Source organism: Leiobunum rupestre, chromosome 8 (genome assembly GCF_980474605.1).
Source record: "Leiobunum rupestre chromosome 8, qqLeiRupe1.1.hap1, whole genome shotgun sequence".
Taxonomy (NCBI): domain Eukaryota; kingdom Metazoa; phylum Arthropoda; class Arachnida; order Opiliones; family Sclerosomatidae; genus Leiobunum; species Leiobunum rupestre.
The window spans coordinates 4,097,884-4,386,241 of NC_143391.1; the positions used below are offsets into that span (position 1 = coordinate 4,097,884).

Here is a 288,358-nt window from a genome sequence, read left to right on the forward strand (position 1 = left end):
ATCCACTTACATCACCACCACCACCACCACCACCACCACCAACCACAGAATCGAAAATAACAGCCATAATATTCACCCATGGCTTCTCATGTTAAATTCTCGGTTGGAGGAAATTTTAAAATTAGTTGACCCACCATAATTATGGAAGTTCATACTCCCTTTAAAGTCGATTTGTGGGCCCCAAATAAAATTAAAAGTAGGGTATAGCCGAGGGTATAGCCGCCACTGACTAACTACCAGATTACGTTGTGGCGAAAAACGCGTATTTATTTTTAAATTTCAAAATAAGTAACTTTAAAAAAGAAACAAATGTTTATTATAGTCATTATAGGTTGGGATTCAATGATTCAATCTAATAGCTGAACAAATCGTTATTTTTACTTTTAAAAGTGTTAAAATTTCATAAAGTCCTCCAGCCACCGTCGCAAAGCAAGTTTGCGGCGTATGAACCTCGTAACCATAGATATAAGAAATGTATATAAAGGTCTAGATAAATTTCGGGGCGTCTAAGCCATAGAAATAGAAATTAGACTAGAAGCACGATTGGATTGGGCGGGGACGTACCAGCTAGAAGGCTGCCATCAGAGTGGAATCGCGATAGTCGCGCCATCTCATAGAAACAATTTAAACTAAATAAGTAAATATGGTCACTTGGAATAACATAAAACAGATCGTAGGCAACGTATTAAAACCTTTTTTTATTTATCTGACATTATATTAAGTTATTTAAACAGCTTTAGGAAAATCATAAAAATCTCAAGAATCTACTATATCTACCGTGTCACCCTTAAAGTCACATGTTAGCTTTGCGCAATCATTGTAAGTCTGAAATACCAAAAATCATCACAGTTTAACTAAATTTTAATTATTTCAGTGTGGTTTAAAATATGCCTACATGAGATTCCAAAATCTTGGTTTCAGTGTCTTTTAAACTATCATCAGTATTAGTCAAGTCAAGTTGAGTGGTTTCCGGTAGTTCACTTTTTCCGTAAGTTTTCTGAAATAACCTCTGATAAGAAGGGAAACTAAATAACAATTACTAAAATCAATAAATTGGCATACTCTAGAAGATGTAAATATGCTTTGTTCTGGAATAGATATTTTTGGGAGCTCTTTCTAATTCTTGTTTTAATAAAGAAATTATTCATATTTCAGTAAGTTTTTTATTTCAGAATGTATAGGGTAATTTTTACTTGTGTAGGTACAGCATTGGATGATAAAATACGCGAAAAGGTAGATTAGTCCATAAATTTCCATAATTAACTTAACTTTAGGTACAGCATTTGCTTCCAATGATGCCTTCCATTTTGAAAGTAAATTTCATCCGGCAGAAAATGTTTACTACACACAAAGTCATATCAAGTAATTGAAGATGGATTCCAATTTTCGCGATTTACCGCTAAAACCCATTTTCCTAGAAATTCAGATGGCGCGTACATCGCGATTCCACCCTAATGTCAGCCTTCTAGCTCGCCTGTTTCCCTTGGGATTGGCGGAAAGGGCAGTGCTTCTAGTCTAATTTCTATTTCTATGGTCTAAGCCTACATGTAACATAAAATACGGAATTGACACCTAGCAGACACCGAGGAAGGCACGTGACCAAGAGCGCGAGCTCTCTTAGCATTTTAGTACTAAGTGCTTGACCTTTCCGCAGGCTGTAGTCTTTAGATACCATCTGTTGGTGACTTTTAGTATAATTTTTAAGCAGGAATGGCTCTCGCGACGATAGCACGAGCTTTCTTACCGATAGATAGCGCCTTATAAGGATAGCCTGCAGAAATTACGCGTTTCTGCTAGCTGTCATATCCGTATTCACTCCCTTTGAAATATTTTATCTAGACCTTTATATACGTTTCCTATATCTATGGTAATAACATAAGTTTGTCACTTTGGGGAATATTTTACTGAGAGCAGTAACGTACTGGCGCCATCACAAGAAGAAAATCTCCCCCCTAGTGAGGCGCTGTCAAAGGCTACGTGTGACGCGTTAGCAAGCGGACCAGTGTTTACACTTTTCGGCGAAAAAGGGGGTTTCCGGCGAAAACTGTCTTGGTGAGCACTAGAAATTTTAAAACCGGCGAAAAGGCGAAAACCATTGAAAACAGCGAAATTTGCGGCGAAAATATTTTTCTATATTTTCAGTCAGTAAAACTAAAGAATCATCGTCTCTGAAGTCCCCCCTACTGTGCCCCTAATGGCAACTCATTCAATTTTTTGGCAGATATAAACTTTATCTAAAATGTTTTTTTTTATATAAAAAACAAATAGTTACCTTTTGTAAAAAATAAATATATTGCCTAAATCTAAGATTGGAAATAAAGAGAAGAAACATATGCAGTGAAACTAAAGGAAATTAAGGTAAATCTATGGGGGGGGGGGGGAATTGTGGCGAAAACCGGCGAAAAACTGGTAAAATTGCCCGTAAAATAGGCCAAAATCTCGACCACAGAGTGGAAACACTGAAGCGGACGCAAAACGGCGACGAAGCCCGTAATGCAGTCTGTCTTGTGAACAGCTCTCAGTAAAACTTTTGCACGTAAAATATTATACACTTATGGTAATAATTATCCTCTCGTTTTCACATTAGACTAACTCAATACTTAATTTTAAAATTTTTAAAATTTCGAGATTATTTCCATTATTAAATTATTATTTCCATCATTTTAAATATAATACAACAAAAATGTTTTTCTCATGGGCTTGCTTGACTATACACTATAGGTCTCATGTAGCACTATTGAGTTGGGATTATTAATCTAGAGGTTCAATCAAACCATCGGATTTCAGTATTTCGCGAAACAAGTTTTTAAAAAATTAGAATACTGCCGTCTGCTCCCAAATGACGAAAAAACTTTATCATTCTCCCCATGGCGCCGTCTATCTCTCAAAAAAAAAAGACGCGTTTTCCGTCAAAAATATTTTTTTTTTCAAAAATAATGCATGGCACCTCGGATCATATGATAACGTTTTCTCGTCATTTTAGAGGGAGAAGCATATTCGTATTTTCAAAAACTTGTTTCGCGGGTAGCAGATTTGATTGTATCTCTATATTAATATTCCCAACTTTCCCGTAGCACTAATAGTTTTGAAATGAGGGAACGCTATTGCCTTCTATTTTTAAAAGTTGAAATTAATTTTACGAATGATTTCGCACAGTGTTGCCAAATCATGGGAAAAATCCCATATCGTGGGATTTTTTAGGGCTATTTTTGAGAAATGGGGTAAAGGGTTTTTTTTTTTTACAAATTCAAAGGTTTTCATGGGATTTTTCAATTTTCGAGGAATTTTCGAAGGTCAATTGAACTTTTCCGACTTTAAACAACAATCTCGGCATTTTCATTTGCAGCCCTCGAAAATAATGTTCAATAAAAATATTTTAAAGTAAAATCTATATAAAAAAATATAATTTCGTTGGTCTCAAAACTTTGTGCCTATTTTCCGCGGAGTTTTCACGAAGGAAAGGGGTTGTGGCTATTGGGTGGTTTTTTGGCCGGGAGCTGTGGGATTTTCGAGTCTTGAACATTGGCAACACTGATTTCGCAAAACGGCGCGAAATAACGGTTGTATGACTTGCCTAGCTATACCGGATGGAAAATTAATATATCGATTGAACCGTGTATTAGTGTTTTAGAAGTGTTTAATTATCCTTTATAATTAAAGTTAGTTATTTTTAATTATGGTTACTGAAGTAGCGGACGCAATTTTAAAACAAAAACGTTTTGGCAACTTGTCGCGTGGGTCATTATTTTGGGCCTCTGTCAATGCTTCTTTGGCAAGTGTTCTTATATTTGACATTACCGTGAAAGATTCTTCGTTTTCGAAATTACTATTCTACGAAATACTAATTTCTATCTGTTGGTATTTAGAAATAGTTTTGGCGCTTTTATTTTCGTGGAATACCATTTTTGATATTGGCGTATACTTATGGCCTTCTATCAGTTCACAAAATGTGGTTTTAAAACCAGTGCAAAAGCAGTTGTTTGGAATCAAAGACAATGATCCTGGATTCCAAGTTTCTACACCCAAAAAAACCGAAGCTCCTACGTTCGCAACCACATCACCACGCCCTAAATTACTGAGCTCATTCATTCAAAATTTATCTCTCTATCAATCAAGCCCTAAACCTCAGTTTTTAAATACCACTAACAATACTAGTTTTTCTCCCTCACTTACTCCCATGGATTATTCTGCCTCTAGCTGGGGTGGAAATTCTACAGCAATGTCCATGACATCCACTCCAAATTTTAGTTCTACTTGTAACTCTTGGCAATATTACCAAGAGTACCCTAGCTCTGGTAATTTGTCTTTTCAAAGTTCATTTGCTGCTGATGAGAGCAATGTATCCCTTAGAAAAAGGCTTTCGCAAAACAATTCTAGTTTCTCATCTCTTTCTGACTTCAAAATTACTGACGGAAAGAGCTTAGATCACTACATGGATGAGTATAATAAGTTGGAACAAAAGCTCAATTTATCGAACAAAGAAAACTGCCCTAGTAATATTACTTACAATAATGTTAATAACAATTCGGCTTCTTACACCCTCAAGAAATTCCAATACCAACCTGCGTGTAAATCTCCTCAATCTTCAATGGCTTTGACGGGAGACCCCGATTCTCCTACAACTTTCGCCAGCGATACTATTTTTGGGCAACTGAAAATTTCTGAAGATAAACTCAGTCAAGCTACTCAAAATTTAAGAAAATGGCTAAATCAAACGATACTTGTCCCGGTTATAACAGAGATAGACAGTATCAACGAAACATTGAGTCGACAAGGTTCACCGGATTTACAAATTGGAGAAGTTAGTCTGTCAACTTTGCGGCAAATCAGCATCACGAAAGCCCAAATACTTCCCACGTTACCCACCTTAATCGCTTATTTAGATGTATCTGTTAATCAGGAATATGTGGTGCGTAGATTGAGAGAACTATCCAAAGGGGGATGTATCAGCGAATTCCGTTGGAATGGAGGTGGAAACATCAATGGAAAAACCTGGAATGACGAGCTACCCACAGATAGCGCTCTGATTATGCATATTTTCTGTTCCTATTTGGACTCTCGACTTCCGCCTCATCCGAATTATCCTGATGGAAAGACTTTTTCAAATCAACACTTCAAAAAGACCCCGGACAAGCCTGTTCTTTCCGCGGACAGCCTTTATGTCTACCAGTCTAAAATCAATCCTCCTCATTACAAATTAGTCGTGGGTGAAGAAATATGGGACATTCCCAAAGAGAGGAATAACTTATTTTTCACCATCCTGCTTTTCTTGCATTATGTCAAAGTCAATTATTGCGGCATGTTGGGAAGAATCAACCTTGGAGCTTCTGGAATAAACATTCTTTGGACTGTGGATGAACTTAAAGAATAATTAAATGGTGTTTTAAGCCATTTCATTGCTTTATACAAGAGCTTTTTTTACTTGTAGAAAAATAGAATCATTTGTAATTTTCATTTAAACATTTTATACTGTGTGAATTTACATTATATATTGGTAAGCAATAAATTACCACATTTTCAAATTGAACATAGTAATACATTACTTAGAACTATTTAATAGGACTGATCGAGTACCCGACTATTTTTGAGTTCAGATACACTAACTCGAGCTTGAAAATTTTAAATACTCGTCAATTATCGAGTATCAGAAATTTGCCTTAATCGGGTACTTGAATAAGCACCTGTAAAACTCGCTGAATTGTTTTTCCCGCTGACAATATTTGGTTAATTGACCACTCGTCGGGTACTTGACAATAATCTCTTTGTCATAGCCAGTCGCCTGGGTAGAAAAACTGGGGAAATAAATCAAATGAACATCCCTTTCAATGACCTTGAGTGATTGGTTACCTGGATTCCTATAAGATTTTTAGTTTTGGTTTTGAGTAATGTTCTTTAGTTTAGCGTTTTGTTAATGATTTTTATCTTTTTTAACTTGTTACCTAACATCCATTTAAGTAGTAACTAGTAGGCTATTTTAAATTTTTCTTAATTACTCAACTACCCAAATAGAACTCTTCGATTAATCTAGTACCTGCATGATTTTTCTAACTACTCGAGTATCTGAACGGGCTTTTCTGACTACTCGAACAAGGAAAGATTTGAAATAATCGACTACTTGACAACCTGACTCAAACAAAATATTATCCAACTCGACTACCCGATGAAAAATGTATTAATACTCGAAACGTGACTTAATTGCGTAAAACCACTATTCGCACAGCCCTACTATTTAAAAAAAATGTGCATTTATAAGTTTTAAAAATTACATAGAATCGTGTAAACAAAACACGCTTTAATCAGTTTAAAAAACAATCTACAGTTTCGATAAATTAGAAAATAATTCACATAGAATAAGCGGGTATCTTTCCACCAGCCAAAGCGGAAGATGAACCAGGAAGATCTTCCTCTTGAATGCCGGTGCTCTAATATTCAAAGTAGAGAAGAACAAAAATATAATGCCAGAAATTTTAATTATGAATAAGTTGTTAAGCTAAACACTGCTGTTTTTCTCATGCGTAATTACTTTTTGGACATATTTAGGGTTCACCGCAATTTCTTGATCCATTTGCCTTAATTTTTCGTCTAATTGGATACATTTGCGCATCTATGTAAATTATTATAAATTAATTTTAATGCAATAAAAGGGGTTAATAAATATTAATTTAATTAACCTCCTCTTCCAACTTGTGAAACATGGCGGGAGTATTGTATTTCTCAGGATTATCCAAAAATATGACCATTCCATCTTTTTGATTTATCGATGCGAATATTTCTTCATCTTCAATCTAAAACGCAAATTTTTTAAATACACAGTTTATTTTTTTTCCCTTAAAGGCAATATAGATATCATACCATATGCAAAATATACTTCTCAGCATCCAAAGCGCCTGAAAGTTGCACTCGATTTGCCATATCACTGAGTGATAAAGTTAAAAATGTCTAAAAAGTGTTAAAAAAAAATATGTAAATTTATTCGTAACAATATTTTGCAAAAAATGCATGATACTTTTGTCAATCTTTGGATATTCTTCTTGTAAAGTGAAGCTAGACATTGTTTAGCTAAGCCCATATTACTATCCCTCGTAAAAGAATCCGAATGTTTGTTAAGTATAGTGCGGACTTCATCCGGATTATTAGTCCCGTAAGCGGTGGCCAAATCATGGTAAGCTTGACTCAAAGGCTTAAAGTTTAACATAAATTAAGTTATAAAAGGCAAATTTGGATGTAAAGTACGCTAAATGCTTACCTTAATGAACCTGCTAACGACTTGGGAAGTGTATTTTGGAAGATTGGGAACCTTCCCGTGCATAATTAAAGCTACTAGGATATATTTTTTATACGCTTCTAACATTACGTGACTAACTGCGAGGCTTGGTGTGGTGATGGCCATTTCGAAACAGTATAAAGCTCTCTCATAATTCTTTAGGGCCGAATAAATCATTCCTCCGTAATAGTAGTATAGTAAAAAGCGCTTAGCATCATAATAACCATTTTCTTTGCTAATATCCGTAACATCAATATCCAAGAATTGTAAGGCTGGTTTTAAACATTTGGCCAATAGGCAGAGCTAGAATAGATATGAATTAAGTCAATTGGACTTCAATATTTCATATGTATATAGGCTAACTTGGCATAGATCTGCGTGAATCGAGGTTAGTTGAGATGGAAATAACTGAATCTTTGTAATTGCTCTTGAGATTAAATTTATTCCTCGGATTGCTTGTTGCCTTTCAACCAAATTTTGTGTGAACAAATGACAGAGCTCCGCAACTATGTAATGAAATAAATGAAATGTAAAACAAAGGACTAATATTTTGGATATAAAATTATTTACAAATATCTGTAGCACATCGAACTTGTTCACCATTGCAGCAAAGAATAAATTCTTGCAGCTGAACGTACAAAACTTCATACTCAGGTATATTTGTCAGACTTAGCTTTACGACTCTATAAAAATAATAATTTCGATATCACATATTTTAACATAAATTTTTGTTAAATGTGTGGGTCCATACAAAATAGCTAAAACTCCAAGTGAATGTTCTTGCAGGTCTAGAGTTGCCAAGACATCGTCTAAATGGCTAGCATTTTTCACTAACACTTCATTGCTTTTGCTGATAAATTCATAAAGCTTCTCAAAATTCCCTTAAAAGAAGATTAAAAAACTGCAGTGAACAAGGCTTAACAACAATTTTGAATGAAAGTTTTTTTTTGTCATAAGCAAATAAATCCTTGCGATATTAGATATTAAAATGTTAATTATTTACCTTGTGAAGACAAACTTCTAACAGTAACCACAAATTGTTCCAAAGGGGACGCCATTTCGGTTTTGGACCAAACAGTGACGAAGTAAAAACGATGTTTTGATATTTCCTAGGGGGCAATCAATAGGTAGGGGGGAAGTTAAAGATGGCCCCCTATTACCCACGTGGTTTTAGTTTCGGTTACTTTAAAAAGCGGAAAAATAGAAAAGAAATATTTTTTGTTACAAAATAAAGTTAGAGAATTAAAATCACCTTTTAAATAATTATAAAGACCAATACTAAAGAGACACAGTAATAAAAAGTCACAAACTTTTTAATTTATTACAAACACTAAATATTTAAAAATTAACATTAGAGAAAGCTGTTTGAGATACAAGTTTTTTCAACCAAGCTGTCACATTCGAAGGAAGAGACTTCTCTAGTTGAACTTGCAATATAGCACTCCAAACGGCAATATCTGCGATTGTGAAACTATTGCCCACAAGAAACTCTGACTTTCCTAAATGAGCATTCATTTGCCGGAGAAAACTCTGTCGGTCTTTATTATTCCCACGTAGAATGGAAAAATAACTTTTGTCAAGCCAACAGTCTATTTCGGTCGCTGTTATTGGATCCAGATCATTGAAGCCAGGTATAAGTAATCTGGCTATAAACCTAAAGGCAGTAAAAGATAAAAGATTAAAAAAACTTGAAATTATTGAACAACTATTTAGAAATTTTATACCTAAGTGCATTAGCTTCACCATGAATTGCATTTTGAATCAAGGGGTTTACCATCAATTCTGGATCCACATCCACTATAATCCAAATAACTACTTCAGATATATAGTTTTTTAAATAAGAAAAATAATTTACCTTTTTTCCAAATAACAGTGAATTTCACTTGTGTCTCCATTCTTTTATCGAGTATGTCATAAGGCAATTGCTTTATATTTTCCGGAATATCAGCTACTGAAGAGTGGGTATGAGTGGACAAGGAAACTTTCAAATTCATATCTCGAAGCATATTTTGAAGAACCCACAAACTTAAAGGTGGATTTAAAGGACTAGCGCTAATTACAATATCTGATGGGAGCTGTGAAGATTAAATTTTTAGTTTTTTCAAGGAATAATCATTTAGTCGTTTAATACCTCTGAAGATAGCAACGGGATAGTAATTGATTCGGATTGCACGCTTTTAGTTTCGTTTCGATAACATTTTGGGACGCTTAATTCCTGTTTTATTTTCAAAACTTGGCTCTTTAACTCTTCCAAACGGTTGATTATTGTCTCTTGACGTTTTGCTAGCGCCTGGTAAGGATCACTGATTTCCTTTACGAAGAGAGGACAAAACAAATATTAAACTCAAGCAGCAGCTGTCAGTGGTTAATATGCAATAAGCCTGTTTGCGACATGCGAAAAAACGTGGCTCAAGAATCAAAGGCTTAATTAAAGAGCACACTCGCCTTTTTCTCTAAAACTTCAGATGCATGTAGATTTCTCAGATTATACATGCAGTTAGGAAGTTCAAGTTTTTTAAACGTCTCGTAATATGGTTTAATTTTGTACATCCCAGAAGGACCATTTAGAGTCATTGTTAAATTTAAAATGTAAATTAAATGTATTTAAATTTTTGATTGGAAATAGCTAGCGAACGGCATCCGCTTCTACAATCGCCAACTTACCGGGGGGCCCTCCATTCTTTCTCTTTGCGGAGAAAAAAACCGCGTAGTGGCGCTTTTAGAACCCCCCATCCTCAAGCGCGCCAAATCTCCCATTCCTCGAAAATCTCGAAGCGAACGAGAAAATGCGTGAAGTTACGGTAACTGCCATTTGTGTCGAACGATTTGATTGGTCTTTGTGTTTGATAGGCCAATTCGTATGTTAGTTTCCAATTAAGCCTTTTTGACAAGAATTTGCAATTATTAGTAAAATTTCTGATTTTTTTAGAGTCAAGAAACGTTTTCTAAGTATTTTCAATTTTTAACGAAGTTCAGCATATCCCAATCTTTTCGGTCATCAGGGTTTTTTCAACGATGGCGTCGCTTGAAACTAGCCAATCAGAAACGTAAAGCGAAATGCTGTCGGGATTATCCTCTCGAGGAAGGGTGCCCAAGCTCGGCTTAGTGGCTTAATTTTATTTGTTCCAAGTTCTAAGAGTTTATACGGGTGAAATTTTTGTAATTTTCGCGAAATGTAATCGGATTGGTTAGTGTGCGATGCGAAAGAAGCGTTGAAAAATTGTGGATTTTATAAAAATAACGAAGAAAATGTATTGTCAATGGCCTTGGTCACGTGACCGTTCTCGGATAAAAAATGGCGGATATACGTTTTTCCCACTTTCATTATATTTATAGGCAATTTCTTATTGAAAGGTAAAAGTTTCTTTATTTATTATATTTTATTCATATTGGAAGACTACATTTACGTTAGGACAATTAGTTTGACATGTCTACGAGAGGACGAAGAGGCCGTGGTAGGCCTCCAAAGAGCGCGTCATTTTCGACTAGGCCTAATTTATTGAAAAAACCCCGATATTTATTCGCGGGCTCTGCGGCGAGCATAGCGGCCGTCGCCTCGCGGACGTACGACGAGAGCCCTTTGCAGTCGTCGCCGGCGAGCGGGGGCGGCAGAAAACCGTATCGAGGCCGTCTCCGCGACACTAAAGTTCAGAAAGTGCGTAAATTTTTGCGGGATGTGTTTGAGTCGGACGAAGAAGAGGATCGCGATGTCGGTGAAGGGTTAGATGTTACTAGCGAAGAAAGTGATTATGACCGGGACGACGATGAGGATGACGCCGAAGTACCGTCGGACGGTAGTTTCGAATCCGACGAAGCGAGCGTTCTATCACATAGCAGCTATAGCACTATCTCGAGCGTCGCCCCCGCCAGACGGCGGTGGACCCGGAGACCAACTACCCCGGTTTTTTTGCAAGACCGCGAATTTACAGTTTTGACATTGCCCAAATCGTCTGATGATTTACTTTTACCCAGAGACCATTTAATGCAGGCCTTGGGTATTTATGAAATTTTGAGGAGGTTTAGAAACATTTTGCGTTTAACTCCATTCCGGTTTGAAGATTTTTGTGCAGCGCTGATATCGGAAGAACAGTGCGTGCTGTTAGCGGATGTGCACATTATGCTTTTGAAATCTATTTTACGAGAAGAAGATGCGGCTAACACAATGTTTGGTGCTCAGGACCAGAAAGACAGCATTAATATTCACTTTTTCTTCATGGATAACATGACTTGGCCTGAAGTGTTAAGGATGTACTTAGAAAGTGATCCAGAGTATCATCATATTTTACCAGTGTTCAATAATTGCGAGTATCCCTTCACCCATGTTGGAAGTAAGCTTAGGGTTTTGCAATTTTTGTGCGATCAGTTTTTGACCACTGGTCTTACCCGCGAGGAAGTTACTTGCGAAGGACTTATAAGGCACGACGATCATTGTCGGGTGTGTCATAAATTGGGTGACTTGTTGTGTTGTGAAACGTGTTCGGCAGTCTTTCACCTATCTTGTCTCGATCCTCCATTAGAAGAAGTTCCCAGTGAAGACTGGATTTGTGCCATTTGTAAAGGAAACCAGGTATGTTATTGCTTAGTGCTGCTGAGAGAAACCCCGGGCTAATAGAAAAATGTCTGGATAGGTGCCAGGAGTTACTGATTGTATAAGCGAAATAGAGAAAACTGGGCTTTTAAATAGGCAGGAACCTTTGGGGCTCGACAGACATGGCAGGAAATATTGGTTTCTTTGCAGGAGAGTTTTTATGTAAGTGGAATAAAATTAAAATTTATCTTAAAATCTCATTATAAATATTCTACTTGGTATAGCGAAACTGACGAAGACACCAATTATTATTCATCCAAAGTACAATTCCAAGCACTATTGAATCTGTTAGATCCAATGGATTTAGAAGCAGATTTATGCAAAGTTCTGAATGAAATAAGAGATGATGTCTATAGACAGATGGATATTACGGAGAAGTTAACAAATATGGCTAGAGGCAGTAGAAAAAGTTACCTAGAAATTGAAAATGGTAAGCTTTGCTTTTCATTGTTAGAAGAATCATTAATTTTATTTAATTGTAAAAATGTAGCAGCCTTGACAAAGTTGTTAGAAGAGCAAGCAGCCCAAAAGCAAAGGGATGAAGAAGACAGAATGAAAAAGCTAGCTGAGGAACAAGTGCGAAAATTGAATGAAGAACATCCAGAGAAAAATTCAGATAGCGATGAAAATGAAGAAGCAAAAAAAGTAAATATTTTTTTAAATAATCTTAATTGTATCATGAATTATATTTATTATCTTGATGACAGAATGAAAATGCGGGAAATGAATTAAAATCTAATGATAACACGGAAAATGTGGAAATTAATAGTAAGTTTCAATATGAATTAAAAGAGACTTAAAACGGTTTTGTCTCTTTTAATTTAGTTTTTCACAATGTTCTTCTCTTCACTTCTAGTTTCAATATGAATATATTTATTATTTGTTCAATTATGTTTACAACAATCTGCTTCTTTATAGATGAAAAAGAAAGTAATGTAAGTAAAAATGAGGAAAGTAACAGCGAAACCAAGATTAGTAATATAGATGATCCTAAAGAAGAAAAAGAAAAACTAGGAGGTGTGGTAACCAGGTCCAAAACTGGTTCCTTACAACCAAGAACATTCAACATTGATTTGCTTACCAATCGAAGTTCTAATAAGAAGCTGGCTGAAGATTTGGACTCTTACTTGGTTATCAACCGAGATGGAGAAATAACTAAAGTTACAAGATCAAGAGCCAATACCCAGTCCTCGTTACTCAATCCGAGTAATGGAGGCCCTGTCATTTTTAAATTGGGGATGGAATCTAATTACAAGGCTTACAACAATCAGTTCACTTCCAACACTTTGGCCCTGAATAAGCATCAACACGCTGAAGACAGGGATAAAAGACGCCATCTGTCTCACAAATTTAGTCTCACATCAGCCAGTGATTTTAAATGGCATGGTGCGACAAATGGCGCGAGAACTCTTTGTGTCACGACCCTCCGTCAAACAATGCTTCAATTGGAAAATAACATTCCTTCGTCATTGATGCATCCTAATTGGGCTATTCATCGTAGCAACTGGCTTAAAGCTGTTAATATGAGCAATACTGCGGGAAACTTCTCTTTGGCCCTAAATATCTTGGAATCTGTTCTAAAACCAGTTCTGTTTAATCATGTTTGGAGTGAAGCTCTAGGACATACGAGGCTGAGGAGAACGACTGCCTTGGAAAGAGACGATCGTAAAAAGCAAGAAAAAAGGGAGCGTAGAGACAACGGTGAAGATGACAGTGACAAAAGGATGTGGGTGAAATACACGTTGGGGCTTAAACATCAAGTCTATAAGCAAAAGGGAGAGGAATATCGCATCACTGGGCAAGGTGGCTGGATATGGAAAAGCTGCACTCGAGTTACCAGATACGCCGATTGTCGGGAAATGGGACTTAGATCTGGCCCCCAAAAAGTTGTGATCACCTTAAGAGGTGGGCAAGGTGGGGCTAAAGTAGTGGATGCCAGGGCAATTATAAGACCTCGTGGAACTGGCGAAGGCTCGAGTGATAACGTTAATTCGGACAAGGTGGATTCTAGTAATGAGGGAGATTCTGATAAAACTGATGACAAAAAAGAGATGAGATTAGCAGACTGGATTAAAGCCAATCCCTTGGCATTCTTGCAAAGGCCCAATATTCCTGTTATTGATGTTTCTGCTAGTTTAACTCAGCCAATCAGAGTTATTTACCCAAAAATTGCCAAGGCTGGAAAAATGGATGTACTCCTTGATCGGAGAGTTAAAATGAAAATGAATGAAGATAAAGCCAAAGAGGCCGAAGGTAAGAAAGAGGATTCTGGAGCGAAAACTGTAAAGAAAGAACCCAAAGAAGAAGTTGATGGGACAAATGTAACCCCGAAGAAAGAAATGCCACCTCCCAGTAAAAGTTTGGTTGGAAATAAATTGTCTGAACCTGAGAAAACTGTTAAAGTAGAGCCTAGTGATTTTTTAAACACTTCCCTGGAATCTGTCATTGTGTCTAGCAAAGATGAAGATTTGATGGAAGTCGAAGTTGTATCTACGCCTGTGGAAAAACCACTGATGAATGGTGACATTTCTTTGGGGTTGGATGAAGAATCCATGGAAGTTGATGTTGACCTTCCAGATTTCCTTCGTACCTGCTACTCACCTTTGTGCAGATCAGTGAGGAAAGATTTTGAATCGGCTAGTCACGAATGCTATTCTCCATCTTGCCAGTTCAGAAGAAGGAAAGGAAGTAAATCAAATTCTGTCGTCGACAAATTGTTTGAAAGTTTGAAAAAACCTTCTCCACTGAAAAAGGAGCAAATGGAAGAAAGAAATCGAAAATCTATTGAAGATACTGATAACGATAATGTAGTTGTTGATGGCGTGGAAGCGGCTGAACACGGTTATGCCACTAATCGCAAGACTTTATTGGCAAACAAACTTTTGAAAAATGCCTCTTTGGAGAACAATAAAGGTCCCAAAGTTAAGAGCAATGGAGTTTTGGGTATCAGTTCTTCCGTTTCATCTACGGTGAATAATTTAGTGACTCCAGAAAAAAAGGGTTCAGAATTAAAAAATGACATCAAAACTGATAATGAAGAAGAAAAAAATGTTAGCAGCAGCACTGCTGGAAAAGTGTCTCTGTTGCGCGGAGCTAAAATGTTAAATAAAAAGCACCGAAAAGTCTCTAGAGGAGGACTTCCACCCAGTTCAAAGTTTATTACTCCTAAAAGAAAAACGAGCATAATGATTTTGCCATCTTTGGAACTACAGAAATTATCCAGGCGTGGCTCTCATAAAGAGGTTTACGGATTTCACTATCAAGCAAAACCCAACCAGTATAGTTGGCCGTATGGGCTATGTCCAAGGCCTGTTTTTAAAACTTGTTGGAGATATCGTAATCAACTGTTGAAGAATGTACACGCTGCAGCTTTGCAGTTAAGATTATTATGGGCATGCGTTAAATGGGATGATCTAGCAACAAAACCACCTCCGGGGGGTACGAATACAATAACTTCCGAAAATGAGGTTCAAACTATTGAACTTTTGAAACGAAGGGATGTTGGACCGTTAGATCTGAGATCAGAGTACCTGGTCAGAAAAATTACAGTACCAATTGATCTTCCATCAAAACCAAGAGGTACTACAGTGCATTTAATTACTTGTTGCGCTTAACTTACAAAGATATAAAATATTTCAGAGAAAATAATATCTCAAAGGAGTGGCCTACGAGAGAGAAGAAGGCCTGAATCTCCCATGAATAAAGGCCCAACTGTCTCAGAAGTCTGGGTTCAAGAAGAAGAATTGGAGCTTTGGGAAATTAAACAGTTTGGGGACAGGTGAGAAAAATCTGTCATTATTTATTAAAATGAGGTTATATTTATCAAAAAATATTGTTGATAGGTTGGCCAAACAACAAATAGCTGTGAGGGAAAAAGCCACTCAAGGTCAATTAAATGCTGAAAAAATAAAAAGCCAACTAGAGCAACAACTCAAAAATCAAAGATTGGTCATGCAACAAAAACGTATTGATCAGAATTCTGTGGACGGCAAAACTGGCACGGCAACTCCCACCATCACTTCTGGTTTATTGGCTAATCAACAGAAAAACACCACTCCAATCACATTTTCCAAAACGATTACTAAAGCTATTACTGTCACAATGAATCCAAACAGCCCAAATATAATTAATCAAGGAAATTTAACACCCGCATCTCTTAATGCTGTTCTTGCTAAAGTCAACGTAAGTAGAATTTTTTTATTAAGGATCTTTGCAGTTGTGACACTAATGATGTAATTTGAACAGGCTGGTAAAACTGGCGTTGCTAATATAGGCACCGCTGCCACAAACAGCACTTTTAAAGGAGTCAAACGAATTTTTGCAAGTAAAGGCAAAGATGCAAATGGTATTTTTATATTAGTACTTTGCTGCCTTTGCTTAGTTTCTTTGAATCTCTAATGGGAAATTTAAATTATAGCGAACCAAACAGTTACCCTTACTTCGGCAATAACTGGAGGAACAGCAACAGTCAAATTACCATTGACTGCTGCACTATTTCCAAAATCCAACCAGCTTATAGTCAGACCTAATTCACCAGCTACGCCAGTATCCACAAACAACATATCCACCATCGTAGGGAATAACAACAGTCCTCTTTCCTTTGTGGCTTCACCCTCTGCTGCTCAATCAATTCCAAACAATGGGGAAATTGACCCAAGTCGACCCACTGTGTTGACTGTCAGGGGAGTTCTCCCACCAACTGGAATTCAAGTACGTTGTCAAATTTGTTTTTTTTGGGTTCTTGGTAAAATGCATTAATGGTACATTCTTATTTTTTTAGCAACCAACACCAGCATCTGTTAGACCAGCTCAAATTCACGTTATTCAGACTCCAAATGGCCAGTATCAAGTCAGAGGATTGCTACCCGGTCAGCAATTGATAAAACTTTCGGATGGGCGTCTTCAACTTTTAACTGTACCTGGACAACAGAACGTTGCTCCTCAACCAGCTCCGCAACCCTTACCTCAAGCTATTCAGCTTGCTACTCTAAGGCCTACTATAACGATCGCATCAGCTGCTCCTGGTACTGCTACAGCAACAGCTACTATATCCGCTGGAACTATGCCAATATCAGCTAATACCATTCCCATTTCCACTGGTAATTCTCCATTGACTTTCACTATACCCAGCTCTATGGCTGGAACCTCTTTAGCCGCTGCCATGCAAGCTGGTACTGTACAACTTGTTACCACTCAAGGAGGGCAAACGGCTTTTAAGGTCAGTACCCAGAGATAAACTCTAACTTCACCCTAATTAAATTTTCGCTATACATCATGGTTTGTAATTTCCAGATTCAAGCTCCGGCTGGTGTACCTGGCACAAGAAATATATCTCCAAAACTTATACAAATTAGACCAATGGTGCAACCACAGACTACGGTTGGACATGTTATCCCCGGACCTGTTAAAGGTACGTAAAATTAATAAATTTTTATTTCTTTATAATTTTATTTATTGAAGAAATATATTTACTCTAGTAACAAACTCTGTAGGCGCCATTGGAGCTCGTCCTTTAGTTCCTTCCACTACTGTCAGATTCCAAAGCAACACTGTTACGATACCAGGAATCGGTACTGTGATGACAACCCCAGTTGCTCCCGCTGGTGGCTCGGTCACTAATACCAATCAGACAAACGCGGCTTCCATCCTAAATGTGGTGGCCAAAGCTATGCCTACCAACCAAGCCACTTCCATCTTGACCCCCAGGTCCAATACTGTAACTGTACCAGCGAATGCGACGCCCAAAACCCCTGTAGTCACACCTACTAAGATGACTAAAGCGGAAGCCGCCAGACAGGCTAAAATGGCGAAATTAGGACTAACAACAAGCACTCCAACTAAAAATACTCCAGTTGCGATTGCACCCTCCACTGCTATTAAAACTGAGCCTCCTTCTTCACCAATTTCATCCCCGCCAAGTTTAAGCTCTCCTCCTGGCTCCCCCAATCAGCAATTTGTTCTAACTCCAGCAATAACTCAACAAAGTATACATTCTTATAGAATATGTTTTATCATAAAACTTGTTAAGGGTGGTTACAATATTCTTGAAATTTTCAGTTGTGAGGCAAGCATTGATGAATCCTTCAACGACGCCAGAGATTCAACAGAAATTGTTAGCACTGCAAAGGCATCATCAACAACAAATGCAGAAACAAACTACTCAGCCAGCTGAAATAAAGCCAGCTCCGTCCAGTATAACTTCCATTAACACAACACCCGTTCATACTTTGGTTCCTATCAATAAAACTAGCGTAATAACTGAAAAGGTGGTCAGTAAAAGCAAATTGCCAATGACCCCTGAAATGAGAGAAGATTCACACAGGATGCAAGTTTGCAACCAAGTTCTGAAGAATATTTTGGACAAAATTGAAAAAGAAGAAAAGAATCTCTTTAGGAAACAAAAACAGAAGGAGAGTGCGGAGGAACGCAAAATTCGGGCGAGCACAAATAAACTAACTGCCCTCTTATTCAAGCACACTGAGTTTTTGAGAAAGGACATCATGAAGAAGCGAGCTTTAGTTGAAAAAGAACTTCAAATTGATATACAGGTAATTAAGTCTTATTTTAATTTTCATTTTTTGGTATTAGATAATAACTCAAACAATTTCCGCAGACTGAGCTCCAAAATGAGTTACGAAAGAGAATGCCACAATCATCACCTTCTTCAACTAGCTCCACGCTCCCACCTCAACCTATAGTTGTTGCTGTTGGAAGTGGAACAGCTGTAGCTGTTGGAAGCCACAGTCACGCTGTGGCTCTTGCCCGAAGTTTAGGTGGTGAAGGCAACGCTAGAAATGTTCGTGATAAAGACAAACCTTTGAAGAAAAGGAAGTCTCATTCCAGCGAAAGTGGAAATAACGACTCATTTGATGTTAAACCCCCGAAATCTAAAAAGCAGAAATTCACCAAATATGGTGCTGCTTTTATAACTCCCGGAAAAATTAGAAGGCCCACTCAGAAGCTATACTGTATTTGCAAGAAACCTTATGATAGCACAAAGTAATTAATGTGGCTATAATTAGAGGTTTTTTGAATATATTTAATATTATACTCAATTTTGCAGGTTTATGGTTGGATGCGATTTATGCTCAAATTGGTTCCATATTGACTGCATTGGTTTAGCTGAAGCGGCTGCTAAAACCATGGAAAAATATGTTTGTAAGGAATGCAGTAAAGAACATGAAAGTACCTCTGGAGAACTTTATTGTCTTTGTCGACAACCGTACGATGAATCACAGTAAGTGTCATATTTGGTCAGGAATGAAATCTACCTCACTCACATATTTATCTAATACCTTTTACTAATCTCTTAAAGATTCTACATCTGCTGTGACCGTTGCCAAGATTGGTTTCATGGCCGTTGCGTCGGTGTTTTGCAGAGCGAAGCTGATTCAATTGACGAGTACATTTGCCCTAATTGCCAAAGCAACACTAACATAAATCACGCTAATCTCAAAGTCTTAGATGAAAAGGATTACGATAATCTGAAGAAACTCCTTAAAAGCTTACAGGTTAGTTCTTAAAAAAAATCCTGCTGCGTCGTCTCTTCAAATTTTTGACATTTTCAATTTTCCCCTTAAGGTTCACAAAATGGCTTGGCCATTCCGAGAGCCAGTGGATGCAAAGGAAGCGCCAGATTACTACAAAGTTATAAAAGAACCCATGGGTAAATTTTTTTTAAAGATTTTACTTGATTCTGTGTACTGATTTTACATATGTAGGTTAGATGATTAAATTTTGGTGTCAATCGGTGCTATTCTTAGTGTAGTTTTGCGGTAAACTTAATAGGTTTAGCAGTACAAGATGAATTATAAAAAGTGTTAATTGTAGGCATGTGCGAGCCTTGATTTTTGGTTTTCAAGCCAAGCTTCGAGTATGAAAATTTTCACTTTTCGAGTATCGAGCCAAGCCCTAAAATTTTATTGAGCTTTTAGGCTTAGCTTAAAAAGTGGTTTCCAGTTCTCTAATAATTAGGCTTAGATTAAAAAGAGGGTTTCTAGTACTCGAATAATTAGGGTTAGCTCTAATACTAGGTTCTACTATTTAAACATTTAAAGAATATTTACTGCAAGATCTTTTACATTTATTTGAAGCAATATTTGTGAAGTGTAAATTAATAACTGGCCATAAAAGGGATTACAACAAGAAAATAGTGGGCTTATGGTTTTGGTTTTGTTTTCTACATTTAAAATCAGTGACCAATCAGAAACAACTAGGACTTGTACCTCACACGTTAATAGATTTTAAGGCAGAACCAAATGGAATTTTTAAAAGCTTACGATTAGTGCCGAGTACTCGAAAGTTAAGCCTAGGCCTCGATTTGAGGCTCTAGCCATTTTAGAGCTATTAGCTCGATCAAGTACTCAAACGAGATCGAGTACTTGCACATGTATAGTTAATTGTTTTTCTTAACTTCAAAAGACGTATCATTTTCCTGTGAAATTTTTAACGCAAACGCATGTACTTCAATTTTTCTATACCAAAAGTTAATAGCTTTGCACTACAATAATATAAACTGCTATCTTCTGCGTCAGAGATTAAACTAATACAATGAACTAATTTTTTTCATAGATCTCAAGAAAATTGAGCAAAAACTGGTGGGAAGCCAATATACGCGACTGGCAGACTTCATTAGTGATATGACAAAGATATTTGATAATTGTCGATATTATAACCCGAGAAATTCTCCGTTTTACCAATGTGCTGAAGTTCTAGAGTCTTACTTTGTTGCTAAAATCAAAACTTATCGTGAAAGCATCACGTGATTGTCCTGGTAATATTGATACTCTAATATTTTTATTTTGTGAAAAGAAACGTTTTAGCCAGTCCCTGGTAGAGATGCTATTGATTTGCCCAAAAAAATTCATACTTCAATAAATGTATAAATTGAGTAATTGTGTTGAAAATAAGGCATTCCCCTAAATACACATTTTTGGGAATGTTTTTTAATTTCTGAGGACAATCTATGCAGTAACTCCGCGCCCACTGCTGGACCATTTTAAAATATACAAACGGGCTGCGCTATAAATTTTCATCCCCTCAAATCGCGCAATTGACTTAAAGGGAAATCAGTTTGGTTTGTAAATGCGTGTGAAATAATTTTAATCTGTAAATAGATACATTTGTTCATGAAAATAATGTAATTAAGTTTTGATTTGTGGAAAAAGTAATCCATTTCTAAAAAGTTAATAATTAACGTCATTTTTCCATGTCTTTTTGAAAACTGTCCCTTCATCTTCCCCTCCAGTAATATCAGGGATTGTCACATTTCTAGCTTTTTATCTCATTGTAGATGTAACATATTTTAGGGGGAAAAACTGTTGTACAAAGAATTTTAAGTTATATTTGTCAATAGCCTTAGCTAAATGTTTACCTCATTTGTTTACCTCTGGAGGAAAAAATCCTGCGATAAGCCAAAATTAACATTTAGAAGAATCATCTAGAAATTGATATTTTTCTATGTAAGCCGCAGCAGTGTAATATGTTTTTATCACCTTCGTAGATTAGATAGCTACTAGCAAAAATCTTGCATGAGAAAATCAGCATTTATATTGATTTGTAAAAAACTTAGTCATTATTTATTTTTTAGGCAACTCTCGGTACTCTCGCGATTATTTAAAAACTGCGCTTTTGGAAAATATTGCCAAATTTGTATATAGAACTTTAATATAAGCGAAAACCCACTTTCCCTAAAAATTGTAATCTATGGGCAAATCTAGAGGTGACATTTTTCAAAGCGATCTTTCAAAAAAAATTGCAACATTTCTAGTAACATGTCTGTTCTATTTGTTCATTTTGTGAGTTGTAATTAAAATGTCAAATTTTTTAAATATTTAAAAATATAGGATGTTTATTCTTAATTTTTTTTATTTATTAGTATATGAAAACCTAACCATAGTGTTCCAAAAAATGTCACGAGAATTGTAGTTACAAACACCAAATTTAAGTGTTCTAAGCACCCAACTGGAATAGAAAATTTTAAAACATCCTGAAAAAAAGAATACCAGAATTTAGTTTCTTACTAAGTTTTCTTTATTTAAGGGCATCTTTCCTACCGTTGTTTTGAAGTTAACTTTCACCCATTTTGAGTTCCAGATATCCAAGACTTCTGAGCAATTCTCTAAATCGCTTCTTATATTGAAGTAAATATTTGGTTTGGCCATAGTAATTTGGATGTTATCTTCACCCTTGCAGAGTTGAGGTTTATGATATCTTGCGTGTATTGGAATGCTTATATTACTTTGTTCTTCGTTTAATTTTATTTTAAATGTAATAGTGAAAGGCATTGATTTATATTCTGGATTTTCTACGTTGATAATTTCATTTAAATGGTATTCCACCGTAGTATTTTGACTTTTTTGCCAGTTTATTAGCTCGTAAGGATCTATATACAACCCAGACGGTAGTTCCAGTTTCACTATTACGTCATCGCTTCCTACCAACTCCGTTATTTTAGTGGGTTGATATATTACCAACGTCAACTGCCTGCAAAAGCAAAGAGACGTAATTAGTTTAAAATGATAAATTCGAGCGAGTCATATTTCACCTATGAAAGCCATCTAGTTCCAAAAAAATCGAAATAACTCCATTAATATTCCGGGTATTTTGACATTCGTTCGGCATCTGGCCGGACGCTTTTTGAATTGTTAGAAGCATTATTAATGTAAAATCTACGAATCGTCGTAAGTTCACTCCGAGACGTTTCATTTTATCATAATCTAAGTAGATTTTTAAGAATATAGTATCAGACTTCTTAAAACGTGTCAATGTTTTTGTTTCCTACAAATGTGTTTCCTTTGGTAAATTGCGGAAATTACGCGGAAGATGGCGGGAAGCTTTGGCCCGCGACCGTAGCGTCATATAGCGGAGACTCGAAGCGCGAATTTGCCAAGGTTGTTGAGGGAAAGATGGCGACCATGGTCAACGGTGAACAAAGCGGACTTTCGGTCGCGTGCGATATAACCAAAGAAAAACTAACTTCACCTATGATGAGGACATCAGAAACTGGAGAATCTTACGTCAACGGCACGGGTACCGACACATCGGATCTACCGGTTGCAGATAACAAGGTAAGATAAAAGATAATTTTTTACCCCGCTATCTTCGCGAGCCAAGTGCGCGCGGTTCGATAACATAGGCCTTGCACTTCCATTGTGCAGTTTGCCTTGCTTTTTGGGTTCGCGGTTTTACTCAAATGCTACGAGCTAAAGCGATCGTGCCTCTCTCGCCTAAAGATCCCGCGAAAGAAGGCTTTACGCGCGATGCAAATCTTCGAAAAAAGAAACCTTAGCAACGTGCATTCGTGTTCCGTCTTTTGCAAGAATTGTCATAACGTTACGGGACACCAAGGCCCCATCCTTAACGCTAATATTTAGATAGATCAATCGCTTTAGAGGGGAAATCCGAGATCACCAACAACAAAAGTAAGCAATCGCGCTCCAGCCAGCGAGCGAAACGCTGTTGCTCTCTCTGCGCAGTAGCTAAGCCTAAATCAATGAATGACAGCCGTTAGGCTTAAGGGAGGGAATTTTCTATCGTGCAAAGATTATTAAAGTACCAGACTAGATCGTAAAATACCGAGCGAAGGGGTGTCGAAATGAGGAAATCGCATTAACTTCGGTAGGCCTACGTGTGAATGCCGACGCTGATGGAAGCCCCGAGTCTATGGACGGGAACTTGTACGGTTTTCACTGACGCCTCGTATCAATCGCTCCCGTTTACGAAAAAATACTACGTACAAAACGTAAAACTGAATCATCCGATTAGATAAGAATCGTGTATTTTGTATATTATTTCTAGTCTGCCGCTTTGGGTGGAAATTTTTTATACACCCCGGTCTGCGAGAGAAGAGGGGGATGCTTAAACGCCAGTGAGATAATCTGAGCCCCTATCTCCAAAGTTACAGCTGTTTTGAAAGCTAGCTCAATAGGTTAACGCTTTTGCCTACATCTACTTCATATGACGCGCAAACGAAAAACTGTAAAACATCGAAATGTAGGCTGAACTTTTAAATAAACACTCCGTTTCTTAACGTATAATTCAACTCGTAATATTTTGGGCTACAAACGAGAAAATTCTAAAAATAATATTCGCCGCGTTTTTCATCCTGGTTTTCTTCTCAAATCGCTCCTCTTCACCCTGGTCGTTTTTCTATCTCTCTCAAGCCCTGAGAAAGATATTTTTTTCCCTTTCAGATGTCGAAATTCTCTAGATAATTATTAGTGATCTTTTAAGTGTACCGTACTTTTTGGTATTTTTATACCGGCTTAAGCTGGATCGGAATTCTCTTCAAAATGGTCAAGGAAAAATATTTAAAAATGAATCTGAAAGTATTGTAACAACCCAGATCTGAATTATTGTAAAAAACGCTGCAGATCATCAAACGTTTATCAAAAATCCGGTGTACAAAACGTTTGGAAATGACTACCCCTCGTGAAAACTTTCAATAAATCTTTGCTTTTAATAAGTTTTAACGCTTATTTGAAGTGTAAGGATAGCTCGTAGAATATTCGCGAATGACAAATTGAACAGCTCGTGTACCGTTTCCCCTCGAGATGATTAGGTATTCGAAAATTGTACGGTTCTCTCGCTGTTGGAAGGAATTCTCAATTTCAGCGGCCTAGCCAAACGAGAGAATAAATTTAGCAAAAACAAAACTAGGCGAAATCGTGACGGCTTCTATTTGACGAGATCGGCACACTGTCGAATTTTAATTCAAACCCTTTTTCAATAGGACTACCGTAAACACGTCAGGGAAATCCGGGAATTTAAAAATGGGCATAAAAAGTCAGGGAATGTTTTTTAAGATAGGGAAAAGTCAGGGAATTCAATTTTATCTTGACACTTTTTGAAAGTAATTTTACTCTAGTTATCTGACAAATTCTAAGATTATTATTTAGTTCCTTTAAAGTTTTGCAATAATACTTTTGTACTGAAATGTAGGTTGTTGCAATTTATAAACTTCTGATAAAAGTAAAATATAAAGCTAAAAATTGTCTAATTTTTTTTTAAAGTCAGGAAAAATCTCTTAAAATGGTCAGGGAAAACAGGGATTAGTCAGGGAATTTGAATCTGAAAATATTGTGGCAACCCTGGTTAAGTTAGGTTTCATGCTTTCACTTGTGAGAATCGACCCAATGGGACAAAAGCTTTAAAATAACACCAGCTCAAATAATTTAATTTTAACCCTGATTAGGTTATTACCATTTGTCGTTATTATTAAAAAAAAACTAAACACTTTTTTCAACCTCGTAAAATATACTTTGTGTAGGAAGCAAGAAAATAGTGCCAATTAGAGAAAGAATGCCCATTTTTAAAATTACGCCCAGACCTAGCGTATCCAGGACTTTTCTTTGAACAATGTTTTGACATTCTTTATTTACCGCCAAATAAAGATTGAACTTATGTAATTGGTTGAGAGTGAATGCACTGATTGTCAGGATTGGCACATTTATATTTTTCTAACAAAAAACCAATTTTTGAAATTTATAACGAAATTGTTTTTGATTTTATTAATTTTATTGTTTTTTTTATTTATAACGAAATTGTATTTGATCTTATTAATTTTGGTTTTTTTAAATTTATAATGAAATTGTTTTTGATTTTATTAATTTTATGGTTTTTTTAAATTTATACTGAAATTGTTTTTGATTTTATTAATTTTATTGTTTTTTAAATCAATGACAATTTTACAGTCTAATAGAATCTTAATTGATGATTAATGAAATTAAAAACGACTTCGTTATATTTGCATATTTAATAAAAGATGTCATGCTAGGCACGACGAAACTAGTCGGACTTTCATTGTAAATATCATAAATATTTTATTAAATATGCAAATATAACGAAGTCGTTTTTAATTTCCTTAATCATCAACTACGCATATTGAACTTGCAAACTTCCTAAGCCTTAGAATCTTAATTAAAATATTTTAATTTGGTCAGATTTGTTTTGCATTGGAAGTGTTTTGGAATCTACTTTAGACATTTTTGAAATCCTCCGTTGTAATACATTGTGATTTTAATCAATGATTTGTAATAAATATCGTATAAGTCTTAATCTAAATTGACGTTAGATAGACATTTTTCCCCTCTTAAGGAGCTTTCGTTCAGAGAAATTTCGCCTAAAATATGCCTCTAATAGCTCCAATATAAAAATGACTGTCTTTTAAACGACGAACTAGTTCCAAAGGAAGTTTCCTTAGGTATGGGTTGCGTTAGCGTACAGTCTAGCCGTACCTAGTTAATTGGAGGACCATAGATTTTTCGTGGGCGTAAAAAATGAACCGTCTTTCGAGTAAAGGGAGAGCGCTAAGTGGAGCGGGCTATTAGCATAAATGGTATTAACGAGCCTGCAACTTTCCCGGGGACATTTCATTAGAAAACACGTCTATTATCATCACTACACCCTTTCGGGGTTTTCTTCTAAACGAGCTTGACATTCTTGAAAATAGGATGTCATCGGCCTATTGTACGGGACGATCTTCAAAGGGTTCCTTTTAATGAAGCCCCCGTTCATTTTCGCTTCTAAAATCCTTCGTTTTGACAAGCTGGGTAAGACCATGGAACTAGGTAAGACCGAAGTCTTATCGAACTTCAAATAAAAAGTCGAGAAAGTTAGAGATTGACTAAGCCCATCGCTGATTACGTGAAAGGGGAACGTATAGACTATCGCTTAGGAATGCACCGATATGGGTAGAGCCGATATATCAGCTCTTCGTGGCGGATATCTGCCGATATTAACAAAGTTATGTATCATAACAGTAGTGTATATGATAAAATCCTTGTAAAAGACTGTTCAGTACACTGTCATTTTATTATAATTTTTCATGAAAAAGGTTTGCAAGAGCATATCCGAATATAATCATATACGTTGGATTTGTTAACCCTGGTATTTAAATATATAAAATCTAAGTAAAAACTTATGTATAAATAGTTAATTCTTAAATAAATATTAATTTTAAATCATGAAGTATCCGAATATGTTTCTTTTCATATTTTCCATCACAAATCGAATATCGTTGTGTTTGCAAGTTCTCTCCCCACTGCTTTAAGGGGTTTTCCCCCGAGCTCTTTGGTTTCCTCTTCCATAAAAACTTGTAGGGGTTAACGGTAATAGTTAGTGTAGGGAGCTGTTAGCTCGCGTGGCATGAAGGGCTTGCCACCACCCTCTTACGCATTATAACCCGGCCACCGGAATTAATGGCTTCAAAAGTCGCTTGATGACTTAGGCCTAAGGTGGTGCCTTGGGTATTAGCCTAGCTGATTATTATTATTTATTTGTTACTCTTAACCCCCTGTCTAAAAGAAGGTATGATCTAGCTTCTGAAGTCTGGCGGCCAATAAAATAAAATATTATCCTTAGTTAATCGATAATTTTCATTATTTTTAAACGTTTTTCTGAAAATATTTTTCTAATACCTGTATCGGCCAATATCGGCTTCGTTTAAGCCGATATTGACCGATATTAGAAATATAGGCCGATATATCTCTGCGTCCCTACTATCGTTAACAATCCTATACTCCTACAAGCTATCTCCTACACGTTTTTCAGGACACCCTTAACCTCTCTAATTTGTTGGGCGCTTTCTTCGGTAGACTTAATTGAAATGAAGAGCCTCGAATGAGTTCCTATTATAGTTGGGACGGGTTTGGAGGAGCGGTTAATTTTCGGGGCTAAAATCCCTCATTTTGACAAGTTGGGAGAGATCTCGCGGAACTTTAAATGAAAAGTCGATAAAACTTTGCCCATCTTTCTCGGCCACTCACTCTGGTTCGGCACTTTCGTCGAGAGTGCCGCAACGCCGATGTCGATGACAGTTTTAACTGACGTCTGTCAAACCTCGGGAATGAACCGGTTTTGGGCCGCGAAAGAGGCGCGCTGAAATCGTCTATTGAAAAGCCGAGAAAATGGCCTTTCGAATGCGCTCCTTACTCAAATTCTCAATTGAAATCGGACATTTTCATTATAATTTCTACTTTTTGCCTTCCAACGAAATTTGGGGATGGGCATTTTTGCAATATCATTCTCACCTCGCAAATTGCTCACTCTAATTTCGTGAAATGTCGTGATGATGCGCGTTTTAAAGTGGTTCTGATAATATCGTTGAGATATCTTAGGTGGTTAATGGTAGCTTATCTCATCTTGCTCATTTTTGAAATTACCTCATTTGTGACCTAGATTTATCTCGCTTTCAGCTCATCATATTATAGTGGTTCGTATAATATTGCTCTCTTATATCCGCTTAGATTTCAGCTCTTAATTAGCTAATTTGTGCCGATATTACATTTAGAGCTCTCTCGCGCTCAACTCACTCCAATAGGCCTTTTTGTAAATTAACGTGGCTTTCTTGTTTATTGTTTTTTTCTCACTTCTACAATGCTTCCCCAGCTCTGGCACTAAAGAGAGCTAGCGAATTCGTCCATTGGTTTGACTGCACAATTTCAAAAACAAGTTGGGTAGTCGTAGCGAGTTTATGGAAAATAGTGTTTCTCATCACAACAAACCATATAAAAGTATCGCAGCTGCTTCCGCTCACTCGATGAAATTAACCGCTCATTGGGCCTCAAAATGCTCGAATCGGCTCCAAAATGAGTGGAGCCCACCCACCGCTGCCTTCTTCGGGCCCCTCATCCATTTTCCTCGTGCCTTTTATATAAGCTTATAGCGTAGACGGGCTGGGCCCCAAATCTAGCTCTCCAGTAGAATTAATAAGACGAAAGGGATTGGTCGGCGGTCTCCTTCCACGTTGCGATGCTCCCGCGTAATAATACTCGAGGGAAACCCCAGCTGACAGCTTAAGTGCCGTTTTGGCCACGTGGACCGTACCCTCTAGCCACCACCTTTAGTGAATTAGCCGGTGATCCTAACTCACTGTCCGGGATTTTCTGGAAAAATCGATTTTGATGCCTTTTCCCAGGGATCAATATCGGGAACCCATTTGATTTTCTTTTTTCTTTTTTTGGGAGGGGGGTAGCTTAAAGGGGAACCAAGCAACCGCGCTTTTAAGGTTCCCCCTTCCCCCCTTGTAACCTTCCTGTAACTTTGGCTATATTTTTATACCCGGGCCTAAATGATGGCCAGTCTTGTTCTACTTTCCTCGAAAGAAAAAAAACGTGGCGATGGTGGAATGGTTCTTAGGCCTTTGTCCCTGCCAACCCTTTTCCACTTTCATTCTTGGCGGGTTTGATTGAATTTCTTATTGCGAAAAATGAGAGCGCTTTCTTCTCGCTCTCTTTATAACCGAATTGGAATGAGAAAGGGAGATTCTTTTCATTTTCACTGACAATTTCAATTTACAGCACTCGCGCCCGCCCGTCCCCAAGATTGCTCGCCTCTTTTATTTCAGACCATATTTCCTTTTCGTATTTCGCCTTTAAGCTTCGTCCACATTTAGACATATTTCTGGGCCCCGGTAAAACAATAATTCCGGGCCCAAAAATCCGTTATTATTGGAGATAAATATTCGTGTTTTAGAGATAAATGGGGTCCAAACTAGGGGCCCTCTCCTAAGCTGCACGGGCCCCGGTAAAATTATAATTCCTTGCCTATGAGAGCCGTTGTTATTGGAGATAAATATTCTTGTTTTAGAGAGGAACGTGGGAGAAGGGTTCGAAAAAAGGGCCCTCCCAAGCTGCACTGGCCGCGGTTAAATTTATCGGCTTCCTCCCCACATCCCCTCTTGTTGGGCCTGGACTAGTTATTAGCCTCTTCCTTTAGTATAGAGGAAAGAGGCTGTTATTTTCGCTCCTGATGTATGCGGGGGTCGTGGTGGTGAAGTGAATAATACAGTGGAAATTATAGGTCCGTATAGTCTATAGCTCTGTATAGGTCCCCGGGAATCGACGGCACTCGATATAAATTTAATTCAGGTGTCATTCGATTTTTATTAGTTCTGTCTATCTACCTATGCCAGTGCTGAGCAACGGTTTTTAATCAAAGGGGTGATATCAAGAGTGCTAGGAGGAAGCGGCTACTATTGTGGCTGTGCCATCTTGTTAGTTTATCTCTTTTTGTTGGTAGATATCGAGAAATACGAGCCAAAACACTTGAATTTCAAAATAAAGCGCTTGTTTATAATACTACGGACGGGCAGAAGGGATGTAGTTTATAAGTTGTTAACCAAATTTTAAATTCCTCTCGACATTTTAAAACTTTGTCACCCCTGTGTTTCTCAATTGTTACTATTAACTCTTTTGTAGAACTCGGGGAAACGGATAAATTAACCGTCAAAATTTCAATTAATCATAATAAATTCGATGAACTGTTTATTTATGGATATTTCTCGCGACTGTTATACGATTTAATATACAAACAAATAAGTTTTTATTCGGATACTTTTCGGGATATGGATATAAAAGAAATGAACGGAAAATTTGTTATCCGAACGCCGAGCCCTAGTCATTCTCTAGTTACTCTTTAGTCATTTGAAAAGTATGAATTAAATGATAAATTTTACTAAAAATTCACGCCTAGGGCTGTAGCCCTACCTAAACAAATTGTAAAAATAAATATAAATTTTACTTAAAAGTCGCTTCCTTAGGCTGTTTATATAGATAATCAGGGTTGCCACGGTACCTGGAAAAGTCAGAGAATTTGAATATGGGTGTAAAAATCATAGAAAAGTTTTGTCTTAAAATCGGGGAAATGTCAGGGAATTTAATTTTGCTTGCAAATAGGAAAGTTTTACTAAAATATAGTTTAAAAATACAAAACCTTGGCACAAAATAAGTCAGGGAAAATCTCAGAAGATGGTCAGGGAAAACCTGGAAAAGTCAGGGAATTTGAATATGGGTATAAAAATCAGGGAATTTTAAAAATAGTTTAAAATACGGGGAAATGTCAGGGAATAGACCCATAACAAAAGAGGGGCCGCAGACGAGGCTTAAGTGAGACCTATGGACGGAACATCCTGTTTGTGACGTTTTGAACCACGTGACCGCCATTTAAATATACAGGCGGAAGTAAGGAAACGAATGTTCCGTCCAAATGCTGAGTTGCCAGGTAAAAATGTTAATTTTCGGCCCCCCAACTTTCATCATGGGTCTATTTAATTTTGGTTGCAAATAGGAGAGTTTTACTAAAATATAGTTTAAAAAATACAAAACCTTGGCAAAAATAAGTCAGGGAAAATCTCAGAAGATAGTTAGGGAAAACCTGGAAAAGTCAGGGAATTTTATTGTGAAAAAACTGTGGCAACCCTGCTAATAGCTGAAATCCTGAAATCCTATGGACGGGGGACATTGGAAGACCCTAATGTAATTAAAATAATTACTTTGTAAACAACATTCCTCGTGAAGTTATCTTGCCGCTTTAAAAGTTTTCCTTGCTAGTCAGTTTGGATAATTTAAATTTTTAAATATTTCGCCGAAGTAACGCGGGAAAGAGCCACATATAACTGACCATGTGAAAAAATTGGTTCTGGTAAAAACACGCCAACTAGTCTGGCCTTGGGATTTGTTTAGCGTCATCCGACTCTTGGCTACTGCTCTGAACTGAGTCATTCGAAACGAGAAATAAGAATGAGGGGTGGGGAGTAGTAGGGGGGTTTTTACTTCGATTTGACTTGAAATGACGGTGACCAACTCTATAAATCTTAGTTTTATTTTGTCTTCCAGCTGGAAAAATCGGGGAAATTTTAGTGGGAAAACCTGTAAATATCAGGCAAATCGGGCTGAAAATGGCTGTATGAACCCTTATATTTTAATATTGAACCAATTTAACTTAAATGACAATTATTAAATGAATTACTCTATAAATCGTAGTTTCATTTTATCTTGCACCTGGAAAAATCAGAGAAATATTAGGGGGAAAACCTGGAAATAACAGGGAAATCGGGTGGCCAATAATTGTATGAACCCTGGCCAAGTAAAGTGACGAAAATTTAATTGATTTTCCATTTCGGATTGCAGACGTATTCGTTATATCCGACGATAAAATATTTTTGTTCGCCTTTTTCCCCGCTTTGCGCGGTAGGTTAATATGGTTTTCCAATAAACTATTGGAAAAAACGTTTTTCTTTGGTTTTGTTTCTTCCTCTTCGCGATATTTATTGCTCTTTCGGAATTTCCCGAAATATTTCTCTTGCCTCGCTCCTTCCCTAAACTGTAATTTCCGTTCTCGTAACTAATGCAGTCAAAGGCGGAGCTTGTTTAAAAGAAAGCCCACTTCTAGTCTCTTCTCAACCGCCTTCCGCCGCTTTAGTTCCGATACCGGAAACATCAGCTCCCCTGGAATTTTCGCTTTCCCGTATAAGCCTCGCCAAAAATTCTTCGTCCTAGGCTGACCTATTATTTTTTTCACGAAAACCTAGAAAATATGGATTTTTTTAGTTTTTTCTTTTATTATTCAGGTTTTTTTTATTTATTTTTTTGAGAAAGAGGAGCACCTCTATCTTATTTATTACCTTTTGAATTTTTTATTAGTAGCATTTTTTTAGTTCTTTTTACAAAGTTTTTTTTGGGGGATGTGTGTTGCGTCTAACTTTTTTTGCGGCGTTGACCGGGAAACTCTTCTTTTCTTCCGTTTTCCATCCCAGCGGAATACCCTTCCGTAAACCCTCGCTTTATACATATTTAAAAGGGGATGCGGCTGACAGTTTGTTGTGTACATTTCGGTTATTCGTGGACCAACACGTCTTTGGAGGGACTCACTGTGCGGAATGTTTTTCACTGTTTATGCTTTTGGTCTCTATCGTAATTTTATATTTGTCCTAATATTGTCATCAGAAATAAACTTGCTATACCCGATAATCAGAGTTCGCTCACTACATCGAAAAGTCAGGGAATTTTGAAAATGGTTGGAAAAAGTCCGGCAATTTGAAAATTGTTCGAAAAAGTCCGGGAATTTGAAAATGGTTCCAAAAAGTCAGGGAATTTTAAAATTGTTCGAAAAAGTCCGGGAATTTTAAAACTGTTCGAAAAAGTCAGGGAATTTTAAAACTGTTCGGAAAAAGTCAGGGAATTTTAAAATTGTTCGAAAAAGTCCGGGAATTTTAAAATTGTTCGAAAAAGTCAGGGAATTTTAAAACTGTTCGCAAAAAGTCAGGGAATTTTAAAATTGTTCGAGAAAGTCCGGGAATTTGAAAATTGTTCGAAAAAGTCCGGGAATTTTAAAATTGTTCGAAAAAGTCCGGGAATTTGAAAATTGTTCGAAAAAGTCCGGGAATTTTAAAATTCTTCGAAAAAGTCCGGGAATTTTAAAATTGTTCGAAAAAGTCCGGGAATTTTAAAATTGTTCGAAAAAGTCCGGGAATTTTAAAATTGTTCGAAAAAGTCAGGGAATTTTAAAACTGTTCGGAAAAAGTCAGGGAATTTTAAAACTGTTCGGAAAAAGTCAGGGAATTTTAAAATTGTTCGAAAAAGTCAGGGAATTTTAAAACTGTTAGGAAAAAGTCAGGGAATTTTAAAATTGTTCGAAAAAGTCAGGGAATTTTAAAATTGTTTGAAAAAGTCAGGGAATTTTAAAATTGTTTGAAAAAGTCAGGGAATTTTAAAATTGTTTGAAAAAGTCAGGGAATTTTAAAATTGTTTGAAAAAGTCAGGGAATTTTAAAATTGTTTGAAAAAGTCAGGGAATTTTAAAATTGTTTGAAAAAGTCAGGGAATTTTAAAATTGTTTGAAAAAGTCAGAGAATTTTAAAATGGTTCCAAAAGTCAGGAATTTTGAAAATGGTTCCCGAAAGTCAGGGAAAAGTCAGGGGGTTTAAAATTGGTTCCGAAACGTCAGGGAATTTGAAAATGACCCCCAAAATCAGGCAAATAAAATTTGAAAGATGTATTTTACATCAATAATAGCCAGGGAAAAGTCGGCAAAATTTCGTTCCTTAAATTGGTGCTTTTCAATTTCGAAGTAGTGAGTCCCTACACAGATGTTTCCGTCCGAGATTTACTTGAGAAAAAGGCCTAAGTATTATAACGTTTGAATATATATTTGTAAAATTTATTAGAAAATTTAATATTTCTGTTTGTAGACCCGTAAAATATGTGTCATTAATCAAACTACAGTGTCTCGTATCTCGGCAAATTCTGTTTGAACCATACCGGTACTGTTTGTGTCCCACTGCTTAAATCATACAAGCCGCAGGGTGACCACACTTCCTTATTTTACATTTTTTATAATATTTCGATAGTCTTCCTATAATTTCATATAAATTTTCGTATTAAAGGACATCCATATTTTTAATATTAAAAATTGAACCAAAGTTCCTTTAAAAACATTTGTTTTATCTTTATAAAAATTATTCCTTTAATTTTCTATAAAATGACTATAAATTTGGCTATTTTCACGTGGTCACTGGCCAGAACACGATACGTCATTTTATGGTAATGATTAACCGTGACGGAGTGTATCCAGCGTAAATATTGATGATGTTGATCAAAGGCCTGGCTCGTGTCCTGGCGTCCAACGCTCTCTGGTCGATCCGATATTATTCGCGTCTGAACAAGTGGAAAGTGCCGACTAAAGCGTATACCTTTTACGGTCTAATTTAAGCCTTAGTTCGACGATTACGGCCGATTTTCCACCTTGATCCCCGTGTATATTAATCTCGAGGCATTGCATTATGGATTAAGCCCGAAGTTTGACTCTAATGGAAATCTCCCGGGCCCGTGTACCAGACCTCGTAATACGTCATTTTTCGTGAATTTGGACTAAACTCCTCGTTCACTTTGCCGTCTAGAGCGGTTGCCGAAATTTCATTTAAGATCCAACAACGTTGAGGGACAGACATAATTCATGTAATAGTGTTTAAACATCCATTATAGACGCTAACTTCGATAAGAGAACGAACATGGTTGCCAGAGTACCTAGAAAGCTTGAATTCCTGGATAAATCAGGAAATTTTAATATAGGTCTAAAAATCAGGAAATTTTAATATAGTTCTAAAAGTCATGAAATTTTAATATAGTTCTAAAAGTCATGAAATTTTAATATGGTTCTAAAAGTCAGGAAATTTTAATATGGTTCTAAAAGTCAGGAAATTTTAATATACGGAGTTTGTTTAATTTTAATATAGTTCTAAAAGTCAGCGAATTTGAATACGAGTCTTAAAAGTCAGGGAAATGTTAGGAAATTTGAATGAGCCTAAAACTCAGGAAATTTTAATATAGTTCTAAAAGTCATCGAAATTGAATACGAGTCTTAAAAGTCAGGGAAATGTTAGGAAATTTGAATGAGCCTAAAACTCAGGAAATTTTATATAGTTCTAAAAGTCAGGGAATTTGAATACGAGTCTTAAAAGTCAGGGAAATGTTAGGAAATTTGAATGAGTCTAAAAGTCAGGAAACTTTTAAAAATTGGTTTAAAAGTCACGGAATGCTCATAAATTGGTGTAAAAAAGTCAGGGAATTTTTCAAAAATTGGTATATAAGTCAAGGATTTTTCAAAAAATGGTATACATGTCTGGGAATTTTCAAAAATTGGTATATAAGTCAAGGATTTTTCAAAAAATGGTATACATGTCTGGGAATTTTCAAAAATTGGTATAAATGACGGAATTTTTTTAAATTGATATAAAAGTCAAATTATTTTCATAATTTGGTATAAAAGTCAGGGAATTTTTCAAAAATTGGTATATAAGTCAAGGATTTTTCAAAAAATGGTATACATGTCTGGGAATTTTCAAAAATTGGTATATAAGTCAAGGATTTTTCAAAAAATGGTATACATGTCTGGGAATTTTCAAAAATTGGTATAAATGACGGAATTTTTTTAAATTGATATAAAAGTCAAATTATTTTCATAATTTGGTATAAAAGTCAGGGAATTTTTCAAAAATTGGTATATAAGTCAAGGATTTTTCAAAAAATGGTATACATGTCTGGGAATTTTCAAAAATTGGTATAAATGACGGAATTTTTTTAAATTGATATAAAAGTCAAATTATTTTCATAATTTGGTATAAAAGTCAGGGAATTTTGGAAAATTAGTATAAAAGTCTTGGAATTTTCAAAAATTTCGTCCTTAGCTTCTTTATGATTTATGTGAAATAAATATCTGTAAAAACATTAGCATTAGGAGAATAGAACATTTCACACTTACGTTCTGTAATTTACTTATCCTTGTAGATATTTTAGCCACGCTAGAGATCTAAAGGTAAAATTACCGGAGACGAAAAGGTTTACGCCTTTTTAGCCCTTTTCCATTATTGAGATTGTCTGTTCCCATATTAGCTGTTGCTATTTTTGTTAACGAAAGTAGGAGACCGAAAAAAGGGATGGGGTTATCCTTGTTAAAATTTGCAACCACGCGAAATAAGCGCATAAACACGAGGAAAAAGTAATTTTGTCGTTAAAAGAAATTGCCGGGTTACACGTCCTTTCTCGCGATTGATGATGTTTTCGGTCACAGATCACATCCCCGCTTACGGAAGCGTACCATAGCATTCCCCAAAATATTTGTACGAATCCCTATCATCCGATTCAAAAGCGGAGATAAATATTTAATTGAAATTCATCAAATTATCAAGTTTCTTGTAGAGGGAAATAAATGATCCTCTTATTTATGCACTCAAAATTATTTAGCTTTTTTTCAGGTAACATCATTGAGTTGGGAATATTAATCTAGAGGTCCAATCAAAACGTAGGATTTCAGTATTTCGCGAAACAGGTTTTTAAAAATAAGAATACTGTCGTCTGCTCCCATCGGCGTCCCAAATGACGAGAAAACGTTATCATTCTACCCGTGGCGCCGTCTATCTCTCAATGGTTCGTTCAAATAAGACGCGTTTTCAAGCAAAAAGATTTTTTTTCTTCAAAATAATGGATGGCGCCACGGGTCATATGATAACGTTTGCTCGTCATTTTAGAGCAGACGGCACATTCGTATTTTTCAAAAACTTGTTTCGCGGGGAGCAGATTTGATTGGATCTCTAGATTAATATTCCCAACTCAATGGGTAACATAATGCCATCGAGCGAGAACTTCCCTTAGCTACTGGATTTTGAGTCTTGCCGTTCGCTATGGGGATTTGTAGATTATTTTAGGCTCTTTTACTTGGTGGTTTCTTTTCGCCTGTTCTCAGACTAAAAGTGTACTCTTTTTACCCTAAAACGTTTTATTCGCAAAAACCATTTTGAATTTAGTATTTTTATTTTGTTCTGCAAAACCATTTTGCATTTAGTATTTTATTTTGAGCTGCAAAAACCATTTTGAATTTAGTATTTTTATTTTGAGCTGCAAAAACCATTTTGAATTTTGTATTTTTATTTTGAGCTGCAAAAACCATTTGGAATTTAGTATTTTTATTTTGAGCTGCAAAAACCATTTTGAATTTTGTATTTTTATTTTGAGCTGCAAAAACCATTTTGAATTTAGAATTTTAGTTTTAGCTGCAAAAACCATTTTGAATTTAGTATTTTTATTTTGAGCTGCAAAAACCATTTTGAATTTAGTATTTTTATTTTGAGCTGCAAAAACCATTTTGAATTTTGTATTTTTATTTTGAGCTGCAAAAACCATTTTGAATTTAGAATTTTAGTTTTAGCTGCAAAAACCATTTTGAATTTAGTATTTTTATTTTGAGCTGCAAAAACCATTTTGAATTTAGTATTTTTATTTTGAGCTGCAAAAACCATTTTGAATTTTGTATTTTTATTTTGAGCTGCAAAAACCATTTTGAATTTAGTATTTTTATTTTGAGCTGCAAAAACCATTTTGAATTTAGTATTTTTATTTTGAGCTGCAAAAACCATTTTGAATTTTGTATTTTTATTTTGAGCTGCAAAAACCATTTTGAATTTAAAATTTTATTTTTAGCTGCAAAAACCATTTTGAATTTAGTATATTTATTTTGAGCTGCAAAAACCATTTTGAATTTAGTATTTTTATTTTGAGCTGCAAAAACCATTTTGAATTTAGTATTTTTTTTGAGCTGCAAAAACCATTTTAAATTTATTTTTTTATTTTGAGCTGCAAAAACCATTTTGCAATAACCAAGTACTTGTAAAGGTCGCCTGCTATGTCAGTCTTTTTCAGTAACAATTGGTTAATTATCGGTATAAAACCGTTATCGGTAAAATAACGTTCGACTAAACAATAGATCTGTAGTTCTCTACGCTTATGACGTTGTGACCTTGGAAAGCCCTGTTTACGAAATAGCTCATTCAAATTAAATATTTAGTGTGGGTCTTATTCGCGCAATTGACTCGGCGGGAGAGTTTTTTTTTAACTTCCTGTGTGCTCGGCTAACCGTTTTAAGCGACTCGTTTCTGCCACGCTGTAGGAAATGTTTCCAGCTTGGCACATCTTATTATTACTTGTTATAAACGTTACGCCGCTCCAATTTTGCACGCTCCCAAACTGAAGATATTTTGGGGCTGTTTAAATCAGTGATGGGCACTTTTGTTAAAGAACCGCTCACTCTCGCTCGAGTGAAAATCCACTCGCGCCGTGAAATTTTCTCTCGTCTCTTTTAGATCTTTTTTGAGAGGTCAAATTTTTGCTCCTCTTTTTTTCATTGTTTTGAAAGGTATAATTTTCGTTCCGTTTTGAGAGGTAAAGTTTACGCTCCTCTTTTTTTGCTCTGTTTTGAGAGGTTAAGTTTTCGCTCTTCTTCTTCTCATTGTTTTGAGAGGTTAAGTTTTCGCTCCTCTTTTTTTGCTCTGTTTTGAGAGGTAAAGTTTACGCTCCTCTTTTTTTAGCTCTGTTTTGAGAGGTAAAGTTTACGCTCCTCTTTTTTTGCTCTGTTTTGAGAGGTTAAGTTTCCGCTCCTCTTTTTTTGTTCGGTTTTGAGAGGTAAAGTTTACGCTCCTCTTTTTTTGCTCTGTTTTGAGAGGTTAAGTTTCCGCTCCTCTTTTTTTGCTCGGTTTTGAGAGGTAAAGTTTACGCTCCTCTTTTTTTAGCTCTTTTTTGAGAGGTAAAGTTTACGCTCCTCTTTTTTTAGCTCTTTTTTGAGAGGTAAAGTTTACGCTCCTCTTTTTTTTAGCTCTTTTTTGAGAGGTAAAGTTTACGCTCCTCTTTTTTTGCTCTGTTTTGAGAGGTTAAGTTTCCGCTCCTCTTTTTTTGCTCGGTTTTGAGAGGTAAAGTTTACGCTCCTCTTTTTTTGCTCTGTTTTGAGAGGTTAAGTTTCCGCTCCTCTTTTTTTGCTCGGTTTTGAGAGGTAAAGTTTACGCTCCTCTTTTTTTAGCTCTTTTTTGAGAGGTAAAGTTTCCGCTCCTCTTTTTTTGCTCGGTTTTGAGAGGTAAAGTTTACGCTCCTCTTTTTTTAGCTTTTTTTTGAGAGGTAAAGTTTACGCTCCTCTTTTTTTAGCTCTTTTTTGAGAGGTAAAGTTTACGCTCCTCTTTTTTTTAGCTCTTTTTTGAGAGGTAAAGTTTACGCTCCTCTTTTTTTGCTCTGTTTTGAGAGGTAAAGTTTCCGCTCTTCTTCTCTCTCTATTTAAGGTAAAATGTTCGCTCTTTTTTGAGAGGTAAAATTTCCATTCGTCTCAATTGATTTTTGAGTTCTTTTATAAAGAGATTTTACCGCTCAATTCGCTCAAAATGACCAAAACCGCTCAAAATGAGAGGAGCGCGCCCATCACTGGCTTAGATCGAATTTTCTAAATGGTATTTCCTAATCGTTTGAAATGATTTGCTCCATACGGTCACGGCTCGGCGCATTTACCCCATCCGCTCTTCTATTAGTGAAATTGACCCCAGCTGCTCTTACTAGTGTTACCTGATACTGTTGATTAGAGTATGCCGGCTCTTCTTTCGTCGCTGCTTGAAATGTCCGGTTCTTGTCCCTTTTATTCGCCCCGCAATTAAGTAATGAAACTTCCTTCGTATCAAATTTGGAAATGCCTTTCGATTTTAATGCTAAATGAATACGTTACGTCTAGATTCAAATAAATATTTTGAAACGATCTTGGTAAAAGTTTAAATTGACTTAACTTGGAAATCGCATTAGATCGCCTTTAATGCTACCTTATGCTCGATAAATTTCATCTTGTATATTAAAATCTTTATCCAGGGTTCCCAGCTACCTTATAAGGCGTATATTTTATATATTTCTGGCATAATCCTATAAAATGCTATAAATTCATTTTTAAATTATAGTATCGTATAATTCTGAAATAATCCTATAAAATACTAAAATTTCATTTTTATCCTATTGTATGTATAGTTCTTAAATAATCATAATTCCATTTTTATCCTATAGTATCCTTTAACCATTAAATAGTCCTATAAAATTCTATAATTCCATTTTTATCCTATAATTAGGAAATAATCACATAAAATTCTATAATTAAATTTATATCTTATTCTATCCTTTAATTCTGAAATAATCCTATAAAATCCTATTAAATTTATATCCTATAATACTGAAATAATCCTATAATATCCAATAATGTTGAAAAATTCCTATAATTCTGAAAAATTATATATTTTATAATTCTGAAACAATTCTATAAAATTCTATAATTTATTTATATACAATAATTCTAAAATAATCCTATAATATCGTATAGTTCTGAAATAATCCTACAATATCCTATAATTCTGAAATAATCCTACAATAATCCTACAATACCCTATAATTGTGAAATAATCCTACAATACACTATGATTCTGAAATAACCCTATAATACTCTATAAGTCGGAAATTATCCTATAATATTCAAAATTTATCCTATATAGAATATTGTTGAAAAGCCAAATGGCCCAACTGGGAAAATTCTAAAGAGATGACACTAGTCATGAAAAGATTGGTTAAGTTGCCAGGTTGCCACACGTCAGAAAAATCAGGAAACAATCAAGGAATTGAAAAATAGTCCTGATTGGTCAGGGAACTTAAAAAGTCTAGTTCTCTGACAAATGTTGTGATTATTTAAGTTCCTTGAAAGTTTTGCTTTTTTCCCGTAAATCGTAACCTTTATACTGAAATATACGTTGACTTAAATTTATTTACTTCTGATAAAAGTAAAATATAATGTAAAGAATTGTATAATTTTGGCCTTATAAAGTCAGGGAATACCCCTTAAATTTGTCAGGGAAAACAGGGAATTTCAATCTGGAAATATTGTGGCAACCCAGTATCAGTATGAAAACCTGGAATTAACAGGGAAAACGGTTTTCAATAATTATATGAACCCTGTTAAATGGCAACGTAATTTCTATTCATTGCACTATTGATATTGTTTGACGTCTGCGTACTAAAACAGGGTTGCCATACGTCAGGGAAAAATCCGGGAATTCAATTAAATTTTATCTTGACACTTTGAAGGTGATTTTAATCTAGATCTATGATAAATTCTATGATTATCATTTATTTTCTTGAAAGTTTGGCTAATTATTTCAAAATTAGCTCGGCGTTCGAATAAGAAATTTTCCGTTCATTTCTTTTATATCCATATCCAAAAATTATCCGAATATTATATAATATTTGTTGCATATGAAATCGTATAATAGTCGTGAATAATATCCATAAATAAACAGTTAATCACATTTTTTATGATTAATTGAAATTTTGGCGGTTAATTTATCCGTTTCCCCGAGCTCTATACTGAAATATAAGTCCATTTAAATTTATTAACATCTGATAAAAGTAAAGTATAAATTAAAAAAATTTGGCATAAAAAGTCAGGGAAAACAGGGAATTTGAATCTGAAATTTTGGTGGCAACCGTATAAAAGGAGTTTTTTTTCCAATCCTTTCATTCACGCAGAATTGAGAGTGAGTAAAAAAATATGTCTGGAGGTCATGACCCCCTCTTAGAAGTTCGTGAGAATATTTATCCCTTCAGTAAGAGTAGCGCGGCTCCAACAACCAAATATTTTCTAGTTCTCTTTTTTTCTCAACCATTCTTTGTCACTCTCGCCCCTTTCAAAAAGAAAAACGCCCTAAGAAATGAAATTAACATTTTCTCGTTACGAAAAATTACAAAAAAAAACCACACACCCACACGTGTACTCTCTTTTGAGCCCTCACAAAGGTTAAGAAGTAAGTAATTTTCCTTAGGCTTAATGAAAGTACTGATTGAAGGCATAATTTTATACTTTATCTCTTACGCTTTTTGGCTGTTCTTAAGCTCTTTTTATTCTTCTTCTCGAAAGCTCATTAATACGGTTGTTTAACTATCATATTACGGCTAATTACATATTAGAACGGCCTTAATTGGAAAATGAATTTTAGCCGTTGTTAACGTTATAAGGTCAATTTGTTAAAAAAAATTGTTGCTTGTCTCCGTCATTATAAAACCAAATTAGTTCGGGAAAATTAACTGATATTTGAAAATAGTGTGGCGTTTTTCGAAATTCGTTTATTTTTTATTTTCTCCTTTTACGAATCTGAATAAATTATGCAGTCGGAAATATTTTATATTTCTAAATTTCACTTTGTCTTTTGGTTGAATTGTAAAATGCCTTGCTTCGTCGATGAAGCGTTTACGGATGATTTGCGAATATATCGTTTTAAAAGATTTTTTATAAAGTTAAAATTACGCATCAAGTAACTTAACACAAAATATATCTAAAATTCACACTTACCTTTTCTTATGCAACTAATGTTCAGAGTTTTTGTTTATATGCGTATTGAAAAACGAAAATGTTTAACTTTTGCGTCACTTTAACAAAAGCTCCAAGCTTATCTTTTATTTTATTTAAAATAATTTTTATTCCATAATTAAGGTGTAATCTTGAATTCAGGATGGTTAATTTGATTTTGATATTTTCAAAAGAAATAAAATTATTTGATTTCAAATCGGTATGCCTCATTTTTATTTAAATGATTATTATTAGTTTTATATTTTATTATTACTTGTAATTGGGTTTTTATTTAAATTTAAATTGCTTCAAAAAGTATTTTGTACATTTTCATGAGTATCTTAAACTATGATTAGTGATTTAAATCAATAATTTAAAAAAGCGTTTGACGTAAATTGCTGATTTAAATCAATTTAACTTTATCCTTCGTCATCACGTACGAATAATTTTTACTTTTCTCAAAAGTTAATTTTAGGTTTGAATATTATTAACAAAAAGATCGATTTCGGATGGTGACATCCATCAGTTAGAGATGCTTGGACGTGGTTTCCATGACAACGGGAGGCGACTACCTACGTCTCTAAATTTTGTCAAACCGTCACTCTTGCCAAAACCAATATTTTGAAATAAGGTTTTTAGGATATAGCAAGAAAAAAATTCATTTATTTCTGTCTGAAAAGAAAAAAATATTTTATAACGAGTTATTTTCCCCCCCCAATGTTTTTCATAATATAATTCAGAGTTCCCCAAATGGGAGTGTTTAAGACTTAATAATTTTATATGCCTCCGGCTTTAATTAGTTTAATACTTTAATTATTTTAATTGTCTTTGGTATGTTAATAGAATACGCGAGTTTATGTTTTTGTCACACCCGACTGCATTTGCGTCGGTAGACTTATACAATTAAGTCGCGTTATGATGTAGTTGTAGCTTCGAGGAAAGTAGTTCTTTTATCCACGTTTGTAATTGTTGTTTTTGAGCAGTTTCGTCACGGACAAACTACTCCAATAGGGACTCGTTACCGTATCATTTCCTTCTGCAATTTATTTTATCTCTATACCACGTGTTAGCTAGTGGCAAGGTTGTTGTTTAAAAAAAATGAGCAATTGATGGTTTTTATTTAAATCGAATATTTATTTTTTAAGGTTTAATGCCTGTTTTCTTGAAAATTGATAAATAATTAGAGTGCAGCGATAACGTAAACTATATTTCAAATTTAATTATTAATTAATAGAATAAAATTTTTAAATTGAATTATTAATTAATAGAATGAAAATTTTAAATTGAATTATTAATTAATAGAATGAAAATTTTAAATTGAATTATTAATTAATAGAATGAAAATTTTAAATTGAATTATTAATTAATAGAATGAAAATTTTAAATTGAATTATTAATTAATAGAATAAAAATTTTAAATTAAATTATTAATTAATAGAATAAAATTTTTAAATTGAATTATTAATTAATAGAATAAAATTTTTAAATTGAATTATTAATTAATAGAATAAAATTTTTAAATTGAATTATTAATTAATAGAATGAAAATTTTAAATTGAATTATTAATTAATAGAATGAAAATTTTAAATTGAATTATTAATTAACAGAATGAAAATTTTAAATTGAATTATTAATTAATAGAATAAAAATTTTAAATTGAATTATTAATTATTTAATAGAATGAAAATTTATTGCAATTTTCTTTGAATTGACATACATACATTGAAGCTATAATGATTTAAACCAATGATTTTTTTTTAAAAAATCACTTTATTTAAATCACCCTGTCTAGCCGCATTAAATTGCGGGAGCAATTTTAGACTCCCAAATATTAAATTCCTAGAGTTGCCACCAGATGTCGCGGTTAACCTTTGTTCGTGGGTTTTACCGGGACGGGACAATTAATTCCTCACCGCGTTCAACTTGTTTCTTTGAATGAGGACTAAATTTAATGGCGCTGCGTCTTTCGCAACGTTTTTAAAAGGGCTTTAAATTAACGCCGTTTTTAATTGGACAAGTTTATTTTTTGTTGGTATATGTAGACGTGCCAAGGCTTAACGCGGCTTCATTTCTTTTTTTTTCTTCCGCAAATTTCATTATTAATCCGCGTAAACATAGCGTTTGACAAGATGACGTTTTATTTTAGAACCGCACGTTCGCCTGACATTTTCCGGAAGAGCGGCTTTTGATAATTCCACCTCGGAACAAGCATCGGCTCATCTTATTTTTTCTCGGCTGAAATACTTTAAAGGGTATGGACGGATAGTGTCGGTTTTTGGCGGCCATACGGGAGACGTGTTAAGCGGTTTTGTCGCCATCTGCCGGTGACAGTTCGAGTTGTTTATTCACTCTGTTGACACTATTTTTTTTTACACGCTAGTTTTGACACTTCTGTTTACCGTGATAAAATGGACGCTAACAATCGCTATGACTTGTTTTTTGAAGTAATTAGCGCCACTTATCCATAGCTTATAATAACTCTGGTGGCTAAAATTTTAAATTTATTAAATTGGGTGAAAACTTTGCACCACTCCTTTCGCTTAGAGTTTGAAAGTTCTCTCCTTGCTGGCTAGAGCTCTTCGGTTTCTGTTTTACATAAATTGCTGAAGCTAACGGTAATAGTATGTGTTGGGAGTCGTTGGCTCTCGTTGCTTGAAGCGCTTGTCACCATCCTCCTACGCATTGTAACCCGGCCACTGGTAATTGGCTTCACGATTCACTCGTTGACTTAGACCTGTGTGGTTTAATTTAAATATAACTTTTCTTCATAATTTATTATATTTACAGGTCCTATAATTCCTATAAAATCCTATATTTTCAAAAATGTCCCATAACATCCTATATTTTCAAAAATGTCCCATAACATCCTATATTTTCAAAAATGTCCCATAACATCCTATATTTTCAAAAATGTCCCATAACATCCTATATTTTCAAAAATGTCCTATAACATCCTATATTTTCAAAAATGTCCTATAACATCCAATATTTTCAAAAATTTCCTATAACATCCTATATTTTCAAAAATGTCCTATAACATCCTATATTTTCAAAAATGTCCTATAACATCCTATAATTTTGATATTTTGCCCATTTCAAATCCAGTCACTCAGTTAAATTGCTAGATTTAGCTATAGGATAAATTCCTATACCAAGTCATTCTAGTTTATACTTTTGTTATTGTTAACATGGTTAGCTACTAACTATATATATTTTGTGATAAAATGCTTACTTTCTATTTTTTAAGTGAAAATCAAAGATTTATTTCTCTAAATATAGATTTGGTTTTTAAATGCTTAAAGTTAGTAAATTAAATAACATATATATTATTCTATAAAATCCTATAATTTTGAAAAAAAAGACCTATAAAGACCTATATTTTTAGAAATATAATCCTATTTTCCGATACAAAAATTTAAGATTTGAGTCGGGGGCCCTGTATTTACTATAAAATGTGAATAATTTTATTTAACTACAGAAAATATTTTTAAAAATGTTTAACTAAACTTTTCGATTGACAAAAATAATTTATTGAAAGCTTAAGTTGAACGCTTTAAAATATTTACAGAAATGAAATTAAACATTTTATAGTAAATATAGTAAGTTATCAAAAAAATTATTTTCCCCCCTTTAAATCAGGAATTTGAACCTATGTTACTCAGTAACAACCTCCAAATGACATAGTATGGCGTGGCCATTCTATTATGTATGATATATTGCTACCGTTCAAGGTTCTTAGGGACCTAAACACGTTCTTACTAATATTAGTATGTCAAACTCAACACTGTCCAAATAAGAGCCCCCGGGGTGGACATCTCCGAACTTCTAGGAATTTGTTCTACTTTGTTTTCAGAGTTGCCAGATATAAGTGAAGTCCCGTAGCCCATTCGAAAAAAAAACTAGCCCAAAAAAAGCGCCCAACGTCTAAATTCTTTTTTTTTCGGAAAATAGCCCAAATTGTTGCCAATTTTATAGCAAAATTTTCACAAAATAGAGTGGAAAATTTCATTGAAGCGATAATTTTCGGTCAAATTATTACCATATAACAAAAATAATTTTGGACTTTTAAAGAATTGTGGTCTAATATTAGGGTAGTCACGCGTAATTTTTATTACCTGAACTTCCGCTTTGGCGCTATCGCTTCGTTTTCATCCAACTTTTCCTACGTTTTATACATTTTACCGTAAGGTAATTTTGCAATTTTATAATCATATTCTCTAAAATCTTCAATTCATCAACACTTCTAGAAAGCTCATTTCAACCTAAAGCCCCCCTCCTCACTGTTATAGCCCCAATTTTCTCCTCTAGTAGCATCACTGAATAAGAACTGATCTAGCTTAAGAATCACATCCCCAAATTATTCCACAAAAATACCCCCAGCGAAGCGCTTTGAAAAATAGCCAAATTGGGCGGGAAAAACGTCCATCTGGCAACTCTGTCTTTCATTAGACTAAGTATCGTGAAAGTACCACGACCATGTGGTTTCTACAAACGAAGGAAATGAGCTAATTCGGTTCCGTCGCCCATTCTCGTCCGGGCTTGTATTAATCGCCTTAAGATGTAAGTCCGTACCCTAAGCTAATTTCCCACGAGGTTGGGGGGGTCGGATAAAAAACATCTTTTTTTATATCGGGGACATTGAGGAGGGTCTATTCTTATTTTTGGGAAGTCGCGGGAGTCCACGCATCTGGAATGATTCACGACGAAACTGAATATCCGGTCTCGTCCTTCGTTTTTACGGGATTATTTCTCTCCGCGCGTTCACGCCGTTTTCACCCCCCTTCCTCCCCCTCCCTCGCTCATCCGTCGCTCATCTTTTCCAACCTCGCGAGACTCAAAAGAATGTACACTCCTTCCCTCCTTGTCGCCTTTGGACCAACGGGCTCGTTTTTCTTTTCATTTCTTTTTCTCAAAAATTATGAATCACATTTTTAACGTGCTGTAAAGAATGTTCCTTTTTTTCTAATTTAATTTCCCACTATATCGTTGTCACTTTATTATATTATATTATATTATTATATTATATATTATATATATATATATTGTTATATTATATTATATTATATTATATTATATATTATATATATATATATTGTTATATTATATTATATATTATATATTATATTATATTATATTATATTATATATTTATTTTATGTTATATTATGTTATATTTTATGTTACATATGTTATATCTATTTTATATTATATATTTATTTTATGTTATATTATGTTATATTTTATGTTACATATGTTATATCTATTTTATATTATATATTTATTTTATGTTATATTATGTTATATTTTATGTTACATATGTTATATCTATTTTATATTATATATTATTATTATTATTATTTAAAGCCTTCCTGACTAACAGGTAGAAAACAGTACAATTACACGGTTTTTCCTTTTTACATTTTTGAAAAGAATGACTCAACATTATTTTTTAAAATATTTACACAAATTAGATGGAGATAAAATAACATACTGTGAAAACAAGTTAAACAAAACATTAATATCATATTATATATTATATTATATTATATATTATATATTATATTATATTATATTATATTTAATTACGATCAGTGTTGGCTGATTTAAATCAAATAATTGTCTTAAATCACACAATGTATTTCAATAGAGAAATAAAAAATTGCAAAAAATAGGTTTTTAAAAAAATTAAAATACATCTGAGCAAACTAAAATGTTAAATAGTAATTAAATTTAATTCATTTAATTCAAGATTAGCAAACTGATAAAAGTAAAATATCTGTTAATTATACAGAAAAAGAGTCATTAGTTGTATCAATAAATTCATTGAAATCCAAAAAAATGCGATTTAAATAAAATATATCGATTGATTTTAATTTTATTAAAGAAATCATAAAAGTGCCCACCCTGATTATGATTGACATAGGACAAAAAAACTTCGTTAAATTTTGCCTATATTTAATATATAAATAATTTAGTAGGATATTAGGAGGTTTTTTCAGTTAGCGACTGACTTGTTTTTAATTATTAAGTATTTACTTCGTAGTGAGCGCTTTTCCTTGTGCTCGGCATTCGATTAATTTTTATCCATGAATAAAATAAGCTCGGTGATATTTAAATAATATTTATTTTAATAACCAATAGTTGAATAAAAATTGTAAAATATTTAAATAATCGAAAGTGAATAAGCCTATTATTTAAATAAAACAAACAATTATTTAAATAAATACCACTTTTATTCAAATAAATGATTGGTTGCGTAAAAAACATAATTAAATAAGTTAAAATGATATTCTTTTTACCAACGTTTTTTAAATAAATCGGAAAATTTGTGGATAATGAATAAACAATTCAGAGCACTAGCTTTTCCGACAGAAACCCACGTTAGTGGCGACATCGGAGAAAATAGTCATTCTAACAATAATTAATTTAAGGTTAAGAAGTGTGAAAACGGTTTATTAAACGTTTGACTAGTCAAATGTCAATACTAACGAAAGCTGAACCTGAAATATTTATCAGTCAATTTCGCGAAAATACTTTAAGAGCTTTTTTTTGGAGTTTATTTTGGCTATTATTTATCGTTCCCTCGTTTTTGGCTTACGCAATTTTTCACTGACGTTTTCCCCGTACTCAGCGCCAGTGGAGCCATCTCTCGGGAACGGTGGCGTTTTTGTTTCGGTGACTCTTCGTTTTTGTAGAAACGGGTGTTGCGGAACGGCCCACCCTCGGGGGGGAGCGTCGATAAAACAAATATCCAACTTATTGAGAATTAATTAATGAACTATCTTCTCTCTGGAATAATACGAGGAGCCGTGTTTATTTAATCCGTTTCGCGATAGGGGGCGCTCTTAATAAACTAGTTTTCTTAGTAGCAAACGACGTGGATAAATAATGAAGTCTCGAGGTAATTAGTAATCAGTAGACGGCGCTGTCGGAAAGGGAAGTTGTCTGTAGGCTTGACGACTTCGAGATTAAACGAGTTTAGACCAAGATAAATATCTAAGAGAAAAAGGGTTCCCAATTAGATTTTGGTGGATAAACTTTGGAGCACGTCCCCCGAAAAAAGTAGAAGCTAGCTCTCCATTTTTCAGCCCGGATGTCCCGGCATCTTCGCGCCCTTGATTCAATCTTCATTGTCTACTTCCTCTTTGACGTTCCACCCCCCCCCGTTCATCCCCCTCTCCTCGGTTTTAGGCCACTGCACCCGTATAGATTGGGTGCCACGTATACCGCTTCACTCGACTGCGTGGACGAAGGCGCGGTCGCGGGTACGGCCTACTCGTAATAAAGGCTAGCGAGGAGAGAGTCGACGGGATGGCGATGGAGAGGCCGGGCGGTTGCCATGGAGACAACCTTATTCGCTCCCTCTATCGGGCGAAATGGCCCGGTAATCTTACGTCCTCCCGATTTGGTGACTGAGCTGTCGTTTAGATTTTGCTCTCGACTCCACCAGGGGGCAGTTTAGAATTAATGGGTGGAAATTATTCCCATCAAAGTTTTCTTCGATTTACCGCGATAGCTTCGCGTGACAGTTACAGACTTAATGTTGTCTAATTAATATTTAATTGGCGCGCCTGTCTCTTAGTTACTGGCGAAGATGGGAAATCTCGGATATATCGCGCGTTTCGATTTATCACTGCGCCTTTGCCGTGATTAAATTTGGGATCGTCTTAATCTCGACGTATTGATTCTTTCCCGGTTCGGTTTCCGCCAGAGCTGTTATTTTCGTTTTCCCTCACAGGCCGTCCTCGTAAAACATTTTAGATGGACGATTATTTTGTATCTCTCTATTTTGCGTTCTGTACATTTTCGAACTGTCGCGATTTAGTTTCATTGTTGCCACGGGTTACTGAAATGTCAGGGAATTTTAAAATAGGCCTAAATTTTCGATTGGAAAGTAACAAAATTTAAAAATAGGTCAAAATTTCGAGGAAAAGTCACAGAATTTGAGAATAGGCCTTAAAGTTCGATGGGAAAGTCAGATAATTTTAAAATAGGCCTAAAACTTCGATGGGAAAGTCAGATAATTTTAAAAAAGGCCTTAAATTTCGAAGGGAAGTCAGACAATTGGAAAATAGGTCTAAAACTTCAACGAAAAGTTATGGAATTTGAAATCAATCCTAATTATCCGAGAAACAGTCGGGGAATTTGAAAATAGGTTTAAAACGTCGGAAAAAGTCTGAGAAAATGCCCTTAAACTGAGGTAACATTCCGGGAAATCTTAAGAATTTGAAAAATGCCTGGCAATTTAAATTTGTGTTGGAAAACGTTATAAGGGTAATTTTAATATAGTTGTGTGATAAATAAATTGTGTAGTTCTATATTCAAAATTACACTTTAGTGTTACATAGGTTAAACTTAAACGTCGCAATAAAAGTGTATTTTTTTTTTGTGAAAACGCAATCTGAAGAGTCACTGTTATACCATAATTCAAACTGAAATGAATTCATAAACTTAAGATAAAAGTAAAATATAAAAAAGTTATCTAATTTTAACCTTTAAAAAGTAAAAAAATGCTCAAAGGAAAGTCCATCCAATTTGAATCTGAAAATAATGTGTCAACCTTGAGTTTGTCACCCCCCATCCGCCCTAAGTTTGTTTTTGCCGACTCGGGTTTTCTTTGATTTGTTTTAGTTGTGGTCGGATCAGGGAAAGCGTTTCTATTTCGGCGGATCGTTGATGACAACACACTCGCCGACTTCTCTAACAGCTCGCTAACAGCGCCTGATACCATGGATCGTGGCCAAATGCGCGACTTGATGAGTCGATTGTAAAGCCGTCTGGCAAACGTATTTGATTATTTGCTATCTGCATCTCGAGTTTGTCTTCTAAAATTAGTAGACCAGAAAAACTCGGAATGTTTGCCCGGAAGCCCGAATAGCGGAGAGCTTCGGGGTCCGGATATAAACGCGCGATATCCAGCGACAGTTTGTTCGGCCCTAAAATCCTTCCTTCAATGAAAATAATACTTTTACAACCTATTTCCTCGCTAAGCCTTAGTCTTAATCCATGTGGTATAAAAATAGTAATACCATAAGTCTATAATATCGTTCCATAAGTTTGTCATTTTGGGAAATATTCTACTGAGAGCTAGTAACGGAGTGACGTCATCGCATAAAGAAAATCTCCCCCTAGCGAGGCGCTGTCAAAGGCTACGTGTGACGGGGGAGCGGGCGGACGTGAAACGGCGACGAAGCCCGTAATGCAGTCTGTCTAGAGTAGTATCGCTCTGAAGCTTTGGGCTATGGCCGCCATTTTGTGGGCGGTTTTTTATCTATAGGAAAAAGCATGGGTGACGTCGACATACTTCACACCGATATTACTCTATAGCTCTCAATAAAACGTTTGCATGTGAAGAATAGGAAATGTCACACTTATGTAGCAATGTTATACACTTATGGTAATACCATAAGTAACATTATATAAATAGGTAAATCAAAACAAACTGATTATCAGAGTTATTACGCAATCAACGATTGGCCCAGCACAGAGCCCCCTGGTGTCTGAATATGCAGAGCTAAATAGACTACTACCAAGGACGGTAATATATACCGCTCAGTTCGGTTGCAAGTCCCAGTCGGAGTTTGGCGATAGTGTCAGTGTCGAAAAAGGTTTCGGTAAGAAAATTACAATTAAATCAATTAGGAAGTGTCATACTTATTGTTGTTATGTTATTTATAGTAATAATCCAATTAACTAAATGCGGAAATTATGGGCGTATCCTGAGGTTTGACTTGTCTATGAGCGGATTACGGGACAATTTCGTGGTACGCTTTTGCTGGGACCGAATATAAAAAGATTGTCGTGGTGTAACTCTGGTCAGTTTAGGGCAGGCGAATAGTTTTCGGTGTAACTCTGATCAGTTTAGGGTAGGCGAATAGTTTTCGGTGTAACTCTGGACAGCTTAGGGCAGGCGAATAGTTATCGGTGTAACTCTGGTCAGTTTAGGGCAGGCGAATAGTTTTCGATGTAACTCTGGCGAATAGTTTTCAACTGTAAAAATGTGAAACGTTTGGCGTAATAAATATTATTATTATAAATAAATATTTTATTGAACGGAAAAAAATGAATTATTTATTTGAAAATTTTGTTATTACCAAGAATTAATTTTGTTGTTACGAATACCTTTTTTTACAACGTATAATTTGAACGTAAAATGTATTTATTGCTGTACTACAGTTTATTACTACGACTAAAATTACAGCCGCGTGACCACACTTCCTATATTCTATAATTTTGCCTATATTTTCAATGTGTTCCAATAATTTTCCATAATTACACAATTTTATTATTTTTCCTATATTTGTGGAATTGTTCGGGCTTCACCTTTTGGAATTATGTCTTTTGAAATCAAAGTTTATCGAAAGAGGTTTAGAAATTTTAGAAATCTTTGGTCACTCCACCTTTTGCACAAAATATCTAATATAAAATCCTATAAAACATCTACCGAATATAACTTATTTTTCCTATTTTTTTGAGTTCGCTGTGGTCACCCTGTTATAGGTGAGATTTTATTGGAGAAAGTAGTGACCGTCAGAGGGCGCTCCATCCGAATCTGGAATCCGTCGACCTGTCCGATGTTTTATCGGGTCCGCCAGGTGTAGTGAAAAGCGTTAATTAAATTGTCAAGTAAACCTTTAAGGGGCGGAATTGGGGGGGGGGTTTCGAAAGGCGAAGCAAACTGAAGAGATATACAATTAAACCGGTTCTCTTTGGTCCGCCCTCCGCCTTGACAAATTAACGTTGTTTCGAAATGTCTACTTTGACCTTATTACTTGCCAGTTCGTCCAAAGGCCAGAGAAAGGGGTAAAGTCCGCCGAGAATTCCGCGTCAAGAGGACGCGGTGTCTCGGGGAGATTTCTTGCTAAGCCAAGATTTTGCCAGTCGGACAGATGTTTATTGCGAAAGGCAGGGTTTCTCATTACTCTCTTTCGCGCGCTTCCGGGACAGATAGATTAAGTTCGTCCTCCGGATTCGTTTCTCTCGAGACAAGAAATTCTGCCGTTTCTAATTGCTTTTAATGCCAAGCTGTTCCTTGCCAACTATCGCGGAATTCATATATTTTTATTAAACATCACCGTTACCCCCAGCTCTTTTTTTTGCGACATCTAGGAGTAGTCATTGCTTTTTTTTTAAATATATACCAGGGTTCGTACACGACCTGGAAAAGTCAGGGAATTTGAAAATTGTTTCCAAAGGATCAGAGAAAAATTAGGGAATTTGAAAATGGTTCCGAAAGGTCGGGGAAAAGTTAGGGAAATTTAAAATTAGTTCTGAAAGGTCGGGGAAAAGTTAGGGAAATTTAAAATTGGTTCCGAAAGGTCGGGGAAAAGTTAGGGAATTTGAAAATGATTCCTAAAGGTCAGGGAGAAGTTAGGGAAATTTAAAATTGGTTCCGAAAGGTCGGGGAAAAGTTAGTGAATTTGAAAATGATTCCTAAAGGTCAGGGAAAAGGTAGGGAATTTGAAAATGGTTCGAAGGGGTCAGGGAATTTAAAAATGATTCCAACAGGTCAGGGAATTTAAAAATGATTCGAATAGGTTAGGGAATTTTAAAATGGTTGCAACAGGTCAGGGAATTTAAAAATGGTTCGAAAAGGTCAGGGAATTTTAAAATGGTTCCAACAGGTCAGGGAATTTTAAAATGGTTCCAACAGGTCAGGGAATTTTAAAATGGTTCCAACAGGTCAGGGAATTTAAAAATGGTTCGAAAAGGTCAGGGAATTTTAAAATGGTTCCAACAGGTCAGGGAATTTAAAAATGGTTCGAAAAGGTCAGGGAATTTTAAAATGATTCCAACAGGTCAGGGAATTTAAAAATGATTCCAACAGGTCAGGGAATTTAAAAAAGATTCGAATAGGTTAGGGAATTTTAAAATTGTTGCAACAGGTCAGGGAATTTAAAAATGGTTCGAAAAGGTCAGGGAATTTAAAAATGGTTCGAAAAGGTCAGGGAATTTAAAAATGATTCCAACAGGTCAGGGAATTTAAAAATGATTCGAATAGGTTAGGGAATTTTAAAATGGTTGCAACAGGTCAGGGAATTTAAAAATGGTTCGAAAAGGTCAGGGAATTTAAAAATGGTTCGAAAAGGTCAGGGAATTTAAAAATGATTCCAACAGGTCAGGGAATTTAAAAATGATTCGAAAAGGTCAGGGAATTTTAAAATGATTCCAACAGGTCAGGGAATTTAAAAATGATTCGAAAAGGTCAGGGAATTTTAAAATGATTAAAAAAAGTCGGGGGAAGTCAGGGACTTTGAAAGTGGTTTTAGAAGGTCAGGAAAAAGTCAGCGAATTAAAAAAATGATTTCAACAGGTCAGGGAATTTGAAAATGCCCGAAAGCAATTAGGCAAATAAATTTTCAAAGATGTATTAAAAATAAATATTATATTACATTATGAATCTCCTGAAAAGCCAGGGAAATTGTAACTTTTGTAGGAACAATGAATCCATTTCGTGTAGCAACGACCCTAAGCGCCCAAAAATATTTCTTTCTACGCTTTATTTATCTAATAAGGATAAAAACTTGGAATTAAACCCTCCATTAGTCCGATAAAATAATGTTTATATCGTCGATTCGGTTTGTTAATCCCAGTTTTTTCCCGTTAGCTAGCGCTCGCGACAATAAAAAAAATATCTCTAGTTTGTCCTTTCGCGTCGAGATGGCGCCGTCGTTTCGGTCGCTGCTAAATCATTTCCCAGCGCCGCCATTCCTTCGACTCTTTCGGTTGCCATGGGAGCGGCGGAAGATGAGACTCGCGTTGACCTTGGGATTTCCCGTCCCCACTCGCTCTCCCGCCGTCTCATCTTTCCGTCGGATTTCCTCCCATCATCTCAGCCTCTTCCATCTCACCCACGATTTGTATTACAGTGTTTGCGGAAAAAAAGAGGGGTCGCCTATCGCGGCATTCGAGCTCGCTTCTAGGCGCGTAAACTGAACTCCCCTTAAAGGCTTCCGCCCAACTAGCTGGTAAACGCGGCTTGGAGAAAATAGGGAGGCGATGGCCGGAAGAGCCGGGATAACTGGCGCGTTCAGTTCTCGGCCGAGTTGAAGGGCCAAAGAAATATTCCGTATTTCGAGAAAGGCTTAAAGTTAATCCCCTGGTTATCTGACAGTTGCAATAAAGGCCCGAGACGCGGTACGGCGTATTAGATCCCGCGAAGGTGCGGGTGAAGGAGTTGACCTTCGGGTGGCGCGTGAAAAGTTGAACGGTGGTGCCATCTATCAGAAGAGAGTCCGATGAAGTCTATTCGAGTGCAGTTTAGTGTGTGAGAGAGAAATTCAGTTCAGTGGCCGCTCGCGCTTCTTTAAGCGGCCTTCAGCGCTCTATTCTATCCCGTCCGTATAAGATTTCTTTGTGAACTTTCTCTTTTGAGCACCCACCGAACATCCGTTGCTAAATCGAAAATAACACTATCTTCTCTATTTTTGTCACATCGTGGATGGGAATAAAATGTTACGATGATTCTTTTTTTATAGCATCGTGTTTCTTATTTGATATCATTTAATACGCTCTTTATCTGCGATCCTAATACCATTGAATTACTAAATTACTTTAACTAAGTGACAAATGTTGCCGATTAAATTAATTTATTTTAATACCGATTAAAATAATAATTTATTATAATAATATCGATTAAAATAATAATTTATTTTAATACCGATTAAAATAATAATTTATTATAATAATATCGATTAAAATAATACCGATTAAAATAATAATTTATAATAATAATATCGATTAAAATAATAATTTATTAAAATAACACTGTTTAAAATAAATAAATTAAAATAGTACCGATTAAAATAATTAAATTTAAGTAGCACATATTAAAATAAACATTTATTAAAATAGCACCTATTAAAATAAACATTTATTAAAATAGCACCTATTAAAATAATAGTTTATTAGAATATTACTGATAAAAATATTAAGTTTTTAAAATTGTACCAATTATAATTTATTACGACGTTTATATTTAGATTTATAATTAATTTAATACGATTTTTATATTTATAATTTAATACGATCTTTATATTTATAATTTAATACGATCTTTATAATTATAATTTAATATGATCTTTATATCTATAATTTAATACGATTTTTATATTTATAATTTAATACGATCTTTATGTTTATAATTTAATACGATCTTTATGTTTATAATTTAATTTAAATATGGGAGGAGTCTTTTGTTTAAATGGAAAGATTACCCCTCCTGACCACAGATGGCGCGCGGCATCATAAGCAGTACATACGCAACCCCGATCCATTTGACCACTGACGTACTTTTAAAATGCGTATAGACGCGGATACGGGTCACGTGTTTAATAATTCCGCCAATTGAAATTAGGCTTTGCTAATTAGCATTTTTAATCGGTACGGCTATCTTCAAGGATGATCGTGGAAATTTAGAAAGTTGCTCATTTATTCAACCGAGATGTTCCTACTAATTGCCTAAGACGAATTAAACAATCCCGTATTATTATTATTATATTAATTTATCGCGCATCGACCGGATTGGGTCCCTTTTCGATGTATCTGAAATCCCGCGCGCTTATCGTCCTTAGCCGCGTTCAATTGTTCAACGGCTTGGAATGATTTTGTCCGCCTTAATTAATGTTTAGAGCCTCTTTACTAATCGCGATATTCCGAGGAAACTGTTATCATGACTGTAGGAGGAGGTCGTTTCGGGTTTCTCGACGTATGTCGGTGGCGCCACCTATCCCGCCCGCCGTAATTGAGCTATCATAGACATCCTCGCAACGGCGCATCCATCCTTGGAATTCCATTTCCTTTAATTGAGCATTTTGAAGAGTCATTGGCGAGATCGTCTCGTAGCGCGTGCCGGCCTAAAATGGTGAATTAAGGACCCCACCCCCTTATTAAAGGGACTATCCCAAATGAACGCTCATTTGCAGCCGATAATGATAAAAAGACTGGCATTTTTTCTTTTCATTTCTCATTTGTTGGAACCTTTCAAAGCGAGATTATGAGCGTGGAATCGAATAAGGCAGTGGGTGGATGCCTGCCTTTCATTAGGAGGGAACCACCCCGCGCGCCACTCATTAACCGCCCAATTTAAAATTTCCCTCCACCCCCTCCTTTTGTCATTCTAATGTCGATCAACTGATCGAATTATTTGACGGGTGGAATGATAAATTTTAATGGTACCACTGTATGCGTTGGGTGAAAATGAGCGAGGTTTCGTTTAAGCGGGTGGAAGTAATCAAGAGTTTGAAAATCTTCCCTTCAGATCCAAATTTTATTTTTAAACTTGAGTTAGCTAGTTTTTCCCCCAAGCTCTTCGGTTTCGCCTTTCCGTAAAAGACTTGTTGAGGCTAACGCTAATAGTCAGTGCGGAGGGAGCTGTTGGCTCGCGTGGCATGAAGGGCTTGCCACCACCTTCCTACGCGTTGTAACCCGACCTCCTGAATTAATTGCAATAAATGTCTATAGTCGATGGGTATAAAATTCAGGGAATTAAAAAAAAATTGTCTAAAAATCGAAAAATGTCATAGAATTTTAAAAATTAGTCTAAAAATCAGGGAAATGTCAGGGATTTTTTTACTAAAATATTGGTAAAAAATACAAAATCTGGACACAAAATAAGTCAGGGAAAATCTCCGGAGATGGTCATGGAAAACCTGGGAAAGTCAGCGAATTTGATTGTGGAAAAACTGTGGCAACCCTGATGTATTACTGGGAAATTATTAGTTTACTTCCCAAGCCGAAAATAGTAAACTTTGAGGCAACAAAATCTGTGAAATTCAATTTAACCGTATAATTTTAATCCTATGGTATAATATTAAAAAGGTATTAGCAAGAATAATTTTGTCTAAAAGAATTCCCAATCTTTCGTTAAATCAAACAGATAATGTAGAAATATTTTTTTAACTTGTGGCAAAATTCTATCGACTATTTTAAGGGTTTTTTTTATTTATAATATCCGTCGTTTCAGTTTGGGCTCATTTTATAATATTTAAGAATTTAGTCATCAATGTTTACTTAATGTAGGTTTTTTTTGCGGGATTAAAACTCTATTTACGTCATTAGGAAGAGGGAGTCGACGAGATTGAACCAAACACGCGTATGCTTTTAGGCTTTTTTTAGAGCCGATGACGATCTCGCTCGAGTTTGAGCTCTACCGAGGCCTACACCGGCGAGAGTGGAATGCGGGTAAAAAGGCTTCCATCGAAAATCTACTCCGAATTAAGCCATCTAAAGATTGCGGCGTCTCTCGGGAGATGGCGACATCTTACGAGTTCCGATAAAAAGAGAGTGAACCCGTTTTCTCCGCCTTTCACTTTAGTGTTCGGTAATTCCGATATTTTCGCTAAAAGCTTCGGGACGATTGTCGACGTCTTAAAAGGTCAAATTTGAGCGAGTGTCGCTTCCTTCCAAAAGGACCGCTCCAACTATATTAAACGGTTCACGCCCCGCGCCATTGTTACTTTTAGCGACACAATATAAGATTCCATTTTCCTTCCGCGTTTTTGGTCAGAAACCTAGTGGACGTTGTCAAATCGGGCTGGCAACCTTTCCCACAAAAATCGAAAAATTTATTTATTTTATTTCAATTTCTATTTTTTATTTTTATTATTTTTATAGTTTAATTAGTTAAACATTTTATGCCACTTTCTTGGAAAATTTATTAGTTATTTATTTCCAGCTCGGTATTGTTATCAGGGTTGTCGATTTTATTTCAAAAATCTAAAAAATCGATTTATTTTAAATCGTATTTTTTATTTCAATATTTTTTATTGTTCATTAGTTTAAACATTTGTATGCCACTTTTCTTGACAAATTGATTAATAATTTATGTACAGAAGAGTTGTTGATTAATTTCAAAATATATGAAAAATCGATTTGTTTTATTTTAATTATTTTTATACATTTTTATGCCATTTTATGTGCAGCGGTAAATTTAATTTAAAATTAATCTTAGTTAAATGTAATTACTTATAATTAAATGACTGCTACATAAACTACTTGTGTACATTTTTATAAGTTATTAAACTGTAAGAGACAATTTAAATTAGTTTAAAAAATATTTGATTTAAATCAATGATTTCATTCAAATTGATTTAAAATCAAACAATAAGGATATCTCAGTGTTAAAATTAAGTAACTCTAATTTTAGTATTAACATAACGTTAAAATGCCGTACACTCTAGGGGAAAATTTATGGTAGGTAATCTAGAAATTAAATTAAATTCTATTATTAATTAATAATTGAATTTAATCGCCGCATTCAAATTATTTAAATCAACAGGACCCCCCGAGGTCCTATAATTCCCATAAAATCCTATATTTTCAAAACTGTCCTTTAACATCCTATATTTTTAGAAAAATCCTCAAAAAAGTCCTATAAAATCCTATAATTTTGATATTTTGCTCATTTCAATCCCGCCACTCATAATGTCAGTGAAATTGTTAGATTTAGCTATAGAATAAATTCCTATACCAAGTCATTCTAGTCTATACTTTGGTGATTGTTAACATGGTTAGCTACTAGTATATTTTGTGATAAAATGGTTAGTTCCTATTTTTTAAGTGAAAATCAAAGATTTATTTAACTAAATATAAATTTTGTTTTTTAATTGCATAAAGTTAGTAAATAAAATAGCACATATAGTCCTATACAATCCTGTAATTTGAAAAAATTATCCTATAAAGTCCTATATTTTTAGAAATACAATCCTATTTTTCCTATTAAAAAATTTAAAATTTGAGGGGGGGGGCTGAATCAATTGATTTCAATAAAAATCCGATTTAAATGCAATAAATCAATTTTTTGAAACAAAAAACGGTGAATTTCGAAAGTAGGTAACAGATGGCGCTGTGTCAACTGCGGAATCTTCCACTTTGACAACTATATCCGCGACCCAATTGGAATAAGTCGCGACACTATAACGAAATATGTTTCGTGGAATCGGTGAGGCTTTTTGGCGTCCGAGTGGTAAAGCGTCATTTCTTATTACGAGCTCTTGGGGCCCGTTGTGCCCGCTCAGCGACAGGACTAGCTTTCCTTTTATTCGAGCCTAGGAGGCCTGGATACGGTCAATATTAAGCTTTCATCCTATTTCCTCCGCGTATTTCCCCCTTCTTTTGGAACCTTTCATCTCCGAAAGGCAACGGAGCCCCCCTGGAGAATTTCGGTGATTTTTGCCGGCGCATCACGCCGGGCCCGGGCGGAGGCTCGTCCTAATTGATGTTTGCCGCCTTTTTTCCGCCGAAGCAAGATTCCCCCATTAACGTCTCTAGCGCCATCCGTGTTAGACGGAGGAAACTCTGTTTGGATAAGTTTAGCGGAGGCCCTTTCTTACTCACTCTCCGGTAATACGAGCTCCTCAGCTCTGTCTTCTCTGTATGGCGTGCCCTGTTTCCGCTTTTTACGTTGGATTATTACGTAATCCACCCTCTTTGTTCTCTCACTCGATATAAGACCTATTTTCTTCAATCCCCCCTTTTTTTTTAAAAAAAATAGGAAATTGAGACGGGCAGCGGTAATTTTTACGTAAAGAAAATTTTGGATCGTTTGATCGTCGTCGTTTCCAATAACGATTTTCTGGCCCTAATTCTTTTTTACAAGATGTCATAAAAGTCAAGTTTCTTTTTTTACATTCATTTTCCGATTGGACTGAGTGAGAGAGGTATTTAAAGGGGATGCGCCAATCTTTTCGAAATAAAAGCTTGTTCAGGGTTCATACAGACCTGAAAAACCTGTAAATATCTGGGAATTTCCGGGAATTTGATTGTCGACAGAAAAGTCAGATAAATATTAGGGAATTTCTAATTTATGTAAAAATCAGGGAAATTTATGAGTAGTTTGCCCTAATTAATACAAATTTACAACAATAAGTTTTTCTTATTTAAGATTTGACTTGATTTCTTCTTTTATATTATAATATTGAACGAATTCAACTTAAATGATTATCATGAAAGGAGTTACTCTGTCAATCTTAGTTTTATTTTATCTTGCACCAGGAAAAATCAGTGAAATATCCGTGGCATTAAGGGCTACGTATTGTATTAAAGGCTTTAAAAGGCGCTAGATGGCATGGGTTTAATGTGGTGCCTTTTGTATCAGCCTAGCTGATTATTATTATTATTAAGTACTTTCAATCCACCGTATGAATTAATGCATTTTTGAAAATCATTCGTTGATTCGCACTGATTTCTCGTGATTACCTACGATTTGTACACCTGATTACTATAGTGACTACTCCGTCGACGTTTTACTACGATGCCTAATAATAGATTTATCGAACGAATTCGGCACTGATATCGCTTGAAATCCGTATGGTCTATTTATTAGCCTAGCTGATTATTATTATCTTATCAATAATATAAAAACTTGTTGAGGTTAACGGTAATAGTTAGTGTAGGGAGCTGTTGGCTCGCGTGGCATGAAGGGCTTGCCACCACCCTCCTACACCTTAGGCCTAAGTCATCAAGCGACTTTTGAAGCCTTTAATTCAGGTGGCCGGGTTACAATGCGTAGGAGGGTAGTGGCAAGCCCTGCATGCCACGTGATCGAGCCCTACACTAACTATTGCCGTTAACCTCAACGAGTTTTTATATACATATTAGAGCATGCTGATATAAGAGCTTTTTAATGGGGATTTCATTCTGAATTTATCCCGTTAAACCTATACTGACTTTTCCATTTTTAGGAAGAGCCAGTTTTTTGCCAACCCTGGTTTAAAATGAAAGGTATCAAGGCTGCGAAAAAAAAGGACCTAAAACCTTTTAGAGATTCCAATAAGGTTAGGACTAACGTTAACGAATTTATCGCTAGCGGAGGTATTTTAGTGAAACGACCGCTTATAATACAAGCCGGGCGGTCGGAAAGGGGTCGAAACGTTTTGAAACCTGTACTCTGGGAATGTTGGGAGGCGAGGCGAGTCTGGAGGGGAAAATTGACGGGAAGCTCGTACGCGTGTTGTTCCTGGTGATTTTTAGCCTTCTCTATTTTGGTCTCGTGACATCTTGGTTTCTTCTCTCCTCGCGCGCGCCATCCGGGATCCCCAGAGGCTGGGAAAACACGCCGATAGAGACGAGAAATGAAATGAAAATCCCCCGCTCGTCGTCACTCTAAGCTGGCGCCGCGATTACGAGGCGAATAGGCTTCGGACCCCCGCGCCATCTAGTGACGGGTTAGGGTGACGGAGGCGGCTTTTCGCCCCCCACCCGGCAGAACCGCCGAACAGAGCCCGGGAATGTGTTTAGGACGGGGGCCAAACCCCTACTTTAACACTTGTACGTTTCTCCCGAGCTCTTCTAAAAGATGGATAAAGCCGCGGCTTAAAGGAGCGTAAACTTCACCCCCGTCACCCGCCTCTATCAACGCTACTAGCTTAAGAACCCGTTTCGACTGTAGAAAAACTTATTCTTTCGTCGGTTGTATATTTAGATTACGGGCTCCGCGTAAAATACAATCGCTTCTTCGTTTTAAAGGAGCTACGACTGTTTTCGTTCGCGTTTTTACTTTTATTTTCTTCGAGTATTTTTGCGTTTGAGCCCTCATTTAAGTTCGAAGCTCCATCTAGAGAAGGATACATTTCGCTCAAATCCAGCGAAAAAAAATAAAGTTTTCGATAGCAAAGTTTTATAAATTTTCTCTCGTGATATTTCTCAGTGAAATTTCCGCAAACTTCTTCGGTCGTCGCGTTTTTTGGGGTTTGAAGAAGCGGGCGATTTTTCGCGCCCTTAATTCTCTCGGGTTAAAAATCCCACACTTTTATCGCAACTTTTCCTCTCTATTCGCTCGAACGTTTATTTGATTCGTCAGTCGAGAGTGTTCTGGACGGAAACTCTTTTCTGCCGTAAGCAAATTTAATTTGCGCGTTGCTGGCCAAAAAAACTCCTCTAATCCGGAATAAACGTACTTCAGTGATATGGATTCCTCTTTTCCCGTGGAAGCGGAATCTTATTTTAATTCGATAATATTATCTTTTTCGCCATAAAGAATAATAGAAAAAGATATATGCTAATTTAATTATTTGATAATCTGTTTTAAATAAAAAATTAGTCTTTGCGGAAACGGCCTCAATTGATATTCGCGCGGAAAAAAGGTTTTGTGTTTTATCACGTTTTATTGCGCGCGAAAAAGGAATATTTCGTTGCAACAAAGAATATTAGAATAATATTCAAGACGGCGTCAAATCAGTCTTACGTAGCCGCCGCAGCTACTCCGGCAACCACGGCCGCCACGTTGCAAGCCATGTTCCCCAGGTTGGTCGCCGAGAGGGCCGCTGCCGGATTGGGACTGTTTGGATTTCCAATGTTGCCACATCCTGCCCAGGTATAGAGCATTTATTCCCTTTTCAACCATTGATTTCAAATTAACTTCGTTACCTTAGAACCGGGCTGCCCCGACCGAAAGTTAGGGTATTTTGAGAACTAACTAATGTCTAGGAATTTTTGACAACTAGTGGTTAAAGCCGGGGAATTTTGACAACAAGTTGTTAAAGTCGGGGAATTTTGACAACAAGTGGTTAAAGTCGGGGAATGTTTGACAACTAGTGGTTAAAGTCGGGGAATTTTGACAACTAGTGGTTTTAAAGCCAGGGGATTTTTGACAACAAGTGGTTTTAGTCGGGGAATGTTTGACAACTAGTGGTTAAAGTCGGGGAATTATTGAGAACTGGTGGTTAAATTCGGGGAATGTTTGACAACTTGTGGTTAAAGTCAGGGAATGTTTGACAACTAGTGGTTATAGTCGGGGAATTTTGAGAATTGGTCGAAAAGACGAAAAATCAGTGAATTTGAAAATGGTATTAAATTTTGGAATTTTAAAAAGGAGTATACAAGTCAGGAAATGTGAAAAATGTATTCTGGTTGCAAATAGACAAGGAAATTCAACGGAAATAGTTAGGGATACATCTGGAAAATGTTTGCAAATCGGAAATCTTTACTAAAATATTGGTCGGTCGCTAGATGACTTAGGCCGAAGGTGGTGGTTTGGGTATTAACCTAGCTATAGCAATTGTCATATTTTGGGATACAATAGGTCAGGAAAAATTCAGAAAATGACTTGGGAAAAACTTTGGCAACCGTGGGATACTTCTATCGCAAAATCAAACTTATATACTTCTGATCGCGCTTAAAAATAATTTTTACACTCGAGGAAAGTACCTCGCGGGGTAAAAAAAGCTTTAGTTTCCATCGAAACAAATTAGGAGCGGTTCATATTGAAGCAAATTCATCATACGTAAATGATGCGAATGAAAATCGTTTAGGGAAAATGAAGTAACGGGTAATGGTTAGTCGTGCATACCCTCGCGCTACAAGCGCTACTACATCGAAATTAACTCGATTAAAGTATTGTAATAAAAGTGGACCAGCCTAATTAATTTCTTTGCTAGAGCGTGATAGCCTTTTACCTTCTGCAGGTGATAAATCGGCATCGAGTATACTCAAAGTAGGCTTCCCAAAACTATTCCGATCGGATTAAAGGATGGTCCGAAATGACGCGACACCGGGTAGCACGGACGAAGCTACAAAGCGGGTACAGCCTACGCGTTAAGCCTCAGTGTCGTATCGAGAACGAATAAGCGAACAAAAATGAACCCCGGAATGACCGTATTAAAATACTTAGTAATTAATTGCGCAACCCCAACGGCGGGGGGGGGGTAAAGATCACCTCCCCCCTTGGCCCGCTCTGCCTTTGATATATTAGCTAGGAATTAATTGATTGAGAATGGGCTATTTTAGAAGGTTGGGATCCAATCAAATCGAGCGCGGAAAAGGGCACCCCCGCGGGGTCCAAATGGGGGGAACAATGCCCCTGACAATGCGCGCCTTATCAGTTTGACAATCGCAGTCTGCCCCATTAAAGGACCCCCGCCGACGCCAGGGACTGAGAAATGGAACAGCGGGATCATTTCTGGAAATTGGCGGCAAACGAGGTTGCCTGGCAACGAGGGAAGGGGGCGGGGTTTCCGTTTGACACTGATCAGCGGGGATTCCGTTCGTACGAGCCATTTGAATCCAACTGGCGAGATTTACGTTTGTTATCCCTCCGCTACGAAACCGATTCGAGCTCGATTAGACCGTGCCCCTCTGTTCGGCCTTTCCCGCACGACGCGAACGGATGTCGCCAACCTTTCCATCATTTCCCCCAAATATCGCCGATAATCTTCATCTAATCGTATTGACGACAAATTTCACCCAACCTATTTGTTCCTGTTTTTAATTATTTATAGGTTAATATTTTTTTCGTTTATTCTGCGTTTTCGGAGTTAAGTAAGAAGAGTAACTCTATGACGTAATTTTACTTAGATTATCTGTGGGGGAATTATCAATAGTTTAGCTAGGGGTAAAAATCGTATTCCCAAAATGGCTGCCTATGACCACTATTATCAGATTAATTTTGGATAAGCGGACATTTTTATCAGGTTTATTTTCTTTACTCCCGCTAAAAGGTGTAGCCCCATTAATCTGACCTTGACATAATGGTTCATGGTGTAGAGTAATTATCTCCACCAGAACAAGCGAATAGTTTAATTCATCGTAAAGGGTGTACGCTTTTTGTTCTAGAACAAGCGAATAGTTTAATTTATTGTAAAGGGTGTACACTTTTTGTTCCAGAACAAGCGAATAGTTTAATTTATCGTAAAGGGTGTACACTTTTGTCCAGAACAAGCGAATAGTTTAATTTATCGTAAAGGGTGTACACGTTTTGTTCCAGAACAAGAGAATAGTTTAATCTATCGTAAAGGGTGTACACTTTGTTCCAGAACAAGCGAATAGTTTAATTTATTGTAAAGGGTGTACACTTTTTGTTCCATAACAAGCGAATAGTTTAATTTATCGTAAAGGGTGTACACTTTTTGTTCCAGAACAAGCGAATAGTTTAATTTATTGTAAAGGGTGTACACTTTTTGTTCCATAACAAGCGAATAGTTTAATTTATCGTAAAGGGTGTACACTTTTTGTTCTAGAACAAGCGAATAGTTTAATTTATCGTAAAGGGTGTACACTTTTTGTTCCAGAACAAGCGTAAAGTATCCACCTAATATTTATCTATGATGAATGTAGAATTAGTTCTTCCCAAAATCTATTACTTACTCACGGACAAAAATATTTGTACTCTAGTAGTAGATTTCGTTTCGCCCGGCCAATAAACCTATCCAATCTGAACGAAACTTTTTGTTTTAGAAAGTTAACAAATAATCCAGTTGTAAGGCGAATCTTAATCGAATTTATTATTGACTTGTATTCCTTGAGTATGTTGAAAGACCAACGAATTGGGAAGAAAAAGAAACTAGTTCTTAGTTGTTAATTTTCTTGGCAATTTTATTACCATCTTTGGCAATATCGTCGGAGCCGCACTGCAGCGCGGATAAAATGTTTTTATTTTCTCGATTCTATGAATACTTGAAACGAACCAGCGGAGGATTTTGCTTTCCGGTTCAGTTACTTCCCTGCCCTACTCCCTACATCGATAAACATTCGACGCGAATCTGTTATTCCATAAATATTCGATACGTTCGTAAAGGTTTGACTTTTTACTGGTCTTCTTTTACTGTGTCGGAATTTTTGCACAAATTCAAATCAAAATTCAAAAAACTTTTATTTTTAGACTCCCTCTCGTGCAATGGTGAGATTGAGTATCGGCGGAATTAATCTTGCTAGAAATGGTATTCTTGGAAAACGTAAAATTTTAAAGTGCCAGAATATGTTTGACGATCCTAGCTTGTAGCACTGGATGAACTACTTCAAACGCTCAACCGTACGCTGGTCCGCTGTCTTTGATTCTACTAAATAATCATAACTTATTGTTCCGCGTTGAGTTTGCCAGTTCTCTCCCCACTGATTAAAGGGGTTTCCCCTTTCTAAAAAAACTTGTGGAGGTTAACTCTAATAGTTAGTGTTGTGAAAACTCGGAACCACTTCTGGCGTTGAGTTTGTAAGGTTAAAGGGGTTTTCTCTCGATTTATTCAGGGTTGCCACACGTCAGGGAAAACAGGGAAATCAGGGAATTTAAAAATGGGCCTAAAAAGTCAGGGAAATGTCAGGGAATTTTAAGAATTTGTAAAGATTCAGGGAAAAGTCAGGGAATTTAATTTTATCTGGGCACTTTTTGAAAGTACATTAACTCTAGATGTATGACAAATTCCACGATTATCATTTATATCCTTGAATGTTTGGCTAATTTTTTCAACATTGCAATAACCTTTTTACTGAAATATAAGTCCATCCAAATTTATTAACTTCTTATAAAAGTAAAATATAAACGAAAAATTTTGCCCTTAATAAGTCAGGGAAAATCTCTTAAAATGGTCAGGGAAAACAGGGAATAGTCAGGGAATTTTAATCTGAAAATTTTGTGGCAACCCTGTTATTCGAGTTTCCCTTTCTCCATAAACTTGAGGTTAACGGTAAAAGTGTGAAAAGTGTAGGCACAGCTACCTGGGATAAAGGCACTAAAAAGTCGCCCGATGACTTAGGCTAAGGTGGGGTCTTAGGCAGGGTTCGTACAGAACGTGGATATCCTGGAAAACCTCGATAAGTCGGGGATTAATAATTTCGTAGAAAGTCAGGGATTTTAGTTAGTCAACCAAACCACACCTTAACAAAGAATGTTTGCCTAAAATAATAAAAAAAATACCAAAAATATAACCAAAAGGTCAGGAATATTGTCAAACATTGGTCAGGGATAACCTGGAAAAGTCAGGGATTTAAGATCAGAAATTTCCGTACAAACCCTGTTAGGTATTAGCCTAGCTGATTATTATTATTATTATTATTATTAATATTATTATTATTATTATTACCATTACATTAAGGCCAATGTCACTTTATAGAATGGCCTATTTAATTTTTTTAATTTTGCCCAAAGCGAAAATAACCTTAAGTATTTCTGTCGCCCACTAGTGGTTCTAATATTTTCCGTTACTCCGTATGGCGCTGCTTAGTGGTTGGTTGCTAATAAATCAAACCGAATATAATATAAAATAATTTATGTTAAAAATAATTAATAAATGATCTTGTTTTTAACATACTAAATTTAACAATAGTACAAAAGGAAAACATTTATTATAGAAGCATAATTCACAAAATCCGCCGTAGTTTCATGTCATTTCAATCCTCGCGAAGGTTTTTAGAAATGTTTTTGTGATATTTTATGGACAGGTTTTCGGGGGCGTTTGCAAATGGCTTCCATCCCCGTTCCATCCCCTGGTCGTGTAAATATTTCAGTGACTGAAAAACGCGTCCGATAATGGATGCGCTATATTTGTTTAAATCCATCGTTTCCAAAACCCCTTTCCCGCTATGCGTCCCTTTAAATATTGTACCGGGGGCTGCTTCTCCGTCACACACGACTGTATTGTAAGAATGCGGTGATGTTGTCAGTAGGAAAATATAGACACGGTCGCACTAACCAACGTCGTAGGCCAACACGAGTAGCAAAATGAACCAGCCTTTTCAGTTTAAACAGAGCCACGTAGCGGGCAACGCGGGAAGTTCATAATCCGCTGTACTTTCGTCTGCAACGCGGATATTTTGTTACGTTTAGCAGACGAAAATCCAGCAGTTTAGGAACTTCTTTATTTAACCGTTACGTGGCGCTATGTCAACTAAAAAGGCTTATTGCTCCGTATAAATCAGTGGAACCCCATTTCAGTTTCAAATTTATCGTGGAACCCTCGTTTGAAAAAGAGTTAGATATTTAATTTTTTTTGCAGTTGCTTATTTTTCTAGTGTGAATTGGCTTACAATACACGGGCGTGTTACGGGGAAGAGCGGAATGGTCCAAGGGGCAACGCAGCACCCTGTCTTCCCAGGGGTAAATACATCTCATATATTATCTCTCCTTATCCATCCACCTTTAACGGATAAAATCCCCTTAAAAATATTTACTTATAAAATAAAGAGAAAAATTCACCGGCAGAGAAGGAGGATTCTTAGACTTTAGTCGTTCCACTTTATTCAGTATTGGGTATTCCCACGAAAGCTTCAAACGACTTCAAATCGACGAAAACACATTATATTTTTAATGGTATTTGGATTTTGGTTTTTGCACTTCCCCGGGTAAGAATAAATTTTGAACGTGTTTAACCTCGTTTTAGTATTACTTGGCTAATGCCGGTTATTCTTGTGGAGTGTAGCGAAGTGGGGTAATCGTGTTGTAACTAGCTTAATTAATAAACTTGTCGTGAATGGCCCAATTTGATATTATTGTTGTGACTAGCTCAGACCTGTTTTATTACCGTCACTACCTCAAACGTTTTTTACGGTCACTATTTCAAACCTGTTTCATTTCCGTCACTGCCTCAAACCTGTTTTATTGCCGTCACTAACTCAAACCTGTTTCATTTCCGTCACTAACTCAAACCTGTTTCATTTCCGTCACTAACTCAAACCTGTTTCATTTCCGTCACTAACTCAAACCTGTTTCATTTCCGTCACTAACTCAAACCTGTTTCATTTCCGTCACTAACTCAAACCTGTTTCATTTCCGTCACTAACTCAAACCTGTTTCATTTCCGTCACTAACTCAAACCTGTTTCATTTCCGTCACTAACTCAAACCTGTTTCATTTCCGTCACTAACTCAAACCTGTTTCATTTCCGTCACTAACTCAAACCTGTTTCATTACCGTGATTAACCCAAACCTGTTTTATTTCCGTGACTGGCTAAAACCTGTTTTATTTCCGTGACTGGCTAAAACCTGTTTTATTTCCGTGACTGGCTAAAACCTGTTTTATTTCCGTGACTGGCTAAAACCTGTTTTATTTCCGTGACTGGCTAAAACCTGTTTTATTTCCGTGACTGGCTAAAACCTGTTTTATTTCCGTGACTGGCTAAAACCAGTTTTATTTCCGTGACTGGCTAAAACCTGTTTTATTTCCGTGACTGGCTAAAACCTGTTTTATTACCGTGATTAGCTCAAACCTTTTTCTTCGTGTAGGAACCTTACACCATAGTCATTCGTGTGTCAAGCTCAGTTCGGTTTCTCATTTGACTGAAACCTGTTTCGCTCGACTGGAACTTCGTAAATAAATCCGATATAATATAGTCAAAAAACACGGGCGTTCTCAAGAAGCGATTGATCCGCTTAAATCATTAGCGCCGTTACATTTCGAGCGAGAACCGTATTACTATAAAATGTGTCGCGGATAACTAACGTAACGAAACGAACTTCGAAGCCCGTCGATCCATTTGGATTAAGCTCATTTTAATTTTGCAAAGGCGCTTCTCTCGCTCTCGCAATTAACGCTTGTTAACGCGTACGGTTACCACGGTAACGACGAGGTACTCGCCTTTCGAATTACTTCCTTCGCTTGTTTTGTACGGATAAGGAAGAGACGCCTGCTATAAACAAACCTTTTAAATTTCGCGGGACGGAGGCTAATGCTCTCGGAATAGGAATCCAGCGGCTCGCATCGCTAATTTGGTCGGCGCTTCCATCGGGACGAATATTCAATTAAAAGGGTTCCTTTCGCGCTTAATAATTAATCAGATCCTCTAATACGGACAGAGAGCGAACGAAGTAATTACACCCCGCTTCGTTCGATGGCCCCGACTCTAATCATTGCTCTATCGCTGAGGGGGGCCTTCCAATACCCCCTGTTCCCGCATCTGTGTTTAATCGAAATGCGATAGACGATTGCTCTATAATATTTGTTATCTATGATCTAAAGCCCTTCTTGATTAAGCCTCTTTTCTTACTTACTCCGCTGTCTTTGATTCTACTAGTTCCATAAGTATTTAATTAATAAGTATTACACTTACTATTCCTCGTTGAGTTCGCGAGGGCTCCATTAAGTTAGCCCTCCCGAGCATGCAATTTTCAAATTAGTTAGTGCACCTTATTGCACCCATCATGCACCGTAGTCCACCATCAAAAATATTTTACGCACCATCGGGGGAAGGCGGGAAATTCAAAAAAGTAGGGGCTAAGTTAAAGACAGCCCCCCCCCCCCCATATTCGATATCGATAATAATAACATGCCTAATCGATTGCACTAACGGCTCAGTCCCCCACTGGTTAAAGGGGTTTTCCCCGAGTTCTTCGCATTTCCCTTTCTGTAAAAACTGTGTTGAGGTGAACGGTAATAGCATGAAGGGCTTGCCACCACCTTCCTACGCATTGTAACCCGGCCTTCTGAATTAGAGGCATTAAAAGTCGATAGATGACTTGGTCCTAAGGTTATCTTCCCACTGGTTAAAGGGGCTACCGAGGGCATGATATTTCCTTTCGATTAAGATATACCTGGCCATTCTAAGCCTAATTATTGGAGAGTTATGTAGAATACGCCGTCTATTGTTACATAAGTTTGGTCCGGATATAAACGCGCGATATCCAGCGACAGTTGGTTCGGCCCTAAAATCCTTCCTTCAATAAAAATGATACTTTTAGAACCTATTCCCTCGCTAAGCCTTAGTCTTAATCCATGTGGTATAAAAATAGTCGTTTCTATCCGTAAAACCATAAGTCTATAATAACGTTCAATAAGTATGTCATTTTGGGGGAATATTTTACTGAGAGCTAGTAGCGGAGTGACGTCATCGCATAAAGAAAATCTCCCCCTAGCGAGGCGCTGTCAAAGGCTACGTGTGACGCGGAAGCGAGCGGACGCAAAACGGCGACTTAGCACTTAATGCAGTCGGTCTCGCGAATAGCTCTGAGTAAAACTTTTGCGTGTGAAGAATAGTAAGTGTCACACTTATGTTTCTATATTATACACTTATGGTACTACTGTATATAGTATTTAGAACAGAGATGCAGATAACTTGTTTGGTACCAATTAAATCGCGGTGGCTATGGTTCAGTTCTACGGTTGAATAATGACTATTAGTCGAGGCTGGTTCCAATTTGCGAATTTCGAACGGCAATAATTTGGAACCCCGATCAGACTAAGCCTAACCTTCTCGAGGATCTTTGTAAATAGACGTCCTCTCCAATCCTGCCGCGTGATTAGCCTAGAACAGGTCTTCGGTGTCGTAAAGTAAACTCCTTTTGGTCCGAGCGTCGCAAGGTCTAATCAATGTTTACGACGAAAAGCTCAACTGTAGAGAGTTCATTATCGAGTTCACGCGCTTTCGTAGTCCGTTTAAATACGCACTCGCTTTAGCTCCGATTTCAAACCATAGATTGAGCTCGAAATATCACCCAATCGGATTGGCTAGATTAAGAGCGACAATTTCGTCGCAATTCGCGTTTTAAACTCCTATTACAAAGTGTGGTGAAGGTTTCACTTTCACTTTGTCGGTATAGTCTTTTGAAATGAAAATAATTACGCGCTATTTTTATTTCTCTAAAGGGAAGCTAAATATTTTCTTAGACACCGAATCAAATTCAGACCCTTGGCATAAATCTTCTCTCTGTCGCAACGACGCGTACCAGGCGCCTAAGAACGGTTTAGTTTTAGACGGAGTAGCCTCAATTTTAAAGTCAGTTTAACGTTTTTGCGCTAGCAGACGAAATTTCTTCATTTTATCTACCGTGACTGAATTAATATTTATCTAGTCTAGGGTTGTCACGGTACCTGGAATTCCTGGAAAAGTCAGGGAATTTGAATATGGGTATACAAATCAGGGAATTTTAAAAATTAGTCTAAAAATCAGGGAAATGTCAGGGAATTTAATTTCGCTGGCCAATAGGAAACTTTTACTAAAATATAGTTTAAAAAATACAAAACTTGGCACAAAATAAGTCAGGGAAAATCTCCGGAGATGGTCAGGGAAAACATGGAAAAGTTAGGGAATTTGATTGTGAAAAAACTGTGGCAACCGTACTAGAATACCTAGAACTTTTCATTTAAATAAATTTTTAAACTTGTTCTTCAGAAATACTTTTTATGTACCCAATTTGATAAACTACTAGACGTAATCAAACATTTATTGATTTATTTTTAATTAATTAATCTTTTTAATGAAAGTGGCTATGAGTGTTGTTAATTTTCCGGAAAAATAAACTGCGGAAAATTTTCCGCAAATCGGAAAAATAAAAAATTGTAACATAACTTACTTTTTAAGAGTTTTTAATGTTTTTAACTTTTTATCGATATAAAATGTCTAATATCAGTAAACTACAAAACATTAATAGTGTTACATTGTTAATCAGTTTAAACTAGTCTAGAGGTTTAGTTTTACTTTCAGATTCGAATAAATGAGGCGAAAATGCCGCTTTATTTAAATTTGCAAACAATATATTAAACTAATCACGGAAAGCTTTTACTAATTACTTACAACACTATTTGAAAGCATAGTTTTAGGGGGTTGCGTCACGCCCCAGCTCCCACTCGTTTCTACGCCACTGACACGTTCCTAATGAAGAGTGTAGAGTAAAAAATATTTGGCTTTACTTTCCGGACGACGAGATATTATTTTCAAAGAATTTTTTTGTAAAATGTTGGCTTCGTTTGAGAGTTGACGTTGGTTGCGCGAATTCCACCTGTTTGTGAAATATGGTTATTTTGCTCAGCGCCCCAAATATTTAGGCGCGCTCGTCGCCTGTCACCGGCGCGTGGGTTATTTTTAGGATTATTTTTGAATAATTGATTGTTTCCAGGCCACGTTTCCTGAAATTCCCTGACGGCTACGGAAATCGATGACTCTTAATGTCGTTTTGATTAAAATCTTGTCATTTTGCAACGATGGATAGTTAACAGCCCGCAAAAGTAGCGCGTGCTTTCGAAATTTAGTCGCCGTGTAATCAATATTAAAACATCATTATTTCGTTCCGTACGCGTTTTAATTTTATTCCGTAATACGCAAATCTCGGACAGGGTGGGGCTAACTTTCGTTTCACCAAAGTTCGGTCCACATAAGTTCGCAACCGTATTATAGGAACAACGAAGTGTACAATTGTCAAAACTTTTAAATTTATTTGCAGTCAGCAATAATTTATATCAATACAGAAAGCAATGGAGAAATAAAATGTTAAAATATATAAAATTAATCTTCGCAAATAACTAAAATATGTAATAGTAATTAAATTTAATTTAGATTTAGTTTAATTTTAGATGATGTAACTGAAGAAAAAAGGAAATGTAAAAGAATTACAAATCAAATCTGATAAAACTAAAACTAATAGTTTTTAACTTAAAATTGAATTTTATGTAATTTTAGGTTATATAATATATTAATTTTATATAAAATTTAGTGTTGTTAATTTTCCGGAAAAATAAAAGCGTAAAATTTACCACAAATAGGAAAAATTAAAAATTAAAAACCTTTAAAAAGTAATTTATGTTTCAATGTTTTTAACTTTTTATCGATATAAAATGTCTAATATCAGTAAACATACTACAAAACATTAATAGTGTTACATTGTTAATCAGTTTAAACTAGTCTAGATATTTAGTTTCACATTTAGATTCGAAAAAATGAGGCGAAAATCCCGCTTTATTTAAATTTGCAAACAATATATTACACCAATCATGGAATGAAAACTTTTTTATTTATTTCCGGAAAAAAGCCTCGGGTCATTTTCTGGAAAATTTTCCGACTTACAACACTAATCAAAAATCAATAAATTTAATAACAATATATCTGGTTTAAATAAATCGATTTAATTTTTATTAAAAAAAAGCCACGCCTTATTTTAAACTAAGGAAAGTTAACTTTCTAAGAGGATGAAAGTTTCTATTCCTTTTGAACAAGAGGCGTTCAGTAGTTCCAGATGACCGAAAAACCTCTTTTCGACAATTCAGTCAAACGCGAGGTCCTATAAAGTAGGCAGCCTTGATATATTTCGAACGACAAAGAAGCTCGTGTCGGGGCCTAAGTATTTTGACTATTTTTTATTATTTTTTGGACGAGTGTTGTGATTCGCGAAGAGGCCATTCCTTCTTCATCCGGAGGAACGAAAGTAGGAAGTGAACATCTCCCTCTCTATTTCTTCTAGCGACGTTTTTGGAGGACCGTGACTCAGAAAATCTTTGTTTTCGTTTCTCGACGCACCTTCTGGCGCAGCGCGCTTTTAGAAAGCAAACGGCTCTCCGCGCGAGTCTACTTTTGGAGATTCTTCGATTTTGTTTATTCGCTCGCTCGGATATCGAACCTTCCAAACTTTGTTTAGACAGCAGGCTAATTTTGAAGACCGTTTTAATTTTCATTCATTAACATTCAGGCTATCACTTTCTCGGCAACGAGGACATCAATATTTACATTAGCCGGAAATTATTCTCGTATCCGGGACATTTAGTGTACCGTAAAGAGAGTAATGAGATTTTAGAGGCCAAAGAGTATAATTACGGAAAGTGTTATTAGGTTGCAGCGATAAACTACATTTCGGACCACTCGGATTCAACTTATACAGAGTGCTTCTATTTTCGATCAGGAGCGGATTTTTTTGTCAATTGTGGAAGTAAAGTCAGAAGTAAATTTCTGGTAAAATAGCAGTTATTATAATTCCTATAAAATCCTATATTTTGAAAAATTCCCAATAGCAACTAATACTTTTAGCAAAATCCCCAAAAAGTTCTATATAATCCTATAATTTTGTTATTTTGCAAATTTAAAATCCCGCCACTCACAAGGAGAATACCCGAGGTGTTTATTGCCGATTTAGTTCAAAGTCGGCCGTAATGTAGATCTATATGAGATATGAAATTTCCCAAAAGGAGACGTTACACTACCCATTCGATTTGCCATGGCAACCGAAAATGTTTTTGACCACTTACAACCAAAATAAGATTTTTCCCTTATTTTACCCAAAATTTGTTACAAATTTACCCTAAAAATGTTTCAATTTACCCAAACTTGATGAAATTTACCTAAATGTGGTCCAAATTACACATTTCGTGATTTTAAAAAAATTTCAAAATTTTCGTAGCTGTGAAACCGAGAAAATCGCATGCTTTTTTAAATGGAGAATTTATTCTTTTGAGTGATCAAAAACATTTTCGGTTGCTATAGCAAAACGAATGGGTAGTGCAACGTCTCCTTTTGGGAAATTTCATATCTCATATAGGTCTACATTACGCCCGACTTTGAACAAAATCGGCAATAAACACCTCGGGTACTCTCCTTGTCAGTTAAATTACTAGATTTAGCTTTAGGATAAATAATAATAATAATAATCAGCTAGGCTAATACCCAAGGCAACACCTTAGGCCTAAGTCATCATGCGACTTTTAAAGCCATTAATTCAGGTGGCCGGGTTACAATACCAAGTCATTCTAGTCTATACTTTTGTTATTGTTAACATGGTTAGCTACTAGTATATTTTGGCAGGAATCCATACCTCTACTTGGAATGTTTATCGCGGAAGATTTTCGTCTCGATGTGGCTGACGTCACTTTATTAACTTAATAAACCACTACCTAAGAGGGGAGCGCGCGCAGAGGGGATTTTTTATCGTAGGCGTAACCAAAGCCGTCAGAGTGATCCTACCATACGCGATACGGCAGGATAAACATTCGAAGTAGAGGTATGGATTCCTGATTTTGGTAATAAAATGGTTAAATAGTTTTAAGAGAAAATCAAAGATTTATTTCACTAAATATAGATTTTATTTTTAAATGCATAAAGTTAGCATATATAGTCCTATAAAGTCTTATATTTTTAGAAATATAATCCTACTTTTCCTATTTGAGTGGAGGCGCCCTGGAAAACAAATAATTTAAAATATATCCAAAAAGGTGTAAGCTGTTCTCTTCAAAAAAGCAAATAAATAATGAGATAAAAATATGAAACGCTTTCACTGTTTATTCCTAATTTCGATTAGGATGTAAAATATTTTACTTCAAACGCCTTACTTAAAAGAGTAAAATAGGAAAGCGAATAATATGAAAAATAACAAAAAGTGTGATCGTGTCGGCGTGAGCGAATAACATCCGCGTACTGTAATTGAAATAGCTTTGATGTTGCGAGTGCACTTAACTCTACCAGTCAGGCAGGATAAAAGCCAAGCTAATCGTATTAATAAAGTAGTCGCGTTGTATTTCCCTCTTTGTCTTTATTAGGCTTTAATTGAAGTGCTCCTTTGATCTGGCTCCAGCCCCGGGGACCAGCGGAAGGGATCAGACTGGTAAGAAACCGAAAATTAAATTTGATCAACGTTTGTCGTTGCGACGCGCAATTTGCCGTTTTCACATGGCGCGGTTATTTGAGTTGGAATTGTAGGAGATAGTAAATAAAAGAACGGGAATATTATGAACTTGTACAAAAAGAAACGGTATATTTCGTAGGCGCATAAATTAAGTTTAATATGATCGAAACAAACGCCGAGTAACTCTCATCTTAAATATAAAATTAAGGGTACAAAAATCAAAGTATCGGGCGCCAAACCCGAAAAAGGGGAATATGAAACAAAATGTAATATAAACGAATATATAGAATATGACGTTTTAAAATATAGATTACGAACTTACGAAATATAAAATAAACAAATACATAGATTATGAACTTACAAAATATATAGATTATGACGTTTTAAAATATATAGATTATGACGTTTTAAAATATATAGATTATGACGTTTTTAAATATATAGAATATGACGTTTTTAAATATATAGAATATGACGTTTTAAAATATATAGAATATGACGTTTTAAAATATATAGAATATGACGTTTTAAAATATAATATAAACAAATACATAGATTATGAACTTACAAAATATATAGATTATGACTTTTTAAATATATAGATTATGACGTTTTTAAATATATAGATTATGACGTTTTTAAATTTATAGATTATGACGTTTTTAAATTTATAGATTATGAACTTACAAAATATAGATTATGAACTTACAAAATATAGATTATGAACTTACAAAATATAGATTATAAACTTACAAAATATAGATTATAAACCTACAAAATAGAGATTATAAACCTACAAAATAGAGATTATAAACCTACAAAATAGAGATTATATAAAGTATGTGAAATCTTCAAATATAAAGTATGAAATCTTCAAATATAAAGTATGAAATCTTCAAATATAAAGTATGAAATCTTCAAATATAAAGTATGAAATCTTCAAATATAAAGTATGAAATCTTCAAATATAAAGTATGAAATCTTCAAATATAAAGTATGAAATCTTCAAATATAAAGTATGAAATCTTCAAATATAAAGTATGAAATCTTCAAATATAAAGTATGAAATCTTCAAATATAAAGTATGAAATCTTCAAATATAAAGTATGAAATCTTCAAATATAAAGTATGAAATCTTCAAATATAAAGTATGAAATCTTCAAATATAAAGTATGAAATCTTCAAATATAAAGTATGAAATCTTCAAATATAAAGTATGAAATCTTCAAATATAAAGTATGAAATCTTCAAATATAAAGTATGAAATCTTCAAATATAAAGTATGAAATCTTCAAATATAAAGTATGAAATCTTCAAATATAAAGTATGAAATCTTCAAATATAAAGTATGAAATCTTCAAATATAAAGTATGAAATCTTCAAATATAAAGTATGAAATCTTCAAATATAAATTTAGAGTTTTATGTGGATATAATTTAAGTTTGGGCTTGTGTTTAAGATTTTGATAGTATGATGAGGATGTGTTCGACGGTAGTTTAGCAGTGTTCCGCGAACGCTTTTTATCGGAGCACCGGGAAATCTCCGTTCCTCTCATTAGAACAGTCCCGTCTCATCCGAGCTAATTGCGCAGTCCCTCTGATGAGTGAGAGCAAAAATAATAAGTTCATTAGCTTTCCTTTGCCGTCGTTGCCGCTAGTATCGCGTGGAAAGGAATTAAGAGGGTCCCGCGGGATTAGGTATTAGGGGTTTGCTCGGGGATTAAGGGTTACGGGCCCCCAACCCCACCAAGGATTATCTTTTAGGGTCGTCCGAGGTTGAGACCTTTCTTTTTTTTGTTCACTGACGTTATCCTTTCCTAATCCGCGTTTCAAGAATGTATATATTTTCTACCTCGCTAACTTTCGCATTTGTAATGTGGGGGGTCCCTTTGTAACGGCGAAATTGCAATTTCTATGCAAAACCCTTCGGGATAATTTATTCCGCGCGGGCTACTTTGCCTATAAAATGGTTTGCGTTAGAGTTACGAAGGACTAAGGAACGCTTTTTTTAGTCTGGTCAACACTCGTTTTCGTAAAGCTTGGCGAGATTAAGCGAGTGGACCGTCGTACGAAATTTCACGACAAATAGTGGACTTTTGGTAACTGGTCTAGAGCGGTTTTGATGTTGTTGGAATATAGATAAACTGTAATCTTGCATTAAAAAGTGACCGTTGTAAAAAAATTGGTTTTGGAGAATAAAGTGTTTATTTTAGAACAAAAGATTAATCTACAAGCTGGAAGGCACCAAGTAGCGGTGCTAAAAAATCCTGTTCACGGTTAACGAAAAGGCCTGGAATTTATTCTTATCTTTTTAATTCGTTTAAAAGTGTATTTAAATTGAATTACGTGGAAGTATTTAGCAACTTAAGTTTAACCAGAAAGTGTGACCTACACATTACAGTCGAAATATTCAATTAGGGTTATTTAAAGTTAGTTTTGAGTCTAATTTACCATTTTCCATTAATTTGCTAAAAGTTTATCTTAATCGAGTTAAAAATGCGTGGTCCTTAAGGGATCATTGCGCGAGATGGCGGCCACAGAGCAAAGGCATAGCGTCATTAGCATTCCGTTACGCAAATAATGTAGTCACGCGAAAGCAAAATAACGCTAGTGTTTGAGTGCCTCGTAATTATACTCTGATTATGCGGTTTTAGTATATTTATATTTTCTAGGAATAATACACTTCAGGGAGTTTTAATGCGGCAAAGTTTGAAAATATAAATTTCAAATGGTTTTAAATAATTGAACCTTTTTAGTTGAAAAGTACACTAAACCACAGACCACCTACCTCAAGAAGGACTCGCATCGACATCGAAAAAAGGTGTCTCAAAAGTGATGCGGCAAACAGAAAATAGCTCGAGAAAATTCTTTATTTTACGCGTGATCTTCTTTGTACCTTTCAAACTGCCTCTAATTGCCGTGAGATGGCGCGCTCTTAAAAAAAAGCCGCATCACATTCGAGACAAAAAAATAAAATAAATTACTACCAGCGATTGGGGTAGGTGGTCTGTGATTAAACACAATTTTTCTCTTTTTTTTTTGTAAATATTTATTTTCTGTTAAAAACAAGGCTAAGAAGGTTTTTTTATCACTGGAAAATTATATGTCTTTAATTAAATTTTTCAAAAATCCATCTCATGTTTATTTTTTTGTTGCCATTCGTTTCGTTGGGCCTAAGAAAAGAACTGATTAAAGCTAATATTCTACACGTTTTTCTTCGCGAACTCGGAGTCGTGCTGAACCTCTGTCGTACAAAGGAAAAATACCCCGCGGCTCACGGCAGGAGTTGCTTTTTCAAAAACCAATTTCTTTCATTTTCATTCAATCTTTCTCGAATATTAATTACTGATTCCTTTCACGAACATTAAAGGGAATATTATCTCGGAAATTTTCCTTTACAACACCAACATTACATTTTTCTGCCGCTCGCGGCGCTGGAATATACTTTTTTGACAGGATTGTATATTTAGCAAAGACACGCATTTACTCTTTTTGAAAACTTTCAATGGAATTATGAAAAAAATATTAATGTGGTAAAGTGGGATACACGAAGGGACAAAACTACGTTTGGACTTGACTAAAAAATTCGGTTTACATTGGGAATAACTAGGGCTGTGCGAGTACTCGAACATCATCGAGTACTCGGCCTTTTTTGAGATCGAGTACTCGACCTCGAATAAGTAATTGGAGAATACTCGTCGATTACCGAGTACCAAAATATTGCATATTCGGGTACACGATTACTCGAATAAGCTGCTCTCTAAACTCGTCGAGTATTTTTTTTTCTATTCTCGTTGCTTCAAAGTTTAAAGAGGGGTTTTTACAACATTTCCTACAAAAATGTAGGGCTGTGCGAGTACAATAAACTGTACCTACAAAGTTGTGGAAACTGTGGTTCATTTAAATGAAAGGAATATTTTTCAGCATCGAAAGTTTCTTTATACTTCTTTTAAATATAATTTGATAATTTCTTGAATAAACCCAACTCCTAATCAAGTACTCGATAACCCGACTCGTTAAAAATATTACTCGGGTTTTTTTTAATTACTCGACTGTAATAAGAGAAAGTTTCCCCTTAATCAAGTACTCGATTACTCGACTCGACTTCAATATTACTCGACTCGAATATTCGATAAAAAAATAATTGATACTCGATAACCGACTCGATTGCCTAAAACCACTACTCGCACAGCCCTAGGAATAACTAGCGATTATATTAATAATAATCAGCTAAGCTAATAGCCAAGGAACGACACAGGTGACCTGCGTAGGAGGGTGGTGGCAAGGCTTTCAGCCACGCGAGCCAAAAGCTCCCTACACTCACTATTACCGTTAACGTCAACAAGTTTTTATGGAAAGGGGAACCCGAAGGACTCGGGGGAAAACCCCTTACACCATCAGAGAGATAACTTATAAACTCAACGCGGAAGGAGTAGTTCACTCACAATTGTCAGTGCCACAATCTGTAGTCGAACCCGGCTCCACTTCTTCGCCACCCCATTCCAATTAAATGCAAATTCGAGACCTACATTATAGAAAATATCTTAACTCCCCCTGCACAAAACTTCAGAAATGATAAAACAAATCTATAAACGACTATATTTAAGAATAACGAATTTTCTACAATGATAATAATAATGGAAATATACTAATATTTTTTTTAGTATAAAAAATTAAGAAACGGACCAGCCTATTGTGAAAACACGAGGTTCTCAGGTAACGAATGGTATATTTCTACTAAAATCTATTATATACCTGACGGGTAGGAGGAAATTATTTCCCCAAAATTACCCCAGAGGAAATATTCCCTTTAATTACTGATTCCAAAAGTGTCGTCGCTCTTGGGCGTTTGTCGCCACGTTCCAGCTCCCTTTTTCTAATTAATTTAAAAAGGGAACTTTTTTCACCCTTTCTGGGTGTTTTTTAGGCACCCCTGAGGCGACTGGGTATCATTTAATTTAAATATTAATTAATTTACCGTCTGTTTTTATTGGAAACTCCTCGCTTAAAACAAGTATCTTCAACGAGCGTAATTTGATAAGAACACGGAAGATCGGATGGAAAAATCGTTTGCGGGAGACTTGTCGTTTTTCCGCTGAGCTATTTCTTTAATAATAAGAAAAATTCGGTCTATAGAGCGTGGCCTCTTTATCACCGAATAGTTTATTTAAAGGTATAGGCGAGAGTGAAGTCTCCGGCTGGTTGTTCTATCCGGAACTAGATCGACCCGTCCGTTCGACTTCTCCTTCGTACTTTAAAGGAATTCTGTCAACGGGCTCATCCTTTAGGCGGTCGCGTAATAGGGTTTGGATTTTTCTCTGTGGTTTTTCACTTCTTTTACGCTTGCGCGTATATATACACGGCGTATTCGGTGGTGAGACAGGTGGAGAATCTGTATTGTTAAATATATATGTATTTCGGGGATCGTATTCGTACATTCTTCGGAGTGCGGATGAAGATGACAGACTGCGCGGAATGCGCCCCCTTTTTTTTAATAAGCCCTAAATTGAATAATCCATAAGATAATGTGATTTTTAAAGGATTGGGGCCTTTTCGTTCGGTTGGAAGATTTAGATTGAAATTTAATTTAAAAATAGATCTATTCCAATATACGGTATCGCGACTGTTCTCGATTATCCTTAGGAAAGTCAGTGATTTTAAAATTAGGCCAAGTCAGGGAAGTTTACTTTTAGTTGAAATATTAGTAAAAAAAAATAATTTTGACTCGCGGAATCAGAGGCGTTCAATAATTTCGAGTAATTGGCAAATCGACTCCTACTTGGGAAATCAAATTCCAGTTTTTCAATCGACTCCTAGCTGGAAAATCAACGTGCAGTTGGCGAATCTATCGACGCGCCGTTGGCGAATCTATCGACGCGCCGTTGGCGAAGTTATCGACGCGCCGTTGGCGAAGTTATCGACGAGCCGTTGGCGAAGTTATCGACGCGCCGTTGGCGAAGTTATCGACGCGCCGTTGGCGAATTTATCGACGCGCCGTTGGCGAAGTTATCGACGTTCAATTGGCGAAGTTATCGACGTTCAATTGGCGAAGTTATCGACGTTCAATTGGCGAAGTTATCGACGTGCCTTTGGCGAAGTTATCGACGTGCCTTTGGCGAAGTTATCGACGTGCCTTTGGCGAAGTTATCGACGTGCCTTTGGCGAAGTTATCGACGTGCCTTTGGCGAAGTTATCGACGTGCCTTTGGCGAAGTTATCGACGTGCCTTTGGCGAAGTTATCGACGTGCCTTTGGCGAAGTTATCGACGTGCCTTTGGCGAAGTTATCGACGTGCCTTTGGCGAAGTTATCGACGTGCCTTTGGCGAAGTTATCGACGTGCCTTTGGCGAAGTTATCGACGTGCCTTTGGCGAAGTTATCGACGTGCCTTTGGCGAAGTTATCGACGTGCCTTTGGCGAAGTTATCGACGTGCCTTTGGCGAAGTTATCGACGTGCCTTTGGCGAAGTTATCGACGTGCCTTTGGCGAAGTTATCGACGTGCCTTTGGCGAAGTTATCGACGTGCCTTTGGCGAAGTTATCGACGTGCCTTTGGCGAAGTTATCGACGTGCCTTTGGCGAAGTTATCGACGTGCCTTTGGCGAAGTTATCGACGTGCCTTTGGCGAAGTTATCGACGTGCCTTTGGCGAAGTTATCGACGTGCCTTTGGCGAAGTTATCGACGTGCCTTTGGCGAAGTTATCGACGTGCCTTTGGCGAAGTTATCGACATTCAGTTGGCGAATTTATTTATTTATTGCAGTTAGGCCAAATGAATGGTTTGGTTAACACCGCTAAAAACTTCCGTCAGCACATCCTCCTTGAAAGTTTTTAATGTCTTTGTGCAACAACTAACATCGATAAAATAAGCCGATACTTCGGATTGCGTGACCGTTCGCTCTGATTGCTTATCGTGACGTAAATGGTTGTTGAGCGTCAAAAAGCTTAAAACCCGTTTAAAATGAATCAATCCAAATGGCGGCAAGCAGAAATCTTCTACAAGCGTGTGACACGCTCAAAACCCGTTTAAAATGAATCCAAATTTCGGCAAGCTGAAATTTTCTACGTGCACGTGACCGTAGAAGAAATACCTTCTCGTAGAACAGGTTAATCGTGACGTCACAACCGGAAGACGCAAAAATCGTTCAACAACTGTAACGGTTTTTTCGGACACATAATCGGGAATGAATGAGAAAGTTGTTGAACGCAGCCCGGGTCGTCTCCTCTCCATATGACCTACTTCGGTCCGGAACGCCGCTGTTGGAAATAGAGATTGTCTTACCATTGGTGACAACTGTTCCGAATGAGATGCAAAATTTTCGATTGTCTCGCTAACTCGACACGTTTCCAATATATCGTCTTCAATTTCGGTCGCATTCGTATACTGTCTTTTTCATTACGCGGAAAAGAGTTTCAGTGTGTATTTTTATTTCGCATTTCCCGTTACCTCTGTCGCTCATCATTCGTCGCCTAATGTAAAAAGAGCGACACCCGGCGGCCAGATATTCCACTAGGACCCTCTTAACATTTCGGTGACGCTAGGGAAAGATATTTTTTCATTATTTATGTCGGCGATATCTTTCCGTAATGGGAAAAACATTCTCTTTTCTGGCGGCCGACGATATTACTTTCTGCAAGCGTCTCTCGCTCATAAAATATGCCGTTATTGGCGCTTCAGAGCCAGCGCGTCCCGTGACGCGGGAATAACAAATTGATCATCTTTCTTTGAAATATGGTTCTTCGGCGGTGATATTCGGGCTAATAATGGTTCTTCCGCCCTCTCCGCGTGTCCGCGCGAATAAAGCTTTCACCTAAAGTGGGAAGATAGCCCCGCGGACCCACGCGCTGGTTACGTCGGGGTTTTCCAACGAAAGTTTTCGTTCCGTTTTTATCTGGACGCGGCCATTTCGAATCCCCGCGCTACGGTAACGCGTTGGCAATGCCGTAATGGCGTCCCCCATTGCCCTTTTCGGGTAGATCAATGTCTTAATATAGTGGATTTCGCTCCATTATATACGCGAAAGCAAGGTGGGTTTGTCTCTTCTAACCTCAATAAGCGTTAAAGGTTACTTCCGCTTTTTGACTTTGATGGATGACGGTGGTACCCTTCGCGGAGATGGCGAAACTCGCGGATCAATCCTTTTAACGCCACCGAGAAATATAACGCGGCTACGGCCAACTTTAATAGAATGAAGCTTAGTTTCGCGGGTGCTAGATGGCGCTCGGGATAAGCGATGTTAAGTAATATCTTTGGTCTACTCTCGGTAACGACCCGGTCCCGTTAGCGTTTCACTATGATAATGAAAACAGGCCGAGCGTGGCTTCAGAGTGTGTTTACGATAGGGGCACTCTGAAAAAACTTTGTAATTAATTTATATTTATTTTGACGTCCTTAATTCCTTTAATTAGGGACTCGGTCGCTTAATCTAAATCTTATTGGCTGAAACGGCGGCTGTAGTCGAGGGTCTCTGGTAATTTTTGGTTGAAAACTCTGATTGACACGTTGAAGATGGAAGACTAAAGGCTGGTTCACACGGGCAGTGTTTTCCTGATTTTCTCTATTTTCTCGTTTTACCACCCTTTCCCGTTGCTCTGGCGCACGGGAAAACGACTGTACGTCAGCGCTGCCGGTAAACGAGAAAACGGAGAAAAAAATGTTGAAATATCTCTAATTTTTTTCCCGGTTTTCTGAAGCGCTTTGAGCTCGACTAATCAGCGAGCGTTTCGCTGTCACGGGATTTTGAAATTCTTTAAAAATAGGCTTAAGAATTTTTGCGTCTACCACGTGACGGCATAACGCTCGCTGACTGGTCGAGCCCAACGCCCCTCAAAAAAAGGTTATCCGTTTTATCATTCCCCGGCAGCGCTCGCTGTGATAAAATCCGTTTAATTTTGTCCGTGTGTACAGTCGTGTTCCCGAGCGCCAGAACAACGGAAAAAGGTGGTAAAACGAGAAAATTGAGAAAATCAGGAAAACACTGCCCGTGTGAACCAGCCTTTACCGCGAACGCAAAGTTTTTTTCGTGGCACTACTGTTTAAACTGTTGAGCCATCCATTTTATGATTTTAGTCCCGTCAGCGTCCCCCCTTCAACGCTGTCTTTATGTTTAGTTTCGAGTTGTCTGTGTAAACAGTTTGGTTTAAGTTAAGTGTTTAATTTAATAGTGCCTGGCTTTCCGTCTTTATTTTTACAACGAGATTTGTTTATATACTCTTATTGAATGTTTACTTAACCTTACGGTTTCGTTTTACTAGTTTTAATTAGGAGTTTAACGAAATGACGCGTTATTGAATCTACCGTAACAACAAACTGGCAGCCCTGCTAGCAGTCATTCTACTCACGAAAAACCTATTATTTCTCTATGAATATTATTGCGATTTAACATTCATTAAAATCACTTATATTTCTCACGTTTGGGCTAATTATAAAGGATATTTTATCTTTTTTACGTCGAATAATTTTTATTTATTAAATTATAAATTTTAAAACGTTGAAGGGACGGCAAACATGCTTGCAAAGTTTTTGCGTCCTATAGCTCGCGCCATGATAGCATGATTGTTTTCGGTGTCGCGAAGAGTTATTTTTTCGTCAAACTTTAAATGCTTAAACCAGTCGAGGCTTATAATTTTAGTACCATGTTGTCTGTAAATGCTCGAAATGCTAGAATCCAGCTTGAACTTAATAGAGAATGGCCTGAAATAAACAAAAGTATCTGGGTAATGTACATTCTATATTTTTAGGCCTAAATACCGTTAGCGGACTGGAAATAAATAATTCCGCATAACGATGTTGCATGTAAAAACTGCATGGTACTAGCATGTAAAAACTGCATGGTACTAATATTTTTAAGTATTTGTAATAAGAAATCATATTAGCATGCGATTGGCCTAGACTATTTTTCCTCCAAAACCTATTTCTAAAAATCAGCGGTAGCCTGTGAAGATTCGTGTTTCCGTTTACATCATTTGTAGTTATGTCATATCATGTTATGTACTTCTGGTATTATCTTTAAGGATAAATCATTAATGGTTTTAAAATCATGGTGAAATTATGTCGATAGAGATTAGAGGCATGTTGTGTCTTGAAAAAGGACAACGGTCCGAAAGCTCACAAAAATTTTAAATAACGCAGTATCTCTTGTCTGTATCGACATATAAAAGTTTTTATTCTGATATTAGTATGGTTTTTCGCAGATTGAGTCGTTATGTTTAAATACACGTTCATTTAAATGTGTTGAACATCAATTTGTATAGATCGCGTCTATTTTAGCAGTAAAACTGCGATCGGTGCATTAAATATAAATATATTGAAGTTTCAAATTATGATTGCTTTCCCATCCGCATACTGCTATATAAATCTTTCTATTTTTCATCGCAATTTTCCGCCTCGTAAAATTTTCTTTATCGTCCAACCGTAGCTCATAGTCTAGCTAGCAACTTAGGAATAGTGTGCCTCAGCAGAAATAAGTTGCTATATTTAAGACTTTTATTTTCGCGTCTTTCCTTCAACGCTCAGCGATGGAACGTCTTTAGCTAGAACCAAAAGTATATAATTATCTTTTGCGATATAAGTATCCACCTAGGCCTTGAAAATGAAATATGTGCCTTCGCAGATATTAAATTATTTTTAAGTTCCATAGTCTCGTGTAAGTTTAAGTTAGTATATGTTTCCTTTTGGCAGAAAAAGCAAGCATAGTTTTAACCCGTTAAATCTAGAATGAAACCACCATTAAAAAACTCTTATATCAGTATATGTATATCTCCTAATGTTGATGTTCTTAGCAGACGATTCAAATCAGTAAGTTTTAGTTTAGTACTTTCGTTATTGAAATTAAAGATTATTTTGCTTTATTATATACTTTTAAAAAAAATTAGCTTCAACCGTGGATTTTTCGAAGTGGCTAAATCAGGTTAAAACCAAGTGGTTCAATCAGGTCGGACTGGTGCTTGCCAACCCTGATTTTGTGTTCTGTTTGAATAGTAAAAAATTGTCATCTTTTTACTAAAAAGAATTTAGTATTTTTGACTCTTCTTCGTGGAATACTTATATCTTAAGATATATTATACGCTTCTGTTAGTACAGGCGACAATATAAGAGAAAATTTAAAATTTTAGACCGATGCGCAAAAGCCATTGGAAACTTTGTCCGGTTGGAGTTAAGAGATTTAGCACGACAAAATTCCTATTTATCGTTAGCGTCGCTTTTATTAGCTACCATCAGTTTTGACTTCAGTCGCGGTTCTTTTTTTAATGTTCCTGGTTGGTCTGGACATTGCATCCCTTATCGGGGAAGTTTGAGGCGCTCACCTCGTTAAGGTGACGTGTCCCCGCTAGATGGCGGTTAATATTGTCGCTTTCGGATGAATCTGGGCGGAAAATGCGGGCAGCGGATTCTCTTAATTACCCGTAGTTTTCACTTTCATCTAACCACGTGTAATTTAATTTTCCCTCTGACCAATTTCGACCCGAAATTTCTCCCCCCAGAGTCGTTGGTCTAGGGGCTATCAAACGAGGATTCACGGTCGAAAGGCCCGGACTCGCTCCGTAGCTGGCCCCTCTGTCGCTCAAAATATGTTTAATTTTCAGCTCCGTTTTGCGAAACTCGAAAGCTGAAAGGGACCGATCCCACCTTAATTGGCATTCGTATCAAAAGTGGCGTACCTACATTTATCAGAAGTAAATGAACCGCGGTCACGTAAATTATCTAGAAAAATGGGATTTATTTGGGTTAAGTGGCGCTAGTTGTATGAAAACTAAATTGATACTGAAGGCAGCGGCGCGAAGGGGAAAAAATATATCCCCCTTTTGAAAATTTGGGATAAAAAAAATAAAAAAAAATTTTGAAAGAAGAAAAATAAAGTTTTCAGCGGCGGGATTAAAATTTTTACGGCGGCGGCAGCGCGCCAAAAGGTAAATAACTCGGCGGCGGCGATTCGGCGCTAGAGAAAATATCGGCGACGACCGCGAAGAATCGGCGCTAAGTTCTAATTGATACGCTTGTTAGCGAACGATATTTCCAAGCTAACATCATCTTTGTCTGAGAAAGTATGCACTATGGGGTTGTGGGTATTCTTCACACCGCCCTCTATTAGGAAAAGTAACCGCTAGGTGGTTAAACGTTGATTAAAGGACAATATGGTGATTCAAATTTGATTCAAAAATTATATAAAAAATTGGACCAACCGAAATTAAACCTGGATTTCAATAAATTAAATCCAAAATGTGTTATATATAATACAATAAGAAAGTTTCAATAACCGTACCGCCATCTCTTGGCTTTTGAAATAACTATATGAATGATACTTTTTCATAACAAAGAGAAGCCTGAACTGAAGTCATAGGTCACAGAAGTCACAAAAGTACCATCCTCGTCTGCTTTTTCGTCCAACTGCGCATGTGTCAGATATTAAGTGGCTTTCCACCACCCTCTTACGCATTGTAACCCAGCCACCTGAATAGTTCTTTTTATAAAATAACCTTGGCCATCTTGTTGAAATGTTGCCTCCCCGCTTCAGATGTGGATCCGTTTTGAACTCATTCTTAGGCATTGGCTGAACTATTCCAGGGCAACATTTCAACAAGTTGGGCAAGCGTAAAAACATTTTATAAAATCAACTATTAATGGCTTTAAAACGTCGATAGATGACTTGGGCCCGAGGGGTCGGACACTTGCCATTATTTAGTACGGGATTTCGTAGAGATTTTGGCAATTTTATCATTACTTTTTGAAGTGATTTTGGGATTTCAATGTTAATTTACCATTGAGAGAGTTAAAAGATTTTGCAATTTTAGACAAAGTGTACGGGATTTTGGTAAATGTCCTACCCCTCGCTTGGGCCTAAGGTGGTGCCTTGGCTATTAGCCTAGCTGATTATTATGCAATTGCAGTTGAATTTCATACATTAAAATAAGCGAGTTTCAATAATAATTTATTATTGAAACTCGCTTATTTTTATGTATGAAATTCAACTGCAATTGTATCAAATTTATTTGATTTGAACTGGATAGGTCTCACTTCTAAATTAATTCAAATTCGTAATTTTAATAAGGGAGGGAGAAACCTAACATTTTGATAACTTAGGTTAATTTACTTCTGTTACCGAATCCATTTTTTTGGAAGGCTGGACTTGATGAAATTCGAAAAATTAAATTCTCTCGGGGTTCGTCTATCCCACTATTAAGCTCCATTAAGTTGGCCCCCCCTCTCTACAATTTTAAAAACTTTCATTTGCGATCGAATGCGACCTCGATGCGACGTTATGCGAAACTAAAAAAAAAAGATGCGACATAATTGTTAAGTTGGAATAATTAAAACAAAAGGGGGGGCTAACTTAATGACAGCCCCCCCACTTTCAACTATCAACCCGGAAACACAACCAATAGAATGCGACCTCAATGCGACGTTATGCGACACCCTTACTTTCGAATGCGACATCTTAGTTAACGAGATAATCGCTTTCGTAAGTGGGGGGCTAACTTAACGTGAGCCCCCCCTATAACAGTTGAGGCCTCCAAACACCTTTATTCGATTGCGACCTCAATGCGACGTTATGCGACACCCTTACTTTCGAATGCGACATCTTAGTTAACGAGATAATCGCTTTCGTAAGTGGGGGCTAACTTAACGCGAGCCCCCCCTATAACAGTTGAGGCCTCCAAACACCTTTATTCGATTGCGACCTCAATGCGACGTTATGCGACACCCTTACTTTCGAATGCGACATCTTAGTTAACGAGATAATCGCTTTCGTAAGTGGGGGGGGCTAACTTAACGCGAGCCCCCCCTTTAACAGTTGAGGCCTCCAAACACCTTTATTCGATTGCGACCTCAATGCGACGTTATGCGACACCCTTACTTTCGAATGCGACATCTTAGTTAACGAGATGATCGCTTTCGTAAGTGGGGGGGGGCTAACTTAACGTGAGCCCCCCTATAACAGTTGAGGCCTCCAAACACCTTTATTCGATTGCGACCTCAATGCGACGTTATGCGACACCCTTACTTTCGAATGCGACATCTTAGTTAACGAGATAATCACTATCGTAAGTGGGAAGGGCTAACTTAACGCAAATGAATGGGCCGCCATGTTAAATGAATGCAAATGAATGCGACCTCATGTTAAATGAATGCAAATGAATGCGACCTCATTTTAAATGAATGCAAATGAATGCGACCTCATTTTAAATGAATGCAAATGAATGCGACCTCATTTTAAATGAATGCAAATGAATGCGACCTCATTTTAAATGAATGCAAATGAATGCGACGCCATTTTAAATGAATGCAAATGAATGCGACGCCATTTTAAATGAATGCGACGTCACGAGATAATTAAATAAACAAATCTGGGGGCTAGGTTAATACTAGCCCCCCATGTTGGAATTAAGACAAATAATCACCGCTATTCGAATGCGACAGCCGTGTTAACGAGATAATCGATTGAACCAGATCGAGAATCATCAAATATAAATACGGAAACACAGGTCGATTAAGTTGCCCCCCCCCCCCCTTTTTTTGATTTCCCAGAAAATTTCTCTATCAATTTTATGCACCCACAATGCGACAGCAAGTGAAAGAGATGTGATTTAACCATTATCGAGATATAATTAAAATTAAAAGGGGGCAAAATTAAAAGGGGGCTAAATTAACGTCAGCCCCCATAATTTCGTTATTCAACCAGAACAGAATATCATAGCCACTACATGTCAATGCGAAGAAATGCGACAGATATAATTTTGATTGCGAAAAATAGTTTATGAGAAAATTAATAGAGAAAGTGGGGGGGCTAACTTAACAGTAACCCCCCATATTAATTCATAATTTTAATTAACCTTAATATAAAGAGACGTCAATGCGAATTAATGCGACACTATTTTTAACGAATGCGACAAATTAGGTTATGAGATAATAGACAAATGAAAAAAGGGGGCTAATTTAATGGCAGCCCCCCCCCCCCCGAAATATAAAAAATAAGTTCTATAAAAAAAAATGAAGTCGTCAACGCGGACCAATGCGACAACCATTTATCCAAATGCGACATCAATAAAAATAGTTCTTCCTAACCAGATTGTTATGTGACCAATAATAGATAAAAAAGGGGGCTAATTTAATGGCAGCCCCCAAATTTTATATTTATAATTTGTAATTAAAAATAAATTACGTCGTTAACGCCAACCAATGCGACAATCATTTTTCCAAATGCGACATCAATAGAAATAGTTCTTCCTAACCAGATTGGAATATGACCAATAATAGATAAAAAAGGGGGCTAGTTAAACGGCAGCCCCCAAAATATAATGAAAAATTAAAAAAAAATAATAATTTGCGAGTGTAACGCTAATTAACACGACAATCGTTTTTTCAAATGCGACATCCATAGAAAGAGTATTTCCTAACCAGAATTTTTTTTTATCAGATTTAGAAAAAAAAACAATCTAAGGAGACGGCAATCAATTTAATGCAACACTGTTTTACACGAATTCAACAAATTAGGTAAAGTAAAAAGCTAATTTATTGGTAGCCTCAGAATATTAAAAATTTTAAAAAAAATTAATTATGTTTTTAACGTGGACTAATGCGACAACACCTTTATTAATTGTGACAATATTTCATACCTGCGAAACTGACTACTAAATGCACTCCATTTATGTTTTAAAAGCGATAGTTTTATTCAAGAAAACTGATAGTAGCGACTGCGTATGATTACGAATCATCTCTTTTTGATAGCGACATCTGGGTGACTGCTTGAGACATAATTTTAATGAATGGGACATCATTTTAAGTGAATGCGACATCAATATAAATGAATGCGACATCAATATAAATGAATGTGACATCAATATTAATGAATGCGACATCAATATATATGAATGCGACCTCATTTTAAATGAATGCGACCTCATTTTAAATGAATGTGACCCTATTTTAAATGAATGCGACCTCATTTTAAATGAATGTGAATGAGTTTTTCATTTAAGCCTGGTTCATTTTTTAAATAGCGATTTAATTAAAGGCATTGTAAAGTTACAACATTATTGTGGCTAACGGAATAAATTTGTTTGTCACAAAAAACGGGCAACCAGAGGTGGTGCTAGTATTTTAAAATGTTTCAAGTATTTTTATATACAAATTTGGCCCAACTTCCAGGGGGGTTGGGGCTTCACCATATCAACTTTCTGGGCCTTCTAACAGTTAATAACTGGGCCCCAATTTAAATTTAAAGTAATATCCACTATTTTATTTTAGATCGTTCTTTATAATCTCGTAATATTGCAGGGGAATCGTCAAGCGAAAACCACGCTAAAAACAAAGCGGTCGTTTTTTAATTATTTTTTATAGTTTTCTTATTTTCACTTCTGAGCGACTGCAGCGTCTTAGTTTGATTTTGTGATGAACAACCATTTGATCTTTGAGAGGGTCTCTGCAAGGAGTAGAGGTCGGCGTTTGAATAAGAAATTATACGATTGTTAATATTTATCCATAACCGAGAATTATTCAGAAATATTCGAAAAAAATTATAAATTGTGCATGTTAAATCGTTGTTTATTCGTATAAAACAGATAATACTAATTTTAATGATTAATTGAAATTGTTGCGGTTAATTTATTTGTTCCGCCGACCTCTAGCAAGGAGGCGGTACAAAATGACTTGAGGGATTACAAAATGGCGGTGATTTTATAGCCATTCAAATTGACATCGAAACGGAAATAACTATTTTGGAGCGTTTAATTTTAAAAAACATGAATCCCTCTTCAGAATTATATTACTTCTAAAGGTACAATAATGATTTTTTGCCACATATTAAAGTATTTCATTTCACTGATAAAAAATATCTAATCACTTTATGAAATCAAAATTGGTTTAAGGAAGAATACCGATTATCAGTATTAAGGCTGTGTTGGGTTTTCCAAGTAATTTTTTAGGAACCCAAATCTCTGAAACAAAGCACTTTACAACTCATGTTCATTAGACAAGTTCAACTCATTAGGATCCATAGAAATCAGCTCCTTATCTGTGACGTAGCCGGAAATACGTCAAAGGTGTCGACGAGTGTCAATGTTAAGAAGGAGTTGATATATAAAACAGAAAAAGGTTGGCTGAAAAGGGGTGGGGCGTTGGACACAGAAACCGCTTGTCTACGCCACTCCTCTTAATATTTGACAAACTTATCTTTAACACCCTCAATAGAATTTATTTACGTCGTACAATTGCGGTTTGATGACATAAATATGGTCCCGCGTTCAATTAAATTAAAGTCACATTATTTAAAAATTATATCGCATTCAATTCAAATTATATCGCATTCAATGCAAATTATATTGCAATTATTTCAATAATGTCGCATTCATTTGAAATGAGGTCGCATTCATTTAAAATGAGGTCGCATTCATTTAAAATGAGGTCGCAATCATTTAAAATAAGGTCACATTAATTTAAAATGAGGTCTAATTCATTTATATTGATGTCGGAATCATTTATATTGATGTCGCATTAATTTTAAGGTTTCACATTAAAATTGTCGCATTAATTTAAAATAAGGTCGCAGTCCATTTAAATGAGGTCGCATTCATATATATTGATGTCGCATTCATTTATATTGATGTCGCATTCATTTATATTGATGTCGCATTCATTTATATTGATGTCGCATTCACTTAAAATGATGTCCCATTCATTAAAATTATGTCTCAAGCAGTCACCCAGATGTCGCTATCAAAAAGAGATGATTCGTAATCATACGCAGTCGCTACTATCAGTTTTCTTGAATAAAACTATCGCTTTTAAAACATAAATGGAGTGCATTTAGTAGTCAGTTTCGCAGGTATGAAATATTGTCACAATTAATAAAGGTGTTGTCGCATTAGTCCACGTTAAAAACATAATTAATTTTTTTTTAAATTTTTAATATTCTGAGGCTACCAATAAATTAGCTTTTTACTTTACCAAATTTGTTGAATTCGTGTAAAACAGTGTTGCATTAAATTGATTGCCGTCTCCTTAGATTGTTTTTTTTTCTAAATCTGATAAAAAAAATTCTGGTTAGGAAATACTCTTTCTATGGATGTCGCATTTGAAAAAACGATTGTCGTGTTAATTAGCGTTACACTCGCAAATTATTTTTTTTTAAATTTTTCATTATATTTTGGGGGCTGCCGTTTAACTAGCCCCCTTTTTTATCTATTATTGGTCATATTCCAATCTGGTTAGGAAGAACTATTTCTATTGATGTCGCATTTGGAAAAATGATTGTCGCATTGGTTGGCGTTAACGACGTAATTTATTTTTAATTACAAATTATAAATATAAAATTTGGGGGCTGCCATTAAATTAGCCCCCTTTTTTATCTATTATTGGTCACATAACAATCTGGTTAGGAAGAACTATTTTTATTGATGTCGCATTTGGATAAATGGTTGTCGCTTTGGTCCGCGTTGACGACTTAATTTTTTTATAGAACTTATTTTTTATATTTCGGGGAGGGGGGCTGCCATTAAATTAGCCCCCTTTTTTCATTTGTCTATTATCTCATAACCTAATTTGTCGCATTCGTTAAAAATAGTGTCGCATTAATTCGCATTGACGTCTCTTTATATTAAGGTTAATTAAAATTATGAATTAATATGGGGGGTTACTGTTAAGTTAGCCCCCCCCCCCCCCCCACTTTCTCTATTAATTTTCTCATAAACTATTTTTCGCAATCAAAATTATATCTGTCGCATTTCTTCGCATTGCCATGTAGTGGCTATGATATTCTGTTCTGGTTGAATAACGAAATTATGGGGGCTGACGTTAATTTAGCCCCCTTTTAATTTTAATTATATCTCGATAATGGTTAAGTCACATCTCTTTCACTTGCTGTCGCATTGTGGGTGCATAAAATTGATAGAGAAATTTTCTGGGAAATCAAAAAAGGGGGGGCCAACTTAATCGACCTGTGTTTCCGTATTTATATTTGATGATTCTCGATCTGGTTCAATCGATTATCTCGTTAACACGGCTGTCGCATTCGAATAGCGGTGATTATTTCGATAATTATGGTGTCGCATTGCTTCGCATTGACGTCGCATTCATTTGCATTCATTTAAAATGGCGTCGCATTCATTTGCATTCATTTAAAATGGCGTCGCATTCATTTGCATTCATTTAAAATGAGGTCGCATTCATTTGCATTCATTTAAAATGAGGTCGCATTCATTTGCATTCATTTAACATGAGGTCGCATTCATTTGCATTCATTTAAAATGAGGTCGCATTCATTTGCATTCATTTAACATGGCGGCCCATTCATTTGCGTTAAGTTCGCCCTGCCCACTTACGATAGTGATTATCTCGTTAACTAAGATGTCGCATTCGAAAGTAAGGGTGTCGCATAACGTCGCATTGAGGTCGCAATCGAATAAAGGTGTTTGGAGGCCTCAACTGTTATAGGGGGGGCTCACGTTAAGTTAGCCCCCCCACTTACGAAAGCGATTATCTCGTTAACTAAGATGTCGCATTCGAAAGTAAGGGTGTCGCATAACGTCGCATTGAGGTCGCAATCGAATAAAGGTGTTTGGAGGCCTCAACTGTTATAGGGGGGGCTCACGTTAAGTTAGCCCCCCCACTTACGAAAGCGATTATCTCGTTAACTAAGATGTCGCATTCGAAAGTAAGGGTGTCGCATAACGTCGCATTGAGGTCGCATTCTATTGGTTGTGTTTCCGGGTTGATAGTTGAAAGTGGGGGGGCTGTCATTAAGTTAGCCCCCCCTTTTGTTTTAATTATTCCAACTTAACAATTATGTCGCATCTTTTTTTTTTAGTTTCGCATAACGTCGCATCGAGGTCGCATTCGATCGCAAATGAAAGTTTTTAAAATTGTAGAGAGGGGGGGCCAACTTAATGGAGCCCCACTATTATCAACTTTAAGCCTGACCAGTTAGGTGGTTTCGAATCTCGTTATCGAGGCTGAAAACTCTAGAATTAGCAGTCACGAAGAGCGAGAGAACGAGGCTTAGCGCATGCAAATTAGTTTCACCAAAACCCTCTTTTGAAACTTTTTCAGCCGGCGCGATAAAGGGCGCGTGTGGCTTCCTTTAAATACGTTGCTTTCCACGTATACGCCCCTCCCCCTTCCGCTTGTTTCCTTAATCGTATCCCCCCACACACACACACATAATTCGGATATATCACACTTTTCTGGCTTTATCCCTCCACCTAAGTTATGATAAAAATTGTAAGGTCGGAAAGGCTAAGGCTGGGCACGCTGGCCTATGAACGGATAATGTCAAGTTGTTGTGGAATATATTAACAGGGGGACCACACTTCCTATATTTTATAATTTTTCCTATATTTCGATTGCCTGCCTATAACTTCCTATAATTTTACAATTTTCCTATATTTTCCAATTTTTCGATATATTTTCCGTACTTCGCGCAATGTTTTAAATTTAAATTTAAAGTTCGATAGAAGGCGTTCAAAAACAGCCATCATTTTACTAAAGCACTAATTTAATTGGCCTTTACGGCTGGCTGGCGTTTTAAAATGAAAATGTAATATCACTTTAATTCATTTATCTAGTCACGAGGTCTGTGATGTTTTCATATTTAGTGTTATATTCATATTCAACCAAAGTTCCTTTAAAAGCATAGGTTTTATCTTTATTAAAATTATTCCTATAATTTTCTAAAAATTTACCCGAATGTTCCAAATAATTTAATAAAAGTAAACGAAATACGTGTAACATTTTCGGTTCTGTTTGACCATTTGATAATTATGATAATTAAAAACGTGTTAGATTAATAATAAAATCATCTTCCGGTTAAAATTGCAAGCTAGGTATATTAAAGGCTAGTTAGACAATATGGTGGAATAGAACTTGTTAAGGTATAGGTATAATAGTAAGTGTAGGGAGTTGTTGGCTCGCGTGGCATGAAGGGCTTACCACCACCCTCCTACGCATTGTAATCCAGCCACCTGAATTAATGGCTTTAAAGGTCGCTAGTTGACTTAGGCCTAAGGTTGTGCCTTGGGTATTATTAGCTTAGCTGATTATTATTATTATTATCATCATAAGTAACATAATAACTCATAAGTATACCATAAAAGCATTTTCTTTAAGGAAACCTTGTTCACGGGATATTACGTAAATTACAACAGAGGTCGCTAGCGTCGAAATCAAAATAAGATGCTTACGCTACATTTTGACCCAAAAGGTGGGACTTAAAAGTACCCCTCCGGTTGATTGGCTCGTTTGTAAATTGGACGATAACTTAAATTATATTAATTTTTACCAATTTATTTGATATGGGATATATAATTTAGGTTGAAGCCCACTAAGTAGAGTATAAGTAGTATAATTATAATGCTCTACAATGGCTCTAGAATTTTAGCTTCCTTTTACATTAATAGATGGCACCACGATCTCCCGTTAAGTCGTTTTTTCGAAGAAACGTATAGATTCATTGCCATCTCTAATAACAAGGGCCTTATAATAAAGACAAGTGGCAATGATAGAGCCGACTGTTGCTTTAAAAATCTATAATTTAGCTCGTTCCTCGCGATCACGTGATTTCGTTTCCATGGTAACCTTTACAATAGCTCCAGGGTTATAAGAATTTTTGCATTTTTGGGTCCGCTTATTAATGTTCCGTGTGAAACGTTTTTTCTACGCAAATGTTATACAGAGGATTTGGGTACATTCAATTTTGTTCGAATTTCATTCGTCCGAACGGTGGTACAAATGTCCGAATGCCAGAAAACAGGATCGTAAGTCCGAAAACGTATTTCGAAAAATTTATCACAACTTTTGTTTGTGATTTAGTCGTTCAATTTATGTTAACTTTGCTGGCGAATTTCATTTGTTCGAATAATCGTTTGTCCGTTTTTTCGAACATTACGAATTGTTCTTTTTTTAATATTGTTAATATAAGAAAATAGTAATATTAACGCGAACCTAACGTAACCTAACCGAAAATATCCACAACATTCAACGCAATTCCCACTTACTATATCGGCCGGAAAAAAATCCGGACAAAAAAAAACAGCAATAAGAAATACTAATTTAGCGACAGAATTCGGACAAGTGATGCTACCGATTCGGACGAATGAAACAAACAAGTTGTCCAATCCGAACAATTTAAACATTTGTTATTTCGGCGGTTCGGACGAATGAAATTCGAACATTTGCTCCACCGTTCGGACGATTGAAATCGAACAAATGTACCTACCCATATACAGAGGCACACTTATGAATAATTATGTTACAAATATTATTATTATTATTGTAATTCACGGGGTAAAGTTTCAGTGTTATTACCGCGGTTTGGTAATACTTCTTTCTTTAGAGATACTTATTCACTTCTGATGTAACTATGTTGATTGAATTTAAAACGAGAGGGAGCCTAGATCAAAGAAAATTTCCGTTTTTAAGCATTAGTATAATTAGTAGATCGTTTATGTTTAATACGAACAAGTCGCATTAGTCCTTTTCATCTTTAACTTGCGCTTTGCCTTTTAGCAAGATGTGAACGAATAGACTATTAATTCGTGTTTATATTCGAACAAGCCATTTTCCCCAATTAATTTCTATACGTAACTTTCAAACCTACACTAATGATTTATCGCATTAATCAAAAGGTTCCCCATATACGAATCTTGAGGATCGGAAATATTTAATTGGCGGTTTCCTTTGCGCCTTAACAAGCCGCTTAGCTCATTTGCAAAGCGCTCGTTCTTTCGGCCTCCATTTCGCCACCAAACCGTCTCCAGAGACGTGACTTTCCCTACGCTACTAGGTACCAGTGATGGGCACCTCCTCTTCATTGTGAGCGCTTTTGTTATTTTGAGCGAAATTGAGCGGCAAAATGTTTTTTAATGAGCGCGAAACTAAAATGGGAAGAGCGCCAATTTCAGCGCTCGAAAAGAGATGGGAGGAGCGCCAATTTTACCGCTCAAAAAAGAGCTGAAAGAGAGGAGCTCTTATTTTACTGCTCAAAAAAGAGAGGAAAGAGGAGAGCGTTTATTTTACCGCTCTAAAAAGAGCGGAAAGAGAGTAGCGCTTATTTTGCTTCTCATAAAAGAGCGGAAAGAGAGGGGTGCTTATTTTACTTCTCAAAAATGCGTGAGCGTGAGTGAATATTAGGCTAACGAGTGAGAGCGGTGAGTGAGCTGAGCGGCTCTTTGACGAAAATGCCCAACATTTTAATAAAGTAACGCTAATTTGACCCCGGATTTGACGTTCCTGAAGAATAGAAGCGAAACGGATTTTAATTTTGCCGACTTTTGCCGACTTTTGCTTCGAATTTATAATTATATTCGAGAAAACTTTAAAAGCAACTTGTATCTTGGAATAATTTATTAATTTGCCAGTGAATGTTAAATACGCTTAATTAATTCTTAGAAGAATCTCGCTTTGTGTGTTTCTCAGAAAGGGAGTGTATTCGTTATTTTAAGTCTATTCTAGAATGCGGACGAATTTTAATAAATTTTGGAAATGTCTCCGATTCTGTTTGTATTGTTTTAAGAGTGTCTATAGGCTTTTGTTCGTCTTGTCTCGAATTATAATATTTCTCATTTTTTACATCCCAAAGTAGGAATGCACCAGCTTAAAACTATATTATTCAGCGGAAAAGATAGTTATAAACCCTCTTCGACGGGGTAACCACTTAAGACAAATAGCGATAAATCAAAATAATTATTTCCGAAAATATAGAAATCCACAAGAAATATCATAAATCCACGAGAAATATCATAAATCTCGAGAAATACTGGGAATATTTGAGAAATACTGGAAATATTTGAGAAATACTGGAAATATTTGAGAAATACTGGAAATATTTGAGAAATACCGGAAATATTTGAGAAATACCGGAAATATTTGAGAAATATCGGAAATATTTGAGAAATATCGGAAATAATTGAGAAATATCGGAAATAATTGAGAAATATCGGAAATAATTGAGAAATATCGGAAATAATTGAGAAATATCGGAAATAATTGAGAAATATCGGAAATAATTGAGAAATATCGGAAATTTAAGAAATATCGGAAATTTAAGAAATATCGGAAATATTTAAGAAATATCGAAAATATTTGGAAATCAGAAATCTGGTGTACAATTTTTTTCACTGTGGCTACCTCCTCGACCCCCTTTCAGGGGAAATCAGCGAACAAACGGAAATCACCATTGCGCATGCACCAAATGTGTGTCAAACTAGCAGCGCCAAGGTTTCTTTAAAATTAAAAAAATTGGTTTACAGGGTTTAAAATGGATTTAAAAATCAGAGAAAAGTCTTGGAATTTTAAAATTTAGTATAAAAGTCAAGGAATTTTAATTTTTGTGGCAAATATCTTTAAAAAAAATCTAAATTTTGGCAATAAATAAGTCGGATAAAATCCCCGAAAACCTTAAAAAGATATTGGTTAACAATTGTCAAATTTCGTCAAGGAGAACCTCCAGAAATGTCTAGGGAAAAACTGGAAAAGTCAGTGATTTTAAATTTGAAAAAACTGCAACCTTGTTTTTAAAGTTATTTGAACACCTCCTTCAACTGATACTGGAAGATTATCATTCCCAATAGACGTTATAAATTCCCGTCAGAAATCTTTTGAAAAATCAACGGCCAATTTCTCTAATGTACCGATCTTCCGCCGGTGCGAACAAAGCGACAAAATTTGATTTGATAGAAGTCGCGCGGGGTCCTTTGAATAATACAAGAGTAAAAACGGCGTGAGAGATTTCCAGTTGATTCCGTAATCAGTAAAGAAGTTCAACAAAAAACGCGCGTAACCTACATTCTAGAGGCTTTATAGCAAATCGCTTCCTCCAAACAGCTCTAAGTCGGCGCGCAGTCAGTACGACCAAAGAACAGACTTGACCCTTCCTCTTGCCCTTTGACACGATTGTCGGGTGGTTGAAGCGAAAGGCTAAGGAGTCTAGGACTCTTAATACTCATTGTCGCTTTTTCGCGCACTCCGGGGAATTGCGGAGTCCCTTCGAACGAAATCGCCGCGCGGAAAAAGGACTCCGTATATATTATTACCCAAGGTGATTTTGTCTCTTCCTTCGCCGTCACTTTTTCTTCATCCCCGCAGATATACAGGGTGTCCACTACAAAACGAAAAATGATAAATAACTGAAATAATTTTTTTTTTAATTTTAAAATTTCTATGGAACATTCCTCGTGCAGGGGGACATTTAGTAGTGTGAAATTTAATGACCTTGAACCAGGTCTTCAAGGTCATTCAAAAACTATCTCGTGAACCGTTGGGTTTACGGATTTAGTTCCAATTAGAAAGTTGTTGCTCGCCATATTATTAGTTCAAATAACTTTGATTTTTTCAAATCAGAAGCCGAGATATTGAAGGTTAATGAATTGAACCGATTGAACCTGATTTCTGTAAAATTGGTTGTCATGACAACAAGTTTTAGAATATTTTTCAAAATGCTTTTAAAAACCTTTAAGCCTAAAGGAATAAAATATTTACATTAGAAATATTTCGTTTGTGGCCGTAAAAAAACTCTTAGGGCTTAAATGAATCAAAAATTAATTAAATAAATTTAATTTAAATAATTAAATTAACATTCAATTTCTCGGCTTCTGATTGGTCAAATTTGCTCCAATCAAAGTTATTTGAGCTAATAATATGGCGAGCAACAACTTTCTAATTGGAACCAAATCCGTAAACTAAACGGTTCTCGAGATAGTTTTTGGATGACCTTGAAGACATGGTTCAAGGTCATTCAATTTTACACTAGTTAATGTCCCCCTAAGATTTTAAATAAAAAAAAAATAACGTTTTTCAGTTATTTATCATTTCTCGTTTTTAGTGAACACCCTGTATATTCCTCCTTAAAGAGGACCCCACCGTGCCGAAGATGCTGAACTTATAGATTGTAGAAAATCCATTCTCCACCCGTCCCCGAGAAAATAAAAAATAAGAATCTGAAAGTAAGTCCTGGGACTGCCGTTGCGATTCTTGTCGTGATGAGAAAGAGGGGGGGGGGGGGATTTGGCCAAATCACCCAGTGCCGAATCCCCTCGGCGAACTTCCGCGATGATTATTCGCTTCGGAAGAAACTAGAGAAAAAAAAACCAGCATCTCGCGCGCTTGCGTCGTCGGTGTCTGAAACGCGATTACGTCCTGTTCCTCTATAAGCGCTGTTTCCTTCGGAGCTTTCTCGTTCAACCTTGCTTCGGCGGCCTTTGAAGTCTTGAGCCCATGTCGCTTTCCGCGTTTTCTGGACCGTCGATTTGACTTTGTTCAGACGTCGCCGATTTTCGGGAACCACGCCTCCGCCTTTCGTACAGGGTGACCAGACCTCCTATATTTTCCTATATTTTTAATGCCTTCCTATAAATTCCTTTATCTTCACCTATTTTCCTATAAATATACGCTCTTTTGATAATGAAAGAACTTTTTTTGTACGTGTCATAGAACCTCTAGTTCTAACACTGCCATTTTCGAACAAAATCTTGAAATTTGCGGGCTTTTTAAATCCGCTAAGAGATCCAATATTGCAAGAAAGCAGTGTACCAAAAATTATCAATATTTTAGGTGATTCGAGTCAAAGTATACAAATATGCCATAATTACTTTATTATTTTTTCCTAGAGTTTAATTTAAATTACTTTTTTAAGCTTTGAAATACAATTTTTCTTTATTAGCCACTATTTGCCAATTTTTCTATTGCCACTATTTGCCACTGGCCTGGACTTTTCTCCAAAAAGGTGGTTTATTAGGAACACTGGGGGGAATACATACGTAGGCGATGGTAGGCTCGTTTAACGTCTCGTAAAAGCCAGGATTGCCCGACGTATCACGGCGTTTCTTAACCTCTGTTTTTAGAAATCACTCTTTACTCCTCTGGGGCTCTTTCGGAGGAAGTCCAATAAGTTCATAGGGCCGACAAATCTTGGAAATTTCTTCCGCTAAATATGTAATTTTCTCTCGGCCCAATTCCCCGAAATCCTTCTATTCCCAATTGCTTCTTTTAATTTTCGGCTGCCGAATCCCGGGGCTGTTTCAGCTCGGGGAAGGTTTTATGGTTGATTTTTCTCTTTAATTTCCAACTTCATTTCTAATTTCGCAGGTGTGTCAATTCGAAAATAGGCCATTTCTCGACCTTTTAAAATCAATGTTTTATTGTTTTCTATCAATGACTATATATCGCGGTTTGAGTAAGGCGGATTTAATTAAGTTTTCGAAAATTTAATTATCCGCTAAAGGACAATATTATCGGTCCGTTCGATCTTCGCCGACTTTACCCCTCGCCTAGACCTTCGCGTAAGGCGTCAACCACTCCCCGGTTTAGCCAATACGAAACCTTTACCTTTCTTGATTAACACGGTTCAAGAAATAAGGTGAGCTAACACAATTTGAATTGAAAAGCTTGATTGCGCCCACTCCGGCCTCCTTTCGAAGCCATCTCCCGCCCTTAGTTTGTGACCCCTTTATGAAAGCGATTGGAATTCGGGGAATGAAATTCCGAGGTCAAAGGGTATATTCGCTCGAAGAGAAAACGCTCTTGTTTGATCAGCGTTTCAGCCTTTTTTCAGCGGCGTTGTTTTTTCTCACTACATCTCGGGGAGTATAAAAAGACTAAAGGGAAATGAGTAGAGCAAATCGATCGCTTCCGGGACTTGGTAACGAGGAATCTCAGCCGCGAGCGTTATTCCAAGCTCGATGGCCGAATGGTAAATGACGGGAAAGGTCAAATTCCCGATCCGCTCGTCAATAACTAACTGCAATCCAAACGGAACGGTGTTTGGCATTCTCCCCGAACCTAATTCCCCACCCCATTCATTGCTTTTTCTCACTGTTGTCCGTTCATTGACAGTGCCCATTTTCTTCCACCCCCCCGTACTTGGCTTTTATCAGCTTTTATGCAATTCCATATACGAAGCGACAACTAAAATCGTTTTTTTTTTGTGAAATTTTATACGAGCTAATTTTTAACTCTGAACAAACGTTTTGGCAAAGTTTTGTTAATAAATTTACAATTTCATACCTTTTAAAATTTAAATGTAATTAGCAAAGTAAGAAACTAACTTCTAAACTTTTTGCTAAGAAGAATATAAATATAAATTTAATGAACTAAAAATATCAATTTAGTTAATTAAATTTATATTTTTAGTTAATTAAATTTATATTTTTAGTTAATTAAATTTATATTTTTAGTTAATTAAATTTATATTTTTAGTTAATTAAATTTGTATTTTTAGTTAATTAATTTTATATTTTTAGTTAATTAAATTTATATTTTTAGTTAATTAAATTTATATTTTTAGTTAATTAAATTTATATTTTTAGTTAATTCAATTTATATTTTTAGTTAATTAAATTTATATTTTTAGTTAATTAAATTTATATTTTTAGTTAATTAAATTTATATTTTTAGTTAATTAAATTTATATTTTTAGTTAATTAAATTTATATTTTTAGTTAATTAAATTTATATTTTTAGTTAATTAAATTTATATTTTTAGTTAATTAAATTTATATTTTTAGTTAATTAAATTTATATTTTTAGTTAATTAAATTTATATTTTTAGTTAATTAAATTTATATTTTTAGTTAATTAAATTTATATTTTTAGTTAATTAAATTTATATTTTTAGTTAATTAAATTTATAATTTTACGTTATTAAAATTTGGCGATAAACCAACTTCTATAAATAATATTTTTTACAAAGAAAAAAATAGGTAACTTGTTTCCAGTCTATGAACACGGGTGTTGTTATTTGCACATAATCTCAATAGTTCTTTTGATAAAGTAACGTGGCCTTCTTGTTTAAATGTTGCTCTTACGTCACAGTCTCTTACAAGGCGACGAGAGCGCGCTACACTCGCCAGAGGAATATAACTTTTTTCAGCTCACGTGCAAATCGCTCGTGCGAAGAATACACCAATAAAGCTGGGTCTTGTGACGTAAGAGCAACATTTTAACAAGTTGGGCAAGAACACTTTTTATTTTATAAAATAAACTATTGAGATAAGTATTAGTTTCACGTACCGTGTAGCCGCCGCCAGCGCCGTAGGCTGCTTTGTTTTGCACTTGTTGTAGCCTACTTCCAGGGGCTAGTAGGCCATACTTTGAAGCTCTCTGGCGCTCTTTTAACCCATCATAAGAAAATGGGACCAATATAGGCATACTTCTCAACTCACCCCCTACAGCTCCTCCAAATTTTGGCATAACCTTTTGAAACACCCTATATAGTCTAGAGATAATAAAAACAATATTTGTCAGATTTTTTTGGGGATTATTTGAGAATGAGAGGCTACCATTTCGTAACTGGTTCGAACAATCCTTTAGCTATTGAATTTTTAATTGCGTCGATTATTAAAGTACGACCTACGCCACCTACCAAAAGTGTCACTTGACCTTTACAGACCTCTTATTATCCTGGCTTGAGATATTTATCTTGAATATTATATAATAGGAGCTCTCCCAATTTCTCAACTTCCCAGTCAGAGTTAAAAGTCACTGGTATCCGAATCAAAAAGTATCCCGCACCACTTTTAACAGTGAGGCCAACTCCGATCGACGTTCGCGGGAAGAATCCATAGATAGAATTTCCCAATTATCGATTTGTTTATTTCAAAAAGTGCTTTAACGCGTATTCTCTGTCGCTTTGGCGTCTATTGGGAAAAGTTGAGTTTCGAAATCGAATTTTCGTGGCCGCGGTCATCTCGAGTAAGCACCCCCCACCCCTCGCTTTTTATCCTGTAAATATATCGAACGGAAAAGCTGTCGGCTTGCTCAAATATGCGCCGCTTATCGAATTTTGGGCCGCGTGGTCGCTTTCTGGCAATACTCCTTTTCCGATGAATCGCCGTTGGCCAATGTAATTTAGCTTTTGGTAGCGAAAGAATAAACCCGAGGCTGAGGAGGATGGAGATCGCCTCCTACCGACCTCCCCTTTTAACTCCTTGAGTTATCTCGGGGCCCTCATCCCTCCCATCTTATTTGCATTCTCCGCGAAGGAAAAGTAGAAGTCTTCGGTAAACAAACCGAGGATGGCCAGAGTTTTTTAAAACTTCTCTTTCCGAGAGAGAGAGATCTTTCGCTACCGTCACGCGGTGAAGCTGATACGCCGAGCCCTTCGCGCTACAAAAATACGAGCTATAGTGGCCTCGAGGTCTTAGGTACCGGTGTAGCGGGATTTTTTTGGCGGCTTCCTCGAAAGGTTTTCGTGGATGAAATCCGCGCTCGTAGCGTCTTTCGGGAATGTCTCTTCGCTTTTCAATATACTCCAAAATGCCAAACTCTCCCGCAAGATTTTGAGGATATTTCTAACTTCGGAACCCTTGTTACTCGCGACTATTCCGCGGTATTACACGGATCTGCTTTAGACCCTTAGTCTGAGGGATACGGACTTTACCTCGCCCCACAACTACTTCTATAACTGTTAGCTAACGTTTCAAATTAAGAATAATGTTTTTGTTGAGGTCGATGACTTTTATCTTTAGTGATTTTTAATCAACCACGCGAGTAAAGAAAGGTTTTTTTTTTGGTTAACAGCGAGTTTCACCGAAAAAATATTGTTTTACTTCCACTGCAATTAGGAAATGTTTTCGTAAAAGCAATTAAAGGGACTCTTATTATCGATAAGGACGCGACTGTGATTTATCAGAGCTCCCAGCGATCCTATAAAATCGAAATTATCTTTTTCTTTCGAAATGCCCCATTAAAACCTTCTAATTAAAGTGTTTGTTACATTTTTGCCGTATTGGTGAAAAGCCTACTGTAAAAGATCTTAAAAGCTTACAATACCAGCAGTAAATCTATTTACTTAGTTTTTTTCATGAAAAGCACGGAACTCGCGAAAATTAAGACCATGGCGGAGGGGGTTAATCTCCAGGGGCTCTAAATGTTTCTTTTTTTTATCTGCTTTAGGATGTCCCCTTTTTAAATATAGGATATAAAACTTCTATATGTCGCTATTTTAAAGCTTAAATCTCCTATTATTCGGTAATTTAGTACTATAATTATCTTTTAATTTTGACATTTTGAGACGTTTGTCATTCAATTTTGATTCGTTTGTCATTCAATTTTGAGACGTTTGTCATTCAATTTTGAGATGTTTGTCATTCAATTTTGAGATGTTTGTCATTCAATTTTGAGACGTTTGTCATTCAATTTTGAGACGTTTGTCATTCAATTTTGAGACGTTTGTCATTCAATTTTGAGATGTTTGTCATTCAATTTTGAGACGTTTGTCATTCAATTTTGAGATGTTTGTCATTCAATTTTGAGATGTTTGTCATTCAATTTTGAGATGTTTGTCATTCAATTTTGAGACGTTTGTCATTCAATTTTGAGACGTTTGTCATTCAATTTTGAGACGTTTGTCATTCAATTTTGAGACGTTTGTCATTCAATTTTGAGATGTTTGTCATTCAATTTTGAGATGTTTGTCATTCAATTTTGAGATGTTTGTCATTCAATTTTGAGACGTTTGTCATTCAATTTTGAGATGTTTGTCATTCAATTTTGAGACGTTTGTCATTCAATTTTGAGATGTTTGTCATTCAATTTTGAGATGTTTGTCATTCAATTTTGAGACGTTTGTCATTCAATTTTGAGACGTTTGTCATTCAATTTTGAGACGTTTGTCATTCAATTTTGAGACGTTTGTCATTCAATTTTGATTCGTTTGTCATTCAATTTTGAGACGTTTGTCATTCAATTTTGAGATGTTTGTCATTCAATTTTGAGATGTTTGTCATTCAATTTTGAGACGTTTGTCATTCAATTTTGAGACGTTTGTCATTCAATTTTGAGACGTTTGTCATTCAATTTTGAGATGTTTGTCATTCAATTTTGAGACGTTTGTCATTCAATTTTGAGATGTTTGTCATTCAATTTTGAGATGTTTGTCATTCAATTTTGAGATGTTTGTCATTCAATTTTGAGATTTTGTCATTCAATTTTGAGATTTTTATCATTCAATTTTGGGATTTCCACCCTATAAATTTGATTTCTATATTATGAATTTTTACATTTTTTTAATTTCATTTTGATACCCCTATCCTATGAAGTTTGAGATTTTTACCTTATTAATTTTGAGATTTCTACGCTACGAATTTTGAGATTTTTATCATTAAATATTAAGATTTCTACCATTTGGAATTTTGTGATTAATATTCTATGAAGTTTGAGATTTTTATAATAAAAAAGTTTGAGATTTTTATCATAAAAATTTGAGATTTCTACCATTATGAATTTTGTGATTTCTACCATTATGAATTTTGAGATTTCTACCATTATGAATTTTGAGATTTTTGCCCTATAAAATTAGATAATTTTACCTCATAATTCTTATATATTTATTATAAATATTGGTTGGGAACATTAATTAATACATAGTGAAAAAATGTTTAAAATCGAAAAATGGTATTGGATCTGGTAAGCGCATTTTTGGTTAAAGGGAACGTTCATAAAAGAAAAAGCACTTTCGCGACGTCACGCTCTTCGGGGAGTCACGAGTGGTTCCTGAGATTACGTCAATTTGGCGACAGAAGGGGAAATCCGATAATATCTTGGAATTCATTGTTAGACGATCCTTCAATGCTATTTTCACTTTTCCACTAAAAATAACAGTGAACTACTGTGGCTACCTAGTTTTTGTAAGAGTGCACGCATCACGATATCCTCCGGGACATCTCGACGGGAGAGAGGATAGCGCGTGATACATAATATATGGCGTTTTATCTTGGAGTACCAGTCGGGACAAAAGATCCCGCACGCGTCCGAATATAAAAGGTTTTTTGCCCTTTGTTTTAATAACATTGTTAGTGTCCTTTATGCGTTTTTACCGAAAGAAGCGACCGTGTTTGAACACTCCCAAATGTTTTTTTTTTATAGTTTCTACCTATTCTTTTTCATTATGCTTCTTTTGAAACAAAAAACCCGTTTTTATGTACTGAAATTTTATTTCTTACCCAAACTTGACTTGGCCCATTCAAATTCCGCGAGAGTACCTTCATATACTTCTCTGTAGTTACGTTGCATATTGAAATCGTTGAAATGTTTTCGCTTTTAATATTTAATCGGGGTATGAGATGGCGCAATGGTCTTTGACGTCTCTACTTGATAGGTATCACGACACGGTCTATATTTACTCTGGATAACGTTACCTTTAACTTGTAATCTAATTATAACTTGATAGCGGTGTTTGCTAGTATTATATAACGTCTTGAATATATTTTAGGTCCATGTGGAATCGAGTTACGTGGTGATTGTATGGTCTCTGAGGTCACTGCTGTATAGTCTCATATCACGACACGGTCTATATTTACTCTGATTCACGGTACTTTTAAATTTTAATAAAAATTAAAAAAATGACAGGTAAATTTTCAAATGTTGTCAATGGTTTGGATATAAATTATTTTTAAAATTGATTTTTACGTGTTGGCGGTCTCGGACGTCACTGCCGCACTGCGGTATAGATAGTATCATTTCTCGACACGGTCTATATTTACACTGATTCAAGGTACTTTTAAATTTTAATAAAATCAAAAATTGACAGAGGTATAGTTTCAAACTTTGTCTATAGATATAAATTAATTTAATAAAAAGATTTTTACGTGGTGGCGAATGTCACAGCGGTATAGATAGTATAATTTCTCAACACGGTCTATATTTACTCCGAAAATAACGTAACCTATAACTCGCAATAAAAAATATAAATTGACAGAGGTATATTTTCTAGCTTTGTCTATCGTTGGGAAGGTACGACTCTTTGTGTAACGAATGTGGTGCGGGAACCGGGAGCTAAAGTAGTAGGTAACAGTCGCGAAAACAGTAAAGAAGAGTAAAAAAAAGTAAACTCGTATAGAAAGTGTCAAGCTATATCCTCGTTTTGGCAGCGTGGCGCACCTAGATAACGACTGGGTGTAGTCCAAGGCCTAACTGGGCCGAAGAACATAAAAAATAACGAAGTTAGACTTCTTTCTTTCTCTTTGTACGCTGGAAACACTGACTCGTTTGTTCTGTCTTTCGATATCGTATTTCCTTGGGATATCGACAGCGCACCAAATAAGCCCGGCGTTTTTTTCCCTGTCTCTTCTACAGCAGGGTGGCAAGAACAGCCAGACTGGATTAAACCACGTTTTTTTATTTAAAAAAATATTGAGAAATGAATTTAAAATATTGAAATTGTGAAATACTATTTATTTCAAATACAAAATGCGGAATCAAAAACGTAATTTGGAAATCGGCCAATTGGAGCATTTTCGAATTTAAGCATTTTTTTGTTACTGGATTTTTTAATTAAAAAAAGGGTTTTTTGTTCCAACCCTGTTCTACAGAGAGCCCGAGTGTGTAATAGCTAGACTAAATTAATTTCTTCATATCGCTACTATATTATGTAATAAGGCGTGGGTAGTGGGGAAAGCGAAGAGTGGAAATAAATATATTTATCCAGATCGTTCAAATATTTGCGCCAGGGATAAAAATGCCCAAAGGACTGATAAAAGATGGGCGCGGAAAATTGGATCCTGGAAATAATTTGCCTCACTTTTTTCTCGTTCTTATAACGCCTTTCGTATTATCCGAAACGACACGTAGATGGCGTGAGGTAACGTCTCTCTGATATTTTTCTCTCGATGTGCCAAACCTTCCTTTTTAGTCGTACGCCTCATTGATGGCGCCGAAATTATACTCTGATATAGAGACAAAATCATAAATTTATTTTTGGTTAGCACCGTTGCGGCCTTTGGGCTAACAGGGTATAGAGGGAGAGTATATAAAGGGCTTTTTGAGTCGCTTCGCTTCGTCGTTGTCTGTTGTAGCAATATGAAGCCCTATATCTAGAAATAAATGAATATTAAGAACAGTATTAAAATAATATTAAATTGAAACATAATAATATGGAATTTATATTGAGAATTATATTAATATTGAATTTATATTGAGAATTATGTTTAAATTGAGAATTATATTAATATTGAGCTTAAATTGAGAATTATATTAATATTGAGTTTGAATTAATATTAAATTAAAACTAAAGAGTTATATTAATATTACAATATTATTACTGCTTTTTTATCTCCGAAGTTCCGTTTAACTTAAGCGCCGGACTAATTTTTTTCATTTTGGCAACTTATTTTCTATATTTCTCTCATTTTGCATCTTATATACGGTAGTTGTTTTACGTAGACAGCTTGAAATGAAGGCGCAGAAAATGTTCGGGAATCAATGACAACTCTCGTTTTATTTTTCCTCTCTTTAGCCCCGATTTTCCCCGAATGCGGAGGAGGAGTTGGATATATTCTTTGTTTACCATCACTACTCGAACGAAGAAAACCGGTTACGCGCGCAAACGAACTAAACCCTTGCCGAATATCCGCAAACTATAGCTAGATATTCCAGGTGAAATTGTTTAGAGTAGAAATACATAAATCTGTCGACAGGTTTTCCCTCGGTTGTTGTTTTATCCCCAAGGTGATTTGGAGAAGATGAAAAATGTTGAAAGGGGCAGGTTCATCTCTTGAATAATGCCGAAGATCTATTACCCTTGTCTCGATACCCTTCCCGTCGCGCCCCACTCCACCCTTTTGAAATATGTAAATTGAGACTGCGAAAAAACCCTACTTTGGCCATTTTGGGTTTGTTGGGTTCAAACAAAGGTTTTAATTTAGCTTCTCAGTCCGACCCGGATTGAACTGAAAGCTCGAGACCATATCCCCTAACCGGATGATAATCTAAATAAATGTCTTTTTGAAATATTTTATGCGGAACTGGGGATTTAACTCTATAGATGTGTAAATGTCAAATGCGATATTCAATTTACCTTCTGTTTCTGTATTTCCCGATGTATAAAGAACGTATTTAGTTTAATAAGAACGTAGGATCTTGGTACCATGATCTACTACCTAAGCTCTTCTCTCAAACGACCCATTTTTCCAACAGTATGGCGCCGTCTAGTGTCGGTCGTAAGGACGTTTGTTTTTCGTATCTTTCGTAAAAACGAGAGCACTTATTTACGGAAAAGTTATATTTAACTTAATGCAACTTTAAAAGCTAAATTTAACGATTTAATTAATTTGATTAAACATAAATAGCAACATTTTCTTAATTAAAAAAATATTTTATAACGTGTTCTGGTCGAAATGCGAATTTCAGTAAGGCCTAGGTATTACTTCTGGATTTTGAAAATATTTCGAATGGTACGTTCTCGGTAACCTAAATAATTTCTTGGTTCCTAAAATAAACTCGCTTTTCGAAGTTTTTCGCTAAATCTTAGATTTCCTCTCGTATATTTTATATAAATCATGGAATTTCGGATTTAATTTCGTTTGGCAAGAATATTTTAATATTATATTTTATTCGAAAAATCCATTTTTACTTATCCGTTTCAATATTTATGGTTTCAAAATCTCCGCTGCTTTAAGTTAACGAGAAAGTCGAGGAAATTTCTCGCGGGGGATCCATCTCTAATTTATTTATTCGTCCGTTGTAAGCTATTATAGACGATTTAAGCACGAGGCGTCTAAACTCGAACGTGTGTAGCCTTTCCCCGAGGTTTCTCTAGACGTTTAACCGAAACCTCGTGGAATTCAACACGTCCTAGTACTTAATTGATCTGGATAACGGTTCGTTTATATTTGATTAAAAGCTACTTTACATTTCCAATGTTTCCCTTTTTCCTTGGAAAATCTAGGCTTAGGACTTACAGTTTAGTTTTGCAAATCCTTAAACTACTTCATTCCAGTTGGATTCTTTCGATTGCTATCTACGTCGTTGGTTTAAAAGGTTTATCGGTCATTTTCTACCTCTCTCTTTCTTGGGGCTAAAAAAGATAACCCACCAATGTTCCCCTTAAATCCCTTTTAAAGGCTTTATCCAAGTTTCGAGGGATTTCCCGCCTTGTAGCTCTTTTTCTCCTTTTCAAAAGTTTTCTTTAATCCTTTCACGGACCGTTTCGATACTTCTTCTACGAGTGTCCGTTATTCTTTGTTTATGTCTTTTAAAAATTGCCAAAAAGATATAAAACTAACTCTGTACCGGCGAAGGGGGAAGGAAAGGGGGGTACGAAAAGTCAATCGTTTCTCTCCTCTGGCGATCATTTCGTAATAATCTTTCTCCATCCTGATGCGAGGATGAGAACGCCGTTTTTGAGTCTAGAAAAAGCAATTTTTCTTTTATAACTCGAGGATTTCGCTTTGCACGTTTTTTTGGTGGAGGGGTTGGGGAGTTGATGTCGCCGTAGCTAATATCCGACACTCCGCCGCCCACGCCCCCTTTCAGTGACCTCGGAAGCGGTTCATTTTGTTTCAACGGCGAGCCACCTTTTCCCCTTTAGCCACAATAAACGTTCGTTCGCGATGTTTTTGTTCCGGTTGTCATCGTAACACGTCGAACGCGCCTTGCTACAGAGTTTAGACGTCTTTGGGTCCTTACGGTGGCCAAGATTTGAAAAATTCGGCGTATAGGGCTCCTTTAGGATAAAAGAACGAAAAAAATATCTTAGCTTAGCAACTTTATTTTTCGTCTTTTCTCGCTGGAAGTAATTTCTCCTCTTCGAAGTCCCAAACCTCCCCGACTGTTCTATTTAGCTTTATATTCGGGTCGAGTCAGGTCTTTTTGATGTTATGAAGTTCCAAACTTTATTTCTTCGCTCTTCACCAGTTCGTGTTTGAGAGAAACTAAGCGAATGTTAGTTGGAAACCTAACCCGTAGATCTCGCCGTCTTTACCGAGAGAGCGCGGAACTAGGCTTAGGAAATGAAATAATTAATTCAAAAACGCCTTGGCGCTCATTTGAACACAGACCACCTACTCCAAGAGGGATACGCATCGCTGGTAGTAATTTAAATTGTTTTTATGTATCGAATGTGATGCGGCTTTTTTTAAGAACGCGCCATCTCACGGCAATTAGAGGCAGTTTTAAAGGTACAAAGAAGAGCACGTGCGACAATAAAAATCTATCGTAGAAGCTGTCTTATAATATTATCCTATAATTTTGAAATTGTTATCCTGTAATGTTCCTATAATTTTGACATATTTCTCCTGTAATGGTCCTATAATTTTGAAATTTTTATCCGATAATTATCCTTTAATTATCTTATAATTTTAAAATTTTTATCCTTTAATTATCCTATAATTTTAAAATTTTTATCCTTTAATTATCCTATAATTTTAAAATTTTTATCCTTTAATTATCCTATAATTTTCAAATTTTTATCCTGTAATTATTTTATAATTTAAAATTTTTTATCCTGTTATTATCCTATAATTTTAAAATTTTATCCTATAATTATTTTATAATTTAAAATTTTTTATCCTGTTATTATCCTATAATTTTTAAATTTTATCCTATAATTATCCTATAATTTTAAAAAATTTATCCTGTAATTATCCTATAATTTTAAAACTTTTATCCTGTTATTATCCTATTATTTTCAAATTTTTATCCTGTAACTATCCTACAATTTTGAAATTTGCATCCTGTAATTATATTATAATTTTGAAATTTTTATCCGGTAATTATATTATAATTTTAAAATTATTCTGATATTATATTATAATTTTGAAATTTTTATCCTGTAATTATATTATAATTTTGAAACTTTTATCCTGTAATTATATTATAATTTTAAAATTATTCTGTAATTATATTATAATTTTGAAATTTTTATCCTGTAATTATATTATAATTTTGTAAATTTTATCCTATAACTATCCTATAATTTTGAAATTTTTAACCGGTAATTATCCTATATATTTTTGGCACTATTGACTGTATAGAAAAATCCGAGCGGTTGATCACTATGCGTAATCGGTGTACAAGCCTGTAGCTTTGATTGTACTAAAAAGAGTGTCAGAAGCGTTAAGCCCCTCGGAAAAATAATTCTCCATCGGTCGCTATCTATGGTAACTATGGATGTATTTTTATCGGAGTCCCGGCAGGAAGTGGGTAAACGCTATTGTGAATGTAGGGTATGAGCTGTCTATATATTATCTTTAATCTACCGTAATTGCCATTAGAAACCATCGCGCTGTTTCTTCCGCTTCACCAGTGAACTAGAATGGCTGCGCAAAAGCTACTATTTAGCTATTCTTATCGGCATATTTTTTTCTCTCCTTTGCTGTATTTTTTTATTCCTTTTATTGGGGTGGAAAGTTCATTTTTCTCCGGCGTTCGGACGTGGCGGGCATCGCTGCGTTACAAAGAAAACTCTCGCTCGCAGCTGCTCGCTTCATAATCGTGACAAATGACCAAAGAAAACCTTATCTTCATTTTTTTATGCCCCTTCCAAGCCGGGTTTTTCATTCGTTATTTTCTGCCAAGATTCGTCTAATACTACAAGAGTGTTTGAAAACATTAAAACGCTTTCTTGCGATTGTCAGTTTACAGTTCAGTTTACAGTTCTTCCAGGGTTGCCACACGCCAGGGAAAGGTCACGGAATTTTTAAAAATTTTTAAAAAGTCAGGGAATTCAATTTTATCTTGACACTTTTTTAGGATCATTTTACTCTAGATCTATGACAATTTCTCTGATTATTATTTAGTTCCTTGAAAGTGTTGCTATTTTTTTAACATTGCAATAACCTTTGTGCTGTAAGTTGATTTACATTTATTAACTTCTGATAAAAATAAAATATAATGTTAAAAATTGTCTAATTTTGCCCTTAAAAAGTTCGGGGAAAACAGGGAATTTTAAACTTGAAAATATGAATTATGTACGCGACATCCCTATAGTTTTTATCACTCAACTATTAATTGATAAATTGTGGTTCAGCGAATAAGCTAAAGGTGGTGGTGCTGTAAAACTTATTCTGCAATAACAAGAATTTACAGTAGGTGGAATCTGTAGTGTATTTTTAACAACTTAGTTTTGGATCTGCTTATTTATTTATATTCACAGCTATGCTATATTTTCTGTATTTTTACATAAAATATTTGTATACTATATTTTTGGAATATTTGGTTAAAAATTTTAGAAAGTTACACGCAAAGAGTTTTGGTCTTAGTATATTGATTTTTTATCCTTTTAAAGGCCTAGGTTTTCTTCTGCCTGTCACCCTTTAAATTTACTTTCCTTCCAAACAAATACCCTGGTGGTAGGCCAACAGCGGAACACGTTGGCCTACCACCAGGGTATTTGTTTGGAAGGAAAGTAAATTTAAAGGGTGACTGGCAGAAGAAAACCTTGTCCTTTAAATATATTCCGGAAATCTTGTATATTTCGATCTTTTAATTAAAAGCATACAAATCTCCAATTTTAGTTGTATATTTAACCTTTAATTTTGGTGACGTTTGTCTTATCCTATAGTTTTGGGATTTATATATTTTAATTTCAATGGAGATGTTTGTCCCGTAATTTTTGGTATTTTTTTATTTTTATGTTCGAGCTGATTGCCTTATAATTTTAGGGATTTATGTTATGTAGTTTTTGGGATTTATATAATATAAGGTTAGGGATTTATATCCTGTAATTTTTGGGATTTATATAATTTAATTTTAGGGATTTATGTTATGTAGTTTTTGGGATTTATATAATATAAGGTTAGGGATTTATATCCTGTAATTTTTGGGATTTATATAATTTAATTTTAGGGATTTATGTTATGTAGTTTTTGGGATTTATATAATATAAGGTTAGGGATTTATATCCTGTAATTTTTGGGATTTATATAATTTAATTTTAGGGATTTATGTTATGTAGTTTTTGGGATTTATATAATTTAATTTTAGGGATTTATGTTATGTAGTTTTTGGGATTTATATTATGTAGTTATTGGCATTTATATAATTTAAGGTTTGGGATTTATATCCTTTAGTTTTTGGGATTTATATCCTGTAGTTTTTGGGATTTATATCCTGTAGTTTTTGGGATTTATATCCTGTAGTTTTTGGGATTTATATCCTGTAGTTTTTGGGATTTATATCCTGTAGTTTTTGGGATTTATATCGTTTAGTTTTTGGGATTTATATCCTTTAGTTTTTGGGATTTATATAATATAAGGTTAGGGATTTATATCCTGTAATTTTTGGGATTTATATAATTTAATTTTAGGGATTTATGTTATGTAGTTTTTGGGATTTATATAATTTAATTTTAGGGATTTATGTTATGTAGTTTTTGGGATTTCTATAATTTAATTTTAGGGATTTATGTTATGTAGTTTTTGGGATTTATATAATTTAATTTTAGGGATTTATGTTATGTAGTTTTTGGGATTTATATAATTTAATTTTAGGGATTTATGTTATGTAGTTTTTGGGATTTATATTATGTAGTTATTGGCATTTATATAATTTAAGGTTTGAGATTTATATCCTTTAGTTTTTGGGATTTATATCCTGTAGTTTTTGGGATTTATATAATTTAAGGTTTGGGATTTATATCTTGTAGTTTTTGGGATTTACATCCTATATTTTTTGTGATTTATATATTTTTATTTTAGGATTTTTATACCGTAATTTCAGGAATTTTATATTTAAATTTTGTATATATTTTTATCCTACAATTCCTATTTCCCGGGATCTATTTGTTTGGGAGGTCTACTGGTTGGACTTGGAAGAGTAAATTTTACTGTCTCTTAACGAGGTTTGTGTTTTTCTCGGTTCTAAAACCAAGGGTCCCTTTCCCCCGGAGAAGATGGTCCACCGCTATAAAAATTTGGCGTTGGCATCAGCTTTACTTCCTTCGTCCCGGCTACTATTTCTTTTACGAGCAAAAGCGAATCAAATAATAAAAAAAGAGTCCTTTTCACTCATTTCTTAGACGTTTGTTACCATGGCAACGACGCGTAGAAAATTTGCGGGGATCCGGAACGAAATCGAATCTATCGTGAGGAACTCAAATTTGCTAGATGGGTCACTCCCCGAGTAGAAATGGAAGGGCAGGGTAGCCTAATAGCGAAGCGAAAGGTTAAAACAAGATGGCCACTGTGCCATAACCGCGTTTCACTCCCGTCACGCCGAGGATAATGAAAATTAAATTTGGCGTCCGTCTTCGCCAACGACTACCCCGATTTCATTTCGTAAGTTTTCCCTAAGACGAAGGATAAAAGAAATCCGTAACTTTCGGGTCATAGGCCATCTGCCTCGCGTCTTTGACTTTATACGGCGATAAAAAAAGTTTATCTCCGACCAGGCTGCGTCTACTTTTAGTATGGCGAAAGGATGCAATGTCCGAATGATACTTATTTTCTACTTTTTCTTCTTCGTTCGCAGTTGCAATAAATGTTATAACTTTCTTTCCTCGGGTATTTTATCGCGGGTTCGTCTTCGCCGATAGATGGCGGAGTTTGAGGCTTCCTTTCTTTACTTTGGAAATAAAGTCGTTTTTTAGCGATCGCGTGTCGTCCGCAATATTGTTTATCTCCTTTTCTCTGGACCCGACATTGTCAATCATATCTCCCCCCGGCAATGTTTGACTTTCGGGCCCCGTAGTCCAGTTTGCTGTAGTGCAAACATCAACTTAGTGAGCGGTTCAACGCGAGGCCGCCATTGGTAAGGGTTCATTTTAGACCACTCTCATTTTCTGAACGGTTTGTTGATACTTGATGCCATTATATCGCCTTTTCCCGGTCATTTATTGATTGGCCGGTCTCTTAGCTATGACATTGAAAGGGTCGCTTTTATCTATTATGTTTTTTCACCCTGTTGCTGCAAACAACGAAATTTGCTTTGATTGAATCGCTTTCTTTTATATTGTTATACGTAACTAGCTGCTAAAAATTAAATTTTTAATTATTTGGGCGCTCATGATTAAAATGGTTTCAAGTTTGATAGTTATATGTATTTTCAACTATCCATTTATTATTCCATGATTAGCCTAATATTTAACTTAATAATTGGAATTTCGCGGTATTTTCGGCCCATTTTTTTAAATCCAAAAGTAAAATTAAACCTCTAGATTAGTCTAGAAAAAACCCTTCAAAAGTAATTTGTTTCAATATTTTATTTTTCTGATTTGCTACAAGCAACGAAATTTGCTTTGATTGAATTACTTTCAAGTTGGATAATTTATATTTTCAACTATCCATTTTCATTGTTTCATTTAACAATGTATTTATATTTAGGGTGAATAACAATGTTGTAGAGTTGTAAGTCGAAAAATATTCAGAGATTTCATTCCATGATTAGCCTAATATTTAATTTAATAATTGGAATTTCGCGGTATTTTCGGCCCATTTTTTTAAATCCAAAAGTTAAACTAAACCTCTAGACTAATATAGAATAAAAACCCTTCAAAATTAATTGAAATTAATTATCTTTCCTATATTTGCGAAACATTTTTCGCTATTTTCCGGAAAACTAACAACTGTTAAGAGTAAACTATTTCTAATTATAGTATTCTTGATACATGAAAACCTAAATAGGATGATTAATTTTACTAAACATAAAAATATATTTCATTTTTATTATAGCTATTAAAATCACGGGAAATTTAACTGAATACGAAAACATTCTTTATTTTTTCTGTAAACTGCCATAACAGTTTCCCAACTTTACACATTTATACTTTTATTTACGGTTTTTTTATCCGTACTTTCTATGAGGTTCTTTTAAGCTGGGGTTTCCCCTAGTCCCCAAAATTGGCTCGTTTTTAACCCAAGTTTTAGTTTATAGAATTCTAACAGTATATTTTACCTCGACGAAGATAAACCGCGCCAACACAATATTGCGAAAATGGGCCCAACATATATATTTTTTTTCTAACCGTACTTTCTTTAACTACACTTTATAAAGCGCTTAGAAAATACCAAATCTTATTTTTATACACTGACAAGTTGTCAAATCTGGCGTTGACCAGAAATGGTCTTTCCTAATTTACATAATCATCCTCTTATGACGATTTATCAGCAGTCAAACTTTGTAAATCTGTTCGGCAGTCCCCCCTCTGGTCGTTGAAGGTGGTTTCTTAGGCGGGGAAATGTCCCCCAGGGAGTTTAAAGTTTTGAGAAATAAATCCGCCCTTCTCTGTTTAAATGGCGGCCATATATTTCTCCCAAATGGCCATCCACTTTCGCTATCTGGGAATTTACAGACCGCGCGCGCCCAACATCGGAAACGCGAGCCTTTATTTTCTAATATAAGCCGCGTTCACACATACCCTCTGCAACGTCGCGAGTGCTCTCCCAACGTTTGTATCTCGTCGTGTGAACAGTTACCGTTGCGCGTCCCAGCGTTTCAGATCGCTTCGGCTGAACCACTTTGTTGACTATTTTGGCAACGATTCGTGTCGTCATCGAGTCGGGGTTTTTTTTTTTTTTTTTACAAAAATCGGCAATCTTGGTTTTTTTTTGCGCCTAATAAAATTGGTATGCCTTTTTTAGAAGAAAATATCTCGCAACTTTTTGTCTATTTGTTTAAAAAATGCAACAAATTTCTTCTGGGTGCATTAGTTTTTAATTAGAATGTTTTGAAACCGTCACTCAAATGCGTGAGCACTGAGCAGACGAACTTCTAATTATATTTCTATACTACCCAATTTTCTTCAAAACTCACTGGAAATCAAACGTGTGAACAAAACAATTTCCAAACGCTAAGAACCGCAACGAGATCGAAACGAGGCAAAACGTTTCCGAGGGTACGTGCGAACGTGGCTAAATTCTCCGTGTACAACTAGCCGTAGGAATAAAGCTCAATGTGAACAAGAAAAAAAATTGTTTATAAACGAGTTTTTGGACTTAGATGATATAAAGATGGTAATGTTAAAAATTGTCCCATACAGTAAGTGCTACGTTGATTTTAGCCCGTTTCGACTTTGGGCGTACCCACTCTCGCCTTTGGTATCGCTACGAAGTTATTATCTAGACGCGGGCGTCAAGATCTGTCCGTTCCAATTTAATGGGATGCTAGTTCCTATTAAATAATAGGTGGTGAGGACACCGTGTTGGGGCCCAAACCATTTCTTAATTCCCCAAAGTTGCGCCCTATATCGAGTTTGCTAGTTTTGTTAATACGTTGGACGACTTCATTCGGGGCCTGTTAATAGCGTCATTTCGCCGCGAAACATGGAAGGCGAAATTGCCCCTCGAGGGTCTAGTTCTCACTGGGGCCGAACGTGACGGAAAGCGTTAACGCTAGATTTGCTTTTTGCGGAAAAATATGCGGCAAGAATTTTGTACGAAAGCGGAAAAGAAATAAGTTTGCGAAGGTTTAGATTAAAGATGTATTTATTTATACGTAGGTTGCTCCCAAGGTCCCTCGTCCTTTAAAAGTAACCTTCTACGAATCAATTCAGCCCGTTATCTTCTTGGTTCCCTAATAATTATACAGGGTGTATCAAAAGGTTATGCAAAAATTTGAAGGAGTTGTAGGGGGTGAGTTGAGAAGTATGCCTGTTTGTTCCCCCATTTTCCTACGATGAGTTAACAGAGCGCCAGAGAGCTACAAAGTGTGGCCTACTAGCCCCTGAAAAACCAAGCAGCAGGGAAACGCGAACATTAAGGTTTGGGTTCGTGTGATAGGTGAAAAAGGACTTTTTAAAGAAAATCGAGGTAACCAGCGTAAAAAAGTAAACTTAAACAGTATTTTAGGTCCCTGCTGCTTGGCTTTGCTCATTAAAGTATATGGATACATTTACACTGTGGGGTGACGGAGTGGTTAGCACTTTCGCCTCGCTGCGAGAGGAGCCGGGTTCGATCCCTTCTTGTGGCACTGGGTGAAACCTCAGAATAACTCCTTCCGTGTTGAGTTTACTAGCTTTGTCCCAACTAATCTCCCTTTTCCTTATAAAACATGTTGAGGTTAACGGTAATAGTAAGTGTAGGGAGCTGTTGGCTGTGCGGCATTTAGGAGCAACAAACACAGCACTGCCCACACAAGGAGAACCATAGATAAAATAACTTCGTATATAGATAGGAAACTTCAATGGGGCAAACTGACTCTCACGAGATTGCCCTGACATCTAGTGACTGCGCCAGTTGGCTGGGTTCTCAAGAGCGTAGAACGTATTGAGAAATTTGAGGTCGGAGTTTTGGGAATAAACGTATTTTGCAAGGTAAATGTCTTCAAATATACCAGAAATAGCGTTTAAAACAAACTTGAAATCTTTACTGAATGCTATTTCTTTAGTGCTATTTTTTAAATTTGCTCTCAGTTCAAGAAAAAGTACTAAGCCTTTGCAATTGGGATTGCGTTACACCAAGGTTCTAGTACGTACTTCGAGTAGTGCGAACTTCACCAAATAATATTTTTCGGGTGCCACCACCAGATGTCGGCCAAAATTCTGGCGTCACTTCTACAACAAGAAGTTTCCTATCTATATACGAAGTTATTTTATCTACGAGGAGAACGCAACCCGTCAAAAGTCGAACATTTTCTCGCGTACATTTTTCATTGGTTAGACGCTTTAGAGCCTGCTGCCGTCGGAAGGGGAAAATTCGGAAAGTTTTCTTCCCCCCTGCCCGTTAAACGTTCAGCGTAAAACAATGACTTAAGGTATTAGCCTAGCTGATTATTATTATTTAAATTTGGAATTAAATTAATAGAAGAATGTATTTATTTATCGTGCCGGAAAACGTCAGTGTTAGGAGACCAATTAGATTTGAATTTTTAGGCGGAAATAAATAAATATATTATTGTTAAACAAATATTGAAATAATTAGCTCAAAAACATTTATTGCCTATGTCAAAGGAGAAGATCCTTTCAAAGGGGAACGCCATTAGAGACCTCTTTTTAAATACGCGCCGAGTTACTAGGTGGCGCTACAAGTTTGAAACTTTAATTTGTAATTTTTAGATAAATATTGCTCAAAATAGTGTTGGTCGATTTTTCTAATTTAGTATCCCACTAAAATATTTAAATTGCCGTCATCTAAAAAATGAAAGCGTAGCAATCGACCCTATTTAGTAGGGCTGTGCGAGTACTCGAAAATCGCGAGTACTCGGTTTCGAGTCCGAGTCGGGTACTCGAAAATCGCGAGTACTCGGTTTCGAGTCCGAGTCGGGTACTCGGACTCGGGACTCGAAAATCATATTTCCAGTACTCGATCGGGTACCCGAGTCCTTCGCCAAGGCTCAAAAATTACTCGAGTGGACTCGAGAATATTAATAAATACCCGGCGAGTCCTCTATTTCCCGTCGAGTCTTTTTCTATGAAGGCGAGCCTCATTTCTAGTAGCTTGCTTTGCTTCCAAATATTACGCAAACGGCGTGGCAATAGTTTTCTTCCAGACGGCCAACTTCGATGCGCAATCAAAGTTACGCACGATCGTAGTTGGCCGTGGTTTCCCTTAATATTCTTGACTCATTGTTTGGTTGTCAAATCCCACCCGATTAGTTTTACTTTTACTTTCAAAGTTTTTAGTATTTTCTAGAGTAGAGTTGAGGCGGGGTGGCCATTGGTTAATTTTAGATTTAAGTTACTTTAAAGTTTTAACTTTAGTCATTAGTTTTTTCGGTTATTTAATAAAAATAATTTCCAAAAAATGAGTAAAATTAAAAAACAAAAGCCATTTCAAGAGGAAATTTTACCACCAGAAGGAGAAGGACATAAACAATAATCATTTAAAAAATATTTTTTTCTGATTTCAAATGGTTAGTATAAATTTTAGGGCTCGAATTGGACTCGCTCAGAAAATTTGGACTCGCATTGGACTCGAAAGAATTAAAATCAACTTCTTATGGACTCGAAGGCTCGAACGAGTATTGAAAAATTGGACTCGAAGACTCGCAAGTCCACTTTTACAAGACTCGGGACTCGACTCGAAACCCAAAAAACAGGACTCGCACACCCCTACTATTTAGGCTCCCCTTAAATGTTTATTTCCCTGTAAGTCATTTGCTAGTCTGACTATTGAAACAAGAAAGAAACCGTTCTTTTCAGACAGACGCAAGTTACAAGTTTTGAAACGGTTTTTCCTCGACTCGAAACGGTCTTCTCTTATCTGAAACCTAATTTCTTACGGCATTAAGGTAACCTTTACCCTCTTCCGTGCTTCGGAGACAGTTAATATCATTTTTTTTGGCGGTAAATGACCATTCGCGAGTGAGAACATTTTAAATGCCTCTTAAGTTTAAAATTAAAGAGTCCTCTTCGGGGCCGTAACAAGATGGTTTTTTTCGAGCAATTATTTATCTTTTTCTTCCGCGCAATGGGAAAAGAAACTGAAAATTTACTACGTTACATTATTTAAATTGGAACTACGCCTGTAGAAGTAACTGAAGCCGACATTTTGTAATTAGAAAAATTCTTAATAGATGGCGATGTATTACCAAGAATGTATTTGTGTTTAGAGAGAATGACTATTGTTGCTCTGCCAATCCCCCTCGCACTCGAAGAGTGAGCTTCCCCCTAAAGAAATCAACCCAGCCCTGTATAATAATAATAATTAGCTAGGCTATAATACCCAAGGCTCCACCTTAAGCCGGATATACACATAAAGATCGCGTACGCATGCGCCGTTTCAAAAACCAAGTTGGCGCACAAGCGAAGCGTGTACGAAACAATTTTTTTTATGATTTTGCGTCTCATCTGTGCAGCAGGCTTAAGGCCCAAGTCATTGAGCGACTTTTAAGGCCTTTAATTCAGGTGGCCAGGTTACTATGCCGTAGGAGGGTGGTGGCCAGCCCTTTTATGCCACGCGAGCCAACACCTCCTACGTACACTTACTATTTACCGTTAACCTCTAAATGCCGGTAGCTTATTCTTATCAAAACGTAAATAAATTCTTGGCCTTATTTAAAAGGTTATTATTTAAATGGTTAATGATAAATTAATAGCTAAAGTGTTTTTTTTAATTTATTTAAATCGGATTTTTATTGATTTTTTTATTTTTTAAGGTTTTATACCTGTTTTCTTGACAAATTGATAAATAATTTGAGTGAATCGATCACGATTTAACCACTATGGTTTAAACAGATTTTTTTAAAGTATAAATTTAAGTGCAAAGGCTGTTAAAAAGTCGGTTTTTCTTGCCAACCCTGGCATCGAAAACTTAAACTACTTTAAATTAATTCTTATTAAATTGAATTATTAATTAATAATAAAATTTAATTTCATTTTATTTGAATTGAAATTTCTAATGATCGTACTTTCGTACATTTTCATAAATACGTGATTTAATTAAATTAGACAACCCGGCGTGTACAGTTGTACAGGGTTGCCATACGTCAGGAAATAAGGGAAAAGTCTAAGAATTTGAAAAAGGGAATAAAAGTCGGAGTTTTAAGAATTTGTAAAAAGTCAGGGAATTCAGTTTTATCTTGACACTTTTTTAAGGTAATTTTACTCTAGATCTATGGCAAATTCTGTTATTGTAAATTTAGATCCTTGAAATAACTTTTGTACTGAAATATAAGTTGATAAATTTATCGACTCTGATAAATGTAAATGTTGATAAATTTATCAACTTCTGATAAATGTAAATGTTGATAAATTTATTAACTTCTGATAAATGTAATTGTTGATAAATTTATTAACTTCTGATAAATGTAAATGTTGATAAATTTATTAACTTCCTATAAATGTAAATGTTGATAAATTTATTAACTTCTGATAAATGTAAATGTTGATAAATTTATTAACTTCTGATAAATGTAAATGCTGATATATTTATTAACTTCTGATAAATGTAAATTTTTTTTGACCTTAAAAAGTCAGGGAAAATCTCTGAAAATGGTCAGGGAAAACGGGGAATTTGAAACTAAGAATATTGTGGCAACCCTGTGGAAGCACTCGTTGAAACGCGAAATAAATATAATTTAAAATCCCAATATCTTAGTTTTTCATTAGAGTTTCTGGTGTGTGCTTGCCATAAAGCGATTTTGTGGTTCTTCCAATATTTGTACGCTTGGAAGAAGGTGGAATAGCCTTCTCCTCTGAATCGTGCATTTGATATTCATTATTTCATTTTCTCCCGTTGGATTGTTTCATTTTCCAAAAAAAAGACGCTCGTAGATAAAACCAGGGGCTCCCTAGCTGGCATACAAATGCGTTTCTACACTTTCCTTCTCTCAGCGTATTGTTTCGTGTTTTCGATCTTTTCCTTTAAACAATGTACACACCGGTGTTTGCCCACCCACCCACCCACCCCCCAGGGGGGGCTGTAAAATGGCGGGGGTCGAATATGGAACGCGCCGCATTGAAAAGAAATTGCAAATTCTTGTCATTTGCAGCTGTTCGTAACCGAACCCATTCTCGTCTCGGAGAGAAAATAGCCCGTTTTCGCGCTTATTTTCTATCATAACGCGGTTATTTTATTTTACCACCGAACAGCGTTTATTTGCAATACCGGTTTATGGTGCGGGAAACGGTACGCGCTGCGTACGTGCCTTATACGTTTTAGTGACTCTAATAGATGGCCCTATTTCATTTGCATCCAATTGTCATTTGGTACTTCCGTTTATCGTAAGGAATTAGGTGTAGTTTGTACGGTCGTCCTTGAGCATTCGGGTACAGTCGCCCCGATTTCCGTATAGCGTGCGAGCTGTAGTCCGTAAACTGTATAATGTAGAACGTATGGAAATAATACGTCTTTCCCTTTTGACTAGGCTACACCGCCCTCTGGTGTGGGGAATAATTTATTTCTCTAAGGCGAGGATATGGTACATATTTTTTTAAATTAAATATATTTGCGAGAGGAGTTAAGAGAATATCAAACGTAGTTTCTGCCGAGAATCGCAATTGGTTTTTTTTAATACTCTTTAAAGCAGGTTGGCAAGTTTTGAACAAAAAGCTTAAAACTTTTCTTAAGCAACCATTTTTACAAAAACTACAATTTTTTGGAAACGGTTTTTTGTATTTAAAAAAATTTTAAACGTGTTTATACTAAAAATATTTTTTTTAAATTATTCGGTAAAGATTATTTTATTATTAATTATTTTTATTATTCTATTTTTACGCAAAATATGACTAAGGCACACGTTTAACTAGTTTATTTTTTATTTTTTCCTAAATGAATATTTTTTATTTAAAAAATACATACATGGATTTAAATCAAGAGTTTAAATTTTAAAACACGTTTAACTAGTTTTTTTATATTTTTTAAAGAAATATTTTGTTATTTAAAAAATACGCGTGTAAATTTAAACCCATGTATGTATTTTTATTACATTTTAAAGGCGGGAGTTTCGAAAATTAAATTCGGATTGTTATTTTTATTGAATATATTTCGCACTGTTTTCGTAGTCTCGATATTTTGATCAAAGTGGATTATTTTTACAAGATTTCCTATGTATTTCATTTTCATTTTCCTCTCGATATCCAGCTAGTATAATTTTTGGGTTTGTTTTTATGTTGGCTTATAAACTTTAAATTTTGTGTTTCGTGCTATGCGGGGTAGAAAAATATACCATAAATTATATTTTTTCTTTTAACTTGTTTTTATACTTCACGTCAAGTAAAGAAATGATTTTTTACATTGATTCCAATTTTCAAAAAGAAACCTCCGAAATTGACAATATTTTCATCCTGAATAATCTACTTTTCCCACAAATTATTTTTCAAATTTCGATGAGAGCCTGGTTATACAGTTTTTAAATTCAATTGTTTTTCAAGGAATATCGAAATATATGGTTTTAAAATAATGGAATTTATAACCTATCCCCTTTGAGTAAAAAAAACATTTTTTTTTAATCATTTGTTTTTTTCTAATGAACTAAAAATTATTCCAAAATGTTTGTACATTTTCTTACCGAAACGATTACATTTCTAAAACATTTACAAGGTGACCACATTTCCTATATTTGCATTACCTTCCTATAAATTCCTTAGGCGCTTTCAAAGGCTACGTGTGAGACGGTGTGACGCGTTAGCAAGTGGACGCAAGCCCGTAATGCAGTCTTGTCTTGTGAATAGCTCTCAGTAAAACTTTTGTATATGAAGAATAGGAAGTGTCACACTTATGTCATAATATTATACACTTATGGTAATATATATGCACGGTTAAACAAAAGCGAAAAATAGATTAAAGTTAAATAAAGCAGTGTTTCAAAAACATGATTTAAACCAAAAAAATCTGGTCATTTAAAAAAAAAACAGAATTTTTTCCAACCCGGAAAAAAGTTAAGTCGATCAATTTTTTTCATCACGTGATACCCCCGCCGTTTTAGTATCGCGTTAGCGCGTGCATAAGTTGAAATTAGATTGAAGAGTGGGAGGGAGAAGGGTGTTTGTTTGGGACGTTTTTGGACGAGAGAGAGAGAGAGAGAGAGAGAGAGCTAGGATAGCGCACAGCTGTTTCGATTCCCCCTTGTTGCATTATTAACCGATTTTGGCAATATCCGTCGCTCGTCTAGTATCTTCTTTGCATACGCGATGGTACACTGGTATCCTCGCGACTATATAATTTTAAACGAAATACGTTTATAAAAAGCGGAGAATTCCCGAGTGTATATAGATGCACGGGCGACCGCCCACCCGCGCGAAATGCCACACACACACAACGGAGAAAGGATCTGTTATTTTTACGAAGATAATATCGGTGCAGGTGCCGGCAGCGCACTGACTTCTCACGTATATACTTACTCGACTCGTCTCGTCCTGGCACTCTCACGCTCAAAATTCGACGCGGAACTTTATGATTTTTCAGTTTTCGTTGAGGTAATCGCCGAGAAGGGTAGTCCCCCTAAAAAAATTGGTATTTCATTTCATTTCGATAGTATGATTGTAATTTGTCTGCTGATTTCACTGAGATTTCAGTGTGATTTTATTGTGATTTCACTAAAAATTTCAGTGATTTTATTGTGACTCCACTAAAGATTTCAATGTGATTTTATTGCGATTTAACTAAAGATTTTATTGTGATTTCAATAAAGATTTCAATGTTATTTTTGTGATTTCGCTAAAGATTTCAGTGTGATTTTATTGAGATTTCACTAAAGATTTCAGTGTGATTTTATTGAGATTTCACTAAAGATTATGGTAAAATTTTAATTTTATTTGCACGGTAAATAAAATAATTTATTAAAATTTGAACGTGATATATGTGAAAATGTGCAAACTGCGAAACTAAGCCATCGAGAATTAAGCAACTTGTTTTTCTATCCATGATCAGTCTGATGCGGCAGCCATTCTCGGCTATAGCTTGGATGAATCTTTTCGGAGCCAGTCAGTCCCTCTTTATATTTCTCGGGACGTTGAACAGGCGCTCTTTTTCTTAAGAAACGCACGGAACGGGGGTGGTCCGGGTGGCCTCCCGAATTGGACTCAATGCCGCTCCACTCCCCATTTTTTGGAAGTAACCGGTAGTCGCAATCACGCGCGCTTTTGGATATCGGAGAAATCGAGCCTAAGCTAGCGCGTGGATTGACGGCTAAAAATATCCCCCCCCTCCCCCCACCCGCATTCTTATTGGCTCTTTTTAGCCAGCTGCAAAGCCCGGACTGATCAATGTCGCTTTTATTGAATAGTTTCATTGGAAGTCGAAAGAAATCGCCGGGAAGAAAAGTAATTTGAAGATCGCCTGAAAGCGTAAATCATGTAACGTGAATTACGTGGCTTCTTCTTTAAAGAGTTATTTAGATTCTATGATGGGAACCACAGCCTTTCATCACAAATATTTACAAAGATAATTAACTTTTTATATTGAACCTGCTTTCACTACCAAATACTCTTTCAGATATTTTCAAAGCATTATTATTATTATTATTATTATTATTATTATTATTATTATTATTATTATTATTATTATTTAATATTTTTATTTAGTACAACGTATTTACACTATTTACAATATTTACCAAAAATTTAAGAGTTGAAAATCGAAACATGGCATTTAATGAAATTTTTTGATCGCACCCAAAAAAGCAAATTTTAGTGATAATAAATAGTTCTTCCAATAAGTTGATTTCATAATGAAAGGAACAGCATCTCAACAACTTCTTTACATAGTATTCTTTCATTTTCAATTTGATATTAGTGTTTCCACTATTCAGTATTATTATTAATATCATCATCATTATTATTTTTTAAATTATTATTAATTTAACTAGGATAATACCTAAAACCCCGCCTTAGGCCTAAGTCATCTAGCGACTTTTATTACAATTAATTCAGTTTTTAGTGATTATATCTATATTATTTGCAATAGTAATCTAATAATTAAAATATACTAAAAAAAAGGTTGTAGTGAAAAATTTTAAAAGTAAAAGTTAATTACAGAAGAAACATGAAAAATGTGGAATGGGTTAGTCCAATGTAGAAATAATCGAGAATTCAACTTTCGAATTTCTGCCAGAATCACGTAATACAACATCACAAAATATTTCCTTCTCTTACCCCGTTATACCCAGTGAAAATGAAGGTTCCTCATTTGGCTCGAAGCGACCTAGACCACGCCTACCATGTCCGAAACTCGGGGAACATTCTCGGTTGAGTGGCTGAACGTAAAACGCCTCGAAAGCGGAAATTTGGTGGCTAATGTTTGACCAGAGCAATGCCGATAAATTCGCGACTCGTAAAAATAACCGCCTTCGATTAAAATAGCCAGAAGGGGGAGCCAGTTACTTAACTACAGTCGTCGAGGTACTTCATCGTCGTGTCCCGCCGCGACTCGAATGGCAGGTGGACACTTACGGTTCACGGCATTTTAACGACCCTCTAAATATGGCAGTCAATTTGAAAATTGGTATCCGCGTGTTAGTCAACAATGTCGCCCTCTACTCGTTAAAGCCGTGATTATTCCTTCGGGCCAACTCGGACGGAAACTGGCGAGTCAGCCCCGGGCTTAGAACGACGCTCTTCCGCCGCTTCTAAGCTAAGCGACTGGTGGGTGACTTCTCCCCGAACACCGGTGCCCGGCGTGTGGAACACTTTTACAGGCGCTTCGCTCTATTTTTGCTCTAAACATTTGCCCGTGTTGACTTAGCAGTCTTTGAAGGACTCGCGGATATTGATCAGGAAAATGACTTTTGCGCGTGTTATTTAGGAAAACATCGTCGGCGGACAATGAATGGGAGATATATCGGGACCCTTTGCCCAAACACGGCGAGACGGGGTTGGGAGGGCCAAGTGTTTCGAGGTGGAAAATGGTGGAAAATTCCGGCCTGGACAAAAGTGAATTTAGCGGCCAATAAATATTTTTACCACAGAAAATTATAAAATAATAAAAAATATTTTAACACAGAATTTTCCGATTTGGGCAACTTAAGGCAAATATATACGCGTATGAATGGTCAGATTCTGATTAACATTAATATAGTCTGTTAATTTTTTTGGAAAAAAATAATTCTAACATTGTAAGTTCAGTGTAAACTAAGACATTTTTACCATAAACTTCTTGAACATTTAATTCCAATTACTTTTTTAAGCTTTGAAATGTAGTTTTTCTTTGTTAGCCTTTTTTGGCAATTTTTCATTATTTTCCATTATTTGCCACTATTTGCCACTGACCTGGACTTTTCTCCAAAATAAGATGGCTTTTTAGGAACACTGGGGAGGGGGGTGGGTGGGAGTGGTCGCGTTGGTTGATGGGAATTTGAATAGCATATAGTCCTACGCGGGTAATCCGTCATTGGCCAATGATTTCGTCGAAATGAGCATCTCCCCTTTTTATCGTTGTCCGGAGTCGTACGTGACGGCTTTTTAGAAAGAAATCCGAAGAAACGAGGGTTTATAGCGTAACGTCGGGTTTTCATCTTTCTCTCTCCGCGATATTGATCGGCGCATGAGTCGTGCCTTCCAGGCGGCCGAAAGGAGAAGCGGCCGGCGCCTTATAAAGCTCTCGCGGCCCGTTCTCGCTCAATCGCGATAGGATTGGCTACCCTTCTCGTCGCGATAGTTTTCGCGAGAGCGCGACGCGGAAGTCCAACACCGCCCCGTCCACTCTAGTCCCGATCGGCGTGTCTGGTCTTTGCCGCGGACATCCCGTGGCCGTGACGCCGGGTCTCTGGAAGTCGGACAGTCGTTCGGACCAGCCGCGAAGACGGCTCGGAAAAGAAGCAGGAAGTGGGTGAAAGCCTTCGCGACCTACCGGACCTTCGGTTCCGTGTGGCTGACCATCGGCAAAGGGCGCGGCGAACGTTACAAGGCCGGCAAGACGCTCTTCTGGCCGGTGTCGGACGGCGAAGCCTGCAGAAGGGCCAGCTTGAGAAGGCTGCGGCTGAAGCTCCGGCGGCGCGCCTCTCAGCCGGGGCCCGTCTCTCCGATCACGGCCGCCGCGCTGCCTCGCAACCCGCACCACCCGCACCACCATCGACAGTACCACCACCACCACCCGCATCAGCAGGGACAGCCGCACCCGGCGCTCGGGCTGCCGGCCGCCACGGCTTCTCCGTCGGCCTACCCGCCGCCGCCGCCGCACCACCATCATCATCCTCACCACCACCACCACCACCACCCCTTCGACAAGTCGCACGCCACCGCCGCGACCTTCCCCCGCGGCCCTCGCTGCTGTCTCTACACGGTCAGTCTCTTACTTTCTTCTTCCTTTCCGTAACCAGTCCTTCCCTTTTTTCGTCGTAAGCCTATACGGGCCCAAACATATGGCAGCCCCGAATCCTCCCTTTGATTCCCTCCTCCTTTGACCCCGGGGTAGCCAGCGTCCGATATTTTCCGTCCGAGGAATTGTTCGTTTTAATCCCTCAGCGGCGGGTCCACGCTCGGTGTCGTGGCGTACAATGTCCTTTCGATATTGAGCCGACGTTACGCTCGAAATGGCGCGTAATTACGCCTAACAGATCGAATCTCGCGGTGGGACGGGCCTCTCTCGAATAGGACACGGACCCCCGGATCTATGAATAATTAAAAGGGAGGACTGTGTTTTGGCTGGATGGCGTGTCGACGAGCCTCGACATTTTCCCAAACAGCGACCGATTCCCCTTCGACCGTTTATTTGTTCTAACTAATATATCCTTTTTCGTAGCGAGCCCGCGGCTTTCATTACGGACGCCCCCTGGCGTCGTTTTTCGTCGAAAAACGCCGCCGAAACCCACTAGATTAGGCCGTATCAAATGATCTTTCCGCTTCTAGCGCGCTTCTTTGGTCCCAGTGTAAATATTGTCATTATTGCGGTAGCTCATTTCAGTCGCCCATCACCATTTCCGCCGTAATCCCTAATTGCGAAATTGGAACCGACGAAACTCATTTCGTATTTTACTTTGTGACTTAAACTTCATTCTTTTTTCTCCAACGGTGGTTTCGGGGCTATAATTCTGAAATAGTCCTCTAAAATCCTATAATTCCATTTTTATCCTATATTTCTCATAAATTTTTTAAAAAGATTTGCACAGTCAAAATAAATCTATTTAATTTATAATTTATAATGTCGGTATCAGCCAATATCGGTTTAAACAAAGCCGATATTAGCCGATTCCGGTATTACAGGGTTCGTACAGAAAGCCTGGATAAGTCCGGGATCTGTAAAATGGAGGTATAATGTCAGGGATAAGTCAGGGATTTAAATAAATTCGTAGAAAGTCAGGGATAGGTCAGGGATTTTAGTTAGTCAACCGAACCCAGCATTAACAAAGAACTTTTGACCTAAATAATTAAAAAATGTCCAAAAATATAACCAAAAAGGTCATGGATATGGTCAAAAATTGGTCAGGGATAACCTGGAAAAGTCAGGGATTTTATATCAGAAATTTTCGTACGAACCCTGTATTAGAAAAATATTTTCAGAAAATCATTTTTTAAATAAACAATTATCGACTAACTATAGATAATGTTTAATTCGATTGGCCGCCAGACTTCAGAAGCTAGATCATACCTTTTTTTTAGACAGGCTGTTACGAGCATAAACAAAAGACCACGATATTCGATTTGTAATAGAAAATATTATATTTATCAAGTAAAATGAAAAGAAACATATTTGGATATGCTCTTGCAAACTTTTTTTAATGAAAAATTAGAATAAAACTGTATGACTGAACCGTCTTTTACAGTGATTTTATCATATACACTACTGTTATGATACATATAAAATTCCTGTAGATTGATAATTTAGTCTTATAATTATGCTATAATTTTGTCATTTTTATCGATGACTTAGGCCTAGGGTGGTGCCTTGGGTATTAGCCTAGCTGATTATTATTATTAATGCCTTTATATTTTTAACACTATTGGCTGGGAACCCTGCTCGTTTGAAATAATACTTTTATGTAAGTCGTTAACTTACTAGTCAATACGTTGTGCTTAATATATTACATATATATTTCAAACTACAGTTTCCGTTTTTACAATTTAACCAACTGTATGATTCATTACCACTTAATATTTTTTTCGACTAAGCTTACGTCTGATATAATAAAGTTTTCCCCCGTGCCCTTACAACCGAGTGTTTAGGATGTGAAATATGACTTTAATAAAAGAACTGTTTACCCTTTCCGGGATCTCGTTTATATATAAAAAAAGGGAAACAAAAAAAATATAAACGAGTTTTGCTCGTGATAGATAATGTAGTTCACTTCATTTTATACTCGGTCGAAAAAAACCTGAGATTTTTTTCTTTAAAAAGGGGAACTTAATTTTTCCTCTCAGTCCTTCGACTTCTGGTATACACTGATCGTAAAAAGTTAACTTCCAGAGGTTTAGTTCGAAATGACGTAGACTATTCCCGTATCCCCCGCCTGTATAGTGTACAGAGCCAGCTGGGTGGTAATTTCATAAAAATGTAAATTGGGTTTAAACGAACGCTGAATCTTAGATGGATAAAAAAAATAGGGGCTAAAATAGGGTGGGGGCGAATAGCGGCTTGATGGGAAAAACTAAACTACTAAAGGCTGGAAAAAATCTACTCGAATTTAGTCAGGGGTGAAGTGCCTTAACTTTCTTGATGGAGAAGTTAAAAGGCAAACAAAACTATACCTAGTCTAGATTTTAGTTTTTTTTCCAGCCTTACTCTAGTGGTAATAAACTACTGGAATAGGTGGTTTAATGGTAATTACCTAAGGGCTCTTAATTATTAGTTAGGTCGTTATAATTAGTTTCAATTGAGTGTATAACGGGTTTTATAATACCCTATCAACATTTAGTAGCTGTTTTCTGGCCACTCGCGCTGTGTTGATTACTTTAGATCAATTCCCTAGATTATAAAAACAAAATTCCGTTGTAAATAAAAATGGGTTTCATTTAAAGTACCCGAAAGTTTTCTTATAAAATGCCACTTATATTTTGATATTCGTATCTCCATCAGTGGAATCAAAATAATAGTTGCGATAAAGTGTTGAAAGTGTTATATTAGTAAAAAAAAATTTAAACTTTCTCTAAAGTACGATTTAAAACACCAATTTTAAATTATTTCTAAAATATAATTAAAGAGGCCTGATTTGAAAATGTGCCGCGATCATGACAAAATTTAATATTTATTTAACCAAATCTATTTTGTCTTTGTTTAAAAAATCGCCTTAAAAATTGTTTAAAGTTCGATTTTTCATTCATAACATTTTCCAAAAAAAATATTTTTCTACATGGATAAAAGATTCTGGTCTCTAGTGCTTCAATTAGATTTGAGTGAATTTAAGTTGATTAGTTAATAATAGTTTAGCATTTGATCTTTACTACGTTATAAGTAATTAAGTTATCTATAGGTATAAAAATCTTTATATCCAATCTCTATGAAATCGTTTAGAGCTCTATAGAGGGTTAATGGGGCTCTTCTATAGCCTATAGAGTGTTCTATAGAAACTGTTCTTTACGACCTAAAGAAAAATTTCAAGATTTTTATAGAAACTATTCTATGTAATCTATAGATTCTAAAGATATTGTAAAAACATATTTTAGATAAAGGAACCATTGGCTAAAGATACTCTATGAAATCTTTACTAAATATTTTATAGACCTTTTTCACAATTTATCTACTAAAATTCTTTAAACCCGCTTTATAGAAATGTCTATAGAAAGGTTTTGTAAAGGATTAAATGTCAATAAAGAGCTCAAACGTGTAAAAACGTTGTCCTGAATTGGTACATTTCTTGAACCTTATAAAAAGCAATTCAATTTTCGTTAGCCTTAAAGATTTTTTATTTGAGCCGAAAATGATTTGCACCGTTCGTTTATAAATAAGAAACTAGAGTCCTTTTTTTCAAGCGCCATAAAGGTCCTTTATTTAATAAGAAAATGTGAGTGATTTATGACTCACAGCGCGGGCGAAAGAAATAATTTTCGCGATGGTTTATTTTATGACTTAATGACGTCATTTCCCGAAATGCCTCTCTGGAGGCGTCGCCATAAGTCATTTTCCGTGTAGAAAAATGAAAATTCAAATCATCAATGTAGATAGATATAAGTGACATGCCCTCACCTAAGATTTATCTCCGATCGGCGTTGCCTGGACGTAGGAACCTATTCGATGGGAAACCTATTATTAAGGGGAGTAATTACAGTGTCAAATTGCAACCTCCCCCCCCCCCCCGGCTTTAAAGATAGCCTAGTTGGCAGCCAGCTCGCTGCTGACTGGACTGACAGGAACTCGTTAAATCTCGTGACATATCCTCGTCACCCGCTAACGCCATCGATGCCCATTTTGAGCGTCGCCCCAGAATGAGGTTCCTCATTATGCTTCTATTTATTTTCAGTTATGGGCACTTTTGGTAAAGTACCGCTCACCTCGCGCTCGCCAAATTTTCGCTCCACTTTTCGCTATTTTTTGAGTTGTCAAATTTTCGCTCCTCTCTTTTCGTTGTTTTTTTTTGAGTGGTCAAATTTTCGCTCCTCTCTTTTCGTTGTTTTTTTGAGTGGTCAAATTTTCGCTACTATCTTTTCGCTTTTTATTTTAGTGGTAAAATTTTCGCTCCTCTCTTTTCGCTTTATTTGAGTGGTCAAATTTTCGCTCCTCTCTTTTCGTTGTTTTTTTGAGTGGTCAAATTTTCGCTACTATCTTTTCGCTTTTTATTTTAGTGGTAAAATTTTCGCTCCTCTCTTTTCGCTTTATTTGAGTGGTCAAATTTTCGCTCCTCTCTTTTCGTTGTTTTTTTTTGAGTGGTCAAATTTTCGCTCCTCTCTTTTCGTTGTTTTTTTGAGTGGTCAAATTTTCGCTCCTCTCTATTCGTTGTTTTTTTTGAGTGGTGAAATTTTCGCTCCTCTGTTTTCGCTTTTTATTTGAGTGGTGAAATTTTCGTTCCTCTGTTTTCGTTTTTTTTTTGAGTGGTGAAATATTTGCTTCTCTCTTTTCGCTCTTTTTTTGAGTGGTAAATTCGATGGCGGGAGAATACTTGTAGCCGCTATCCGTTGCGTGATCGGGAAATAGTATCATTGTATAAAACTTCTATCGATCCAGAAGCGAAGCCAGCTAGTTATTATAATGAATTATACTCCATCCTGAAATACAGACTTGGTACCTAAAGTGCCCTATTTTCATAAATCCGGGGTTAATTTAATTATTAGGTAATTACTGTTTAAGGGGGGTTACAAAATGCTTCAACTTGCAGTTTGTTAGGGCTAATTAAAACTAATTAAATTTTTACTTACTAAATTAAGTTATTTTTCCGATCATTTACTTTTTAAGTTTTACTTAAATTAGTTTTTGTATTAATTAAATACTGCACGAATTTTTGGAATAGTCAGATTTTGATATAATTTAGTCCATTTTGTTTAACATTGGTCCCAAATTTGCTTCGTATTTTTAAAAATTTGGTTCCTTTTTTGTTCTATTTTTATTACGGAAAGTCCCGTTCCACATTTTGGTGGAAACCAGGCATACGTAGTTTTAATAAATTAATTTCCCTATAGACTAAACATGTTGAAATTTTTTATCACATTTAGGGTCACAAGTTAGACTTTTTAAATCCGGGTTTTGTTAGTACTTACCTAAATTATAATTGTAATTGTTATTGTTTTTGTAATCTTGAAATAATTACGTGAAAATGGATTTATCCACGTAGTCAAATGTGACCTCACGGTTCGCAGTTCAAATTTCAAATTTGCGGTTTCGTTGTGCTCTTTAATAGGATTAGTGGTTATATATTAGTGCTTTATATATTTGGTCCTATTAGCTTCGTCACATATTTAATTACAGTATTCTTATATTATATTAAGAATACTAATCCAGGGTTCGTACACGACCTGGAAAACCTGGAAAAGTCGGGGAATTTGAAAATGTTTCCAAAATGTCAGGGAAAAGTAAAGGAATTTGAAAATTATCCCAAAAAGTAAGGGCATTTTAAAATGACCCGAAAAAAATCAGGCAAATATATTTTTGAAAGTAAATTTTTTTCAAGATTTTTACCTCAAGCCATTCGTTTATTCTACAAAAATGGCCAAGGAAAACCTGGAAATGTCAGGGAATTTAATTCCGGAAATGGGGTACGAACCCTGTAATTGCATACTAGAGTAAATTGGAAGGGGGTTTGTCGTTGTATTTTAATTCCTAAGTTAACCCCCCTTTTCGTTGTCGGTCATAACAACACCTCTCACTCTCAGTGAAGGTACGACACGATAAAGGTGCCCTGGCTTTTTTAATTTTAATTTCGCGCCTCTTAGCTAGACTCTCGCGGTGTCCGTATTTGCTGGCTCGAATCCCAAAAGCCCTGGAGTGAAATTAATCCGCTATATCAGTGTAGCCATTTTGCTTAGTAATTAAGGCCACCGTACACCTTGGCCTTCTTCTATAGTGTTTCTTTTAATCCCCCTCCCGCGACTGGAATTCGGGAGTGGGAGTATTTCCATTAGTTAGTTAGGTAACTCCTCGAAGGTGTGCGCCGTCCAAACTTAGCTCGCTCTCAAAGACGGATGAGACACTGGCCAGATTCTCCACTTTATCGCGGATTTTTTTCCCCTTCACAAAGACTATTATGAAAATCTCTTTCTCTGGCTGGCTGGTTGCGCGGGGTGACATTTATAGAGGGAACTAACGCATTAACTCGGGAAGGTTCGAAGGCCCTCGGAGAGCGCGATTTCAGCCTTCTCCTCTCCTTTTTTAGAGGGTTTCTCTCTCCTCTTAGACAGCTTTGCCATTAGCCTAATGCCCGCTTTCTATCAGTTTTTTCTCTACACCCGTTTGTCGTGTCGAAACTTTTTTATTATTTTTATCATTTTTTATCGAAGACGCGTACTTCCGTGTATCTTACGAAATGACAGTTTACATTTTCTTGGAATTTGTTGCAGTAATAGGTTAAGACGGGAATTATTTTTCACGAAAATTTACGATGCTTTCGGAGTGTTTTAGGACCGTTCATTAGCTACCTAGTTGATTATTTTACTTATATATCTAATTAAAAACGGGCAAAATAATAAATAAATTTTGTTTCAAAATAATTAGTTCAATATGGGCAAAATAATAAGATCAATATGAGCAAAGTAATAAAATCCATATTGGCAAAATAATAAGTAAAAATTGGCAATATTAAAAGTTTAAAAAATGGCAATATTATAAGTTTAAAAATTGGCAATATTATAAGTTTAAAAATTGGCAATATTATAAGTTTAAAAATTGGCAATATTATAAGTTTAAAAATTGGCCATATTATAAGTTTAAAAATTGGCAATATTTTAAGTTTAAAATTTGACAATATTTTAAGTTTAAAATTTGACAATATTATAAGTTAAAAATTGACAATATTATAAGTAAAAAATTGACCATATTATAAGTTTATAAATTGGCAATATAATAAGTTTAAAAATTGGCAATATAATAAGTTAGAAAATTAGCTAAATAATAAGTTAAAAATTGACCAAATAACAAATAAATTTGAAAATAAAAAATAAAAAATTGGCAAAATAATAAGTTAAAAATTGCTCCCTGGAAGTGGAAAGTCTGGGAATTTATAGCCAGTTATACCCAAGCCAAACTTAACCGTTTTTATTTAATTTTTGTAGCAAATATTATTTTTTGTAAAATATATTTATTGGCGGTTTTGTAAATTAGCTATTTAAAGAAGCGTTTGACCATTGTAGGTCGAAGGCGGTTCCCCGCGTGGTTTCTGCCCCGGGATAATAAAACATTTAAATGGAATAGGAACGGGCTCGAACATCTCGCGGAAGAAGAATCCGCACTTTCAATCTAGCTTTCATCATCGTAGTCACCTAATTTTCGCGGAACTTCCCGCGCACGAGCAGTGTTTACCTTCTCCTCCGGTTTCGAGCGAACCATTCGTCGACGTTTAGCGCTTAAGACGGCGAGCGAAATAAGGAGGCTGCCGTTTTCTCTTTTTATTATTATTATTCCTTCGATGGAGGATTTAGATAGCGGCTCCCTCTGCGGGAAGTAATAGTACGAGGGAAATGACTCGGAATTCCAAGGCTCGCCTATTTAGTTGGCCTTCCTTCGTAGCTCCTTTTTTATTGTACACTCGCCCGAAGGCGGGAATAGGTTAAGTCTGCTAAGGACGGATACGTACCACCACCGGCAATTGCCATAAAAGAAAATCTCACTGCCGCTCGCCGCCCGTGCGCTATAATTCCAATTTCTCGTGCGGAACACGATTCTCCAAGCTGCAACTTCGATATTTTATCGCCTTTCCCGCCTACTTCTACTACTACCGGAGTGACTACGCTACAGAAACTTACGGACACATCTCCGAGATAGAAAAGTTTTTACTCTCTTTCCATTTAAAAAATAACGCCCGGCTTAGAAAAAATCAGTACCCGGTTCGTACAAACCGAGAATACTGGGAAATGTCAGGGGATTAGGATTTCGACCCAAAGAATTAGGGAAATATCATAAAATTGATATTTCGACCCAAAACAATTAGGCAAATATCAGGAAATTGATATTTTGACCCAAAACAATTAGGGAAATATCAGAGGATTATGATTTCGACCCAAAAGAATTAGGGAAATATCAGGAAATTAGGATTTCGACCCAAAATAGTTATGGAAATATCATAAAATTGATATTTCGACCCAAAACCATTAGGGAAATATCAGAGGATTAAGATTTCGACCCAAATTAATTAGGGAAATATCAGAGGATTAGGATTTCGACCCAAATGAATTAGGGAAATATCAGAGGATTAGGATTTCGACCCAAAAGAATTAGGGAAATATCAGGAAATTAGGATTTCGACCCAAAATAGTTATGGAAATATCATAAAATTGATATTTCGACCCAAAACCATTAGGGAAATATCAGAGGATTAAGATTTCGACCCAAATTAATTAGGGAAATATCAGAGGATTAGGATTTCGACCCAAATGAATTAGGGAAATATCAGAGGATTAGGATTTCGACCCAAAAGAATTAGGGTAATATCAGGAAATTGATATTTTGACCCAAAACAATTAGGGAAATATGAGATAATTAGGATTTCGACCCAAAAATATTACGTAAATATGGTGGAATTAGGATTTAGACCCAAAATTAGGGAAATATCGGGGAACTAGGATTTTGACCGAAAAAATCTCGGAAAATATCAGGGAATTAGGATTTCGGCACTAAAAAATCATGGAAATATCACAGAATTAGACAGTTGAACAAAAAATATTGATCATCTAATGACTATAATAGATAAAACCTTTCTACTAACGTCGTAAGTGGACTCTATATATATTCCGTATAAAAAATATGGTTAGTGTAATTTATCCTAGCACGATGTTTTGCAAAGAGTCATTCGGCAACCAGGGCAGCAGATAATAATAGCGACTAGTAGCCTGTTTCCGAGGCTATTATAGCTACCGGCATCATAGTGTTCACTCGAGCTCGAGACGTGAAAAATAATTTTAATTTACATATAGAGAAATCCAGTGATTTCGATCCAATTTCGAGTTTCTCGGTAATATTATGTATGAAACCCAGATTGAAATTGGACCGAAAACGAATGAATTTCTTATGTAAATTAACATAGTGATTTTTGGTGTAGGTTACTTGCAAGATCTCTGTTCAACAAAAATAGAACGGTCTTCTTAGAGATATACTTGACGCGTCGAAATTTGTATCTTATAAATCCTATAATTTAGAAAATTGTATCCTATAAATCCTATAATTTAGAAAATTGTATCCTATAAATCCTATAATTTAGAAAATTGTATCCTAAAAATAATATTATTTTGAATATTTTATCATATAAATCCTTTTTATCCTACAAATCCTATAATTTTGCAATGTGTATCCTATAAATCCTATAATATTGTAATGTGTATCCTATAAATCCTATAATGTTGTAATGTGTATCCTATAAATCCTATAATTTTGTAATGTGTATACTATAAATCCTATATTTTTTTAATACTTATCCTATAAATCCTATAATTTTGCAATGCTTATCCTATAATTTAGAGAAAAATATCCTATAAATTCTGTAATTTTGATATTTTTATCCTATAAATCCTATATATTTTTCATTTTTATCCTATAAATCCTATATATATATATATATATATATATATATATATATATATATATATATATATTAATTTTTCCTATAAATCCTATATATTTTTCATTTTTATCCTATGAATCCTGTAATTTTGATATTGTTATTATTGGCGGGTCTCATTAAAGTCTTATTTAATCTAAACGCAAAAGCTTCCGTCTGGTGCGGGAATTAAGAGAAAATCTTATTTTGAAAAGATTTTTTATCTCGTCTGGCTCAGATAACTTTTGTCACTCGCCTTGTTTCGGAAATAGCGCCGTGTTTCAATGGGGAAAGCGAAGTTTTCTTGGCTCGTGGCGTAATTGTATCTGTCGCGTTGTGTGTCTGTACTCGTCTGGCATTCTAACATTCCATTGCAACGCGAGCCTCGATAGAATTTCCAAGTCACACTTCCGTTGTTTAGTCCGCTAGAGACTCAAATATCGTAGATCCTTAGAAAATCGAGATTGCTCTATAGTAGGCGAATACTTTTGGCTTGTCCCCGAGCAGTTTACGAACAATTTCGAGCTAACCGAATGTAAAATATTAGTGGTGACCTAAAAACTCTAAGTCTACTCCGGTAACGTCAGTGGCTCAATCATAAACTCAAAGTTTTCGAATAAAAGAGGATTTAAACCCTTCCTAATTTAAGTGTAACAACAGGGTTTCCACGTGTCAGGGAAATCAGGAAAATTAAGAAATGGGCCAAAAAATTCAGGGAATTTTAAGAATTTGTAAAAATTCATGGAAAAGTTAGTGAATCGACACTTTTTGAGGTGTCGATCTATGACTCTAGATCTATGACAAATTCTGTGAGTATTATGTAGTTCCTTGAAAGTTTCGCTAATTTTATTAACGTTGCAATAACCTTTGTACTGAAATATAAGTTGATTTAAGTTTATTAACGTCTGATAAAAGTAAAATAAAAAGTGAAAAATGTTCGTATTTTCACATTAAAAAGTTAGGAAAAATCTATTAATATGGTCAGGGAAAACCAGCAAGTTGAATCTGAAAATATTGTGTCAACCAGATTTGGCAAATTAATTACTTTCGTACTAAGATAGATTTCATCCGATATTTGCAAAGTTGTTGCGTGCCAATGTCAGGCAGGTTGTAACGTCGAATCGATTTCGTTCGAATCATCCGATACGCTTAACACGACACTTATACGACACTCGGTTGTAAGTACGGTATTGACAAGCGTGTCCTTTGTCGGGTTCCCTATTTCTAGAATAATAAAGGCTAATGACAACGCAACATTTGACACTCGGCCGTTTTCAGTTTGTTCCGGTGAATTGTGCGCCTTCTCTTCAATCGATCCGACGTAACATTCTTTTTCTTTGATGAGACACAAAAAGCCAAAAAAAAAACCACACATTTCATCGAAGAAGGGAAAAAATTGGCTTAAAAGCTTATCGGGGCTTTAAAACGGGTAGTCCTAGTAATATAATATAAAAAAAAGTATTATCGAACGACATTTTATTTTCGCTCTTTTAGATAATCGTGTAATGTTGCTTTTTAAGATATGATTTTACTTGTTCTCAATTGAGTTAAATCAAACTGCTAAATTAAAATATGAGCGCCCGTCAAAGTAGAGAACGCTAGGTTGAAGTATAAACTTTCAATAAATTAGAATATAAACTTTCTGTAAATTACAATATAAACTTTCTGTAAATTACAATATAAACTTTAACTACATTTTAATACAAATTTGCCCTATATTTGAATATAAACTTTCAGTTAATTACTATACAAACCTTCACTAAATTATAATACAAAGTTTTAGTATATTATAATTCAATGTTTCAGTAATATGAAATGTTCCACCAAATTAGAATATTAAATGTTCCACCAAATTAGAATATTAAATGTTCCACCAAATTAGAATATTAAATGTTCCACTAAATTATAATATAAAAAGGTTCCACTAAATTAAGTTATACAACCTTTCTATAGAAATTTCTTTAAATTGGTTTTAAAGAATGCTATTAGATCGTGAAAACGTTCTTTAGAATATTTATTAAAGATTTCAAAGACTGTCTTTAGGAAATGATTCATTTTTTCTAAAATATACTTTCGGAATATCTTTGGAAATAATAGATTCTATTTTCTTTAGGTCGTAAAGAACAGTTTCTATAACCATGTAGCGTATTTTCATTAAACGATTTATAGGTTTATTTCTAAACTATAATACTTTCTTAAGGTCTCTTCTAGAATTTCTTCAGAATTCGTTAATTATTTCATTTGAAATTTAAGCTAATACTTTGTTGAAACTTTATACCGACCTTCCTACCAGTTTTTTACTCTATACACCATAGCACCCCATTAACAGGGGTTCCGAGAATTCGCAGCGCGGCCATCTTTGGTCGTGGCAACAGTCTGCTAAGATAAGTAAAAAAAAATGAGTTGGGGTTCCGCCAGTATTAGCTGCATAATTTAGGGTTCCATAGCAAAAAGAAATTGGGAACCACTGCTCTATAGAACTCTAAACGATTTCATAGGGATGGGATAGAAAGTTTTTTTACGGGCGATCTTTAAGATGAGATTTTCGTCGATGACAATTGGTTTAAAACGAAAAAGCGTGGAAAATATCTTCTATATTTGGGTGGTATATAATATCATCTCGGAGGGCGGCCTAATGATAGACAGAGGGCTCCTTTGGGAGGAGGATGATTCGCATTGTTATCCCCTCACGCCACTCTCGACACGTCCTCGATTCGGTCAACATATATCGGACAAGTACATACTGGAGATACTCCCCCGCGTAACACGGAATAGAATGTCTTCCCTTCCACGATCCAGAGTTAGGAGCCGTTCGAGTAAATAGAATGTTTTCATTTTGTAGAGACGGCTTGAACGTCAAATTAGATTCTTAGAATGGCCAGCTGCGAAAGAAAAGCGGACGAAATTTTGTAGAGATCCAAATGGAGCCGGTTTTAATTTTAGATAATAGTCAAAAGACGCGATATCAGACGTGTGGTGTCTCAAAAGGCTTTGCGAGTAGTTTCGAGTATTATTAAATTTTTCATCGGGTAGTCGAGTCGGGTAATATGTTGATCGAATCGGGTTGTCGAGTATTCGATTATTTCCAAATTTTCCTTGTTTGAGTAGTCAAGTAGTCAGAAAAACCCGTTCGGATACTTCGAGTACTCGAGTAGTTAGAAAATCGTTCGGGAACTTGATTAATCGACGAGTTCTATTCGGGTAGTCGAGTAATTAAGAACAAATTTAAAATAGCCTACTAGTTACTGCTTAAATGGATGTTAGGTAACAACTAAAAAGATAAAAGGATAAAAATAATTAACAAAACGCTAAACCAAAGAACATTACTATAATTCCGAGCTATCTCCAAACCAAAACTAAAAAACTTATATACGAATCCAGCCAGTCAATCACTCAAGGTCATTTAAAGGGATGTTAAGTTAAAAGTTAATTTAATTTAGTTTTTCACTCGCAGATCTAATTGGTCCGAGTTTCGCGTCTTTTTGTTTGCTCGAAGACCTATCGGTACGAGCTATTACTAAGTTTTTTTTAAATTTCTTCAAATTTGTTTAGAGTTTAGTTTTATTATCCCTTTTCATAATGGACTAATCTACTTATTCGCTAATTTTATCATCCATTTAAAGGGATGTTAACTTGAATTTATTTCCCTGGTTTTTGTACCCGGGCGACTGCCTATGACAAGGAGATAATTGTCGAGTACCCGACGAGTGGTCGATTACCCGAATATTGGCGGCGGGAAAAACAATTTGACGAGTTTTACAGGTGCTTATTCGAGTACCCGATTAAGGCAAATTTCTGATACTCGATAATCGACGAGTATTTAAAATTTTCTTATTCGAGATCGAGTATCTGACCTCAAAAATTGTCGGGTACTCGATGCTGATCGAGTACTCGCACGGCTCTAACCGTTCGCCAAGTTTCTTCCCCAAAACGTATAGTTATCTCGAATAATATCTTATATCTCGGGGCCCGTATTTATTGTTTTCCCGGGGCCCGGGCCCGCTCTCGACGCGGGGGTTGATGGTGCAATTCGAAGCGGAATTCCCGGAGTCTTAATACATCTGGGCAATGTCGTGGCGTCGGAAGCACGCTTTTGAGTTAATTGGGGATTCTCTGGAGAAATATCCGCTCGCGCCTCCGACTTCTCTTTTGCCTTTTCCGGCCTTCAGCAAACCCTTTCCACGTATCCACGAACGGACATCGGCCGTGGCTCGTTTTTCTCTTTCATTGTTGATCGATCCGCGAGCGACGCCATGGCCGCCTTCTGGTCTATTACTATAGTCCCTGAGAATACAAAAGGACCTATATTTTTGTTGACTCGCGAAGAAGGCTGGAGGCGCGGGGTTGGGGTCGTATCCGCGCCTGGTTAATCCTAAAGGCCCTCTTCCGGGATATGACACAAAGGCCCTATATCGAATCTGATGCTTTAAAAGAGTTGATAAATACTTTGAAAAGTCAAAGCTGACCCGGTCGCGACGTTCTGGGCGGGGCGAGAGGGTAAAGGGTTCGCCTCGCTTTTAAAGCCGAACTGTAAGGTGACCCTCGTTTAAGCGATCTAATTAGGCCCCCGTCCTTTGGGCCTCGCCACCTAGCTTCTTTTCGCATTCCTTCCAGTAGATAAGGAACCTAGAGACGGTAATTTGTAAAATTCAACTAGGACGACTGGCGGGTGACTTTTTCGGGCTCTTCAATTTGTCCGTCTTTAGACCGCCTTTTCTTCATAGCGTTGACAAAGCCCGATATCGAGTCATAGCCTGATCGTAGTTCCCGCTTTACCCCGCACTGCCAGGTGTCTCGGTTCTAATTAGGGCGCTGTTCTAGAAACTTTGTCCAGGGAGATTCCTGCCAGTTCTGATTCGAAGCGAAGAGGAAGTCTGTCTATAGTGGGCGAACAAAAAAGCTACCACGAAGATAAATTAGTTTAGAAGCGCGTTTTGGTCGAGAAGTTTTAACGAACGGAAGGAATTTTTATCAATTGTTTTGGGAGTTTAAACAAAGTTTCACCCACATTTAAATTTATAATGAATATCTTAAATATATCTACAGACTATCTTGTACATGCTGTAACTAAATAAAAGATAAAAACCACTGTTGTACAATAAAAAGTTTATATTAAAAATTATGCTACGGCCGTTTCGACGCCAAACCACTAGCGTCATCGGAAGGCAATAATCGAGACCGCAGAGGGGCTGACAGAACCAGGGTAATAACAATTCGAGTATATACACAAAGATAATTATTATATCAACCTACATAGTTAAAGCAAAACCACACATAGATCGAATAAAAACACAATTTTATATAATAACAAAAGTACCCTGATTAAGTAACTCTTTATAGTGCATAGCTATCTTATTTCGACCATAGATTAATATTTCTCTCATTAGACATATTATTTACTTCTGCTCTTATTGTAACCTATTTTTAAATCTGTAACATCATACTGTCCTTAATGAATTTGATAGAAATTTTAAAATGATGAATTTTACGCGTGTTTGCGAGCTCATTTTCGTTCTGTCGTGTAAGGCTAGGCGCCCACTGGCTCTCCGTTTCGTATCCGTCCTGCCTTCCACAAGGTTTGTCTCCGTTACGAAGCAAAGGCTTGTGGAAGCTAGGACGGAGACGTTACGAAGAGCAGTGAGCGCTTGACTTTCGAGAAAGGTTGGAACGTTCGCGTGGCCACCTGCCGCCAATTTTCCCGAAACTTTTTATTAATAAAAATTCCCATTAATAATTTTGTAAAATTATTTGGAAAGGTGGTTCAAAAATGTTCCTCTCGCGTTTAATTTCCTGACCAAAAGAGTTAAGAATCTTTGGACTTTTTATTTGACTTTCTTCGTGGCGAGAGAATTAATGGCGTGGAAGGACGTAAGCATAAAGCGCCGTCCTAAAGTTAGCCTTCATTTAATTATACCTTGATAACTTCGTGACTTTGTTTACTTTATAAGCAGCCACTCCGGTAGCGCCCCCTTTTGAAATATGAAGGAAATTTTCCTTCTCGTATAAATAGCGGATTATAGAAAAGGCGCTACGTATAATATTTTGCTCACGTTTCTATCCCTCTTTGAAACGGTTAATACTTTCCGCTGATAAATACCCCGTGTTTTCCATACGAGGCCACGTCTTCGATATACAAAATAATCAGCTTTGGGAGATCTCCCCTTCCATCTCTTTAAATATTCCAAAATAATGCCCGTACCGCTTTTGCAATCTGCGACATATTCTGCCGCTAATTTAGTTAGTAAATTACTTAATTTCCCTACAGCGTTACCGTTACTTACCCCTTGGTTTATACATGTATAAAAATTTAATCCCGGGTCTATCAAGCCCGGGGCAAACTTCGTATCATTTGGTCCTATAGAAGTTCAGCTTTTCTTTGTCAGGTGTGATGTGAAAAATCCTTTTCCAATCCTGGGCGCCTAATCCCTCGTCGCGTTTTGCAGCGGGCCTTTAAAAGCTTTTAAGTGTCAGAATTGCAAAGACTTAATTGATATCATTGGGTGAGTTGTGGCTAACTCTGCTACAGATAGTCACTAGCAAATGCTTTATGGAAAGGCGAAACCGAAGTACTCGGAGGAATTAGCCTTTTAACAAACATAGGTGTAGCTGTAGTAAGCGTGTTTCAACTTTGATAGCTACAATCGTTTTTCGCGTGTAAAAATATAAACTTGGACGAATTATAAGAAAAAACCCCATCGTTCAAATCATCAGCGCTCCTACCGAGAGAATCGGGAAACGTTGCCACCCAAATACTTAGATATTAGGCCTAAGATCGTTGGCTTATGATATTGCTCAAGTGTTTTAATATTTGGGTGGAAATCGTTCCAATATCGGGCACAGTGGCGCTACAAGCGGCGCTGCTTTAAAAGAACCAAGCGCGCAATCTAGATTCGGGTCCAGTAGATTATTCGTCTAAGATATAACGTTATAACGCTCGCTAATCAGGGTAGGTGGTTTTAAATTAATCTTCATTAAATTTATTTACGTTGGCTCTGAATTGACAACGCTGGGGAGCCTACTTTATACATTTTCAGAAATAGATTGAAGTATAATAGGTTATTTAAATCCAGTGTTCCTAAAAAGCCTCCTTTTTGGAGAAAAGTCCAGCCAGTGACCGATAGTGGAAAAAAAGTGGATAATAAAGATAAATTGAATTTCAAAGTTTAAAAAAGTAATTGGAATTAAATGTTTATGAAGTTTATTGTAAAAATGTCGTTTACAATCGTTTACAATTAACTTACAATGTTAGAATTAATTCTTCCAAAGAAACTAAGAATCAGAATCTGAACATTCCTATGGATATAAATTTGCCTTAAGAAGCCCAAATCTGAAATTTCAGTGTTAAAATATTTTTTCATTATTATTTTATAATTTTCTGTGGTAAAAATATTTATTGGCCACTAAATTAACTTTTGTCCAGGCCGGATTTTTCCACTGTTATCCACCTGGAATTTTCCACCTCGGAACAATTATTCCAAAAAAACTAACTAACTAATAAAAATTTGACCATTCCGGACTTTAATCAATTTATTTAAAATCAGACAACCCTGGCACTAATATAAATTTAGTAGTTAAAAGTATTTGAGCCCAATACTCGGTAAATAAATAAGAATGTCTCCAAGGGATTTTTATAAAGTAATTCGTTAAATCTTCCCGTATTTTGCGTAATTAATTTTCCCCTCGTATAAAGGTTATAAGATACCGAGCCGAGGTCCGGACCTCTTCCCACGAATTCCATCAATAACGGCGCAACTTTACCTACGAAGTAATCCTTCTCAACGCCCGCTGCTTAAAGCGTCTCTAATTACATTTTAAAGTTTTAAAGGATCGAAGATGGATGATGGTTGCTTCCGCGAAGCTCGAAATCCAACCCCTTCCCTTTCTCCGCCTAAGAACCATCGCTTTCTATTGTTCCACCAATATTTCTCTCCGCGCTCTCCGTTGTTTTAATTGTTGGCCGAAAGACGAGTATTCGCCGCTCCCGGGTTTTCCATTTTTTAATTATGAAATTGATCTTTGTTTGTGTCGTAAGTATTCGGTATCGTCGGGATATTTAATCCCTACGTTCATTAAATATTTAATACTTGGAATCACGTTAACTCATTAGTCCATTTCAAATATAAACCACCTGCTAAACTCTGTACAACAATGCGTAGGAAATTGAGTACGGCCTTTAGTTTTTCCTCATCATTATACGTAAATTTTGATAAGTTTATTTAAAAAAAAACGTTCTTGTAACGGATTTTACTCTCCGTTAACTATGACGTTGCCTCGCGGGTTTTCCGGGGTCAAAAACTGTCCCCGCCGGGAAGGAGGTTTCACCTTCGTAGGGATTAAGACCTCCGACCCGAGCGAGGGAAAAGGAAGAATAGGCGATAGCATAAATTGCAAGGAATACTGGGTAAAATTTCTTTCGGGAAACATTTGAGCGCCATCAAACGGTAGAAACGTTAAACAAATCTTTAAAATTTAATTTTTAAAGAAAGTCATACTTAAAATTTTGTGGTATGTTATGTTTCTAAATATTTATACTTTTTTAATAGAAAAAAATATTAATTTATTTAAATTAATTTAATATTATTGTGATAGTGTTGTTAATTCTCCGACTAGAAAATTGTATACAAAATTAAATTCCTAGACTAGAACACGTTTTTAACCTAGGCTTAGTGAAGAAGCCCTTATGTTTGGACCACGGCCAACCTCGATCGCGGAAGCGCGTTATAGAAGTTGGCAGTGCTATGACGAATTTCCGGAACATTTTAACAAGTTAGCTAAGATCAAAACAATTTATGTTATCGCCTATTGAGTTCACGGTGATACGGACAAGATGTGATTTGTGCGCGCCCTGTTGGGATGGGCAAAATGCCCTTCGTGTAGTTGCCGGACGATATCGAACCGAGTGCTTTTCCAGATGGAAACCGTTGTAACTATTTAACAATTATATTTATACCTGACTAGAACTTTTGTTAACAAACTTGGATTGTTATTTAAATATGTGTAGTTTGTGGCCTGACCAGCCATATGTGTTTTGTTTTTATATTAACTAAACCTTAAATATATTTAACACTCGCACTATTTAATTATTATTTATATTTATCTAATGCTGACACTTAACTATAATCATAATATCATTATTAATTCCCCTAGACAACGTATCGTAACTTCAATTTAATAATAACTTCCCATTTATTTTAAAAAGTGTCACATTCTTATGACTATTTTTTTAAAGATTTTGGTGGGAGCCCTGCGTAAAATAAATTTAACAAAGTAGAGTCTATAATAGTTGATTTTTTTCAATAAAACCAAAAGAAAAATCGGATTTTTATTGATTTTAGTTTATTTTCTATTTTATTGATTTTTGACGCTTCTTCTTGACAAAATTTATTTATAATTTGAATGCAGCAGTAAATAAATTTAAATTCTAATTAAATTTAATTACTACTTGTTATTAAGTTAGCTTTGAATTGGCATCAAAAATAGATTTAAATCAAACCAGACAACTACGATTTTTCTACGTTGGCCAACAGTGGAGAAATTTGGGTCACAAGGTATTAGGGACGTCTATGTTGTATCTCAACCCCTTCTTCTATTTTAATTCGCCTTCGATTAAAACTTTTAAGTCTGAAAGTTTTCCTCCAGACAGGGGCTTGCATTTTAATCAGACTCTTTATTTTCCAGACGTCCCCTTTAATATATAATATCTTCTTTAAACGGATGGGAAAGTCCGCTAATTCCTACTTAATTTCTACTATTTTTATCGGCTAAAAATTAAATCCCGACCCGCTGCGTACTGCCAAAACAAGCTCTTCTTATTAGTGAGATTAAGCGTGGAGCTTTTAACGAAAACGTCTAAACTTCCACGAAGCTTTTTCAGAATCGCCTACTGTACAAGAGTTAGGCTAAACCCCTCAATAATACTTACCCGTACTTTTGGTAATGAGTGTTATTACGTTTATAGGGACCCTTTTTTTCTGCGTAGGCGTGTTTCTAGGGCCTTATAAATAACTGCCTAATAATGGGTGTGGTTGTATTTCTATTCTATACACCGAAATACTGAAGAGTTTACCGTCCATTCTCGCTAGCTCAATCGTCTACGTAAAATTATCTCCAAGACCCTCTATCGAGAAAAGGCGTGTAATTCTATTTAATTCAGAGCGTGCAACTTTAGTTACAGTTGAATTTAACGATTAAATTTGTTTAATCTTAAATAACAAAATAGATTATCTAATGTTACGCCAAGAAAGATCATTTTAAAACAAGTCCGCGACAGATGGCGTTACTGTAGGGCTCCTAGCAAACCTTTAATTCCTATATTACCCTTTAATCTCGAAATTTTGATTCTATAATTATCCTGTAATTTCGACATTTTGATCCTATAACTTTGAAAATTTAATCGTGTTTTAATCCGATAATTATCCTATAATTTCGACATTTTGATCCTCTAATTTTAAAAATTTTATCGTATTTTAATCCGATAATTATCCTATAATTTGAAAATTTTTATCCTTTAATTTTGAAATTTTTATCCTATAATTTGGAAATTTTTATCCTATAATTTTGAAAATTTATCCTTTAATTATCCTATTTTTTAATTTTTTTCGTATTTTAATTCGATAACTATCCTATAATTTGGAAAAATTTATCGTATTTTTATCCGATAATTATCCTTTAATTTTAAAAAATTTATCCTTTAATTTGGAAATTTTTAACCTATAATTTCGAAATTTTTATCCTATAATTTTGAAATAGTATCCCATAATTTTGAAATTTGTTTCTTTTAATTATCCTATAATTTTGAAATTTTTATCTTTTAATTATTCTAGAATTTTGGAAATTTTTATCCTTAATTATTCTAGAATTTTGAAATTTTTATCTTTTAATTATCCTATAATTTTGAAATTTTTATCCTATAATTCTTATATTTTTTGAGCCCTAATGACTGGAAGCCCCGTAAATCTGGTGATTTTCGGCCGTACGTTCTTAGTTACCTAAATACGCTCTTCCTACCTTCTATTTATTCGGATTTCACGAAGCTAAGCTACTTTTTGTTTCGGAGGGGGGAGAGGGGAAATTACTAATCCTCATTCGAAACGACCCTTAGTTGGAAAGTTCCCATTTGAATTTTTATTTGAGGCTTTTTGTTCCAACTAGCGGCCCATTGGTTTTTTAATTGGCGTTTGGAAACAGGCGGGTGGCCCTCGATGGTCTCAATTACCCTGTTTCGAAAACAAAAAGACGGTATTTTCTCCTTCTAAATTGTTTTAATCTCATTGAAATTCACGAACCAACGTCTTTTACCCCGAACCAGAGACATTAAAATTAATCCGAATGCGTAAAAACTCTCCTTGGTGTCCTTATATTTATTTTTATTTTATTTATATAATATATTTGAAATATTTGTCTCGGGGGAATTTTAAGCTTAAGACTTAGGATAAGGCATTTTTTATATAACTATTAATATCGCATTGTCTAAAGATGGTTTTATTTTTAGAAAACTAATTAGGCTAATAAGTCAACTTCAAATAAAAAACGCTTGGTTTTTGGAAAATAATGACCAATTATTGAAGACTAATATAAAATTGATTATTATAAACATTCGCTTCGTCTTTAGAAGTAATATTTTCGAATTTGTGAGGAGTTTGTCAACTTCATTTCACATTTTCTTATTTTTATCGGATTGACTGAATTGTAATTCGGCTGACTTATAGGGAGAAAACCTCCAATATTTCCTGATATTCATTTTCCCAATTCTTCAACTAATTTGTCAGTGGCTATGAAATTTGCTGTTAAGAATGGTGTAATACGGTTATTTACTTATTTATACTTATATTTCTCTTTTTTTCCCGAGCTAAAACTACTTTCAGGAGCTTGCAATTGGTCTATTATTTACACGGACTTAAAGTTGGGTGTCATTGGGTTAGTTCGCAGCAAGAGGAGACGGGTTTGTAAATTTGAAACTACTTTTTCTGAATTGAGTTTGTAAGTTCTCACCCTGCTGGTTAGAGGAGTTTTCCCTTTCCATGAAAACTTACTGGGGTTAACGGTATTATTAAGTGTAGGGAGCTGTTGGCTTAAAGGGCTTGCCACCACCCTCCTACCTGTAATTGGCTTCACGAGTCACTTGGGTATTAGCTTAGCTGATTATTATTATTATTATTATTATTATTATTATTATTATTATTATTTAGGTCGAATTTTTAGAGAAACTACCTACCCAAAGTTCCGAAAGAGAACGACTAGGTTTAAACTCTTTAATACTGGAGGAATTTCTTAAGCCTAACACATCTAACGCAGAAGTCGTTAGGCTTAGGAAATAGGTTGCAAAGGCCTGATACTTTCTAAACGCATCATTGCAGCGTATATGTTTTATTACCCTTACGGATATAAACGAAGTAGACGATTAATAATGTACTAAGTTCCCAGTATACATCGCAGTTTCTTATCTCTATTTTCTCCCTAATGGCTGGTGGTTTTCCCTCCAAAAACTCTCCGCTCATCCAAACGTACGTAACGGTGGAAAAAAGTGCCAGGCAATTCCGGCAGATGTCGCTTTTTCCTTTATTTCATATAAATATCATATACGAAAGATAAGCAATCGAAACTATAAAAGACATCTACGTTGTGTTTTTCTTCCTTCAAATATTTATCCGACCTTTTTTTTATTGTTCTCTATCCTCCTTCGACACTGGTGCCATCTAGGCCACAATGCTTCATTATATAATTATCGTTTATTTTTTGTCCGGTCTTTCGTGTTACGGCCGTTCCTCCTAATCTCGACGGATCATTAGCCCTTCAAACGCGCGTTGTTTTCGCCATTGGCGTTAACCATTTTTTCCCACGACTATTTGGTAGCGCAAAAAAACGAGGTTTACGGATGGCCTTATCCCCGTGAAGTCGGTTCTCGGGTCATTTACGGATAACCGACTCCCCTCCCAAGTATTATCTTTGTTATGGCACGCGTCGGACGGTGGTCAGTTGGCCCCCGCGTGTCCAACCGCGACGACGTTCGGATGGTTTTTGGGAGGGAGCAGATACCGGCGTAAAGCGAGCGACCATTAGCGCGAAGACTATAGAGAAACAGAGAACCGTATTAACGCGCGTTCTTTCCCCGTATGGTGTCGTTATCAAAGTCTGATGGTGTCTCTAAGTCTAATCCTGGACTAGTTCGGACTTATTGTTATGGTCAAAAGTAACAAAAAAAACTCTTTAAAGGCCTAGGTATTATTCTGCCTGTCACCCTTTAAATTTAATTTCCTTCCAAACAAATACTCTGGTGGTAGGCTGACGTGTTCCGCGGTTGGCCTACCACCAGGATATTGGTTTGGCGGGAAGTAAAGGGTGACAGGCAGAAGATACTTCAAAATCATAGCTGAAACTTTGATAATGGTCACCATTACTGGGAATAATAGTTTATATACGGTCCAGTTACCCTGCGCAGGGTGACCAGACTTCCTATATTTTCCTATATCTTTAATGCCTTACTATAAATTCCTATATTTTCACCTATTTTTCTATAATTTTACGACTTTTTGAAAGAGGAAGAACTTTTTTGTACGTGTTATAGAAAATCTAGTTAAAACACTGCCACTTTCGAACAAAATTTTGAAATCCGCTAAGTGTATAAAAAATTATAAATATTCTAGGTGATTCGAGTCAGGTATACCTTATTATTTTTTCCTATATTTTCCTACTTAGCGTCCTATATTTTCCTATAATTGACCTATTTAGTTTCCTATATTTTCCCATAATTCGCCTATTTTATTTCATATATTTTCCTATAATTCGCCTGTTTTATTTCCTATATTTTCGTGTAATTAACCTATTTAGTTTCCTATATTTTCCTATAATTCACCTATTTAGTTTCCTATATTTTCCTATATTTCACCTATTTAGTTTCCTATATTTTCCTATATTTCACCTATTTAGTTTCCTATATTTTCCTATATTTCACCTATTTAGTTTCCTATATTTTCCTATAATTCACCTATTTAGTTTCCTATATTTTCCTATAATTCGCCTCGAAAATTCTTATTTTGTCTATAAAATTTCCAAAGCCTTTCCCTGGTCACCCTGCCTGCTTTTCGACTCCCAACTTACTATTACGCAATTAGAGATAAGCCTCTAGTGTGGACTTGGCTACGGACATTAACTTTGTGGCCTGTTTAGTGACGTCCATATTGTTGACCTCTTTGCGCAACGCGCGATAGTGCGAATTCGACCGTCTTGGGGAGTTTCCAGAGAAAAATATATGGTCCATAAGGCCGTGCAAATAATGGGAGGGGACAAGCGGCGAGGGGTCGCGGAATATATGTGTTTGACCGCCCAAATTATGTCCGAATAGCGTTTGCTCACGACCTTCGTTCGTCCGCGTTTATCGATCGCCCATACATCGGCGACAGCCCATCGACTGGAACCGCCCAGCCGTATCACGAGTTGCGGACCCTCGCAATTTGAAAGAGTCCCTTAATTTCGGATATAATATCTCCCGCCCCCCTCCGTGCCGCCCCGTTGTTTCTATCAGCCCGTATTTGACAATTCGACCATTACCTCAATAAGCCCGGACGAATGCGTTATGGAGGCTACTTATCCAGCTACTGAAACTTACGTTATACGCGGTTTGTTTTCAATAGAAATCAATGTGGATTGCCTTTTTTTACTATGTAGTAATATATAATATAATATAATATAACGATAATGGTTAGTGTAGGGAGCTGTTGGTTCGCGTGGCATGAAGGGCTTGCCACCACCCTCCTACGCGTTGTACCCCGTTCACCTGAATTAATGGCATTATAAGTCGCTAGATGACTTGGGCTTAAGGTGGTGCCTTGGGTATTAGTTTAGATGATTATTACTATTATATACGTACTGCATTTGGTCACCAGAATGCGCTGGAGGCGCGTCAAAACTCTAAGAAGGAATTCTTCTCTTGAGAGAATGCCACAAACGTTTTAAACTAAGCCTTTGACAATAAATATTATTTTTTACACGATTTCACGACGACCCTATATGAAGGAAAAAACATTTTATTTGTAATTTAAACATAAATTTTTCATAGGAAATTGATTTAACATTCGGTTTCCTCTGAAATTCATTTTCGTCCACAAAAATATCATACTGTTTATTTTCTTCAGCATCAAGTAAACTGATTAGAATATTAGCTGCCATTATCATTTATAATTTCCCGCCCTTTTGACCAAGTGACAATGCTCGGAGGCATTGTCACTCCGAGCATTGTCACTCTTCTCAAGAGAACTCGTGAGAACAGATTACGTCACCTCCTGCGAGAAGGACCGTCACAATTCTGAGAAGAATTCTTAGAATTTTGACGCGGCCCAAGCCAAAACTAAAGGATTTTTTAAAAAGTGGGCGATAACTTCTATATTACATTTTATATTCTTTTCAATTTACCGTAAACCCGATAGTTCGGTATAAAGGTCGTGGTTTCTGTTTCCTACTTTACCCGATATATTGGGTTACCGTTTCTTTCTCGCTATTGTCGCTTTGCCTAAAAGCATCTGTTGTTATTTTGCTGGTAATTGCCTGGCTTTTTTTTTCCCATTTTTCCAACAACGACGGCTCGTGTTTCGGTTTTTCCGGATCTGGATAGCCGATATTCCCGTCAACCCCCTTCCCCCCCCCCTTTCGGACCTTGGTCATTGTTCCCCTTGAGTAATCACGAAAATAGCCTTCCGCGTCTGCTTTGCGTGATCTCCGCTACAATCTCCCATAACACGGATGATGTAACGTGATAGGCCTATTATTGCCCTACTGGCGCCTGTAGAAGTGTTCCAACCGCCGTGCGTCGATGTTCGGTGAGAAGCCCAACTCCCTTTTCACTCTACGGCTATTTAAGGGGCGAATTCTTTGCGTGCGCGGACTTGGGGGGAAAAATAAACGACATTATTTTTAGAACACGGTAAAGTATAAAGATTGTTATTCGAGGATATAGATCGTTTCCGGTTGATTTAATATGGGCGCCGCCATGTTATTTAAAGCCTTGCCCAAGGCTTCTTCGATTGGGGCCAATTTCAAATATATTTCGTAGCTTTGCAGTATAAGTAAGGCCAAAAACGTATTTAGGTACCTGAGAACGTAAGCGTCCAAGTACTACTTGAACCTAAATTCGCATTCAAATTGAAACAGTAAAGCCATCTGTTTGAGGATTTGTTTGAAAATATTTATTAAAGTCTAATTTTATGTATTATGTATTATTCTCAAATTTCAAAACTAGAGTTGTAAGTCGGAAAATTACCGATGCCTTTTTTCGGAAAATTTTCAGTATTTTTCCGAAAAAAGAAAAGATTTTAATTCCATGATTAGCCTAATATTGTTCGCAAATTTAAATTTCGCTGCTTTTTCGGCTCATTTTGTCGAATTAAAAAGTAAAACTAAACCTAGACTAGCTTAGAATAAAAACCCTTAAAAAGTAATATCAAGAATGTATTTATTTATACTCAGGGAGAATGAATATGTCGAGATTATTTTTAGCGTTTCACCAATTCCACCCGTTGGGGCCCCGGTATGCTCCTCCGCTTTAACAAAATCAAATAATACTGCAATGTCATTGGTTCTTAAAATTTACGTTTTTCGACGCGATTAACGCTGCTGCGAGGACGCAAAAAATAATACCGCCTCCCCCCCCACCTTAGCGTGACGGGATTAGGGCGTCAATGTGTCCGTCGATAGTCTCGACATATTCATTCTCCCTGAGTATAAATAAATGCATTCTTGGTAATATATTTCATTTTATTTTTCTGATTTTCGGAAAACGTTTTTTAAAATTTTCCGAATTCCAGTTATCCGGAAAATTAACAACTTTAAAAATGATATTTTATAAACTAAACGCGAATGCAGTTAGCTTAATTTAATTTTAGTATACATTTTTCAATTATTTTACCGGATACAATTAGGGTGTACTACTTTTGGAATATAAAATGTATCCATACGCGTAGAGCCATCTTTATCCGCGTGAGGGGGCTCTGAATCGTGAGAGACGAATAGTCGCGAGTGGTGGCTGGAAACGCGGCGCCATTGTTCTATCTTATTTATTGGTCTTTCGGGGGGAATAAATTGATCATCAGCAACGTCGTCGTCATTCCGATTACGGCCCCCAGAAATTAATGTCTTTCCTCGCCCCACTTTTTTCCGCTTTGTTGATCCAAGTCCTATACGTACCCCGCGGCTTGACCGATAATAAAAGTGTCCACTTTACCGTCCCGTAACCCGCCGACTGTACCTCCGTTCTTCGGCTTTAAAGGCGCGACTAAACTAGCGACTACGACCTAGTCGTAACTTTCCAGTCGGTTTCCAAGCTCGGTCGTCGTTGGCGTTAGAAATCGGGCAAACAAAACGAATATACGTACAGTAGGTACGGCCGAGTTCTGGCGCTTAGGAGGCCATCTCCATTATTTATGGGGAAGGATATTTCGCGGCGGTTTCTTCTCCGTTCGCCCGCAGCCCGGCGATGTTCACGGGGCCGGAATAACGGAGCCCGGTGCCCGCTCTGCCTGATGGACTCACGTCCCGGGAATATATAGAATGGAATAGAGAGATATAAATTGTTACTTGGCCTCGGGCTGCTCTCGGAGGGAGAAGGCGACTGCTGCCTTTTAGTGGAGACTGTGTGTAAGCAATAATAAAAGTTTGCCGATCGAGCGAAAGCTACTTACTTACTCCAGATGACCAACAGGTGGTCTCCGCTCCCCTATACTCTATATTTCAACTTGTATTTCCTCGATATACCGGTTGTCTTCGTTATAAAGGCAAAATTACGCACGCGGACTGTACTATGGCGTGTTTAATATGTATGAGAGAAACTTAAATGGCGGATCGATTTAACGGTCTTTGTAGGTGGTTTTCGCGTGACGTGTCACGTATGTTGCGAAAGGCTATTGTTCTCCCCCCCCCCTCCCTTTTTTTCCGACGTAAGTTCCTTCCCTTCAAGCTATGTCCGTCAGGGCTGTTGGTTGTATGGATTTTTTTTTAAATTGTTTTTTTAATTATTTATTTTTAAAGTGTATGCCGGTTTTTTTGTCAAATTCATTAATAAATTGATGGCAGCGGTAATTTAGACTAAAACTTAAATTAATCTTCAATAAATTTAATAATTGATTAAAAATTAAATTTAACTGAGTTTGATCCGAATAGTTCTTTTTATAAAGTAACATTTTAACAAGTTGGGGAATACCACTTTTTATTTTCTAAAATCAACTATTGACAAAATACATTGAAGTATAATAGGTGATTTAAATTTATTTTTTTTAAAAGTAACTTAATTTAAATCAGACAACCTTAATGGGCACTATTATGGCTAAATTTATCTGTTTAAAACGCGATGATATTTTCCAATTATGAAATGCCGAAAACAATCGGATTTTTAAAACCATTTTTTAATATTGTTCGGCATTGATTTATGGTGATAAAAATCTCGGAAATGATTCTTTGTATAACCAGCCCCCATTACGCATTGCTATCACCGATGGATTTATATTAAAAAAAACGATTTGATTTAAATCTTTTATTGTAATTGATTTTTATTATTTAATTTTGAACGCCCCTTTTTCCTGGCAAATTTATTTTTAATTTGCATACTAAAATTGCAATAAATCGAATTTCTTTGGATTTCCATGACTACATTTCTATAATTAGATATAAACTTAAATCATATATTGTTTTAAAAAATAAGTTATTATTTAAATCAACTTGAACAAGTTCCTCCCTCGTTTTAACAATGGTGTAATTTTGGTAATCCGTTGTCGTTTTCATCCCCTTACGCGTATGTCGTTTGAATGACATTTTGATTCCGGTCACTAGCTGGACGCGCGGAGTAAAGAAAGCCTCTCCGAATGAAGACGTCCATTTTTAGGTCGCTCTTTCGGTTCGAACGAGTTGGTCCGCGACTTGACAAGAGTAATAATTCTGTCGTCTCATTTTTAGCCTCCGAAAACGATCTCATTATCCGACCCGGAGTAAGCCCCTCTCGTTGGTTTGACCCGCTTCCCCAGGCGTCTGTCGACCGTCGCGATTCCCTAACCTCCTTCCTTCGGATGCCACGACGACCGAAATACGTTTGGCTCAGACCCGTCCATCACGCGCTGAAGAAACCGAACTTTCTCTTTTTAACAATCCGTGTCCGTAAAATAGCGGTAGGCTTTACCAACTTTTCTTTTTTAGCCTTTTCCTCTAGTATAAAGGGAAGAGGCTGTTATTTTCGCTCCTGTTGTACGCGGTGGTCGTGGTGAATAATACAGTTAAAGCTATACAGGGTGGAAGCCTCAGCCGCGGTCCAGCCTCGGTACTTCTCCTAGTACACCAGAGTACTGCGGGTGGAACACTTCTACAGGCGCTGGTAGGCCAAAAATAGACCAATGGGAGAATTGGAAGCCTCAGCCGTGGTCCAGCCCCGGTACTTTTCCTAGTCTAAAAATAGACCAATGGGGTATTTATAAGCGCATCTTTATCCAATCGCCCGAAAAAGCATTTGTAAGACGCGCTTCCAATTCTCCCATTGGTCTATTTTTGGCCTACCAGCGCCTGTAGAAGTGTTCCACCCGCAGTACTCTGGTGTACTAGGAGAAGTACCGAGGCTGGACCACGGCTGAGGCTTCCACCCTGTAGGTCCCCGGGAATCGACGAATTCTCTTCCACGGCACTCGATATAAATTTATTTCAGGCGTCATTCGATTTTATTAGCTATATCTATGCCAGTGCTGAGCCGCGGTTTTCTAAACAAAGGGGTGAAATCAAGAGTGCTAGGAGGAAGAGGCTACTATTGTGGCTGTGCCATCTTGTTTTATTCTCTCGCCTTCCTCGCTTAAGTTGGCGACGGTCGGGATAAAAAAAGTTCTCGAATCGTCTCCCCGAAGCAGACTCGTAAAGTGTCTGTCGATCTAACGCTTCAAAAATAAGAAAATTTAGACCACCAGAGTTTCGTGACTTTGACGTTGGATTGTAATGAATAAGCCCTTACCAAACCTTTCTATAAAGCGGTTTTATAGAGTTTTAGTAAATAGATTGTGGAAAAGGTCTTTAGAATATTTAGTAAAGATTTCATAGCTAATGCGCCATTTTGCTAAAAATATGTTTTCAGAATATCTTTAGAATCTATAGAATAGTTCCTATAAAAATCTTGGAATTTTACTTGAAGTCGTAAAGAACAGTTAAAAAATTCCCCTATATGTTTATAGAAACTTATAAGTTTTTTCGTTATTTATTAAGTAATATTTTCTTTATGTCTCTTTAAGAATTTAATTTAATCAGAATTCGTTAAATATTTTATTTCAAATTAAAGCTAATACTTAGTAGAAATACCGACCTTTCTACCAGTTTTTCTATAGAACCCCCATTCACCCTCCGTAGAGTTCTTAAACAATTTCGTAGAGATTGCGTAGAAAGTGTTTTTACGGGAGACGCGGTAAAAAACGTAAGCGGCGTTTTGGTTAAATTTTGTTTGAAAATTTTCACAAGCTCGAAATATTTATTTTTCGTCGTTCAATGTTGGATATTGACGGATTCTATCGGGCCCCTGCGCGCCATTTCCGCCCTAAGTGATCGCGCGCGGGCCCGGGCAAATCTCGGCGCTCAGTTATTGATAAACGCAATCATCCCGAGAAAACGGAATGAGCGAGCATCCTTTCAACGTCTCCGCCTTCGTGTCTTTGTTTGAGCAAGCTGTTTTTGATCCCTTCCCTCACCACACTCGACACTACGTCCTAAGACGGGCCGAATGGTACAGTCTTCGCATCCTATCTGGTACGTCTTCGATTCGAAGCGATGGAGTGGAAGGAACTTGAAGGAGTAATGATTGAAGACGATGAGCAATCGAATAGAGCTCTTTTCTTAATTCCCGCGATTGAATGGCGCCAGGAATTTCCACATTCCGTTTGAGGTGCCGATGACAAGATGTTTAAGCTGGATAGGTTTTTTTGGGGCTGGGGGGCCTCTCGCTTCATTTCTCCCCTCTCCGCTGTTTCCCCGACTCTTTCTCACCCCGTTTTATTGATAATTTATTTTTATTCCGTGTATAATGTAATCGACGAGATAAGGAAGCTTGTTCGGGCTTTATCTATCTTAAGGGTATTTTCCGAAATGACACTTTTAAATCACTTAAAATTTACGGAGCGGAAGATAAAGAACTACAGGAGGGGGGGGGGGGGCAAAAAACGGCGGGTACTCTTAACCCTAACATCGCCTCCTCTCGTCGCGTATTTTCTCGGCGTAATATTTTGGAAGCAGTTATTTAAGGCGTTTTTCATTTTCGTAAAGCTCGTTATTGTTTGGAGATAAAAGCTCTTCCGAGTTTACTCGACGCAGTTCTATAAGCCCTTTAGCAAGCTCGTAGGCGTTAGTCCCTAATATCCGCTAGTTTCGTCTTCGGCCTTTGTTTGTTTTTGCCGTGTTGTCACGAAATCCCATTGGGTTATACGTTATAGGGTTTAGCCATTATATCGAATGCACGCGCCTTCTATAAACCGTTTATTTGAACACCTTACCGGTATGAATGAGTCGATTTCTGCCCTGAATATCGAACTACCCTTTCTACCATCTTGTTCTAGAATGGGCGGTGCCTTTACGCGTGTTAAGCAATCACTTAAGCCAATCAGCAAACGCCTGATTTAGAATTTTAGCCGTCGAAGAAAATTACTCGTAATCGTTAGTAAAATACCTGTACTACTAAGAAATCTGTTGGTTATTATAATTAAAGGTGAATGCTATTAATATTTTAAGCGGTTTTTGTTCAATCGAAAAGATTCGTATTCAAATTTTCCTAAATCAAATTTGGTGCTAAGCCTTGGCGCGTGAGACTAAGCCCCTCTCATCTCCGAGATTGACTGGAAACTACCTAATATGTATGATTGATTGAAATGAATATTGGTGGATCTATCTTAAATTCAATGTTGTTTTTTATTGATTGGTTTAAACGTACCGTCCAACTTCCGGTTCGTTCATTTCCGGTTTGAAGAGCGATAATTTGTTACCAAATTTCTATTATTATTATAAAAATAATTAATTTTTTTATTTTTGTTTCGATGTAGTATCGTTTATCATTCCGGATATTTCAAATTTGAGATACCGTAATTCCACGTTACCGAAATTACATCCGGCGAAAAATAATCGATTTGTATACCTTCTGAATATCTGGAATAGGGTTGTTTTATTTATTGAACATTTCATGCCTGTGTTTCTTAACAAATTGATTAATAATTTAAGTGGAATGGTAATGTAAACTAAAATTTAAATTAATTTTAATTAAATTTAATCACCATTTAAAAACTAAATTTAATTTAGTTTTCTGTGAATTGACAATTCTAGACAGCCTACTTTTGTACATTTTCAGAAATACATTGAAGCGTATTAGGTCGTTAAAACGAATTATTTTATTTTAAAAAATCACTTGATTTAAATAAGACATACTTGATCTGGACGAAGAGTAACTTTTAATGGGCAAAATAAATAAATTGGGATAGCGTTTACAAATGACCAGGGTTTCTTCGCTAAATTTCAATATTATCTCAGTTGAGCGGCGTGCTCTCTTCGCTGGCCACTCCAGTTAGTAACGAAAAATACTTTTCGGTATATGTGGGAAGAAACTTCCATTTTTCACGTAGAAACGCTCAGATGGAGATTTTTTCCTTTAACCAATATTATGACGAGGATTTCGTCTCGGCTCTCCTCTTTCGAGTGGAGTAAGCTTAAAACAATTTCCGCTAGATAGCAACCCCTTTTCTTCCTCGCCAGATAGCGAATCGATCATTCTTTCGTTCCGCCCCGTCTCCCTCTGGTGGAATATCATCTTATTTTCCCCCTCCACCCTCTTTTAGTATTTTACCTTCGTAGATTGAACCAACTTCAGGTGAGCCTTCGAGAATCTTAATTCAAGAATATGAGCTGTGAAAATGTCTGCGCTCCAAAACTTTAAATGAATTTACGCGAAAAAATAAAGAAGATTAACAACTTTGGAAGAGAGAAACTTAACTTTAATTAGAGATTAAATTTAATGAGCGTGAATTTAAAGTTTATTCTAAGTTTATTTATCAAACTAATTTCCAAATACAAGTCCGTGGAATATGACAAATTAGAATCGATGATTATAACCAATTTGTCAAAAATCAGAAGTATAAATTTATCCTAATAAGTTAAACATTATTCCGAAGTGGTATTTAAAAGACTGTAATAGTAAATGATAAATTTCCCTCAATTCTTTGTAAAATTAAATCAGCATACGGTTTTTGGTAATGTAAATATTTTTTTTAAACTTTAAATTGTAAGTTTTCCGTTTTTGGAAGTTTTTCCACTTTTTACGAAAGGTGTTCTGGATTTAATAAATATAATTCACTATTTACCATTATTTATAATTCGCTATTTAACATTAATTTATAATTCGCTATATAACATTATTTATAATTCGCTATTTACCATTATTTATAATTCGCTATTTACCATTATTTATAATTCGCTATTTACCATTATTTATAATTCGCTATTTACCATTATTTATAATTCATTAATAACTATTATTTATAATTCACTATTTACCATTATTTATAATTCACTATTTACCATTATTTATAATTCACTATTTACCATTATTTATAATTCACTATTTACCATTATTTATAATTCACTATTTACCATTATTTATAATTCACTATTTACCATTATTTATAATTCACTATTTACCATTATTTATAATTCACTATTTACCATTATTTAGAATTATTTAAAATTCATTATTTATAATTATTTATAATTCACTATTTAGAATTATTTATAATTCACTATTTAGAATTATTTATAATTCACTATTTAGAATTATTTATAATTCACTATTTAGAATTATTTATAATTCACTATTTAGAATTATTTATAATTCATTATTTAGAATTATTTATAATTCATTATTTATAATTATTTATAATTCACTATTTAGAATTATTTATAATTCACTATTTAGAATTATTTATAATTCACTATTTAGAATTATTTATAATTCATTATTTAAAATTATTTATAATTTACAAAATACCATTGTTTACTATTTTGTACCGATGGTAAGACCAATATTAGAAGTTCTATTTTTAGAAATTTCCATTTCTCCCTTCTCCAATTAAAACTCCGCTGTTGCGTAGTAAATCCTAAGCTAGCAGGGTCGGTTGATTTCCCTCCGCTGTTGCGTATGCAGTGTTTGTAGGTTGTAACATTTTTAATTAATGCGTATTTCTAGGGCCATTAAGATAATTAATAAAGGATGGTTCTTTAAATTGTTTACGCCAGGAATCCATACCTCTACTTGGAATGCTTATCCTGCCGTATCGCGTATGGTAAGATCACTCTGACGGCTTTGACTCCGCCTACGAGATAAAAAATCCCCTTTGCGCGCGCTCCCCTCTCACGTTGTTGTTTGTTAAGATAACATAGTGACGTCAAAAGAACCGTCATCCCGACGAAAATCTGCCGCGATAAGCATTCCAAGTAGAGGTATGGATTCCTGGGAACGTACATAAATATTTACAAAATATGTTAAAAGATTTATCTATTTGCATATACCTAAAAAGAGTGTTTCCTTCTAAAAATATCTTTGTGTCTCTTAGCGACCCTAATTAGTTCTTTGTTTAATTAGCAGGACAAAAACATTTATTTTTAGTAATCTCTAAATATCTTGCGAGAATTTTATCAAATTTAATCTTACAGAGAAATTCTTAGAAATGTGTCTTTATTTCGTTATTCTCCAGTATACCACATTTATTTTAAAATAAGAAGCTCTTTGCATTAATTAAACTTGACTTTTCAATGAAGCTTAAAGAAGTAATTGCCGAGATGCGGGAAATGTATCGTATTTCATCTTACAGAAAGACCATTTCTCAAAAACAGATCTCAATTATAATTACGTTTCTCAGAACCATCTTTTTTATTTTGGTTTATCTCATTTTTTTAAAAATAAAGACGAAGGTCTTTGCGTTAATTAAACTTAATGAAGCGTAAACAAGTAATTAGTAAAAATAATTATCTTTTATTTTTAATTTTAAGGACTTCATCGAACCCTTTTCAACTTCAGTCCATGGTATTAAGTTGAAAAGCGTTCGATGGTGGGCTTACAACTATTTTTGAAATATCCTTTAGTAATCGACAAACTACTACAGGACTAGTAATGTTAGCATGTACATTTTGGTCCTATTACTGTCGCGACCAAAATTTAAGACAACGCGCAGCGCCACCCAGGGTAGTTTTTGGAATTTAAAAATTCGGTACAAGATGACAACCTCCATGGAAATGGAGCTTGAATTTTTAAAAGGGGAAAATTGCCCAGAAAAAATTACAATTTACTTAATACTTAACTTCAAACCATAGTTTAACTATTACTAAATATTTTTGCTTTTCTAGGTATTATTCAAAAAAGGTGGTTCTTTGCAAATCGAATGATAAACTAGATGATGTTTTACAAGGTCCAAAAAATTATAATTCAAAGAATCTCAATAAACCGTAATAACATTTTTTCGGTGCCACTACTAAAAATTAATTACCAACTCTTAAAATAACATTATCTTGTACTATATTTTTAACTCTCGATCATTACGCACCGGGGCGTAGCAGTCGAATAGGCCTAAGGTGGTGCTTGGGTATTAGCCTAGCTGATTATTATTATTTAATAGTGTGACAGTGTAAAGAAAAATCATCTATAGGGACTTAGTATAGTAATACTAGTCCTGTAATAGTTTGTCGATGGTGGAAATTTATTAAATCCCGTATCAAAGCATTCTGGAAGTTCCTTAAATTTAACGGAAATATTTCCAAATTCTCTCCAAAGATGGCGCCTTCGTACGTTGATTTAACGCGGCCGTAATGTAATGAAGGCCGCCTCAGTTTCGTCCGTTAATTGAGAGGGGGGGTTACGGCTTTTAGTCTAAGTTTCTTCTCATCCACGCGCTAATTACCGAATGCAAGAGAGAGACCTCTTTTTGTTCCTCGTTAAAAGTGGCGATATTGGGTGCGAGAAATATCCCCCCCCCCTATTAAACAGCGCCTCCCAACGGAAGAAATAAAATTACCACGACGCAAACAGTCTATATATGTGGGCTAAGCCGGAGCCTCCTTCGTAGTAAAATATTGCGGGCAGCCACTGGAGCTCAAGCTCATTTCACTTTATTTGCTTCTAGTCGCTGGTCGCCGCAGAATTCAAGAACAAACCACCCGGATTTCTTTTGTACGAAATCGGCTCCCGGGTGGCCCCCTAAAATTCCTCCGTCCTTATCTTCCCCCTCTTTAAATACCTCTCATCCCCCATCGTGTCCTTCCAGCCTCCGGATGAAATCTTCATCACGCTCCAGAACAATGCCATTTTGGACTCATTATCTCCTTACGCGCCCATCTCGACCCGACTGCGTTGACAACGGCGGGAATAAGGGTACACTCTATAGGCGGAGATTCGTCATATGCCCGACGAGTAATGTTGGAAGAATTTTCCGCGTCGATGAACTAGTTTTCTCGAACGTTCGCTAGATGGCGGTTATTATTATTTTTTGTTAAGTATACCTTTGTTGACCCAGCAAATGGGATTCTTCTCCAGTCTTTAAAAAAGTAGCCATCTTTGAAGTTGATAAGGAAATGGACGGGGGGGGGTGTCATTTTCAACTTGTCTAACCTTTCTTTAACCTATCCCGACAGGTTGGTGTTAAAATAGATCGCTAAGACTTCTCGCCTCGGTGCTTTCATCTGCTTTCCTATAACGGGTGCTTCGTTACCCCCTGCAACCGGTTTGCGCTTCTCCTCAATACGCCCCTGTATTGTAAGCTGGCGGGAATACATTCCGACTTTGGCTCTTTTATTTCGTATTAAAATCAAGATTTAAATCAAGTGGTTTTTTCTTAAATCGTTGATTTAAATCACAATTTATTTCAATGGGGAATAAAAAATGTTCAAAAAGGGTCTTAAGAAATTAAAATACATCTGATCAAACTAAAATATTAAATAGTTATTAAATTTAATTAAGATTTAATTAAGGATTATCTAAATTATAAAAGTAAAATATTCGTTAATTATACAATGAAACAGCCATAAATTATATGAAAATCAATGAAATCCAAAAATTTTATTCAAATCAAATTTTTTATTAGGAAAATCAAAAAAGTGCCAACCCTGAAAGTTAGGGAACTTTAAAACTGTTCCGAAAAGTCAGGTAATTTGAAAATGGTCCAGAAAATCAGGCAAATAAAATTTTGAAAGATGTTTTAAAAATACACAAAATATTTTGCAAGATTTTAGCTCAAATCTTTCATTTATTGTACGAAAGATGGTCAGGGAAAACCTGGAAAAGTCAGGGAAATTAATTCCGAAAATTTCGTACCAAACCCAGTTACAATACGCGGGTCAAGGGGCAACGAATCACCTTGTAGGTCACCGTGAGAATACTGGCCATTTTCTTTGTTTTAAATCATACGGGATAAAAATAAAAATTTAATTTACTTTAAAAAATTCAGATTTTTTTTATGAATTCTTAAAACACCCCCGATTTTTTTTATCCCTTTACTGGTGGAATTAAAATTTTTAACGCGCGCTTTTATTTAGAAGATGGAAGAAACTCATGAAATCGTTCGGAATCGCGTTTGTTCACCGTCCATTTCCAAAACGAACTTGAGAAAATTGAAGCGAAACACCAAATTGTTATTTTTTTATCCCAGTAAGTTCGTCTCCGTCTCCATGACGCGGATTATTGGGCGGAAAACTGCCAAAAAGGAGTTCACCTGACATAACGCTCCAAGTATAGATGATGGGGTAAAATCTTCTAGGGTTTATCTATTTCTAGACCGTCTGCTGACAGAGAGAGAGAGAGAGAGAGAGGAAAAAAGTTAGAATTTCCATGAAAGGCAAAGGGAAGTCTAGCGTGCATTTTTGGCCGTATCATCCCAAAAATGCGCTGGGGGCGCTGCGAGTCCGTTTTTGCAGATCTCGCTAGATGAATGATTTCGGTTCCGCGAGTAACCCTGCTACCCGGATTCTCATTTCGCTCCTTACACGTACGGTTTCGTTGCCGCTTATGGACCCCGGAGAACGTTGGAAGAGAAATATTTCTGCTTTTTTATTTTATTTTTTTGCTCGCGTGGATAGGAATATTTTAAACTTCTTTTCCTCTTCATCGGATAGAATTTCCGGTGAATTTTCTTTTTTGATCTCTTAATATTTGCATTTATTTTGGATAACAAAAACAAAGAATGGATTACCTGCGCAATATAGCGATTGTATTTGGGATATAGGTCTAGTTTTATTACAATTTTCTTTCCTTTATATTTGTTTCCCCGAAATTGAACCGTAATCGCTACAAAAATTACCGAACGATATACCAAAAAATTGATTTTTTGAAATTATATTTTCCATTCGAAAGTACGCTAATTTAGGCCCAAATGTGAGTACCAAAATATATGGAAAACCTTTAAAAATTAAGAGATTTTTAAATCGAAAGTTTAAACAGTTTTATTAATAAACAAATATAAAATAGTTTCAAATGGTCTGGCAAAATTGCGCGTTAGTAAGGTTGAGGAATTCTGAAATAAAATATTCATTTTAAGGCAGAGTATGTCTTGTAACGAAGCATCTATTTTAGCTAATGTGATTGACTCGAAAATTGTACCTTGGCGGAAACCAACTAAGATTAATACTTCTCTCATAAGAGAATTATTTACAAATTATATTATATTATACAAATTTGATATTCAGATAATTTAATTTAAAAGTTTATACTGATTTAAATTTAGAATTGAATTTGGATCAACTAGTTTCGATACGTATTTTATTAGGGAATAATTTGTCAACGTACTATTTTATTCGGCGTTTATTATTCTATAAATATATATAACATATAGAAGACCATTTCGAGGAATATCTTCTTAAGACTCTTTCTTTTTTAATATAAATTTATTTCTACACTTTAAGCTGGTATTTTATTATTCGGGGGATAAAGTTTCCGAAATGAAAATATATTTGATTTCCCATTGAAATAAATAAGTGTATTCTTGTGTTTATTTCTTTTTAGAAGTTTTATGATACGTATTAAAGAAATTTCTCGAATATCCCGGTACTAACTTAAGCAAAGGCCATCTTATTAAAATTTATATTTATTTTTAGGCGTTATTTAAACCAGTTGCAGTAGCAACTCTCCGCATTGCGGTTATTTACATTTAATATTATAGGATAGTTTTTTATTATTACATCGTTACGGTATATTAAATGCGACTTTTTCGACGAGAACCGGGAAGTTAAAACCTTTCTTAAAAACGTTAAAACCTTTCTTAAAAACGTTAAAACCTTTCTTAAAAACGTCAAAACCATTCTTAAAAACGTTAAAACCTTTCTTAAAAACGTTAAAACCTTTCTTAAAAACGTTAAAACCTTTCTTAAAAACGTTAAAACCTTTCTTAAAAACGTTAAAACCATTCTTAAAAACGTTAAATACGTGTTATCTTAGACTTATCCGGAAGGAAAAGTATTAGTGCCGTTCTAAAACTCTTATGTTGGGAAATGGTTTATAAGAAATACCTTTGTTGTTGTCACATAAACCCCTTCCTTTATAGATAAGTACATATGCATTTGAAATTTTTACGTCGTAAAATATTTGAAATTTCTATCATTTTTATAAAATTAAATACTGTATGATTCCTCTATTTCCCTCGTTGGAACTTAGCTTTTCGAAGTACTTGTGTCACTTTTACGGCCTAGATAGTAACGTTTCTAGCAGGGTTGGCACTTTTAAAAAATCTGATCTAAATAAAAAATATCGATTGATTGGATTTTTATACAAAAAAATCAAATCAATCAATATTTTTTATTTAAATCGGATTTTTTTTATTTTATTGAAATTATTGATTTATATACCATTAATGGCTTTAATTAATTGAATTGAATTACTATTTAATATTTTAGTTTGCTCAGATTTTTCAAGTTTTTTAATTTTCATTCTTACATGGTATTATTTAAATCCCCTTTCCATAAACATTTGTTAAGGTTAACGGTAATAGTTAGTGTAGGGAGCTGTTGGCTCGCGTGTCACGAAGGGCATTGTAACCCAACCACGTGACTTAAAGGCAATAAAAGTCGTTTGCTGACTGGGGCCTAACTTATTATTATATGTATTATTTACTTGTGCTTAAACTTAATCACAAATTATATTTTAGTTATATTTTTTTATAGAATAGTAATATTTTAATCGCATTTACGAAATTGACTGTATTTCGTACTCCATTTCAATGTTTCTTCGAAACAGACGTATGTACCAACTTTATCTGCGAGTTTCCTTTCTCGGTTTTTCTTGGGAACTTCTATCGTAGTAGTTCTGAATCGCCGCTCTAAGCGGGCATTTTTGTCCGAATGGCACGATCTTCGCGGCTTTTCTTAATCAAGTCTCTTTCTCCTCCCATATCGACTTGGTACTTAATGAAGTCTGGCGCAACTTCTCCACCTGAACGCCTGACCCGCTCTTTTACGATCTCCTCCCGTATCGACTCGATAGCGTTGCGATGGGAGAATGCTTTCTGAACCGCGGTTTTACGAGGCGAAAGCGAAATTGTCAATGGCAATGGACGTCGCTTGTTTTTTTGCACTCTGACGACTAAAGGAGAGACAATAAAAGGTCTCTGTAATTACGTTTCAGCCTGTGAAAGAAACCGGATTTGGAAATAACGCCGAAATCCCCGCATTAGCCTTATCGCTATTATCGCTCTATTTACTAAAACTCTTTATTTCGCTTAAGCCTATTTATACAGTCAAGAACCTACTTGAGGGTACTGAGAACGTACCAGTCCAGCTTCTACCTACTCTTTCAAGGGTCCGTTCCCCCTTAATAGTATAGGACCATATTTCTTTTCTCTTTAGAGAAATCGTTTAAAATTAGGTACGATTTCACTTTGAGTTTAATTCTGGAAATTAATTAATTAATTCCGAAGATTAATGAATTAATTTCAAATTTAATGAATTGATTCCGGAATTTAATGAATTGATTCCGGAATTTAATGAATTGATTCCGGAATTTAATGAATTATTTCCGGAATTGAATGAATTAATTTCGGGATTTAATGAATTAATTCTGGAAATTAATTAATTAATTCCGAAGATTAATGAATTAATTTCAAATTTAATGAATTGATTCCGGAATTTAATGAATTGATTCCGGAATTTAATGAATATATTCCGGAAATTAATGAATTATTTCCGGAATTGAATGAATTAATTTCGGGATTTAATGAATTAATTCTGGAAATTAATTAAAAACAATTTAACAGTTTAATTATTTTATTTTAAAATAAAAAACGAAATATTCTGGCACAATTAAAAGCTTAATGATTAAAACTCTACCCCTATTTCGGTAGCCTTTATGGTTCCATTGTCAAGAGTGAATTTTAAAATAATTATTTTGCGCAAATTTAAGCTAATTTTAAATAATTAATTTAATCAGTCATAAATAGCAAAGTAGTTAGTGGATTCTTAAGAATAATATTTCTGTAAATCGCAAATTTCATTCCGACCTAGGTAGGACATCTGGCTTTTATGAATTGGTCTACTAGTACGTTCTTAGTTAACCTAAATAAGTTATTTATAATCTATAAGAATATCAAAATGTCGTATTGACGAAATTGTGTGTTTTTTTTAATTGCAGCACATGGTGCAAACTCAGATGACATCTTCGTACGGTCAATACGCTCAGAACGGCGCTGATCACCAAGGTCAAAACGTAGCTAGCGGTGGCGCCCCGGTCGTCGGTCAAGCGTGCCGGCCAGACGTCAAAGACCCCAACAACGCCGCTCTGCTTTACGGAGGAGCACCCATCGTCACAGCCAACGGAGTCGAACAACAAACAGTAAGAAGACAGTTAACTTATACACCCCGCGGGCCCGACCACCTTCCCTTCGTTAATTCCATAGCCTGGTTTGGATTAGCCAGCCCGACTGCCATTGGCCAAACAGTGGATTGAGCCGATTCGGCCCGACCTTTAGCTTTCGAATCAAATGGGTTCCCCCTTCGGCCTAAGAGTATATTTGTCTCGCCTTGTCGTCTGATCTGGACATTAACGATCCTTCAATCGCCCTCTCCGTACACTTTGTAAAATTCGATATTTATTTCCCGTTAGTGACGCCATAACTCAGCGACTATTTTTTACAAAAGCTAAGTTCGCGCTTGACTTACCCCTAAAATCGATTTGTTTTAGATAACTAGTTTTCAAAAGCAGCGTAAGAAATTGTGTTGGTTCGGGTCGATTTGTTTTAGATAACTAGTTTTCAAAAGCAGCGTAAGAAATTGTGTTGGTTCGGGTCGATTTGTTTTAGATAACTAGTTTTCAAAAGCAGCGTAAGAAATTGTGTTGGTTCGGGGAAGTCAAATTGCTCGTATTTTCAAAAATAATGGGAATAAAATTCCTAATTATGTCAAATAATATTACTGTATGTATAGTAAACATGATTAACTAATGGTTTTGGGATACATTTGAGTATTCTCAAAATTCCGGTGATAATTCGAAATGGCGTTAAGCCTTGGCAATAAGTGAACCGGGGTGAAGCGATTACGCGTGTGTGAACCAAGACACTTTGGAGATCACAGCAAAATGTGAAAATGATATTTCCTCAATCAGGGGCGTATTAACCAATAGGCTAAGTAGGTTAGGGACCCGGAACATTTTTCAAAAGGTTGGCCCGGGGACGAGGTTAGAGCAATGTCAGAGGGCCCATAATAAAGCTCGAGTCTAGGGTCCTGGTTCGTTTTCCAAAAGTGTGGGGTACCATAACAGGGCTGCCACACGTCAGGGAATTTAAAAATGGGCCTAAAAAGTCATTGAAATGTCAGGGAATTTTAAGAATTGGTATAAATTCAGGGAATTCAATTTTATCGGGGCCCTTTTTGAAGGTAATTTAACTCTAGATGTATGGCAAATTCCACGTTTATCATTTATTTCCTTGAATGTTTGGCTAATTTTTTCAACATTGCAATAACCTTTTTACTGAAATATAAGTCCATCTAAATTTATTAACTTCTGATAAAAGTAAAATATTAAAGAAACATTTTGGCCTTTATAAGTCACTGAAAATCTCTTAAAATGGTCAGGGAAAACAGGGAATTTGAATCTGAAATTTTTTTGCCAACCGTGCATAATAAAGCTCAAGTATATGGGCCCCTTTTATTCTTAATCCGCCAATGTTCTTAATTCTTACCGTCCTCGGCCCTTATAACAACATTGGGCCCTAATAATATCATAGCTCGCATTGGAAAAGTTACGCCACTGATCGCCAATAGCTCCATCTATCGACCGAAATTATCAGTTCTCTCTTTTATTTTGGTAAATCTTTGACCTCCGCGGTCAAATCCCTCCGTGTGAAGGCTGTGATTTGGTTTTATGGCAAACAGCCAGAAGCCCCCGATAGGTTGAGGTTAGAATTTCGTTCCGGAGATGGCTGTGCTGTTAATTTAACGCGTATATTGGCAAACCCAATTTCGGTGGGTTACCCCTTCCCTTCTTTGGCGGGCAAGGTAATTGCTTTCGTACAAATTGTCTGGTCGAGTCCATCTTCTCTTCGCCACCCCCATTTGGCCCTTGTCTCGTATTTTTAACTCGGGGTGACTTCCGTCTCTTAACGGCCCCGAACCCCTTTAAACTCTGGCGCCGCTGTTGAAAGAACGCCTTTAAAAATACAGGGTGTTTCGAAAGGTTATGCCAAAATTTGAAGCAGTTGTAGGGGGTGAGTTGAGAAGTATGCGTGGTTTTGTCCCATTTCCCTACGGTGAGTTAAAAGAGCGCCAGAGAGCTTCAAAGTGTGGCCTACTAGCCCCTGGAAGTTGGCTGCAACGAGCCCAAAATTAAGCAACGGGGAAACGCGAACATTAAGGTTTGGGTTCGTGTGATAGGTAAAAAAGGACTTAGTAAACAAATCGAAGTAACCAGCGTAAACAGCATTTTAAGTCGTGATAAACCCCGATTTCTCATCACGTTCAAACCGCAACAATGGAGTTCACTTCGGAAGAACTGGTGGATATTCATTTCGTGTATGGACCAGCGGATGGCAATGCTTTGGCTGCTCAACATCTCTACCAGGAAAGGTACCCGAACCGGCGCATCCCCGTGCTTGTTGCAACCTACTTCCAGGGGCTAGTAGGCCACACTTTGAAGCTCTGTGGCGCTCTTTTAACTCATCGTAGGGAAATGGGGAAAATCAGGCATACTTCTCAACTCCTTTTGAAACACCCTGTATAAGTCTAAAAGCCTCGCCACGTTTTGGAAGTATTGTTTCGCGCTTAACCTTGCCATTGTACCCTTGGAAAAAGGTCGTTTCCCGACTGCGATCTTAAACGCTCGCAGACTTCACCCACCCCAGCAGACTTCGTTCGAACTTCAGCGCGTAACCTCGTGGTGGATTGGTAAAAGCTTTCTGTAATTGTAAGGGCGGGGGTGTGGGGAAGCGTGAGCCGTGGAGTGCGGGTCTCGAATGGGACCTTCCGAGAGATTTTACGCGCTGACGCAATGAGACAATCTCGCGTTTGGGGCCATCTCTGCTCCGACCGGAAATGAATCGGCGGCAGCGAGCTTCCGCTCCTCAAATCGGCGCTCGCGATGCCATCCTGTTCCCGCCGTACGCGCTTGTCCTTTCCCATTGCGATGGCTAAGAAGGAAATTTGTGTTACTACTATTTACGTTCACCATCGCCGCTCGAAATTCCGAATGACGCAGTCACCCTCAATCTCTTTTTTTCTTCTTTTCCTTTCTTTCGGGGAGAAACGGAAGTGGTCCGCGCAAAGCGTTGTCGTCACCGGAAGTCGATTTTTATCCTTCAACTCTTTCCTTCTCTTTTAATAGCGGGATGACAGTAACCTTTAATTTTCTTCAACTCGACCGAAAACATTTATTTTATAGACTTTGATAATTTAATAAAAAAAAAGGTTCAGGGTTGCCGCAGTACCCGGAAAAGTCAGGGAATTTAAAAAATGCGTCTGAAATTCAGGGGAAAGTAGAGGAATTTAAAAAATGCGTCTGAAAATCCGGCGAAAGTCGGGGAATTTTATAAATGCGTCTGAAAATCCGGGGAAAGTCGGGGAATTTCCAAAATGCGTCTGAAATTTAGGGGAAAGTCGGGGAATTTCAAAAATGCGCCTGAAATTTAGGGGAAAGTAGGGGAATTTCAAAAATGCGTCTGAAATTTAGGGGAAAGTCGGGGAATTTCAAAAATGCGTCTGAAATTTAGGGGAAAGTCGGGGAATTTCAAAAATGCGTCTGAAATTTAGGGGAAAGTCGGGGAATTTCAAAAATGCGCCTGAAATTTAGGGGAAAGTCGGGGAATTTCAAAAATGCGTCTGAAATTTAGGGGAAAGTAGGGGAATTTCAAAAATGCGTCTGAAATTTAGGGGAAAGTCGGGGAATTTCAAAAATGCGTCTGAAATTTAGGGGAAAGTCGAGGAATTTCAAAAATGCGTCTGAAATTTAGGGGAAAGTCGGGGAATTTCAAAAATGCGTCTGAAATTTAGGGGAAAGTCGGGGAATTTCAAAAATGAGTCTGAAATTCCGGGGAAAGTCCGGGAATTTAATTTAGGTTGTAAATTGACCACTTTTACTGAAATATAGGTTAAAAATTGGAAAATATTGGTTTAAAAAGTCACGGTTAAATTATCTGGAGATGAACAGGGATTTTGAGTCTGTGGCAACCGTTGGGATTATGTAGCCTTTTTTAAAATAACTTTCAACTATTGGTCTAAAAATTTGCTTCGAAATATACCTTAATCATAATGACAGGTTGTTAAATGTACCGGTATTTAGTTTTCTGTCCAATAGAACTCGCAAGGCTTTCGATGGTGCCACAATTAATATAACCATAGACTAAGAAAGGTTTCACAAGGACATTTCGCGCGCGAATTTAGGACCGTGTAAAGTCTCAGCACGGGAGGGCGCCACGTATATCAAAATGCTGGTGCGAACCAAATTCGAAGGACTCAAATATTATTCTTATTAGCACGTGTTTTAGAAATCAGATGTGATACACGTGAGGTACTATATGGGTTTGAAAATAATATGCACGTGATCACCACTTTCTTAAAAATCCGCTGGGCGCGCGGCCGTTCGCACCATTAACGAAGTCGGGGGGTCTCGCGCCGCCGGTTATACAGGAAAAAGCTAAGGGGGGTCACACGCGAAATGTCCTTGTGAAACCTTTCTTAGTCTATGATATAACACCGTGTAATTCCGAAATGGTTCTATAAAATCCTATAATTAAATTTGTATCCTATAATTCCTTCATTTTTCGCGTAATGGTTGAAAGCAAACATGAATTGATATTCCTTTCGACGATTTTTCCCCTGTACAAACTTTTCCAAATCGAAAATTTAAATTTTAGAAATATATTTATTTTTATATTCCTTTATATTTTTGTAAAATATTGCGTATCCTTTCCTATCGCTCACTTCTCCCTGAACACCGGTGCATTGCGTGTCGAACACTTCTACAGGCGTTCTGACCTAATTTTGACCTACTTTATCTGATACTCGAAATTAAAATCGGGGCCGTAAATGACGTTCTAAAACGTCGTTCGGGTGAAATATTACCCCGAGTAGTCGGTATCACTTAAGCGCGAAAGGTGTTAATTCACCGACCGCTTTCTCGAACGTCGTTAGACTACTTAATGTTTGTTAAAATTCGAAAATTTTTGGAAAAGTTCGTGGTTCCTCTTAAGAATATCGGCAACAGTGCGCGAGTTCCGTCCGCTGACGCGTAAAAGGAGCCGTCCTTTACAGCTACTCTTTCCCGTCGATAAACGGCCCTTCTTTTGCCCCCGTCCATTATCTTCAATCATCATTCGGTATATTTCACCGACAAACACACTCTTCCGACTCTCGAGCGCGCGTGGCCGTTGTACAAAGGCTTAATGTCCCATCCCAAATCGTGTTCCCAAACTGCCCCTTCTCTTCCACCCTAAGCGCGGATCTTCTTTACGTCCCCATCGCCAGGGATATACGGAAGAGGCTGCGTGATTCCTCATTAGATAACTAGAGAGACCGATGACGGTGAAAGCCGCGTAACGTAGCTGTCAAATTTTCTCAAAACCACCAATTCTAGATAGAAATTGATGAAATCGGAGTTAAAAGAATAAGGACCGAAGAAATGACACGGAAAAAGTCTAGAAAACTTTTAGAAGGAAAAAAACTTTAAACCGTAATTTCTTTTCCACCGAGCATCATTTCTTATACGAGGCCAATTTTCGGCGAAGTTCAAATAAAATAAAGAAAAAGTTATAGGACCATCCCTCGATCCTCTTAAAAGAACTTATAGATTACTTTGAGAAGACGAAAAAATGTATGTGGTTTCTTTAGCAAATTTAGTTCTCATTGTCTCCATATAAATTTGAGCGAAAAAGTGTAAGGGGTTGTCCATAAATAAATTGCAGAGTTCGAACTGAAAGGTGACAATTTCTGGGGGAAATCGTTAAAAAAACGTTCAAACTTTTACAAAGATGGGTGAAGTAAGTATTTTAGACGTAGGAAACCGTAGCGGAAAACCTACGCCGTCATGTAGGAACGGGCCCTTAGGTACGGAGACAACCCGAATTGACTGAGATGTCGGATTGCGTTTCGTCCGATTTTTTTCACCAGTTAAAAAAATAAAAGAGGGATGGTTTCGGCGTCACTGACACCCGAGATTGACACGTTCTTTACCAAATTTCGTGTATTTTATTCCGCGCTTCGAAACGTACTGGCCGGGGGGGGGGGGGGATTTCTTTTCTTAGCTGCCGAATTTACTTTCCGTATCACGTTCTATCTTTCATATTCGATGGGAGGATTTTTACTCCTTCCGCGCATCATTTTTTCTTTCCTTCAGTGATGGGCGCGTTCCTCTCATTTTGAGCGAAATTGAGCTGTAAAATATCTTTTTAAAGGAACGTAAAAGGAGGAGCTGAATTTTTAACCGCTCAAAAAAGGGCGAAGATTTCACCGCTCCATGCTCAATAAAGAGCGAAACTTTTACCACTCGGAAAGGAGCTAAAATTTCGCCTCTCAATACAGAGCGAAACATCTACCGCTCAGAAAGGAGCTAAACTTTTACCCCCCAGAAAGGAGCGAATATTTCGCCTCTCAATACAGAGCGAAACATCTACCGCTAAGAAAGGAGCTAAACATTTACCCCCCAGAAAGGAGCGAATATTTCGCCTCTCAATAAAGAGCGAAACATCTACCGCTTAGAAAGGAGCTAAACTTTTACCCCCCAGAAAGGAGCGAATATTTCGCCGCTCAATAGAGAGCGAAACTTTTACCGCTCAGAAATGAGCGAAGTTTTCGCCTCTCAATAAAGAGCAAAACATTTACCGCTCAGAAAATAGAGGAGCGAAAATTTCGTGACAGCAAGCGAATATCACGCGAGGGAGCGCGAGCGGTGCTTGAGCGGAGCGGTTCTTTAAACAAAAGTGCCCATCCCTGCTTTCCTTATTCCTTATCCGTATCCATCTTTCTTTAGCAGCCTTGGATTATTTACTCGCTCCCAGATCCCACCGGAATTGTTCGCTTTCATTACGTGTATTTCTCCACGATGACTTTCTGCGGGATTTTGTTTTTTGCAATTTTTTTATTTATTTTTATTTTGAAAGGAATCGGCGATGGGCGGAATTGTTCTTTGAAGTTTTACTTTTCCACCTTCTAAATCTGGGAATTAACTGAGGGAATTGGAATTGGGTTTTATATCCGCGTACACCGTGGTCCTTTTATCTCGTCACTTCTTCTGGAAATTGCCATTAATTCCCAAAGCTTCATTATTTCTTAATTTCTCCAAATGGAGTTTATCAACCGTGCGCCATTTGAGTGGTCGGGTATTTATGTTATTTTATCTTTATTTTTTTACATTTTAGATAAAAGGGGGGACTCTAAAAATAAATCAACATTTAAGTTTTAGAAAACCATCGATTTATTCCGTTGCCTCTACTTGGAATGCTTATCGAGGCAGATTTTTGTCTCGATGTGGCTGACGGTTTTTTCGACGTCATTATGTTAACTTAAACAACAACGTGAGAGGGGAGTGCGCGCAGAGGGGATTTTTTTATCTCGTAGGCGAGGCCAAAGCCGTCAGAGTAATCTTACCATACGCGATACGGCAGGATAAGCATTCCAAGTAGAGGTATGGATTCCTGGCTAATGTTATGCAGCGCCACCTTTAATCTAAAACATTTCAATTAAAGTTTTACTATACATAGGTATATTATCTATAATTCAAATTCAAAAGGTGTTTATTGTCTGTAAAATAACATGTTTGCAAACTTTTTACAATTTTATTTATTATTATCTATTGATATTCGAAGTTAAATAAATATCTTAATTTTGTTATATTTTTTCTAATATTACATTTCCCAAAGTTTCCATCTTGGTAAAGTAAAAAGTGAAACATTTAAAAATTAAACTGCGTAAAAAACCTGGAAAAGTCAGGAAATTTGTAAATGACCCTAAAAAATCCCGCAAATAAATTTTTGAACATTGTTTTATAACTACATTAAATTTTAAATCAAACCATTCATTTATTCTACAAAAATGGTCTGGGAAATTCATTCTGGAATTTTCTTCAAACCCTGTTATTAATATATTTTAAGCAGTATCGGGATAAAGGGGTTTTCCCTCTCGTTCTTCGGCTCCCCCTTTCGATAGAAACTTGTAGATGTTAACGGTAATAGTGAGTGTATAGAGCTGTTGAGTCGCGTGGCATGAAGGGCTTGTCACCACCCGCCTACGGGTTGTAACCCGGCCATCTGAATTAATGGCATTAAAAGTCTCTAGCTGACTTGGGCCTAGGGTGGTAATACCTTAAAGGGAATATAACCTCAAGTATTTGGTGTGGAACACCAACGTTTGCGGGTCTGGCTGCTCTGGCCTTTGGCTTTAGAAATGTTTGGCGCCACTGTACAGGGAAATTGGAAAATTGAAGGGGTCTTCCATTAATATTGCTTTGCAGGTTATATTCCCTTTAAGTATTAGCCTAGCTGTTTATTATTATTATATAGATACTTCTTTCAAAATGTTTAATGCATTATTTACGTTTCTCGATTTAGCAAAACCGAATTACCATATATTTTCGTACAGTAATTAGAATGAATTCCGCGGAGAGTAGCCGATAAAAATATAATTCGAAATTTTAGTCGTAGGGTTTAAAGGCCGTTTATTTTCCTTTCTTTATTCGGTACACGCCACTATTTTTCTTAGTCGAATAGTTTTGATAAAGTTTCTCGAAATGTATGGACAACCCTTAATTCCCTGTAGTGAATCCCGCGTTCTGTGGAGCCAATATTGTGTTGATTGGACGCCTAGGGGCCGTTTTCGGTTATATCAAGAACTTACTTAGGTTCATAAGAACGTACGAGTTCGCATTATCTCTTGCACGCTCCTTTATCAATCGGAAACCAATTTTAACACCATCTGTCGTACGAACTTTTTTAATTATTTTTAACAGGATTGCCACACGTCAAGGAAAAGTCAGGGAATTTAAAAATGGGCTTAAAAGGTTAGGGAAATGTCAGGGATTTCAATTTTATCTTGCCACTTTTTTAAAGGTAATTTAACTCTAGATGTATGACAAATTCCACGATTATCATTTATTTCCTTGAATGTTTGGCTAATTTTATCAACATTGCAATGGTCTTTTTACTGAAATATAAGTTCATCTAAATTTATTAACTTCTGATAAAAGTAAAATATAAAAGAAAAATTTTGGCCTTAATAAGTCAGGGAAAATCTGTTAAAATGGTCAGGGAAAACAGGGAATAGTCATGGAATTTGAATCTGAAAATTTTGTGGCAACCCTGTTTAAGAAAATGTGTATAATTTATCTTATAATTAATTACTTAATTTATCTCGCGCAACTTTAATAAAAGCTGAATTTAACGAATTCCGTGAAAGATGACCTTCAATTGGAATTTAATTAATTTAAATAAAAATAAATAGTTGCTTGGTTCGCTATCCGAGAAAATATATTTCCAGGGTTCATACAGACCTGGAAAACCTTGAAATCCTGGCAATATCAAGGAATTAGATTGTAAAAATAAAAAAGGGAAATTTATGGGGGTTCAGAAAAGAGTAATAATTTACATCAATAAGTTTTTCTATTTGAATTATTGACCTTTTCACTTCTGTCATATTAAATAATATGGAACCAATTTAGTATAAATGTCAAATGAGAAACCCTATACCTCTTCATGAAAAGATGGTTTAAGTTAGCAAAGACGGAGTTACACTAGATGATCTTTGGATGTTTCAAACACTTATAAGTTATCTTAAAACATTAGGCGCTCTTGCATCTGGAAAAATCATAGGTTATTCGTTTGTTCTCCAGGGTTCGTACACGACCTGGAACACATGGTAAAGTCGGGGAATTTTGAAATGTTTACAAGGGGTCAGGGAAAAGTCAGGGAATTTTAAAATCACCCAAAAAAAATCGGTCGAATAAATTTTTAAAAATACATAATGAATATTTTTCAAGATTTTATCTAAAAAAATTCATTTATTCTACAAAAATGGTCAGGGAAAATTTGGCAATTTGGTCAGGGAAAACCTGGAATTGTCTGGGAATTTAATTGCGGAAATTTGGTACGAACCCTATTCTCGAAAACCTAAATACGTTCCTGATTGAATATATTCATAGAACCGGGAAATAAAGGATCCCTTCTTTTAATTTCGGAGCGCCCCCTTCAGTTTATACACGAAAGTTCTCGAAATCAATAGCGTGTAGAATTTTGAATACTTAACGAATAAACCTCTTATAATTAGCATTTCCAAAAGGATCCTCTTTCGAGATTCAAATTCGTGGAATATTCATGAGCGAGCTCTCTTTCTCTGTCGATGCTCTCCCGCGGGATTTCTGGCGCGTTCCGAAGTAACGAGAAACCGCTAGTCCTTCAATCGGGGAATCTGTTTCGACTTCGGGCCTCTCCACTCTGCTCGATTGATATCGGTGGTGTTTCCCTCTTTATCATTTATTAATTGCGAGTTTGCAAAACTCCAGGTTCGCGTAAGATTACTCTTCGTCTAATTTGACCGCTGAATATTTGAAAAGGGGAAGGCTTAGTTTCGTCCACTGTGTACTCGAGAGCGGAGGTACGTGCAACCAAGAATCCATTAACGTGGAGCCGAATCCATTACCAAAGCGTATCTATGACGACCAACGCTAGTTCCGCGAATCATCTCGAAATTGTATCGTCAACACGGTATATTTGACCTTTTCATCGCCATTTCTTGCATTTCACTTATAAAGATAGCGTAAGTAACAACGGAAGTGTGTAGTATATATTTTAGATATAATAAATCAGGGTTCATACCTGTGGTGTAGCCAGGATTTTGTTTCGGGGAGAGGGGGGCACACCATTAAAAAATGTTTAAAGGGGAACGGTCAAGCTTTAACCAGTTACATAGCCCTATAGCCCGTTAAAAACTAAAATTTATGGCGAAAATATTAAGTGGTTAATTTTTAATAAAATAAATAAATTTCGGGAAATTGAAAAGCGCGCGTCCGCCGCGACACCTGGCGAGAAGTCGGTGAGACAGTAAAACCACATAAAGCACGCGCTGTTGAAGACGCGAAAGATTTGTTTTGCACGCGCGGCGCGTTTCATTTATGCGAGACCTAAGCCAAAATTGCGCGATTTCAAAAGTTAGGATAGTTCGCAAATCTCTCACTAAGATGCTGCTGGCGCTGGCGATACACCTTAAGATGGCGGCGAAAATTCAAACCCAAATACTGGGCGTTATTTCGCGTTTCAACTTTTTAGGCCAAAAACTATTTTTTCAAGACAAAATAAGGTACGTGTAAGTATATTGAACGTCTTGTTGATCTTTTGAAATGCAAATAAGGCGATATTTGGAAAAGCTTGGCCGTTCCCCTTAAAAAAATATTTGTATGTAGGACCAATTAGGGGGGCATGTTCCCCTGTGCCCCCCTCTGGCTACGCCACTGGTTCATACAGACCTGGAAATCCGGGATATATCAGGGAAGTAGATAGTCGACAGAAAAGTCGGGGAAATTCCCATTATTTTATAAAAATCAAATAAATTAGTGAAATTTTGAGTCTAAAATATAATTGTTTGAGACATAACCTCAATAAAAATTTAGGCTAATCTTATAATTTTAAAACATTGGATGCCCTTGCAACTGGAAATATCAGGGAAATAGGTTTGCCAATATTGTTATGAACCCTGTATAATAATGTCTTAAATTATTACAACCGAACAAATTTATTTATTTATTTCAGGGTTTTAAAAAGCCCAAACCCATCGGGTTTTATAAAAATGTAGGCTAACAAGTTAACATTAAAAAAATCGGCGTAATTCGACTCGATATTAATAAAATTTAAGACATTTCTAGTAAAATCTATGAACCATTTATTTAGTGGCTTCATTCCAACACAGATGGCCCTAGGTTTAAATAAATCCGATACCGAGGGCGAGGCTTTGGCAGCTCTAAACCCACACGTTATTCCTCCAAGTCTATCCGCTTGAAAAGGGACTTCACTCGTGCATTTTAATTGTGTTTAATTTTAAATAAATGCAAATATACCATAAGGTATCCGTCGTTATAAATGTATTTCAATTTTAATTATTATATGATTCTGGTAATCCCGAAGAGTGCTAGAGGTATATAACCCGCAACTTAAATTATCAAGTTTCCAACTGATTAAGGATCGTACTCAAACTTCAATACGTCTTTCGCGGTTAACGAGTCTAACTGACTTGGAGATAAATCCAAATGATGCGTACAAAAGGGCGCGGATTGCTCCGACCACTTGTCTGGATTCCTTTAGTAGTGTTTTGATGGTTTAAAGCTCGCAACCAGATGAAAAGTCGTGTTTGGAATTTGCGGTGAAATCGCTTCAATTCGGAATCCCTATATCACGCCCCGCAATGGAGCCTCAAACGCCAGCTGAACGAATTTTATCAGGAAACCTTCCCGATGACACATTTGTATGTCGCTAAAAGATCTAATTTTAGAAATTTATCGCAAAGTTGATAAATATTTATACGAGTTCCTTTACAAAGTTGGACAGATTAGTTTTTGTTTGAATTATTTAATTCCTAGTTTGAGTTTGTAAGTCGCGTTGGAAATCATTAATGTTTCAAGCTGGCGCGTTTCTCTTTAATTTATTATTTAGCTTCTTTAAACAGGGTTCATACAAACCAGGAAATATAAAGAGAGCAAATTTACTCAAAACAAACTATTTACAAAACCAGGAAATATCCGGGAAATCGGATTTGCCAATAGTTTTATGAACCCTGTTAATATGGTTGATATGATTTCGGAAAAACTTAATGTAAAATGTATTATCATTAAAATCAGTTTTTGATTAATTGTTTCGATGCTTAAAACACTAGAACTAGATTAATTTTTCTTTTAAAATTATTTTTAATCGTAAAATGTTTTATTAACTATACTTAGAATGGCTGTGTTAGTTCCCTAAATTTGTATTTGGTTCGATAAAGTTTACATTTGTTTCTTTGACTAGCTAATCTTGAAAATTGTATACTTTAAGGATTTAAATATTACTCTACCATGGTTATTCTGCTTTTGAGAGGTTAGGTGTCGAAAGATAGAATGTCCAAAGATAATTCAGACTGTCTTCTACCCACTCTGGGTGGTAAAGGATAGGCGAATTTATGTTGGTTTACTTACAGCGCGCTCTATCGCAAACAAATCGAAGCTCTAGAAATCTCCAACAGCTTCCCTATTTTAAATTTTATTCGTAAAATTAAATTAGTCAAAATAATTTTCCTTTTTTTTAATCAAAACTTTAATATTATCGGTAAATATTTATCTTTAATTATTCCTATAATTTCTCCATTTAATTTTCTTAGCTAAATTTGGTTACCTAAATGGTACGGAATAACGACGAAAAAGACCAAGGTAGCTTTGACTTGTATGTACGGTGGTCGAAACTTCTCATCATCCAACCTCCGATATAATGAAAAAATCATGATTTTCCTGTCTTAGCTATGCACCTTAATAAATGTAGCCTTAATAAAATAGCAAATTAAATCCAATATTAGACAATTTTTTCGGCTGTTTTTCAAACCATGCAAGGCTTAATGAATTTTAACTAGTGTTGTTAATTTTCCGGAAATCGGAAAATTAAAAAATTTAAACATAAATAACTTTTTAAGGGTTTTTAATGTTTTTAACTTTTCATCGATATAAAATGTCTAATAACATTAAACATACTACAAATCATTTATAGTGTTACATTGTTAATCAGTTTAAACTAGTCTGGAGGTTAAGTTTTACTTTCAGATTCGAAAAAATTAGGCGAAAATGCCGCTTTATTTAAATTTGCAAACAACATTGGACTAATCACGGAATAAAAACTAATTTTGTTTTCGGAAAATTTTCCGTCTTACAACACTAATTTTAACTGTTGGTTGTGAAACATTATAGGTGAGGAGGTTATCTTGTTTATTACATTTTCAGCCCCATATATTACTCCATTACGAGCTCGCATCGTTCGAAAGTTTTTAATTAAATTGTCGTGTGAAAAGTCGAACGTGCCCTCTGGTGTTCGTCTAAGGTACACCCAGTTTTTTTTACTCTTCGCTTTAATCCGCTATAAAAACAAAAACAGTATTTTTTTTATCGTTCGTAGCTCCACCCTCTTCGTTAATCAAGTGTCGAAGCAACAATTCCTCTATCGATCCAGAAGTATTAAAACTTGTAAAAGGATCCAGACCTATTTTTAAAGTTGAGGGTGTCCTCGATTTTGTTAAACCGATTTCCAGGGGATAGATTTGCGTCTGGCACGCTCTTGATTTGGGCAAATTATTTTTGGAGCCAATTTTTTGACTAGAAAAGTCTTCTTTCGATTTAAAATTTACCAAAAATGTCCATTCTTATCCATTTGTTATTTGAAAGGAAAAATTGCTAATAACAAACGTTTGTATGACGTCATTTTATTGCAACTCCAAGGAAGAACTTGGAACCACAGGATTTTCATTTCCATGTAGCTCGACCAATTGTTTTATTAATTTTTGTAAGAGTCAGATTGAATCCATTTAATCATCTTAATCATGATTGAATCCATTTAGGCATCTTAATCAGGATTGAATCCATTTAATCATCTTAATCATAATTGAATCCATTTAATCATCTTAATCATGATTGAATCCATTTAATCATCTTAATCATAATTGAATCCATTTAATCATCTTAATCAGTATTGAATCCATTTAATCATCTTAATCATAATTGAATCCATTTAATCATCTTAATCATGATTTAATCGATCAAGAGTGCAAACTTAATCATGATTTAATCGATCAAGAGTCATTATCCCTCTGCTCAGGAATCCATACCTCTACTTGGAATGCTTATCGCGGCAGATTTACGTCTCGATGTGGCTGACGGTTTTTTGACGTCACTATGTTAACTTAACAAACAACTACGCAAGAGGGGAGCGCGCGCAGAGGGGATTTTTTCTCTCGTAGGCGTAACCAAAGCCGTCAGAGTAATCTTACCATACGCGATAAGCATTCCAAGTAGAGTTATGGATTCCTGAGTAAGTTTATATCGTAGAATAAATGGTTTACGTCGGTCATGACATTGAGACACCCATAGTAGTCACGTGCTTATTTGACAAACAGGATTATGCTGTGTTTGTGACGTAGAGTGGCGACTGTTTTAAGGCGAGGCTACGAGCCTACGACGCTACTCGCTAGATGGCAGCTAGGAGCAACAAACACAGCAGTCCACACCAGGAGAACGCAACCCGTCAAAAGTCGTGCATTTTCTCGCGTACGTTTTTCATTGGTTAGACGCTTTAGCGCCTGCTGCCGTCGGAAGGGGAAAATTCGGAAATTGTCTTCCCCCTTTCTGTAAAACGTTCAGCGTAAAGGCTCGTAAAATGAAATTTGTACACAACACCGCGTTAGCGTGTTTTAAAGGCTAACCGTGATCTCCTCGCGTTTGTTGCTCCTAGATGGAAGTAAATCATATACTTCGGCCACCACGCTTCGGTTTGTCGATTAAACTAGCTTGTTGTCATCGCTGTGTGAAACGCTCCTTTAGTCCTGGCCATCGTGTTTCCCGTGAATTTCCGTCATCAATAAAGTCTTTTTCGGCTCGTTTGAAAAATAAACCATCATCATCATCGCTGTCGTCGTCTTAGCGAGTAAGAATAAAATTGGCTTTCATCCACGGACACCCTTTCACGCGCCTTCCTCGAAGGCTCGTAACGGGCATAGATCGAGGGCGTAAGAAGCTACTAAGAATTTAAGCCCGCTAACAATGGTGGCCAGGGATTTGGCGAGTCTGAAAAATGAAAGCACTAACCCGGAATTAAAGCCTACCATTATCGCGCTTTCTCGCCAGCCAACGAGACTAACGTACCGCGCGCGGAGAGTTTTAAGAACTGGCTGGAGGGAGGAGGAAGGAGGCGAAGCCATCAGGCAGGGGCAGATCTTTTCCTATCTTCTAAGCGGAACACGTATAAGGAAAATATAGAGATGGCCCCTGAAACCGCGTGTATAATGGAGAGTCCCGGCCACCGACGCTTGTTCTGCTAGTTTGGCTCTAACCCGGAAACGGATATGGCGCCCACCCCCGCCATCGAAATCAGCCCAAGCCAGTTAGGGGAGACGGAGGGGAAAGGGTAAAGTCGACGGAAGTAGACTGTAGCATGGTGTCCCCGCCTCCGAACAATGGATCTTTTCTTTCCTTCGAGGCTATAATTCTGTTTTAGATCCATTCCGCCGCGTTAAATTTTACCGACCGCTTCCCCCCGCCGCCGCCGCCAGAGGGAGCCCCTATAAATCACGAGGCCTTCCCGCTAAAAAACAATGTCTTCTCCGCCCGTGGAATAAAAACGAGAAGTTCTTCGCTTCCGCCAAAGACAAAATAGGCCCCATATCTGAGCCATCTAGCCATCAGTTATTCTATACAGATACGCTTTATTTTTGAACTAAGAAAAAACTGCTCCCTTATTTCCACTCTAGTCTCTAGCTGGACTATATCAGCGCCGTTTGGTTGTTGTTGTTGTAAATAATATCGCGTTGTTTAACTTCGCTGTCACGTTGCCATGGTTTCGAAGCTCGCGTCCGTCAAAGGCGTCAAAGTAGCTCACCAATGACGTCAAATATGACGTAACCGGCCTTGTTTGTTTGTTTTATTTGCTTTCTTTCGTGGCCTACTTGTTGTGTTTGTTGGGTGTGTTTCATATTTTTGCACCTTTACTTTATACGGTGCTCTTAGTATTGACTCCTGGTGGGTAGCTTCTCTCTGAACGGCGGTGCTTCGCTGGTTTGACGCTCCTACGGCGTTTGGTCTACTTTTCGCCTCATTTTCTAGCGCATTGCGTAAACGACGTTTTAGCTTCTTCTAACGCTGAATATGAAACCAAATCACAATTTTATGCATTTGATTATTAGAACCGGGAAGCCAAGGGGCCTTGCCCTTCCCAAAATATTACTAATATAATTTCCCCCTCCAACTTTTTGGTGGGTTAAGTTTTATGTCTTTAATTTAAATATTAACTTACTTAAAATTAATAAAATATACCATAGTTGGTGGAAATTATCGCCTTAAATATACATTAAAGTTAAAAATAAATCATTCCAGGAATCCAGGTTAATAATTATAATTTAATAATAATCAACTATGCTAAAACCCGAGGCCCCGCCATAGACCTTTTGATATTGTATTCAATTCGGTATACCCACTTAAACCCCCCTCCTAATGGAATCGCAAATATTTGTGAAAAGGGTCACTTGAAAATATATCCAATAATGCGTCCACTTTTCAAAAACAAATGAAATCAATAAGGCATACTTTTAAATAAAATTATATGGTACGCGAATCGAGCACGCGAGAGCGATATTTGATGGCAACTGTAATTTCAACCAAAAATGTCCTCCGATTTTGACGTTTCTAGTATAAGAGTCCACGACCGTTCGATCTACTTTTTTTTCTCTTGGGTCTTGGCCAATTTTTGATCTATTTGAAAAGATGTTTGCTTTAAAATATTCGAAGAAGGCAAAGACTTTTTATCCCGGGGTTTCTAGCGTCTTTTTTCTCCAACTCTAAAAAGAAAGAAGGGATTTCCTTTCTTATCCTATCCGTCCATATCCAAAACTTTGAAACGAAAAAAACGCGATGTTTTTTCTATATATTCTGTCTACGTGGAAGTCGAGAGAGATTCCCTGTCAGATAGAGAGGAGAGGGTGAACGGGGTCTTTCTTTGACACCCCGGGCCTACTTTTGTTTTAACCCCTCTGCCGCCGCAACTCCCGCTCGGATTTAGCCTTCAATCTTTCGATATATATCCATCTCCATCTTGAAAATCTCTCCTTCCATCCCGCCTAGATTCTAATAATATATTCCGTTGGAACAGGGTTGCCACCGCTCAGGGAAACGTCAAGGAATTTAAAAGTAGCCCTACAAAGTCAGGGAATTTTTCAGAATTTGAGAAAAGTCAGGGAATTTTTCAGAATTTGAGAAAAGTCAGGGAATTTTTCAGAATTTGAGAAAAGTCAGGGAATTTTTCAGAATTTGAGAAAAGTCAGGGAATTTTTCAGAATTTGAGAAAAGTCAGGGAATTTTTCAGAATTTGAGAAAAGTCAGGGAATTTTTCAGAATTTGAGAAAAGTCAGGGAATTTTTCAGAATTTGAGAAAAGTCAGGAAATTTTAAGAATTTGAGAAATGTCAGGGAATTTTAAGAATTTTAGAAAAGTCAGGGAATTTTAAGAATTTGAGAAATGTCAGGGAATTTTAAGAATTTGAGAAAAGTCAGGGAATTTTAAGAATTTGAGAAAAGTCAGGAAATTTTAAGAATTTGAGAAAAGTCAGGAAATTTTAAGAATTTGAGAAATGTCAGGGAATTTTAAGAATTTGAGAAAAGTCAGGGAATTTTAAGAATTTGAGAAAAGTCATGGAATTTCAAGTATAACCCGAAGAGTCACGTACACTAAATTAAAAGCTGAACTTAAAAATTCAAATCTGATGAAGTAAAATATCAAGGGGGGGAGCCGCCCCCACCAACTTTTTTCCAGAGTTGGCAAACTAGGCATTTCAATCTTAAAGTTGGCACTTGGCAATTTTTAGGTTTGAGTTGGCAAAAGTTGATCTTCCCCCCCCCCCCCTCCCAACCTGATGGTTAGAGAGGGTTTCCCTCGAGCTCTTCGGTTTCTCCTCTCCACAATTTTTTTTTAAGTTAACGGTAATAGTTAGTGTAAGGAGCTTTTGGCTCCCGTGACTTGAAGGGCTTGCCACCACCCTCCTACGCCTTGTAACCCGGCCACCTGAATTAGTGGCTTAAAAAGTAGCTTGATGATTTAGGCCTAAGGTGGTGCCTTGGGTATTAGCCTAGCCGATTATAAAGGCATTAAAGGTCGCTAGATGACTTAGGCCTGTGTGGTTCCTTATTATTATTATTATTATACTACTACTATTTCAATCTTTATGGGCAAATCTAGCGTTAGCTGTCGTGTCCGGACAAAACCCAAAACACAGTGAGTGTACTCGCTCAACCAAAAAGGGAAGAGATTGGGGTCTGGGCTCTCTATTTCGTTATATAGCGACGTTAAAAATAAGAGCGTTTTGCAGGGGCGGCGGCCTAACTCCGGTTGTTGTGTGTTGTTTCGGGGCGGGTTCGAAATGAGGAAACTTCAACGTTTGTGGAATTCGTTCTAAATCTGGCCGCCTTTACGTTTCCGGCTACGCTTATAAAAATAGCGTCCAAACCAAGTCGCGCCCTTTCTTTACAAAGAGCAGCTCCTTTTTGCGATAAACTCGGCTGACCCCTGTTTCAAAAAAACCCCAATATCTTTCCTCATCGCGGTTCTCCCTTTACTGTACCGGGGAAACTCCCTTTACACGACCAAAGAGTACGCTTTTAGTCGCGTCCTTTCAATTTTGGTGGGGCAACGTATGCAATCGGCAGCTGTACCTAACCATTGCTGTCGTCGATTCGTCGCGTGGAAGAGGTGGTACCGGCTGAAGGTGGGGGCCTATATAATGAAAGCTTTAAAACGAAAAACTAGAGGGTTCGTACACGACCTGGAAAAGTCAGGGAATTTGAAAATGATTCCAAAAGGTCAGGGAATTTGAAAATGATTCCAAAGGGTCAGGGAATTTGAAAATGATTCCAAAAGGTCAGGGAATTTGAAAATGATTCCAAAAGGTCAGGGAATTTGAAAATGATTGAAAAAGGTCAGGGAATTTGAAAATGATTCCAAAAGGTCAGGGAATTTGAAAATGATTGAAAAAGGTCAGGGAATTTGAAAATGATTCCAAAAGGTCAGGGAATTTGAAAATGATTCCTAAAGGTCAGGGAATTTGAAAATGATTCCAAAAGGTCAGGGAATTTGAAAATGATTCCAAAAGGTCAGGGAATTTGAAAATGATTCCAAAAGGTCAGGGAATTTGAAAATGATTCCAAAAGGTCAGGGAATTTGAAAATGATTCCAAAAGGTCAGGGAATTTGAAAATGATTCCAAAAGGTCAGGGAATTTGAAAATGATTCCAAAAGGTCAGGGAATTTGAAAATGATTCCAAAAGGTCAGGGAATTTGAAAATGATTCCAAAAGGTCAGGGAATTTGAAAATGATTCCAAAAGGTCAGGGAATTTGAAAATGATTCCAAAAGGTCAGGGAATTTGAAAATGATTCCAAAAGGTCAGGGAATTTGAAAATGATTCCAAAAGGTCAGGGAATTTGAAAATGATTCCAAAAGGTCAGGGAATTTGAAAATGATTCCAAAAGGTCAGGGAATTTGAAAATGATTCCAAAAGGTCAGGGAATTTGAAACTGATTCCAAAAGGTCAGGGAATTTGAAACTGATTCCAAAAGGTCAGGGAATTTGAAACTGATTCCCAAAATAATGTCAGGGAAAAGTCAAGGAATTTTAAAATGCTTCAAAATAGTAGGGAATTTTAAAATGACCCCAAAAATAATCAGTCAAATAAAAATTTTGTATTAAAAATACATAATAAATATTTTTCTAGATTTTACCCTAAACCATTAATTTATTCTGGGTCAGGGAAAATTTGGTAATTTAGTCAGGGAAAACGAACCCATAGCCCAGTGCATAGTAGGTCTAGTCTTTAATCGACATTGGGTACCGGTAGACAGGGTTGCCACGCGTCAGGGAACAGCATATAATTTAGAAATCGGCCTCTAAAGTTAGGAATTCAATTTTAACTTAACACTTTTTGAAGGTAATTCTACTCTAGATCTATGACAAATTCTGTGATTATTATTTAGTTCCTTGAAAGTTTTTTAACGTTGTAATAACCTTTGTACTGAAATACCAGTTAATTTCAATTTATTAACTTCTGATATAAATAAAATTTAGTAAAAGTAAAGTCAAAAATTGACAAATTTTGGCCTTAAAAAGTCAGGGAAAACAGGGAGTTGTCAGGGAATTTGAATCTGAAACTATAGTGGCCACTCTGGTAGAATAACCCAATTGTATGTATTCTTTTAGGTCGGATCCAGGGTAGATTAGTTGGGGTCAACGGAAGAGTTTTGTACTCAGGGAAAATTTATGAAAGTGGTCAGGGAATTTTAAACGGAAATTTTTGTGGCAACCTTGGTATGGGAAGTGGATCTTAGCGAAATATAGGAAAGGATACAGGGTTGCCACACGTCAGGGAATTTAAAAATTAGCGTAAAAAGCTAGGGAAAGATCAGGGAATTTTAAGAATTTGTAAAAAGTCGGGGAATTCAATTTTCTCTTGACACTTCTTGAAGGTAATTTATTCTAGATCTATGACCAATTCAATGATTATAGTTTGTTTACATGAAAGTTCGGCTAATTATTTCAACATTGACATCACCTTTTTACTGAAATATAAGTCCATTTAAATTTATTAACTTCTGATAAAAGTAAAATTCAAAATAAAAATTTTGTCTTTAAAAAGTCAGGGAAAATCTCTGAAAATGGTCAGGGAATAGTAAGGGAATTTGAATCTGAAAATTTTGTGGCAACCCTGAGAAATTTCCACCCATTAAATTTCGGAATCGACCTAATTAGAGCTATACAAATTTACATCAAGCCTCGATTGGCTTTAATCAATTGAATTATTTCAATTTATTGAAGCATTGAAATTAAAAATTTAATTATTTCCTAAGTGGCTTTAATTACAATTAATCGCTTGAATTATTACAAACGGTAATTTGGTTCGTGAAAATTAATTTCGTCACGTGAGCGTCTTTAGTTACAATTAATCAGTCGAATTATTCCGAGGCTTACTTAGAAGCGTGAAAATTTAACTCGTTGTATAAGCTTCTTAACGTAAATCCTCAACCCGAATCCTTATTGTCCAGTTTCGAGACGAACTTGTTGAAATGGGCGTGGGGGAGGAAGATAAAACGTATTATATATAATATAAAAGGGTCTCCAATATATGAGAAGTTTAAAAGTTCCTTTCTCCACGCGCTTTTTGAACTTGTACAACCTTCCCCGGCTTGTTGGATTCTCTTCCCCCACTGTTTCGGAGCTAAGGCTATATCCGTTAGTGCACGGACATTGGCTATTCTTGAAAGCGCGCGCTCTCTCTCTCTCTCTCTCTTTGAAATTCCAAAGGGATGGACTCGACGGAGAATAGAAAATCCAAATATACGAGGTCGTGACGGGGGATCAGAAGCCAAAAGATGAGTGGACCTCGAGAACGGATAGTGGGGTCGCTCACAAATTACGTCATGCTGGGTTGCTACGGTACTTCGAAGTCGGTAGTATTTGAAAATGGCTCTAAAAGTCAAGGAAGTTTCAAAATGGGTTTAAAAGTGAGGGTAATTTGAAAATTAGTCTAGAAGTCAGGGGAATTTGAAAATTGCTCTAAAGGTCAAAAAGTTTCAAAATGAGGGAAATTTGAAAATTAGTCTAGAAGTCAGGGGAATTTTGAAAATGGGTCTAAAATTCAAAGAAGTTTCAAAATGGGTGTAAAAGTGAGGGGAATTTGAAAATGGCTCTAAAAGTCAAAGAAGTTTCAAAATGGGTTTAAAATCAAGGAAGTTTCAAAATGGGTGTAAAAGTGAGGGGAATTTGAAAATGGCTCTAAAAGTCAAGGAAGTTTCAAAATGGGTTTAAAATCAAAGAAGTTTCAAAATGGGTTTAAAATCAAAGAAGTTTCAAAATGGGTTTAAAATCAAAGAAGTTTCAAAATGGGTTTAAAATCAAAGAAGTTTCAAAATGGGTTTAAAATCAAAGAAGTTTCAAAATGGGTTTAAAATCAAAGAAGTTTCAAAATGGGTTTAAAATCAAAGAAGTTTCAAAATGGGTTTAAAATCAAAGAAGTTTCAAAATGGGTTTAAAATCAAAGAAGTTTCAAAATGGGTTTAAAATCAAAGAAGTTTCAAAATGGGTTTAAAATCAAAGAAGTTTCAAAATGGGTTTAAAATCAAAGAAGTTTCAAAATGGGTTTAAAATCAAAGAAGTTTCAAAATGGGTTTAAAATCAAAGAAGTTTCAAAATGGGTTTAAAATCAAAGAAGTTTCAAAATGGGTTTAAAATCAAAGAAGTTTCAAAATGGGTTTAAAATCAAAGAAGTTTCAAAATGGGTTTAAAATCAAAGAAGTTTCAAAATGGGTTTAAAAGTCAGGGGAATTTTAAAATGGGTTTAAAAGTCAGGGGAATTTTAAAATGGGTTTAAAAGTCAGGGGAATTTTAAAATGGGTTTAAAAGTCAGGGGAATTTTAAAATGGGTTTAAAAGTCAGGGGAATTTTAAAATGGTTCTAAAGGTCAAAGAAGTTTCAAAATGGGTTTAAAATTGAGGGGAATTTGAAAATTAGTCTAAGTCAGGGGAATTTTGAAAATGGGTTTAAAGGTCAAAGAATTTTAAAGGTCAGTGGAATTTGAAAATGGGTCTTAACGTCAGGTGAATTAGAAAGAGTAAAATCTACCTTAGAGTAATTGATATTTTAGGTTTCCTATAACATTTAATAACGCTTGTATGTTAGCGTGTAATTTGTGAACGTCCCCTTTAAAGCAGAAGGAAGGATTTTCCAGTTCTGAAGAAACCCGAATTCGGCGAATGGCTTTAAGGTTTTGGCCCGGGATCGCACTCTTGGTAATAGCACCCCTGATTGAGGCGCTATTATTTACACCGTGGCCCAACATTTTTCTTCACTCTAAATACAGTTTCTATTTTTAACAACTGTCGTCGGTTCCGACTCAGTTCAATCCTTTTCTCTACGTAAAATTTTTTACCCCTAACAGTTTGAAAGACTTTTGTGAATTTAGTTCAAGTGGAATGAAAAGTTCAACCCGATAAATTTAATTTTCCTTTAATTAATCAACACTATGGAGCACAGTTATTATCAGCGTTGCGAGACGTCCAATAATCATCGTACGCGTCGATAATTTGCGGCTAATTTTTAAGTGGTACGATTATTTTCAATTGCAGAAAAATTATTTTTTTTCATTTGAATAAAGATTTTTTCAATTTATGCATTATTAAAAAAAATTATTATAACCATAATTTCGACCAAGTTTAATGTTAATATTTCCACAAAATTAAAATTTACCACAAATTTTCAGACGTACGATTATTGTTTTCGGAAATCGATAATAATTTTTTTCATGGTACGATAATTTTATTTTAAAAACCCGGCAACGATGGTTATTAATTACTAATTAGAAGAGAGAAGACTTCCTAGTGCTGTTTGGCGCCATCTTCAGCATAGTCGGAGTAAAATATTATCCCTATTTGAGGACTGTAATAAATTTTTAAAGGTTTTTTCTTTAACGTAATCTTCTCAAATGAACTTTGGCCTCTTCTGTAAATACTGTCGAATAGAAATAAAATTTAAACTCTTCAAACTTTTATGAGATGACGTAAAGCGGTGCTGTGTGCGTAATAGATAACTTAAATCGCGGAAGAAACGTTTAAAATATTAAATTTAATATTTAAAAGTTTATGGGAGGGCTTTAGGGTTTGAAAAATTAATATTTAAAATCAAGATCGGTTTTGATAAATTTTGGATCACCCATGAAATATTGTTCCCCCAAGAGAAACTCGACATAACATAGCCCTAACTATGACCATTGCCACGGTCCTACTATACCTTAAATTCCAGTTTTAGCCGGCGTGTATGACCATTATGACCATTAAAATAGAGTGAAACCTGCCACGAAAACATGATTCAATTCTAGTTCCAACAGCACTCGTAAACTAGTTTACATTATCCTCGACTAGCTTCAAATAATTTTCGCAATTTTCAATGCAATATTTATTTAATTAATTGGACCTCGAGTCATCCTACCTCATTAACTAATCAACTAAAAATCAACAAAACTATTTTAAGCGCTAGACTAGCGTATGATACCGGTATTAGAAAAATATTTTAAGGAAAAACTTTTGAAAATAAGACAATTCTCGATTAACCAACTATTGATAATATATTATTTGATTGGCCGCGCCACGTACGCCAGACTTCAGAAGCTAGATCTTACCTTTTTTTGACAGGGGGTTACGAGTGTAAACAAATAAAAAACCATGATATTCGATTCGTGATAGAAAATATGTATCACGTAAAATTAAAAGAAACGTATTCGGATATGCTCTTGCAAACATTTTTTTAATGAAAAATTAGAATAAATTGTCTTTTACAATGATTTTATCATATTCACTACTGTTATGATAGATAACTTTGTTTATATCGGCCGATATTATCGGCTACGAATAGCCAATATATCGGCTGTACCCATAGCCAGGGTTTCCACGGTACCTGGAAAACCTGGGATTCCTGGAAAAGTCAGGGAATTTGAATATGGGTATAAAAATCAGGGAAAAGTCAGGGAATTTAATTTCGGTTGCAAATAGGTAACTTTTTCTAAAATTTAGATTAAAAAATACAAAATCTTGGCACAAAATAAGTCGGGGAAAATCTCCGAAGATGGTCAGGGAAACCCTGGAAAATTCAGGGAATTTGATGGTGAAAAAACTGTAGCAACCCTGCATAGCGGTGTATCCCTAGTTTCTTAGGCATAAACATTAAATTAAAAGCAACCTACAAGTCTGAAATAGTAATAGAGATCGTCCACTCGTTTCTCGACCAGTTTCCGAAAATGTGCGCGTCTATTTGGCGAAGAATAATATATATTCGTAGTCGACTCTCGAAATAAGGAAATGCGAGTTAAAAGTTTGAAGTCCTCTCGACCAATTCGCGAAGAGAGGAGAGCGTAGGAAGCGGAATTCGCTTTACAAAAATAAGGAGCGTATTGCGCTCTTTTTCCTCTCTATCCGCCGTTTCTCACCACTCCCTCCCCTTATTTATTCGAAAACGCCCTGAAAAGACTCGCCCAGCCATTCTAACGCCTTTAAAATATTCATTTTCAACTATAACAGATGATAAGTGCTCCCTAATAAATGTTTACGTTTTCTTGACAGGTTTTTTTAAACGTTCGATCGGTGTTGCAGCGCCCGTTAACTTCTTAGCAAATATCTTTTAAGACCATACCATAATGTCGCTTTCACTGATAAGATCGTCTACCGAAATGTCAAAGTCACCGAAATATCGTCGTTTTCGCAGAAATATTATCAACCCAAAAGCCGCGGTCACCTCAATATCGTCCAAACGAAAGATCCATTTTAAGATAGATTAAGTAAGACGATTTTTAACGTTCTTCCAACCTGTTATTCTCCATAAATAAAAATACATTCTTGGTAAAACCAAGAATGTATTTATTTATATTTAGGAAGAATGATTATGTTGCGACAATCGCCGGGCACGTTGAACGCCTTTCCCCCGTCTCGCGCGGGGGGAAAGACAAAACGTCACCGGCTTTGGATTACCATCGCGTTAGGTGACGTAAATTTTAAGCAGCCAATGAAATACCGGGACTATTCGTTTTATTTTAAGTGGAGGAGCGTACTGGGAGGACCAACGGATGGATTGAGAGAAAGGCTAAAAACCGTCTCGACATAGACATTCTCCCTAGGTATAAATAAATACATTCTTGGTAAAACTATAAAGTCAGCTATAAAAACGCACCAAATAATTTAAAAATTGTAAGTTTCTCAGATTTTCAAATGGAACCTTTAATGCCCTTACTGCTGCGATTGGATCTTTAAATAGCAATTAATAGGTAAATACATGAGGTCACGTCTGCCGTGCAAAGCACAAAAGCATTAACGACCAAAACCAAAATATGGAGAAAACCCGCGAAATTCAAACTTTCTTTGCCTTAAGATACCCCAACTTACTTCTTTCAAGTTTATATAGTAGACTTGGATTTTTCAACTCAAATTATATTCTGGTACTAAACAGTTTACAGGCCAAACGATATTTCAGAAATATCATTAAAAGAAAGCTTTTTACCACGTATATGTTGGACTATTTATGTCTTAAAACGCGAAAAAATGCGTCTTGATTTGACTTTTAAAGAAAATAAATACATTAATGCGTTTTTGGTTTGAAAATAATGCAAAACCCTAAAATAATGCGTTTTGCAACAAGTCATTTATCTAAGAACAAAAATTTTAAATTCGAAAATTAGTTCAAAATTGAATTTAACGTATAAAATAAGGTGAAATTAAACCAAAATCTGTAAATCGAAAATTTGGTTGTTAATGCTTTTGTGCTTTGCACGGCAGACGTATAAATGTTGTTTTTCTACGTCTTTAGCTATAGTTATTGAAGATAGATAACACGCGCTAGAGTCGATTAAGGATTTGGAATTGCGAGTCCACGTGCGAAAAGCGCGTGCCAATAAAGTATTAAAAAGCTTTAAGGCCTAGGTATTCTTCCGCCTGTCACCCTTTAAATTTACTTTCCTGCCAAACAAATACCCTGGTGGTAGGCCAACGTGTTCCGTGGTTGGCCTACCACCAGGGTATTTGTTTGGCAGGAAAGTAAATTTAAAGGGTGACAGGCGGAAGAATACCTAGGCCTTTAAGCTCGTGACACGGAGAAAAACATTTTATACTTTTAATTTTTGTATTGTTTTATTCTAGACACTAGTAGACAGCCTACTTTTTGTACATTTTCATAAACATATTGATGTATAAATAGGTGATTTTAACAATGATTTTTTTAAAAAAATCGCTTGATTTAAATGGGACAACCCTTCAGTCAACCTTCCCCTAAATGTAAGTTTCTCCGTATGAGCTCTCTTATGTTTATTTTGCGCGTAATATATCCAAAGAGTCATTTCAAAGCAATGTACTTTTAAACTTTTTCTATAAAGTCGATAGAATTCAAAATGTTGTACCTAAATTTGCATAACATCTATATACGACGTTTTAAAATTCAAATTAACCTGTTTTTTTACGAGTATTTTTCACTCTTTTATACTTTGATAAGAGCGCTACTTCGAAGTTTATATTAGCTAACTAACATCCAAACACTCGGAAAGTTTTTTTGCGAATACACACTGAGGGGATTTGAAGAGGTGCTTTTATATATAACAACGATGGGCGCGCTCCGCTCATTTTAGAGAATTTGGAGTCGGAATGAGCGTTATCTTAGCCGAGCTGTCTTTTTACGTTGATTTTTTAGAATTTTATATTATTTTGCCAAATCTAGGTTTCGTTCAATAACGCTCATCAAAAACATCGCTGAATAATCGATGCCGTCATTTTCTTACTGTAGGATGTTTTGCGTTTCCGGAACGTCTTGATGCTCATCAGAAAAACCAGCTAGAAGAGATGATTTTTTATGGCGTGACGTCACACGAGTTGTTAGTAGATTTCGCCGCCATATTTTAAAACACCGGTGACTGAAATAACCACCCCTTCAACAACCTACGGCCTCATCAAACAAAAAATAAACAAAAACCGATTTACAACTGATTTTCGCAGGGTTGACTGATTTAAAACAAGTTTTAAATTCAGTGATTTAAAAAAACCGTTGACTTATATCACACAATTTATTTCAATGGGGGCGATAAAAAATGGCAAAAATAGGTTCTTAAGAAATTAAAATACATCTGAGAAACTAAAATATTAAATAGTAATTAAATTTAATTAAGATTTCATTTAATTCAAGATTAGCTAACTGATAAAAGTAAAATATCCGTTAATTATACAATGAAAGAGCCATAAATTGTAAAAAAAAATCAGTAAAATCCAAAAAAAAATCTTATTTAACTCAAAGAAATCGATTGATTTGATTTTTATAAAAAAAAATCAAAAAAGTGCCAACCCTGGATTTTCGTTACCATAGAATTTATTTTGTTGATTTTAAGTAATATGATGGAATTAGTTTAGTTTTCAGGGATTTTAAAACAACTGGTTCAGTTTTTTACTTTCGTTGACCTGTTTGATGAGACGAGCGTAATTTATTATATTTTCTTTGAGCTGAGCGTTATTGAGCGTTAGCAGTATTCAATTCGAAAATGAGCGATTGAATGAATTAAAGAGATGAGCTATCAGTAAACGCGTTTGACACATTCGGATATGAGAAAGATTGACTCTTTTGAGAAGAGCGCGAGATACAAATATGTCAGGTTAACATGAGCCGTTTGTGAGCTGAGATTGAATTTTCCAAAAATGCCCATCACTGGTATCTAGCGAGAAGCCCCCTCCCCGCCCAGGGGAGAACGGAGGGAGGGGTTGGCCGTATCTAAAGAGCCGCGAGAGAGGATAAAAAGTTTCGAAATCAAGCTCGTATTGAATTCGCGGGATTTCTTTAAAATTGTCCGTACACACTTGACACCCGGCCTTAGCGAACACTTCAAACGAGGTTAGACTGAGGGAGTAAAGTCAACTTTGAAATATACGCTACTCCGTGTAAAGAGTAAATCTAAGTGAAGCGGGTGTGTTATTTCTTCCTTTCCATCGTAAAATCAAGTTGGGTTGTTTTTCCGGAAGGATAAAATCCGGGGATTGGATAAAAAGAGACCTTACTCTATCATATGTCCTATTTTTCTTGTTATTTTATTTGGTTTTGTTGGCGAAATCTAAAGGAGTTTTGGTCCTACAACAAAATATGTAACTCAATATTTTCCCAGCTTTTTTTTGTGCCACCAAACTTTTGAAGTCTCCCAAAGGTAGTTTTGATTGCTTTAAAACCCACCCTCACCTTCAAACTTTTCGCTTTCTTTTCTTCTTACTTGTGTCTTTACACCTTGCCATCCGAAGAAAATTTTTGTTACGCAAATTCAATTGTTACGGTGTAGTTCGTTAAAGAATGTAGCTCCGTTTCTAAAAAATCTAAAATTCAGGGAAAAGTCAGGGAATTTAAAAAATTAATCTAAAAATCAGGGAATTTAAAAATTAGTCTTAAAAATCAGGGAAAAGTCAGGGAATTTAAAAAATTAATCTAAAAATCAGGGAAAAGTCAGGGAATTTAAAAAAAATAGACTAAAAGTCAGGGAAAAGTCAGGGAATTTAAAAAATAATCTAAAAATCAGGGAAAAGTCAGGGAATTTAAAAAAATTAATCTAAAAATTCGGGAAAAGTCAGGGAATTTAATTTCGGTTGAAAATAGGAAACATTTTCTAAGGTTAAGAAAATACAAAATCTTGGCACAAAATAAGTCAGGGAATTTGATTGTGAAAAAACTGTGGCAACCCTGTAAGATAAAACATTAGTTTATATTGAGGTTATCTGAAAACAGTGGACGCTCTTGCACCTGGAAAAATCAAGGAATCCGTTTGGTCAATAGTTGAATGAACCTTGCCATAGGAACCAAATTCCGAATCATTTACTTCTGCTCGTATAAATACTTGTTTGTTCTCTAGAGAATCTTTTCACTCTGTAAGTATTTTTTGATCCACGTTGTCACCCCTTTTTTACGTAATATTACTTTCTATCTCTGGAGGCGTTCCGGGTCAAACTAGAATTTCATTATCTGCTACGAACTTTTTATACAACGTTGGAAACCTTTAAATTCCGTTGAATTTTTGTACGGATTCGCGGATAATACAAATTTTAGCGACCCCGCTTTTCGTCGCATTGCTGTCGCTAGCCTGTTCGTTATATACGCTGTTATCTATAAAAAAAAACTTTTATATATATTTTATATAACAATAGACTTCGTTGACATTTCACCCTGACTATGTCCGCAGTGATTGTAGCTAGTATTTTTCGGAAATTCCTCCCAAGTTACCACAGTATGAAAGGACCGAAGATTTTATCAAATTATTAAATACGAAACTTTGAGAGTGCAACTTTAATTATTTATCGGTTAAATATTTAAACAAATCATTGTATTCGGCGAAACAACGATATATTATTGATCGCGTTAATATTACATTAATAATCTTATTATGTTTACGGTGGTTACGAGAAATCGACAACGAAAAACACAATTTTATATTTATATAATCTTTAATGAAAATGTTCCGTCTACTGAAGGTGGATGCTTTTCGCTTGTTCTGGGATTTCGGAGTAGGGTAAGAAGATTAACCCTATGACGTCATTTTACTCAGATTAATTTAGCGTTCCAAAACAACAAGGCGCGTGACATGCAGGGTTTGCCACCACCCTCCTACGCATTGTAACCCGGCCACCTGAATTAAAGGGAATATAACCTCAGGTATTTGGTGTGGAACACCAACGTTTGCAGCTCTGGCCGCTCTTGCCTTTGGCTTTAAAAATGTTTGGCGCCACTGTACAGGGTAATTTGAAAAATTGAAGGGGTCTTCCATAAAGATTGCTTTGCGGGTTATATTCCCTTTAAAGGCTTCAAAAGTCGCTTGATGACTTAGGCCTAAGGTGGTGCCTTGGGTATTAGTCTAGCTGATTATTATTATTATTATTATTATTAATAAAAAATTAATTACGGAATGAACCTTCGTTAAAATTATATAAGAAATTAGTTAAAAATTGGTTAATTGAAATGTGTTAAAACCCGGCAATTATGTATGTAATGAAAAGCGTTAATTTTTAGTTACATTTTAATGCCCAATATTTTGCATAAATATACGTGAACAAAATTGAGATCCCCACAGTCAAATTCTCTTTAAAGGGGATGCATATTATCTATGAAACCAAGCATTAAAAAATCGAAATAAATTATGACACCATATTCAATATGGTGGCGCCCACATTTAACTCCCGCAGGGCTGATACTTACAATTGTTAGTCACTTTTTTAACTAAAAGTCACTTTTTTTCAAATTTGGTCACTAAAAGTCACTTTTTTTTAATTTCTTAGGTTTTCTCTACAAAAATATTTTTCAGAGTGAAATTTCATAGGGAACGTTACTAATAATCTAGCAAAAATTGGTAATTTAACTCAGATATATCATAACATTTTCCCTACAAGGTCGATTATCCTATTTCTACCCCTATAATTGAATTACTAATATGTTTAAGAAAATATAAGAAAACACTAACTTTTAAGAAAAAGAAAGTTACTATTACAAATGCTGTGAGTTTTACTTAAATACACTGCTTATTTTTAGTGACGTTTTGATCACTATTTAGTCAGTATTTTAATAATAATAATAATAATAATAATAATCAGCTAGGCTAATACCCAAGGCACCACCTTCGGCCTAAGTCATCAAGCGACTTTTGAAGCCATTAATTCAGGTGGCCGGGTTACAATGCGTAGGAGGGTGGTGGGAAGCCCTGCATGCCACGTGATCGAGCCAACAGCTCCTTACACTAACTATTGCCGTTAACCTCGACAAGTTTTTATGGAAGGGGAAACCGAAGAACTCGGGGGAAAACCCCTTAAACCAGTGGGGAGAGAACTTGCAAACTCAACGCGGAAGGAGTGGTTCTGAGTTTTCACCCAGGGCCACAAGCTGGGATCGAACCCGGCTCCTCTTGCTGCGAGTCTATTGTTTACTTTAAAGTATAACCCCCCCCCCCCGTGGTGTTTCGCGAATAATGAATAAAATGCAATACGGACGGTGCATTTCCGAGGTTTCTGTTTACTCCGCTGATCCATTTGTAGTGACGCTCGTTGTGGCGGCCTTTCGAAGCTAGAGGAGAAGCTGGCATCAAGGCGAAACTGTTATTATCAATCGTAGCCCCGCCTGTGTTTCGGAGAACGCGACGGGAGATATATTTTTGCCTTTGTTCGTCCTCTCCCCCTGCCGCCAAAGGATGGATTTATTGGAAAAGCGCCCTCCGTATTGCTAATGGGAAATATATTAAAAAACTAACTCATTTTTATTCTTGACGCCGCTAGTGTAATGCGAGGCTCCCAGCTATCCTTTCATTCGTATATTTTCCTATAATTCCGAAATGGTCCTATAAAATCCTATAATTCTATTTCTTATCCTATATTTCCATTTTTTATCTTATATTTCCCATATTTTTAACATATTCGGCTAAAACCCAACTGATAAAATTTTAAAAGATTTACACACCAACGATCAATATATTTAATTTGTAATTTTTATCGTAAAACAATGACTCGCGAAAATTGAAATCATGAAAGCGCAGATTTGTAATTTCTATATTTTAACCCTACAGAACTCCTTAAAATTGGTAATTTAGTCCTATAATAGAGCGTTCCATAAAATCGGTGTGGTGTGCTTTCCCCCTTTTGAGTTCGGAGGAGGTGAAGGTTTGGCCGCTTAAAATATTTATCTGGAAAACCTGTAAGAAATTGAGAGCAGTCGACTTTTAGGAGTAGCTTCATTAATTTCCGGCTTTCCACGCCGTTTTTCTTATTTTAAATGATTTTTGTAATAAATGTATGATGGCAAATAAGCAAAATATAGTCCCAAATCCACGGGTTTAAGAAGAAACTTAGATCATGAAAATATTCTTAACCCCAAACATACTTCAACACCTAGGGTCCCACCTACAACTCCTAAAAGGTACGTCTCTAAAATATTCATATAAAGACAGGACAATGGACATAAGCCGAATTCTCTTAAACCAAAGAATATCAAAGTTGTTAGTCCTGATGAACTAGCTCTATAGTCTGTTTATAGAACGCTCTATTATCCTATAAATTTGAACTTTTTATCCTGTAATTCCTTGTATTTGGTAGCTCTGTATAAAATTCCACATTCCAAAGAAGACGATGTATTCAATTTCAGAAATGTTTATTATTTCTTAATATTAATTGTAATCTAGAATGCATTAATATATACCAGGAATCCATACCTCTACTTGGAATGCTTATCCTGTATGGTAAGATCACTCTGACCGCTTTGGCCCCCCTACGAGAGAAACAAATCCCCTCTGCGCGCGCAATCCTCTCACTTACAAGGAGACATCGCGAAGTGTAACCCACCGATTTTGTTCAAACTCGAGGGATTGGTAGACCTTCGTGTATCATGAAAAACCCTAAAGGGAATTTATTCAATGGGCAACCGTTTTGCCATGGCAACGAAAAATGTTTTTGACAACACAAAATATTAAATTTTCCCATTGAAAATAACATGGGATTTTGACCTCAAATTGATCAAAAGTTGATCAATTTTGATGTTTTTTTGGTCAATTTTTATCTATTTTTTCTATTTTTGGCATTTTGGAAATTTAGAAATTTGTTAAAATTTTTCACAGGGGGGTTCCTAGGATTCGGTCAGAATCCCATGTTATTTTTCAATGGGAAAATTTCCATTTGTTGTTGCCAAAAACATTTTTCGTTGCCATGGCAAAACGGTTGCCCATTGAATAAATTCCCTTTAGGATTTTTCATGATACACGAAGGTCTACCAATCCCTCGAGTTTGAACAAAATCGGTGGGTTACACTTCGGTATGTCTCCTTGTTAGTTGTTTGTTAAGTTAACATAGTGACGTCAAAAAGACCGTCAGCCACATCGAGACGAAAATCTGCCGCGTTAAGCATTCCAAGTAGAGGTATGGATTCCTGTATATACTTATACAATCAACGGGCACCATGGTCTAGTTTTTAGTTTCACATCGAATATATATATTGCTATGGACGTAATGTCGTTAAGTGTTTGTTTGTTTGGCGTCGGCGTGGAAAGCGACGACACGATAGATGGAGCTACAAGCTACACGCCGAGCTTTGGCGGGAAGTTTGAAATTTTTGTGGGAGGTTTGAAATAACCCTTCGCGAATCGTTATATAGTCTTTGTTGGATATCTGGTGGGAAGTTTGAAATTAATAAAAAAATATTAAAAGGAAAAGAATTAAAAATGTAATAGGATTAGTTCGGCGGGAAGTTTGAATTAGACAATTCTTTTCGGAATATGATTATAATTGGCGGGTGGCGGGAAGTTTGAATTGGACAATTTTTTTCGGAATATGATTATAATTGGCGGGTAGCGGGAAGTTTGAATTAGACAATTTCTTTCGATATGTTATAATAGTAATATTGTAAATTAATTATATTGGATTATTATTGCACGTCGTAAGACATCGAAGGTAGCTTAACTATTTAACCTTTGATACTTTGCGTCGATGTGAAACTAATATTTCGGCTGGGCCGACTTGTTTTCCACGTAACGAGAGGAACCATTGAGATACTGGTACGATATGATTGGCTTTTAAGGGGAGGAGCATTCTTGTAGGTCGTGAGGTCAACAATAGGTGATTCCGAAAAAGATCGGTGGTCACATGATTTGGTTACTTTCTGTTGTATGGTTAAAGTATTTGAGCACGCGCTTTATTTTTCATTTTCAACGCGCGTGCACAATCGCGCGAGCCACAATCTACTAATATATCAAGAGCGCGCGCCCATAAAATTAACTCTTTTGTACATGTATTTGTCGATATTATATTTCAGAATCAACTATTGTCATTAACGCAAATATTAATGCCATTTCGGAAAACAAAATTCCAATTTTCGAAGTGTGTAATGTTATGGAAATAGGCCGTTTTCAATTTCTGACGACATTTTAAAAAATATATAAATATTAAATCAGATTTAAGTTCTTTGGTTGTTGTGTCAATAACTAAATTAATTTCAAACTTATTTTGAAAGCAAATTTAATAAGAAAGTTGATTTCCATATATTAACGTTCATTCATTTGTATACGGAATTCTAAACCATGGCTATCCAAATTACGCAACGTAATTTGGCTTTGGTATTTCCTAGGGGGTTCAGATCCATCGAAAATTTGCATATTTTCACACTTGAAATCCTCTTTTGCCTAAATCAACGCTTTTTTTTGTTAGAATGAAAAAAGTTTCAGTCGTTTTATTAGAGAGTTTAAGCGCTGTAAATGACGTATAGGAAAACGTGAAAATTATTGCCCTTAATCGGTACATTTATTAAGCCTAGATAGGCTAAGCCCACCCTCGTAAACGCGTAAAGGGAACACCCTGGAGCGTAGAAGTAGCTTCATTCTGTACAGACTGTTTATCCTAAACGTTCCTCCTAAACGTTAATTTTGTTGGGCTTACAAAAAGCACTGATTAAAGCTATCACTTATTGGTTTTATCTGTAGGCGTTTTGCAGCGCTCTTAAACTCAATAACGCGGCCACTGACCGCTCATAATCATTCCCTTCTTTTGTAGTACGCTGTTGATTAGCCGGAAATATATACAACAAAGTTAGTTCTCAAAAAAACTAACTGCTTCGTTTATTAGAAGAACGCTCCCACTTTTTTCCTTTGGGGACTCAATTGTTAGAGGGCTTTTCTCCATCCTCAATAAAAAGGCCTTTTTTTTTGTTAATATTAAGGGGACCCTAACGAACCGAAACAATCGAATTTAATTAAGCGCGTCGTCTTAGTTTAGCTTGTATATTAACAGGGGAAAAATCCTTTCAACGACTTGTAGAAGGTTTTCGCGTTGGCGTCATTACGGCCCTTTGATTTAATTATCCCAACTTAATTTGGTCGCCTGGTAACACTGCGCGTCTATTTTTGAAATCAATTAAAATATCGATCCTCTGGTAGTATTGCCATCTAGATAAATACCACATCTAGAAAAAACGGAACGCTTCTAAGACATCACTTCAGCCTAGAATGTATTTAGGTTAAAGGCATCCCTCACTCACAACAGGGGAAGGCATAGGGGTCACAAAAAAACTGGTTTTGAAGCACACTGCAAGTCTGGATTTTATGTTACCCCTATGCCTCCCCCTGTTGTGAGTGATGGATCCGTTTAACAGGGTTGCCACACGTCAGGGAAATCAGGGAAAAGTCAGGGAATTTAAAAATGGGTCTAAAAAGTCAGGGAAATGTCAGGGAATTTTAAGAATTTGTAAAGATTCAGGGAAAAGTCAGGGAATTTAATTTTATCTGGGCACTTTTTGAAGGTAATTTAACTCTAGATGTATGACAAATTCCACGATTATCATTTATTTCCTTGAATGTTTAGCTAATTTTTTCAACATTGCAATAACCTTTTTACTGAAATATAAGTCCATCCAAATTTATTAACTTCTGATAAAAGTAAAATATAAACGAAAAATTTTGCCCTTAATAAGTCAGGGAAAATCTCTTAAAATGGTCAGGGAAAACAGGGAATAGTCAGGGAATTTGAATCTGAAAATTTTGTGGCAACCCTGTTTAAGGAGTAAGTTGCAAATAGATTTTCGGAATAGAAACTTAACTATTTTATATTTTTTCTTGTTCATTTGATCATCCATGGGCTTTCCGAAAATGTAACTCACTTGATGAAATACCGTAGTTAAGTTTATTTAATATTAAAATGAAATTTACGTGTTCCCGCGGCGGATTTTATTTTGAACGATAATTTTATCGCGCCTAGTTTTTGACGTCATTGACTACGGTTTTTTCAGAATTTTTCATGCTGGATTTCTTAACGTTTGTCCCGGATTTCGGGATTTCTCGTCGGATTTCAGGATTTCTTAATTTCTCTCTAAATTTCAAAATTTAACGTCGGATTTCGGGATTTCTATGCTCATTAATTAATTTCGTGTTATACCTACTCCTGCCTACAAAAGCGGTAATAGTTAGTGTAGGGAGCTGTTGGCTCGAACGCGTGGCATGCAGGGCTTGCCACCACCCTCCTACGCATTGTAACCCGGCCACCTGAATTAATGGCTTCAAAAGTCGCATGATGACTTAGGCCTAAGGTGGTGCCTTGGGTATTAGCCTAGCTGATTATAATGTCTTAATGTCCGCTCTAAAATGAGCGGATCGTGCCCATCTTTCCTCGTTAATTAATTTAATGTATTATTTTTGGTTTCTCAGCAAACGGATCTCGACCCGGATGTGCCCTCGATGGTGGTAGGGACAACGGTGCCAGTCAGTGTCCCGGTCAGCGGGAGCGTGGCAGCTGCGGTGGCGGCGGCTGGAGGAGCGCTGCCCCCTGGTCAACCGGGTCAAACGGCCACGCAGACGAGTGTCTCAGTGGGCAGTACGGGAGTTGTCGGTGGGCCAGTCGCTACAGTGGCCGGAGCCGACGCGGCCAAAGGAGGACAACCCAAGAGACTACACGTTAGCAACATCCCCTTCAGGTTCAGGGATCCCGACTTAAGACAGCTTTTTGGTGTAAGTATTTACATATCAGTTCAATTAACTCATTATCAGCCCACGCAAGACTTAAATCAAATGATTTTCTAAATAAATCATGTAGCAACCCTGTAATACCTATTAAGGATGGATTAAATCACCTATTTTACTTAAATTAAATGTAGTTTTTAATTGGTAATTAAATTTATGAAGAGTCTTTGATTTTTTTTTTAATTCACCGCCGCATTAAAATTATTATTACCAAGAGAAAAAGACTAGAAACGCTAAAGCCAATAAAAAACTGATTTAAATCAAATTGGTTTGGTTTAAAAAATCCAAAAATAGACAACCAAGGAATATATTAGGCCTAAAAATATCTCCCCGATTTTATTTCGACAGTTTTATTAACTTTTAAAATGAATTTTCTAATTGTATATTCTCATTTTGCAGCAATTCGGACCAATCCTTGACGTAGAAATTATCTTTAACGAGCGAGGCTCAAAGGTCAGAGCGTCTTTCCATTCGAAAAAAACGAATTACATTGATTTTCAGGCATACTTCATTCCAAAACTGAAGGCTTACTGGAAAAGATCGTTTATACCCGAGATAAATCCGCCTTAAATTAGAATCAAAACTTGTTGAGGTTAACGGTAATAGTAAGTTCAGAGGGAGCTGTTGGCTCGCGTGGCATGAAGGGCTGGCCACCACCCTCCTACGCTTTGTAACCCAGCCACCTGTCATTAAAGGCCTAGGTATTCTTCTTCCGGTCATCCTTTAAATTTACTTTCCTTTAAAACAAATACCCTGGTGGTAGGCCAACGTGTTCCGCGGTTGGCCTACCACCAGGGTATTTGTTTGGCTGGAAGTAAACTTAAAGGGTGTCAGGCGGAAGAAAGCCTAGGCCTTTAAATAGTCGCTAAATGACTTGGGCCTAGGGTGGTGACTTAAACTAATTTTTGTTCGTTAGCAAAACGTCTCTTTCGATTTCGGGTATAAGCCCTCTTTCCTTAGATTTATTAGCGCCTAGTAATTGATTTAGCAAATATATAGGCATATAAATTTGTTCGTAACTTATTTTGGAGGGCTGAGTGTCTCGATGGGGATAGCGAATCGCATTTTACGCGCCCAATTTCGGCCCACTTTTTCATCCGAAGAACGTCGTAGAAGATAATTTAAAGCACCGCGAGAGATGAAACTCGCTAATCCTTTTTAGAATTTTTGGCCCGTTGCTGATCCCATTAGCAGCTTCGCTACACTTAGAAAAGACAGGATTTATTTCTTTCATTTCATTTGACGTTCTCGAATGAATATTAGTCTGAAATGCGACTAGCCCTTGTCTATTCGAAGAGGCGCAAAAAGTGAAGATTTTGTACGCTATGGGAGTAGATTCTCTAAAAAAAAGAGTGATGTTTATTTCGTTGACTAGCTTATTTCTGCTCGAAATAAGCCATTTAGAGAATTTCCTTCAAAAATTTTTTATGATAAGGGTAATTTAGATGAAAAGTACCCGAATAACTGGCCAATTAGAAATATTTCCCGTTAATGGTAAAGATAATTTATTTATTAATCATTAATTTTCAAAAATATGTATACGGTTTGTACCGTATTTTTTTTTAAATCTTCGCTACGAACCGACCAATAGGAATTCAGTTTCTCGCACCGTAAGTAACGTAATAACCATAAGTATAAGGATTAACAGCACCATAATCGGGAAATTGCTTAGCCCATTTCGATTTCAATTAGTAAGCTAAATTTGTATTCAGCCAAACCGATTATAATCGGAAAATTTAGGTTTTTGTTAGTAAAGATCTCAAATTCGAAACAAAGGAAGTTTTACTAAGCGTTAGTTTTCAGTTGAAAGCGTGGTAAAATTCCCTAAGCCTTGGTCTGTAGCTAGGGGTGATATTACATTATTGGGAGTATAGTTCACAAAGTCGCCACGCAATGGCGCTAGTTTTATATTTATTAGAGTCACTTTGAAAGAAAGGACGCAATATAACAGGGGTGGCAAAAAACTGGCTTTTACCAAAAATGAAAATTTAACTAGGTAAAACCTCGGTTTTAACCGGATTAAACCTCAGATTTAACCGGCTAAATCCAGAGTGTAACCACCATTAAAAAACTCTTATATCAGGCCCTTATATATATTTCTCCTATAGTGTTGATCTAGGAGCAACAAACACGAGGAGAACGCGGCTAGCCTTTAAACACGCTAACGCAGTGTGGTGTACAAATTTCGTTGGACGAGCGCCTTTACGCTGCACGTTTTACGGGCGGGGGGGGAGACAATTTCCGAATTGTCCCCTTCCGACGGCAGCGGGTGCTGAGGCGTCTAACCCTGTAATATAATATTGACCCCGAGTCATACTTACTCTTATTATGTTACTTATGGTAGCTGTAATTTTTTTAGCAACATAATACGGAGCGCTCGTTTCTGATTGGCTGGTTCGGAAATTTCCATCTCGTTAAATGTATATTTTAATCCATTAACTAGAAGGCGGAAAATGAACCGAAAATACTCGAAACTTAAAAAAATAAAATCGATATTTTTTTCTGTTGACGGCGATCGAGGATTCTTCTTTTAAACTGTAGCTTTCTTCAAAGGGAAACCGAAAATCTTTTGACTGACTATTTTTAGGAAGTTTTTCAAAATCCCCACTTTTTTTCGATCTTTCAAGTTTACTTTAAAAATTCTTTTGGACGAGAGAAATTGGGGGGAAAAAACTACCACGTTAATGTATAAATGATTAAGCCCCGACCCGCTTTTTACCCCTTTGTGGAAATAAGGGTAAACTGACAGTCGAGTCAAAGGTTAGCAGTCCGCGTATTTTGTCTCCGTTTGATGTCAACCAACTTAAAACATAAACTGGCGTTTCTTTCTTGGAAAATATTTCCGGGCAAGACATATAGAAGTTAAATTTAACGTTCGTGAAAATAACACTTTCTAGTTGGTTTTTCTCGCCATTAATAATTATTTTTGAACAATGTTGAAGGCGATATCCTTCCCTTGTCAGCCATCACTCAGTCTTTTTGGCACTCTTTCGAAAAATTGATTAAATTCTCTAAGAAAAACGTCCGTGGGAATTACGTTTTCGTCTATACATATAATTACTTCCCAAAGAAAAACTTTTTCTTCGTTAATAAGTTCGAATCCCTGGTCGCCTATCACTCAATCAATATAAATTCGAGTATTTTCGATCAAAATTAGTGGCTGGAAAAATCTCGGCCTAAATTTTCAATTCTTTCGCGGATAATTTCTCAAACTTAAAAATCGAAAATGATTTAGAAATTTCCATCTTTCGAGGCGAATTTTTGTGGGCATTTAGTGAATAAGAGGGGACGATTGGTCGGGCTCTCCGTCAGCGCCGACCACGCCCGACCATTTCAATTAATTTCTCCGAGGCACGATTGAGTCGAAGGAGAAGAGTGGAGAACTTTTCCTCGGTCGAAAATGTGGTTCTTATGTATATATAAGAGAAAGGAAAACAGACTGTAAAAAAGGGAGCTTGCAGCGGGAGTGGCGACCCATTGTCAAAAATTCTTTCTTCGTACAACGTACCGGAGAAGAAAAATCCAATTTTCGCGAGAGATTAAATCACGAGTACTTCTCAACTCCTCTCAGCGTAGATAATAGAAGAAAAATAACGTCATTGGAAATAGAATTGGAGAGAATCGTTAAGGGGGGGACTCCCCGGGGATCGGCTGCCACGATGGGCACGTTTACTTCGGTGTTGTCTTAGACTACCCGTCTCCCGTTGTACGATCAGGCCGGCTGACAATGCCTTCTCCTTCAACGCCCCCCGATGGCCACCACCTTTTCGGTTATGATCGAAAAAGTACTGGCAATTTAATCAGGACCAGCGACTGGGAGGAACCCTTTACTCGTACCCCGGAGGGCTTCTTAAGACGACAGTTTTGGGAGCTGAACCCACGGTCCCGTCATCTTCGGGTTTGAACCCTGAAATTGTTCCTTTGCCTCGGGACCTCGTTTAATAAGACCTAATCTTGGTGTATTTTTTACGACTACAACTCTAACTAACGCTATTATATAGTGGGCATTTATGACTCCGAGACGCCTTCGGTTATTATCCCATATCGGAGTTACGTTATACGAGCCCCGAGGATTATTCTTCCGTGTAGCTTACAGCTTTGATTTTTTTTTCTCTTAATCGCTACTTTACTTCCAAAACCAGGTATCTCAAAACATTTATTTGCGTAAGTCAGTCGATTTACTTGACATTATTTCGCTGCTTGAGACTTAAGTATTTAACATAATATTATTATTATTATTCAAGATATAAAAAATAGTTTTCCCAAATTACTTTATAAATTAATTTAGTAAAATTAAGTTTTTTTAATTTATATCTAGAATTATAACAATAAACATTTAAACATACCTTAAAGAAGCTTAAAAATATATTAAAACAAAATTATGAGGACCTTCGTTGTAAGGCAGCGATTTTTTTTGATCTACCTCGATTTAAAAGAAAGCTATTTTTGAGTATGGGTCGCCTAATTCAGTCTGTTTTACTACGAATCGCCTTAACTTAATTTCTTTCAGCGTAACGTATATTCAAATGGCGCGAGAGTAGAAACCAGATGTCATTTTCCGCTAGACTTTGCCACGTAACTACGACAAAGAATTTTACAAACTTTCATGCAATTAGAAAATAATTTAATTTTCAAATTTAATAAGTCCTAGTTTAGAAGGGAAACGTATACGTACGAACTCGACCCAAATTGGCGTCTTTCCCGCAATGTCTGGAATGTAGTCATCCGCGAGACTCCGCAGCGCCGTCTAGGTGACCGAATTCTCGCCGCGAGGTGCCGTTCCGAATTTAGAGAAACTATGCCGGACGCCTAACGTTTCCGAATTATTTGATTAACGAGCCGAATATGCAAATTTCTCTCGACTAAAATGTGTACTATAAAATACATCTGGTTTCTATACGATGTGAGACTTGGTAGAAATATGTATTTGAAATAAAAACACCGCGACTAATTAAAATCGTGTATCAAAAGTACTAAATTATTTCTAAGGTTAAAAAAAAATTCCTTTTCCAATTCTTCCTTTAAACCACCTGAAAAATCCCAGTTTATTTAAAAGAATCCAAATATGGCGATTAAAACCCCCAAAATAAAACCTCTTTTATTTAACACCAATTGCTCCCTGGCTTTGTTTCTCCTCACACCTCTCTTCAACCGACCCGCAATGATCAATCCGCCAGTAAACGAAAACATTTCCCGAAACGAATTGATTGGAATCATAAACAAACTATATATTGCTATATATATTCTTTCTAATCGTTTAAGTGTACTTTTTATTGTAACAAATCAAATCACTGTGAATGGAATTTGCTTATAAGTGAATGGTAGTAGATATCTATTGTTTTCCGTTTTTGGCAACCTCTCGATTAATACGTTCGAGGTTTTTCAATTCCCTTTCAAAATAAAGCAATGTATTTATATATAATTGTATACTTTCTAAAAATAATCACGCGATTAGGTCCAAATGATTTGTTTAAAGCAAAATTTTTACGAAGCAAAGAAGTATAACTTGAGCACAGTTTTTCTGTTTTGGTTTTTTGTCGTACTAGTAAAATTTCGGCGTTAGTCGTCTTTTACTATACGATTGATTTTATATATTTTTTTTTGGAAAAAATGACATCTCCACTTAGGCATTGTTGTCGCATGGTCGGCATGATATTCGAATCAGAAACGCTTTGGGTAAAAGGATTATATCTTTTTATATTCGAACCGAAACCAAACAAACGCTTGGAAACTATCTCTTATTTTGTTATAGTTGTCTAGAGTTTTTTTATCAAATGGAATTAATTTTCGCTCTTTCTAAGCCTAATCAGGTTTCACTACTCCCTTCCCACCCCTTCCCCTTGACGTCACCTACCTCCGTTTAATTCGAATTTATTCATTAAATTAAATTATTGTCATTAATATATGGCTGTTTTTTTACCGTCTGCTAAATAGTGTTTCAGCGATGAATCTAGAATAATAAATTTTCGCCATTTTTGTAAATTATAAATAATAATTTTTTTTATTACTTCTTATGGTAATGCGAGTGCAATTTAATATTATTGGGAAGCTTAAGGTGTAATTGTTTTCTCTACGTCACTAGCTAGAGTTATTGAAGATAGAGGGCGCACTCTCGAGTCAATAAAGATTTGGGAATTTGAAATCCAAGTGCGAAATGCGCGTGCCAATAAAGTATTAATAATCTTAAGCTCGTGACGCGGAGAAAAACATATTATACTTTTAATTTTTTATGGTTTTATTTTATGGAAACACCTATTTATTACTAACTCGAAATTTTTAAAATTGGTTTTTACTAGGTTTTGTCTTGAGGTTTATAGTATGGAATTTCTGGTATATTTCTGTTAATCTAGGTAGTGGGATCGGCTTACTTACAAATCTAGGTTTAACCATTGATTTAGCATTTTGGAATTATATATCGGTTGCTTTTTTAATAAAATGTTTTAGAAGCTAATATACTACCCAGAATGTCTTTAATTAGGGAGAATGAGATGTTTTTAGCGTTGCTTCTAATCATCTTAGTCGTGATTTAATCATCTTAGTCGTGATTTAATCATCTTAGTCGTGATTTAATCATCTTAGTCGTGATTTAATCATCTTAGTCATGATTTAATCATCTTAGTCGTGATTTAATCATCTTAGTCATGATTTAATCATTTTAGTCATGATTTAATCATTTTAGTCATGATTTAATCATTTTAGTCATGATTTAATCATCTTAATCATGATTGAATCCATTTAATCATCTTAATCATGATTGAATCCATTTAATCATCTTAATCATGATTGAATCCATTTAATCATCTTAATCATGATTGAATCCATTTAATCATCTTAATCATGATTGAATCCATTTAATCATCTTAATCATGATTGAATCCATTTAATCATCTTAATCATGATTGAATCGATCAAGAGTGCAAACTTAATCATGATTGAATCGATCAAGAGTGCAAACTTAATCATGATTGAATCGATCAAGAGTGCAAACTTAATCATGATTTAATCGATCAAGAGTGCAAACTTTATCATGATTTAATCGATCAAGAGTCATTATCCCTCTGCTCAGGAATCCATACCTGTACTTGGAATGCTTATCGCGGCAGATTTACGTCTCGATGTGGCTGACGGTTTTTTTGACGTCACTATGTTAACTGAACAAACAACAACGTGAGAGGGGAGCGCGCGCAGAGGGGATTTTTTATCTCGTAGGCGGGGCCAAAGCCGTCAGAGTAATCTTACCATACGCGATACGGCAGGATAAGCTTTCCAAATAGAGGTACGGATTCTTGTTTAGTATAAATAAAAACATTGATATTACTAAAGACAGAAAATAGATTAATCTTTGAACAGCTGACTATCGCGTGTAGCGAGATTTTGGGTAAAAAATACCAATTAATTTTGCTTATTCGAAATGGGATAAAGGCGAATTTTCGAAGGTAGCAAGCAGGTAAGAGGGAAGCATATTGGGCTGGCTCCGGCTGTACGTTCAGAATCTGAAAAGGGTCGTGCTAATTTTTCAATTTATATTCAAAATAAGAACATCTCTTTCTTGGTTGCTCAGTGACTCGTCATTTTTGAGGGGAACATTAGGATCCACGCTGTTACCTTCGCTGAATATTCTAATTTATCGCATCCGCTTGGTCCGGGGATTTATACGATGAAAGCTAGACCCTCTAACGTAATAACATAAGTCTATCGTAATTTTCCGTAAGTGTGTCGGTTCCGAATCTTCGCCGTAGTCAATTTTTACTGAGGTTTTGTATTGTGGTCGTTGCAAAACTTAGTAAACGAAATTTTTTCAAATTTAGATATTTTATTGAAATGTTTGTACTTTAATTTACTTCTAACTCCAAATTTTAAAAATGGTCGTTTACTATGTTTTGCCTTGGACAGCCGAGCTTTCATTAATTTGTTTCAACTAACTAATATACTTATGGTGCATTATATATGTATGGTTATATCTCATCGCTAAAATACTGTAGCCACGATTTTAATAAAACTTAGATAAACTGAATTGAAGATGATTTAAACGGAGGTAAATTTCCCCAAAATCCCCTTTAATTCCCAAACCTTTTGTGCACAGCCGCCTTTTTTGAATCCAGGAGCGTATTTTTTAAATCTGTCAAACTCTTTATTAACACCGAAGGAGTACATTTTCTTAACTGCGGTAAAATAGTGTAAAATGGCCTCCTTGTTATAATATTGGAGCGTAAAAGAAGGAATCTGAAATAACCCTTTTTTGCTGCATGTCGGGGGCTGAATATAGGTCTCCATCTCGACAAAAGTTTTGAACTCCAGTCTCACACGTAAAAAAAAAACAAATAGATAGGCTAAACAAACCAAGAACAAAATGTTTCAATCTATTATTGAGAAATTTTAATACGTAAGAGAAATTTAAAAAGGAGTGCCTTATTTTTTAAGGGTAGTTTTTCGCGACACAATTTGAATACTTGTGTTTTAAAACAAAAACGCAAAATAGATATACCAATTTTTAGGCGATAGGCCCTTGAACAAAATGTTTAAAACAATTATTTGGCAAATTTGTGTACAATTGGTCGATGAAATTGGCTGCTGCTACAAATGTTTGAAAAATCTGTCGTTTTTAATATATTTACAAAATATCACCCTATGGGCCACCTGTTGAATTTTTTTGTTTATTTCTATATTTCCATTGTATTTGTACTGAAACAGAAACACACTATTACCCAAAGTCAAAAGTGAAAGGATTGCCTATCTTGCTTGAAATTTATACCTTATAATGGCTGGCTTCAATAACCCCAAACAATTCAACGCTTTACGAGTATGGTATATTATCGTAGAAACCACAATTTCCCGTCATATTTGTAGACAATGAGTCGGAGAATTAGCGCCAAAGTATAAGTAGACCAAACGTCTGGTGGCTCGCTTCTCCCTGTACACCGCTGTATCGCGTGTGGAACGCTTATACAGGCGTTTTGGCCTATATCGATTACATTTTGGCGCGTATTCTTCTACTCACGGTTCCTCCGCAATTCCTAAAATGGATGGATGGGTTGATCATGCCAGTAAACACTGTTTTTTTTTAATAGAGAACCATTTTTTTTGTTACCTATATATGTTGGGGCAAGTGGTATAATCATTAATTCACTGTTGTTGTTTTTTTATTATTAGTTAATTTCTCCGAATTGACAAGAATTCGGGGGAAATAATTATACATTGAAATAGAGCTTGAAATAACACTGATTTTCCTTTTGGCTCCACGTTGGGCGGCTTCTTTGTCCTGATTCATTTTAATTTTTTGCTTCTGATGTGACTCGTGTACATATTCCTCTTCCGTAGTCTCATTTTTTACTAGAAAAAAGTCAAGCTTTTGTGGCAGCAGGCATTATTCTGATCAATATATATATATATATGTATATATATATAGTTTTAATTTTCATGACCATGTATATAATATGGGTGATCGAAACCCGCTCAGTAACGAGTATCCTATTCGAATATTAAATATTTAATTAAGCTTGAATTTATATTTTGGGCATTTTCAACGAAAAGTCGGAAATTTAATAAAAGTGGTTCCTAGGGCGGGATTCGATCGTCCGATTTCTGATAAGAATTTTCAAAAAAAAACAAATGAGATAAAAAGTGTTTTTACTGTTGAGCGAAACAAAAATTGAATTGAACCGTCAGAGATTTATATTGCATGTGTTTTCTATCTGTTTGTTCTCATTGCATGCAGGGATTCGGTTTTGTAACTTTCGCAAATAGCTCGGATGCAGAGCGCGCACGAGAACAGTTGAACGGCACAGTGGTTGAGGGACGCAAAATAGAGGTGCATGAGACCTTGTCATTTATTACCATTTTTTATTATTATTATTACCATTTTTTCATTCTTTTTATTTTATTTTTTGTAATACCAAAAAGTTATTTATTTTCTTCCAAAATCCAGTACTTCCTCCCCCATTTTCGATCCGTTAACTATACACCCTTCCTTTTCTATCTGCCTTTTCTAAAACTATTCTATATCTCTTTTTCCCCGTCTCTACTGATCCTCTTTTAATCCTTTTAATGTTTTCAGGAAGTTTAAAAAAAATTAAAAGCAGCGAAACTTCGACTTGCTAATATGTATTTTTTCCCCTCTTTTTTTTATTAAAAAGAAAATATATTTTTTTAATCGCAGCAGAGAAATGTCTATCCCCCGTCGTGTTTTTTTTAAACTACAATACCACACATTACCGTGTTTTTTCATTTAGTTCTTATTTTTCTCCTTTTTTATGATTTTTATTATTTTAATGTAGGGTATTTTTCCGAAACCCGAAATACCTTTACATTCTCATATACTACATTCACAAACACCTTTCTTAGATTTAGTTGGTTTTTTTAAACCTCCTAACGGGGCTTATCCCTAGACGAATTTTATTGAAATTAATGAGAGCCTTCTATTGACGATTTTTTGAGACCACGGCTTGGTTTCAAAAGGCTTTAATAGGAGGCGCTTGTTAATTTGAAATCGTCAATTTCTTCGTTTTGTTTTTTTTTTGTTTTACCATTTTTTTTTAAATATTTCCGTAAATTTTCATATATATATCACACACCACACACACACACTTTTGGTTTTATTTTATTCATTTTGAAAGAACGCCATGTTTTTCTATAAAAAGATGCAAAAACCTTCCTCATCGGCCGTTTTAATACCGTCTATAAATTTGAGAGCAATCAGGCCTTGGATTGGAATTTAAGCCATCGTAGTACGTTGGTGATTTTCTATATATTATATATACATCATATCAATTAATTATCCTTCTTTTACGTTATTATGATAATTATATTTATATACAATGGTAGTTAATAACGCTCTGTATTTCCCCCCTTTATCATAGATAATATCATTTATTTCCTTCTTAAAATAATTATCCGTATTAACTATTCGAAGGTATTTTAATTTTCCGTGTTATTTACAAATATTTTTTGCGTTACTTTTCATTTCTTTTCCAAAAAAAACCACTTGGGCTGAAAGAATTGTGGCATTTGGTAGTGACATATTTTCGTTTTTATTGGAAGGAATTTTCGAAGACAACTAAATGCATCTATATAGGCTGGTGTTGAATTGGCTATGAAATATAATTTGTCTATCTCTTTGATACCCCGTAGTTTCGTTCACATTGTGGTATGCGTCAGCTTTGTGTTATTCCAACTCTTAGTCAGTAATATTATAATGGTTAAAGAAATTTAACTATTACGCATTTTTTCATCCTCTTAATTGAAAGAAACAAAATTTCTAACGAAACGAGAGATTCTCTCCTGTTCATAGCTTATTTGCGGCCATACATTTTACCCTTCTCTCTTTTTATTTTGTGTTGAAATCTTTTTACACATCTTTTCTATTCCATTTTTCTTTTAACGAAACTTTCGAACAAAATTTTATTTTGAACGGCTTTCTCAATCTTTTCATTAACCAATAGTAGAACTCTGTTTTTCTCTACCCTACTTTTTTAATATTTCTTACACAAATCGTGATGCAATTAAAAGAAAACTTTGCAAGTCCGTTTTTTCTTTTAATGTTGCTATGCTTAGTCATTTTAGAATCAACGAGAATTTATATTCAAAAAAGAACCTATTTTGGTAGTGTCGTAGGATAGTTTTGCAGTTTTTTTTTCTCTATTAATTTCACGTAGTTTGTTTCAGTTAATTCAATCGAAAACTAAATTTAAAAAGTAGTCGATTAATTTTTTTAGCTTTTTTTCGGTTGACGTAAATTAATTTGATTCTAATTTAAATTAATCAAAACTAAGAAATAATCTGCCACACGGTCTGTCTTTTTATTTGCCTGTAGCACGAGTTCAGTGTGCAAAATTTATATTTATTTATTTTCCATATGAAAGTATTTTTATTGGAGAGAGAAAATATTCTTTTGGATTCCATATTCTATTATATCTCGAATTTTTTTTTTGGTTAAACAATTTTGTTTTCCAAGTATAAAATAATCACAGTTTTTGGATTGACATTTCTCCTGCTGAATTGTTTAAAAAAGAGCACTTTGTATGCATTGCAATATATTCAATATCTATATATATATTTATCCTTCGTAAAAACATTCTTTCCTTCCATTATTTTTTACGTTTTTTTTTTGTTTTTTTTTTTCAATATTACTAGTCTTATTTTAATTATTGTTTTATAAGTGTTTATTAATCTTCGCAATACTTAAAATGAAATATTAAATTAATTTGAATTAAAATTAAGTCTTTCATTTTAAATATTGGTAATTACGGTTGAAAGGTGCTTTCCGGAGAGTGTCGAACAATAATGGATGGTACGGGGGGAATTTAGGAGAATCGAAACGAAACCCAAGTTTAAAACAAACAAGACCGCGTAGAAAGAATAGCGCCATCTACATTAACACTTGACAACTAAATGTGTGGTGAAATAGGTGAAGACTTTTGCATTTTTGCCTTTCGATGAAAAATGCTATCGGGCTGAAACTTTACGCCGTTTTCCAGAGGCATGGCTCATACAGACCTGAAAATATCAGGGCATTAGATTGTTGACCGAAAAGTCAGGGAAATTGACATTTTTTTAGTAAAAATCAGGGAAATTAAATAATTTTACGAAGGTTCAGAAAGTTTGCCCTAATGAATACAAATTTACATCGATAAGTTTTTCTTATTAAAGATTTTTTACTTAATTACTTCTTTTATATATTATAATATCGAACCAATTTAATTTAAATTTCAATCATGAAATGAGTAACTCTGTCTCTTTTAGTTTTAATTGAGGTTATCTTGCACCTAGAAATATCCGGGAAATACCATTGGGAAATCAGTTTGCCAATAGTCGTATGAACTTTGAGAGATAATTTTGACTATCCCGCGTTCAATTTAGAACTCGGGACACATTTTTTTTGGTTAGTAGGCGCCAGTTCATTTTAGATTAGCGTAGGGATTTAATTTTAGAGAGATTGGTTTTGTTCTGGGAAATTATTTCGGCGTCGAATTAGGGTTAACGTCCTTGGCTCTTATACTTCGTGTTTTGACGACGACATTTTAAACAACTCACCCAACTTGACCACCGGTCACGGTTAATAAACTCCGTCTCTCCGAATAGTAGAAGCTCGCGTTGGACGCGCAACGTTGACAGTTAAAGCGGGTAAAGTGGTGTCGAGATGGAAGAGTTTTAACGTCGTCAAAAGCTAGGATTAGAAGCGAATTCTCCAGTTTCGTGTTTTCGCGACAGAAGGACTTAAGTCTTCCGGAGAAACAACGTCGAGTTAAGTCTGCCTTTTTAAACGAAAATTTTCAATTTCCCGAGCGGCGGGTGTAAAAATTAAAAGTCACAACGGGTTTCTGTCGGAAAGTACCTCTCAGACCTCCCCGAAAGTTTGCTAGTTTCTAAACCGACCGGCGGATTAGCCAAAACCCGACCGAAATATCCAGCCCATTTACGCGTGTAAATTAGTTTTATACAACTTACTAGTTTCTCTAACTGTTATTACATTTTGCATTTTCCTGTTCAATTTAATTTTCCCGACTCTCATTATATTAATTAAATTGTCTTATTTTTATCATATCCGAAATAATTAAAATTGAAAAAATAAATTATTTTAAATTGAAAAGTGGCTGGATGAATTTCATCGGGAGCTGGTCCGTCAATTTAGCGAGCAAAATACCGTTTAATTCGATATTTAAATTTGAAATTAACGCTTACAATTGATTTTTAGTTTTATTTCATTTTTGTAACGTTTTCTAAAATTAACTGATGAAAGGTTAAAAGTCTCGAGTGGTCCGACATTTAAAAAAAAATAGTACGGAATTTTGAATCTCATAGTCATTTCAGAAATAAGAAACTGATTTTGAGATTTCAGAGCGCAATTTCCGTGTTGTTTTCTGGTTATTTAGCCTGATTTTGAGATTTTGCAAGTGATTTTTGACCAGATTTCGCGATTTTCAAGTGGATTTCAAGATTTAAAAATCATTTTTCTCCAGAGTGGGATTTGTACGAATGTCGGAACCCTCACTCGAGAACGTAAATTTATCTTTAATTTAAAAAATGTAGCGAAATCAAACGGTATTTTTCTCATTTGATCTTTAGGACTGTAGGTCGGTTTTTTTCCCTTCTCCATCTTGATAGAGAGGTATCTTAAATATTAAGACGTTTTAAACGCTACGATCAACCGCTTCGCAATTAAGGATGAAATGATGAAACGATGGCAGGGAGAAAACCCGAGCTCGGGCCATATCGATTTGTATTACTTTATTTTTTCCATATCTTTCGTTATTTTGGCGAGGCGGGTTCTCGTTACCACGGTAACCCGCTTCGTCATCATTTTTTTTTGTCCGTCCCGAATGCATGATGTATCGGAAGATCGAGCTCTGTTGTTTTACCGGATGAATTTTTCATCGCCTCCGCCATACTAGAAATGGATATTAGTCTCCATCCTTCGGTACTTGGGATAACGCCGATCATCTTAACGGAAATATTCCCTCCGGAAAAGTACCGGAGCTCGATTAAGTCTCTTTGTGGCGCACTATTTCAACTTAATTTCGTTTCGTTTTCCCCTATTCCTTTCCCCCCTCTTCAAATGACGACTTGAAAACGGGTCGCAGGTTAACAACGCCACAGCCAGAGTTCAGACGAAAAAGACACCAACAATACCCAACGGTATGTTGCCAGATGTTTAATTTCATTACGACGTCGCGTCGCCAGACCCATTTAGTAGAGGTTCTATTTTAACGCTTTTATTTATTCTAGATGGCGCCACCTTAAACTTTTTTGGTGGGAAAGGAATATATACTTACAGATTTATTACAAAAAAAACTATTTTAAGATATGTTGCCACAGTACTTGGAAAAGTCGGGGAATTTGAATATGGGTCTAGAAGTCAATTAATTTTGAAATTTAGTCTGAAGATCAGGGAATTTTATATAGAAACCTTTACTAAAATGTAGCTTAAAAAAATACTAGATTTTACTATAAAATAAGTCAGGGAAAATGTCCGGAAATGGCCAGGGAAAAGTCAGGGAATTTGAATATGGGTCTTAAAGTAAATGAATTTTGAAAATTAGGCTAAAAATCAGGGAATTTAATATAGGAAACCTTTACTAAAATATAGCTTAAAAATACTAGATTTTATTATAAAATAAGTCAGGAAAAATCTCCGGAGATAGTCAGGGAAAACCCGGTCACCTGTTTAAAGGCATTACACGTCTCTAGATGACTTAGGCCTAAGGTGGTGCCTCGGGTATTATTAGCCTAGCTGATTATTATTATTATTATTATTTGTAAAAGTCAGAGAATTAAAATCTGAAAAAAAAACTGAGGTAACCCTGTATAAAGAAACTATAAACACAAGCTTAAAATAAAATATTGTTTCGCGATTTTTAGATAATTTCCTACGTTTCAGACAGCTGGCGCCATCTGGTAAGATTCGGGATGTTTAAAAATCTTCCTCTAATGGCGTGCCGGTTAGAATCCTCTACAAATGTTTATTTAGAAGTCTGGCGGCGTTAGCGAATGCCCGTTGATGATGCGCTTAATTAATGCGATGTATTTTTGCAGTGTACGTGTCGCTACCAGTAGCAGCGTTGAGGGGCGTGGCCATCCAGAGGGGCAGGGCGAGGGGGGCGTTCGCGACGGCCTTCGCCCGCCACCCTTCGCCTCTCACAGCGGCAGCCGCAGCCACGGCGCTACACGGATATACACCGTACGTATCAATCATTACGCTACCTTTGATCCCCGACTAACAACGGATGTTTGTTTCGCGCGCAGCGGGGTATATCAAGACCCCTTCCTAGCTTACGCTGGAGCGGAACGTTACCAATTACCGGTAAGGCCGAATCAACATAATGCTAACGTAAGCGTTAGCGGAAGTGACGTCATTGAACCGTATGGACTTTTCCCTCAGGCTACTTACGCGGCTAGCGCCGCCTACACAGCGGCGGCTGCCAGGAGTTACGCGGCGGCGGCTGCGGCGGCCCAACCAGTAGCTTCCTACGCCGCGGTTGCGGGGTATGTCCACATTTTTATTTACTCTCGTCTGTATAGAAACACGAAAATATTACATTAGGCAGTTAAAAAAATTAAATGAGCAGTAAATTAATAAATTAAAACAGAAGTAGGTTATATACCAGAAAATAAAAGAAATTTGTAGAGTTGTTAATTTTCCGGAAAAAAATTCCCAGAAAATTTTCCGCAAATCGGAAAAATAAAAATTGAAACATAAATTACTTTTTGAGGGTTTTTAATGTTTTTAACTTTTTATCGACATAAAATGTCTAATAACAGTAAACATACTACAAAACATTAACAGTGTTACATTCTTAATCAGTTTAAACTAGTCTAGAAGTTTAGTTTTATTTTTAGATTCGAAAAAATGAGGCGAAAATGCCGTTTTTTTTTTAATTTGCAAACAACATATTAGACTAATCATGGAATGAAAACCTTTTGATTTTGTTTTTTCGAAAAATATGGAGACGTTTCCGAAAAAAAGGTCTCGGTCATTTACCGGAAAATTTTCCGACCTGCAACTCTAGAAATTTGGCTTATTTATTTCCAATTTTTTACTGCCGTTTTAGTTTTTATTACTGCCTCATTAATTCATAGGCATTGTTAGAAATCAAGGGCGGGTTGATGTTCTTCCTAATTTCTAGCGTTAAGTGACGGGGTACGTTCATTTCAATTTTAAAATGCTCGCCGGCATGTTCAAATTCGATTATTATTATTTTATTGCGATATATTTTTAACGATACCAAACAGTATTTTTGAATTAGCGCTTACGTTTAGCCGTAAATAAATTTCCCCGAAATCCTTGAGCTTTTCAAACATTCTTCACCATTTCTTTTGCGCATGATTCGCATAAGTAAAATTAACTAATATACCGGGAAAACAAAAAAATATTACATTTGTTTTAGGTAGTTGCTCGATGTAACACTTTTGTAATGATTTTTTGGAATCGGTTTAGCGGTTTTCGTTGCATGAGATATCACGCTTTTTTGTCCACTTTTATTCACTCTTTGAGTAATGTTTTTGGGTTTTTTTTTCGGTTTGGTATCACGGTTTTCTTGTTGAATTTCGATACTATAGTAAAATATAGTGTAGAATTTATCACCTATATATTTTTCGTAATTTTTAATCCATTCCCAATTTTTTTTTTCTAAATTATACATTTTGGGGGCCGAATTTATTACTAACAAAGGCACGTTTTCTTTTAATTTTTTTTTGGGTTGCTTAATTTATGGTTAACGAAAAAGGAAAGCGGATATTAGTTTTTGTTCAGGCTACTCACAATTTTACTAGTTGGTTAAAGCTGAAAAAAAATTACATTTGGCATTTGTCGCATGTTTTAAAAAATGGTGTTTTTTTGGTTGTGGATGCTTTATTTTAAAAACGTCCAAATTACGCCTCTTTCCTCCCTTTTTACCACTTTCCTCCCGCCACTGACCTTTAACCTCGTCCATTCTCTCTTTCTGAACGCGCAAATCCCTCTCCCCCCCTCCCGAACTGTCCCCCTCTCTCTGCCCCTGTATGAATTCCTTTTAGATCTCCGTCATTGTATTACAGCTATGGTCGAGAGTACACGGATCCATACCTGGGACACAGCATAGGACCCGTCGCGGGTTACGGAGTACGACATTCTCAATTTCAAATCGGAAACAAATCTCGCTTTTCAGCGACGCCCGTAACGCTAGCCAGCCGACTGCGCGCCTCACCCTATCACGTTTCGCTCCGCGATACTTAAAAAGTAATACTTTTGAAGCGCCCTTCCATATAGAGTGTTATGGATCGAGCGATCATAAGGGTATCCCAACGGTAATGTGATCTACTACTTTAGATTTTGTGGTCGGAGATATTTTCGGCATCTGTGGGTCATTAATACGACGTTATTCTACAATAATTTATTTTAAAATGTTTCAAAAATACTTTAATTTAATATAAAACTAATAATTCAAAAATTTTATAATATTGTTATTAATAATAATTTTAATCTTTATTGTAATTAATAAAAATGTTTCACATAACTATTATATTAAAATATTAATTTAATATAACACTAATAGTTAAAAAAATAAATAAAATAATTAATTAATTATAATCTTTGGTGTAATTAATAAAAATATTTCGTATAAATACTATATTAATATTTAATATTAAAAATATTAATTTTAAAGCTTGATGTAATCAAAAAATAATATTTCCAATAATTAATAGTATTATATTATTCATATTAATATCTATTTTTTTAATATTTAATTTTTCTCTTTAGTCAACAGAGGTCGGCACCAAATTATAAAGTAGGCGGGATCTGGGTAATAACAAGAACGCATAGAAGTAACTAAAAACTATGAAAGATAACATATTTCCCTGCTGCCATGATCTCATACTTTTTCAGAATAGAAACGCCCTTAAAATTGGTCTATTGCCCTATTTGGATATTTTCCCCTCTTTGATTGAAGATTCAAAAATGGAAAGATAATTTTTTAAATTGCATTTGCTGACTGAAGTATTATAATTTTAAATTATAATACATAATTAGAATAATTCATAATTATATCATTAATAAACAATTATATCAATAAAAATAATATCATTAATAAACAATTATATCAATAAAAATAATATCATTAATAAATAATTATATCAATAAAAATAATATAATAAATAATTATATCAATAAAAATAATATAATAAATAATTATATCAATAAAAATAATATAATAAATAATTATATCAATAAAAATAATATAATAAATAATTATATCAATAAAAATAATATAATAAATAATTATATCAATAAAAATAATATAATAAATAATTATATCAATAAAAATAATATAATAAATAATTATATCAACAATAATTTTAATATCACTAATAATTATAAAATCAGTAATAATTATAATATCAATAATAGACAATTGTATCAATATCAATAATAAATAAATTTAATATCAATAATAATAATAAAATCAGTAATTATTATAATATGAATAATAAATAATTTTAATATCAGTAATAATTATAAAATCAGTAATTATTATAATATCCATAATAAATAATTTTAATATCAATAATAATTATAAAATCAGTAATTATTATAATATCAGTAATAATTATTCTATTCAATTCAAACTGTATAAAAACATGTTGGATACACTTTTAAAATTTATGCAGTATTTATCAATAATAATTAATAATTTAAATTGTTCACGACTTTATAAAAATGTAGACACTAGAAGAAGGAGCTAGTCAATTTCCTCAGTTTGAAAAGTACAAAATCATGATGCCAGTAGTTAATATTCCAACAGTTACTTCTACGCGTTCTTGGTAATAAATTGTAGATCACATTCACCATATCGTTTTTTAAACTTATGAAAAAATGCAAAGGAGCGTGAAATATATCGCTGAAACGTGAGATTTGTTTCCTCCAGAATAGCGCCAATATTACGTTAATAAATGTGGTTATTTTTGCAAAGGCTGCTGTCTATAGAAGCGGGTACAATCGTTTCACCCCTTACTAGAAGAGATTTTCCGTTTTCAACACAACACACAGTCATCATTCGAAAAGGCCAGGAGAAGTAATTTAATAAACTTTAATAAAAACAAAATACTGGAGGATAATAAACACTACTAGGGGGACAAAACCTAAACAGAACACTTAATAAAAAAGATATAGTTACAAAACGTCAGAAAAAAAAATAAAACCCAAAAAAAATCCAACATGCACAAGAAAGACAACATTAACAACAATTGAAGAAAAATCAGCTGTATACGAGAAGGTAGAAAAAAAGACAATTTTTGTTTTTGGGAACAGAAAACAAAAAAGTGCCGAATTGTCGACGTTTTTTAATTTTAATTTTTTTTGCGCATCAATTTTGTTTTTTTCCTCGCGCCTTTGGGGGAAAAAAAATGTTTTTCTCGCGTATAAAGAATCTCACTATTATATTGGATTCGACTATTCTGACGTCAAAGGCATAAAAAAAACTGTCGTTTGAAAAAAAAAGAGAAAGTTTTTTGCAAGATTTTGAAAACTTCTTAACGGGAGAATAATTGGCCCCCCTTTTTATGAATTGTTTTTATCTGTAGCAGCGAAAGCGGGGAAAACGCGGATCGCCGCTTTTGGTTTTTATTATTTCTTTTTGAATGGGGAATAAAACGAGATGGGGATTTATCGAGGAAACGGAAACAAAAAATACTCGCACACAAACTATTTTTTACATCTTGTATTTATTGTCAAAGAAGCTCAAGGCTAGTATTGTTCGGATTGAAACCTGAAATAAGAGGTATATTATTTCACACGAAAAAAGTTGACTTTTCAGTGTTCATAAAAATCCTCCTAATTGTAAAGTATACCCCACTTTTAAAATGAAAAACTACTCTCTAATCCCTTTTGAGATGATGATTACCATTTTAATTATTCCCTTGGGCTAGACATATTTCGGTGTCAAATTTGTCAGGCATTAGTTCAATCAACCCCTACTCCTACCTCTTGATATATATATATTAATTCGTCAGTCTCAAGTTTGTATTATGATAAAAGTCCCCCAGTTCTTAAAACAAACGCTTTTCCGAAAACTTTGCCGTAGTCCGGGGGGGTTGTGACCCCTACCTTTTTAAATTGTCAACTACACCCCAATTTTTACTTTTTTTTTATTAGTTTAAACCATTAGGTAATTTCTCCCTAAGTTTTTTTCTTAAATTGAACAAAATTGTGTAAGATTTGGATCTGAATTATTTTTCTAGTCAAATCTTGATTTAATTTTTTAAGTTCTTTTCCGTTCTAATTTACTTAATTGACTTAGAAAGCTACTTTAATTTTTTTTTATATAACGTTTAGTTTTGGGATTCCTCAATTACGTTCCGATTTTATTTTAATTTTTTTTAATGGGGGAAGAAAAATGAAGGCGTAATCATGTGTAACCAAACCCGTAGAGTTATGAAAATCGTACCATTTATTTTAGAACACCCATCGGACTAATTGATTTTATTCTTTTTAATTTATTCAAACGACTCCGATATACCAACTTATTCATTAATCGCTTATTAATGTTAATTAACAAAAAAACATCAGATCTTTGTATATTTTTAAACCATCAATTCGATATACAAAGATAAATGGTTTCAATGTATGTCCAATTTGTAGTTGTTTCTCGAGATACGCGTCGTATATATTTATATATAACACAGGCCAAAACAAAATGGTGTAGCGTTATTTCCGAAAAAAGTTTAAAATATTATTATAGATTTGCTTAACCACAATTTATCATCTCAAAACCAAAACAAAAAAAATGTAAAAATGTTTTTTAAATATTTGAATAGAATCTCATTGTTGGACAAAAACAATTTCCTTTTTTTAAAAAAAAAAATGGTTTTTAGTGCTTAAAATAATTTGTAATATTTCTCGAAAAAAAGGCTGGTAAAATATTTCGACGAAACGGTGAATAAAATCCATTTGAGTGTGTGTAAAAAAATTACTACATAAGAATGAAATGTTTGAAATGATTTCTTTGGATAACTTGCCAGCGGCCCTATTAACCTTATGCAGCTGAGAATACATACACTCTGGCAGCTAGATTAAACAATAAAGGAAAAAATTAAATGTTTTAAAACTTGATTGAAAACGAAAAATTGGTTTTTGTAAATAGGTGAAAATGAAAATTTTGGGAAGATGTATCTGCTACATCCTATGGATGAATGAGAAACTTCCCTCGAATTACCCCATTTTCGTTTTTAACCCGTTTTTCAACGTTTATTTTTTTATGAAAAACAATCACCTGTGTTGAGTATTTTAGTAAAGTATGTCGTTATTTTGCGTATCATAAGCTGTTGTTTTTTTCAGTGGAGGTAAAAAGGAAAGTGTACGTTAAATTTGTCTTTATCGCTTGGTCCTTGTCACGGAAATTACTACCTTAGCATTTTAAAAGTTAAAACAAAAGGGAATGTAAATTAAAAAAATATATAAATTTCTTTTAGTCACTGAGGGCGTTTTATTGTCATAATAACAGCCGTTTTAACTCGCTACAAAGGTTTAGCTATTATACTTTAGTTACATTTAGCGGGTAGTGATTATTATTATTATTAGTAATAATAATAAATAACTCTATTATTAAAGTGATATTTTCTTAGTTTTTGTTTTCAGTATATTAATGAAAAATGGAAAAAAATACACTAGTCCCTGTTCTTTTACGACGCGTTAAAAGAATATTTCAGTATTAGAAAATATCCCCCGTATTTGGTTTTTTTCTCTGTGTAGATATGCTTTGTGAAACTAAAGTATAATTCAAGATTAGAATAACGTCTTCAAAATTTGGTTAGGGCGGCGCTCCGTCTGTGTTTTTTCCTTTCAAATGTAACGCGATGCCAGAAAAATGTTTGTGAATCTCGCTCGATTTAGTGTTTTCCGCGTATAATTATTAGCCAAGAGATTTTTTCGTTCTCGAATCCTAAAAATGGGGATTGAATGATAAGAAAGAGAGGTATTTTTTTGTGTCCCATTCAAGTTTTAGTTGTAAATTTCCCTCTTTTTTAAAACAAAATAAGGAATAAAAATCTCGTTTTATTTCTATTGTATACTCCGATTAAGTCAAATTGAATAAAAAATGTACGAAATTTTACGTTCCATCTCATTTCTCTCTTATTACAGTCGAGCATTTTTTTACTAGCTTGGATAAAAACGTCGTTTTGAACGCCACCTGGCGGAAATTGGTTATTTTCTGCCCGACAACAAAATCATTGGAACAGATATGGCTTGGAATCCACTTCATGGAGATATAATCCAAAAATCTGGAAGAAATAACGAACGCAAACTTAGTGTATATTGAGGTACATCCTTTAGCGAAGCTAGTTAAGTAATTCGCGTTTCCTCTTGTTGAATTTCTGGTCGATATCTCTTATTGTTGTGTTTGTTAGTTGATGTTGTTGAATAAGAGTGCGGGACGCAAATAACTAATAACATTCTTTGATAGATGGTAAAGATTGAAACAAATCGATATATGAAATCCTCGCGATTCGATACAGAATTTATCTAAAGGTTGGCTGTAAAATTAGTTGAAATAAAGAAACTTGGATGAAGTTAACAAAATGAAAAAGAGGTTTATTTACGAAAAAAGAGCGGGATCTACAAACGTTGCTATGCGCGTTACATTTTTGAACGGTACTGCTTTGGCGAGCCCGTTTTCTCGGGCTCACTTGACAAAAGGAAAAACCCCCTGGCTATTTTTGGGGTCTCCAACGATACTGGTTGCCCCACTGCCCGAAACTTCGAAAGGAGGACTCCTCGTCGCAGCGGGACATCAGCAACCAAATATTTCCACAAAAATAGGCCTTCGCTCGCTAACTAAGGCTTCGCTTGAAAATGACAGAAATCACAAGTATCATAAGTGGTATTACCACTTATGCAAGTATATATAAAATTCACTTTTCGCTACAAAGATGAACGTAATTTTAAAATAGTTACTTAGACTATGCTGAGCTATAGTCATTGTCGCCGTGGTCTAGACTAAATAACTTGCGTAGTCGGATCTGATTGACTGCAATGTGTTTCTGTGGTAATCGGATCATTCGCCGCGATGACTGGAAAGTGTTATTCTGGTACACGTGGTTGATGGTAATTGCTTCTCGGGCGGAGTTTTTGGAGGCATCCTATGGATTTGACTTCTGGATTTCGCCATTCGTAGACTCGAACTTCTGGGTTTTGTCGTTTGATGTCTTCTGGCTGTTCCATATTCCTCACTCTGGTTTTTGACATATACCAGGTCGTAGAATGAGAACTTCTTGGGTTTCGTGCGAGTGAGTTTTTAATCTCGGTTAATGTCAAGTTTGCTTTCTATATTTCTTCCAAGCATCAGGTCTGCAGGGGACTTTCCAGAGGTCTGTGGCATCCAAGCTTCCGGATTGATTTTGTTCTAGCCCCTCGTAAAAAATTCCAATTTCTTCAGTAGCTCCGTCAGTGAGTTTCTTCAGTCCTGACTTGGCAGTTCGCACGCTTCTTTCAGTTAGACCGTTTGACCGTGGATGATATGAGGGCAGTTTTCTAATCCTATTAGCACTAACGAAATTCTGGAACTGTTGACTTGTTAAACGTGCCATTGTCCGTGACTAGTGTCCACATGATTCCGTAGTGTTCAACGTGATTTACCAGAGAGCTGATGACTGCTTAGGTTGAGGTCGAGCTTGCGATATCCACCTTAATCGATTTACTGTAGGCATCGACCACAATCAAAAGCTATTTGTTTTCAAATGGACCGATGAAGTCCGCGTGGACGGCGGACTCACTTCCGCGTCTGCTTTACTTCTGACCATGAATGAATTTCGATGCTGGCATTGAAGAATGTTCTTGACATTTCGTTCATTCATTGACGAGTCTTTCAATCTCTTGATCAATGTCCAGCCAGCATATTCGTGAATGGGCAAACGACTTCAGTGCTGTGTAGCTCTTGCCCAAAATTCTGCTTGACAGGCCTTCGGTATGATCAATCAGTTTCCCACGAATAGAATGTGGTCGAAGTTTAAAAGTTCAATCTGCCTTCAGTAATTTTCCATCTCCTTCCAGCTTGGTTGTAAGAAATCCTAGACGCGTGTTACTCACAATTGTCAGTACCTTGCTCAAGGTTGGATCGAGAGTTGTTAAGTTTATCAATTTTACGGTGGTTACTGGGATTTCATCAATAGGAGGTATTCTGTATTTGGTAATGGCAATCTACTCAAAGTGTCTGCATTCTGGTTTGCTGATTCTCCAAGAGAATTTCTTGTTAAAGAGATAGTCTCGAAATTTGCCCGCCAGACCTTTTGAGCCAAGGAACTAGGCTTCGTGCGTAGTTTAAATTTTGGTCATAAGTATAGCCGCCTACCGACTGAGTTTTAAATTGTAAATGTGAAACCTGTCTGCTCGACTGCCCGTTCACAACAGCCGAAAGCAGGGCCGTATTAAGGTATGTGTTTTTCTATTATATTGCTATTTTATGTTTATAACCACATTTGCGTTAATAGAGTCAAAAAGTAAAGTCTGAATTTTTTAGGGGCCCCAAATTCTACTTGGCACAGAGCCCCCAATAGTGTTAATCCCCCACCTTTAATATCGACTCAATCAAGCCAGCACCTAATTTATTACCAATGCGTAAATGTGATGAAACCGACAAAGAACATTTTGTTTCAAAACAAAGTACGAGGGTTTTTACTACTCGCCCCTCCAACGAAACGGCTTGCCCCGCTCTACCTCGAAGACCTGGCTACGGTCCTGCTTGTAGGACCTTTTCCATAAGCCTTTATGATATTAAGTGTTGATTGTAGTTAGCTCGTTGGATTCCTTGTCAATTTGAATTTGGTTGTACGCTTGCTTCAAATGAATCTTAAGGCCTTTTCACACGAGTCAACTTTTTGATACAACTAGATGAGTCAACTTGAGTTTAGTCAACTAGTTGGTTCGTGTGAATAAAAGTGAATGAGTTGATCCAACAAAAAAGTACGCGAGAAAAAAATTGATCAATGATCCATTTTTGCTGACTTAGCATTTTTATTTGAAAAGTTGGCTCGTGTGAAAAGGTAAGTAGTCAATTACTTGCATCCTGCAAATCTGGAGAATTCATTGCGAAATTTGAAGTTGAGTTGAAATGTCCACAGATTTTTGTTTCTCTGTCTGATTAGATTCCTCCGTAGGGGCTCTTACAACTGGGTGCAATAATAATTTTGTATTTTCTGTATGATAATCTCCTATTATTATGAGTATTATTATTATTGATCAGGATTCGCTTCGTCCTTGTGGACTTTGCTTCTACTGTCCAACGCTATTGTTGTGGTTTGTTAGATGGTGTTATTGAATAAGAAGAGCTGGATGCAGATAGCTAATAACATGAATTGATGGATTTAAAAGATAATTATTTTAAAATAGTGACTTAGTCTGAGCTGAGCTATAGTCATTATCGCCGTGGTCTAGACTTAATGCATGTAGATAAAACCAAAGATAATATAGACCTCGTACCCTAGATTCAAATTCTGAGATATTCTGATTGACGGATTTGTAACGAAGCGATTACCCACTTCCGTCACGTGACCTCCGAAAAATCGGCCTCATTCGGTTGCTGTAGTACGATATCTATAGTTGTTTACCATGGTAACTATGGGGCTAATGTTTTCGGAGCTCCGATAGGAAGTGGGTAAACGCTATTGATTACCCGCGAGGCAGAGATTTCGAAATTCAAATCTAGGGTACGAGGTCTCTATTATCTTTGATAAAACCAATCAAATGACTTATCTAGACTAGAGTTTATATATTATACACCATGATATGGTTTATTATCGCGGGAATGAATATGCAAAATACACGGGTTGGTGGCACCTAGGAGCAACAAACACAAGGAGAACGCAGCTAGCCTTTAAACACGCTAACGAAGGGTTGTGTACGAATTTCATTGGACGAGCGTCACGAGCCTTTACGATGAACGTTTTACCTAGGAGCAACAAACACAAGGAGAACGCAGCTAGCCTTTAAACACGCTAACGAAGGGTTGTGTACGAATTTCATTGGACGAGCGTCACGAGCCTTTACGATGAACGTTTTACCTAGGAGCAACAAACACAAGGAGAACGCAGCTAGCCTTTAAACACGCTAACGAAGGGTTGTGTACGAATTTCATTGGACGAGCGTCACGAGCCTTTACGATGAACGTTTTACCTAGGAGCAACAAACACAAGGAGAACGCAGCTAGCCTTTAAACACGCTAACGCAGTGTTGTGTACGAATTTCATTGGACGAGCGTCACGAGCCTTTACGCTGAACGTTTTACGGGCGGGGTGAAGACAATTTCGAATTTTCCCCTTCCGACGGCAGCAGGCGCTAAAGCGTCTAACCAATGAAAAACGTACCCAAGAAAATCCACGACTTTTGACGGGTTGCGTTCTCCTTGTGTGGGGTGTTGTGTTTGTTGCTCCTAGGTGGCACTATCTAGCGGCAAGTCGCCCATAATTCGTAACTGGTGTGAAGACTCCCTGCGAAATACGCCAGTTACATTACCCGCATTATTCCGTTCCCCTCCCCTCATCCTTACCTTTTAAAAAAATATATTAACAAAAAGAGTGACCAATTAAAAAAATTAAACATGATACCGTTACGGCGAAATAACATATTTTAAGTTGATTTTGACGAAGATTGTTTACTAAACTGATTTTACACAGCTTTTTGAAGACAAATTTGGCACTTTGGCTTATGAGTAAATGCATTTTTTACTCTTATGTATTAACAATTCATAGAACGTTTTTCATTTATAATTAAAACACTTAATTATTTCTTTCATTGAGTTTATTAAAAAGTCTACCTATTCGACAATGAAGACGACAGGGTTCAGATCGCACGGCAACACTTTCAAAGCGGGAAAGTATCAACTATCAACGAGAAGTAAAGAATGGCGAAAAAATGACCGGAAAAGCTTGTAAATTACGGGATTCACCATTAAAGAGATAATTTTCAATGTTGACTTGATTGATTAGAAACTAAGGTACTTGATATTTTTCTAGTTAATTGAACGGCGGGCTTTCTGAAAATGTAACTAATTTAACGGAACATTAAAATAAAATTTACGCGCAGTGTCTGTTATTTGAAACAGGATTTGTCTCGCGCGTTATTAATGGCGCCGTATCAGAGGTGGGAGCGCTCTGAGCTCCAAAGAGTGTGAGCTCCACACTCTGGCAAAACAAAGAGAAAAGAGCGCGAGCTCCAGTCTCGGGTAAAAAAAGAGAGTGAGCGCGAGCGCCGCCGTCTAGCTCAATATTAAAGAGCGCGAGCTCGGAAAATTCGGTTTTTGCCCATCTCTTTGCGCCTTATTGGTGGCGAACAGCGCGTCATCAAAGTTGCGAAAGGACAATACAGCGAGCGAATAATGGAGGCCGATTTTTCGAAGGTCACGTGCCAGAAGTGTGTAAACGCTTCGCTACAAAAGCGTCCAGAAGAAAGCTCGCAGAATTCGAATCTAGGGTACGGAGTTCTATATTAGAGGTCGGGGACGGTTAAGCCATGATTAAATTGATTTTTTTTCGGGAAAAAAATGTAAACAAAGAAATTTACCAGTTAATATTTCGGAAAATGATTAAAAAACATGTATTATTTGTAAAATTTTAGCTTTTTATCGAAAAAAACGTCGTTTTTCCGATCTCAGTCGGCTCTTCGTGTATGTGTTTCTGCTGCGTGTATCGCCCGCCCTCTGCTTCGACGGCCTATACTAAAAAACTCACAGAACTTGTCACTCAGTGATGTCCATTCCGACCTTATCCTTGTGACTTCGATTTCCCAAGTATTAATAGGATCTCCCTCACCAGCTTCTTCACTGAAGCGACTGCCTTCCTGCATGCAACGCTTGCCTCTAATCTTACGCAGTGCGTCAAGGAGACCACCATGGACAATCTTTCTGGTGGGAATCTTTTAGACTCAGTTCACCGTTTGCGCAGATCAAGGGCGTATTTAAGGGGGGGGGGGGTTGGGGGTTCAACCCCCCCCCCCCGAAATGCTGATGACTGGAGTGCGGGGGGTGCCTAATAAAAATCAGTGAAACGTCCGTCAGTACCCCCCCCCCTTGAAATTTTCCCTCAAAACCCCCCCTGAAATAAAATCCTGGATACGCCCTTGGCGCAGATTACCATTAGCTCAGTTTTTCCCCATTAGCGCGGGTTTCCATATACGCGGCTTCTCATGACGTACATATTGCGTATTAAGCCATTTTTCCTTGAAGAAGGGTTGTTTGTGGGTTTTTTTTAATACATAACCTTGTTTAGCATTCCACCAGAGCTGTTAGCGTACGATTAAGGTCCTCTAGCGCTGTAAATACCAATGATTTCCAGGTTTTCCTCAGGTTAATATCTTGGGAATATATTTCTAGTCGAACAGCGAATCGTAGCTTATCGGCTGTTCGACTAAGGTTAAATAATGATATCTGCCTAGCTTAGGCCTGCGGCAGTCATCTTACCCTACCTAGCCTTAGCTTGCGGCGGCCACCTAACATAACCTTAGCTCAACCGGAACTATAGCCTGTACTACGCTGGAAATGTAAGATAATCTTAAGAATCATACGCTATGTATTGGCGCCTGAAGGCACCGCGCACTCACATCGCTCGAGCGCTGGGGGCGTGCGACGCTACCACAACCCCATTCTTGCTATCACGATGGACAGTATACAACGCGACCTAGAGGACAGGACCTAGCCATAACGAACCAAGTATTGTCCAACTTATTATTAACCTAACGTATCGTAAAAAGGGAGTATATAATAAATCGAAAAGTTGTCTGCTTTCTAACTTGACTAGCGCCAATTATTCCTAGTTTTTGCTAAACCTGGTGGCAGAAATGTGAAATTAGTTGGTCCCCATAAATAACAAGCAATTAAAAGAATTTTTGAATTGAAAATAAAACACGATTACGACGAATTTACTTATTTTCGGTTCGGTATAGCTTTTTTTTCGGGTAGCTTCAGCTTATTTGAGGGTCGGTTTGAACTTCTCAATAATACTTAAATATTCTTAAGTACCGAGAAAATTATTTACAGTGAACAGATATTACATTTTCATCATAGCCGGAAGGCCGAGAAACTTCGGTTTGAAGTTCGACTAAACATATATACCCTAGAGAATAGTTCAACGAACAATATTTATCCGTAGAAAAACATTAAAATTATTGGTATTTACAGCACGACCGAACATAAAACATGCACTAGCAGTTCAGCTGGATGCTATACAAAGTTTTGACAAAAAAACCAACACGTAATACCTTTTCCCAAGGAAAAAAGGCTTAATATATATTATTTAAGTCATGAGGAACCGCGCAAATGGAAAATATCTGCGCAAGTGGAAAACTGCGGAAATGGGAAACTGCGCAAATGGAAAACCGCACAATTGCATATGCGCAAATGGAAAACCGCACAATTACATATGCGCTAATGGGAACTGCGCAAATGAGAACTGCGCAATTGGACCATTACCCCTTGCTGATCACGACTTCCTACAGTGAGGAAAGTCCGATCTCCACAGATTGTTAGAAACTATGTCAGGGCTATCTATACAGAGATCAGCTCCTCGCTCATCTACACTGAAGACTCCGTTCAGGAGTCATGGAACACCCTAAAGAGAGAGCTTACCCTCCTCGTCGACGCTCACGTCCCAACGAAGCGCATCTCCTCCCGGCGTAATCTTCCCTGGGTGGGGAACTCCCTGCGCCGGCTTATTCGCATTTCCAAGCGCAGGTATAATCGGGATAAACTGTACCCGACCGCCGAGAACATCCAGAGATTTTCCCGCCACCGATCGATCGTTAATTACGCTCTCCGGGCTGCCAGAACCCACCACATCGACCGCACCGCCCCAGATCTCGCTGCCAATCGGCGCTAGATTTACCAGCTCGTAGCGAGGAAGGCCAAAACTACGAGAGTTCCCGACCTTCACAGCGGCGGCGTAATCACCACATGTCCGACGGCGAAAGCCAATCTTCTGGCGGACAGCTTCCAAAGAACTTTTCTCGATCTTCGATTGGAGGAAGTGCCACTCTTGCCCTCTAGGGCCCCTTCGATGTCCGACTTCGTCTTCATTGTCGGGGGTGTTGGTAAACTGCTGCAACAGGTTAAAGCCAACAAAACTCCTGGCCCATATGAAATCCAGGCTTCTCTGCTCAAGAAATGTGCGGATGCCCTAGCTTCGCCTCTCGCATATCTCTTCCAGTTCTCATATGATACCGGCGAAATCCCCGCCGATTGGAGCACTGCCAACGTCCCCCCCCCCATTTCCAAAGGGGGGCGACCTAACCGATCCAGCGGAATATAGGCCCATCGCCCTGCTCTCTCAAGTTCTTAAACTGGACGAGTACACTGAAGCCTCGAGCATCACAACCTAGTAAATCCCAATCAGCACGGCTTCAGGGATGGGTTCAGTACAGAACTCCTCTGTTGTGTCGAGAACTCGTTGCATGGTCTGGACAAGGCCGGCCGGGTTGATCTCCTCTTCCTGGACTTCAAGAAGGTGTTTGATTCCGTTCCTCACGAGCTGCTAAAATCCAAACTTAACTCCTACGGGATCAGAGATCGAACTCTGGCCTGGCTCTGTGAACCTTTGTTGGGCATTTTCGAACTAAAGAACTAAAGAGAACGAGCAAGGAAATCGCCCAGAAGTAATATTTCTGAAAGCCAGGACCTGTGGCAAGTGTTCCGTTTTAACCAGGTAGCTTTTTTTAAAAAATATGATGGCTTAAATACATAGGTGGGCAAAATCGTGATTCATTTCCTTCTATTGGTTTTATATTACAAATTGGAACGTATATATTTACAAATTGTAATTTGAAATCGTTCAACTAGCGATACTATTGGCTAAAGTAATAATCGAATTATCAATCACTATTCTAATCCAGCTTTAAAGCTTCGATTAGAATCACAAATTCGATGCAGAATATTCTCAAATCTATAAATCTTTTTCATGAACATGATATCTCCCAAGAAATGATAGGCAAATTAGATTTGTGATTACGATCGGCTCAGTTTTACACGCTTTGTTTCAAAATCGCGAATCGAAATTTTTTCGATTACTCAAAGCTTCAAATGTTGCGACCGATAGCTTAACTCTAAGGGGTTTCAAATTGCACTCGAGATGCAAGATAGGACTAACAGTAGTGAGGGATTCAAACTCAGAAATTTGATTCAAATAAGTAAGACCATGGTTTCCTTTACAGAACAAAAATGCAAAGAATTGTAGCGAGTGTTCGAACTCGCGATTTTTATTACATTTTATATCGATTTCTGATTGTGATTTTTCTAGTAGCGTAGTGATAATTTCCCTTGAATCTGGAATCAAGCAGCGGCGACGATCCGGGGGGCAGAGGGCGGTCGGGCCTCCTCTGAAATAAAACCTGGGGGGCTGAGCTCCCCCTCCCCTGGGAACACGACGATCCTAAAGCGCCAGGTTATTATTTACTTAGTAAACTAAAAATATTTTTGTTAATTCGAAATTGTTTATTGATACTAACGAACAAAGCTTTTGTCACATATTTAACCAATCTTGCACAAGTGCCTTACAGTAAAAGGTTAAGCTTTTTAATATACATTGTTTGGTACATCCACTCCAAACTCGTGAAAAACTGCGTTTAACAGAAAATAAGTTGTAATTAAGTAAGGCCATTGTTAAGTTACTAGGGCACACTTATAAAGAAAAAAATATAATTTAATTTAATAATCCAAGCGGCTACTGGCACTGGTTGGATAGTAAAAGAGCAGCAGCGGCGTTGCCAGAAAGTGTTAGCAAGGTAGACAAAGTAAGTTTTTAAAATTTGGACCGTTTAGAAGCATTTTGGGGCCTCTTCTTTAGCTTATTGTTTTCAGGAAATAAATACTTAACCGCGAAATAGTTGAGCGAATATTATTTTTGGGCCCCCTTGGTGGAATTATCTTGCTTACTCCCTGGCACTGCTACTGAAGAGCGAATGGAACAACTGGTCAACTGTGTAAACAAATCTAAACCAAGAACTAAAGGCGCTGCGTGATAAAACACTTCACAAATAGCCATCCTTGATATGGAACCTGAGACATTCCATTATACGACATGAGGGCCGCACAGAGAAAATTCTGCCAAATATAGTCTTGGGCACTTCTGCTTAAAAGTATCCGATGGAGGTGCTGGCAACAGGGCCGTCTTAAAGATTTTTGGGGCCTTGGGCCCAATTATATTTGAAGGCTCTTTTTAACATTAATTTTTTTTAAAGATTTGTTAAAATATGATCGTCCAAATTGAAACCACTATAGCATGTATTGAATTTTTCAAAACCAATTATTCCGTCCTATTAATGCAATTACTTTGGGGGCCCGAGAAGCACGGCGGTGGGCCCTCTTGAACTTTTTGTGGGCAGTTTTTCACCGCCCCAGGAACGACCCTGTATTACATTTATAATATCCTCAATAACTACCTAAAATGTTAATTTAGGTAAAATTAATGTATTTACATTAATTCTACTCATATGGCTACCCTTCGATTGTTTCCATTGAAACTGTACATATGAGCAGGGCCGTGCAGAGGGGGGGGCAAAATCCCCGTGGCCCGGATGAAAAGGGCCCACGAGGGGGGCCCGTAGCTGTAGGGCCCATCCAAGAAGCTCAAGGGGGGGGTGCAAATCAAGGTAAGTTGGGAAAAAGTTTCAGGGCTCAAGGGCGGGGGTAAAAATCGAAGGGGCCCACGAGTAAGTTCGACCCCGGGCCCCAGGATACCTCTGCACGGCCCTGTATATGAGGACCTTCATTATGATTTCCTGATAGGATGTTTTATTTGTATTTAAACTACTATTTGAGAACCTTTTGTGGCTTTTATTGAAACTATTCATATGAGGACCTTAACTTTGTTTTTTCTTCCAGTGTTAAATTTGTCTTGAAAATACTTTGTGAGAACCTTTCGTGTGTTCCATTGCAACTATACATATAAGGACCTCCACTTTGGTTTTCTGAAAGTGTATTATTTGTATTTAAACTGCAATGTGATAACCTTCTGTGTGTTTCCATTTAAACTATACATATGAGGACGTTAACTTTGTTTTTCTCTTCCAGTGTTAAATTTGTCTTGAAACGACCTTGTGAGATCCTTTGTTGTGTTCCATTGAAACTATACATATGAAACACACTATTAGAAAATAAAAGTTGATGTCCTTATATGTGTAGCTTTATGAAGACACACGTCTTTTAGGAATTTTGGGCTATCTCTGTTTTTTTTGGTTTTTCCATATCGGAATAAGATCACCTCTACACGTTTTTTTTTTCCGATTCATCGTTAAAGGTTTTTTACGCAAATTATTGATAAATAAAGCGGGTACTTATTTGGTCGTCAACTATTGGTCGATCCATTTACCGATGGGGTCCCAGTGCGGTATGTAGTGCGCGTATGGGTGTGGGTGTGGGTGTTTTTATACATTCTGACGTAATGTGTGATCTTGACAATGCGTGGCTCGTGTTCTAACCCTTTTAAATTAAATATAACTTGTCAAATGCTCAGATACCTCTAGCTCGGCCCCGCCAATTATCTTGAGAAAATGAGTTATAATTAGAGGATAGCGCCGCCGCCATTATTTAGATAACGCCGAAACGCTGCCGCCACCGAAACATTTTTATTTCGCCGCCGAATTAATTTCCATTATTAAAGTACAATAATTGTGTTTTGAGATATAAATTCGAGTTTTTCCCCTTGGACGCCGCCGCCGCCGATTTTTGTTCAACGCCGCCGACGAACTAATTATCGTAACCGCCGCCGCCGTTGAAAATTGGTTCGGCGCTATGCTCTAGTTATAATGCTATTTATTCAACGTCAATCTAACTTTCGAATACAAACGGTGTTGAATTTTTTACGATGTTTCCGATTGTATGTGATAAGATCAATATTTAGTCACTGAATAGTAATCATGATCCTGATTCAACTATTTCTAGTGGTAGAAGCAAAAACGTCAAATGATGTTCCCACTAGGTGAAATAAATTCTGAATTGTGATTCTGAACTCCTCAGTACAATTTTCCCAAATTCGCATCTCGAACTCGAATTCAAACTCCGGGAGGTTCAGCTACCCATTCCAAAATTTGAACTATTCTCGAAATCAATTAACGGGAATCTTCTTTTTGATTTAGAAATAACTAATTCGTTCGATTTAGCTTTAAAAAACTGAACTTCTTTCCCCCGAACAAAGCCTTAGCAGATCTCTAGAGCCACGATCGTATCAACGAATTGGGGAAAGCCTACTCAGGAGAAACGGTTTCCAATAACAGATCACAGTGCGAAAACTTCGAACGTATTAATATATATTATCTGATATTTTATGGGCTGAAGCTAACGGGTGAATTTGATGCGAAAAAAATCGCGATTTTGCCCACCACTGGTATGTTGTCGGATTCGCTTTAGCTGGCACCTCTGCAATTTTTTATTTTATTTTTTTTCAATTTGGAAAGTTGTCTGCTAAATAACTGGCCTTCAGGAACAAGTCCGAACGACTTTTTCCGCATTAGTACAAACCATGGAGGAAGAGAGAGGAGGCTTTATGAATAACCTTTTTACCCCAGGAGCTTGATGCCAACTCCCACAGGATAGGAGAGTGGGGGATGACAAAAAGGGGATCAGCATCCGTTAACTCTTACGGCCTGGCTGCACGTTCTCTAGTTGGCTCCCTCTATTTTTGTTGAAATTGTTGCCCGTTGAGAAATTACACCGAGTACGCCTAAACACTAAAAGAGGGCGCCAAATAGGGAACGCGTGAGACGGCACGAAAACCGACGGATGCTGATCCCCTTTTTTGTTAGTCCCCACTCTCCTACCCTGTGGGAGTTGGCATCAAGCTCCCGGGGTAAAAAGGTTATTCATAAAGCCTCCTCTCTCTTCCTCCCAGTGCTTCCACTTTGAGGGTATTTTACCCCTTTTCACGTAAAATTGACCCCGAGAGGGATTTTTTTTCGAGGTAGAGGGTAATGGGTAAAATGAGGGTATTTTGAACATTTCATTGGAAATTTAAGGGTATTTAATTTTTTTTTTAAATAATCTACCATGAAATATAATTTCCCTTTTTGACAAAGTGTAACTTAGTTGGCCGTAAGTGGAAAACTGGTTTTGCTTATGTCGAGACCCTTTTAGGTTCTTTCTCTGTTGTCAGCTTTGCCGATTGGAGCAGACAAATATATTGTTTTCGTCTCTTAGTAAGCGAATTGCATACCTACCATTAATATTAGTGTCTTTTTCTTTGTAAAAATTAAAGAAAAAACTGTGATAATTAAACTACATTGTTTATGGGAATTTTCAGGGTATTTTTAAATTTAAAATGGGTAAAAGTGTGTATTTTATTGTTTGATTCTTGTGGGAATTTTAAGGGTATTTTTGAAATTTGGAAAGGGTAAAAGTGGGTATTTTTCAGCTTATGTCTGAGTAAAATGATCTTTTGGAAGTGGAAGCACTGCTTCCTCCATGTACAAACTGTATACTGGTAAAATTGTTCCTAGTTTTTATTCATTTCGAGATGAAAATAAAAGTATTATTTTCTTCAAGGCATTTGTTATTTTTGTTTTAAAACGTCCCAAGTAATTGTTTTACGCAAATATCATTGTTTTTAGTGTTTTGGAAAACACTAGTCCTAAAAGGAAAATTCAATTTTCGCGACCTGGCATCACTGAGCGAGACAGCGGATTGCACGAATCTCATCACGAGCTGTTCTGAGCTTACTCTTGGCCTACCATTGGAGGGTAAAAACTCATCAAGTGCGCCCGGAGAGCACTCGAGATCGCTTAGTCGCTACCAAGGGTTATTATCCTCCTTGGTCGCTACTTAATGCTTATTGTAAAAAATACCCGTTATTTTGAACTGGATCTGAAGGAATTTCGTTATTTTTATTGATAGTAAGATACTAATACGTTATTTTATGTTTTAATAATGAGCCAAAATCCTCAATATCACCATAAAAGGTATGTTACGTAGGCCTTAAAAGTAAAATTAATGTTAATAAAGTTAGTTACGTCAAACTTTTTTTGGGCCAAGGCTTACTTGTTAAAGGCTTTTTCTTTTACGTTGAGAGTTACTTTTTTTCTTGTCTTGAACTTAAAAAGGTCGAACATAGACGATGACTCTAGATCTACTGACTCACCTGGTAATCCTGGTACACCACGAAATATAAACATAATGTCGGAAGACTTAACCATATTATCTGCCACTCAAGCAGCTGCTGTGGGCCTAGCTCACCCACAAAATCCCCATAGTGGTACTGCTTTAGGTATTGCAGCATTACGACAAGCTCCACAATCAAAATACGCGCAGCTTCTCGCGGTAATTGAAGAGTTGGGCAAAGATATTCGACCAACTTATTCAGGCAGTAAAAGCTCTGCTGAAAGACTTAAAAGAGGGATTGTTCATGCCCGCATTTTAGTTAGGGAATGCTTGATGGAGACAGAAAGAAATGCGCGCAGCTAATTATTTTAATGTCTTTATCGTACCCTATGTTTCATGTATTGCCCTCCTGTAATAAAGAAATGTCCATTGAAGAACCAAATACCGTGTGGTCTACTACTGTTGAGCACTACGCCGATGTTGTCTCGTGGTTTCCCGCTCCTTTTCACAATACATTTTTATGTGGGGAATATGAACTAATTGAAGTAATATAACTACTAGTTGATGTTAACTATCGAAAGATATTTTATAGTTTTTTTATAATCATAGGATAAAGATAAACGAGTTGGAGGGATTTTAGTTTATAAATTTGATGGGAAAAATGAATGTACTCTATATCAACAAATTCCTTCAGCTGGTGTTTTGGATGTTAGATGGTTGAGTGACAATGTGAAAACCTATTTAGCCTCAGCCATGTCTGATGGAAATTTATCATTGTCGTCTCTCAATCCTGAGAATGGCACTTTAATTGAAGAACAGTGTTTTCAATCTTCAAACAATTGCAGTATTGTTATGTCATTAGATTGCTCAGAGATGTAAGTTCTCAATTACGAGTACCTCCATTTATCCTATCACACAAATTTACATTTGGTTTCTCAATTTCCAAAGAGATGTTGGACTTGTTGCGACCTGTGATACAACTGGTTATTTAACTTTGCAAAATGTATTCCAAGTTCCAAGCACTAGTCTAGATAACATAACCCAATGGAAAGGTCACGAATACGAAGTATGGGCCATTGCATTTCACAAACACAACAGAAACATTCTGTATTCTGGTAGGCCTTGCTTTTCAGAAACACTTCATTTTGAAAATGTTTGGCATTTTAATGAAAAAATGACAAATTTGATTTTATCAGTCATTCAGGAAAATATTAATCACATCAGTAGTATGAACTATTCAAGCATTTATCATTCTATTCCAAAATTTGGACTATACAAAACAACTGTCAAACATTTTTTCCATTTGCACTATTATGATTGGTTGTTACGGAGTGTATTCTAAATCTGAACCACTTGTTAAGGTGGAGATGATTGTTCACTCAAATGTTGGGACCTTCGAACTGATCTCGCAAAAGCGGCCTTTCAAAGCCAACAACATTCCATGGGTGTTACGAGCATTGCTGTCTGTAGCAAATCAGAATTTCATTTAGTTAGTGGAAGGTGTGTTTTAAATTTAACCACGAATTTAATGACACTTTTGCTACCATCATATTAAAATTAACTTCTCTTATAAAGCTACGACGAATATGTAAAATATTGGGATTGTCGTAACATGAAAGCCTGCTTAAAAGATACCAAAGTTGGGGGAGGAGTTTGGAGATTACGTTGGAATTCCAACGAAGATATTTTGGTAGCCGCGTGTATGCACAATGGGTTTAAAGTCCTAAATAGTAAGATTTTTTAGTTTATTTTATGGGAAAATCAAAATATATCCCACAGTTGTTAATATTTTGTCATTTTTGTAGGTGATCTTAACGAAATGACAAGTTACACAAAACACAAATCACTCTCTTATGGGGTTGATATAAAGCAGTCCCCGCTAACAACCGGCTTAACTGATTATTTAATAGTTTCTTGTTCATTTTATGATAAAGAACTTCATTTATGGAAAATCTAATTGTAATTAACAGGGTCATGAATTTTCTAGTTTTTTCTTTTTACTAACTAGTAAAGAAATTAACAAAATATTGTAGGTAATTCTTTAATAATACATGGTGACACTTCCAAAAAAAAACCACCTTAATTTATGCATTTTTTTAACATTGATTTATGTTTAAAAACCCACGTAACAAACTCTTCTTAGAAAAACAGCAACACTTTTATCAACTCTATACATTTTTTATTCATCTCTAAACCATTTGTTCTGTTATAATAGTTTCCCCTCCCCAATTAGCCATTACTTTTACATTGAAAGAAGCTAGTACTATCGTAGCCGCAAAAATGTAAGGCTTACGAGGTAGGCTTAATTTTTCTCGGTTATATTTCTTGATTGTTAAATATTGCACTAGTACTAATAGTAGGAAAAAATAAAATAAAAAGCTAACTATATTATAGACGCTATAGAGTTCTTAGGTTGCGTTGTTTAAGTAAGCTTGTTAAAGCCATTTTTAGACTGTTTCAAGAATTTTCAATAGGTCTCAATTTTTTTTTCTAACACATATATCTACATCCCCATGCATCTTTTATAAGTACACTTTTGTCGTATTAATATTGAATGTCCCCGTGCCACATGCAATTGGGAAATGCTAAACACTTTCTCAAGATGGGACAAACTTGACTAGTACAAAGTCGAAACAATGTATTTTTTTCTTTCACTAGTAAAATTTAGTCATTGTAGCTAAAATTCTAAATACCTTAACAATTTAAAAATCAAATAAAAACTACTAAATACCATTTTTTGTTAACAACCCACTGTTAAAATTTGCTTATTTTTAAATAAAAAAATTAAATGCCTTTGTCCAATTCAGCTTTTAAAAAAATACAATAAAATTTTACCAACTATTAATTAGGTAAAATAATCTTAAGTGTAAAAAAAAGTTGACAATAGGGTCCACTCTCACGATACATTTTTTCGCAACTTCACTATTATAATAACATCAAGTCTTACATAAATATTTTTAACTTAAAAAAGTGCATATACATACGGTATTATATAAATCTATATAAAAACCCAAACTACATAAATTAATAAAAAGTCTCAGATCTGTGAAATAATTTTCTTCTTTTGAGCTATATTTTCCCCACAGACAAAACGTTTTTCGGGTTTTTAAGTAGATAATAGATTTTCCTTCAGTGCGATAGTCGGAGATAAAGGCATTAGCAGCTCCGCCGCTTAAATTTAAAATGGACAGAACTTCGTTTTGATAAACTCAACACGCAGAATTTTAAGTTATTCGCAAATATTTAAATGGAGTAGTAATGCCTTTAGGGGTTGAAATTAAAAGAAACATAAGTTACTTTTAAGATAGTGTTCAGTCTTTCTCCAGAACTTGGAGGTGTCGAGGTACTTTAATAAATTTGCTGCTTAAAAAGAAAGGAACTGTGATACAAAAGGAATGGAAATAGAAATGGAATACAGCCGTTTTATAAAAAAAAAGGGAATGATATACGTTATTTGAGAGAAGAAAACACAACCCAAGTCGTAATCGCTTTAGTCTGAGTTTCTGTTGGATATTTTTATGCATAGTCTTTTCAATAAAATTGTGAATTAGGCACAATCAGTTCCCTTGTTGACCATATATTTTAGAAATGGAACGAAAACCTTGTTTTATACAAATTACGAATGGCTAAGAACATTATGATATGCCGCGTCAAAATGCCACTTTTTTATGGTCCATTGACTAATATATCGTTGGCACCCGTGTTTAAGAGACTTTGGTTATTTATAAAATATGTTTCCCTTATGGTTTAAATACCATTTATCTGAAGCTTAAAAAAATTAAAAACAAAAGGGGTAAAAAAATAAAAAGATTAGTTAAAAACGAAGCTGCATAGAGGCGTGGCCTTATGTCAAACAGTTGTGCTGTAAGAGCTGTGGCTGTAAGTCACCCTTTGACCATCAGGTTCAATAGAAATGTCCTCGGTCGAAGCCAAATTGACTACTATGCTTCCGCTAGTTCTCTGACTGTATGTTGTATGGCTTTGACGATCATCAGAGTCCTCTTCCAAACTTGAAGCGTTTATACCTCTATTTCCAATATTAACGCTTGGGCTTCCACGACGTAAAGCTGGGCCTCTTTCGTCTTCAGTTGTAGTTAAGCTGCGACTGTCTGCAGGGGAGAGATCGCTATTTTCATAAGTAGCCCCTGTTGAGTTTCTGCAACCATCTTGTATTGCCTGAAACCGAATAAAATATAAGTAAATTTCACCTGAGAATAAAATTGTTTAATTTTTACTTTTAACACGTCTTGGCAAGTAGAATGTTCTATTGGTACCGGATCCTCATTTTCCCGATTGAAAATTATGACAGCAATTTCCGCAGGGTGAGGGATTGGTAATGGAATCAGAAGTTTCTCTGAAGCGTAAGATCGAATGTGAGCACCCTGTTTTCTTTTCTGTTTCTTCCAAGGGTACCTCCAATGGCTACAACAGGAAGAAATAAATTGGAATAAGCCGATCAGATACCCAGTTAATTACATACTAAAAAAGTATAATGAACCAAAGTTATCTAATAGCTATAGCTTTAATATAAGTAGAAAATTCCAAAAGGCTTTTATAATGAATGTTGAATAAGGGGATGATAACTTAGGCTAGAACTATCGCTTTCTCTTTCGTCTGACTGGCTATCATTTTAAGTCTAATTTACCTTTTCTTCACTTTTTTGTTGACTGTGGTTGTGTAGTTCGATAAAGGATTGAAGGATGTGATATCCAAGTACGGAGCATGGACATGTATATTTCCTGTTATACAAGAGATATTTATTTAGGTTTAAACCTTTCTATCAAGGCATATGCCGAGGACACAAGTGATTTAGGTTACGCAATTTCCAGATAATTTAAGTTAGCAGGGAGCAGCGCAACCACACCAGGCTCTGCCACTGCATATGTATTACTATACCCTTGGGCGTGTGTATCGTGTTTGAAACATCAATATCCAAAGCTTCGTCTAAATTTTGAAGCATTTCTTGGTATCTATTCAAAGATACACTCTGTACTTCTAACCGGTAAAAGAGATCATTGTCATCTAAGGGTGTTAGAAGATCAGTTGAGAATACTTCAGAAAGCAGTTGAGCTCCCAATCCTAAGTTACAATTCCTCATTATTTCTTCCGTAATTAGTTTTCATGACTTTATACATTACCGGGCCAATCTCGATACGCCAGACCTCTCTCTTCCCAAAAATTTTGTTCAGCGCAAGGCATACGACAGAAAACGTGAATAGGATAAAACTTTTCGAGCATAACTGCTGCTAATCTAATTGTAGTTTGTAAATCGCTTGTCGTTAGTTTAATTCTTGTTTTCATAGTCACATTGAGACCAGTGTGAAGTTCTTTCATTCGCCTTGAAAATCCAAATGATTTATTGAAAAAATCAAACTACCAACAAGTAACTTTTGAAAATTACCCTTCAACTTGTTCGCTAAGATTAGATAGTAATTCCTTTGTTTGACGTTCTAATTGTAAATAGACTCCCTCCTTCACCAAGGAAGCCGAGAAGGGTTGAAAGCAATTTTGCACAAATTCGCTGTATTTGTGTTGGGGTTGCTTTATAACTCTTTCAACAGCTTCTTTATAGGTATTTAATTCTTCACTTTCTAGCCGAGCTTCCAACGCTGCTAAAGCTTGCTCGGGATAAATCTAATATAAACACATAAGCCTTGGTCGTCTTTTCACTAAAACAAAAATCACTGTACAAGAATATTTAAATAATTACTCGATAATAGTGGTTATTGGAGAGGCCAGGCCCGGCTATACGCTTAACCATCCAAGAGTTAGCCGCTGGAACTCTGCCTCTCTTTTTAATTATCAAATGGTAGATTGTCGCATCCCAAACATACCGCAAACCTCCTCGAATAAGAGCTGTTAATGAAAAAAATTAGTATAGTTTTGCTAAGTCATATAGTCAATATATATACTGTATAGTCAAGATTATACTTTTCTTGATTCAAAATAAAACACACCTAAGAACATAACTATAGCAGCCAATGGACAGAGAAGTACGGCAACGCAAAAAGCAGTTAAAGGCTGCAAAATTCCTTGTAAAATTATGTACCAGAAGAGAGTTTCGAAAAAGATGCAGATTTTATTTCTAGATTCCTCGGGAGAATCAAAATCATATACCAAAACCATGAAAAAATGAAAAACCAGGGTGGTTACTGGAACCCTGAAATAATGAAAGCAAGAGCTATTTGGAAGTTCTTATAAATTGCAATTATTGGAAATTACCAAATGGTAGCTGTCACAGCTCCAATAAGAGAGAGGGTGGAAACGATAAAACAAACCAGAGGAAATAAAGTCATAATTCCCAAGGTCCCCAATAATCCTTTGACAAGATAATTCCATAAACGGTTTAAATGGCGACTGAAACCTTTTCCAACAAATCCTAAATAGAAAACATAATGAGTAACCAATTATCTACTTTAAGTGGTTTAATATTTCAAAATTTATACCTGTATCTGGTCTCGATTCAAACTCTGTTCGTGATTTTGATATGTGTCTCCAAAGTTTGAATAATCTTGAACAAGTTGTGTGAGTCAAGGAAGTTTTTCTTGGACTTAACGATCCCTGCAAAATATTTCATTCAATAAATCTGGTATTTTATTAGACACAATTACTAAGCCAGAAAAATGAGACATCCATTACATCGAGCTGGCTTAGTTCCAAATCAGGCATGAAAGGTTTAACGGAAAAGAGGGCCCGAAGGCTAACTGGGCTGCACCAGGGTATGACCACCCCAAGAAGAAACATTGCATTCCAAGTCCAGGTCCATGTTCTGAAGAAATAATTGGCCCATCGCCAACATGGCCACTGAGTTGACGTTACATAGATCTTTTCTTTTTCAACCAAGAAGACAGGCTGATAATGAAAAAGTTAGGTAAGATTCTCATTTCTTGGGCAATTGCATGGTAGAGTATAGACCTGATTGGGGTCTGCCCGTGGTTGAGCCATAGAACTAGAAGGAACTTGACAGATAACCGTAGTTAACACTTCAGTTTGTCCATGGAACACTCTTCTAACTTTCCACTTTCTAGGACACCAAATTTGAGTCTGCCATTGGTAACAACGAGTCGGTTGTCTAACTCGCCCAAATTCTTTCTTCAACACTGGTTCCCTCTAAGAGTGTCATGGAGAATAATAAAATGTTAATATGTTATTAAAGCAATCATTTTGTGTGAAAAAAACTTAGAATTCATAGTTTTCATACTTCTTTCATAAAAGCCAAATCCCGCTGAAGGAAATAAACCATTTGGTGCAATTTGCGATGCTTGCAGAGCAATATTGCTTCCACGTGAGCATCCCATTTATGCTCTTCCAAAAAGTATTCCTCAGCTTCATCCAGCTCATTTCTCACCCACTGCGAGATTAGCGACAACAATGGATGAGTCAATTCCAATTCTTTCTTTAACTGTTAATTATAATTTTATTAGAATTAAACTTAAAGACTTTTGAGAATGTGTAAAATTTATTACATTTTCCAAATGTTTTCGGAGCTTTCTTTCTATATTATCAATGGCTCTATGCATTAGCACAATGGATTGGCATTGCTCCACTAATAATTGTCCCAATCCAGGTTCTATCGATTCAATGTCAGGGTTGGATAAAATAGACGCAAATACTCTATGAAGATATTCATCCAAAACAGCCCCACTAGCTTGCTATATAAAGTGCATAAAAATTATTGATATAACTACAGCCTGAAATTAAGATAATATACTTGTTCAATTTCTTCTTCCGAGAGTTTTTTCGCTAATGAATGAAACAAAATTGAATTAGAAATAGAGTAATTTTTTTAAATACAGAACACCTACTCTTCAGTTCAGCAATAACTCTTTCTCGAAAAGGAAGAAACCAATTGCGCGATTCCTTTTCAAGAATAGAAGCCAATATAGAGTACGCCTGACGAATGAGGGCTGTGATAATTAAAGGAAAAATTAATATTTACGCTTGTTTGGTCTCAAAATACGGCATTTATTTAGACCTTTATTGAAGAGTCTGAGGTCAATTTCTTTCCCTTTCGGAGTTTGATACAAGGAAGGGACTGGCGGAGGTTTTTCATTCTCCAATCTATATTTTTCCATAGTTTGTTTTCGAATTTGGTGTCTCACAAATTGGCATAAGTTATCCAAGTCATCTTCCAAATTTGGCTATAGAAAAACAAAGTTTTATGTAAAATTCTGTCTAATTGGGTACGCATTGTTATATTTACCCTGACAGTCAGTTCAGCTACTAAGTATTTGCTTCTCTCTTCTTTAACTCTAGCTGCTAAGTTTTTTGATACCAAAAGTGGAACTCCGAAGAAAATATCTGTAAAAAATATATAGTTAAAAAAAGGTTACAGAAAATAAAGATATACAAATTTCAAATACCCAATAATTTAACGAATCCATTTAATAAACTTTTGAATGAAGATTTACAACTAAAGAATGGGGAGCACAGGCGATTTCGAGCGGTTATCAATATTAATCTCAAAGCTAAAGCAAAATCCTAAAGATAAAATTTAAATATTAGTTTGATTACTAACACTAAAACATTTTGTAAATAAAGACCTGCAATATTGTTTTTTTAGTTTTGTAAGTCCCTTTTTGAAGTAGCTGACTGAGTTTCCAACTATGGTTTTGTCCTGGAAAGTTCACACTTTCGACTTCAAATTCCCTGCAGTTGAAGAAATAATTTGAATAAATATTCTTCTGTAATTAGTTATTAAAAAATTAATTATTACCCCGAATCTCTGATGCTAAACAGTTGTTTTTCGTGAAGTCTCCTTGGTTCACATTTTACATCTAAGGCAACGACTTCTAATTCATCAAACGATGGTGGTACAAAAACATCTCTCAAATTTAATGGTTTTGGCTACAATTTATATTTTGGGATTAAGTGCTTTTTCCTGTAAAATATTTTTGGATGTGTATACCTTTCTGTTTAACGAATCCCCTTCTACATTAGCAACAGCTAGTGGGGGTGGTAAAACTATAGGAAACGTTTTCCAATGAAATAGAAGTTGTTCCGCTACCTGCATATAACAAACATCAAAACTAATTTAACATAAGATTAGTAAGTTTTATACTTTTTTAATCGATTGAACAACTTCAGCAGCTGGAGCTGGTAAATTTTCCACATTTATATGGAAATGAAGAGGTTCTCTCTAAGCCATAACAATAAAATGTTTAAAAAAAGTAAAGTTAACAATTTGAAACTTGAGAAATTTACCTGGGGCTCAGCTGCTTCAGTATCCATTTAAATTAAATTTTATAGAACTGAATTTTAAGCCATCACAAATTTTAAGTGTAGGTCACAAAGTAGTTAATCCATTTTGCAATTTGTATGGCCTTCATTTATAATCGTAAAAAATCATGTTGGAATGCACAGTGGAAAAGGTTCAACCAACATTTTGTCACATATAATTTCCTTTAACACGTTATTTCACCTATTTTAAATTCAGAATTAGAAATTATTTCTGTGCAATGTTTTAATCATTATTAAATTGAGTAATTAAAATATATAAACAGTGAGGTACTGGTTGACGGAACACGCAAGTGTCACTTTTTTCCGTCAGTAGGTCTAAAATAGACCAAATACTTTGACAGGCATTTTCCAGCTACGTTGTGTTTAGGAACGTAACTGTTCGTTTACGTGTTTGAAGCAGTGTTGTGATTTTCGTTGTCTGGTCTTGAAAATCGAATTGTACTACCAACGTCAGAAAAGTATCGATTTCTGAAACAACTATCGTACCCTTGAAAATTAGCGGGAATTTTGAAATTGGTCGGAATCATAGCTGGCGTCAGGGTTATAACCATAGAAATCTCATAGGTAACTAGAATGCTGCCGTGTAACTGGCAAATGGACCAAACGCCATGGCAGACGATAGCCAGATCTCAGCCAATCAGAGCTCAAAGAGTGGTTCTGCCAAGAATTTAATGTCACCAGAGAGAATGACCTCAGCTAGCTCCCGCTATAGATACGCGGAACCATGGATTAATCCCTGGCGGAACCAAGGAGGATTATTATCCTCCTTGGCGGAACCACTCTACGGCCTCTCATTGGCTGAAGGATCAAGGCGAACTGGCATCAAGCTCGGCCGTAGGCGGCAGCATTCTAGTTACCTATGAGATTTCTATGGTTATAACCATTGAATTGGGAATAATACTGCTAGAATTACAATTACCATTTCGGTTGCCATGGTTACGCGGGACCTGTTCTGAGAAGACTGTACGATTTTCATCTTTATAATTGGGCGGTAGCGCCATCTATATTTTGTAAAGTTATATGATTCGCGCAAAAATTCAATTGCAATATAGTTGCCACCACTAGAGACAGATGCCGCCATGGTTGAACGATATAGTTTAAAAAGTCTCCATATTGAACTAAATTGGTCCCGCGCTAGCCAGATTTATTTGTACCTCTATTTATTCCCAACTCAATGGTTATAACCCTACTGGCGTGAAATTGGACAACTTTATCTAAAATTTTTTTTTAATAATTTTAATAAAAGTTGGTCTATTGACTTTTTTTGGCTTCAAACTGAAAGATTGCAATTTTAACCGGTTTTAAACTAAATTTGAAAATTAGCCCGTTCAATAATTGTAAAAAAATTATTTGAACAATTCTCATTTTTCCGACGGGCGCTTCCGCTATGGAATGATCTTCCAGCTGAAATCGAGGAATCATCAACGTTAGAACAGTTTCAAGTTGTAACTTTCAACTAAAATTACGTGACTATCTTAAACTTTAAATTTAAATTTTTGTTAATAATGAAGAGTTTCGACTCATAGAGTATAAGATTTCTATGCTTCGACTATTTAAAAAAGGATAAAGAAAGAAAGAAATTATATCAAAAACTGTCTCGAAATTATCGAAGTTAAAGTTAATTATCGTATGTCTGGCAACGCTGGTTGCGAATGTGAGATTGTTGCGATACATCGTGAAAAACTCGTTGTGAGTTATAAAAGTTTTCGTCATTTCAATTTCTGTAACCACGCAAGTGAGTGTCTCTTTTTGACTCTCAATTTTGATCCATAATCATCCGTATCATTTTAGTTAATTTTTTATAATCTAACTTATGTAAAGTTAAATTTAACTATTTTTATTGGTTTTGAGATTCTTATTAATTAGGAGTTGTAGATCTTTCACATTTTATTTAGTGCAAATTGTTAAGCCTTGTAACTTTTTGTTTAAGCATGGCGGACGCTGCTCCAGCCGGTGGTCGAGGCGGATTTCGTGGAGGATTTGGAGCTGGTGGAAGGGGTCGTGGTCGAGGCCGTGGTAGAGGCAGAGGAAGGGGTCGTGGTCGTGGAAAGGAAGGAGAAAAGGAATGGGTGCCAGTGACCAAACTTGGTCGCCTTGTCAAGGATGGTAAAATCAAGAACCTTCATGATATCTATCTGTTCTCTTTGCCCATCAAAGTAAGCTCATTTTCATCATATATATGATTGGCCGTTAGTTAATGTGGTAATCTTTTTTAGGAATATGAAATCATTGATTTCTTTCTGAGTTCAACCTTAAAGGATGAAGTATTGAAGATTATGCCTGTGCAGAAACAAACTCGCGCTGGCCAACGTACTCGTTTCAAGGCTTTTGTAGCTATTGGAGATTATAATGGTCACGTTGGTCTAGGAGTGAAATGCTCCAAAGAAGTAGCTACAGCCATCAGAGGGGCCATCATCTTGGCAAAGCTCTCGGTCATTCCAGTCCGTAGAGGATATTGGGGTAACAAAATTGGTAAACCCCATACCGTACCTTGTAAGGTTACTGGTAAATGCGGGAGTGTTCTTGTGCGTTTAATACCTGCCCCAAGAGGAACTGGAATTGTATCAGCACCTGTTCCAAAGAAGTTGTTGCATATGGCTGGAATTGAAGATTGCTACACCTCTGCCAGAGGCTCAACTGCCACTCTTGGCAACTTTGGTAATTGCATATTAACCAGGCTATGAGATGTGTTCTTACCTAATAATTTATTTTATAATCTAGCCAAGGCTACGTATTTAGCCATCCAGAAGACTTTCAGTTATCTTACTCCAGATTTCTGGCCTGAAAGAGCTTTGAGCAAAACTCCTTACCAGGAGTTTACTGATCATTTGAAAATTAACCATCAACGAGTTGGTGCTACCACTGCTCGAGAGGAAGCACCAGTTTATTAAAAGGAAGAATTGACTCTTGTAACCTGTTATGGGTTAAATAAAGACCATTTTTCAAGGAAATTTCGTTTTGGTAAACATTTTGTCATAACAAGAGTATCACAAAAATCTTCAAAGGCCTGAATTGTATCTTAATGCACTTTAATTCCCCAACCAAAGTCTGTTTGCATACTCAAGTTCGAATTATCCCTCATTGGTACACACAATCAAAATATTAACCATGCCCCTATAACACCAGATTTATATATAATTATAATCAACTGCACCAGTTTTGAAAAAATATAAAAGCCTTAATTCTTTATTCCATTACATGAGTATTAAAAATTGGCTAGATTACACAGTAAAAAGTGGGTTAAAATACAGATTAGTTAAAACCAAATATTAACATAAAAAATGCTAAAATCAAAGGCAATTCTAATTGTCCATTAGACTACTCCGAAGTGAACAAATTGTATTCGCGTTGATTCAATTTCTAAGTCCTGTTCTTTTGATTTCTCTTTTGGGACATCTTCCGGGGTAACAACTCTCGAGCTTCCAGGTTTGGCAATTGTAGTGTTTATTTTGGGTAGTTCATTTTCATTGGTAACAGAGTATTTTTGAAATTGGTCCAAATTAGAATAAATAGGTGTGGAAGGAGTAGATATCGCCCTTCTTGGTGGTAAACTAGGAGCCACCAATTTCATTTGACTAAGTCGAGGTACTAGAGGTGGTGGTGTAGGCATAGGAGGAGGTAATTCAAGTTCAGATCCATTGTTTACAGATGATTCTTGGTTATAAGGTGGCCAAGGGTGTAGTTGAAAACTTTTTGGTTGATACAAAGGGACTTGAGGAAAAGACTTGGAGATGGGTAGCTTCGTCGTTGTCACATCATTCAGAATTGTAGGTATTTTAGGTCTAACAGACTGCCCATCGCTACTTGAAGCAAAGGAGTCCAAACTAGGCAGAATTGTGGGTGATAATACTTTTGATTCGCTGCCAAGACCATTTATTAATGGCAATTCATTTGGTCGGAAGTTGGACATTCCTTGTTCGGCTAGATCTTCCTCTGATAATTCTGAGTAATCTTCTTCCGTAGTTTCGCTATCACAGCTAGTGCCAGGGCTCATGTGCGTTTCAATTTCAGAAGCTTTAAGTAAAGCCACATTGGCTAATGTTTTCTCTCCTTTTACGGTGGCTATGTTGTGTAGATCCAGAAAGAGATCTCTACACCCCAAATCTACTGCCAAGAGAAAAGCCTTTTCAAATCTTTCATGCCTTAGCAGACTGTGAAAGAATCGTCTAGCCAGTCGTCCAACTTTGTCCCTATACTCTTCAATCACAGAGTCTGGTAAAGGGTGACTCGTATCATAGAATGTACCCAATGTCGCTTCTAATTGAGCTTCTACATCGTGGTTCAAGGGTTTCTTCATTAGGCAGTTGAATATGTTGTTCAATATTCTAAAACTCATTTCCGGTTGAAGGTTCCAATGCAAATTGTGTAAGATGGAAATGGCTTCGTCTACCGAGCTATGTTTTAAGTGTTGAGCAACTAATTCTAATGGGGTTAAGAAGCTATTTGACATTAAACCTAGAGTCAATGACAGAGTAGCTATTGGACCATTTTCAAAAATGATACACAGAGTATTTGAGCGTTGGTCATTTCCTTCCCAAATTAATCTTAAAAGTGCAGGTTCATTTCTAAAATAAGTTGATAATTCTAATTTTTTAGTGAATTGTATATCTTCTGCCAAAAATTGCATTTTGATGCAGGAAAGTCCAATGTCAAAACATTGTAAATGACCCTTTTCACTAGCTACAATGGCTACAGAACCTCCAGGGTGCCAAGCTACTTCAATGGGAACGAATAACGAAGTAGTTAATCTGGTGATATGTCTGATTGAATCGTAAAGAATTATAGACATATCGCTACAAGCTAGCAAAAGTCTGTCTTCATTAGGAGACCATTGAGAACAAACTACTCTACTGTGCAGGGGAATTGTGGTCAGGGAAGACCTTGTGAAGCGCCCACGAGACACTTGATAGAAGCAAACATTCACGCTAATATTTTCTAATTTAGTTATATGTTCCTCAACAGTTAAGATTTGACTGGGGTTTATTTTGCTAAATGTTGCAGAGACAAGTTCTCCATCAGTTCTTGAAAAACTAATTAATTCCAGAGATGATTCACCTAGCGCGTAAACTACTAAATTAGCTCTTTCTTTGTCAGATGATACTGGCATCCAAGGCCATATTTCACCATTTCTTGTAGACCACCATATTAATGCCCAGTCTTTTGTTGAATTTATAGAGACACGACGGTTGAGTCTTCGACCAATGGGACCAATAAGTTCTACAGTTAAAATTTTTGGTTCCAAATGAGATAGCTTGTCTAATTTTTTTCCTTTGTAATATTTCCCAAAGTACATATAAGTCATTTTAGGTTCTCCATAGAGAATTAACATGTAATGCTCTTCACGAATAACATCAGTGATGTGTTCCGAAGCTAATTTGCCTAGCAAATATTTGTCAAATGTGATTTTAGCAATGTTGTAATGGTCCTCCACCAGTTTACACTGAATTGTAACAAAGAGACTGCTTTTAAGGAATATATTCAATCCATTTGGAAGCCATTGTACAGCTACCAAGCTATCATTGCCCAAAATATCTTCTAACTCCTTTAAAGAGTCTCTAATTTTGTCAGGCCTTTTGTTTCTTGGTGTCCATTCGCTGCCACGTGTTTTAGCAAAAAGTTCTTTGCTCTCAATATAAGGATGTTCATTTGACACCACGTTTTCGTTCTTATCATGGAGCTGATAAGCGCCGATATCTTCATCTTTTATAAAGATGTTATCCTTCAAAGTCCAAAAGTGTAATTTGCATATTAGAGCCATGATTATATAGTTTCCGTCCAATCTGGAACTAATTCCGAATTTGACGTTTCAACGCAGGATCTCCCGGCGACGTATGATCGGCGACATTTTTGATTGCGTTTTTATAGGGTGAAAGGTCATTGAAATGAGTCCAATAGGTACCGCGTGACGTGAGTCAGAAAATCATGGCTACATTTTCTTTGGTTTTACAACGCTTGTCAAAGTCATTTAGTTGATTTTCTCTACATTTATTAGAACTGGAGTCCTATTCGTATTGAATTTTATGTTTCTAAGAGTTTAGGTACATTTTGAATAGTAAAAATGAGTAACAATAGAGGTGGGAAACGGTCTAAGAACTATTATATTAATTTCAATAAGAAACAGAAGGGTAATGTTCTAGCTCCAGGTAGTAAAGGCTTCATTTTAACATGTAACATGCAAGAACAAAGTGCGGTTAGAGAAGCTTACAATATTCTTAATGAATATGCTGATCAGTTATACGGACCAGCTGAGGTATAATATAACTTTTCATTGAATATTTATCCCATAATATTATATTACATCACTTTTGAGGTGACTGAAAACAAGTCTGAAATTGATCAAGCTTCTGAATCTAATATCGAAGATGATTTGGAGGCAGAATTAAATGCTCTAAAGAATGTTACTCCTAATAAAAGGCGTTTCTATCAGTTGTATACAGGAGTTAAGAACGTTCTTTTTGTTCAAACTGAGGTTAGGAGAAAAACAAAATCATTACTTGCACTATATAATTAAAAGATGTTTGTTTCACTTTTAGATAAATGATCCGTGTGATTTAGTCTTGAAAATTTTAGAGGATTTGAAGAAAACAAAACAACAGAAAACGAAATTTTTGTTACGTTTAATTCCAGTTCTGGATACATGCAAACCATTTATGGAAAACTTCAAAAAAACTGTTACTGAAGTGTTAGATTTTTTCTTAGTTCATTATCAATTGTACTCAGAAGGACGAGCTGTCGGTTACGCGGTTCAATTTAAGGCTCGTAACAACCACAAATCCCTCAAGAAAGATGATGTTTTCAACATTGTGAACGAAATTGTTAGAGATAAATGTCCCTCGTGGAAAATAGACTTAAATAGCCCTGAATTAATATTAAATGTTGATGTATTAACCAACGCTTGTTGTTTTGGAATACTCCCTGATTATTCATTATATAAAAAATATAACTTAATAGAACTTGTTAAACAAATGGAAACAAAGACTGAAAAAACAGTGGAAGTTGAAAAACGTCAGTATTTATTAATCAAATGAATTAAAATCTTAATTATTACTTATGACTTTTCTAAATATTTACAGAGAAAATTCAAGAATCAGATGAGAGTCAGAAAGATGAAATATTGGAGAGTGAAAATAAAACATAGAATTTGTTGTATTCTAGTTCTGTAATAAACTTGGGTAAGTTATATTTACCTTGAAAACGTGTACATGAATAGTTATGACAATTTAAGTGACATGTTATATAATATGCAAATGTGGAGGAATATTATAGGTACAGGTATAAATGTAAGGGGACAATGTGGAGGTATATTATGGGTACATGTATAAATTAATTCAAACAAATTTAATTATTATGGTAAAACTATAAAGCTACATTTTAATTTTCAAAATTAAAATTGTCAATAAATAACCATGGAATGAAATACTGAATTTCTTCCCCTTTTTAGTTAATTTTCACATAAAATTGTGACATGTCTTGTTGAAACACTTTCTCCATTTAATTTTATAAATTTCTCTAACAGTTAAATTATAATTTAAATAAATTCTATTCCTTCATACTTTACATTTCCTATTTCTAATTCAGGGAACCAAACTTCCCCTGTTATAGTGAATACGGTTATATACGTAGCTACTCTGTTATTGTTTTCTTCAGACTTCAATGCTATAATGACTTTATCATCAGTTCCGGGAACAAATTTAAAAGAACTAAACCCATGTGTTGGTAGTAAAGGCCCCACAGTCAGAGCATTAACAGTTTTAAAATCCGCACTGGCTCGTAATAGGATATTAGTTCCCCTCTTCTCATCATCTTTATCGTTGTATTTCAAATTGCTAGCTCTTCTTGGTAAAAAGAACCATTCTTTATGATGGTCACTCCAACACACAGATTCGTGAATCATGTAGCCTAAAATTTTAAAACATTTGTAAAAATTTGTTTCTCTTGGAAAATTTATTTTTAAATAACCTGGATGTTTTATTCCAGCTTTAAACATTAGGTATAAATAAACTTCTCTCCAGGCTTCGTGCCTAACTTCACCGGAAGGCGTAATTATTTTTACCCATTGTGGGTCATAATTTAAAATTTCACCAGCTGGTGAAGTCCATTCTTTGCCCAGACCTCCGATATACAATTGACGGTCTTTCACAGTTGCCCATTCTCCTTTAAAGCCTATAATATTGATTCAAGATATTATTATATATCTTAAAAAATATTTCAATATAAGCTGCGATCAACCTTTAGTAATTCTCCCATTTCCATCAGATAAAATGGTCCATGGTATAACTTTATCATTTGCTATTTCATAAACTGTCCCTGTTCGATCATCTATGGTTAGTAGACGGCCGTCAAAGGCCACCAGTTCGGATAGCTCCATTCCCCTACCACCCAGAGCAAGATTAGACTTAAGCTTTATTTGTTCCTTATCCCAACGAACTTGAGCCTTCTTCTTTTCAATATCTATTATTAGCCAGCCTCTCTTGAAGTAGGACACCCAGGTGTCTGCTTCTTCAGAAACTTTTGAGGCAGTGTCTAAATCGGATATAATTGCTATCCTGTATTGAAGAGCTCCACTGGAAGTTCTCTCGGGTTTCGTAAATGGGTAGGTTGAGTTATATTGTCTAGTTTCTTTCGTTGGACACATCTTTTCTTTAAAAGATTGATCAAAGTATTTGGAAGGTAGAGCATTATGATGATGCAATTCATCATGAGCACTCAAATCACTGATTAAAGGGCTACGACTTTTGTAATTGATGGGTAACAACGTGTATAGTAATACCAAGCAGGCAATCCCCACTACCACAACCGCGGCAACAAAATGAGTCTGAAGCCTTAGTGTTGAATTACCAACGCGATATGCGGTGGGCATTGTAATTGCCTGCCTCCAGTCCTGTATTGTAGAACGCATCGCTTCTTGATGAATTAATGGATCTTTACCGGACGAACGCATTACTTGATGTCCTCCCAGTCCCAGACAAGAATGCAGAGGCTAAGGCTTATATTTTGACCGAAAGTTCGGTAAGAAATTAAACGGAAAATACGGCGTGGATATCATCATTTTTCAGTTAGATAAAAGTGTTCAAAGGTAAAACATATGCCACGCTACATGGAATTCACGTTTAGGGGAATTATGCTGTGGGTTTTCCTTCCCGAATGACGATTGACGAGTCTCGGATTGGACAAAGAATATAAATTTTTTGGACCGGACACTGTCTCTCATGGACAGCGTTGCCAGATGTAAAAATATAAATTATGGTATTAAATTCTTCGCAAAATTATTTCACTGGCTATAATTATGAAGGCTAGTGTTGAGGGTTTGACTTTTAATTTTCAAGATCAAACTACGAAAAATTGCCGTTGGGAACGTCAAGATTTAATAGGCCTTTCAATGAAACCTGTTCAGCACTCGCCATGGAGTATTAACATTCCGCGCCTGGACTAACAGATTCCTTTTTGTATAGTCTTTGTCACTTGTGGTCGCTTGGTGCCTGAAATAAGGAAATATTTTTAACGCTGTAAACGTTAGGCCTAAGTTGGAATTCGGGATCATAGATATAGCATGGACTAATTAGTTAATTAGTCCATGGATATAGATAATAAGTCGGGATTTCATTACTCTAAAATGCCTAAAAAAGCTACGTGGGTTAAAGGAAACATTTGTTGCATTCCGGATTGTGAAAGTAATACGTTGAGTTTTAATGGGATCAGTTTTTCTCGTTTTGAATTTTCCTTCAATATATTCGGAGATTTGAGCATTAACTGTACTTTTGCTGGTTTTGGGGTTTTATTACCGCCTAGTGGCTCCATATCTTATCTATTTAACTGAAAACTAGAAATTATTAAGTTATTTACATTAGATTTATTTCATTTAATTAAAATTTTAACTTACTCAACGTTAAATAGCTTAACGAAGGACCACAGGGAACGGTTACGTAACGCCGCTTACAGTTAAAAGCGAAATCTTGGATTGAAGTTGGCTGTTTCAAAGAGGGTTGGCTGTACAACTACCCTATAAAATCTGGTAGCCCTGTAACAGAAATTAAATCACCTAGTTCCGGTTTTACGCGGCGGGCGGGATGGAAGGGGGACGTAACTTTTATTGAAAGACCTATTGAAACAAAGGCGACTAATAACCTTTTTGAGCTGAACATGAGTGCAAAATGTTAATGGATTCGAAAATTATTTGAAAAAATTATGGTAAGCCCTATCAGAATTATTGAAAATATGGCGCACCCTATTAACATTATTGCAATAAGGCGTACCATATAGCACGCTGTTAATATTATGGTATGACCCAAATTCCAAGCTAGAATTATTGGATTGTACCATAATTATGGTACGTCCGGCAATGCTGCTCATGGAACTTGGAACCATTGAGTTGGGAATATAGTACTCTCTCCAAAACGCAGCTCTACGAGTCATCCTTGGTGTGTGGACGGTCTCGCGGACGTCACCTGTCCAGTCTTCTACACCCCTCGAAGGTGGTTACCACTGCTTGGTGGGATTTCTGGCAGGCGCGAACCTCCTCCTACGCGCTCAGGGAGTCTAAACCCATAGAAATCTCATAGGTAACTAGAATGCTGCCGTGTAACTGGCAAATGGGCCAAACGCCGTGGCAGACGATAGCCAGATCTCAGCCAATCAGAGCTCAAAGAGTGGTTCTGCCAAGAATTTAATGTCACCAGAGAGAATGACGTCACCTATCTCCCGCTATAGTAGCGGATCCAAGGAGGATTATTATCCTCCTTGGCGGAACCACTCTACGGCCTCTCATTGGCTGAAGGTTCAACCGTTCAAGGCGAACTGGCGTCAAGCTCGGCCGTAAGCGGCAGCATTCTAGTTACCTATGAGATTTCTATGTCTAAACCTAATCCGGGCGACATTATTGGGCTTCAGCTCCGCAAGCGGGAGGACACTCTTTTGGCGCGTCTCGGCTGCGGACGACTTCCCATGATAGCCACTCTCTTCCGCTTAAATTTGTGTAACTCGGATTCTTGCTCTAAGTGCGGGTAGGTGGATACCGCGGAGCACTTCCTCTTCGTCTGTCCCGCGTGAAACGAGTATAATCAGACTACATTTAAATTTATTTTATTTTATTGAAAGATAGGTGACGCCACCCCCTAATGATAACTGTTTCGGTTCGTACATGATTTCAAGAAAGTGTTCCTCGAGACCCCAGCCACAGCAGATAATCTCGGTTAAATGAGGCCGAACGATCCTTGTAATAAGAAACAAATAACGAAATACGTTCTAAGCTTATTTAACGCCTAAAATTCCACGTATTTCGTTATTTGTTTCGTATTAAAAATATCATATTATTAATCCAAGATTTAACGATAGTAATCGGGTTTTTCCTTTTCAAAATACGCAGTAGATTAAACCAAGGCTTAAGACTGGGAAAGATTCACCGCCTTCAAATTTTCGTCTACTTTAAAGGGAATATAACCCGCAAAGCAATCTTTACGGAACACCCCTTCAATTTTCTAATTTTCCCTGTACAGGGGCGCCAAACAGTTTTAAAGCCAAAGGCAAGAGCGGCCAGAGCTGCAAACGTTGGTGTTCCACACCAAATACCTGAGGTTATATTCCCTTTAAAGAATAATTCTGAACGAACCATTGGATGAAAAGTTATGAAACTAGCTTTTAAATAAACCTTGAAACTTATTTCAAGTTATATTTATAATTCACTGATGACCAAATTCGCGAAAAGTATTAATATCGTTCCGAATTACAACCTACTTTCTAAAATCTCATTTTGCTTTCTAATACGCGCGTTGACAACGCAAACTTATTATATTATTAATGTTAATAATTTTAATTAATATTATAATAAGTTTGCGTTGACAACGCAAACTTATTATATTATTAATGTTAATAATTTTAATTAATATTATTTTTGAATGTTATAAAGCAATAAACGGTTTTTCAAGACGATTTTATATTACATTTAAATTCATATAAACGGGAAAATTTGTATGTTTAATATTTCTTATATCATTTGGTAGGTTGATTCGCTCGCGTTCTACATGTCGAACAGTCTCATCGGTGTCGTGTTTTCTTTTCAAAGCATTGATACTGGTCTTTTGGATTTATTCCTTACGGCAGTCAATCTGAACTTAAATTGAAGTGACCCATTATTCCGACTTTCCCATCATTTTGTCTCACACAACCTTCACAATAGCTTCATTTTCAAGAGATTTATTGCAGAAATAACAAGAGTTAGCTGGGTGGTAAATTTTAAACGCGGTTACATGAAGAGCGGCGGATGCGTTTTAAGTCAACGAAGGCGCAAAATTGTAAGACGCGTTTCGGGTACAACGTTAAAACCGCGAATACGACACAACGATTGCTCGTATGTAAAATGTTCATAGAACATTTTTTGTGGGAAATAGCCGGACCCTAATGTTCATACTTAGGTTTATAGCCGTACATACAATACTGACGTAGATATTCGCGAGAAACCATTACTGTGCACCGGTTTCCCCCATAACCATTGCTCGTAAAACAACTATTTCTAACAGTAACCTGTGAAAAGATATGTTTTTGTTTGAGTAATTACTCCTAAAATATTTAATTACGGAATTTTGAACCATTCTTCATTTTTTATTTAACAAAACTAGCTTTCTATGATTTGTAAGAAACGCGTTTTCTAGTGCATTCTCAGCGATTGGAAATTATGGTAAAAAGAAAACTATTTCTAACACTAACCTGTGAAAAGATATGTTTTCTTTTGAGTATGTACTCTTACACGATTTGATTACGCAGTTTTGAGCCATTCTTCAACTTTAATTCAACATAAGTTACTTTAAAGATTTAAAAAAAAAACCGCGTTAGCGTCGAGCTAAAGTCGGCCATTTAATTTTAGGTGAAATAGAGTGTTAGTTCACCAGTTTGGCACCGATGGCGTAACTTTCATTTCCAGCCAAACGAAAAGCATGGGCCAAAGGCAGGGTTTTTTAAAAGTTCTAATCGGACCCCACGACAAAATTTCAAAAATCGTTCTAGTTTGTTATCCGATTTCTATGGTCACGGCCCCCTGCAAGCGCTCAAGCTGCTCGACGATAGCGAGCAGGTGCGAGCGAAGAGAGCACGCGCCGTGGGCAGTGTTCTGTGCTTTTCCTTGGCTGGCGTACGACAGTAGGTGGTTTTTTTTCGCCTGTTCTGGGTTTTTTGAGAAGGTTAAAAAGTGTAGCCATATGACGTCATTTTACTTCAATTCTGTCTTGACGAAAAAAACGAGTTGGAGTAGGAAGGGAGTAGTTAAAGGTTAAAGGTTATTTATAAAAAGTTTCCCATCATATTTTCGTGCAACGAAATTTAAGCAGACGACAAAACTAGATTACTCCCTCTACACCTCCTTTCGAGGAGGAGTAAAAAGTGTAACCCTAATACTCCGGAACAAGCGAACAAAATTCGGGACAGGGTAAATCTTAACCCGAGAACAGGCGAATAAAACGTCTTGGGGTAAAATGTTTACAATTTTTGTCCCCGGACAAGCGAAAAAAAACCACCTAGTAACGCGTCTAACCGAGGGGTCCGTCACTTCGAGGAATCTCGTACGGACCTTGATTCCGTGATTCCGGATTTCAAGAATTTAATCAGGAATCTTGAGAATATTCGAATCTTCGGAATCTTGGAATCCTACTCGAATTGATGAATCACATACGAATCACGGAATCTCGTTCGAATCACGGAATCAAAGATTAATCACGGAATCTAAAATTACTTACAGCAACTGTCGGCTCTATCATTTTCACCAGGAATCCATAACGCTACTTGGAATGAATAACGGCTTCGATTCCCCGCCGTTGTGGCGGAACATAGTAGGCGGAGCTTATAAGCCTTTGCTTGTCACTGAATTTGACGTCATTTAAGGCTGTATAAGCGTTTTTAGCCCCTCCCACAATGTTCCGCCACAAAATACCACAGGGGATATGGGGACATCCAACTAGCGTTATGGATTCCTGTTTTCACCTGTATTATGAAAAGGCACCTGTTATTAGATAAGTTAAGTTAGAAGAAACCACCTATGGACTGTGAGAAGGATGATAAAATACGCGAAAAAGTAGATTAGTCGATAATTAAAAGGGATAATATAGCTAAATCCTAAACAAATTTGAAGAAATTAAAAAACTTACTACTAACTCGTACCCAATAGGTCTTCGAGCAAAAAAAGGTGGTGGTTTCTTCTAACTTAACTTATCGTATATTCTATTCTCCACCACACTCCCCCCTTTTCGGCTTTCCGTTGCTATATGCAACGCGTTTTGAAATTTTTAATGTTTAGGCTTAGTTTCTCCTTTAGATTTGACAGTCGCCAGCCAGATTTCCCGCACGGTACTGATGAGTTCCAAATAGAACGAAACCGGTCTACCGTTGGAATTTCTGGCTATTTTATTTAATTTTAATTTAGTTTATTACTCGAAGATCTATTTGATCCGAGTTTCGCGTTTTTTGCTCGAAGACCTAATGGGTACGAGTTAGTAGTAAGTTTTTTAATTTCTTCAAATTTGTTTAGGATTTAGCTATATTATCCCTTTTAATTATGTACTAATCTACTTTTTCGCGTATTTTATCAACCTGTTATTAGAGATGGCCATGAATCTATCCGATTCTTCGAAAAAAGCGACTTGAGTGGAGACCACGGTGCCATCTATTAATGAAAAATGAAGTTAAATTCTAACATCCACTTTGGATTTTATGATGTGTTCCGCGCGGACCGCGTTTCTCTCCCACCCCCGGCGAAAGGCGCCAGGGGAGGCATTACGATTCTGGTTCCTATTTATCTTCCGATGGTACAGCTTCTTTCCCCAGGATGTGTTGGGATGGAAGTGCTGTCTCTTAAGATCCGCTTTACCACTGGCTGGATTACGCTTTTTAACATCTATGACCCGGGTGGCGTAGCCTCCAGACAATGTCTCGACGATCTTCTCCTAGGAGTTGAGACACCAGCCATTTCAACGCCCACAACACACTCTGGGGTAGTAGTCATACGGATCAGCAAGGCCGCCTCATCCAGAGTTGGCTAGAAGCCCAGGACCGTCTGGTCCTCCTCAACACTGGAGACGCCACCCGCCGCCCAACTCGGGGCCCAGAGGCTGCCCTCGATCTGACTTTCGTAAGCTCCACATTGGCTATCTCCCTCCCCTGGACAATCTTAAACCGAGGAATAAAGGATCATCTCCCTATTTTTATAGGTGACCCAGCATCATACATGGGAAAACCTCCGGAGGGCTTTGAGGGCCTCATTGAAATTAACGTTAAGCCCTCCAGCCCTCCAGCCCTCCAAAGTTCCCTCCGGAGGTTTGCCCACGTATGCCCAGCACACACTAAACGTTCTACGGCAAGTGGTCTTGTGGATTCCGGTCATCCCATAAATATGATCGAACTCTTCGCTATTCAAATGGCTTTGTCTTACGCGTCGGTCAACCTCCAAGGCACTTTGGTTATATGCTTGGATTCGAAAAGCGCTCTGACGCAGCTTCACTCTCGTTCTACGGACCCGGTGGTCACCACCATTGACGACCTTTGTGATGGATACCAGTGGCCCATAACTCTCCTGTGGTGTCCGGCTCATGTTGGAGGTCCGGGCAATGAAAAGGAGGACCATCTGGCGGTAGTTACTAAGCTTCTACGCCCACTAAAGGTGGACTACCACCTCGCGGGGGAGAAAAAGCGCCTGCCGCAGGTCAATTTCATCAGCGTGGACTCAAGAGTGGTCAGTAACTATGACACAATGGCCTCTTCTGGACGCGAAGCCTTTTCCTGGCTCTCAAGCCATTATGCGGATAACTCTAACGCGGTGGGATGAAACGCTACTCGCGCGCCTCGGCTGTGGCAGACTTCCCACTAGGGCGGTGCTCCATCGTTTTAATCTAAGTTCCACGGCCTCCTGCGCTCGGTGTGGAGCGCAGTGGATGACGCCTTATTCGTTTGCCCATCACGACGGACGTCTCGGGCTTTTCTTCTTCGGGTACGTACGTCTAGGGCTCTGCCGGCCAATCTAGTAGAGGTACACGCCGGATTCTCCGACGTCGTTGCGGCCACCTGTGACATTTTACGTAAAACCATTCAAGATTGACTATGACTCTTTGCGGACATTTGTATGGGTCTTTGGTATAACGTGATGGTATTATGGTTTATGAGTCCCTCTCCTGTGTGCATGGTGTGAAGGCGTCCAGCCATATACACCAACCTTTTACACGTTATCCTCCCCCCCCCCCCCAATGATAACGTCGTCAGAGAGCCGTTGTTGAGCATTATATTTCAACAACTTATACTCTATTTAGTGGACTTTAACCTAAATTATAAATTGTTTATAATTGCTGTAATTTATGTTATTCAGCATAATCTTGTTTTGGTGCCAACGATAGTGACATCTGTTGAAAAAAGAGCTACCTGAAATGGTTTTAAGCGATTTAACCAGAGATAATTTAGAATGTTATATTATGAATTATCTCTGGTTTAACTTGGTTCACACTAACGAGGAGTGTACCCGAGGTGTAAATCACCGATTTTGATGAAACTCGGGGGGGTATGTATACCTTGGTGTAACATGAATTTTCACCAAGGGAAAAGCTACGCTGGGCTTCCGTTTTCCTATGGCAACCGAAAATGTTTTTGACAACTTAAAATGAAAAAATCTACATTTAAAAAAGCATGAAAATTTTTTAAAACTCAAAAAAATTAAAAATTTAAATTAGAATTAAGATGCTAAATTTGAACAATTTTGGGTGAAATTCATCAAGTTTGGGTAAACTTAAACCAAATTTGGGTAAAATTGAGAAACGTTCATTGAATTTGATAAATAAAGGAGTATTTGCAAATTTTACCTAAATAGGGTATTGTCAAATAATTTTTTTGGAAATCGTGAAAAATTGGCTAAATTGACCAAAATTGGGTAAAAAGACCAAAATTGGGTAAAATGACCTAAAATGTTTAAAATCGGGTTTAACCAATTAATATCGTCTAAAATGGGGTAAAATTGGGGTGAAATGATAAAATGTGGGTAAAATAATCAAAATTCGTCCAAATGACAAAAATGGAGTAAAATTGTGTTCAAACAACTAATATCGGCTACAATTGGGTAAAATGATAAATTTTTGGGTAAAAAAACTAAATTTGGGTATAATTACCTAAAATGTTTAAAATTGGATTAAATCGTATTAAACAACTAATATCGTCTAAAATGGGGTAAAATTAAAAATATTTGTGGTTAATTTGAGAAAATTGAATAAAACAGCCAAAAATTAATAAAATTGAATAAAATGGTGTAATCCAACTACTATCGGATAAAATTGGATATAATAATCAGAATTCGCCCAAATGACAAAAATTGGGTAGAATTGAGTTAAAACTACTAAAATCGGCTACATTTGGGTAAAATGATAAAATTTGGGTAAAACAGCCAAGATTTGACGTTGAAGTATGTTTTTCCATAATTGGGGTATTTTGGATGTGAACGAAAGGGAGGTTTTTACCGAAAAAATCTTGAAGTTAAAGTAGTTTTCGTTATTAATTAGTGTTTACGAAATTACAACGAAATCGATAACCTTTTAGTTTCTACTTAACCTTATTTTGTAGGTTTTCTTCAGTTTATCTACTTTTGGTCCTGCATCATTTTTGGTAGTTTGACAGATTTATTTTAGCCAATTTCAATTGATTTAAGACGGTTCTAGTCGAAACTTATTTAAGTAAATACTGCTCTTTTTATCCAATTTCGTTCATTTCAATTAACTTTCTGTGATGCCACTTATGATCCTACTTCGACCTGCCTTAATGATGAATGATATGAACCTGTCTACCTTAATAACATTAAAGTTCTCTTCAAATTAGACACTGGATCCCAAGTCAACATCTTACCTCAACGTTTCTACGAAACAATTTTACGTAAACATGATCTCACACCACCAACCCGCCGGATCGTTGCATATACTGGTCACTGTGTCCCCATGCTCGGGATGCTTAAACTCCTGTGTGCCTCATTTGCCGCAACCCAACGTTTGAATTTTTATGTTAAGCCAAACCAGTCCACGCCCATTCTTGGTGATCAAGCGCTCGGAAGTCTGAGGCCGGCTTAAGTGAACAAGACAAATTACCTTCCTACGTTAACCACAGCTAAATAGTCATCTTGCTCAACACTGTCACTCACCACTGTACCACGATTCAAGCCGAACTTGTTCTCCTGGGCGACTTCAATTACCGCAACATCACCTGGCCTTTAGAGATAACCCTCCCTGGCACCGATGAAGCCACCAAAACTTTCCTTGACCATGTCACTGAGCTACACCTGTTTCAGCATGTCCACGACTTCACCCACTTGGGCCGTCTGTTTCAGAAGCCTAGCGTACTGGATCTGGTCTTCACTTAACTTACGACATTTCACAGCTACCCCCTCTTGGCAAAAGCGACCACAATGTCATCCTATTTAAGCTGGCCTGCCCCTCCCAGCTGGCCAACCAACCAATCCAAATCTGCAGGGATTTTTTCAAAGGTGACTACGAACAAGTCATGCATTACGTCCTAACGCAATTTAACTGGGACGAGGAACTTGCGCACAATGATGTGGAACGCTTTTGGACTGCATTTTTAGACACCCTCACTAGAGGCATTGAGTTCTTCATCCCCTTCCACAAACATGTCATGTTTCCAGAACATAACACCAGATGACGCAACGTTTGTGAATACAAGAACATTCTAGATTCTTTGATATATTAATCCTTGCCGCTAATCTCGCGCCAGAAACGGAACCGATCAGCCACCTTCATTGCAATGTAACTTAAAAGTAAAAGTTCTACTAAATAAATATAAAGTTAGACTTTGTTATGCTTAAAAGATTGTCGATTTAATTAGAAGTTTCAAGACCTATAAAATTGAAAGTAAACAATTGAGTGAGTTAGATAAATTTATTGTTAAGCTAGTTTACCAGAACTAAGGCTTAAACAGGCAAAACCTAACAAAATGGCGACGGAGACTTCAGTGCCTTTGGAACAATTTGATGCCTCTACCTGCGAATGGACAGTTTATATGGAACGCGTGGAACTTTATTTTTTGGTTTCTGATACTCCAGCTACTAAGCAGGTACCCACTTTATTAAGTTTTCTTGGACCGAAAACGTACACGTTGTTAAGAAATTTGACCGCGCCTGTTTCTCCTTCTACTAAAACTTTGGCTGAAATTAAGACTATTTTGACTGATCATCTGTCGCCTCAGCCGCTTATTATTGCTGAACGTTTTCGATTCAATCGTTGCCGCCAGACTGAGGGACAATCTATAAAGGATTTTGTTGCTGAATTGAAGCAACTCTCCCAACGTTGCGATTTTGGAACCTCGTTGGACGATTCCCTTCGCGACCGTTTTGTCAGTGGTTTGTCAAATGAGGCAATTTTGAAGCGTTTGTTATCTGAACGTGCACTTACCTTTGCCGCCGCAGTCGACCTTGCTGTCTCTATGGAAACTGCCGCTAAGGATTCTGTGGAACTAAATTCGTCTGCCGGTTCGTCACTTCATTCCGTTCGCGTACAATCTTTGCCCACCCACTCTCGTTCTTCATCCTCCCGTGGTTTTTCTGGGCACCGTACTCACTCCGGTTCCTCGCAACATTCATTTTTTGGGAGAGGTGGCATTGGTACTTATCACGCACAAGCTCGTAACCCCTGTTATCGATGTTTAAATACCGACCACGATGAAGTTAATTGTAAATTTAAAACTGAACGGTGTTTACAATGTTCAAAAATTGGTCATATAAAGCGAGCGTGTCAACAGAACAACTATCAGAATACTAATCAAAGATATTTTCGAGGACGAGGTAGAAATCGGAATAACAGAAATAACACCGATATAAAATATTTGGAAGAACAAAATGAAAGCTATGACTTAGATGCAGTGGATGAACAATTCTTTGGCAATTTGTTTACAGTAACAACCCATGATAGTACATCAAATTATTGCATGCCTATTTACGTGGACATGAACATTGAAAATGTACCAATTACGATGGAATTAGATACGGGAGCCGCAGTATCAGTTATCCCTAAATCTCTATATGAAAAATCGTTTGCGCATATTCCATTGGAAAAGACAGAGCTAAGATGTCTGACTTACACAAAGGAACAGATAACACCACTGGGTGTTATGAACGTGAAGATTAAATATAATGCACAAGAGTCCAGTGACAAGCTTTATGTTTTAGATTGCGTTGGAAGTCCCCTATGTGGAAGAGCCTGGCTCCACAAGATAAAAATTGACTGGAAATGTTTAAAATTGGATAGAATTCCAAAAATGAGTGTTCCTTTACCAATGAACACTGTCAACGTTGATCAAAAAGTTAAGAACATTTTGAGCAAACATCAAAAGATTTTTAGCAGTTCTACAGGCGATTTGAATAATTTTAAAGCGCACCTTACCTTGAAAGAAGGAGTTAAACCTGTATTCTGCAAATCACGAAACGTACCGTATGCGCTAAGACCACTGGTGGAAAAGGAATTAGATCGTTTGGAACGAGAAAATGTCATCACCAAGGTTGAATTTAGTGAGTGGGCGACTCCACTAGTACCTATAGTGAAACCGAATGGCTCAATCCGGCTTTGCGGAGATTATAAAGTTTCTGTTAACCCAGTTTTAGAAGTGGATCAACACCCAATGCCACGAATAGAAGAGATGTTTGAGAAATTAGCCCAAGGTCAGAAATTCACCAAGATTGACTTGAGCGAAGCTTATATGCAAATTCCTGTCGATGACGAGACTAAGAAATTACTCACCATCAACACTCCGAAGGGGTTATACAATGTCAATAGATTAGCTTACGGAATAGCTTCTTCTCCAGCTATTTTTCAAAGAGTTTTGGAGCAAGTGTTAGCAGGTTTAGAAGGAACTTGCAACTTTCAAGATGATATACTTCTAACTGGTCCAAATGATCAAAAACACTTAGAAAATCTCGATGCACTTTTACAAAAACTAGAGAACTCTGGTTTAAAAGCTCGAAAGGAAAAGTGTACATTTTTTACCGAACGTTTGGAATGTTTAGGACACGTAATTGATCAAAACGGGTTGCACCCAACAAACACGAAAATACAAGCCATTGAAAATGCACCAATTCCAAGCAACGTCACGCAGTTAAGATCTTTTCTTGGTCTAATTAACTATTATGGAAAATTTATTCATCATTTGAGCACGAAATTACGACCACTTTATATACTACTTAACAAAAGCACATCTTGGAAATGGACGAGTATTGAGCAAAATGCATTTGACGCTATTAAGAAGGAACTCACTTCGCCGAGAGTTCTCATTAACTACGATCCAAAATTACCGTTGGTACTTTCTTGTGACGCCTCAAGCTACGGAGTGGGCGCTGTCCTCTCACACCAACTACTAGACGGAACTGAAAGGCCTATTGCGTTCGCGTCGAGAACTTTGACTAAAACTGAAATGCAGTATGCCCAAGTAGAAAAGGAGGCGCTATCTATAATTTTTGGAGTTCAAAAGTTTCACTCGTACCTCTACGGCCAACATTTTACTCTGTACACCGATCAACGTCCTTTAACTCGTATATTCGGACACCATTCGGGGATTCCCTTAATCGCCGCGTCACGTCTGCAGCGTTGGGCAGTTTTACTTTCTGGCCATCACTACACAATTAAATATAAACCTTCGGCGCAACATGCTAATGCTGACGGTTTGTCAAGACTTCCTTTACCGACACCTTATTCTGAGAGAGAAGACGGAGCTGAACTGGTAAATATCAACCAATTGAGTAACCTTCCTTTGACAAGTCGTGAGATAGCCAACGAAACTAGACGTGATCCTGTATTTTCTCGATTAATGCACTATACATTACATGGTTGGCCAATTATCAAGAAAGACGAAATAGATCTGAAGTTCTATTTCACTAAGAGAGATTCCCTTACTGTTAGTCAAGGCTGTCTTTTACTCGGAATGAGAGTATTAATTCCACCCAGATTTTGAAAACATATTTTATCGGAATTACATCAGAATCACCCGGGTATCGTTAACATGAAGCTATGTGTATTGCAAAAATATTGATAACGATCTCGAACTAGAAGTTAAGAGATGTACAGAATGCCAAATGCAACAGAGAAATCCTCAGAAGACTAATTTGCACCCTTGGATCCACGGTGATCATCCGCTTCAAAGAGTCCATGGAGAGCAAATGGAATTAAGCATGTGTTTTCAGCGCCATTTCACCCTTCGACAAATGGACAAGCAGAACGTTTTATACAAACACTAAAACGCAACCTTCGACATTCACACGAATCAACTTCTATTCACCGTCACGTTCAAGATTTTCTTATGACCTATAGAAATACTCCTCATGCCACAACTGGCGAAACTCCAGCGCTCTTATTTTTAAAGAGGGGTATTCGAACGAAATTGGATCTACTCAAACCCAACATGGATGCTAAAGTCCGAGGACATCAAACCTACCAAGTTCTACGAAGCGAACCTACAGCTCGGAATATACATTTTAGCGTAGGAGAAAAAGTTTTCGCTCGTGACTACAGGGGATACCGAAAATGGACCCCGGGACGAATTACTTCTCAAACGGGTCCTGTGTCATATACTTTACAAACATGTGATAACATGATATGGCGACGCCATAAAGACCAGCTTATACCTAACCAAACAACTCCTAACCAAAACACTCCTGTAATCAATGAGACTCCTTCAACCATTTTGCGCCGTCCACCGGAAGGAACATATTCAGTGACTCCGAGCACTCCTATCCCTCGCACTGCTGCTGAATCTAAAACCACTTCTCGAACACCAGTTACTGGTGAAAGTGATCATTCAATTTCTCAGAGACTGGACAGACTTTTCGATAAAGATTTCGTTCCAGCGACGCCCGTTATTAGAAGATCTGCTCGAGAACGAAAACCGCCCACCAAACTTAACTTGTAAATTGAACTTTTAAGCGCAATGTTATGTTAATCTAAAGTGTAGATTTAAAAATTAATTTTTATGGTTATTAACAGTGATAACGGTACATTTAATTTTAACAAGGAGGAAATGTCATGTTTCCAGAACATAACACCAGATGACGCTACGTTTGTGAATACAAGAACATTCTAGATTCTTTGATATATTAATCCTTGCCGCTAATCTCGCGCCAGAAACGGAACCGATCAGCCACCTTCATTGCAATGTAACTTAAAAGTAAAAGTTCTACTAAATAAATATAAAGTTAGACTTTGTTATGCTTAAAAGATTGTCGATTTAATTAGAAGTTTCAAGACCTATAAAATTGAAAGTAAACAATTGAGTGAGTTAGATAAATTTATTGTTAAGCTAGTTTACCAGAACTAAGGCTTAAACAGGCAAAACCTAACAAAACAGCAACAACCTCGACCGGCCAATTTTCCCGCGCGGTTTGAGGGAACGATATTTACGAGTTAACCGCCCCCTTTTTGGAGGCTAGTATTGTGAAAGCGACCGACTTCGGTGCACCGACAAGGAATGTCAGCCAATGAAAAAGGCGTGCCGACATCTTATGACGGCGCCCACAGAAATGCTCTCGTAAATCCCGTTACGGTTATGTCCAATCAAAATCTAGGCACTATTCCCCGTCTCAGGTTGATGCTTACACTGCGTATCAAAAGGCTTGTAATGCGACTACAAACGCTTCCAGGAACTTTAAGCGGAAGTCCGAATATCACCTTACTACCCAAATCGCCAGTAACCTGAAGTCATTCTTCAGCCACGTAAATAGACTCCGTAAATCTCAATTCGCCATTACAGAAATGAAGGGTCCACCGTCCAGATAGCGTTTCGTGTTCCGACCCTGTGGCTACAGTCTTAAATGACTACTTTCTGGAAGTCACTTCCAAGTTCCAACACTGTCACCGCACCTCCCACTGCTACTCACCGGCCTCAGAAGACCGACCCATCCGCAACAACATCTCGAACTTTCTCTAATTTTACCAGCACCCCAGACTCAGTTTATAAACAGCTGATTGCATTCAATGTCCACCAAGCTGCTGGCCCTGAAGGCCCCCACCCATATCTTGTAAAGCAACTTGCTGCCACCCTCTCGTACCCCCTCTTGTTAATCATCACCAGAAGCTTCGCAACTGGCCAAATTCCGCAATTTTTAAAGCTGGCTCCCCCACGAACTATTGGCCGATTGCAGTTACGTGCCATGTCGCCCGTGTCAGTGAGCGCCTAGCAAACGATCAATTGCGCACTTTCCTGACAGACACTGACTTCTTCCATCCTTCCCAACATGGCTGCCGAATTTTGCCCCTGGTTCTCCGGCAGCAACAGCGCATTTTTGTAAGCTTCAATTTACTAGTTTTTAAGAATTTGTGGGATTCGACAACAGTTTGTGAGAGTTCGACGAGAGTTTACAGTGTTAGTGAGGGTTTACAGAGTTAGTGAGAGTTTATGGGAGTTCGATTGAGAGTGTATGAGGGTTTCATGGCAGTCACATTTAAGGACATTCGAACAAAACCCCCTTCCCCCTTACCAGTGGCGTAACTAAGACTCCGCGACCTAACTCCGATGGACCTTTTCTTCAAAGCACAAGTTTACGTGACGCTCGTTTCAAAACATGCTTCATAGTGCCCAAACATGTATCGGGGCAAACGGAGGTATCATAGAACCCTTATTGTAAAATTCTTATGTTTATTCGAATAAAATATTCAATTAAATCTTTCAGACATTTCTTTCACTTACGTACAAAAATGCGAAGGCTATTGGCCCCTATGGACGGTTTGTTTTTTTCATCAGCTCATATTTTCGTGAAAAAGTGTTCTTTTCCAATGAAACAAATTTCTTTAAACATTTTCGACAGCAATCTTTCTCATGGAAACGTTTTTTCTAGCACCTACCGTGGGAAAAATACCCCGAAATTATTTCGGATTTTTCTGAAATTTAGGATTTAAAGCTGTCCCACACTATAAATAATACCCTGAAAATTTCGCAACTCTATCTCGTGCAGTTTCTGATAAAATGCCCAGTCAGAGCAATTCAAAACATCATGTATATCATAAAACTTAAAACCAGAAGTATTTAGTATCCTATAATGATATGTGATTGAAAGGAAAAAATTAAGTTAGATGGGATCTCCAAATTAAGACGTGCCTACTGGCGCTACTGCTCGTACCCCTCTAAGTGGAGTCCCTCAAGTTGCGTGCTTGGACCTGTTGTGTTCTCAGTGCTCAGCGCTAGCGTTGTGCAACATGCATGTATTTACTTATTTGCGGATGACTCTAAATTGGCCTCCCCTGTTGCATCACCCGGAGATCATGATTGCCTGCAAACTGATGTTGATGCAATAGCACGATGGGCAACAGACCATGGTATGGCCTTCAATGTGTCAGAGAAAGGAATGATCGTCTGGAGATTGAGATAATCAGTCTGATATCTCAATCCCCAGACGGTAATCGCAAGATTCCTCCTGCTTCCCCCTTTGTTTCCCCCAGACTCGCTACACCCCCCCCCCCCAATTATACCCCCAATCCCCAGACGGTAACATCCAGAGTCCTCCCTCTCCCCTTCAATAGCCAGATTATCTCTGGATTTTTACTCTCTTTTCCCCCTCCCCAAACTCCATAATTTTCAATCGCTATAATTTCTTAATCGCTTTCCGAACCCCAGAATTTCCGTATCGCTCTAATATGTGTCCCCCCTCCCTAAACTCCATAAATTTATCGCTATTTATCAATCACCAGAATTTCGAATCACCAGATCCTCTAGAATTTGTTTTCCCCATGCACCATTTTGGAGCATGGATTTCCCCCTTCTTTCCCCCTCCCTCTGATCACCAGAATTTATCGTTATAATTTCTAAACTCAGTAATTTCTTTATCGCTTCCGAACCCCATAATATCTGATCTCTAGAATATGAGCAATTAGAACAAGTTATTTAAATTTAATTTGTTTATTTTAGAACTTTGTTTACATGATTACGTAAAATTGGTTCTACGACACTTCCGTGACACTTGTAACATCGTACATCGTCTCCACGTTGAATATAGTAAAATCCAGCAGCAGATAGTTGTTTTTTGGTGACGTGGGGGTTTCAAGTCGATACGCTTCGATATCCATAGCTGTAGTAGACAAACGTTTTCTATAGTTTCAAATGATACATTCTCTACCCCCACATGCTAGGCCTAATTTTCTCAATATGATATAACTGGTTAGGCCTAAATTTCTCAATATACGCTTTTTCATTATGCAAATTGTTTTAAAAATGTCTAAATATACATAGTCTACTACAAAAAAATCCAAGAAGAAAAAGTAACTTACTTTTATGGTAGGAAATCCTTAAGCCTTTGTCTCAGTCGAGCTGTAAAAGACGGAACTAACCAACAGCTGGTCTTTACTCGTTAATGTTCCAGAGAGAAATGACGCGTGGGATAAAGAATCAGCTAGTTTCTAGACACTCGGGATCAAAATCTCTTGAGATTAAAAACAAAACTGCAACTAATTCGTTGACGTCACTTCTAAGTACCGTAGAAAACAAAGCAATTAATATAAATTTACATTTATTAGTATAACAATTTAACATTTTTGTATTATCCAAATACTAACTAACGTTAGGTGCAAATAACACACAAATATAAAATAACCACTTTGCGATAATGTTTGATGATTGTTTAAGGATAGCGTTTATGGTCTATGTTTGTACTACAGTGTCCATATCACCAATAGATCTAATTGCGCTAGTACATTCTCGATAAATAAACAAGTTCTATGGTATAAGATACGTTTTTTTATCAAAGATAAACCAAGTTTACAGCTTATTATAATTGGAACCATAGCAAAAAAACGCTGCAACGTGATTATGGTTAACCCTATCGAGAATATTTGGTACTATGAAATTCTACATGTCAATTATATTATACTGGTCTTGGCATATGGAAATTTAAAATTCCGTGAAACGTAAACTTATCAAGATAAAAAAGGGTAGTTAATGAGATTATATTACTAGTAGATGAAGTTCATGGATAATAAAATCCTAATCAATCGTAAAATGCTAAACCTGTAAATCTTACATACATGTTTTAAGAAACACTTTTTTTTTCATATATTAGGCAATTTTTTGTTAAACACTAGTCCCAATTTCATGACTAACTCTTTCAGTTTCTTTTAGTTTCTTTTTCGTTACAAAATAGTGTATTAGATAATGTTTAAATTTATTTAAAGTGAAAGGGTAGTTAAACTTACCACGCATTTCCTTAACACGTAAGTTGGAGCAAAGATGATTGATAGTTTCACTTATTTTATCTATATTTTCAATAATGATCTATTTCAATTTAATATAGTTTATGTTAAATTCTTTATTTTTAATAGAAAAAATTGTTAATTGTAGTCAGGTTGTGAAAGATCATATAAATTTTACTTCTTAAAAAGCACGCGAGACCCTTCAGCGACGTGAACAATGTGACAAAGTAAACTCTGTTATTGCGATTGTTATTCCTATAAAGCAATTCTTTGACCCTTATTCAACTTCGCAGAAGAGAGTTGTCTTAGCGTAGGGATTTTGTTTATTCGGAAGTCCGTCGGAGAATCGTAATCTTATCATTTGAGATTAAACTCTCGAGATAAAAAGGGTAAAATTATAATAATAATGCAAGGATACTCGTTCGACGCATCCGCTTTTGTCTCTTGTGTTACCTGTGTTGACCAGCAATTCAAAAATTCAATGAAATAATATCTTAATTTGATATACATTTTATTAAGATTTACATTTTTGAACTTATATTATAAACATTTTTTTATTTTCAAAAGGATGAAATGTTTTTTAACTAAATCTACGCAAATTGTTTTTTTTTGGGAATTATAAAATAAAAAACCCTACTGTATTGATAACTGTTTTGAAAAACGTCATATACACTGTCAAGTGTATTCTTATTCTTGTCAGTGGGATGTAGAAAGTGCAACCAAAAATGGATAGGGTATAAAAAGGTGGGGTTATCAGTAGCCCCGCCAGGGATTTTATGCACGTAGGCCCAGCCTGAATTAGAGGCCCCATCTATAATGTTTATTTAAAAAATTCCCGAGTTTCAAGGATTTTTTTTATTTAAATGTTTTAAATTTTGATATGATTTCTATTTTCCCATTGAATTTTTTAAAGGCATTTTAATCAAGGAATGACACTCTTCGATTAGTTTTTTTTTCCAAATTCGTCGACTACTAACTTTGGGTTTTCTTTTAAACAATTCGACAAATCACGATTTATCGACAGTGTAGCCAGATTTGAAAGCCTAAATTCTCCCATAGTTGTCCGTAGACGTGTTTCAATTCTTTTGAGTGAACTGAAACTTCTTTCTGAGATTGTATTTGCCACAGGAATGCAAGAAACAATTTTGTAGTATTTCACTAGGTCGGGGAACCCATCTGCCATTTTAATTAAATAGTGGAAGCAGTCGATTACGCTGGTAAATTTCTTGGGGATAATTAAATTTCTGGCTATTTTAATTTGGCTTTTTAACGAATTCAGGTCGAATTGAAACCGATTATAAGTGTTACAATGGGTTACGATATAGTTTCCGTTAAGAAAGGTTTCCGAGTTAGGGTCAGATGCCATTATACCTTTGAATAAGCCAGAGTTTTACAATAGTCGAATTTTCATTTCTGAAATAAATTTATCAACTAATTCGAAATAGGTGGACCTCAACTGGTCAATCAGGGTTTTTGCTTCCGTTTCCCTGCTACCCGTTGTACTCGTTACCACACTATGTTTTAATCTCTTGTTAGGGATTATTTTACGTTTCCGTAAAGCTATCGGTTCGCTGTTACGATCAGGTATTGCAATAAAAGCAGATTCTGCGATTTTAGTAGCTTCTACCCAAATTAAATCAAAACGTTCCGAGTTCCTACATTCTTCTAAGGTCTTAACGGTAGCTTGGCAAATGGCAACGGCTTCCGTTAAAATAACTTTCGAACTTTGCAAGTATTCCGACAGGGAATTCGTTACGCCTAATACTTCATCTAGTGCGAAAATTAATATTAAGTTGTGAAAGTTATGTAATTGGGATATATACCCACGACACTCAGCAGCTTCCTCTGGTTTTCCGTTTTCAATTAGATTCTCTAACGTTAAAACTACGGAATCGAGTCTATTTCTAAAAAAACTAACACCTTTTTTTTTACTCCACCACTGAGTGTCGCAGCTTTGTGGCATTTTAAGTATCTCATAGCCCAGATCTTTTTGGGAGTTTTCAAAATATTCGCTTCTAATAACCGAATTGCTTTGAAAATTGTATATGGCCTGAACCAAACCAAGTAGTTCCCTAACTGCCAATATTTTGGAGCAACAGTCAACTAAAACTAAATTTAAGCGGTGCGCGTAGCAATACACGTACGGACAATGTCCGCCTACTGCCTCTTCTACTTTCACCCTTACTCCTTTTACGTGTCCGCTCATTACACTTGCCCCGTCATATGTCTGTCCAACGCAATTCTACAGTTTTAAACCACCCTCTATCAAAAGATTTATAATTGCCAAGCTGATATTCTCAGAATCGAACTTATGTAAATCAGTGAAACCTAGAAATCTTTCTACGACACCTATTTCTATTCTAGTATATCGAATACAAACGCTTAGCTGCTCCACCCCTGCATTGTCTCGGGTTTCATCGGCAATTACAGAGTAAAATCCATCGGATTCGATGACCTCTTCGACAATCATTTTCCTTACTAAATTTGCACAAATGTCAATTATTTCATTTTGTACAGTGCTGTGAATATATTTTGCATTATTGGGCATACTCTCGCATTTGGCTTTCAAAATCAGGACATTTTCTTTTCAGAAGTTCTAAAATTTCAATAAAATTTCCTCTGTTTCCAATTTTATCGGAAGATGTATTCCCCTGAAGTGCTAAATCTTGTTGAGAACATAAAATTATAACTTCCACGTGTGCAGATAA

The 288,358-nt window shown here is 36.3% G+C and overlaps 12 protein-coding genes across 16 annotated transcripts; 6 read left to right on the forward strand and 6 right to left on the reverse strand.

Annotated features, from left to right (window-relative positions):
* The first annotated feature begins 3,540 nt into the window (after nucleotides 1-3,540).
* On the forward strand, nucleotides 3,541-5,519 carry LOC149932033 (transmembrane protein 209). The gene has a single exon (XM_090156539.1). The coding sequence runs from the start codon at nucleotides 3,677-3,679 to the stop codon at nucleotides 5,369-5,371; it is 1,695 nt and encodes a 564-aa protein (XP_090012665.1). The 5' UTR covers nucleotides 3,541-3,676; the 3' UTR covers nucleotides 5,372-5,519.
* A 753-nt stretch (nucleotides 5,520-6,272) lies between these two features.
* Nucleotides 6,273-8,392, reverse strand: CSN3 (COP9 signalosome subunit 3). The gene is made up of 10 exons (XM_090155447.1): nucleotides 8,268-8,392; nucleotides 8,016-8,145; nucleotides 7,835-7,947; nucleotides 7,628-7,770; nucleotides 7,247-7,567; nucleotides 7,007-7,180; nucleotides 6,853-6,939; nucleotides 6,672-6,785; nucleotides 6,524-6,604; nucleotides 6,273-6,422 (listed from the first exon to the last, which is right to left on the reverse strand). Exons 1-10 carry the CDS (start codon nucleotides 8,320-8,322, stop codon nucleotides 6,342-6,344), a joined length of 1,299 nt encoding a protein of 432 aa, XP_090011573.1. The 5' UTR covers nucleotides 8,323-8,392; the 3' UTR covers nucleotides 6,273-6,341.
* Nucleotides 8,393-8,561: 169 nt separating this feature from the next.
* AIMP2 (aaRS-interacting multifunctional protein 2) lies at nucleotides 8,562-10,046 on the reverse strand. Of its 2 annotated transcripts, none has more exons than XM_090156946.1 (5): nucleotides 9,929-10,046; nucleotides 9,396-9,575; nucleotides 9,120-9,339; nucleotides 8,989-9,061; nucleotides 8,562-8,918 (listed from the first exon to the last, which is right to left on the reverse strand). In XM_090156946.1, the coding sequence occupies exons 1-5, from the start codon at nucleotides 10,019-10,021 to the stop codon at nucleotides 8,603-8,605; spliced, it is 882 nt and encodes a 293-aa protein (XP_090013072.1). In that variant the 5' UTR covers nucleotides 10,022-10,046; the 3' UTR covers nucleotides 8,562-8,602. The 2 variants fall into 2 exon arrangements, with proteins under 2 accessions (XP_090013072.1, XP_090013071.1); XM_090156945.1 differs by having other exon boundaries at nucleotides 9,710-9,986.
* Nucleotides 10,047-10,111: 65 nt separating this feature from the next.
* E(bx) (nucleosome-remodeling factor subunit NURF301 E(bx)) lies at nucleotides 10,112-21,694 on the forward strand. Its single transcript, XM_090156941.1, has 19 exons — nucleotides 10,112-11,831; nucleotides 11,893-12,014; nucleotides 12,077-12,282; nucleotides 12,343-12,497; nucleotides 12,560-12,620; nucleotides 12,771-15,431; nucleotides 15,492-15,630; nucleotides 15,695-16,034; nucleotides 16,098-16,197; nucleotides 16,270-16,562; nucleotides 16,633-17,070; nucleotides 17,145-17,262; nucleotides 17,330-17,836; nucleotides 17,910-18,400; nucleotides 18,466-18,851; nucleotides 18,916-19,089; nucleotides 19,168-19,363; nucleotides 19,434-19,518; nucleotides 20,424-21,694. Exons 1-19 carry the CDS (start codon nucleotides 10,692-10,694, stop codon nucleotides 20,615-20,617), a joined length of 7,806 nt encoding a protein of 2,601 aa, XP_090013067.1. The 5' UTR covers nucleotides 10,112-10,691; the 3' UTR covers nucleotides 20,618-21,694.
* Nucleotides 21,690-22,784, reverse strand: LOC149932037 (GPI alpha-1,4-mannosyltransferase I, stabilizing subunit-like). Its single transcript, XM_090156947.1, has 3 exons — nucleotides 22,399-22,784; nucleotides 21,908-22,337; nucleotides 21,690-21,840 (listed from the first exon to the last, which is right to left on the reverse strand). The coding sequence occupies exons 1-3, from the start codon at nucleotides 22,557-22,559 to the stop codon at nucleotides 21,709-21,711; spliced, it is 723 nt and encodes a 240-aa protein (XP_090013073.1). The 5' UTR covers nucleotides 22,560-22,784; the 3' UTR covers nucleotides 21,690-21,708.
* On the forward strand, nucleotides 22,503-234,425 carry Rbfox1 (RNA-binding Fox protein 1). Of its 3 annotated transcripts, none has more exons than XM_090156942.1 (11): nucleotides 22,503-22,921; nucleotides 175,086-175,286; nucleotides 212,390-212,689; nucleotides 213,101-213,154; nucleotides 222,417-222,509; nucleotides 227,278-227,332; nucleotides 228,230-228,374; nucleotides 228,440-228,497; nucleotides 228,576-228,679; nucleotides 230,210-230,294; nucleotides 232,144-234,425. In XM_090156942.1, exons 1-11 carry the CDS (start codon nucleotides 22,619-22,621, stop codon nucleotides 232,186-232,188), a joined length of 1,443 nt encoding a protein of 480 aa, XP_090013068.1. In that variant the 5' UTR covers nucleotides 22,503-22,618; the 3' UTR covers nucleotides 232,189-234,425. The 3 variants fall into 3 exon arrangements, with proteins under 3 accessions (XP_090013068.1, XP_090013069.1, XP_090013070.1); XM_090156943.1 differs by having other exon boundaries at nucleotides 230,231-230,294; XM_090156944.1 differs by lacking the exon at nucleotides 22,503-22,921 and adding an exon at nucleotides 132,981-133,620.
* Nucleotides 234,426-248,928: 14,503 nt separating this feature from the next.
* LOC149932039 (diphthine methyltransferase) lies at nucleotides 248,929-251,473 on the forward strand. 2 transcript variants are annotated; one of them, XM_090157457.1, is made up of 7 exons: nucleotides 248,929-249,095; nucleotides 249,655-249,779; nucleotides 249,844-250,109; nucleotides 250,183-250,349; nucleotides 250,596-250,734; nucleotides 250,810-250,964; nucleotides 251,040-251,473. In XM_090157457.1, the coding sequence occupies exons 2-7, from the start codon at nucleotides 249,657-249,659 to the stop codon at nucleotides 251,189-251,191; spliced, it is 1,002 nt and encodes a 333-aa protein (XP_090013583.1). In that variant the 5' UTR covers nucleotides 248,929-249,095; nucleotides 249,655-249,656; the 3' UTR covers nucleotides 251,192-251,473. The 2 variants fall into 2 exon arrangements, with proteins under 2 accessions (XP_090013583.1, XP_090013582.1); XM_090157456.1 differs by lacking the exon at nucleotides 248,929-249,095 and having other exon boundaries at nucleotides 249,602-249,779.
* Nucleotides 251,474-251,506: 33 nt separating this feature from the next.
* Nucleotides 251,507-258,844, reverse strand: LOC149932040 (uncharacterized). Its single transcript, XM_090157455.1, has 25 exons — nucleotides 258,746-258,844; nucleotides 258,439-258,655; nucleotides 258,296-258,373; nucleotides 258,143-258,241; nucleotides 257,951-258,081; nucleotides 257,778-257,883; nucleotides 257,598-257,715; nucleotides 257,438-257,535; nucleotides 257,210-257,375; nucleotides 257,040-257,141; nucleotides 256,946-256,977; nucleotides 256,701-256,886; nucleotides 256,436-256,636; nucleotides 256,150-256,344; nucleotides 255,874-256,086; nucleotides 255,681-255,795; nucleotides 255,457-255,613; nucleotides 255,192-255,394; nucleotides 254,945-255,090; nucleotides 254,636-254,868; nucleotides 254,373-254,572; nucleotides 254,131-254,313; nucleotides 253,880-253,973; nucleotides 253,470-253,656; nucleotides 251,507-253,410 (listed from the first exon to the last, which is right to left on the reverse strand). The coding sequence occupies exons 2-25, from the start codon at nucleotides 258,463-258,465 to the stop codon at nucleotides 253,084-253,086; spliced, it is 3,597 nt and encodes a 1,198-aa protein (XP_090013581.1). The 5' UTR covers nucleotides 258,466-258,655; nucleotides 258,746-258,844; the 3' UTR covers nucleotides 251,507-253,083.
* Nucleotides 258,845-260,091: 1,247 nt separating this feature from the next.
* RpS2 (ribosomal protein S2) lies at nucleotides 260,092-261,425 on the forward strand. The gene is made up of 4 exons (XM_090156123.1): nucleotides 260,092-260,209; nucleotides 260,405-260,630; nucleotides 260,691-261,132; nucleotides 261,196-261,425. Exons 2-4 carry the CDS (start codon nucleotides 260,406-260,408, stop codon nucleotides 261,363-261,365), a joined length of 837 nt encoding a protein of 278 aa, XP_090012249.1. The 5' UTR covers nucleotides 260,092-260,209; nucleotide 260,405; the 3' UTR covers nucleotides 261,366-261,425.
* Nucleotides 261,426-261,631: 206 nt separating this feature from the next.
* On the reverse strand, nucleotides 261,632-264,309 carry frtz (WD repeat-containing and planar cell polarity effector protein fritz). The gene has a single exon (XM_090155195.1). It carries the CDS (start codon nucleotides 264,230-264,232, stop codon nucleotides 261,788-261,790), a length of 2,445 nt encoding a protein of 814 aa, XP_090011321.1. The 5' UTR covers nucleotides 264,233-264,309; the 3' UTR covers nucleotides 261,632-261,787.
* LOC149932043 (THUMP domain-containing protein 1) lies at nucleotides 264,283-265,802 on the forward strand. The gene is made up of 4 exons (XM_090155197.1): nucleotides 264,283-264,724; nucleotides 264,785-264,943; nucleotides 265,008-265,479; nucleotides 265,548-265,802. Exons 1-4 carry the CDS (start codon nucleotides 264,533-264,535, stop codon nucleotides 265,610-265,612), a joined length of 888 nt encoding a protein of 295 aa, XP_090011323.1. The 5' UTR covers nucleotides 264,283-264,532; the 3' UTR covers nucleotides 265,613-265,802.
* LOC149932044 (soluble calcium-activated nucleotidase 1) lies at nucleotides 265,597-267,638 on the reverse strand. Its single transcript, XM_090155196.1, has 3 exons — nucleotides 266,704-267,638; nucleotides 266,434-266,637; nucleotides 265,597-266,373 (listed from the first exon to the last, which is right to left on the reverse strand). Exons 1-3 carry the CDS (start codon nucleotides 267,413-267,415, stop codon nucleotides 266,003-266,005), a joined length of 1,287 nt encoding a protein of 428 aa, XP_090011322.1. The 5' UTR covers nucleotides 267,416-267,638; the 3' UTR covers nucleotides 265,597-266,002.
* Between the last annotated feature and the right edge of the window lie 20,720 nt (nucleotides 267,639-288,358).

Bases quoted from the DNA above. Each gene is read 5' to 3' on its own strand.
- LOC149932044 (XM_090155196.1), bottom strand. From the start codon at position 267,415: ATGCGTTCGTCCGGTAAAGATCCATTAATTCATCAAGAAGCGATGCGT. The intron at 266,638-266,703 runs GTTGATCGCAGC...TCAATATTATAG, and splicing joins AAATGGGAGAATTACTAAAG to GCTTTAAAGGAGAATGGGCA. The intron at 266,374-266,433 runs GTTATTTAAAAA...TTAAAATTTTAG, and splicing joins AGCTGGAATAAAACATCCAG to GCTACATGATTCACGAATCT.
- RpS2 (XM_090156123.1), top strand. From the start codon at position 260,406: ATGGCGGACGCTGCTCCAGCCGGTGGTCGAGGCGGATTTCGTGGAGGA. The intron at 260,631-260,690 runs GTAAGCTCATTT...AATCTTTTTTAG, and splicing joins TGTTCTCTTTGCCCATCAAA to GAATATGAAATCATTGATTT. The intron at 261,133-261,195 runs GTAATTGCATAT...TTTATAATCTAG, and splicing joins TGCCACTCTTGGCAACTTTG to CCAAGGCTACGTATTTAGCC.
- LOC149932033 (XM_090156539.1), top strand. From the start codon at position 3,677: ATGGTTACTGAAGTAGCGGACGCAATTTTAAAACAAAAACGTTTTGGC.
- AIMP2 (XM_090156945.1), bottom strand. From the start codon at position 9,838: ATGACTCTAAATGGTCCTTCTGGGATGTACAAAATTAAACCATATTAC. The intron at 9,340-9,395 runs GTATTAAACGAC...TAATCTTCACAG, and splicing joins TCCCGTTGCTATCTTCAGAG to CTCCCATCAGATATTGTAAT. The intron at 9,062-9,119 runs GTAAATTATTTT...TTTGGATTATAG, and splicing joins CACTGTTATTTGGAAAAAAG to TGGATGTGGATCCAGAATTG.
- LOC149932043 (XM_090155197.1), top strand. From the start codon at position 264,533: ATGAGTAACAATAGAGGTGGGAAACGGTCTAAGAACTATTATATTAAT. The intron at 264,725-264,784 runs GTATAATATAAC...ATCACTTTTGAG, and splicing joins AGTTATACGGACCAGCTGAG to GTGACTGAAAACAAGTCTGA. The intron at 264,944-265,007 runs GTTAGGAGAAAA...TTTCACTTTTAG, and splicing joins TTCTTTTTGTTCAAACTGAG to ATAAATGATCCGTGTGATTT.
- LOC149932040 (XM_090157455.1), bottom strand. From the start codon at position 258,465: ATGGATACTGAAGCAGCTGAGCCCCAG. The intron at 257,884-257,950 runs GTAATAATTAAT...CTTCAACTGCAG, and splicing joins TTTAGCATCAGAGATTCGGG to GGAATTTGAAGTCGAAAGTG. The intron at 257,376-257,437 runs GTAAATATAACA...GTTTTTCTATAG, and splicing joins TAGCTGAACTGACTGTCAGG to CCAAATTTGGAAGATGACTT.
- LOC149932037 (XM_090156947.1), bottom strand. From the start codon at position 22,559: ATGAAACGTCTCGGAGTGAACTTACGACGATTCGTAGATTTTACATTA. The intron at 22,338-22,398 runs GTGAAATATGAC...TTGCTTTTGCAG, and splicing joins GAACTAGATGGCTTTCATAG to GCAGTTGACGTTGGTAATAT. The intron at 21,841-21,907 runs GTAGGAAAGATG...TCTTTTTTTCAG, and splicing joins AAGTTAACTTCAAAACAACG to GATGTTTTAAAATTTTCTAT.
- CSN3 (XM_090155447.1), bottom strand. From the start codon at position 8,322: ATGGCGTCCCCTTTGGAACAATTTGTGGTTACTGTTAGAAGTTTGTCT. The intron at 8,146-8,267 runs GTAAATAATTAA...TCTTCTTTTAAG, and splicing joins TAGAAGTTTGTCTTCACAAG to GGAATTTTGAGAAGCTTTAT. The intron at 7,771-7,834 runs GTAAATAATTTT...TTCATTACATAG, and splicing joins TCGATGTGCTACAGATATTT to TTGCGGAGCTCTGTCATTTG.
- frtz (XM_090155195.1), bottom strand. From the start codon at position 264,232: ATGGCTCTAATATGCAAATTACACTTTTGGACTTTGAAGGATAACATC.
- Rbfox1 (XM_090156942.1), top strand. From the start codon at position 22,619: ATGTTTTTGTTTCCTACAAATGTGTTTCCTTTGGTAAATTGCGGAAAT. The intron at 212,690-213,100 runs GTAAGTATTTAC...CTCATTTTGCAG, and splicing joins ACTTAAGACAGCTTTTTGGT to CAATTCGGACCAATCCTTGA. The intron at 222,510-227,277 runs GTGCATGAGACC...AACGGGTCGCAG, and splicing joins TTGAGGGACGCAAAATAGAG to GTTAACAACGCCACAGCCAG.
- LOC149932039 (XM_090157456.1), top strand. From the start codon at position 249,606: ATGTCTTTATCGTACCCTATGTTTCATGTATTGCCCTCCTGTAATAAA. The intron at 249,780-249,843 runs GTAATATAACTA...TTATAATCATAG, and splicing joins GGGAATATGAACTAATTGAA to GATAAAGATAAACGAGTTGG. The intron at 250,110-250,182 runs GTAAGTTCTCAA...CAATTTCCAAAG, and splicing joins TCATTAGATTGCTCAGAGAT to AGATGTTGGACTTGTTGCGA.